Genomic DNA, 255,819 nt, shown 5'->3' on the forward strand with positions numbered 1-255,819 from the left:
AATTTTCCTTGTGTACTCAAGAAGAATTTGTATTCTGTTGTTTTAGGATAGATGCTCTGAAAATACCTGTGAAGTCCATCTGGTCCGATGTATCATTCAAAGCCCTTGGTTCCTTGTTGGTCTTCTGTTTAGATGATCTGTCCATTGCTGTGAGTGGGGTGTTAAAATCCCCCACTATTATTGTATTATTATCAATGTGTTTCTTTTCTTTTGCTTAAAGATTTTATTTATTTATTTGACAGACAGAGATCACAAGTAGGCAGAGAGACAGACAGAGAGAGAGGGGAAAGTAGGCTCCCCACTTAGCAGAGAGCCCGATGTGGGGCTCGATCCCAGGACCCTGAGATCATAACCCGAGCCGAAGACAGAGGCTTAACCCACTGAGCCACCCAGGCACCCCTATCAATGTGTTTCTTAAATTTTGTTATTAATTGGTTCATAAAATTGGCTGCTTCCAAGTTAGGGGCATAAATATTTATAACTGTTAGATCTTCTTGTTGGATAGACCCTTTAATTATGATATAGTGTCCTTCCTTGTCTCTTATTACAGTCTTTGGTTAAAATCCAATTTGTCTGATAAAAGGATTGCCACCCCATATTTCTTTTGATGTCTATTAGCATGATAAATTGTTCTCCATCCCCTTACTTTCAATCTGGAGGTGTTTTGGGGTCTAAAATGAGTTTCTTGTAGACAGCATATTGATTTTTTTTAATCCAATCTGATACCCTCTGTCTTTTGATTGGAGCATATAGCCCATTTACATTCAGAGTAACTATTGAAATATATGAATTTAGTGCCACTGTATTACTTATAAAGTCTCTGTTTCTGTATATTGTCTCTGTTCCTTTCTGGTCTTTGTTATTTTTGGGCTCTCTCTTTGCTTACAGGATCCCCTTTAATATTTCTTGCAGGGCTAGCTTATTGATCATAAATTTGTTTGTCCTGGAAACTCTTTATCTCTCTTCCTATTCTGAATGACAGCCTTGCTGGATAAAGTATTCTTGGCTGTGTATTTTTCTCATTTAGTACCCTGAATATATCATGCTAGTCCTTTCTGGCCTGCCACGTATCTGTGGACAGGTCTGCCGCCAACCTTATGTTTCTAACCTTGTAGGTTAAGGACCTCTTGTCCCCAGCTGCTGTCAGGATTTTCTTTTTATCTCTGAAAGTTTCAAGCTTCACTATTATATGTTGGGGTGATGACCTATTTTTATTGATTTTGAAATGGGTTTTTTGTGCCTCCTGGACTTGAATGCCTGTTTCCTTCCCTAAATAAGGGAAGTTCTCAGCTATAATTTGTTCAAATAAACCTTCTGCCCCCCCCCTTTCCTCTTCCTCTGGGACCCTAATTATTCTAATATTGTTTCACTTTACGGTTTTGCTGATTTCTTGAATTCTTTCCTCATGTTCCAGCTTATATTGTTATCCCATTCTACAGATGAGAGATCCGAGTCTTATGGAGGTCATATAGCTCTAGGCAGAAAATAAGAATTTTATTCACTTCTCTTGAAACCCCTTAAAAGTATAAAGTTGAACAAAAATCAAATTGGTTGCACTAATACTTCAGTAAAGCTCAGTTTTATACTAAGTAACCTCTTCCTCTCTTCCCCAAACCTCCCCTCCTTCCTTCTTAGCTTTTTGTTTTAGAAATCTTGTACCACTTGGAAAATGTGACAAGAGGCTGACAAGAGGTACACAATTCCTGTCAAAGCTGACTAGATCCTGTATTTTCCTGTAAACCCCCTCAGTGCCTTCCTTGTCATTTTGAAAGGTTTAGTCTGCTGTAGCCTCCCTTGCCTGGCAAAGTAATAAAGCTGTTATTCCTCTTTATTGCAAATTCTCTGAGTTATATTTTGGCTCTGTAGCATGGAGGTCGGTTTCCAACAACACTCTGACCCCAGAGCTGTGAGCTTCTGTCTCTGCCACAGGGCCCTCAGTGTGGAAAGGGAGCTGCAGAAGCCAGCCCATGCTATCCCAAGGTCTCCACTCTACTTTCAAAGGTTTCTCTTTAAAGATTTGGTGCCTCATCTTGCGAAGGGAACATGTGAACTATTCATGTTTTTCCACCTGGGTGGTGAGAGTCTAAGACTTAGCCAGCTCACTGGTGAATGAGCCTTTTTGGAGGGCATCTACCATTTTATTATCCTCCTTTGCTCACCTTCAGCAAGGCTTTAATTAAAGGAGAAAGAATGACCCCGAGCACTTGCAGTTTGATTGCCCTCAGAGGAAGGAAACACTTCTTTAGCCACTCACTTAAACTTTCTCCCAGAAAATTCCATCTCACTTTATCTTGCTGGGCTTGGCACTTGCTAGACAAAGGCTGGGTGGGAAGATTTACTGTGAAGGCCTGAAGACAAGATGCCTGAATGAAACAGAACTAAAACCCTTTTGAGGAGCACAAGGACAAGTAGTAAACTAACAAACCAAACAGCAACAAAGGCAAGGGAGCATGTGGTTGGAGAAGAAGCCACAAACTCTTACTCCATTAACTGTTTCGAAGGGAGGTATTTCATATACATCACATTGTGAGTGGGGGTAGGTACTTGTAGACTTGTTGAGTTTCAAGGTAGCAGAGAATATATACTCTTTTGATGAGGGGGACCCATACTCTTTCAGAAAGGAGCTAAGTTTCAAGAAAAGAGAACCCCAGACTGGAAGAAAAACACTGGCAAAGACACAAGCACATTAAAGTAAGAGCCTTTAGGTGGGAGCAGACATAGGCAAAGCATTCTGTTGTGATCTGTCCCATCCAAAGTGGTAGCCACTGGCCACATGTGACCACTGAGCACTTTAAATGAGACTAGTCTAATCTGAGATGTGCTGTAACCATAAAATACAGGCTGGAATTTCAGAGTTAGTACCAAAAAAAATGTACTTTTCAATACTTTTATATTATATGTTGAAATTATATTTTTTATATATTGGGTTAAAATAATTATGGACATTAATTTGACCTGTTTCCTTTTACTTCTTCATGTGGCTACTAGAAAATTCTAAATTAATTACTTGGCTCTTGATGTGATATAGGGTTGAGAGTTGAGAACGAGTTCTTGAGACGTGTTCTGTGCAAAGAGGTATTTTTATTATAGCATGGGGATAGGACTTGAGGGCAGAAAGAATGGTGCTGGGATTGTGAGGAGTGACTTAGTAAAGTTTTTAGTTTGCTGGGGTTAGGGATAGTGTAAGCGTCTAAGAAATTGGAAGCAAGACTTCTAAGACCTTGAGGGGCTAGCTGCTTTTGGAAATAAGGTTATTTACTGCTGGCTAGTAAACATTTCTGATGTATATCAGTGGGCCTTATATTTGAAGGATATATCATATATCTGACATATCTCTTGGGGGGTAGAGATAAAGGAAGTTTCCAAAGGGATTCTTCATATATTAAAAAAGACTTACAGGATCCTGGAGGTCAGGCTAATGTCAAGCTAATGTTCCTTTTTGCCTCTGGCAAACCATTAACATTAAGACAGTTGTGAGCTCCAGGAGGAAGGTCATATCCAATGTGTCTCAAGTGTTTTCAGTGGGCTGCACGTTTTAAGATTTCATTTCATCTACATTTCTCTTGCCTGTGTTCTCCTCATCAGCTCTCATCTTATTCTATTGGACAGCCTGTCCAGGCCACACTTACTGTAATACTACTCTTTTTTTTCTGCTTCCTTTTGCAGCAGCCATAGTTAGGGGTAAGTTCTTTTTTCTTAAATGAGCTTCCCTTATTTCTAGGGCAATATTACTTATAAAATACTTTAAGAGATGGTGAACAGCCCCAATGGCCTCTGTGCTCAACAATGCTCCCTTTAAAGCAGTTTTGATATTCAAAACGAGCAAAAGAGATGAATGTTGAAGTCTTTACTTCTGAAATTAACATCAGAACTTTCCCTTTTACATTCCTGATGTTTCCATGAAAGCCCAGCTTCCACTGGACTCCTAAGGGTCCTAGGAATCACAGTTCTGGGATGTGGAAGTGATTTCTGATAGCATTTTATTGTCTCGGGATTTCTTTTCCTTGTGTCTGAAAAGCCACACCACAAAAACCAAACCAGGGTCTGGGAAAGTGTGCTTCGATTTTTGTTCCTTCACTGGATTTGACCTGCTTTTCCTTTCCGCCTGGGGTCTGCAGTCTCCAGTGTACCACAAAGGAGCATTTACCTGCTCCTTCTCTTTTTCTTCATCTCACTCTCAAGAAGGGGAACCCAGAGCACTGATGTTATTCGAAGAGGGAAGAAGAGAGGGATCTGAATCAACAAATTCTCCATTCTGCTGTTTAGAATGGAGAATTTAGTTTAGTCACTGTAACTCAGTTTCATCAGAAAGGGCACCGAGGTGCTGGCCCAAGTCAGCAGGTTCCAGCCCAACCTCTCCCACTTCTCTCTGTCCTCCCCCTGGGGGTGGGGGTGGGGGGCGATGCTGGTCAGCAGGAGGGTTTTGGGGGGGATTAAGGTTGGCAGTGTAGTGGGGGGAGGGGAAGCCCCACAGACTAAGCCTCTCCCAAACTGTGACTAGAAAATGTGTCATGGTTCTCCTCTTGACTACAAGACCATCAGTGTTTCAAACCCACAGAATGCCAAGGATTCGCAGAAGGTGGGGTGTGTTAGAATTGTTGAAAAATGAACCGAGACAACTCGGATGTAAATTGACATGGGCACAGATGGAGAAACCACTTACCAGGAAACTCCTAAAAGTGTTTCAGAAAGGCCCCAGTTGAGCTCCATCACAGAAGTGGGAGGAAACAGAGGATGGTTGTCTTCAGCCACATGACTTAGGCAAACTGGAGGGGGGTGGCGGAGCCCGATGACGACTGGAATGAGGGGCCAGGGAGCATCCCTTCTTACCGGATGCTCCTGTCCACATGGGCCATTCTCAGGAGACATCACGGGGCTACGAGGGTAGAAAGAACTACTAGGCTGTGGGCCAGATGCCAGGAGTCAGGGACAGGAAGGATCTGGCTGTATGGGGGTGGAGGGAGGCAGGGAGCCAGGGGGGTTGGTGTCCTCTGAGCCTTGGGAAAGGGGAGGGGAGGTTGCAGAGAGCTGCCTGCAGCTGATCTCGAACATTTTCCTCTTGACGTAACCTAATGCTGCCTGCCTTAACCAGGCTGAAGCATACAGTTCTGTAGTGATAAGGGCATTCACGCTGCCGTGTGACCAACCTGCAGAGCTCTCTTCATTTTGCAGAACTGAACTCTGGGCCCTTTAAACAACATTCTCCTCTTCCCTCTCTCCAGGCGCTGGTAAGCCCCAGTCTACTTTATTTCTGTGAATTGGCTTACCTCACTGAGCATGTTTTCAAGGTTCATCCATGTTGCAGCCTGGGTCAGAACTCTCTTCATGCAGGAGGGTCTGGGTACAGACACTTCCTTTCCCCGTTCATCCACTGACAGACATTTGGGTTCCTTCTACCTTGTGGCTGTCATGACTAGTGGTGCTATCAACAGGGATATACAACTACTTCTTCAAGATCATACTTTCCCTTCTCTGCTTTGGACTTGTCGACTGAAAAAAAAAAAAGTCAATCTCCAAGTAGTAAGTAAAGTCTTTACTCCTTGTCTTCTAAGGACGATGATAGCTCCTGAGACCGCACTCCTGCTAGTTCTGAAGGACCGCTCCGAAGCTTATTAGCTTATGGGGCATCATATGCAAAGAGGGAAAGGAGGGATACACGTGCTTGCAAATAGTTCTCTCAAGGTAAAATTGCATGTCATGAGGTATAATTTGTTGTAGAAATTAAGGCTTACTGATTTCCACATAGACATGGAGAGACATTGGTTGTCTTAATCCATTGTTTTTATCATATCTGCGTTTTCAGAAATATTGCCTGCCTCTGCTTGACTGGTTTTCTGGTTCTTGTTTTGGGTTTCTCCTGGAGATCCCTTGAGATGGTCACAGAAGGCTGACATCAGTCACCTATCTGAAAGTGCTGTACTTTTAGGGCACAGACTCAATGGTTCTCCTCTTCCTGTCCCCCACTCCCCCCGCCCCCCATTCACAGGTTGAAGCCCTAATCCCCAAGGAGATGGTGTTTGGAGATGAGGTCTTGAGATAATTTATTTTTATTTTTATTTATTTACTTGACAGAGAGAGACAGCGAGAGAGGAAACACAAGCAAGGGGAGTGGGAGAGGGGTAAGCAGGCTTCCCGCCAAGCAAGGAGCCCCACGCAGGGCTGGATCCCAGGACCCCAGGATCAGGACCTGAGCCAAAGGCAGATGCTTAATGACTGAGCCACCCAGGTGTCCCTTGAGGAGATAATTACATGAGGTCGTAGGGGTGGGGTCCTAATACCAGAGGCCTAGTAGCTTTATAAGAGGAAGAGAGGGGCACTTGGGTGGCGCAGTCAGTTGAGTGTCCAACTCTTGCTTTTGGCTTATGTCGTGATCTGAGTCCTGGGATGGAGCCTCACATCCAGCTCTGTGCTCAGTGTGGAGTCTGCTTGGGATTCTCTCTCTCCCACTACTCACTCACTCTCACTCTGGAATAAAATTAAAAAAAAAAAAAATAGGAAGAGAGAATCCCCCACCCTTCCTGCAATCATCACATGCACCAGGGAGAAGCATGTGTGGACAGAGTAAGAAGGCAGTTGTCTGCAAGCCAGAAAGAGTTCCCCCCAGACACTGCATTGGCTGGAACCTCTAGCACAGACTTCTAGTCTCCAGAAAGAGCCTCCCTTCTCATGAAAAATAATCCAATCATGTAAGCCACCAGCTTCTGGTATTTCATTAGGGCAGCCTAAGTGGATGGATACGTACCCAGTGGTAATCCTATGCTCGATTTTTTGAGGCCCTGCCCTACCTTTTTCCATAGTGGCTGCACAGTTTTACGTTCCTGTCAACACAGAGCTGATTTTTGACTAGAAGATAAAGGGGGGTGGGGATAGGGAAGGGTGCCTGAGAGGGGGAGAGGCCATCGAGGAGCAGTGTGCGGGGCTGCTTCTGAGACGGGAGACCCGGTACGGGACAAGCCTGAAGCAGCGGGCAGGAGGCGGGGCCTTTTGTAGAAGAAACCACGAGTCTGTTCTTTATGCCAAAATCCGTGAAGAATCCTGTGGGGGTGAGGTAGGGAGGGTTGGCAGTATCAGAAGTCCTGACAGGAATGCAGAGGATGCCAAGATATGGTAAGACTGGAAGAGGAGTTCAGGAAAGAAGGGACCAGGGCCAGTAAGATAGGACTGGGAATGGAACGAGGCCCAGAAGGACGTGGAGGACGCTATGCTATAAAGCTCAGAGGCAGGGAGGCTGGGAATGAGCATGACTTCCTTGGGTGGCCCCATGATTCCCCTGACGTTCGTGCCCCAAGTGCAGGCAGGAGACCCGGGACTTGCGTCTGGGTGGCACAATATGGCAAAGCTGAAGTGGTTCTGCAGACACAATCAAGCTCCCTGAGCAGCTCATTTTGAGTTTATCCAAAGGGAGAGAATCCTGAGGGGCATGACTGAGGCAGGTATAAACTCTTAAAAGAAGGGCTGGGCCCTCCCTAAGGTGAGACACAACCCCTAGGGGCTTGATGGCAAGAGTAGTCATGTTGGAGAAACGCACACGACAGAGGTGGGCAGCCTCCAGCCAACAGCCAGAGAGAAGCAGTCAGAAAATGGAGTTCTGCCCGCAACCTGAGGAGGGTTGGAAGCGGCTCCTTCCCCAGCTGGGCCTTCAGGGGAGCAAGTAGCCTGTCTGCACTTTGGCTGCGGCCTTGTCAGACCCTGAGCAGGACACCCGGCTCAGCCACGTCCAGACCCCTGGCCCAGAAAACCGTGAGTTGATAAAGGGGTGTTGCTTTAAGGTGTTTAGGTTGTAGTGATTTGTTCTGGAATGAAAGAAACCGAGAGCCACTTCCAAGGTTCCTTGGGGTGCCGCCCTAGGAAACAGCTGGGAAGCAGGAGGGGGCGAGGAGGGCTGCAGCCGGTGTCGGCGGGGGACTTTAAGCCCGGCGTCGTACGACCACTCTGGATGGCCCTGGATTTACTACCTATAGCAGTAAAACTGTGTTAAATGACCACACATAAGGGAGTCAGTCCCCTCTTGAGAGAGGCAGGCAGGCCAACGCATGTTTAGCGGCATATTGTCCCCGTTTCTTCCTCGCCAAGCCTGCGCAGACAATCCCTAATCAGAAAGCATGTGATTTTGGCTTTGGAAATTACAGAAGCTGCGGGCCCTTCATCAAGGGCTTTCTTCCCTTGGTTCCTGCCAGCTGGGAGGGAGCAAGTACCACGACGCCTACTGAATTTTATGTATTTGGCGGAGAGGAAGGAGCCTTGAGCCTCATGACATTTCAGGAGTCGTCCTCCATGACATCCGCCCCGAAGAGAAGGCAAGAAATAGGGCAAGACGCATTTTTCATTAGTGAGAGAAGTTTTATTGGGGTGGATGCAAGCCGTGCAGAACGAAAACATTGTTTCCACATTCTCTACAGACAGGGGCAGCCTTGGATCCCTCCTTAAAGGGAAGTCAGAATGCAGAACTTGGACGGGTGACTTGTGGAAATCGAAAACGTCCTAGCGAGAACCACCGAACCTCAGCGTTTTCAAGACTCTTGTCCTTTTCTTAAGGGTCATTTTCTAACACAGTGATCCGCGGTCATCCTTTGATCTTTGTGGAAGAGCAAGCAATCATCCTTCCCGAATGACACAGCAGAAAAGAACCCATGTATTTTTCTTTAAAAGTTGGTGAAGATGTTTAGTCATTCAAAAGAATTTAAAGTACACCTCGAGTACCTCTCCACAGAACTCCATGAGCCTGTAACAGTGGTGCTTTTAAAAAAGCCAACTTGTTAAAGAGGAAAGGGTGGCATCAGCTTTTGTAGGGAGCACTTGTGACCCTGTCGAATTCTACAAGGCTTTTCCTCCTCTGGGGGGCGGGGGAGGGGCAGGGGAAAGCACTCACGACATGAGAAACTATATTAACTTCCAAAAACTTGAACAATCACGGATCAAACCACATGCTTTAAGTGACGAAGTGTTTTTTGCAGCTAAGAAGAGAGCCCCCAAACACAACACATTTCATTTCAAGCAGGGCGAACAAACCAAGGGTGAATTAACATCTATTATGCTCCACAAAGGACACACTATCCTCTTTGCCAGTCCTTTTTCGGGGCTTCACATTACTTGTGAAAAATAGGGCCCCGGCCAACGACTGCCCCGAAGGGCCATTTCATCTCCGCGCCCTCATCTGAAACCCCAATCAACGCTAACTGCACAATTCAATCATCGTTCCTTTTCAAGAGGTTGTTCTGGGAAATGACGGAGATCGGGAGCATCAAAACTTCAATTTCACTAATCACGGCAGGTCAGCGCTGCACTTGGACTGAACTTGGGAGAGCGGCCACAAGAAGCAGCTAAGAACCGTCACTGCTTATTTGTGGGGCTGTAGTCATTTTACACAAACATTCCCCTCTCACAGGAGGCTGAGGGGGTCTCCCCTCTCCTTTCCTGTAGAGGACTGTGTGCCTTTTCGAATCAAATCCCAGCTGCCAACAAGCTCAAGTTCTCATAACTCTGTGTTTGTTCAGCAAATATTTACAGAATGCCTATTACAGGCCAGCCACTGGTTTAGCTCACATCACAAGATCAACAACGCCCATCCTCGTAGATATTCTATTGACCCGGGACTGACAATAGTAAAATAAACCAATATGAACACATTTTAAAAAAGTGTGCAACACTCTGGCTGTGGGAGCGTCTGCCGGGCCATTTCCCGACCTTGGCTCATTCTTGGAGAGGACACAGGCTCGGCTTCTACAGACGAAGCACGACCATGCAGTGGGACAGCCCAGGCAGCTGGAAGTTTCTAGCGTTTTCACAGCACAAAATAGGACAAAGCACTGTTTGAGGGTTAGGCTCACTGGCTCTCCATGCTGGAGAGGCAGAACAGGGTCAGTGGCAGCGGCCCACTCACCCCGTCCCCCACTGTCATCCACGCGCCCTCTTAACTGGCTCTTCACCCGGATTCTGAACAACGAGACCCACTCCTCAGAGGGTACAGCCCACTCAGAAGTGTGCAAACACGATTTCGCTAGGTGGACACAGAGCAGACGTTGCTGGAAGCAGCTCTCTGGGAGGCCAAAGGGGCCTCCGCTGTGCGCCGGGCGGACTGGTCTCCAACCCCTCGCCGTGTGCACACCCGAGGACGGCCCCTGGAGGTGCATTTAGTGTTGTGTGCGCATCACAAGAGGGGGTCTGTGCCTTTCGGGGTTTGTCACTTCCCGGAAGTTTGCAGAAGGTCTACACTGGAAGTCTCGGCCTGTCCGGGGGGAAAAGCAAACAGGTGAGTGGCTGGATGCTGCTCCCAGGACGATCGGTTCTAGTCCCAGCTGGTGCCTTTCCAGGAAGATGCGAGCTGGAAACGAAGTCAGTAGCCCTGGGGTACCCAGTTAGGATCTGTCAGTCCCTCTGTAGAAAGCAAGGAATGACTCTTTACCCTCTGGAAAGGGAACCCTCAGAAGTCGTCCTTTAAGCCAGCAACTCCCAGGGGATGGAAGAGTTCACCTTCCTGGTAATGCTTTTCCCCACGCTGGACTGTAGGACAGGCATGCACCGTTGCCTCTTAGCTCTACAGCAGTCATTCACGGGTAACTCCATGGCCACCGCAGGCTTGACCTCCCCTCTCCCCTGCAGAAGGCCAGTGGAGAAGGGCCACTGGTAATGAGCAGAAGGCCAGTGGAGCTCTTCCTGTGCAAAACCACTCTGTTAGTGTTCTGTCCCAGCTTTACACCACAGGACCAGTGGCTGAAGAGCCTCTGGGAAAAACCAGAACTGGACTCTCAAGACCACCAGCTCCAGGAGACAGGAAAACAAGATGGCGTCTCCCGAGAACACACAACAGCTGCTGGGAGCTTTCTGGAAGGGCCTTTACTGTGGCTACTCCTTTGTACCTGCCTCTGCCTTTGCTGCCTTTGACTAGGCTCTAAACTCCTCAAAGATGGGGAGCGGCCTTATTCGTCCTGTCCAACAGTCAGGGACGAGCATGATGAGCCTGGGACATCAGGACCTCGGGGGCTCAGCATGTTGCAACAGGGACGAGGAAGAACAGGCAAGGACTCCAGCCCCACCAACTGTGACAGAAGGGTTACATGGCACAGGACTTAGAGAATTGCTGGTTTCCTGAAAAAAAATGGATCTATTTTACCACCTCAAAATACAAATTAGGGGCTGTCTATAGAGGAGATGAAGCTTTTGGGGGGAAAAGAAGTACCTCCTAGAAAAATAGCTCAGAAATCTTTTCAAATTATAAAAAGAGGCCAGTGTGGGGAGCTGTGACGGAGCACTTGGACACGGTGATAGAAAAATGAAGGAAAGAGGGAGTATTTAGGTTCCTACGATTTCTAAGTCACACGAACTCCAAGGTAATAAATAGCACATAATAATTTAAAGCATGAATGCACCCTTGAGACTCGCCGTCAGCTTTCCATCTCAGACCCCATCACAGAAGTGCAACTAAATTCCACTTCTGTGACTATTCTGAAAAGAGAGTAGAATATTCTCAGAATATTCTGAGTAGCTTATATAACTTTTTTGTTTTTCAAACATTAATTCGATTAAGTAAACAACTCTTCCTAGGAGCCAAATGTAAACTTTGAGGTTCCTGAGGATTACTCACTTTAGTATGTGTTAATTTCCTAAGAATAAAAACAGGGAGATCCACAAACGGAATTTTAAAGGGTTTTGTATAAAATGTAAACATTGTTTGGACCTATTTACATGGCTAGAACTGGGACAGGTTTTAATATACTCTGAATTGGCCTTAAATGTGTATGAAATGATGCTTGGGTGTGATACAGCTGTCTGTAACATTTATTCCTTCTCCATCAATGCTAGAACATCCTTCCCAAATGGCCTCCGTTCTGACATCACAGGATTCTACATTAAAATGGATTTTTAAAAGATGTGCTTAAAATATAGATGAAATAAACCACAAAGCTGGTCTGGCTCCAAGCACACCATATGGCCAATATTATTTATACGTTCTGACCGTAATAAGTGAAATGTCCCTTTATTTATTTATTTATTTTTTTAAGCATTCTGTGTTCTGTTCATTTGTTTACCATCCTGTTTCGAGTCTTTTGATAACAGAGGAAGGACCTGCACAGAACCCCTTGGAAAATGGATTGAAATAACCTGTTCTGTCTGCCCAGATCTCCCCACCAGGCTCTGTGGCAAGCATCCTCTCCCATACAGAAGTCACAGTTCAATGTCCTCTGGACTCTGCCTGGCTCACCACGTTTCCAGGGTGGAGTGCCATGATTTCGGTTTGCCGTGGCTGACGAGCAGTGGTGTGCACAGAGCCCTGGGGGACAGGAACCCATGCCAGCACTGTCCCCAGAGGAGGACACCGCCAACAGCAAGTCTGCGGCTGGCCGGTGAGTGTTTCCTCTCGTGCAGCAGTCGTTAGGGGCACCGAGGAGGTTCCCAGTAAAGCTGTATCCTGACAGGTGTTATCATTATTTCATGTAGCAAATCCAAAAAGCCTCCCAAAGTCCTTGCTGGTACTGAGTCTTACTGCACATCTTTCCAGAAAGGGGTTTCTTTGAGGCACAAACAGGACTCTGAGTCTTGCTCTGAATGAGCCTTCCCACCTTCCGGGTGATGGACTCACACGTACACTTGCTGGGGCTGGCTCACCCCCATGGTGCTGCTCATCGGAAGTTCATGAACCATGCTCCTACAGTGTTCTGGGGGCCGTCATTTTCATTAGGGTCTCAGTAAGGCACACTCAGAAGGACCAGCAGGGAACCTGACAGCCGATACAAATCCCATGTTGCAGAGGGCCACGGACCTCAAGGTCAAGGGGAAAAAAAATCAGCAAGAAGAATCGAGAAGTCTCTGCCGAGCATTCGTCTCTCCGTTATTTACTTTAATATCACTGGTTGTGCTCGAATCTGTAAAAACAGAAAACATTTATGACAAAAAGCAAGAACCGACAGCATGAATTACCTTCTCTTCTATCAATCCTGTGTTATTTGCCTTACAAGGTTTTGCTTCTAAGCCACATTTCAGGGAACAGTGAAGTTAGGTCAGGGCTCCGGTTCAATCAACGAACTCTGTATCTTTTGAGAGAGATAGAAGACAACGGGCTGAGGCCCAGAAATATGGGGACAAAGCCAGCAGCACAGGACAAGCATACGCGAGAAGGACAGCACGGACGGATGCCTGGGGCAGAGACTGTGAGAGTATGAGCAAGAAGCAAGGACAGTCTGGAGAAAGCACACTTTCCTCTGGAGATCTGGGGTGGCACCGATTCTTTCCCTCTGTCTCCTAGTACTAAGGCACCCCAAGAGCTCCCCCTACCTTTGAGCTCTGTCATCGGGTCCCCCGGCTCCTCTGTCGTCATCTCCATGGGCTCCGGTTTCTTGCCATCCATGACATCCATCTTGATCATGCCAAGGTTGGTCAGGAGGACCATCGGGTCGATGCCCTGGCCACTGCTTTTAATATTCTCCAGGACCTTCAGACACCTGTAGGACTTGAGCTCGCTTACGTTCTCCTCCAAGAAGAGGTTGTAGAGACTCAGGTCGTTGTACGCCTCCGACTTGAAATGCAGGACATCAAAGGTGGGCAGAATCTCATACACCCTGAGAACATCTGTCTTCTGCCGGAATGGAACGAAGAGCGTGTAGATGACCACGGGGGCCAGTAGCACGTAAACCACGAGGTTGATGAGGCTGAGCAGCTGGAAGACGCCGACGGCGATGAGCTTGCACTGAAAGCGGTCGGGGATGGTGCTGTCGTTCCTCAGGATCCCAGACTTGATGCTGCAGACAAACTCGTCAGACAGCGACGAGAGGCTGATGTAATAGCCCAGGTAGGCGCTCGCGGACAGGACAATGGCGAGTGTCAGCAACCGGCAGCTGACATACTTGATGGTCAAGTTCCTACAGCTCCTCTTTGTCCTCAGGTACTGCTCCACAATCGGGTACTTGAAGTGGCGCTCAGAGATCTCCCACAGGCTGCAAACAGTAACAACGAAGGAATAAAAAAAAAAAAATGATGCCTTCGCGAAGAGCAGATATCGAAGATGTAAACGTGCAGGACAGTATCGCGCTAAAAACCTCGAACCCCTTTCCTCCCTCCCTGCTTCACCTATAACTTCGCTGGCGGATCAGGGAATATAATTGGATCCAAGTAAGAAGACAAGCTACCATAGAACTCTCTCCCCCTTCGTGTTTTAAAGAAGGTCTGGTTAAACAGGTTCCATTTGTAAATTCTTAAAACGCACAGCATCTGGTGAACACTCCACGTGGACCGTTCTTATTCTAGTGTTTCTAAATCTGATTTAGATCTTCTCTGGTGTGCACAATGAAGTAGACCTTCTCGCCCAGGCGAGGCTGTCCCACGGACAGCTCCACGGGTGCGGGGTTCAGATTCGGCCGCTGGCCTGGGTGGGGTGCCAGCTCTCTCGCAGAGAGCTGGAAGTCAGTGTTTTTTATCTGTGGAAGGGGGAGGCAGAAAATCAACGCAGTTAGTTGTAATGACGTTCTGAGGGTTGAGATAATGTACCCAGAGAAAACACAGTCTCTGGGATAGATAAAGTATTTTAAAAATGAGAGCTATTAATACAATTACCCTTGTTGACAACAGCAACCAGAGGAAGAAATGTGGAGAGACCAGGAGCTGCCTGCTCATTCCCCCACCTCTCTCTCTCTGGTTCTCTAAGCTCAGCGGCCCCATAATCCTCCTCGCTTCTCCACTGGCGCCAGTGAGTAGCTGGTGCCATCCCATTACCCAAGCCTTTCAGAACACGAGACGGCAGCATTCCCCTCAACAAGGGAAGGCGTCTGGATGTGAGGACAGGTGCTGGCACGGGGAGGTGGGATGAGACTGGGGGCCAGAAAGCCTTCCTGGCTCCCACAGTGTGTCTGCAAGTGGATGACAACCCCCCCCCAACCCCATCTACTACAGTGGGAACCCTAAGCCCAGATGGGCAGGAGGAGGACTGAGACCTCATACTCCAAAGCCCACCAAGATACTTGCTGGGGGCTGAGTTACCTTTGCCCCATGTTCTCCTGAGGGCCTGGAACTGGGCTGGTACCATCCCTCACGTCCTGACCACACATGCTCTTTGCAGCTTGAATTGCGCGGTTGTAAACTTTGTCAAGTTCTTCCATGATGAACTTCAAATCTGAGCAAAGATGAGGAGCAGCTGCAAAACGCCAGAACAGGGAGGGCAGGTATAGGAGGATAGCCACCAGCAGCAGGATGTAGGGGAAAAACTGAAAAACAAGAGAGCCTGTCAGGGAACCCGCAAAGCCCTCACTTCTGGAACCTAAGGGTGCAAGTGCTGCACCTTTGGAGACCAATGTGCACGCCCACACCAAGTACAGACGGAAATCAGGCGCATTCCCTTGTAACTATTTAAGTCTAAACTCACCTGCCCAGGTAAGTAACATCACTTTTTTTTTTTAATCCCCCTTTAATAGAGTTTGAAATAACTGGCAACTACACTAATCACAGAAGGAAAAAAAAAACCAAAATGACTTCCATGTCCTTTAGAGTAATCCCTTAATAAAACCCCAGTTAAGGAACAGGTAAATGTCACAGTGGCCTCTGCTGGTTTTGGGGGATTGTTTAATTTTCACTGCCATGGTTTTAGGAGGTCACTAATCTTAAAGCTCTCCCCCCTCCCCAATCTGGGAAAATGATGTGGAAATGCCAACTTCGCCCAAAACGGATGAGAAAAATCGTGGCCTCAGTGATCCAGTAATCACACCATAAAACAGGGGCATAAGCAGTTAAAACTCCAAGAATGCAGGATGGACCGTCTGTGCCGGGACAGAGCTGGGGACTGCCCAACACCCCCAGTGTGCACCTGAGCCATCTCAGGTCCAGACCAGCCAATCGCCAGGGACCACAGCCCTGCAGAGAGCACCTGGACATGGATGTACATGAGAAAGAAACATGGGGGGAGTCTGGAGTCCAGGAAAGCAAAGAGCACCCAGGAACCAGGGCTATCGGGAAAGCCTAAGAGCAGGCAAAGGAAGACCACGAACTACAGTTAGCATGGATCTGAATTCAAGTTCGTCTTTCTGTCCTTGGGTGCTGAGGTCACTGAGCCTCTGACTCTCAGGCTCCCGATCTGTGAAACGGTCATGTAAGAGATGTACATGTAACTTAAGAGATTAAGTTAATTTGTGTCAACTGTTTAGCATGCTGCCCAGCGTGTAAAATGCACAACACACCACCTAAAACCAACAGAAGGGCTACCTTGGGGACACATCATACCCTTGGTCCTCATAACCACCCTGCCAAGGCCTTTACTGATTGGCTTCCCTTCACCAAGGGGAAGAAGAAGCCCAGAATGGTTTCTGGTCACAGAGCGCAAAGCCGGAGCTATGGACAGAACAGGAAGCCGGACCTTTCTGAACCCAGAGCCGTGCCTTTTCCACAATACGCCACAGATTGTTTCACTTCTCTGGAAAACTTCTCCCCGTCTTTTGGACTGGTCTCTCCCGTCTCCTCAGAGGTGCAGTGACGGCCTCGGGAGGACACAGATCTCTTAACACACATGTCTGGGCGCAGGCAGCAGACCCAGCACTGGGCCTCTTGCCATCAAGTCAGATGTACAGAAAAGTTGCAAAGACCGTACAGGGTGTTCTCGAATGACATGCACCTGGTGTTCCCACTGTCAACACTTCACATTTCCGTGGTCCACTTGTCAAGATGAAGAAGCCATCATTAACTCAATTTCAGACTTGCACTTGGATTTCTCCAGCAGTCCCATCATTGTCTTCTTTCTGCTCAAAGATCTGTCTGTTGATTTAGTTGTCATGTCTCCCTCGTCTCCTTGGTTCTGTGATAGTTTCTCGGGTCTTTCCTTGTTTTTCATGCAGAATAGTATTTTTTCTAAAGATTTTTTTTTCTATATCTTTTTTTAAGATTTTATTTATTTGACAGACAGAGATCACAAGTAGGCAGAGAGGCAGGCAGACAGAGAGGAGGAAGCAGGCTCCCCGCTGAGCAGAGAGCCCGATGTGGGGCTCGATCCCAGGACCCTGGGATCATGACCCGAGCCGAAGGCAGGGGCTTTAACCCACTGAGCCACCCAGGCGCCCCTTTTCTAAAGATTTTAAGTAATCTCTACAGCCAACGTAGGACTTGAACTCACAACCCCAAGATCAAGAGTCACGCCCTCCACCGACAGCCTGCCAAGCAGCCCAAGAATAGTATCTTTAAATGTATAAGGTAAAACCTAAAAGTTCACCAAAGAAGTGGATAATTGAGTTACCACAACATCAAAAAACAAATTTATGTGTGTTTGACATATGGTCTGACACCAACTTGAAGAGGTAAAGGTCTCTGTACCAGAATCACAGATACCACTGACACCAGAGATTACTGCCTGCACGATACGTATTTCTCGATGTTAACTTTTAGTTAGAGATGCATTAAAAAAAAAAAATTCAAGCTGTCACATGTTTTCCTCTCCAGGGTCACAGCCTCCCTGACACATTCCTGGAGGCCACATAGCACCAAGGTCACCTCACCAATGCTTCCACCTCCATCTGGGGTTCTGGCCTGTGATGGGCTTTCTCCAAACCACGAACCCAGTTTGCAGGGACCCACTGCACTGTGACATGCACAACAGGCTGTGATCTGGTGATCTCTGGCCATGTCACTCACAGCTGGCTGTGGTGAGAAGCTCGTATTCTAAAGGGCGCCCATTTGCACCGTGTGCAACGGCGTCGGTGCTATTCCCAGAATGGAGAGCCAAGCGTTTTCTTGGGGAGCTGCAGGGAGGAGGCTATTTCTAATTTGGGGCTGTGGGATACCTTTACAAGTCTCTTTTGTCTCAAAGTTATTTGAATTGCAGAATTTTTACCTCAAGCTGTTCTTCTGGATGAAAAAGTGACTGTTCACAGTCTGTGGCACTTTTTCCAATAGGCCCGTGTGGAGCAATAATTAGTACCGATGACTAGATCGGCATAGCTCACGGTAATTGGAAAAATGAGTGTTCAAAGCTATTACACATCGGGTGTTTGCTTTCTCCTCGGATACCCTGTTACCTTGATCACCTCTGCAAGGAATGCAGCTGAATAACGCCCCATTTCTTGGTTGTCTGCACAGTTAATCCTTTTGTTTTTCATCCAAAACAAAAATGTGACTTTCAGTGACTCGGCAACAAGGTGGAATTAAAATCAATTCAATTGAAACAGGAAATCCAAAAAAACATTAAAATCCTTTTGTCCACATACAGAGCATAGGAAAATTGCCAAACTTTAGGAGTGCACCTGCTGGATGGGAATGGCTTTGCTCGTGAGCTCCAGCTGCTCTAAATGAGGTCTGAGACACTCGGCATCTCTCAAAGTCACGGCTGTCATGTCAGCACTGAGCTCTTCTGTGACGGCGAAGCTTCTCAAAGCCCAGTAGAGCCAAATGGCAGCACAATTTCCAGTCTATTTGCCTTCAAAGTTTCTTCAAAGTGTTGTTTCTGGAAGGGGTTGCAGTTCGGACAGCAGAACTTCCAGATGGAAGGAAGCCTGGAGGGGCTCTGGTACAACCTCCCTCTACATTCCAATCCCCCCTGCCCCGTGGAAGGTGAAGATGCGTCCACTTAGGCCCGAATAGCTCCTCCCCTGAAATGTACGTGGTCACGGCTGATGGCACTAAATGCACAGGGGTAAATTCATTTCAAATCATCCGGGCTGGGGGGAACCTGGCTGGCTCAGACAGTGGAGTGTACCACGCTTGATCCCAGGGTTAGGAGTCTGAGCCCCATGTGGAAATGGAGATTACTTAAAAAAATAAAATCTTAGGGCACCTGGGTGGCTCAGTGGGTTAAAGCCTCTGCCTTCGGCTCAGGTCACGATCCCAGGGTCCTGGGATCGAGCCGCGCATTGGGCTCTCTGCTCAGCGGGAAGCCTGCTTCCCTTCCTCTCTCTCTGCCTGCATCTCTGCCTACCTGTGATCTCTGTCTGTCAAATAAATAAATAAAATCTTAAAAAAAAATCTTAAAACAAACAAAAAACCCATCTGGGTTAGCAGCTGGGCCAGGTAGGAATACCAGCTAATAATTAAATGATCAAAACATTAAAGCGACAGGCACTAAATATGTTGGTCCTTAAGTACTGAGCGACGAGAAGTTTCCTCGGGAAGGTCAAGGAAGGCTTTACAAAGAGATGACACCTGAACTAGGTCTTCAAGGACAGTGAGGCAACGAGAACATACAAGAATGCCATTCATACATTAAGACTCCACTCAAATCTCCCCTTTTTTGTGGCCCTTTAGACACACTCTTTCTGCTACATGGAATTCTCTCTCCTTTTCTGCCCAGTGAATTCCTACCCATCCAGGGCACCAAAGCTACGAGCAAGCCCAGGATGAGGACACAGTAAGAGCGGAGGCTGGAAGAACCTACTGGGTTGAAGGGTGCTCCCTCCCCCGCCAAAACATACACCCAGAACCTCAGAACGTGACCTTGTTGGGAAATATGCCAGAGCTTGCCAGTCACCACCAGAAACAGTAAGAGAGGCACACAGTTCTCTCCCTGAGCCCCCAAGAAGGAAGCCGCCATGCTGACACCTTCATTTCCAACTCCTGGCCTCCAAAAATAGGAGCGAATGAATTTGTTGTGCCAAGCCATGGAGGGGGTGGTGGTGATTTGTTACAGCGGCCGTAGGAGCTCATTTCAGGCAGAAGCAGGAACTAAATTACGAAGCCCTCAGCTTCCCATTATAGGCGGTGGGAAGTCACCAGCGCAGAGTGTGGTGAAAACTTCCTTGATTCCTACAAGCTGTGGAGAAGGGAACCCACTGGAGAGGAGGAGACAAGGCAGGAGGTCACGGCTCTGGCAGCAGAGCAGCCGGGAGGGCTATGCACTGGACTGAGGCAGCAGCGGTGGGGAGAAGGGGGAGAGCGAGGCAAGAGCCACAGACGGCGAGAAGCAGATGCTGCAGTGCCCATGTGGAAGGGATGGATGGAAAAGGGAAGAACAGAGGCTAATTCGGGGTTTCTAGCTTATGCAAGGATGTGGGTAGTACCATTAGCTGAAGTGAAGAAACAAGAAGGAACGGATTCCCAGCAGAGGGGAGTGAGGTGGGAGGCGGACGGGAGATGATGAGAAATTGTGAACGTAAGACACCCATACTCAAGAACTCACATCCTAGTGGAGATGTGCAGTAGGCAGCTGAAAATAAAGGGGGGGAAATCCAGCTGATCTTACGGTTCAGGACTGTGTAGCACACAGAGATGGTCCGAGCCAAGAACGCCTGAGCTCATCCAAGGAGAATGCGCAGCAGGGGCTGAGAGGGGCGGGGAGGGATGCGGGATCCTGACGTGAGGGTAGGGCAAAAAGAGAACCCCGGGGGCGCCTGGGTGGCTCAGTCATTAAGCGTCTGCCTTCAGCTCAGGTCATGATCCCAGGGTCCTGGGATGGAGCCCTGTGTCGGGCTCCCCACTTGGAGGGGAGCCTGCTTCTCCCTCTCCCTCTGCCTACTATTCTCCACTGGTGGTCACACTCTCTCTGGCAGTCAAATAAATAAAATCTTTTTAAAAAATAAAAATACACACAGAAGAGGTCTCCTTTTGGCCTCATCTTGTTCAGACCATAACTTACTTTAAGCATAATCCCAGATTTGGGAAGTCTCAAGTGAAGGGCTACACAGAAAGGCCAGCGCGTCCGTGAGCAGCTTACAGAGGACAGAGAAGAAAGGCGGGTTCTCCACCCTACTCTGCACTCAAGGGAAGACACCCAGGGTAGCAGGCGTCATGACTCAGGACACTGGGGGAGGGTCCTGGCACAAGGAGAGACCTAGAGAAGAGAGGACGGTAAGGCAAGCATTTACGGGTGGAAGCAGAGAGTCCTGAAGGCAGAATTAGAACCAAGTGACGAGGAAGCAAGGACAAACGTTCCCGAAGATCTATATAAAAATGGAACAAACTGTTTGGGAAGCAGGGAGTTAGTTCCCTTCCAGTGAATCATCTGGGAGGGCTTTAGAATTCTCCATCAGGGGTGGGCAAAGGTTCTCCTGCGAACGGCCAGACAGTAAATGTCTGTGAGCCACAGGAGCCCTGGTGCGCACGTGAGAGCAGACGCGGGGAACATGTAAAGGAAAGGGCATGGCCTCCCGCCAAGAAAACTATTCGCAGAAATAGTTGATGGAGGGGCTGGGTTTGGTGGAAGCACGTACGTTTGAGTCTGTCCACCCCTTGCTCTGGATCCTTGCTTGTCCGAGCGTGGTCCACAGAGCACAACTGCAGGATCACCCGGGGCCCTTGCCAGGAAGAACGCAGGCCCCACCAGACCTACGGGGCCAGAGCCTACATCTCCACAAGGTCCCAGATGACTAACGAGCACACACAATTTGTGAAGCCCGGCGCCAGGTGAGTGGTACCCACCCGGAAGCCCAAGGCGACCAGCAGCATCAGCACCTTCTGCGAGACTTAAGAAAACCAGATTCCTGGCCCTCCGGATCCGGGATTTTCACACACCCCTGCCCCTCGGGAATAATGCTAAGGTACGGAAACCTATGGTCTGGGAGTCTCCGTGGATCCCTCCAAACTAAGTTTCACTAAATCCACTTAAATAAAGATTTGTCCGTTCTATTAATTTTATTTTCTTATTCTGCAGCTTTTTTGTTTCAGTCAAAACCTTGATTTCCTGTTTCAGAAAAGAAAAAGCTTGCCTAGCTGCTGCCTACATTAAGCTCTTGAACAAAAAACAGAATGCTAAAAGAAAAAAAAAAAAAAAAAGGGCCCATTATCAAAGAGTCCTTGAGCACCACCTGCCGGTCCCCCTGACTGCACACACATTTCTACAAAAGCCGGTCCTTGGAGCTACTGGAAGCCGGAGTGAGTGGAGGAGGAAGAGGAAGGGAAGTGTGAAGTAGCAGCTTGGGGGGAATCACGGCATTCCTTATACTGAGACCACAAACTCCACATGGATGTACACTTAAATATTTCAGTGGGTAATTTCTTTGGGGGGAGTTTGGGCTCACTGGGGGTAGGTCTTGTGTCTGTCCTGACTTGAGGAGTGTTCCCATAAACCCTGGGCCTCCAGCACTCTCCCCCTGGCCTTGGGAGGCTCCCAGAGAATGAAGCCTAAGCAGGCCCTAGGAGCTGCTTCATTTCCCCACCCTCCCCCCCGCAACAGACGTGTACTGAGCCCCTGCCACAGGCGGTGCCCTGTCCCAGGCGCCTGCTGCCGCATGAGACTTGGGAACCTGTGTTAGCAAAATATCCCTTCAGTAGAATTTGGGCAAGTATGTGCTACCTCCCACGGTTGTTCCGGGAACAGCACAGGCTGCTCTGGAAACGCACAGCAGAGACCAGAGTGTGGGGCAGCTCATGTTCTGCTCAGCCAGCGCCCCGTTTTCGGGATCTGCCCACCTGGAGGCAAGTAATGCAGTCTGCTGTCCATGCAGTGGCCTCAGGGCCTTAGTCCTGGAGGCTTCGTGTTGACCCCACCAGGCCCTGGAAGTGACTGGACTTGGGAACAACTCTCAGTCTGGAGGTTTAGAGGAAGCTTCCAGGCAGACAGAGTAACACATTAGGAGGTGGATGGATTGGCGGGGGGGGGGGGGGGGCTTCTGGGAGTCGGATCTGGAGCTCCAGAGGGGCGGGGGTTGCTAATGAAGACCCGGGTGCTGATGGCAGAGGAGAGGAAGCCGAGACAGATGTCAGGTGAGATGATCCAGGGAAGGGGGCAGCATGACAATGGAAGGGGCCTAGGACAGAGGCCCGGAGGAGCCCCAACTTCTCAGTGATGGGCAAAGGAGAAGCAGTCTGCCAAGGAGACCCTGCCCCAAGAGTCCGGAGCATTTCTGCAGAATGAGGGCATGGTTTGCTGAGAGCAGTCAGGGGAGATAAGCCCCAGGAGGCAGGCATTTACGTGGCATCACAGGACTGCTGGGGACGTGGGGAGAGTGCTCTAGATGACAGATGTGCCAAAAGGAACTCGGAGTGCAGCGGCCATGGGAGTGGAGGACACAAGGAAAGGGGGGTAAGCCCTTGGGGAGCAGACAGAGGGTGGTGCGTCACAGCCATCACCTGAGAGGACAGAGCTCCTGTGGGATGGAAAGGTCTGTGGGCCACCTCCGGAGCTGTGAACGACAGAACTGACTGGGCACATGACATTGAGGGAGGTGGGGATGACACAGCCAGATTCCCAGAACAGCTGGGAGGCGGGCTTCTGCGTAAAGGAAGCCCAGCTAGGGTAAGGAGTGAAGCCGTGCAGAGAAGACACACACCTTCGTGCCTGTCCCAAATCAAGGGGCCCCCCTCTGCACCACTCTGCTGCCAGAAAATCCTTTCTGTGTGGAGCTGAGGCTCACCAGGTGAGCCTGGGGGCAGCGTGCAAACTTCCGAAGCCACAGTCGGCAATCAAGAGTCCACCGAATGCAGAGAGGCCGAAAGAAAACCACCGGGAAGAACTCTGGAAACTTGGGGTGGAATCCAACAGCCCTGCGTCCGGGTGTATGCTTGCAAGACTGGTGGGCAGGGGCTTGCGCAGATGCCCATCCACTCATGTCTGTGCAGTATTCCCGGCAAGAGCTGGGAGGCAGAAGCTGCCCAGGGGCCCCTGGGGGGGCGGGGAGGCGGGGACACACAAGACGTGGTCGACACCCGTGATGGAGTCTGACTCAGCCTTAGAAAGGGAGGGAGTTCTGGTGATGCGACGTGAGAAGGGTCGTGAAATGTTATGCAGAGTGAGATAAGCCAGACGTCAAAGGACACATCTCCTACGACTGCAGCTACAGGAGGGGCCTGGAAGAGCCGACAGCAGACAGCAGGACGGTGGGGGCTGGGAGTTTCAGTTTGGGAAGGCAAGAGGAGTCAGACAGATCTTGGCAATGAGCGTACTTCACACCACACAGCTGCACACCTGAAAATGGCTAGGAAGGTAAATTTCACGCAGTGTGTACTTTGTCACCACTAAACAAAAACACCATAAGAGAAAATCAGTGTGGAAACAAAGCAGCTAGAATCGCGCAGTCTGGACCAGCCAATACCACCACGTGGATGTGCACATCTGCCCTCGGTTTCGGCTCTCCTCTGGCCTGGCTGCAGCCCTAGCTTCTGCGACAACCTGCATCAGTCCCCAGGGCTGCTCTGACCAGGGCCCACACTCCAGGCAGTTTGAACAATGCTTTCCCTCTGAGTTCGGGTGGCTGCATGTCTAAAACCAAGATGTGGGCAGGTCCGGGATCCCGCCAGTGCCGCGAGCAGAGGACCCTTTCGGCCTCGTGCACGGTGTGGCCCAGCTGTTTTGCTTGATCCTCTGTGTCACATGCCGTCTTGTCCCCAGCATCTCAGATCTCCTCCCTCTGTGTCTGCAAACAGATTTCCCTCTATATGACGGCACCAGTCACAGAGGACAACTCTGGGAGGACCTTACCTTAACTAATTCCACTTGCAAGAATCCTGTTCCCACAAAAGGTCCCAATTGAGGGGTACAGGTGTTAGGACATCAATACATCTTTTAAGGGATATAATTAAACACGCAACACCACACAAATGAAGATGTGGAATTCTCGGACATTGGCTATTTTTTTATCGACTCCTGAAATTACACGTGAAAACCTAGACAAGGATTTGTGGCTCCGGATGAAGTTAGCTGCCTCTGGAGAAGACTTATTTCTGCTGCTGGCTGGTGGGCAGACTACAGGCACTGATGATCCCCCTAGCTCCTCATTCCATCAGTACTGAAATGGTTCAAATCAGGACTCTAGTCCCCATGAGGGCTGCTCTAATTCAAGATCATCCATTACTCCCCAGGTACGGACTTTGGAGCCTGAGGTGTTGTCCAGGGTCCTTCCAACGTGGCTGGTCCTACCTTTAATTTCTGCCCCCAGCCCTGAGAATCTGGAAAGATCTCTCTGCCAAACTTCCATCCAAATTAAGCTGGATTATCATCACCAGAATCAGAGCTGCTCAGCCTCTCACTGGCACTGGAGACAGAAGGCTTGGCTGCCCTCACTGCTATACATGGTTTCTGCCTCTCTACTGCAGGGGCAGGGGACAGCCGGGGACCCGACTCTAGTCTTACAGCTGGCAACTAGTCCTGAGTCCCCGGCTTGCTCTCTCCAGGTGCCCTTCACCTTACACTGCAGCAAAATCCTTGAGTTTCTTCCTGCTCTAAAAGTTTCAGTCTCTACCTCCCCTGCCAGCACTTACATCAGACAAGCCAGATTATACATTCTTCTGTGGCTCCATTAATGCCCAGCCCAGTGACAAATTACAACCTCCCTTCTCCCAAGAGCATCACAACAAAGGGACCTAAGCCATAACTGCATGGATTTCGACTTGCAAACAAGGGTGTTCAGCTTCTAGAACTATGCCCATTCATGTCGTTATTGGTTGGCCTGGCTACTACACATGCAAAGTTGACGGGGACCCAATGGATGCCAAGGCTAAAAGTCAAGGAGAAAAGTCCAACCCCAGAGAAGAAAGGAGTCATTGTAGGGCATCACTGTGCCTGAGAGAATGCATGAAATAAACAGGGGAAGAGGCCTGAGTCATAGTAAAAGACTTAAACTGCTCATTTTTAGAAAGAAGGATGCTGTGTGTTCAACAATAGGTCAAGGCTGCAGAGAGTCAAACATCAGCCTTTGGCTTTTCAGAAAGTAAAACAGCATGCTTTCCTCAATGGAGGAGAAAGGCAGAAAAAACACACATCTTCTATTTGTTTTCACAATGGACAAAAGACCAACGATTGAAAATAATGACAGGCAGACGCATGATCCTACTTCTGTATGCACAGAGAAGACCTAATGCAGCCACTCCCTTACACAGAGAATGTTCTCCTGCACAAACCCACAGACTCTGGCTCAAGTTCCTCATGGCCCATCCTCTATGCACCCGTCTCCCCCATCTCCACCACTCCCCCAACACGGAGCTCCTAACTGTCTGTACCTCTTCTCTGCAGGATGCTGGTGTCTCCCATGTAGTGTGCCTCCCCGTCCTTGCAGTATCTGGACCCATCAGAGAGCAGAGCAATCCATCCCGAAGGCTGTGTTGCATCCAACACCTCCGGAGGGAGTCCTCACCAGGCTTCCCGACGTTCCAGCAGAACATACTGGCTGTACATCAGCCCTTACTTTTGCCAGGAGACCCTGTTAGCAGTGAAAGGCACCCAAACAGGTGCGAGTGCTAGCTCTGCCCCGTCTAACACTGCCCACCCAGGCTCCACTGGGAGCCTACTCTGCATCAGACACCACTGGGCAGTAAGGGTAGAAAGGGGACTAAGACATAAAAGGTGTCCCCTGGGACAGAGCTAAAATCCAAAGAGTGCCCCTATGTCCTCAGCTGCTAGCGAGGGTGCTGGACCAGGTCATCTCCGAGGTCTCTCTTGACTTGAAAGCACTCTAGCTGTCTGATCCGTGGGATGGAGCTAGGCTGGCCCCAGTCTGTGTGTGGCTGTGGACAAGCGTGGCCTCTCGGGGCCCCGTTCCCACATCGACAGAGCAAACAGGTGAGACTCCCACGTATCCGCAGTTACCTTATGCAGCCACAGCGGAAGGCGTCCGGAATCACCTTGCAGGGAGCCCTGCTGAACAGCAGCCCAGCAGTAGGAATCCACAAAGGCAGCCTGCCGCCACGAGAAGGAGCTTGGGGAGAAACAGCTTATCTGGGTACCTGAGAAGCAAAAACAGATGGTGCCAAATAAACGTGAGTGCAGGATCTGGACCCACCCCTCCACCCCCAGGCCTCCCTCCCCTGTTAGCAGAGTCACCCAGCGCCATGCCAGGCAAAGGTCACCATGAAAACCCAGCACCAAGGTTCGCACTTGGGCTGAGTATCTGAGAGATTTTCGGCCAACACAGGTGGTGAGGGCAGCTTGGGCTCTGCTGGGGAAGGCTCTGGAAAGAAGTGAAACCACTATATAAAAGAGAAAAAATGGCCAGGAAAAGAACCAGGGCCCAAAGCGTTGCAGGGAGACATGTACAGGACTGCTTGAATGCAGGTGAGGACTGAGAGAAGAGAGGGGTGACGGGGCAGGGGGAGCGGGAGGAGGAGGAGGAGGATCGGTCAGAAAATGGGACTAGCGGAGGAGTCCTTCAGAACACAGAAGTCAGAGAGCTTCGAGCCTGACGAAGGGAAGGCCAAAGGAAAGTCTGGTGATGGGCCACTGGAGGGCAAATCAGCAGTTTTCTGTCTCCTCCAAGGAAAACGGCGGCACAGGCGAAAGCACAGCCCGAGTGGGAGTGCGCAGCCCCGCAGACAGGGGGACGGGTGCGGGGTGGGCGGAGGGAGACGTGGCGGAGCAGGTGCGCACGGCAGGTGCGGGGACCCGCGACTCAGGCCCAGAGCAGCTGCGCCATCTCCCTCTCCCCGCGTGGCCACAGAGATGCCACGTGCTTGGGCTCTGCTGCTGGTTCTATTCAAACCCAGCCCTGCCAATCACAGCTGGGTGGCCTCGGGTCACTTCACCTTCCCAAGCCAAGGCTCTCCAAACGGACACTGGCCTCGATGCCTGCGTTCTCGGTAGGCAGCCTGGTTCCCAGGAGTTGCTCAGTAAGCATTAGTTCTTCTGTACGAAGTAACTAGCAAGTGCTGTTACTGCTTGAAAACTGGGGAGCCGCCTGCCCGAGACAGAGGGGAAAGGGACGGTAGGAAGGCACCTGGGTGGACTTCCCTTGTCTCTGGAACAGAAAAAGACCCAAAGAGTCACCTCCCTCTGCGGAGGGGGAGGGCTTTATACTTGTGGCAGGAGAGGGCAGTAAGGGGGTGGGGGGCTGTTGTCCAGGGACCAGAGTCTGATGGTGGAGGAGGTACAATGGACCCAGAGCAGTCCCCGTTCATCGGGGACTTCTGTGCCCGGAGACATTAAGAAAGGACTTCTTAGGGGGCGCTTGGGTGGCTCAGTTGTTCAGTGTCTGCTTTCAGCTCAGGTCATGATCCTGGTCCTGGGATCGAGCCCCACATCCGGCTGGCTCCCTGCTCTGTGGGAAGCCTGCTTTCTCCTCTCCCACTCCCCCTGCTTGTTTTACTGTCTCTCTCTGTCAAATAAATAAATAAAATCTTTAGAAAAGAAAGGACTTCTCAGCAAGAGGCCTTAGGGGAGATGGCTGTGAAAACTCACACACTATTTGAAAGTGTCTGACAATCAGGTACGTTCTTGCCAGCTGGGAATGGCTTAGACATGAGTTGGGGGTAGGTCCTGGATTTCCAGGACCTTTCAATTCTCATATCCCATTGAACTTGAGTTCTTGCATTCTATAAAAATAGACTAGCCGGAACAGCGCAGAGCCATGGGGCTGACTTCACAAAGCTCTTGTGTTAGCATGACTTTGCTAAATGCTGCCCACACAGTCCCACCCACCAAGGCTGACTGAGCCCAGTGGCAGACACACGGGAGGCAGCCCCGGGGTTATAAATGGATGGGCACCTGGCCCAGAGAAGAGTGTCCAAATGCTTGCTCATGAAAATGGGCCATGCTAGCAGGAGTTCAGGAAGATCTGTCCATGAGGTAGTCCTCGCCGTGCGCATAGCCAACACGTCGTAACATTCTTTCTACAGGAGAGTGTGCAGCAAGTCCTGTCTTGAGACTTCCCAAACCTACCCCTATGTGCTGGCAGAAAACGGCAAAGCATAAATAACAACTGTTTATACCAAAGCTTTTGCAAAAGAGGAAAAAAGAAAACATAACTGAGTCTAGAGAGACAGAAATTATGGCGGCGCTGAGCTCAAAAGTAAACGCTCTTCGTCTGCAACGGAAGGTCAGAAGAAAAGATGACAGACAGCCAATATTCACGGGACACTAAGCAGCCCTTAACTCACTGCCTCACACTGAATCAGAGAGGGAGGGAGAACACGATGCCTTCTCTTCCTTTCACCCTCAATGAAACGGAAGCTCAAAGTCACCCCTACCGGAGCTAGTGACTGGTGATGGCAGAATTTTAATCCCTCAGTCCCTTAAGCCCTCCCCTCTGGGCCAGTTGCTCCAGCGAGGGCACGCTGGAGAGGTCCCGGACCCAGCATCTGCAGGAAAGGAGGTGGTTTGGGAAAGGGGTCCCTCCAAGGGAGCAGGAGGGGCAGAACTTTCTGGGAAGACTCAAGGACAAATGCAGGAAAGGAAACAGATCAAGCCCTGAGGGTATTTCTGGGCCAGCTGTCAGAAACAAAGGAAGCCCAGAGCCAGGCAGCAGCTGGAGCCAAACTGATGGGAGTAACTGGAAAGGCAGAGCAGGAGGGCCTGGGCTGTGCAGGCCCTGTACCTCTGCCTGGTCTCGGGCAGCAGACAGCCTGACTTCTGGGCACACACCTGCCAAGTGCTCAGCAGCCGCCGGAGCCTAGGACGCTGGGGACCTGGAACGTCCTGACTCATCTCTCCAGATGTACTTCCACCACCTTCATCTCACTGAGTCTTCAAAATCATACACAGGCACCTAAGTATGGTGCTTTGTATATTTTCCTACTGTGTCTAGTACAGAAAGCTTCTGGGTCCAAAAGAAAAACTTAAAAAGGGCACTGAACCAAATTAATTCACCCAGGTCTCTGTTTTCCACACCCAAGACTGTTTCTTTCTTTATTTTTTTAAGAGAGGGAGGTGGGGTGGGAGGAGCAGAGGGAGAGGGAGAGAGAGCACCCAAGCAGGCCCCATGCCTGGTGAAGAGCCTGACGTGGGGCTGGAGCTCATGACCCTGAGACCATGACCGGAGCCAAAATCCAGAGTCGGATGCTTAACCAACTGAGCCACCCAGGCGCCCCCCAAACCCAGCTTTTTAAAAAGAACCCACCAAGGCAATAATTAGCCAAGACGGGCATAATCAAGTGTTATCTCGTCAATGAGTTCTGAGCCCCAAAGTACTACCCATCCCTGCTAGAAAGAGCAGAATGAATGGTTTTCCCCTTCGGGGCCCAACAAATTAGACAGAGGCCCCATCAGTGCACAACACCCTCCCTAAATGGATAGGGAGACTAGCTCGTACCTAGCAACCTCTGGTCCAGGACGGGTGATCACAACACGGCACAGTCAAAGGGAACCCACAACCAAGCTGGCAAGCCTCAGACGGAACCTACGTGGCTGCTTTCATTCATTCAAGTGCTGATGGCGTAAAGAACAGAACAGAAAATGGGTTGCTAAGTGCAGAAGCAGAAGGAGAAAAGGAAGTTGGATGCAGACCCTGGCCCCATAGAACCATGGAGCCAGATTATACCCAGAAGAAAAGACTGGAGAACTAAGCAGCAGGCTGAGTGGTTCCTCTTCTGTGGGGGAGAACCCAGAAAGTCTACACCACAGGAATGAAGGGCTTGTATAAAGCTGGTGTAAAACCTGACGACTGTGTACTTAATACATACATATCTTTTTTTTCCTAAACCACCTGAAAGTAAGTTGCAACAGTTATGACCCTTTTTCTCAGAAATGTGTATGTTCTAAGAACAAAACCTTCCTTTATGACCAGCCCAATTATTGATGTTTTTTTTAAAGATGCAGTACCGGGGCACCCAGTGGCTCAGTCGGTTAAGCGTTTGCCTTCGGCTCAGGTCATGATCCCAGGGTCCTGGAATGGAGCCACAGGTTGGGCTCCCCGCTCAGCAGGGAGCCTGCTTCTCCCTCTCCCTCTGCCTGCCACTCCTCCTGCTTGGGTGCTCACTCTTTCTCTGTCAAAAAAATAAGCAAAACCTTTAAAGATGCAATACCGCTAACAGTATTCGGATCTTCCCAAGTCCCCTTTAGAGCAATCCTCTCCCCTCCAATTGGGCCCCAGTCCTGCACCAGATGCCACGTGTCTTCAGCCACCTTATCACCTTCTCCTGGAAGGGTTCCATAGCCTTTCTCTGTCATATGCAGCCCTAATAGGGGTGAAGGCACAGACCCTCTGCTCTGTGGGAGGCTCCCCCATTTCTGTCCATCTGATCATCTGTCCATGCTCTGACCAATGTCTGCATTATAGGCAGGATGCCCCCAGGAGGGTGCGGGTCCTTGGCAGGACTCCCTAGGAGGCACCTGGCATCGGTCTCCTCCAGGGCCAGTGATGTCACATAGGACGGCTACATGCTCAAGCTAATGTCAGGGCTCTTTGTCCCTGAGACAGACATTGTCTATGTGGAGATCCCGGACTATGCAAGTCTTTGGTTGCCCAGCAGGCTTGCACCCGGTGGTGAGTCAGGCACTTCCACAGGGGTTGCACAGTGAAGGTTTTCCAACTTCATCCTTCCCTCTGTGTGTTGGTCAGCATTGTACTGGAGAGAGGAATTTCCCCTTCCCCCGTTTCTAACCAGCTCTGTGCCCTTTAACATGTGCCCCGTGGTTCCTGGGCACCCTGCACCTGTGGCACAGATTTCTGGGTTCTTCTTGTACTTTCCCTGCCCCAGCCCTGCCACTGGTCCTGTCTTCAGGGAGCCCTTGGTTCCTCTTAGTAGGTAAAACAATTCCTAACCAGGATATGGATACAAGATGTGGTCACTGCTACTGGGGTGTCACTGCTCCTTGCTGCCTGCAACAGATGCAGCGAGGAAACCAGTGTGTGTGTGTGTGTGTGTGTGAGAGAGAGAGAGAGAGAGAGAGAAAGAGTGAGAGAGTGAGAGAAAGAGTGAGAGAAAGAGAGTGTGTGTGTGAGAGAGAGAGAGAGAGTGAGAGAGAAAGAGTGAGAGAGAGAGTGTGTGTGTGTGAGAGAGAAAGAGAAAGAATGAGAGAGAGAGAGAGAGAGAGAGAGTGTGTGTGTGTGTGTGTGAGAGAGAGAGTGTGTGTGTGTGTGTGTTTATTCTAATTCCAGTATACACCCCTGGCCTCCCCCAGTCCGTATTTGCATCTTCTGTCTTTTACAGTGAGACTCCTAGATTCCAAATAGACCAACAGAGTTACCCATTTTCTCAATGTGAAAATGCACACAAACAATTTCAGAATTTTTAAAGCCAATGCATCTTCTGATGTTCATTTTAAAAGGCTTCCTCCGGATGCTGTGTCAATAACTGCCCATCCAGGGTCAAGAACAGAAGCAGACACCGGTCAGGAGTCTAGCACAACAGCACAGCGGAGACACGGTCTGCAAAAGCAGACCCAGCGCACAGCGGCCTCCAGCCTCTTCTACTATTGCCTCTCGGCACGGCGTGAGCCCAAAGGCACAGGGTGTGCGAAAGGCAGAGAAATGCAAAAGGCCAGATGGAAGGCAGAGAAAGAAACAAACACGAACATCTCTGCTATCTTGCCACTGCTGTGTTAAAAAGAACAGGAAACTCACACATCTGTTCCTAGAGCAGGAACCAAACAGCAACGATGCCGATAAAAACACGAGCATGATGGCGGGGGCCGTAAGGAAGGCTGCGGAGTTGGCGCAACAAGACTGAAAAGCAAAACGCACGAAAGCTAGAGGGAACCGCGTGACGGCACTTCTAAAACACGGCGCGTGGCCGGGGAGCCCAGAGGAAGAGCCTGGGCCGAGTGGGCACCACGGACACGCCGAGATGGAAGAACAGAGGTGACCCCCCCATTCCGCTGGCATTCCCCTGGATGCTGAGCACATGCAAGCTACTTCCCATCACAGAATCGCCTGCAAGAGGAGGGCAGGAGTCATTTATTAAACACTACGATTAAGTAGGAATTAGAAGCTCTCGTTTAATCCCATAAAAAGAGCCTACAGACTCTTTAACCAAGTTATCATTTGGTTCCATTCGTCTGAGGCAGAAATGAGGCTCCGAGTAACTTCCAAAGTCAGACAGCGGGTACTCGGTACAGGTGCGACACAATCCCAAGTGTGAGGGCCCCACTCTTTTCTGGGCATGACGGCAGCCTGGGAATGAGGGAGCAGTGGGGAGAGAGGGTGGAGGCAGGGCAGGGAAGCAGGGGAGAAGGACAGGTGCGCAATGCCAGGCCAGCCAAAGACACAAGAAGCAGCAGGGAAGGGCCAGGCTCCGTGTCCCCAGCAGCCTGGGCCTGAGCTCCAAGTTCATGAGAAAGCGTCACCAAAAACCACAGGGCCAACATACAGCCCCAGGTGGCCAACGGCTGGTGAGTGAAGACCTACCCCAAGCACCTAATGCTGTTTTGTGCGGAGTAGGAAGATGGCTGGAGAGGGGCAGATGAGGAGACCACGGGCACAGACTTGGCTCAGCAGAAGCGGCGGCTGGAGGCATGCAGGGGAAGGGCCAGCGCAGAGACTGTACCACCACAAGGGCCACAGCGGCAACCGGACATGTGAGAGCCGGGATTACGTTCTGGTGGCCACGCCAGACGTGCCACACCTCTGCCTGAGGAAATGCGGTCTTGATTTATGCACTGTTAGAGGGCGCAGCGCGGAAATGAGACGTCCTTTCAAAATGACCACGAGAAATGGATGCTGCCCCAAAAAGGAGGCCGGGGGTCTGAGGTCAGCTTAAGAAAAATGCCAAAAGATACAGAGACATGTGTGCCTTTGTCACATCCTGTGTTACTTTCTTCAGTGTGCCTGGAAAGATCTGAATGTCACCTGTACTGGCTGGTTTACTTCTCGGTCTTTCTTCTCCAGCCCTAGAACACCTTTGCCCCCAAATCCCACCGTGGATGACTGAGATCTTAGATTTGACGGGGCCACAGCCTGAGACTCGACCCAATGTTAAGTCCCTCTGCCACCTCCTCACCCTCGGTGATGGCTTTGAAAAGCTAGCTTTTGGGGTTCTGGCAACAAAGGAACCTACTGTGAGAAGGCCTTCGGTGTCTCACTCGGGGAATATATCCGAGATTGGTGACTCCAATAAAATGAAAAGAGCTTGGAACGACTGTTACTATTCTTGAGATAACTGGTCATGAGACTTCTTTGCAAATACAAAGACATTCTAAGTAGACCAACCCGGGTTTCAGGGCGAATGCTCTTTTCTCAGGAAACCTTAGAAAAGAAGAGACATTCAAGTTCCTCCGAGCTGGGTATTTAATGGCACAGGGCCTTTGTGCGAGCACCACAGCAGAGAGAGCCATGGACCCCCCCTCCCCAAGTGCTCTGTGCTTCCTGCATCTGTTCCAGGGCAACAGCACAGATGTTCTACCTAAGGTACTCAGAACTCGTCGGTGAGCAAGGACTCACTGGGCATGACTATGTCCATGGTGCTATGCGGGACATGGGGGATTCTAAGGTAAAGAAGACAAGGTCCCTGTCCTCAAAGCGCTTACAGCCCAGTGGAGGAGGCCAAGACAATGACACTAATGACTCAGAGACAGAGCAAACTGCATATAGGCAATGGCTAGGCCATGGCAGTTGTTCCCATTTGAAGGGAGGACAACCCAGGCTGGGGAACCAGCACAAGCAGATACTGGAGTCTTTCGAGTTCCCAGCTCATTATGAAGGGGAGCAGACCACTGTGCCTGGAACACAGAGCCCAGCCGGCATCAGGGAAAGGACGTCCTTGCAGACTTGTTTCTGTGGTGCTGGCAGGGAGGGTTGGGTGGGGGGTGGGGGTAGGGGAGGAAGCTGTGTTTTAATGTCCTTGGGGCTGTCCTCTGCACAGAGTGGTCCTGATGACCCGCAAAACCCCAAGTGCTGGGCTGAGAAGGGCTAGCCATGACCTTAGCAGAGCAGACCGCCCCCGCCGCCGACCCCAGCAGGAATGCAAGCGGTGGGGAGGAAGCCCCAGAGCAGCGGGGCCCACGCCCTGGCACAAGCGAGCAGCTTTGGTGCTGGGTACGAGCTTGCCCCACTCTCCCTCCGCTACTCCTCACTCTGGGATCAGAGCTGCTCTCCCACCAGGCTCCGCGGGCCCCTGGCCGGTTATCCGACCTCCGTGGCCCTTAGCTCCTCATCCGCCGGGGACACCTGTGCCAGGGTATGGTTAGCCGCCAATCTCCCCAAACGCCTGCCCAGCCCCAGATGGGAGTCCGGTGCTCACTGGGCTGAGCAACCTCATCCTCACAGCCCTGTGAGATGGGCTCCATGACGCCCCGTGTCACTGAGGAGGAAACCGTGCGACAGAGAAGTTATGCAACTCGTCCGCGGTGCATGTGTCACCCGCAAGGACAAGCCCAGGCGGTCTGCCTCCAAAACTCACATCCTTTTTTTTTTTTTTTTTAAAGATTTCATTCAACTATTTGAGAGAGAAAGTGATAGCAAAAGGTCGAGTGGGAGGAGGGGCAGGGTGGGAAGGAGAAGCAGGCTGCCCACTGAGCAGGGAGCCTGATGCGGGACTAGATCTCAGGACCCTGGAATCACGATCTGAGCCGAAGGCAGATGCTTAACTGACAGCCACCCAAGTGCCCCCAAAACTCACATCTTAAATGCTATCCCACAGTCTCTCGAAAGTGAACAACACATAACTGTCTGGCAGGACTGAGGCCCGGCAAGCACTGTGCTCGGAGGACTAGCACACAGGCGGCGCGGGTCTGTGGTGGCTTCACAGGGTAAAGGAGTATGACTCAAACAAAGTCCGCCAGGAACGCTTCAAACCCAACAGTAAGAAAACAACTCAATTAACAATGGGCCCAAGACCTTAACAGGCACCGCACCAAAGAGCATATGCAGATGGAAAATAAGTGCATGGAAAGGGTCTCCACATGTCACCGGAGACGTGCAAATCAAAACAGGGTACTGGTGCCCGCCTATTATGATGGCGAAAATCTGGAACACTGACAATCCCAAATGCTGGCAGGAACACGGAGCAAGAGGAATGCTCATTCACTGCGACCAGGAATGCAAACACACAGGGGTCCTGAGGGTCCTGGGAGCGCAGTCTCTTACCAAACTAAACATACTATTTCCACACCATCCGGCAATGGTGCTCCTTCGTATTTCCCCAAAGGACTTGAAAACTCATGTTGACGCACAAACTGCACGTTGCTATTTACAGCAGCTTTGCTTACAATCGCCAAAACTCGGAGGCAACCAAGAAGTTCTTCAGCAGGGAAACGGAGAAGCTGTGGTACAGCGAGACAGCAGGATAGCACTAAAACGAAATGAGCCATCCAGCTACAAAAAGGCATGCAAGAATCCCCAATGTATATGACCAAGTGAAAGAAGCCAATGGGAACAGGCTGTACGGCTCCAACTCCATGAGACTGTGGAAAAGGCCCAAGTACAGACACAGGAAAACCAGCAGTGGTTGCCAGGGCTTTGGGGGTAGGGCTCGAATAAGCACAGCACAGAGGACTTTCTGGGTAGCAAAAACACTCTGCATGACACCATAATGATGGACACATGTCACTCATGGTTCTTCCAAGCTCACGGAATACACCTCTTGTGGGGGACGATGCTGATGAGGAGGAGGGCCAGGCATGGGGGGGCAGGGGCTATCTAGCAGATCTCCCGACCTCCTGTCAGTTTCGCTTTGAACAAAAAAACGCTCTAAAAAAGTAAAGCCTTCGTTACAAAATGCAAGCATGTGTGCATATCTGTGCACACCCAGGAGCTGTTAACCCTGGTCTGAACGACAGCAGGGGAAGGCAGGCTTTCAGCGCAGGGGCAGGTGGCATTTCCTTCTGTGGGCCCCCCTCTGGGGCCCAGGCCAGGCCTGCCCAGAACTGCAGCTTTCACAGGCACATCCACCGCAGAAGGGGCTTCCTGCTGGTGGGTGATGAGTGCCAACTGCTGGCCACCCTCCCCCCAGGACCAGGCTTCCACGGCTGTTTGCACCCACCCCTTCCTCTCCACCCCAGGCTAGGCCAGGCTTCCAAAGTGCCCACAAAGCCACTGCCCCCCACCCCCAACAGAGCCGCTGCCGGGGACCAGCTTGGGTCCTTCCCAGATGGGCTCCCGCATCCCAGGAGAGGCAAGCGAGCCCCCACATGCTCATAGAGCACCTGGCAGTGGCCCCCAGTTAACTCTAATAAGCCATCTACCCAAAGTACCACAACAGAATCCAGGAGCCCTATAACCGTCCCCGTCCTTCCAGGGCCACAGAGACCATCGGTCCCCCAAGTTCCCTGCAGTTGCCCCTGACTAGCGTCTCCGCAAGGCCAGGCCATTCTCACGGTGCACCTGGGGTGAGGTTTTAACATAGAGATTTCTTTTTTTTTTTTTTTTTTAAGATTTTTATTTATTTATTTGACACAGAGAGAGATCACAAGTAGGCAGAGAGGCAGACAGAGAGAGAGGGGGAAGCAGGCTCCCCACTGAGTAGAGAGCCCGATGCAGGGCTCAATCCCAGGACCCTGGGATCATGACCTGAGCCAAAGGCAGAAGCTTTAACCCACTGAGCCACCCAGGCGCCCCTGGGGTGAGGTTTTAAAATGCCTCCCAGATTACATCACGTAGACCTAAAAGCCCTCTGACCGCTAAGAATGTTCTGGAAGAACCTGACCATCCAAACGCCGCGGGCACGCCCCGACCGGGCCGCTGCCCACCTCTCACATGGGCACCCTCACTCTTCCCCCTCCATCCACAAGCCCCAGGAACCCGGACCCTGTCCTCTTCCCCCGAGAAACCACATCCGCTTTTCCCCAAGAGGCTTCACACAGGCCTAAAGCCATCCCCAATGGGCCCCACGGGCTGAGGCTCCCCCCAATCCCAGGGCACCGGTTCCAGAACACTTCCCACAGCCAGGAGCAGGTGGCAGTGCCTGGGAAGCCATCCCCCTACCCCCAGGCCGGGCCGCAAGCTGCCCGCCTTCTTCAGCCAGAGCTCCTGGTGCCCTGGACTGGCCCGACAGAGCACCAGAAGGATGAGAACGCGACTTCCTTGGGGTCGAGAGGTGCGAAAGAGTCCCGACCTTAAGAAGAGGCATGACCCACAGCGCCCAAGTCAGGAGGGGCCTGGAGGGCATCTGGTAACTAATTTTAGTCCACTGTCCTCCTGTTGCAAGGCTGACAGTGGGTCTCAGCCAGATGCCCTCCAGGGCACACGTGCTCCGCACAGGGGCTCCTCACTAGGAAGCAGTAACGGCGTTCCTTCCCTTCTTCACACGGCACCAGCTTTCCGCTCGGGAATTCGCTGTGTGCGACAAAGGAAACCGGAAGCATAAAGGCTTAGGGAGACTGATGCCTTGCTGTGAAGAAGGATTTCAACATCATCAGACTCTCCTTCCTCGAAGGGACGCGGAGGGAGGGACAGGAGCCTTCTGAGCCACTCCTGGGTCTGAGCCTCCCAGGCCCGTCTCAGGAGCACCTAAGCAGGAGGGCGAGCTGGGGAGAAGCTCGAGGCCTCTCATCTCAGCTGTGCTGGTTGATGGCTCAACATGACATTGCAAAACACTTCCAGACTGCAGAAGCCTAATGTACCCCACCTGCGGTGCCAACCAGCACATACGAAACTGGAAGCTGGCCTCCTTCCACATACTCTCTCACTCGACAGGCATCATTTTGTTTTGCAAAGAAAACCTGGTCAAAGGAGCGGTGAGCCTCCCCGAATGAGGGAACAGAACTTCTCTGCTTTCTGAAACCCTAAGAACTTTACACGTGATCATCGAATGCGCAGCACATGTTAACATTTAAAAGAAAGGCTTTCGAAAAAACATCTTTACAGTTCCCAATAGATATTTGCTAGTTTTGCTCGTTAACCAAACTTAAGCAAACTTGAGAGGAAAATGTTGCTATTTTGTTTTTTTTTTTTTGTTTTTTTTTTAATTTCAGCTTAAAACACATACAAAGAAATAGTTAAGATAGCCTGGGGAGATTTCATAAGGCAATGATAACCAGCTGAGACGTCCTGGGCTCTCTAAGATCAGATACACACAAAAGCATGAGTAGGTAGGCTGGAAAGAATGCGCAGCCCCTAGAACACTACGAAGGGTTACAGCCAGAGCCCAGAACCACATCTTGTGAAATCTCGGTGCAAATAGGGAACTACAAACCAAAACAGTGAGATGCTGTTTTAATGAGAACAGCGAAGAGAAAACTCTGAAAACATCAAGCGTGAGTAAAGCAGTGGGGAAGGCCAGCTCCCCTCCATTGCTGGTAGGAGCGGCAGGTGATATTCCGGGAGCGCCTGCAAGTACATTTTACGTTTGGAATGTGCCCACTCTGTGCTCCTCTGACTGCCAATTCCACCCTCCCGTTTGACCCTGGAGCAACGGGTCTCCAAGTGCGGTCTGGAACCTGAGACTCTCCCAGGAAGGTTGTGATGGTAAGCCTATTTTCACAATAACACTAGGTTTTATTTGTCTTCTTAGTCTCATTCTCTTATGAGCTTATACAGTGGAGTTTCTAGAGGCTACTCACATGGGATATTACCACATGAATAAAAAGCAGATGTGAGAGTCAGTGGTCTATTAAGTCAGACAGTAAGAAGATTTGGTACAAATGAAAAACAACGCCACTCTTACAAAGTTCTTGTCTTTGAAGTTGTTTTTAAAAATATGTATGTTGACTTACCTTAAATTGTTTTTTAATTTCCCCAGTTTTAATTTTCAACATGAAAAATACCGACAGATACAATCCACAAAGAAAAGTTCTTTGGAATCTTTAAGAGAATTTACGAGTGTGAAATGTAAAGGGGTCGCGAGACCAAAAAGTCCGAGAGCCACTGATCTAGAGAAACACATTTTACATGAGGAAGCACGTCCAAGGACACTCCTGAACCACTGCGTACAGTAGGAAAATGCAGAATGAACGTACCTGACCCCTAACAGAATGGTTAATTGAACTGGGGCGTAGTCACACTGTGGAAAATTACTCCACACCTAAAAAGAATGAGGCAGATCTACATGCACCAACATGAAAAGATCTCTAGGACACACTGCAGATAAATGCACAAATTGCAAGCTAATAATACACGGCATAATATTTTGTTAAAAATTTAATAATAATAAAATACAAGTAAAATCCCGTTTTTCCACAGGAACCCAGAGCGGCCTAAAACACTAACAAACAGTAAAGGTAGTTACCTCTGAGAAAGAGACCAAGGGTAGGTGTGACCAAAAAAGGGCAGGGCTTTAATTTTCTTACTGCCTGAACTTGAACACAGACACACACACACAGAGACTTACAGACATGTGGCAAATTAAAATTTTGTATGGAGGAAGCTGCCTCCACTATCATACCAGCGGCAGGTGGTGGGAGACTTGGGCTGGTTGGAGCAGGCCACAGCCTGTCTCACCGGCCATAACCTGTCCCATCCGTGGAGGCACTGAGGCAACAGACAGCCTATTCATCCTTCCTCCTGGAATATTCACCGCTTTCCAAACCAATTTCGAAGTTGTAATTCTTTTCAGAACCCATTCATAATCAATTACAACTTCCTGTAATCACAAAGACAGTAGTCATAGCAGTGATCAAAATACAGAAGGTTAAGTAGCTTTTAATAACACCCCGAAATGTAGCAATGTACGGGTTCTTATAACTAGCAAAAAGAAATGTGTCCAGGGATTGGACCTGACAAGTTCCCAATAGGATCCCAGTAAGGGACCTGTTGGTAATGATCATCTTCCTATAATTCAGTAGCATTCTAAATATTCACTGTATCGTAAGGAATTTATCTGCAACAATCTGAGCTAGGCAAGTGGGATACTTCAACTACGAGCTATGCCTTGGACTCCTTGCTCATGGTTCCAGTATTCCCTGATTTTATTTATTTAATTTACCCAGGTATCTCCTTATATCTAGAAACAAGCCAGGATGAAAGCAGTAACAGGATGGTGTGCTATTTTATGAGAATTCATAGACCACTGGAACAATACAAACAGCTCTAAAACAGGCTAAGTCACATAAGAGTTCATAATAAAAAAACCACCGTAGACCCATGGGTAAGTAACAGATACCTCAGCAAAGAACAATAGAGACATTATCAGCTAAAGCCTTGACTTACACCATCAGAAGACCCAAGCAGACGAAAGAGGTACATGTTAAAATCATCAAAGGTAATTAGAAGAAAACTAAATGGATGTTTAACTGTCCTAAGGAGGAGCTACACTGGTCTAATGAAAACGAAATTGAAGAAATAAAAAAATGAAAAGATGGGACCGTTTTGACAAGTTAAAATAATACCTGCTCATCAAAACCAGCCACAGCCACAATTTAAAGATAACTGACAACTGGAAAGGAAGGTATCTGCCGTAAAGGACAGTCCCCAAGTATGTGAAACTATGTTAGCTCTTAGTTAATAAAATACACTGAGAAACCAACAACCCCTTTGAAAGACAAGCAAAAGACATGAACAATTCAGAGAATGATGCAAATGGTAAAAGTACATATGGAAAAACGTTCAATGCCGTAACCGAATAAATGTGACCTGAAATGATGGCGGACCTTTATCCATCTACTAAACTGTCAAGGACAGTCACCACCTGCCGTGGACAGAAGGGAGATGGGCTCTCTTCCTGCTGGTGGAAGTGGTGGGGACGATCCTTCTGGAGGGTGGCCTGCCACACCGGAGTCCTGAAAATGTGCACATCGGCCTCATAATTACATACACGATTTGCTGAAATACTGAAATCTTCATAGGGAAGAGGGTTCTGTTCAGGTGTATTCCCCACAGTGCTATTTATATCAGCGAAAACATTGTGAAAGGGCTAAACTTTGATACTCCGATTCAATGTTCAATTTTGTAGACAACAAAAAGCAAGCTTAAGAAAATGGTAAGGTTGGGGGCGGGGATGCCTGGGTGGCTCAGTCTGTTGGGCATCTGCCTTCGGCTCATTCATGATCCCAGGGTCCTGGGATCAAGCACCACATCAGGCTCCCTGCCTACAGGGAGGCTGCTCTCCTTCTCCAACCTGCTTGTGCTCTCTCTCACTATCTCTAATAAAAATAAATAAAATCTTAAAAAAAAAAAAGAATATGGTAAGATGGCTCTGATTTAGTGTTTGATTTTTGTAAGAAGTAGAAGCTGTCAGCTGTCTATACATAAAAAGCCTCGGGGGTAAATACACCAAACTGTAACAGTGGCTATCTCTAGTGGTGAGATTACTGCCCTTCTCTCTTCTGTATCTTCCATGTTTTTGACACTAAGCTCTGTCTTTATCATCAGATTAAAAAAACACACAAATTCAGAGAAAAAGGAGCACAAGCTTTAGAGAAGATGAATAAATACATGAGAATGAAAACCCCTTTCCCCAACATACACCTGTACCCCGTGGAGAACCAGGCTGGCCTCAGTACTCTGCAGGCTCGGTCTAGGTCCCTCCCCCCAAACCCCCACACTGCCATGCCATCTCCATCCCCACACTGCCTGCCTTGCTCTGCCAGGGCGCACTGGGCGTGACACTCCCAAACTGCCTCCCCTTTTCCACTGTGGACCAACTCACTGCCTGAGTTAAGCGTTTGAGCAAAAAGCAATCCAAGGAAGCAACTGGCGGAAGAAGAGGGGCTTATGTGATTTTTTTTTAAAGGATATTGCTAATCCAAACTTGGAATCTGCAAACGTTCCAAGATGTACTTTCATTTTTTGCTAGTGGTGGAAATTCCATCTATTAGGAAAGAACAGACTTTCTCCCAGTTTCATTTTCCTTTCTTCTTTTTTTCTTGGGGCATGGGTGGGGAGACACAGGAAAGGGGGTAATCATCAAACAGGACTCTTCTATTTACTAGGTCTCTTCAAGTCAGGGGACAGGGGACGCTGAAACCAAAGAAAGACACGGGGGTTCCTTTTTATCCACCTCCTCGCCAACTTGTTATTTTTTTGTTTCTCTGATTTTAGCCATTGTGGCAGGTACAAGGTAATGCCTCATCGTGGTTTTTATTTGCCCTTCCCCAATGCTGAGTGATGCTGAGCATGTTTTCATGTGTCTGTTGGCCACATGGATGTCTTCTTTGAAGAAATGTCGGTTCATGTCTTCTGCCCATTTTTAATCAGACTGTTCTTTTTGAGGGGTGTTGAGTTGTATAAATTCTTCATGTATTTTGGATATTAACCTCTTAACAGATAGATCATTTGCAAATATCTTCTCCCATTCGCACGTTGTCTTTTTGTTTTGTTGATGGTTTCCTTGTCTGAGCAAAAGCTTCTTATTTTGATGTAATCCCAATAGTTGATTCTTGCTTTTATTTCCCTTGCCTTAGGAGACATACCTAGAAAAATGTTGCTATGGCTGATGTCAAAGAAATCACTGCCTATGTTCTGTTCAAGGATTTTATTATTTCAGGTCTCCCATTTAGGTCTTTAATCCATTTTGAGCTTATTTTTGTGGATGGTGTTAGAAATTGGCTCAGTTTCACTCTTTTGCTCATAGCTGTCCAGTTTTCCCAGCACCATTTACTGAAGACCTTGTCTTTTCCCCATTGTAAAACTGACACAGTCACTATGGGAAACAGTATGGAGGGTCCTCCAAAAACTAAAAATAAAAGTGTCATATGATCCAATAATTCCAATATTGGATATCTGCCCAAAGAAAACAAAAACACTAATTTGAAAAGATATACGTACCCCTATGTTTACTGCAGCATCATTTATAATAGTTAAGTTATGGAAGCAACCCACGTGTTCACCAACACACACACACACAGGAATATTACGTAGCCATAAGAAAGGAAGAGCTCTTACCCCTTATGACAACATGGATGGACCTGGCGGGTATTATGCTAAGTGAAATAAATCGGACCAAGAAAGAGAAATGTCCTATGACTTCACTCAGATGTGAAATCTAAAAAACAAAGGAATAAACAAATAAAAAGCAGAACACACCTATAAATACAGAAAACAAACTGTTGTCAGAGAGAAGGGGGTTGGGGGGAGTGGCAAAATGGGTGAAGGGGAATGGGAGACAGGGTTCCAGTTATGGAATGAATAAGTCACGGGAAGAGAAGGTACAACACAGGGAATACAGTCAATGTTACTGTAATTGCAAATCACTATGTTGTACACCTGAAACTAACATAACACTGTATGTCAACTCTACTCAAATAAAAAAAAATTAAAAAAAAAAAAGAAAAAGAAAAAGACCAAATGCTGCTTGGATAAGTTCTAGTTACTTTATTTTCTTTATTTTATCTTTTTAAAGATTTTATTTATTTATTTGACAGAGAGAAAGAGAGCATGTGCACAAGCAAGGGGAACAGCAGGCAGAGGGAGAAGGGAGGGAGAAGCAGGCTCCCTGCTGGACAGAGAGCCCCATGTGGCGCTCGATCCTAGGACCCTTGGATCATGACCTGAGGCGAAGGCAGACACTTAACCCACTGAGACACCCAGAGCCCCAAGTTCTAGTTATTTTTACAAAACTGGTCTCCTCATTACTAAATGTTTGCGTATCTTCTCTCAATTCATATTCCTTGCGCTATTATTGTTATTCTAATCAGTTCCGATGACACTATAGAGGGTTTCCAAATATTTTTGACAATTTTTTTTAAGATTTTATTTATTTATTTGACATGGAGAGAGAGATCACAAGTAGGCAGAAAGGCAGGCAGAGAGAGAGAGAGAGAGGAGGAAGCAGGCTCCCCACTGAGCAGAGAGCCCAACGCAGGGCCCGATCCCAGGACCCTGGGATCATGACCTGAGCCGAAAGCAGAGGCTTTAACCCACTGAGCCACCCAGGTGCCCCCAATTTTTGACAATTTTTAAAAGACTAACTCTTTGAAGATCCATAAAATTCCATCTTGCAGACGATATAATAATTGACACTCAGGACCAGTCCTACCACATGGCTGATCATCCGCTCATCCACACATTGTTGAATGTCTACTATGTATCAAGTTTTATGTTGGAAACTAGGGATAGAGCAATCAACCAGCCAGAGGACAGATGGTTCCTGCCCTCAATGAACTTAGAGTGTGGTGGGGAGACAGTAACTGCAACTTATGGTTAAGAGCTTAGAAGGAACCCTACAGTGTGTTATGAGACTACTTGAATCTAATAAATGTTGCAATTTTTTTCTGGGAAGAGGCTCATCCTTAAAACTGAAAGCACATTGCAATGCCTCTCCCAATCTTCTGAAAGAGTAACACCAAGAGGGAGTTAGTGGTGGAGGCATACAAGGTGTTTTTGTTTTGTTTTTGTACTTATTTCCAATAATAACTCAGGAATCCGAAACTATCCTGGAAAATTATTTCATCCTGGAAGCTGATACTGGTCTCTTCTTCCCTTTCAATGTTGAGAGGAGGGAAGTATTTACAAAGACTTATGTACAAACAAGGCTTGTGTGTAACAGCAGAAAGCTGGAAAGAACCTAAATGGGCCTCACTAAGAGAGTGCTTCGATGGAACTATGGCGAGAACATTCTACGCTCTTCAAGAACACGGATGGAGTCAGAGAAGGACAAATACCCTACAATCTGATCATTCATATGTGCAGTTTAAGAAACACAGACACAAGGAGACAAACAAAAAAGACACTCTTAAATACAGAGGACAAACTGGAGGCTGCCAGAGGTGGGGTGGGTGAGGGGACGGGTGAAGGGGTGAGTAACGGATGCAAGTGCTGAATCCTTACAGCGTTCACCGGAGACAACACGCCACTGCAAGTTAATCACACTTCAGTTAGAAAAACAGCCAGTAATGCCCATGTCCTAACATGGAAGGCTCTCCAAAACACCCCAAGTGGGAAAAAGCAAACCATTAAGTTTGACTCGGTTTGTTTTCTAAAAGAACATGTATACATGGCATACTAACAAGCGAAAGGGAACGCTAAGGCTGTACCAAGCATCCCTAGTGGTTACCTCTGGCACAGGGCGAGGGAGGCTCGGGCACCATTTATCACAAGAACGTATTTAGGTACTATCTGCACAATAAAAATACCAGGGTAAAAAAGAAAAAAAAAAAAACTCACAAAAATTAACCCAGAAAAACCGTACCCTTCAGTAGCCTCTCCCGAGGGCAGGAAACACAAAGGAACTGGAAGCAGCTGCGGAAGCAGTTGCAGTTGTCACCTGTTCTTTGGCTTCGGGGGAGTGGGAGGGAGGGAGAGGGAGACTGGCTAACCACTACCCTGTAAAACTAACTGTGGAGCCAAGAACTGTGGGCGCTTGCCAAGGAGGTGGGGGGCTGCAGGGAGCAAAGGCTCCCAGGGCAAGACAAAACACCCTTTCCCAGGGGTCTGCCGGCTGTGCCACTGCTCGTTCCGTCCAGCCACTCTGGCTCCGGGCAAGAAGCATCCTGGCAGAAGACAGGGGCTCTCCTCTTCCAGGGCCTCCTGACATGCCAGGTCAGGGCAGCAGAGAAGCAAAGCCGTCCCTCAGAAGGAAACCATCGGCATCAGAACCTGAACAGTCCTGAGCTAAGGCACGGCCGACCCTGCCAAAGACTCCCAGAACATGAATCCCACTCATGTTGAAAGGCAGCACACTTAGGGCATCTGTTTCTTCAATATTGGATAAATCTGCTTAAAGTCTTGGAGCTTAAAGGCCATGCAGTCTACCCATGCTGCTATTCTCCTTTGTTTGTTTGTATTTTAAGTAGGCTTCACTCCCAGCGTGGAGCCCAACGCGGGGTTCAAACTCACAACCGTGAGATGGAGAGCCGAGCTTCACGGACTGAGCCAGCCAGGCACCCCTATTTATGCTTGTTTTCTAAACAGAGTTGCCCCCCACCTATCTCCTCACCTCTCCCTGGCGGCAGGTATATGCAAATGAGGGTCCTTCCGTGGCACCGAACTTTGTCCCCCTCCCACACTGGCAACACACATGTGTTCTTCGAGCCACAGGGAATGACGGTCACTGCCCTACATAGTAGAGCCCTTCAGCACTACAAACACAGCTCCCTCCTCATCACAAAGACTGCAAAAGGGAATCTGAGGTACTTGGAATATAACCTGCCCTTGTAAGTCACGTGGGGCAGCTTGGCTCCCTCCCATGATGACTGGTATTCGAGAATGCTATTATTGGGAGGAGATGGCAGGAAGGAATCCATGACTGGACATGACTTGTGTTCTTAAATGACACGGGTAGCCCAGCGACTGGGAAGTGTCCCTCTCCATACCAGGAACCCCTGCATCTAGCTGGTGAATTCCAGGCACTGGGTGGGACCTGGCAACCTTAGCATCTAGACCTGGCTTCCCGTCTTCCATGCTTCCCCTTGCCCGCAACGCCCCTGCTCCCTCTGAGCCCAGCCACAGTCCAGGGGACGACTCCAGAGAGTCCTTAATGGGCTCCAGCATTTCCTTTGCTATGTTTTTATTGAGCACTTGTTGTGAACAAGACATGAGGCAAGGCGAGGGGTGAGCAAAAGGGGGGGCTGGTAAAACAGAGCGTCAGTTCCCCCTTCTCTGGCTCCCATCCCAGTCTTGCCAGTCCAGTCATGAGGACACCAAAACTTAAAACTCCCTTGTTTTTTTCTCCATACCCAACTTGCCCACTGGGGATCTGGGGCTGGAGTGTTTGAGGCAAGCTGAGCAGAAGTATCAGGCCTCACCAGACCAGACCATATTTTAATTCTTACATCATTTCAACGGTCAGGAGCTATTGCTCCAAAAGCCTTCCAAACACTCCCAGCAACAACTCAAGGCTTAGAAAAGTCCCCTCAGTGACTCCTTCCAGAATGTTTCTGCTTGTAATTCTCCCCATCGCAGGGCAGTCAGGATCAACAAGCAGTCCCAGCCCCAGGCTGCTGCAAAGGCTATCAGAGTTGCTTTGAACTTGACTGCGGGCACCACACCCTCTCTGGTCTTCTGCACCCCATCATTTCTACGATGACCCACAACCTGCCAGCAGACAGCAAGGCAGAGCCCCTTTTGCTCCCCACCCCCGCAGCAATCCTCCCGAGTGCTGGCAGCCCCACACCAGCGCCCACCACGCCAGGCCACATCTGCTGCTGCAGGGAGGGGCGGGGGGGCAAAATCTCTGTGGCATGGGCTCTGCCTGCAGCCCCCATCCCTCCATACCAGCACCCAGGAGGGCCTAAATAACAGTCCTTCACTGTCCCACCTGTGAGTCTCTGTGGCCTGGACAGGGTCTGTCCCTCTTTCCTGAGAGAAGCCCAGTGGGCTGAACTAGTGGGAAAACGGGCTAAAGACCAAGGAGAAGACTTTAATATAAACCCCAGTCGGTTTTATCGCGAGGTCTCTCTCCAATCTTCCACACTCTGCTTCCATACACGTGTACTTTTTTAATTCCAAAAAGTCTGTGCAAATTTTCAGATTTGGTAGAACTCTTTCTTTAAAAGAAAAATGTTTCCTTAAAGTAAAAATTGTCACCCATTTACGACTTGGATCCTATTTTATAGACTACTGGGTTCATGAAAAGTTCAGTTTTCAGAAACTGGAAAACAAAAAGTTATTTTAGGCTTAAGAGGATATCATATCACAATCAACACATTTTGATGTATACCAGGATATCAATGTCAGAGGAAGAGAGGAAAATTGGTATCTGTAGCCACAAAAGGTGATTTTCACATTTTCTATACACAGCGATGGAAAAGCAGTGAGATTTACTGCACCCTCTTCCCTAGCAGCACCTCTGGACTGACCTGACTCCCTTTTTTCCTTTCCCCAACGTGACCATGCCTGCTCCTAAAGCCCCACAGCCACATGGCATCCCATGCCCTGCTGCTTTGGCTCGCACTGCATCATATATCTGGAACCCTTTTTCAGAGTTCCCTTCGAACTCTTCCTCTGCTAGTGACCGTTACCCCGAGTCAGAAGCCACCCCTCCCTCTGCTTTCCATGGCACCCAGCTGTACACCTGACACAGCCCAGATGCCACGAGTCCTGTAAGAGGAGATTATGACTATCTTTTCTGCTCAACCATCTTCCCAGGGGCAGGTTCTCTGTCCTATAAGGGTCTGATGTCCTCTGCCAAGAACAGCCATCGTGCACACCAGGCTCAACAAACGTCGATGATGCCAAAACCTACCACCTCTCGTTCACGTGACAAGCCTTACAGAAGGGCTTCCATGTGCCGTACTAGACACCAGCTTCTAGGGAGCAACAGAATACGGAGTAACTCATAAGCAAGGGAGCCACGTAAACAAGTTATAATGCAACGTGCAAAGTGCAACCTGGAAAGAATATTCGAGGCACCAGCAAGGTGGGGAGGACTTCTCATGAGGGAGGAGGAAGCCAGGTTTTAAGTGTGCAGGCCTGTCTCACACGTGCTTGGGGCCAGTGATCCTGACTAAAGTGGTGGGGGACAGCTCCACTGAATCACTCCCCTCTCTCTTTGTTGTTACTGTTCTCCTTCAGCGCCACTGCTTGTTCTTGCTTTCACCCAAAAGCTGACACTGCACAAAGTTCAATGCTGCCTGACATGACTCCTTGCATGAATTTATGTACCTCTCTTCTCCCTACTCTCTCTCTTTCTGGCACTATCTAATAAGCGCTCCACCTAATAGGTGTTCCCCAGAGCAGCTGGGATCCCCCGTGCCTGCCCTCCCTGCAGAAGCCCGTGAGAATACGGGGAGTCGGCTTCACAGTCCCCGCCAACCCTCAGTGGCTGGGCGCTCGGAGCCTGACACTGTCTTGTCACTGAACCACGTGCTGCTGGACATCACCGGTCAGCACGTCTGTCCGAGCCCCCAAATGGGGGGTAAACTCTTGCAAGGCAGGAAGAAGACTATGCCTGGACCTCCTCCTGTGTCCCACTCAACACACAGCAGTGCTCTGCACCTAGCATAAGCTCAGATTGCTGCTGGATAAACCGACTCCCAATCCCAACCGAACGCCCCTCTGGCAGCCCATCAACCTGATCGTGTTGAGAGGGCTTCTGCCCCCGGAATGCCCCTATTACGCGGGTGGACATTAAGCTTGATCACAGGAGGTAACCAACTCCCTCCTCCTGGCATCAGAGGCCCAAGACCGCTGCCTCTCCACAATGGGGACCATGCCTCATTTGCTCTTGGGTCCTCAGTGCCTAGCACAGGCTCCAGCCCACAGCTGGTCTTCAAAGAACATTTGCAGAAGGAGAGACTATCTCCAGGACCCCAGCTACTTGGTGGTTTTCCTTTCTACCAGAAGTCCCAACTCCTTGCCAGCTGGAAGGCGGGAGGAAAAACTGCATGACTCTGCCTGCCCAAAGACCAAAAAAAAACCCCCAATCACTTGTTTTCCACAAGGAATTTGGCAACTTCCTGCCAAGTGGAACAATTTAGTGCTGTAGATCACAAAATCAAGCTCACCATAAGCCGTTTCTAACCAACTCCTCCTGCAACTTCAGAAGTCCCATCAAAATACCACCATTCTCAGGGCACTTGGGTGGCTCAGGCCTCAGGCTCTTGATTTCAGCTCGGGTGGTGATCTCAGGCTCCGCACTCAGCGTGGTGGGGGTCTGCTGGAGAGTCTCTCTTCTTCTCCCTCTGCTTCTCCCCTCTGCAGGCACCACCATTTTCCAGTCACTCAGGTCTGCAGCCTTTCCAACAACTCTGGTCAATATCTGCCCTTCTTGACCTATTAAAAACTAGGTACCCAAAGGCTGCTTATTGCTCCTTGATCTCTTAGAAATCATCCTCTCCCATCCTTCCCCTTCAAATCTTGGCCCCCACGTATGCATAAGACCTTATTTAATGCCCCATCATCTGGCATCTGGCCTCCCTAGTTCCACTTCCCTCCTTGACCCTAGACCCTACATGTTACCATCAGGTTTATTAAGCACTGCTTTCAACAGGTCCATCCTCTGCTCAAACAATAACTTCGCACTCTGAAAATCATCAAGTCTGTACTCCTCTGTTCTAAAAGACTAGACCATAGTCATGCTCCTATCCCAAGAACCGTGACTAACTCTCCTGCCTCAGCAGGGACAGTCACCGTATCTCTCCTTCCAGGAACATGTAACATTCTGTGAAATCTCAAAATCTTAGCAAAGGTCTCACCTTTGCTTATCCAAATCCCACCTGTGCTCCAGGGCTCAGGACCAGTACAACTTCTCATAGAAGCGCTCCCCAAGGTCCATTGCCACCCACCTCTCTTCTCTCCTACTGAACAGGCTATAACTGTCCCGTTGACTCAAAAGCATCCTCTCCTGTGGGGTAAGTCAGAACAGCTGATGAGATAGACCAGTCTTATTAGCCATGTGATCCTACCCCAAACACTTTCGCACCTCAGAAGTGTTATTATGAGTAAAGGATAGTCTACATGATGGGAACTTGTTCATCCCACGTTCGTAACAACACCATCCGGGTGGAGGATTCTGGTATTATCCCTCTAATACCTGCCAGGTGCAGTCATTTCCCAGCGCTCATGACCCCGCAGAGCTGAAGTCTCAACCAGTATCAAAGTGAGGTAATGAAGGGAGAACACACATTTCATGGAGTACTTTTCTGCACATCCTCCATTCAGCCACTCAGGAACTTCTCTGCTCCAAATTTCGAGGTAATTACACAAATGCAAGGGTGAGAGGGAAGGGGGGACCGTTGTTTTCGACAAATCTGATGGCAAGGGCGCTGGTTCTAAGAGCCGGACATGAACGCTAAGCCACACTCAGGATCAGTGGGGAAGCAGGCAGAAGAACTGAGCAGTAGGGAAGCAAACAGGATCCACAGGGATATAAAACGAACCACGTGGGCAAAGAATACACATACGGCTGGGGCTTCCTTTCTTCCCAACGTTCACGCCCATCGCAGCCTGAGAGGGCTTCCAGGGGCGCGCAATAGAATCTCTTCCCACCAGACCTGGGCTCCTCGGATAACGCCCGCTCGCGCCGCCCGGCCCCACCCCGCCCCTCCGGCACCGGCCTTACCGATCGAGATTTCCTGCGCGAAGGCCAGCGAGATGAGCAGCAGGGGCAGACCCACGGCGATGCACGTGACCATCTTATCCACTGCCAGCTCCAGTCGAAGCCCCTTGAACTTGGGCTCCGAGGGCTCCTTCAGCAAGAAGTCGGAGAACACGTACTCGGTGGCCAGGTGGGCGATAGCCATGGCTGCGGCGCGCCGGGGTCAGCCCGACAGGCTCTGGAGGGCAGGCCCGGGTACCGCGCCTTCGCCGTCACCTGCCGCGCCCGCGGCTTTCGCTTTCCCTTTCCCGGTTCCCCGGTTGCTCACACATCCCCTCCCCGACCCCCAGCCTTTGTGTGTCGGGGCTCCCGGCTCCAGACGAGTGCGCCCGGGCGCAGGAGCTCTCGCGCTCGCTCGTCCGCCGCCGGCCCGCCCCCGCGCGCTCGCCCAGTACGGGTTCCCGGCTGCGCGCGCCGCTCGCCGCCTCGCCCGCATCCGCAGGCGCGAGAGGCAGGCGCTCCGGCGACCCCTCCGCCCCGCCCCAGGGCCCGAAGCCGCCCCCCGGCGCCGCCCCGCCCCGCCCGCGCTCCGCTCGCCCCGCTGCTCTCTTCCGGGACCCTGGGCGAGCCCGAGAGCCCGGGCGCGTGGAGTTGCCGGAAACCGCGGTGACGCGGGCGGGGTGGGCGCCGCCCCGTGCGGGGTCCCTGGGATCCGCCTCCGCAGAAGCATCTTCGCACTGAGCAGTACCTCCAAATTGCTGGCGCCCCTCTCGGCCTCAGCCTTCCCCGTTCCTAGCCCGGGATTTTTGCTAATCATTTCTGAAAGCGGCTTTTCACCCTGTGGACTGGACGGTACCCCTTGACGCTCCGCTAACAACTCTGTACGGTGGAACCAGCTTAAAAGGAGCTGCAAACGCTTCAAAGGGCAATGGCCGCCATAAAAGCCAGTTCAAGGGTGTTGAAGAGGGGACTCTGGACCCTTCCGGGGAGCTTGTGCGAGTGGAGGCGCAGGTCTGTGGGGAGCTCTGCGTGCGCCAGAGTCTCACACTTCGATGATCGCTGCCCCAGTCTGCGCTTTTCCTCCAGCGCTCGTGGGCCGAGCCTTGATGCGGGAGCCGGCCCCCGGCTGTCTGCCGGTGGGTGGGCTTAGGGGCTGCCGACAACTGCTTCTGAACCCTTTACAGGAAGTGGAGAAACAGGAGGAGATGCTCTAGCCCACAATCTTTGCAGCTGACGGGACCTTTAAACTGGAGGCTGCTTGGGCTGGGCTGCCTACTCTGCCCTTTGTTGCTGGGCGGGCGCAGGCTAACCTCCCCGTCTGCCCTCAGGTCCCTCAGGCTTAGCTCCATCTTGACCTGTTCTCTGAACGCTCATCCAGCAGTTTACACAGCTCTGCACTGGGATGGCTCACAGGACTTTGGACTCACAATGGCTGGGACTGCAGCCGTCTTCCCCTCCAGCTGAACTCCTGTCTTCCCTATCTGGTTGAATGCACTACCATCCACCCATCCACCCAGCACTATCTTTACTGCTTCCATTTCTCCCAGCTGCCACAGCCAATTTCCAAATTCGCTTGCTCCTCTCTCCTAATATACAAAATGTGATGTTGATCAGATTACATTAATATTAATACAGTAATAATAATAATGAAAATTTAGTTTATTCGTATCTCCTTAATGTTTACCTTGTATCCTTTTTTTTCCCTAGGATCCCATCTAAGGATGCCACACTGTGTTTAGCTGTCACATCTCCTTAGTTCCTCTTAGCTGTTTTTCGTCCTCTTAGACTTATTTTTTATGACATTACTTTTTAAAAAAAAAAATTAATTGTAAAGTGCATTTAGGGATTGAATAATACATGCTCTTCCCCCACCCGACCCTTGCTCCAGTGTCATTTATTAGAAGGAAGCCAAAGCAGCTGCGGACCTCACAGCAAGCATCCCAGAATCTGTTTGTTTTGTTTTAGACCCTTGACATTTGAATAGGAGACTTTTTGCAACCGAAATAGTCAAAGTCAGACTAGTCCAGCCCACTACACCATCTGTTCTGCTTATATATTCAATCAAGTAATATTTGCTGAACAACCATATGTATCTGCACTGTGGTCTGGGCTGGGGATGCAGTAATGAGCAAAAAAAAGTCAGGGGTCTTTGCTTCCATGAAGCCTACATTGCAGTCAAAGAGGCAGAAGAAAATAAAACTAACAGAAAGATAAAATGGTCATGTCTTATGATAAGCACTACAAAGGAAAACAGTGACTCTGGGAAATAACAGAGGAAAGACTGGGGAGCTCAAAGATGGCCAAGAAAGGTAGATAGAGGGATGAGAGTGCTGGAGAGGAAGAGTACTCCAGGCACAGAAAGCAGTGTGTGCAAAGGTCCTGAGGCAGAAAAGAACTAGCAGGACACAAGAACTGATCAAAGCTAGAGCAGGGAAGAGTTGAAGATCAAGTTGGAGAGGTATGCATTGGCCAAATCAGGCTGGGTCCCAGACCAAGGTAAACAATTTGGATATAATTAAAAGTGAAACGGATGAAATAACATATGGAGAGGGCTGTAAAAAATGACCACAAACTTGATGGCTCTCATGTATTCTCTAACAGTTCTGGAGCTCTTAAATCCAAAATCATATTCACTGGAGTACAAGATGCCGGCTGGGCCAAGCTCCCTCTGAAGGCTCTGGATGAGAATCTGTTCCCTTGCTTTTCCCAGGGTTTACAGCAGCATTTCTTGGCTTGTGGCCCCTTCCTCCAACTCCAAAGCCATGGCACAGTGTCCTTCTTCAGTTGTCACATGGCCTTCTTCCATAGACAAACGTCCCTCTGCCTCTCTTAGAAGGGTGCTGTTGACTTTTATTTATACAACCTGAGTAGTCTGTCTCAGGATCCTTCACTTCACTGCATAGTCCTTTTTGCCATATAAAATAGCACAGGTTCAAGGATGAACCCTCAAAAATCTTTGGGGGACATTATTAAGCCTAACCCTGAGGGCAAAAGAGAGAAGACGGCCCAGTGGCAAGCCCTGAGGCATGCCAACACTTAAGTTAGATGGGAGAGAAGGAATTAACAAGAGACTGAGAAGGGAGAGCTGAAGGAAGAAGGAAGGCTGGCAAGGGGTCCTGGTGATGAGCCAGGGGACCATGGGGTATTTTTGAAAGAAGGAGCCATCAGTTGTTATGGACAGGTTGAGTGAGATCAAGGTGAGGAAGCTATTAGAAATGGCCTCGTGGTTGTTGATTTTGACAATAGCAGAATGTGAGGTGGGAGCAAGTCACACTGAGTTGGAAGTCACTGGAATGGGTTGAGGAATTCATGAGGTGAGGTGGTACAGGCAAAAAGTTCCGCTATGAAGGGAACAGAGAAACTGGGTTAGAGAGGGTTATGAAATTAAGGAGAGCAGCCCTCTGTCTTTTAATAGTGGGTGCTGCCAATGACTTCATGCAGTAGAAAAAGCTGAACTCTGAGGGAATGAAGTTCTTGAAAGAGCAAGAAGGTATAAGTCCAGAGCTAAGGAAGAGACCTGCCCTGGTAAGAGCAGGGATACTTCTTCATTGTTACTGGAGATGTATCTAATTGTAATTGATTTTCTCAAGGACTGAGGCAGAGGAAGAAGTATGGTACATTTGAGGAAACAATGTTTGAGGATAGTCGTATTCTTTGGGAGACATATTGTTATTCTGTTTCATTTCCCTTAGCAGGTATAACAAGGATAATTGCTGAGTATCTGAAAGACTATTCTCCTTTAACCAACCCTGCCCTACTTCTAATGATCAGGTAATAGTAAAAAAAGAAAGAAAAAAGCAAGTAGCCATCTCATAATCTGTGAAACTTTATTAAAAAGAGAAATGGTGTGTAATCAAACTACTTTATGGCTTCATTTTCATTAAAAAAATAGACTAAGAGAAAAGGGGAAAAAACTAAATAATTTGTTATTTAGGTGAGTTATAAATAAGGCATTCAATATAATTATCACTATGAAATTATACAGCCTACACATGTATGAAAACCGTAGAACACATACTACAAAATCACATTGTCAGTGGTTAGCAGGCTGGAATTCAGAATCCTTTGGGTACACTGTTGGATATGACGTTCAAGCCAACTAAGAACAGAACTATTAGCATCCGCATCCTGTTTCATGTAAGACTATAACTTCTATCAAATTACCCATTTTCCCTCACCAAGATGAAGATGAGAAAGTAGGAAAGGTCCCTCCACCAGAGTATTTTTTTAGGATCTACTTGTTCATCTGGACAGCCAAATGATCTGCTAAGGCAAATGTACTGATATCATTCATTTGGCATTGACATTGGCATCGCAGGGCATCTGGCTCTGAGTTAAGGGCAATTTCTCAGTCTAGTAATAAGCAAAGTTGCTTTTATCAATCTTAACCTAACGTTTAGGCATGTATACAGAGAGTGTGGATCACCTTGTAATGGGTTGAGTTTAATTTTCTTGTAATTTATTTTTGCATTTGAGCCTTGAAAACTGTAATGCATGTCTTCAAAACCAATTTAATGATTTAAAACCTTATAACTGGGACTCTCTTTTTTTCTAGCCTTTTCTTTTCTGGTTTTTTTTTTTCCTCCTCCCCCAAAGGGCTGTCTTTAAGAGGCATGGAATCAAGAATTTTGTGAGAGTTCTTCTCCCCACCAGTCAGCTGCACTGATGACTTCCTCCTGGTGTTGCCCACATGGTGAGACTGTTTTTATTTCCTAGAAGATGTAGACTTTGAAAGATCCACTAGGTGAATAAAAAAATCAGACTCAAGGCTCAAGTCCAGATTCGCCTTCTGTAAAGCTTCCCTCCCACGCAGGAGCTCCCACTAAACTTTAGGAAGCCTCTGCTTCACAGTGGGAGATCCTATGCTTCTCTTGTAGAACTTCTGGCCTTCCACATTCTGAAATACAAAACAAATTCTCTGGATGATTTTTTGGGGGGGGGCAAAAAAACCTGTTGCCATGGAAACTTTGTAAAAACATATGACTCGAGTTGTAAACATCAAAGTATCTCTGCAGGTTTGCATAAAAACAGCAGCAATTTTTTTTTTAAATGCTGATAACTTTGCCTTCTGTAGCAAACAGAGCACAGGCTATTTATATTAAAGTGGAAAAGGCCAGGAGATCTGGCTAAGGCCTCCAAAAGCTTCATTTGGTCAAATTCTATCAGCAGATAGTGGTTTAGACATTTTCATGAACTCCTCAAGAAGTTATTTTCCCTGAAATGACTAAGGGAAATATCTTATGTAACATTATATAGTGTTGAAAAATCAGTGCCATTCCACTTAGGTGCCTGAAGCAGTATAACTCCCAAAGTCGTCCATCTAGAAACTTGGATGGTTAGCTGAGGAAGCACCGTCTAATCTAAGAATTTAAAACAAAAAAAAAAAAAAAAAAGGAAAATAAAGCTATCTTTCAGAGGGTTGTCCCACTTCAGCAAATTCTTTCAGAGAACAGACTGTGTTTTCTCAGTCACACCTGTTCTTCTTTCTGTATTTTATACCTGAGGATTATTCACAGCCCATTAAAAAAATAAATAAGTAAAAGCAAATTGCTATGATTGTGTTCTGGAGGATCAAAGCCTGATCCAAGATATAATGTAAACCTGTCTTAATGAACGATGCCGTGTCCAGTTTCCCTGCTGAGGACGACCAGCTGGTTCACAGAGCATCCGTGGGGAGTGCACAGGACTGGACTTCCCGGTATGCGACCTGCTTCCTTGCCGACCGCAGTCTGAGGGAGAGAATCACTGTGGAGATCAGGAGGAGGAGTCCAAGGATGAAGAGGATGACCAAGGCTGCTTTGGCTCCCCTAGGACCCAGATTCTTGCCAAAGAAATAAAGCTGCTCCTTGCCAGGTTCTTCTGTGAAAAGAAAAGTGAGGTGTCAGTCCTCTGCCCTTCCCTAGAGAGTAAATGCTGACCATTGGCATGAGGGATTCAGGGAGGGTATCATTACCATTGGGGGGCACTGTGGCTGGGTGGGATGCTCCTCCAGATGGAGATTTCGTGGAGTAAGGGATCCTGTTGTCTGGATGAAGATGACAAAATTGATTGTTTTATAAACAACAAAAGTAGATTCTTTTCATGACATGAGTTATTTCAAGGGTTATGCCATTTTACCAAGGAGGACTTTATCCTGTTTGTATCTGCAGGGCTTTCTTAAGTTCTTACTATTTTACATACCTATACACACACTGTCCTTACCCCATCTACCTTTCAAGCTTCTGCTCACCCAGTAAGATCCATCTGAATCATTATAACTTCTAGAATGTTTGCTCATGTCCCTACGTTGTTAACCATTATCACCATTATCTCCACAGAGCCCTGTACTCTGCATTCTATGTTGGCACGTATCATATTCTATAATAGTTACTGTTTATATGTCTGTCTCTCTTACTTGACTCTGAGCCCTTGGGGGCTCTTAAGTCTCCTATTTTCAGGGCCTACAGGAAGCCTGGTACAGAAAGCCGTACCTATGTTCCGAAGGACTGTGTAGGTTGTCTCCATGCCAGCATGGATGTGGTCAGACACGTGACAGTGTATCAACCATGTCCCTGGGTGATCAGCAAACAACTCAATGGTTTGGAATGTCCCAGGAAAGAGATCATACACATCTCCTCGATAAGATTTATCTATCTGCAGAAAGAAGGTAATAAAGATAAGAGCAGAAATCAATAAAATGGAGAATGGAAAAATAATAGAGATAAATCAAAGAAAACAAAAACCAATTCCTTGAACAGGTCATTAAGATGTGATACCATCCTCCACAATGCCCCCAATGATCCCTGCCTCCTGCTATTTATAACCATTGTAGTCCCCTTCTATATTGTATGAAAGTTGGTCTGTGAGAGCAATAGCATGTGGAAGAAGTGATGGCATTCTACTTCTAAAAAACTTAGACTCTCTCTGTTGCTCTCTTCTCTTGGATCACTCACCCTGGGGGAAGTCTGCTCCCATGGCATACCCATGTGGTGAAGAAATGAAGCTTTCAGTCAGTAGCCCCATGAGTGAGTTTGGATGTGGATTCTCCAGTCCCAGTCAAACCTATGACTACTGCTCCAGCTGACATCTTGATTACAGCCTCATGAGAAATGCTGGGTCACGACTGACTAGCTAAACTACTCCCAGATTTCTGACCCAGAAAAACTGTGAGTTAGCATTTGTTGTTTTAGGACACTAAGTTTTGGGGTAATTTGTTATAAAACAGTAACTAATGCAACCCCCTGGACAAACTGACCAAGAAAAAAAAGACACATATTACAAATATTAGGAATGAAATAGGGGATGTCACTAAGACTTTCCAGGCATTGGAAAGCATAATAAAGGAATATTATGAATAACTACCTGTGAATTCTACAACTTGTATGGTATGGACAAATTCCTTAAGATGAAAATTACCTAGGTTCACTGTTCAGATTATCTATTAAAGAAACTGGAATTAGTTTTAATTTGAATCTCCCTGATGGCTAGTGATGATGAACATTTTTTCATGTGTCTGATAGTCATTTGTATGTCTTTATTGGAGAAGTGTCCATCCATATCTTCTGCCCATTTTTTGATATGATTGTCTGTTTTGTGTGTGTTGAGTTTGAGGAGTTCATGATAGATCCTGATATCAACCTTTTGTCTGTACTGTCATTTGCAAATATTTTCTCCCATTCTGTGGGTTGCCTCTTTGTTTTCTTGACTGTTTTCTTTGCTGTGAAGAAGCTTTTGATTTTGATGAAGTCCCAAAAGTTCATCTTCGCTTTTGTTTCCTTTGCCTTTGGAGACATATCGTGAAAGAAGTTGCTGTGGCTGATATCGAAGAGATTACTGCCTATGTTCTCCTCTAGGATTCTGATGGATTCCTGTCTCACACTGAGGTCTTTTATCCATTTTGAGTTTATCTTTGTGTATGGTGTAAGAGAATGTTCGGGTTTCATTCTTCTACATATAGCTTCCCAGTTTTCCCAGCACCATTTATTGAAGAGACTGTCTTTTTTCCACTGTATATTTTTTCCTGTTTTGTCGAAGATTATTTGACCATATTGAGATATCACCTTACACCAGTTAGAATGGCCAAAATTAGCAAGACAGGAAACAACATGTGTTGGAGAGGATGTGGAGAAAGGGGAGCCCTCTTACACTGTTGGTGGGAATGCAAGTTGGTGCAGCCTCTTTGGAGAACAGTGTGGAGATTCCTCGAGAAATTAAAAATAGAACTTCCCTATGACCCTGCCATTGCACTCCTGGGTATTTACCCCAAAGATACAGATGTCGTGAAAAGAAGGGCCATCTGTACCCCAATGTTTATAGCAACAATGGCCACGGTCGCCAAACTATGGAAAGAACCAAGATGCCCTTCAATGGACAAATGAATACGGAAGATGTGGTCCATATACACTATGGAGTATTATGCCTCCATCAGAAACGATGAATACCCAACTTTTGTAGCAACATGGACGGGACTGGAAGAGATTATGCTGAGTGAAATAAGTCAAGCAGAGAGAGTCAATTATCATATGGTTTCACTTATTTGTGGAGCATAACAAAAAGCATGGAGGACATGGGGAGTTAGAGAGAAGAGGGTTGGGGTAAATTGGAAGGGGAGGTGAATCATGAGAGACTACGGACTCTGAAAAACAATCTGAGGGGTTTGAAGTGGCGGTGGGGTGGGAGGTCGGGGTACCAGGTGGTGGGTATTATAGAGGGCACGGATTGCATGGAGCACTGGGTGTGGTGAAAAAATATTGATACTGTTGTGCTGAAAATAAATAAATGAAAAAAAATAAAAATAAAGATAAATTAAAAAAAAAGAAACTGGAACTATATTAAAACTTTCTAATAAATTAAAACTCTGGGTCCAGATGGCTTCATTGGCAAATTCTACGAACATTTAAAGAAGAAATAATACCAGTACTAAACAAATCCTACTGGAAAATAGAAGAGGACAGACCACTTCCAACTCATGAGGCCAGCATTACCCTGATGCCTTAGTACTTTACCTATACATTACCCTAATACTATATGAGAAGAGAAAGCTACAATGAATATTTTTCATGAACATAAATGTAAAATCTTTAAAAAATACTAGCATGAATCCAATAATATATACAAAAGATAATGCATTGTGACAAAGTATGATTGATCCTGAGATTGAAAACTGGCTCAATATTTGAAAATGAATCTATGTCAATGACAAATATACTAAAGAAAATCATCCACAAACTAAAGAAGAAAAATGTGATCATCTCAATAGATGCAGAAAGCACATTTGATAGAATTTAACATCTGTTTATGAAAAAACTATCAGCAAACTAAGAATAGAAAAAAAAAACCTCCTTTCACTTATTAATAGGAACTACAAAAACCCTAAAGCAAACTTTATATTCAGTGATGAGTAACTGAGTACTTCCCCCACCCCCCCACCAAGACTAAGGTGAGGATATTTCCTTTCACCATTCAGATTCAACATTTGAGGTCCTAGCCAGTGCAATAAGGCAAGACAAGAAATAAAAGTCATACAGATTGAATAAAGAAATAAAACCATCCCAATTCACAGAAAATAAGATTGTCTATGTAAGAAACCATCACCCCAAAATCTACAAAAAAGCTACTAGAACTTTTTAGCAAAGTTGTAGGATACACAATCAATTATACAAAAATCAATTATACTTCTATATATTGGTAATTAAAAATTAGAAATTGAAATAGAGACAATGCAACTTATACTATCACCAAAACCCATGCTATTGCTTAGGTAATAATCCAACAAAATATATTCAAGATCTGTATGCTGAGATGGAAAAAACATTCCATGCTCATGGATTGGAAGAATAAACATTGTTAAAATATCTATACTGCCCAGAGCAATCTACACATTCAATGCAATCAAATCCAAATACCATCAACATTTTTCACAGAGCTGAAACAAACAATCCTAAAATTTGTATGGAACCAGAAAAGACTCTGAATATCCAGGGGAATGTTGAAAAAGAAAACCAAAGCTGGGGGCCCACACAGTGCCTGACTTCAAGCAATATTACAAGGCTGTGATCATCAAGACAGGATGGTACTGGCACAAAAACAGACACATAGATCAATAGAACAGAATAGAGATTCCAGAAATGGATGCTCAACTCTATGGTCAACTAGTCTTCAACAAAGTAGGAAAGAATATCTGATAGAAAAAAGACAGTCTCTTCAATAAATGGTGCTGGGAAAATTGGACAGCCACATGCGGAATGAGACTGGACCATTCTCTTACACCATACACAAAGATAAACTCAAAATGGGTGAAAGACCTAAATGTGAGACAGGAATCAATCAAAATCCTAGAGGAGAACACAGGCAGTAATCTCTTCGACCTTGGCCACAGCAACTTCTTGCAAGACACATCTCTAAAGGCAAGTGAAACAAAGGCAAAAAATTAACTATTAGGACTTCATAAAGATAAAAAACTTTTGCAAGGCAAAGGAAACAGTCAACAACCTAGAGAATGGGAGAAGATATTTGCAAATGACATAACAAACAAAGGGCTGGTATCCAAGATCTATAAAGAACTCAAACTCAACGCCCAAAAAGTAGATAATCCAGTCAAAAAATTGGCAGAATACAGGAGCAGACACTTCTTCAAAGAAGAAATACAAATGGACAACAGACACATGAAAAAAATGTTCTATATTACTTGGCATCAGGGAAATACAAATTAAAACTACAATGAGATACCACCTTACACCAGTTAGAAGGGCTAAAATTAACAAGACAGGAAAAACAAATGTTGGCAAGGATGTGGAGGAAGGGGAACACTCTTTCATTGTTGGTGGGAATGCAAGCTGGTACAGCCACTCCGGAGAACAGCATGGAGGTTCCTCAAAAAGTTGAAAATAGAGCCACCCTATGACCCAGCAATTGCACTACTGGTTATTTATCCTAAAGATACAGATGAAGTGAAAAGAATGGGCATCTGCATCCCAATGTTCATAGTAGCAATGTCCACAAAAGCCAAACTGTGGAAGGAGCTGAGATGTCTTTCAGCAGATGAATGGATAAAGAAGATGTGTTTTGTACATACAATATAATATTACCCAGCCATCAGAAAGGATGACTACCTACCATTTACATCAACATGGTTGGAGCTGGAGGGTATTATGGTAAGTGAAATAAGTCAATCAGAGAAAGACAGTTATCTTGTGGTTTCACTCATATGTGGAATATAAGAAATAGTGCAGAGGATCATAGGGAAAGGGAGGGGAAACAATGACTTTATTTGTGATAACTAAAACCCAGAAAGAACCCAAATGCCCCTCAATGGGAAAGTGGATTAACAAACTGCAATGTATTCACACCTTGGAATACTGCTCAACAATCGAACAGGACAAAGTACTGATAACACGCAGGATGGACACAGTTCAAACGTGTATCCTAAGTGAAATGAGCCAGTTTCAAAATGCTGTAGATGGTGTGATTCCATAGATTTGACATTTCAGGAAAGGCAAAACTACAGAGACAGAAAGTAGATCAGTGGCTGCCAAAGATTAAGCATGAGAAAGTACCTTCCTTTAGAAAGTGCAACAAGGACATTTAAGGAGGTAATGAGGATGTTAATCAGTATTGATTATGCTATCATATGTGCTGCCCCAAATAGAACTGTACACTAAATTAAGGGGCTTTTGCTCAATGGCAATTGTACTTAAATTTTTTAAGTTTATATGTGTACAAAATAACTGTATAGGCATATAGAATGATTTTTATAGTTTTATTAAATTTTATAAATTTTTTATGTATTTTTAAAGATGTGAGTTGAAAAAGGCAAGTTCTGAAAAGCAGCACAGCCATTTAATATGTAAACTGTAGTCATTGTAAACTGTAGTCATTGTAGGCTAATATTTGGTGTCTTAAATATGTTAAATAAATATACAGAGGGGAAATATTAGGCGTTTGTTAAAGTTACTATTTATTGCTGTTTAACCACAAAAGGACCAATGCAGGTTCTTCCACGAATTAGATGTGATCATTCTTTTCTATTCTTTCTCCCTATAGACTTCACTAACTCTGGGGACCATGGCCTATTTATTTACTTATTTATTTTTAAAGATTTGATTTATTTATTTTCAAGAGTGAGAGAATGAGCAGCAGGAGGTGCAGAGGGAGAAGGGGAAGGACAAGCAGATTCCCCGCTGAGCACAGAGCCAGAAGCAGGGCTTGATATCAGGACCCCAATATCATGACCTGAGCTGAAGTCAAACTCTTAATTGACTAAGCCACCCAGGCACCCCAGGATGATGGCCTATTTAGATCTTATTCCTGGTATGCTGATTCCTCAGGACAGGGGTGGGAAGGAAGTCTCTTCCTTAAACAGCACCCCCGGGGTGATTCTGTACAGTCAGTGCCACCAAGATGGAACAGCTTGATGCTAGACAGGCAGACCACACATGGTCCAGCCCAGTTCAGCTGCGCCAGAAAAAAAAAAAGACAAGATAAAGTTTTGGAGCCAGCTTGAAGTATCTACTGGATAGGGCTTTTCTGTTAGCAAATGACATAGAAAACAAAGGAAATAAAAAGAAAGTAAAAGAAAAGGGGGAAGGTTAAGGATAAGGAACAGACTTTTATATGTAGTATTAACAGCATCATCCAGAGTGGTAAAAATGATCCCCATACAACTGATGAGAAAACTCCCCTCTGAAGCTTGGAGAGTTTCTCATAAGCACAACAAAATATATACACATATTAAGAAATACCTACCAGAGTGGGGTATAATCACGTTATTCTCTTCCATTTTCTAATACGACCCTCAAAAGTCATCTTTATTCACAGTGAACATACATTGACTCTTCGAGTTCAAAAAATCTTCCCCAAAGCATATTCCTAATACTTACTTTGAAAAGAAAGCTCTCAGCGTGATAATGGATGGTATGTATGTCCACTTCACTTCCCATTCCCAACAGATACCAGTTTGTCATTGTATCTTCATTCATGATAAGGCCATGGAGATTCCCAAAAATCTTTCCATTGATAGCTAAGAAGATGAACACAGTCTTTGATTAGTGGTCATTACTTAATCTGGTTTTAGAAATGGTTCAAGATCTTTAAGTTACCCATATTTTCATCTGCCTAATAAACACATAACCATCGTATTCACACCAATGTTCCCACCATTCTAGACCCAAAATCCAGGTAATGAAGAAATCCTTGCAAAAGAGAGCCAGAAAAGAGAAGTCACAGTTTATTTTCAAAAGCTCTGTCTTGGGTAGCAGGGTGTTGTCTGTGTGCTTGCTGGTTTGGCACATTCTCTTTATAGAGTGGGTTACAGGCTTATTTCTGAAGCAGCCTTTATTTATACCATTCTATAGATGAGTGAACTAAAGCACAGAAAATCAAGGTCCTATAAGTCAAAATTGAATGACCCAGAAGCTATTCTCTTAACTCTTTGCTTTCTGAGAACTAGTTTGAGGCAAGTTCCTAAGTATGACTGAATTGCCAAAAGGAGGAAAGCTTCACACGGACTGAGCCCATGCCCTCACAATGACCAAAGCAAACTCCAGCTGGGTTGACATGATGGGGACTCTCCCTCGGCTTTCTACTAAATTTTTATTCTGTGCATTGTGCCAAGGCAAATGAGTTATATTTATTAAAAATAGCATACTCAGAAACTTTGGGGGAAGGGATGCAAAATTGTAGGGGAAGAAGTAGCTGAATCAGAAATCAGCCTGCATATTCTAATCAATGTTAGCAATAATTAGCAATAATTAGCTTTGTGACCTTGGGCAAGGCCTATCTTTTTGTATATTTTGGTCAGAAGTATCTTGGTATGATAGTACAAATGTGTCAATTAGAACATATTACTCTCACTTAAAAAAATACCTTAAAGTACATAGAATTAAATAAATAACATAGACACATTAAAAGAGAAATTTGATGATGAAAATTTCATGTTCCTGAGTCAGTGTAACCAGGCCCTTAAATTTGATTAGCTTGATGTTATTATGTATTCTTATAGAAATATACCCATAAGTGATAATTCTTTTTTTAGGAATTACTTTACAATCTTACAGTTTAGGGATCCCAGAGTTCTGAGATAGAGCACCCTACATAATTGATCCAAAGTTGCACTGGACCTTGCTGGTAGCCAATCAATGGATTAGTTCATTCCCTCTGAAGGAAAGGTCTAAAGGAGTTTCTCTAGTCCAGGTGCCCCTGGTAATGGGGAAGGGTTCAGAGAAAGAGGTTGGGGACCTACTACAGTTATAGGAATTTCTATAAACTTATATCAACAAGGGTCTTCTTTTTAAACCTCTGATATACCATGCATTCTGTTGCTCTCTTCAAAATCGTCAGTTCGCTTAAAATGTCGTGGATCTTTATTGAGATACTTCTTAATATTGTCATCCAGATACCAGGATTCATTCTCATTAAATACCAAAAACAAGAGAACGAATTCATAATCAACATCACTTCTTCTTCCCTTTTCATTCAACACTCCTTCTCTGCAAATAATCAGAGGACCCATCAAACCGCTATATGTATCCTGAAAGAAAAATAAACTGAATTAGAGGAGCCTTTAAATAATTTAACAAGACAGATTAAGTTAGTAGGAAGGCCACTGTGAAAAGACTGTTGAATACAAAATAATTATTTTTTTGAAGATTTATTTATTAATTTGTGAAGGGAGAGGCAGAGGGAGAGAGAGAACTTCAAGCAGACTCCATGCTGGGTGTGGAGCCCCATATGGGGCTCGATCTCACGACTCTGAGATCACAACCTGCATGGAAACCAAGAGTCAGCCACCTAATCTACTGTGCCACCCAGTCCCCTATCACAAAATAATTAAGAAGCCTTGAAGATGTGGGAATGTTCCTAAAAATGAGCTACAGCAACCTCTTTGAGGTGACTCATCACTGAGTCACCAGAGCATAGTCCAGTGATTAGTACCTAAAAGATGTTCAACAAATATTTGTTGAATAATTGAATGCTTATTTCTATTTTCCTGTTCACTTTCCAAGTGAGACTATATAACTATATACAGGTCTTATATTCCACTTTCTATGGGAAATTAGAAAATGATTTGGGACCATGCATGACCACATGGCAAATTGTTCAGCCCTACGTTTTCTTTGGGAGGAAAACTCCCACATTTCCAACTGCCTATTTAGATATTCCATCTGGATGTGCATCCAGCAACAGTTCAATCCACTGAGCATTTTTAAAGTGGGTTTTATTATTTCCCTCAAAACACTTCCTTCTCCTGAACTCTCTATTTCTGTTGATAGTACTATGCTGTTTCCTGTTGTTTAGGTCAGGAAACGATTTCAGTGTTTAATTCTTTTTTCTTCCTCACTTTGTCCCATCTTGTTTACTGTCAAATCTTACATTTCTTTTCCCTTCACAATACCTCTCCATTCTGTGACTTTTTTCCCATTCCATCCACCATGGTTCTAGTGTTGGATCTTAATCCCTCACCCTGGACTAGAAATTGGGTTCTCTCTGGTCTCTGGCCTATCCTTTTTTACTACCATCAGGTCAATCTCATCACTCCCATATCTAGCAGTCTTCAGTGTTTTTCCAGTGATATTCCTGCTGGATAAATACAAACTCTTGACAGGTCCTTAAGGTCCTCATGTGCTCCCCCAGTGGATTTTTCTACCTTAAGTTCCCCCAAACTACTTTCCTTTTGTACCTTAGATGGTGGCCAGCAGGATGCTGAACATTTCCCAAACACACCTTCTATTTTCCTATTTTCAGCTTTACTCATAATGTTCTTTCTTCTTAGACTCTCTTTCTAATGCTCCCTCTATAGCCCTATATTCCTACTGAACTCACCAGACTCCAAGTTGTATTATAATTATGGGTGTGCACATGTATTATTTTACCCAAAGATGATAAATTCTTTCAAGACAGGAATATTTGCATCCTTCATAAAACTTGGTAGGAACATTTGCATATCACAAGTGCTCAATAAATATTTATTGGGAGGCACAAAGGAATAAACAAATGTGGGTTTCCCATAATTCCAATATGTAATTTTATTTTTTCAGGTGTCTTGTATTTCTCTCCTGAACTCTTGCACTGTACAATACAACTCAGGGATGTTAATACAGCATCTAAAATATAAGTTTAGATAATCCTTTCTCTTCTTAAAAATAATGGACAATGCTTACATTATATATCAGGTATGATTTTAGTTTGGATTTTGATTTATGACATGTAATTAGAGACTAGTTGTTTTATATACACATATCTGACTTGAATTCAGAATTTCAGAATCTCTAATTGCTAAGCTAATCTACTTATTATTCAACTAGTTTGCAGTTTCAGTTATGTTTGGAGTATGCTTTCTTTCCCAAGTCCAATGGCAATGGCAATACCTTTACAAATGATAGATTTCTCACATCAAAAACCATGATATAAATTACATTAAAATATATTTTTATTTTATGATTATCTATTTACACATCCTCTTTTGCTTCCAGCTACCTTGTAAATTATTTTATTATTATTATTATGTTCAATTAGTCAATATGTAGTAGATCATTAATTTTTGATGTAGTGTAAGTTCTAAATTTGGTAACTGACACATGGGGATTTTATTTGCTGATTTTTTTTAACCCATACTTTAGATTGAGGGTTGGCAAACTTTTTTTGGTAAAGCACCAGATAGTAAATATTTTTTTTTACTTTGCTGGCCATACTGTTTCTGTAATAACTACTGTTTACAAAGAGATAATAGACTCCAAATGGAGTCACTTATGCAAAGCCCACATCACCAAACTGAGATTTAATACCTAACTTAACTACCATTTCAACCTCTCCCCAGAGTAGAGTCTTAATCTGGAGTTACCCGTCATGACCAATGAGGTAATCTGCTTCTTAGACCTCTGCCATCCCCTAAAGGAAGGTGAGCTTGCCACAAATAATCCATTTTTCACTAGTAACTTCCTTATCCCATCTCTTTCTGCCTATGAAAGTCTTTCATTCTGTGCAGCTCTTTGGAACTCTGATCTATCTGCTAGGTAGGATGCTCCTTGATTCATAAGTTATTGAATAAAGCCTTTAGGACTCTAGAGTGTACTCAGTTGAGTTTTGTTTTTTAAGAGAATTCGTAGCAGTGATGGAATCCAAAGAACACTCCTGATGGCTTTCAGGAACAGTGAGAAACAGGCATGATACCTGCAGACCCTCTGAATTCTCTTTCTTACCATTTCTGAGGGTTGTGGATAAGTTCTACTTGGTTCTGAGCTCTACCCTCTTTGCGTCAAGCTCCCACTCTAATTAGCTTTCCACAGTTCTCCATTGGACTGGAATCCCCAGCCCTTGGTTCAGTCCCCAAATTCTACATTGGGAACTGCTGGTCGTTACTGGTTGGAGTTGGACCGGATCTAACTTGAAAGCTGGGTTGGGTCCAAAATAGAATTTTGTTTTATTTGTTTTGTGTAGATAAAGGCTATTGCTAATGGAATCTTGGAAGCCAAAAGCTACAAAATTGGTGGGCATGGATTGAGCACTTAAAAGCTATTAGAGCATCTGCTACTAAATTCTAAGACTCTTGTGGTAGAATAAGTTGGTCACAGAACAGGTTAGATTGACACTCAGTCATTCATAAACCTCAAGAAAATGTCCAAGTAACAAGGCACAGTGTAAAACACCACATAATCCCCAACCCAGTGGCACAGCCCTGTTGGGTTTTAGTTTGACTCCAAGAGACCCAAAGGCTTAGCTGAAAAAAAGAAAGAGAGAGAGAGAGAGAGACCCTCAAATTTCAAAGAGTTGAGCATACCACCTTCTGGAACATCTACTTATTTTATGTCTTGGAACTACAGCCCCAGAAACTATATATACTACTAAAATGGCAAAATCTAACTAAAGACAACCTAGAATTACAATGGCCATCATGGGGAACATTCCAATGAGACAAGATCGTTGATTTAAGAAGTACACTTACAAACAAGGTTTCCAAATCAAGCAGAGAGAATGGGATACCTATTTTAACTGTGATGTAAAGCTTCCAAAAGGCTTTAAGATTCCAAAATAACTTCATGCAAAATGTCTTTGCAAAAGTCTAATGAAAAATTAAAGATGCAAAAGGTATCTGAAACAATACTTAGGACTTCTTCATTACATGCTCCTTGGAGTCCATCATCAAAACACTGGCCCAGAAATTGATGCCTCATTTGTAATCAACTGAGACATAAGGAGGAAAACCATTCTCACAAGTTTTGTGCAAATTCTTCAATAACCACTCAAATGGCCCCATATTTACCTACAAAGAAGAGCCCCTCATAACGCCCCCTACCCCCAGAGTTGATAAGACCCTGACAGATTTTTTTGGTAAACTGTTACATTATTCCCTTAAAGAGCCCAGGGGAAACTAAAATTAAAATGAATGAAAAACCTTGCCAAATCCTAATAGACAGTGGAACCTAAAGTGGGGATCCTGAGAAAACTGGCAAAAGTCAGAAAAGGGTAAGAATTCTTACCAAGAGTCAGGTCTCCCGAACATCTGTCTGTAGTGTCTAGTTAAGAAAGGAAAATAAAACTTCACATTGTCCTTTCCTTTCCAAATCCATACCTGTTGGTTACTGATCATTTCTCTCCCAGGGACAACTATTGCCTTCCTGTTTATGTCTTAAGAACTTGACGTGGCTTTCTGCCTGCCTGGGACATGCAGGTTGCCATTTCTTTCTCTTGCCTATCTTTGCGTGTGACTTTGGATCTTGGGAAATTAGTATCTTTTACCCTCTTTAGGGACTGCTTTTCTATACAAGGAGTATTCAGTACTGCCAGAAATATTTTCCTGGCTGAAAGGTGACAAGATATTTACAAGAATTTTTAAAGTAGTCCTGTGGCAAGAAGTTGACCAAATTGGAAGCTGATAATGAGACCCTGAGAGAAATTATTTTAGATTACCTGGCAAAAATGAAATGATGTATCCAGAGGGAAAGGAAAACATCTCAAGCATTTGTAGAAGGATTTACTAAAGCATTCCAGATACAAACAGTTCTAAATCCATAGAAATTTTTTGATTTTCACTTAGCTGGAAATCCTCTCCTGACATATGTTTTTTAAAAAGCCAAATTAAAAATAATGAGGTTAGGTGGGTACATCAGCCCCTTGCTATCATTTAGGCTGCAACCCAATTCTTTCAGGAATTAAAGCAACTACCCTTATTTTACAAATCTTGACAAAACCAAAAATGCAGCTCTAGAGACAATTCAAAATCCACCTATTACCAATTTACTAATCCCCCACACCTCATCTATTTATTACAAAAAGCTTGCAAATACTGTAAAAATTCTGGCCTCAGGAAATAGTTCTGGCCTGTTCTGGCATTCCTTCCATGTGCCTTTGAGACTGGAAATATTTACCTGGTGTTCTCCAGGGACTCTTTTCTAGTCATGTCTTTGCAATACAAACTTCATGGAGGTAATTCTTATCAGAAGAAAAACAAGGAAGTGGGGAGTTTCTTTGGAACTTGGGCAAATGAAAAATCACATCTTCTCCACAAATAGTAATAAAAAGCTTTGACCATCTTAATAGGTAATCATAACTTCTTCCATCTATCAGTAACACAATTTAGATCTAACTTCTTTTATAACTATTGGATTTTGTATTATTGTGCTTGATTCATGGCAACATTTTAGAACAGAATCTATAAGATCCATTTATATCTGTGTGTGTGTGTGGTAGATAGTATTGCCAAGATGAATTTGTAAAAGAGCTCTATTTAATTGATTTAAAGAAAATTAAATACTTAAATGAATTAAGTATTTATAAAATTCTCAAAAATATAATAGAAATTAACCCAAATGCTTTCTGGGTTCATGTGATCTGGGAAAAGTATTCAGTATTAAAGCTAATTAAGTTTGATAGCTTAATTAAAATGTACATGTGTTTAGAATTATTAACATTCAATAATGCAGACCTACAACTTTTATTCTACCTGGGTTTATTAATTAAATAAGTCTACATTACCTCTGTTAAGAATTTTGTTAACAAGAAAAATAATTTGTATGATGAAATTTTCATAAGTTAAAAAACAAGTGAATTTAATAGATGTAACTGGAATTAGAGTTTTCAGGTGAACTTTTCTTAATGTTTGAAGTTTTTATTTAAATTCTAGTTAGTTAACATTTAGTGTAATATTATTTCGGGAGCAGAATTCAGGGATTCATTCCTTATATATAACACACAGTACTCATCACGACAAGTGCCCTCCTTCATACTCATTACCTATTTGCCCGTTTCCTCTGCTCCCCGCCATCAACTTTCAGTTTGTTCTCTATCATTAAGAGTCTCTGATGGTTTGCTTCCCTCTCTCTCTTTCCCCCCTTCCCTTATGCTCACCTGTTTTGTTTCTTAAGTTCCACATCTGAGTGAAATCATAGGTATTTGTCTTTCTCCAACTGACTTTTTTCCCTTAGTATAATGCTCTCTAGCTCCAGCCATGTCATTATAATTGACAAGGTTTCATTCTTTTTGATGATCAAGTAATACTCCATCACGCGTGTACACGCGCGCCGCGCACACACACACACACATCACGTCTTCTTTATCCATTCATTAATCAATGGACATTTGGACTTTTTCCATAGTTTGGCTATTGTTGATCATGCTCCTATAAACATTGGATGGCATTCACCCCTTTGAATCTGTATTTTTATATCCTTTAGATAAATAGCTAGCAGTGCAATTGCTGGATCATAAAGTAGTTCTATTTTTAAGTTTTTGGGGAACCTCCATACTGTTTTTCAGAATGACTGTACCAGCTTGTATTCCCACCAACAGTGCAAGAGGGTTTCCCTTTTCCGCATCCTTGCCAAAATCTGGGATTTCCTGTGTTGTTGATTTTAGCCACTCTGACAGGTGAGAGGTGGTATCTCATCCTGGTTTTGATTTGTATTTCCCTGATGATGAGTGATATGGAGTATCTTTCCATGTGTCTGTTGCATTCTGTGGAATAATGTCTGTTCATGTTTTCTGAGCATTTATTAACTGGATTATTTGTTTTTTGGGTGTTGGTTTAGGTAAGTTTTTATATATTTTGGGACTAACCCTTTATCAGAGATGTGAATTTGCATTTTCTCCCATTCTGTAGGTTGTCTTTTAGTTCTGTTGTTTCCTTTGCCTTTTTTTAAAACAAAGACTTTATTTATTTATTTAGGATAGTAAGAGGATGGGTGGATGGAGAGAAAGAGAGAGAGAGAAAGAATCTCAAGCAGATTCTACACTGAGCATGGAGACTGATGGGGGGACTCAATCTCACAATCCTGAGATCCTGACCTGAGCCAAAATCAAGAGTCAGATGTTTAACCAACTAACCATCCAGGTACCCCCAAAAGCTTTTTATTTTGGTGAAACCCCAGCAATTCATTTTTGCCTTTGTTTCCCTTGCCTCCAGAGACCTATCTAGTAAGAAGTTGCTACGGATGATGTCAAAGAGGTTGCTGCCTGTGTTCTCTGGGATTTTGATTGTTCCCAGTCTCACATTTAGGTCTTTCATCCATTTTTGAATTTAATTTTGTGTATAATGTAAGAAAGTGGTCAAGTTTCATTCTTTTGCATGTGGCTGTCCAGTTTTCCCAACACCATTTGTTTAAGAGACTGTCTTTTTTTCCACTGGATACTCTCTCCTTTTTTGTCAAAGATTAGTTCCTTATAGTTCTGGATCCATTTCTGGGTTTTTTATTCTGTTCCATGGATCTATGTGTCTGTTTTTTGTGCCAGTACAATGGTGTCTTGATGACTACAGCTTTGTAATAGTACTCAAAGTCCAGAATTGTGGTACCAGCAGCTTTGTTTTTCAAGATTCTTTGGCTATTTAGGGTCTTTTGTGTTTCCATACACATTTTAGGACTGTTTAACTCTGAAAAATGCTGGTGATACTTAGGTGAACCTTTAAGCAATAGTGGTATTTTATGGTATGTCTACTTAAATAGTCTCCTCACATCTTTTTGATAACTTAAAACTTTAGAGTTTTGCTAAGTGAAATGAAACGGTGAATAATAACTTAATATCTAGATCATTTCCAGATAAAATACAGAAATGCTAATTACTGAACATGAGTTTACTTACCTTTTTTTACTTTTTATGAACAAGAAACTTAAAATATTTGGGTTTATTAATAAAGAAGTTGTATGCCCCATTGAAAAATTTACTATGAGGTAGAATATATTTCTATAAATTTTGAAATGCATTTATAAATTTGTCAAACCACAGAATGCTAGTATAAAAGACAGTTAACAGTTGTTTACTTTTTTATTTTCACTAGAAATTATGGTGATTAATGGTTAAAAATTCAATATATTCAAGCTACTAGAAACAATAAAGGAAATGACACTGTTTGTAAGGAAACTATGCTGTGTGTTTTTGGTAAAAGAAGGTATGAGAAATGGAGATGCATTTTTGTTGAGGGAAAAGAAAGTAATCTTGTCCTAGAGTGAGGCTGATTCCTTATTTCAGAATAAGGAAGAGGAAGAGCAAAGGACAAAATTTAGATGTAAAAAAGGAAGTTGTAGAAGGTTTGTAGAAGGGAATCTTGGGAAAGAAATTTTATGTGAGTCGAGCTGGCTCAGACTATAATAAATTTAAGTAAAAAAATTTTAATATCAAAAGTACACAATATATGGGTAATGCTGACCTTGTTGAATGAGTTTGGAAGTTTTCCTTCCTCTTATATTTTTGGAATAGTTTGAGAAGAATAGATATTAATTCTCATTTAAATGTATCATAGAATTCACATGTGAATTCACAGACTTTAGTTTGTTGGGAGTGTTTTGATTACAGATTCAATTTCATAGCCAGCAATTGGTCTGTTAAAATTTCCTATTTTTCTGATTCAGTTTTGGAAGATTATATGTTTCTAGGAATTTATCCATTTCTTCTAGGTTGTCCAATTTTTCCAGTAATTTTTCATAATATCCTCCTATAATCTTTTATGTTTCTGTGACGTCAGTTGTTATTTCTCTTTTTTCATTTCTGATTTTATTTGAAATCTCTTTTTCTCTTAATGTGTCTGGCTAAAGGTTTATCAATTTCGTCAATCTTCTCAAAGAACCAGCTCCAGGGTTCATTGATCTTTTCTATTTACTTATTTTTCTTTTAGTCTCTAGTTCACTTATTTCTACTCTGATCTGCATTATTTCCTTTCTTCTACTAGTGTTGGTCATTGTTCTTTTTCTAGTTCCTTTAGGGGTAAGCGTAAATTATTTGAGATTTTTCTTGCTTCTTGAGGTATTGCTATAAACTTCCCTCTTAAAGCTGCTATGGCTGCATCCCAAAAATTTTGGACCATTGAAACTTCATTTTCATTTGTCTCCATTTATTTTTTGTATTTCCTCTTTGACTTCTTGATTGACTCATTTATTGTTTGGTACCATATTTTTAGCCTCCATGTAATTGCATTCTTTTCAGGATTTTTTTCTTGTACTTGACTTCTAGTTTTATATAGTTGTGGTCAGAAAGGATGCTTGATACGATTTCAATCTTCTTAAATTTATTGAGACATGTTTTGTGTCCTAACATGTGATCTGTCCTGGAGAATGTTCCATGTGCACTTGAAAAGAATGTGTATTCTGCTGTTTGGGTTTGAAATGTTCTGTACATATCTGTTAGTTCTAGCTGGTCTAATGTGTTTGTTGTTCAAAGCCACCATTTCCTTGTTGATCTTCTGTATGGGTGATCTATCCACTGATGTAAGTGGGGTACTAGAGTCCCCTACTCTTATTGTATTATGTCAATTTCTCTTTTTATGTCTGTTACTTTATTTACTTAGGTACTCTATGTTCAGTGCATAAATATTTACATTATTTTATCCTCTTGTTGGATTGTTTCCTCTATCATTGTGTAAAAACCTTCTTTGCCACTTACTAGAGTCTTTCTTTTGAAGTCTATATATCTGTCCAAAAAAAAAAGTCTATATATATGATATAAGTATTGCCTATCCTTTTTTTTTGTTCACTTCTATTTGCTTGGTATGCTTTTCTAGCTGTTTGCTTTCAGTTTCTGTATGTCTTTAGGTATGAAGTGAATCTCTTGTAAGCAGCATATGGATGGGTCTTTTTTTTTATCCATTCAGGCACCCTATGTCTTTAATTGGAACATTATTACATTTATATTTTAAGAAATTATTGATAGGTGTGTACTTATTACCCTTTTGTTAACTGTTTTATGGCTGTTTTTAGTTCTTTTATATTCTTTCTTCTCTTCCTTTCTTCCCTTATAGTTTGATGGCTTTCTTTGGTGTTGTTTGGATTCCTTTTTCTCATTTTTCAAATCAATTGTAGGTTTTTTATTTGTGGTTACCATTACATTTATATATGATATCTTATGTACATAGCAGTTTATGTTGTTGATGGTTGCTTAAATTCAAACATATTCTAAAAGCAATACATTTCTACTGCCTTCCACATATAATGTATACGATTTTGTATTTTGCATCTTTTTAGTTTGTGTTTCCTTTGGCTAATTTTTGGAAATATAATCAATTTTGCTACTTCTCCGTTTTAACCTTCACACTGACTTTATAAGTGATTAGTCTACTACCTATAATATATGTTTGCTTTTACCTGTGAAAGTCTTTCCCTTCAGAGTTTTCCTCTGGTTATGCCTTTTCTTTTCATTCAAGGAATTTCCTTCAACATTTCTCCTAAAACTTGTATAATGGTGATAAACTTCTTAACTTTTGTTTGTCTGGGAAACACTTTATCTTTCCTTCTACTGTGAATGATAACTTTTCTAGGTAGTGTATTCTTAGTTGCAGGTTTTTTTTCCTTTTAGCACTATGAATATATCACGCCACTCTCTTCTGGTCTGGGAAGCTTCTGCTGAAAAACCAGGTGAGAACCTTATGGAGTTTCCCTTGTATGTAACTATTTTCTTTTCTCTTGATGCTTTTAAAATCCCCTCTTTATCATTACTTTTGCCATTTTAATTATTATGTGTCTTGCTGTGGACTTCCTTATCTTACTAGAAGCTTCTGTGCTTTTTAGTTCAGGATGTCCGTTTTCTTCCCCAGATTTAGGAAGTTTTCAGCTATTATTTCTTCAATTAAATTTTCATCTCCCCTTTCTCTTTTTCCCCTGAGATCCTTATAATGTGAGTAGTATCATGTTTGATGTCGTTGGGTTTCCTTAACATATCCTCATTTTTACTGTTCTTTTTATTCTTTTAAAAATTTTTCTGCTTGGTTGCTTTCCATTCTCTGTCCTCCAGATCACTGACCCATTCTTCTGCATCCTGTAATCTGTTGTTGATTCCCTGTAGTGTATATATATATATTTTTAATTTCAGTTATTGAATTCTTCATTGCTGACTGGTTCCTTTTTGTATTTTCTATCTCTTGGTTGAAGTGTTCATTGAGTTCTTCTGCTCTTAAATCCAGTATCTTTATGACCATTAGTTTGAATTCTTTATTAGGGATGTTTCTTATCTCATTTCATTTAGCTCTTTTGTTGTGATTGTGTCTTATTCTTTCATTTGGCCCATATTTCTCTGTCTCTTCATTTTGTCTAACACTGTGTTTGTTTCTATGTAGTAGGGAAGCCAACCACATCCCTGCTCTTGAAAGTAGTGGCCTTTGTAGAAGAGGTCCTTTAGCATACCCTGGTCACCAGAACCAGGTGATACAGGGGTGTCTCCTATGTGGGCTATGTGCCCTGTACTGTTGTGGCAGAAATGTGTCTGCCCTCAAAGAAGTAAGCTGCAAGGATCTGCTTTGTCTGCTATGGATGCACAGGGAGGTTTTGTCCCTGTGCTGTTGAGGTGCCTGCCTAAGGCTGCCATGGGTTCATAATTGGACAAGATCTGTATGTTATCCTGATGCCAAAATCAGACAAAGACACTATAAAACAAAGCAAAACAAAACAAAAACCTACATCCCAGTATCTCTGATGAACATGGATATAAAAATCCTTAACATGTTAGCAAACAGAATTCAACATTAAAGTTAAAATCATTCCCCACAATCAAGCGGGATTTACTCCAGGAATGCAAGGATGGTTCAATATTTGCAAATCAATCAATGTGATATATCATATTATAAGAGAAAGGATAAAAACCATATAATCATTTCAATAGATGCAGAAAAAGCATTTGACAATATTCAACATTAATTTATGATAAAAACTCTGAACAAAGTTCAGAGTTAGTTCATGAACCTAACATCATGAACAAGACCAAAAAAAAAAAAAATCCATTCTCACCATTTCTACTCAACATAGTACCAGAAGCCCTGGCCATAGCAATGAGAAGAGAAGAAGAAATAAAAAGCATCCAAACTGATAAGGAAGAAGTACAATTGTCACTATTTACAGATCACATGATGTTACATATAGGAAACCCTAAAGGCACCACCAAAGAACTATTAGAACTAATAAACAAATTCAGCAAAGTTGCAGAAAGCAAAGTTAATATACAGAAAACTGGTGCATATCTATACACTAATAATGAAGTAGTAGTAGAAAGAGAAATTAAGAAAATAATCCCATTTACAATTGTACCAAAAAAGAGCAAAATATTTAGGAATAAATTTAACCAAGTATGTGTAAGACCTGTACTCTGAAAACTATACAGCATTGATGAAGGAAACCAGGAATGACACAACTGGAAAGGTATTCCATGCTCATGGATTAGAAGAATAAATATTGTTAAAATGTCTATCCTACCTATCCTACAGATTCAACACAATCTCTATCAAAATATTAATAGCATTTTTTACAGAACTAGTACAAATGAACTAAAAACTGTATGTAACCACAAAATACTACAAATCAAAGCAATGTTGAGAAAGAACAAAACTGTCGATATCACAATCCTAGATTTCATGCTATATTACAAGGCTGTAGTAATCAAACTAGTATGATATTGGCACAGAAATAGAGACATAGATCAATAGAACAGAATAGAGAGACTAGAAATAAACTTATGATTATATGATCAATTAATCTATGATAAAGGAGGGAAAAATATACAAAGGGGAAAAGACAGTCTCTTCAATACATGGTGTTGGGAACACCAAACAGCTACATGCAAAAGAATGAAACTGGGACACATTCTTACACCACACACAAAAATGAACTGAAATGGATTAAAGAGCTAAATGTGAGATGAACCCATAAAAATCCTTAAAGAGAGCACAGGCAGTAAAATCTCGACATCTGCCAGAGCACAATTTTCTAGGTATATCTCTCAGGTAAGGGGAACAAAAGCAAAAAATAAAAAATTGGAATTATACCAAAATAAAAAGCTTTTATACAATCAATGAAACCAATAACAAAATGAAAAGTCAACCTACTAAATGGGAGAAGATATTTGCAAATTATCTTTAATAAGGAGTTAATTTTAAAAATATATAAGGAACTTAAACAACTCAATACCAAAAAGCAAATAATCAAATTTAAAAATGTGCAGAGGATTTAGTAGACATTTTTCCAAAGAAGATATACAGATGGACTACAGACACATGAAAGATGCTCAAAATCACTAGTCATCAAGGAAATGCAAAAACAACGACGAGATATTACCTTATAACTGTCAGAAGGGCTAGAATCAAAAAGATAAGAAATAACAAGTGTTGGTGAGGATGTCGAGAAATACGAACCCTCTTGCACCATTGGTGGGAATGTAAATTAGTGCAACCACTGTGGAAAACAGTAAGGAGGTTCCTCATAATTAAAACCAGAAATGCCATATGTTCCAGTAATTCCACTACTGGGTATCAGAAAGATATATACACCCCTATGTTTATTGCATCATATTCATGATAATCAAGATTTGAAAGCAACCCAAGTGCCTATTTATAGATGAATGGATAAAGAAGATAAAGAAGAATACACACACATACACACACACACACACACACACATCTAGGCCTGTAAAAAGGATTTGTGAGACCATATCATTTATGACAATATGGATGAAACTGGAGGGTAATATGCTAAGAAAAATATGTCAGAGAAATTAAAATATCATATGATTTCACTTCTGGAAAGTAAGATAAAATATCTAAAAAACAAAACAAATGAACAGAGAAAGAAACAAAGAAAAGATAAGCCAATAAACAAAAACTGAGACCCTTAAATACAGAAAATAAACTGGTAGTTATCAGAGAGGCAATGGGAGGGGGTTGGGTGAACTAGATGAAGGGGATTATGAGGAACTAAAGTCCAGTTATAGAATAAATAAATCTAGGAGATGAAGACTACAGCATAAGAAATGTTACATACATATTATCACAAACATTATTACAATAGTGTTGTAATAATGTTGTAGGGTGACAGGTGGTGAATAATACTTATTGTGGTGAGCGCTGAGTGATACATAGAATTGTTGAGTCAATATATTGTACCCTATAACTAATAGTATGTTAATCACACTTTAAAAAAAATACACTGGTATGAAGTTAGAACTTGGTTTCCTCTCTGTTAAAAAGACAAAGTTTTCTTAGATGACTGGTTTGCTCTTGATAAACAATAGTAATGGTTGTGTGTGTATGTGTTTTACCTTTGAAGTAATCTGCCTAGAAAACAAAGATTCTGTCTTACCAAAATAATATTCTGTATTTAATGTTGTCTTTATCAAGTCCTTGATTATGTGAGAGAACTGAGTCTTCTCTACTAAAAGAGCTAAGATTTTCTTAGAACTATTTAGCATTCTGTATTTGCCTTGTGAAGACTTACGACTCTGGTTAAATGGAAACTTACTGTTTCACAGCAAACTATGATCCTATTTAGCCAAGTTTTTTTTCTTTTTTAAGATTTTATTTATTTATTTGACAGAGAGAGAGGCACTGAGAGAGGAGACACAAGCAGGGGGAGTGGAGGGAGAAGCAGGCTTCCTGTCTAGCAGGGACCCTGACATGGGGCTTGATCCTGAGAACCTGAGATCATGACCTGAGCCGAGGGCAGGTGCTGAACAACGGAGCCACCCAGGAGCCCCTGGCCAAGTATTAAACTTTTGATATTTTTGAGAAACTTTCCCCGAATCGAATTTTAAATGGAGTTTTTTTGGCCATGAACCAACTTTTAAGATATTTTGAGAGGGTCCCTGGAATATTTAAAAAGATTTGTTCTTGGGACACCTGGGTGGCTCAGTCACTTGAGCATCTGACTCTCGGTTGTGGCTCACGTTGTAATCTCAGGGTCATGAGACTGAGTCATGCATCAGGCTCCACACTCAGTGGGGAGTCTGCTTGGGGTTCTCCCTCTGCCCCTCCCCTTTCACCCTCTCTCACTCTCAAGTAAATAAATAGATCTTTAAAAAAAAAAAAAAAGATTTGCCCTCTCTCCTTATTAGGAGAGAGATGTTGCACTAATTTGATACATTAAATCACATGGGAAACATTATGAAATAAGAAGTAATGTTAAGCCTTCTTTATATTATATGTGTACAGATACATATTATAAATGTTCTAGAAATTGTATAAAATTCCTAGAAATTTGATACATCCTAATATCATGTTATCAGTATAATTCCAATTATTATTTTTAAAATGTTGTATGTTACAGAAATAACCAAATTTCCTTGTGAATTCCATGATAATGAACTCTTATTATACCTTTAACCATGGATAATGTTAAAGTCTTTAATTATTCACAGAGAGTTATTATTGTACTCTGATATTTTTGTAAGACTGAGGCTCAAGGGAAGTGCTTATCAAGTGTTCCTGACTACTGAGCTGAAGAAGGCTCTACCTGTCATCTGGTTCTGTACAAACGCTGGAGATTTACAAATCAAATTAAAGAAATAGCCTATGTTGAGGTAGACTGTTTCCATCCAAGATACCACATCAAAGCTTCATACTTTAACTAAACATGAAACTCTTCCTTCTCTTTCTTTCCTTTACTCGCATTGGTCTGGAAAGATAACACCATCATCTATATCTTCCAGGCCCTTGTTAAGGCGGGGTTAAGGTTTCAGACTGCTGGATTTGTCATCAAAGACTATGATGCTAAAGACCCTGTGACCAGTTTTTCTTCTATTCTTAATTGACCCCCCCCACCACCACTTAGGAATCACTTACAAAGTCCAACTTTTATGGTCAGAATATCCATGCTTTGTTTTTCCTTTCTCTAGTTATGACAGTACTTTGTTCAGTTAAACACAAATGCATATACAAATCATAGCACATTTGCCCCCCTACATTCTTCTGATTATCTGAATCAGATCAGCCCCAATTACAAAAAGATCTCACGAGCAGTTCCCATCTTTGCAAGGCCAAAGTTGTCCTGGATCATACGATAGCCTTTTATTACCTTTTAGCTGAACAAGGAGGTGTTTGTGCTGTGGCCACCACCACTTGCACCTGGATAGCATTTCTTGGGAAGTTGAAACTCAGATACACAAAACCACTGAATAAGCCACTTGGCTTTAGAAAGTGACCCCTTCAACCTGGTCTTTCTTTGACTTATTTTATTTTGATTGGTTTGCCTTGGGGATCCTGGATCCAAAGTGCACACCAGAAAGTGGGGATTGTTCTGCTTATAATCATCACAGTAGTCTCCCCGGTGCACTGTATTCCTTCAAAAGCTTGAAATGCATGTTCATAGCTGCTAAATGAGCAAATGGTCTTGCGAAGAGTGGAACATTGAAAAAAGAATGAAGAGAATGACCAACTTAAGAAATGTAAACCTGAATCTGTGACCTATGAATACCACAGAGATTCAACAAAAAGCATCATGACAGGGGTGCCTGGGTGGCTTAGTGGGTTAAGGCCTCTGCCTTCGGCTCAGATCACGGTCCCAGGGTCCTGAGATCGAGCCCCGTATCGGACTCTCTGCTCAGCGGGGAGCCTGCTTCCTCCTCTCTCTCTGCCTGACTTTCTTTTTTTTTCTTTTTTTTTTTTTAAGTTTTTTTTTCTCCCAATTTATTTATTTTCAGAAAAACAGTATTCATCATTTTTTCACCACACCCAGTGCTCCATGCAAGCTGTGCCCTCTATAATACCCACCACCTGGTACCCCAACCTCCCACCCCCCCGCCACTTCAAACCCCTCAGACTGTTTTTCAGAGTCCATAATCAGTCAAGCAGAGAGAGTCAATTATCATATGGTTTCACTCATTTGTGGAGCATAACCAATAGCATGGAGGACAAGGGGCGTTAGAGAGGAGTAGGGAATTTGGGTAAATTGGAAGGGGAGGTGAACCATGAGAGACTATGGACTCTGCCTGACTTTCTGCCTGCTTGTGATCTCTGTCAAATAAATAAATAATATATATATAAAAAAAAGACAACAGGCATGTAATGGAGTCACTTGTGCTAAACCCATATCACCAAACCAAGACTTACTTCCTGGGTTAATTCCAGTTTCAATCTCTCCCAGGAACAGAATCTTAAACTAGTCAATCACTAGCACTAGTGAGGTAATCTGCTTGACAGACCCCTGCTATCCCTTAAAGGAAGGTGACCCTGCCATAAAGAATCCACTCTTCGCTAGTAACTTCCTTGTTTTGCCCCCTTCTGCCTATACAAGTCTTTCATTTTGGACAGTTCTTCAAAGATCCTTTCTATCTGTAGAAGGGAAGCTGCCCAAATCATGAATTGTTGAATAAAGCCAATGAGACCTCTAAAATTTACTCATTTGAATTTTGTTTTCTTAATACCACTCAACTCAACCATAGACAATGTTAACAAATGTGCATGGCCATAGTTCGAAATTTCTGCTCTCAACCATTACACCCAAGTTGTGATAACTTGAATAATTGATTTAAAGCCATATTACTTAAAGCATTTTGGTTTCTTTCTCAGTCTTACCTTCACAAAGTTTACTGTTGAATAGTAAACTGACGGAATACAATTTGGGTCATTTGGTCCTGGACCAGATCTTTTAGGGACATTCCACCTGTAGGTGTTTATTTCTCCTGAAGATTAAATAAAATAAAATACCTAGTTAATAAATGTTCATTCATACATATGCTACAACAAATGAACGCCAGGCACCACATCTATGCATGCCCTGTGGCTGACCCAGAACCTTGCAGAGGAGTCACAAATAAACTCACATACATTAGCAAGATAATCACATTGTTAAAGTCTCAAATGAAAGCCACATTTAAAGTGCTATCTCCTTGTGGTGTGTACACACACACACACACACACACACTGGAATACTATGTAGCCATCAAAGGAAATGAAATCTTGCCATTTGCAACAACGTGGATGGAGCTAGAGGTAATATGTTGACTGAAATAAGTCAGTCAGAGAAAGACAATTATCATATGATCTCTCTGATATGAGGAATTTGAGAGGCAGAGTGGGGCGTTTGAGGGGTAGGGAAGGAAAAATTAACCAAGATGAGATCAGGAGGGAGACAAACCATAAGAGACTCTTTTTTAAAAAATATTTTATTTATTTGACAAACAGAGATCATGAGTAGGCAGAGAGGTAGGCAGAGAGAGAGAAGGGGAAGCAGGCTCCCTGCTGAGCAGTGAGCCCGATGCGGGGCTCTATCCCAGGGCCCTGAGATCATGACCTGAGCGGAAGGCAGAGGCTTAACCCACTGAGCCACCCAGGCGCCCCCATAAGAGACTCTTAATCTCACAAAATAAACTGAGGGTTGCTTGGGGGAGGGAGTTATGGAGAGGATGGTTGGGTTATGGACATTGCCGAGGGTATGTTTTATGGTGAGTGCTGTGTTGTGTGTAAACCTGACGATTCACAGACCTGTACCCCTGGGGCAAATAATACATTATATGTTAATAAAAATAATTAATCAAAAAAATAAATAAATAAAAATTGCTATCTCTTTTTGAACTGTCTAGGTCCCATCCCTCCCCATCTGGACATACAGCCTATAGCTGAGTGCAAGCCACAAGGCAAAACAAAAATGATGCTTGTATGTCACTCCTCCATATTTGCTGATCCACTGGTAGGTTAGCAATATAACCTTGGGTCTAGTTTTCATTACGTTTCATAATAGCCCCTCTGCCTTGTTAATTACAAGAAAAACCACTGATATTTAGCGTCCTCAATGCGAGTGGTTAAGGGGAGATATTAAAGTTGGAATGATCCATTATTCACCCCTCTGAGGAGCACAGTTCTAAACAAAGAAGATGTTCAGGACATGTATGTCGAGTGGCGGCATGAAAAAGAAGAAGGAAAAGGAGAAGAAATTTGAGAGGGATTGCTTTGTTTATCTCATGAATGCCTGAATTAACCATTCTCCAACCTGTCTGGATTTTGTGCAAGAAATTAATTTCTTCCTCCTACCCGCCCCCATCTCTGGGCTCTCCCAAGTCTTTCAACCTTGTCAGACAGAGACCCTTGTGGGGATTCTCTTCTTCCCTCTACCCCCATAACCCTATTAAGGACACTTAGAAGGCCAGTCAGCACAGAAGAACTATGTCCCTTACCATAGTAGGGCATAGCAGCCTGTGAGGGCTCACCTCAGCTGGCCCACAGCCCTGTCGGAGCCCTTCCCCAAGCCTGACTGGCACCTTCTTCCTCCCTCTCGAGTCACTTTTTGCCATCAAAAATGAATAACTTTAGTTGCTTTTTTGACCCAACTAAAACCAGTTCCCTCCTCATAAAAGTGAGACACCCAATACAGAAAATGTAGAAAGTACAAACAAGGTGAAGGTGTAGAATGAGCATCACCCTATTACTTAAAATACCATCTCAAAGATGCAACCATTATGAATATTTTGGTTTATTTCCTTTTTAACCTTTGTTCTATACCTGTATTTTGCTTAACATGATACCACAAGTTTTTCCCATGTCATTAAAACCTTCTTAAACATCATTTAATGGCTGTGTAATAGTTCATCAGAGGGATAGTCCAAAATGCGTTTGAGTATCTCCCTATAGACAGACATTTAGAATATTCATGAGAGATTTCTTGAAGCAGCAAAGACAGATTTAGGAATTGGGGGAAGTGTGGGGTGTGGAGCAGCAAGAGAGGTTGGAATTGTGGCCAGTGAAGATTTCTTTTCCTCAACCCCATCCTTATAGGAATATCTTGCTAATTTTTTCTCATGATGCATTAGATTGTTTTCTCTTCTTCCTTCTATGCATCTTTAACATTTTACAGGTTTATATGACCTTTATTGCAATTACTATAGTATTTAGTATTATATATATATGTATATATACATATATATATGAGAAGTAAAATGGAATATAATTCCCTTCTAATTATTCTTATGATTGCTCTCAATTTCATAACTGAAGGTCACAGAGGATCTTGACATTTACTACAACCACATTTCAACTGTGTAAACGTTATGGGAAGCTCTTTAAAGTATGAGACCTTCTCTCCCTTCAGTATATATTTTAAAACCCAGGTAGAGTTCCACCTCTTTTAGAAAGCTTTCCCTAACTACTACTTTATTTGCTCTGAATCAATCAATCAATCATCAATCAATCTTTATGGATTTTCCTTCTCTGAAACTTTTGTAAACATTCCCAGATACATTCTTGAAACTCTTCACCACTTAGAATTTCATTAGACATAATCTGCATTACTACTAAAATGGTTCATCTTGTTTGTCTTTTTTTCTTCCAAATTCATTTTAAGCAACTCAAAAGAAACGTATGGCTAAGAGCAGAGGTTTTAAGTCCAACAAACTGAGGTTTCACTGTTACTAATGTATGATCCGGTCAAGTTCTTTACCCCTCTGTTCTTCAGTCATCTGTTAAATGGACATAACAATATAATAATTCCCTCAATTGTAGGATGTGCATTTTTTACATTTTAACATAACTGAAATCAAGATGCATCTTTCAATCAGCGGCATGCTAAGGTCTAATTAACCATGTGTTCTTTTTTTTTTTTTTTAGTAACAGATAAAAATAATGATGGATATTCTAATCAAAGGTATCAAAGTCAATGACATATGTTAGTGTCTACCTTGTTGGGCTATTATAAGGAAAATGAATTTTTTTTGTTTTTTTTTTTCAAATATAGCGTAGCACCTGGCAAAAGATGACATTCAGTATGTATCAGCTATTATTATGTCTTACTACGCATTTAGGTCCCTAATGGATGCCTAGAAACAGCATAACTACTTGGTCATTAGATGAATGATGATCCTGTATTAAGAGTGACTATGTGATGACTGAAACATGTTGGCATTAAGATGAGCCTTCCAAGAGCCTTCAAAGATCAGAAAAGTTCAGAAGAGAGTTGAGTCCAGTGTCCTTATCAGCATGGAGCAGATCTTCCATGTAACTTACCTGGCTTTGTGACAGATGCTTGGAGCTGCTTTCCGCTCTCCATGTCTGCAACACCTTGGGCTGAGATGGAGTAGGGCCGGCTGGCTTTGTTCTTAAATATGATCAGGATGGAGTCACCCACCTCAGCATGAACCATTGGGCCTAAAGGCAAAGCACAAGCCTGTGAGCATTATCGTTGCTCTGTTCAACACCGAAGGAATATATATGCATTTAGTTTTTAGCAAAATAAAGCTAACCGTAGCTTCTTCCTTTAGAGGGCAATATATGTCATATGAAATACCCGTGTAGGGTTTGGCAGTCGGACCAACCTGGGTTAAATCCCGTTTCCTTCACTTATTTGAGAGACCTTGCATAAGGGACCGGCCTGACTCAATTTCCTCATCCATGGAATGGGTTTAATATCACCTTTCTCATAAAGATATAGTAAGGATTAAATGAAATAATAAATTATTTCAGGGCATTGAAACACGGGAAGTGCTCAATAAATACTGAAATTTTTACTGCTGCGGAGACGGTCTCCAGGAAAAGCCATATATACACATGATAAGGTGACTTTCCATTGTAATGCTTCTGTATGTAACCTTTGACAAGTCCGAAATTGCTCATTATCTGGTAAGTGGATATATCAATAATAAAAACCATAATGAGAATCCAATGAAATATTGTATATGAAAGAGATTTGAAGGTAAGACCAAAATTGAAACACCTGTGTACTGATTTATGATCAATACAATGATTTCACTCATGCATGTCCAACACTACTTGGATACCTTGATGAGACATGCTCTCTCCAGCAATCCCACGTGCACGCTTCTGTTGGAAGCAGTCAGCTTGCGTGCCAGCAGAAATAGGCCCACACCCTTGCCAGAAAGGCATGCCTTCAATGCCCCTTGCCTACACTAGGGGCCTCTTCCTCTCGCACAAAAGCAGTTTTCTCAGCGCCTGCCCCACAGTAACAGAGCGCCATACACACCAGCATCTTCATGTGGCATCGCTTCAAGGACGATGTTAACAGAATCCCATTTTGGAATCACTTCAGACCCGATCCTATGGCCCTTGGGGATTTCTTTGCATCCTTGGGTGTTCCCAGGATTCTACTTTCATAGAGAGCTACGCTCACGGTAAGGGGTCTGACTGCACCCATCCACTCTTCAATTCAACCCATCGTTTTAGTTGCTTTTCTGAGAAGACTACTAGAGTCCTAAATAAATCTGGAATTTTGTTGGACTATTTTTACCTTTGGGAGAAAACATTTAGTGTGAATCAGGAAGTGTCTGAAAAAAACGCTATTTTGTTTTTTCATGCTAAAGCTAGAAAAGAAATGCATGTTTTTTAAACTGCGAAGTTGAGTATAGTTCCAGAGAGGGGAAAGTGTATGCATGATTTAAAATAATTATTTGTCATTAATTACTGCTTTCATTCCACATGACCTGCTGTACTGGCGAGAGTGAATGTCTTCTGATTTGGGGCCTGATAGGCCACCAGGAGCCTAAGGAGCAAAGGGCTGCCTGCCCTGTGCCCTTTGGAACTTCAGGGGCACAGGCCTGTCCCTGACCTGCAGAAAATGAGCGGTTGGGCCTCATGCTCTTCTGGGGGAAGCCACTGCTGGGCTTGTCCCTGATGGTGTCACTGCTTTGTGTCATTTTACTGAGCAGACCCCAACTGGGACTTTCTGAGAGGCAACCTGCTCTTGTTGGCAGGACCAGTGAGCTTTTTTCCTGGAGCTCATTCGACATACACAGCTCCAAGGAAGAAATGTTATCACTGCAGCTGACTCTTCAGTGTCACAAATAAGCTCGCATGCCACTGTTGATAGACAGGGTGTGGAGAAGATGGGTGGGGCATGTAATACTTTATCAAGCTAGCTATCTTGGTGCCTTTTTTAATATTAAGAAGTACTGTGGGGGTGCCTGGGTGGCTCAGTGGGTTAAAGCCTCTGCCTTCGGCTCAGGTCATGATCCCAGGGTCCTGGGATCAAGCCCTGCATCATGTGCTCTGCTCAGCAGGGAGACTGCTTCCTCCTCTCTGCCTACTTGTGATCTCTCTCTGTCAAATAAATAAATAAATAAATAAATCTTAAAAAAAAAAAAAAAAGAAGTACTGTGTAAAGCCATACTATTTATATGTCACCTTGTGCATTTAAAAATGAGAACAGAAGGGGGGCGCCTGGGTGGCTCAGTGGGTTAAGCCGCTGCCTTCGGCTCGGGTCATGATCTCAGGGTCCTGGAATCGACTCCCGCATCGGGCTCTCTGCTCAGCGGGGAGCCTGCTTCCCTCTCTCTCTCTCTGCCTGCCTCTCCATCTACTTGTGATTTCTCTCTGTCAAGTAAATAAATAAAATCTTTAAAAAAAAAAATGAGAACAGAAGAAAAAAAGGGGGGGGGAATGGATTTCAGAGAGTCCTCTAGATTAGCCCTCAGCCTAAAGATCTCATCTTTGTGATGGGGTCAGGTTTGGCAACTCCCAGGTGAAAGCAGGGAAGAAGAACTCGAAGAGCTTATGTGATCACCAGGTTAGGCAGTCCAGGATTTCAGACAGGCCCAGGAGTTCCTGAGAAGACCAAGTTCAGGGCCTTCTGGACTCAAACCAGGCCTTTCACCTGGAGTTCCTCTCGTGTAAGCGGTTTCTCTTTGGGTTGAATTGTTTTTATGGTGTGTTATTACGGCTCTGTGCATGGAGAATCCAGGACCTTGAAGAAATTATGCAAATACTCTGCCTGCTCTTCTGAGGCATCAAATTATTCCAAGTTAAAATGTCCTGGCTTAGCAGAGGGATGAGAAAGGGACTTGAGGGTGACAGATGTTGGTTAGACAACCCTGGTGATATGGATGGCTGTTTGCATGTTATCTGGCCATCTGGTTGACTATTCTTTGAATGAATGTGCTCCCTGACAATGGGAAGACAGGAAGATGTCACACTTGGATCAATGCAGTCAGGCTGCTCTGTCCCTGCTGTGCCTTCTCAGGCCACTCTTGGGGCTGGCAGTGCATGCCTGCAATCTATGCCATACCCAGGAGTTCCAGGTGTTTCTCTCGTGGCGGTCGGGCTTTGATCTCCACAAATTCTCCATCAGTATATTCTCTGTAAACCACCTTCCTGTACTGAGAGCCAATCCAGTTTTCAGTGTGGTTCATAAATATATCTCCATGTCTGTAAAGTAGAAACATCAGAAATTAAAGTTGCCAGGAGGTAGAAAACGCTTGAGTGCTTCTGAGTGACTCAGGGGTACTCTGGAGCAGGGTTTCCCAAACCCGGCTGCCATCAGGACCTCCCTGTGGAGCTGGAATTCTGCACCAGGCTTTCTGGAAGTGGGGCCAGGGATCTGCACTTGAAAGCACCTCAGGGGGTTTTGATGGGAGCAGGCCAGCTCTGGCCCTGGTCTTACTTCTTGGGGACCATCGTTGCAAAGTCCTGCAGCATGCTCCATGGGGCCAACCTTAGTTAGAGACTCCCATAAGATGGCATGTTGCTTGTTGGGACTAACTAACTTCACACACATGCACATGCCTGTACACATGTGCACACTCACACTCTATCACCCTGAATTCCTTCAGATTTCATGTGTATCATTCTGCATTCTACTTTTCCACTTTAAAGACCTCAGGCCAGACTCTGGGTTGTATATTGTGCATATACACACATACAAATATAGGCATAGTTGATTTTTGTTATTCACAGGAATTGTGTTCTAGAAAGTGACCTCAAACACTGAGATAATGAGTACTGAACCATGGCTGCTGGAGGAAATCCAAGGTTGGGTTTTGTAGGTGTTCACAAAGAATGCCCCTAAGAGATGCCATTTTGGCATGTGGATTATTTTGAGCTGGAAACAATTGAGACCCAAAAGGTCCAGGAAAAACTTTGACCTTCCCCCTAACTGCCTAGAAGTATTTAGGTAGAGGACCCAATCCCATTATAACTACATTATAATATGAACTAGAGGTGGGAGACAGGGAGGAATTTAGCAAAGTCTGTTTGCTAAAATTCTCTCTGTCTCCTTGTTTCTGAGTTGCCCAGCCAACATTTCTTTACCTAACATTTACTCTCTTTCATCTTCTTATGAATTGCTCTCCTTTCCTTGGAAGTCCCAGACTCCTTCCCCCTTCTCCTTATATATCGAGTTTTGCCTGTTTGGAATCTCTCATGTTTATGTGGATTCTCCCTGTGTCCATAAATTTGATTTTCTCATGTCAATTTAATTCTTAGACCAGCCAGAAGAATCTGAAGGATAGAGGAAAAGCCACCTCTCCAACCTTCCAAAAAACAAACAAACAAACCCAGTTTCTTCAAAACTCTGGTCACAATATTTTCATTGGCTGATTAATAAATATCCTTATTTTATGTGTGTTGCTGTTTAAAGACATCTTATTCAGGGGCGCCTGGGTGGCTCAGTGAGTTAAGCCTCTGCCTTCAGCTCAGGTCATGATCTCAGGGTCCTGGGATCAAGCCCTGCATCTGGCTCTTTGCTCAGAAGGGAGCCTGCTTCCCCCCTTCTCTCTCTGCCTGCCTTTTTGCCTACATGTGATCTCTATCAAAAATATAAATAAAATCTTAAAAAAACAAAAACATCTTATTCAATATGTATTGCTGATTTATAGACTTTAAACACATGACAATAGCACTGTAACTCGTGCCTGAATGGAGCTTATCTAATACGTATTTCCTCTGCAAGGCACATCACGGCCTTCTCATACTTGAGAACACTAGGCAGTGCTACTCTGCGGGGGGGGCATTTTAAACAGCTAAGTCAAAAAAGCACACATCCATACACAAAAGTAGCACTAAAGGGACCACGAAGAGGATGTCTGTTTACACTGAAAGTTGAAACAAGGAGGCAGAGGGATGCCTTGTTTGTCTGGCCTCAGCTGGGAATGGGCGCATCGGATGACGCAAATCCTTTGCTGTTTTATACATCCTTGTAAATGACCCCCAAAGCACCACAAAAATTGATTTTGGTATTACAAATAAATTTCAGCAAGAAGGCAAATTCACAAACATGGAGTCTGCAAGTAAGGGTCAACTATGTGTTTAATCCACCACCAAGATGGTCACAAGTGATGGGAAAAAATCTCTATCACTTTTACCTATAAAACATGGTATGTCCATTTCCCTCCCTTAAACTGCCTGCACTCCAACCTAAGCCACCTACCTCACTTACCTGTGTAAACTGGGTTGTTCTCGGTCATTCTATGTGCCTCTCACACTCCTCCCTTCCCTCTCTCTTCTACACTATAGGCAGAGTGATCCTAACCTGTACATTCAACCAAGTGAATCCTTATGAAAAAACCTGTTGTTGGCCTCCCACTGCCCAGTTGCCCAAATTCCTCACAACCCTTCACTATCTGCCTCCGCCGACCTCCCAAGCCTCCTTTTCCCTCACTGGCACCACATACTCTCTGTTTTGGTCGTTCTGAACATTCTCTCTCAAGCTCCATGTGTGCTTCCCACCTCTAGGCCTTCCAAGTGTTCTCCCCTGGGTCAAGAACACAGTTGCCACCTCTTCAACTAGCCTATTCTTCAAGTCCCAGGACGAAGACTGCTTCCTCAAAGAAGATCTCCCTGGCCACCTGCTTTCTCCCTAGCTCTCCCCGACACGGGGCCATGCACACCTGCTGTGGGCTCCCTCTGTGCCCAGCACTTCCCCTCTCATAGTGATCACCTATGCTTGGTCTCATGTCTTCCCCATGAGCCATGAATTCTGAGTGGGAAGGAAACTCACCTGTCCTTTTTAACACCGTATAACAACACTGGGTACAATGCCTAGATACAGTAGATGCTTAACAAAGAAAGACATGTACGTCTTCAATCTGGACCACCTGCTTTCCAAGGGAAGAGAATTTTTCTTCTACTTTGATTTTCTGAGAGTCCTAGTAACATTGCGGTAGTGACCCAGATGCCTCTGGAGCCATGCTTTACTGTTTGTCAGCTTTCCTGGTCTGCAAAGTGGGGTCATGACAATGCATTGGCCTCCCGGGACAGGTGTGGGGAGGCTGTGGGTTGAGCTCAGGAAAGACCTGCACCAGACACACACCGAGCACCATATAAGCGCTTGCTCTTCTGCTGTCTTGCTGGGATGTCAGCTGAGATGCTGGGCTGAGGCTGCCCAAGTGGGTCAAGGACATTGTGAGGGTCACTAGGAGATAGGGTTTTTTAAAAACCCTAACAAAATGCTTGGCACATGGTGGGCACTCCATACATGGCTGTTATTGTCTCAAATCTCACGCTGATGAAATTAAATGCCTATCAGTCCACAAGTTCAGGAGTCCGAGGAATACAGCTTTATTTCCCTAGAGCAGCTCTCTCTCAGATTTTGAATTCTCTCCCACAGCACAAACCCTGTCATTGCGCTGATGAGTCCTGCTGGTTGCTTTTCTGGGATCCCGAGGCCTTCTCAGTGTGTTCTGAGAAAGCCCTTAGGGGAAGGTATCTGGGTCCCCAAGGTGAGGCAGAGAGTCTGTGTGAACCAGGATGAAGGAATGTCTCAAGGATAACCCACACTGACAGGTGGTATGGAAACCAGATGTGCTTCCTCCCAAGGCTTTGGCTCAAAAGGCAGAGACATAAGAGTTGGGGGGCAAAGGGGCATTTGTCCCTGGGCTCCCAGCTGCAGAGGTGCCCCAGATGTGCCTCTTGGAGGCCCGGTCATCTCCATCTGTACTGTTACTCTCTATGGATCCACTGCACTTTGAATATGTGAACAGGTTCTCATTTTCCTTTGTTTTCATTTATTTATGGGCAATATTCTGAGTGGCAGGGCAGAGGGCAAACACAGCCAGCACCCTCTATCTCTGTCTCCTGGGAGAAAATCCCAGAAGACTGAGGCTGCCGCCTCCTGCCAGTCTGGAGAGCAGATGGTCGGAAAACCAAAATTACCCTAAGTTTCAAGAAAATCATGATGGCTATGTCTCTTACACTCTCATGGGCTAAGAATATACATACCACAAAATTGATATGCCATTATTTCTTTAGTTCTAGCAGCCTTTTAGTAAACATCATCATTTTAGAAAAGGCTGGATCACTCTTTGTTTCATTTTCCACTGCCCCAGCATCAGTCAGGAGCTGGTATCGGCAACACTGGTTTTGCAAGACAGGAGTGTCTGGTTTAATAATTGGGTTGGTGAGTTATGGGAACAAATTTTAAATTGTCCTGTCCCTGAGGCAAATCTTTTTAGAAGGGAAGAGTCATTTCATTTCTTCATTTATCCATAAGGTGACGCTGTTCTACTCTCTTTTCCAGGAGTCTATACCCTCAAAACAGGCCAACAAGTAAGAACAGGAAAAAAGACGTGTTAAGATCAGAACAGCTGGGTATAGAGGATTTGTGTGTGGCATGGCAAAAAAGAATTAGTGGGGCCAGGGGGGCGGGGAGGTGATAATACAGAACAAAGAGGAACAAATACATGCAAATTAACATGGCTTCGTGGTGAGAACACAGATCTGTCTTTCAAAAGGTCTATGTTCAATTCTAGGACCCATGACTAGCGGTTAGCCTTAACCTTCTGCACTGAATCTCCTGGTCTGTATATGGGGCAGGAAATACCCAAGCAGCAGGTTGTTTCTGAGTGAAGCGTATGAACTTGGGGGAGGAGGTCTACAGGTCCAAGCTGGCAGATGCCTCTATACCCTGTTTGACTCTACCCCATTGCACACAGGGGAAGTGAGTGCAGGGCACCAGAGCTCACAGGACCACGCCATGCTCCAGCCCTGTGGACCCTTTGGTGCTTAGCGCTGGCTGACAGTACTCTCCCGGGAGGGTCAGTCTTGGGAACTCTCTGGGTACAGCCTGTCCATCTTAATTTCGGGATCTCTGCCAAGGCAATGCCTCCTACCTGCTCCTAGGCTGTTTCCCATCCCATGAAGCCTCTTTCCCTGTGGTCCTCAATCTACCTGCTACCTGCTCACCTCGCCTCTGCCTCCTTCTGTACCATTTTGTCTTCACAGTCCCCCTGTTACTGGGATCTGCATCTTTTCCCTAACCCTCTCAAGCTTGGCGCTCTCTCAAAGGCACACACATGCTTGGGACAGCCACACTTGCAACCAGCCACCGCGAGCAGGGGATGCCCTGAGCCTGCGGGGTTTGCCCCCAAATGACTTCAGACGCCCCTCCCGGGAGGCAGACCCGCAGCTTGCCTCCTCTTTTGTGCTCACAATAACAGTCTCTGTCCACCAGAGTTGTACAGACAAAACCAGGGCAATGTTAGGTGTCCCCACTTGAGAAATGTCTACGGAGCATGTGCAACCCCACCCAAGAGACTTGGCGGCTTTGCCCGTGGTACCTTTCCCCTCCTGCGTCCAAGTGCTGCTTTTCGAACTCCCAGTTTTTGTTAGGGGCATAATCCCATTCTACCTCTTCAGCAGCGATGTAAAAGGTTCTTATCATCCCATATGGCTGCTCTGAAGGGTCCTTGTTGCCACAGCTGTTGACCTCATAGATCTGATTCATGCCTCTCACGAAGTGGTGCATGGTGGAACAAAATAGCCTGAAAATACCTGAAACAGAAACAGCTTGGAGTTGTGCAGGGAACTCGACTGTTCCAGTTGTGGCTTTGGTCTGCTAGCAATCTACAGCATTCCCTTCCCCAAGAAAATAACTTGTAAGATGGATCTTTAAAATACCAATTTTATATTGTATTTTCCAGCCAGACTCCAAGGAGAATAAACCACTGTGAATATATTTACTTACCGGGGGGGTGGGGTGGGAAATACCATCTAAAATTCATCTGGAATTGAAAATGAAAACTTGCAAAGTTGCTACCAAGAGATCATTTCTCTGGGTCTTCCCTACTGTACACACCTGTTAGAAGAGAGTTGCTCCTGGAAAGTCACCAATAGGTATGATTATCTTAGCCCAGCCCAGTTTAAAATGAACTAATTACCTATAAGATTAATATTCTAAATTAAATTAGGGCACATTTTTGAAATCATGTATTTTGCCCTAAAGGATTTCATAAACTACATACAGTGAAATACACATGTAAAGTATTACTATTAAATTATTATTATTGCTATTATTATTATTCATTAAACCTTTGAACAAAGGAGGCTCTCATTACCGTGGTAGGTCAACATAATGCCAAGTGTAAAAAAAAGAAAATCAACTAGATTTCCCTACATAATGCCAGCAATCATGTCTGAGAATTACGTAATTTTGTAAACTGATGCAATTTTCTAGATTGGCATCAGGTAGATATATCTTAATGGAACCCACCATAAAGTTATATAAAATAAAATTATTGGAAGATATTAACTGTCAATGGAGTTATTGAATCAATAATTCTTCCCTTCCTTTCATAGAGACTCTGTTCTTAGAGGCAAGGGATCAGTGATTAGTCTCATTACCCATGTCCAACGCACAGTGATAGCTTTTATCATGCTGTACAAATCAAAGTATTGCAAATTACCCCTTGAGAATGAGAAGAACCCATTGTTTCAGTGGGTGCTCTACCCCCCTCGCCCTAAGCAGGACCCTCATCAGGAAGGGTCTTTGTGAAACCAGAAGACGCTCCGAGGGCAGACATTGGAAGAGCTCCCCTTTAGCAGCAATGTTCACAATTGCCAAACTGTGGAAAGAGGGGAAGGAGCCAAGATGCTCTTCAACAGACGAATGGATAAGGAAGATGTGGTCCATATACACGATGGAGTATTATGCCTCCATCAGAAAGGATGAATACCCAACTTTTGTATCATCATGGACAGGACTGGAAGAGATTATGCTGAGTGAAATAAGTCAAGCAGAGAGAGTCAATTATCATAGGGTTTCACTTACTTGTCGAGCATAAGGAATAATACAGAGGACACTGAGAGATGGAGAGGAGAAATGAGATGGGGGAAATCAGAGGGGGAGACAAACCATGAGAGACTGTGGACTCTGAGAAACAAACTGAGGGTTTTGGAGGGGAGAAGGTTGAGGGGTTGGGTGAGCCTGGTGGTGGGTATTATGGAGGGCACGTAATGCATGGAGCGCTGAGTATGGTGCATAAACAATGAATCTTGGAACATTGAAAAAATTAAAAAAGGTCACATAAATAAACAGACAAACAAATAAATAAATAAAAAGGAAGAGCTCCCACTGGGTGTGGTGTTCACCAGAAAGCCCATTATTCACCTGTTCATCATGTTTTCTGCTAGTGCAGGAATTGTCTTCTCTAAGAATGAAGAGGAGTTTAAGGTTTTGTGGTGACAGCTTCACAGATGTATACTTACTTCCCAACTCATCAATTTGTTCTTTTTTTAGATGCATAAATAGCTGTTTGTTTTTCCTATCATTTTATTTTTTTTTTGCAACCCCTCTGGTAACCGCCAGTTTGTTCTCTGTAGTTAAGGGTTGATTTCTTGGTTTGTCTCTTTCTCTCGTTTTTTTTTTTTTTTTCCTTTCCTTTCCTTTTTTCCTTTGCTCCTTTGTTTTGTTTCTTATATTCCACATATGAGTGAAATCATATGGTATTTGTCTTTCTCTGACTTATTTCACTTCTCTATAACTCTGTCCATGTTGTTGTCAATGGCAAGATTTCATTCTTTTTATGGCTAAATAATATTCCATTGTATATATTACCACATCCTCCTTAACCACATTTGGGCTTCTTCCATAGTTTGACTATTGTAAACAATGCTGCTATAAATATAGGGGACAATGTATCCCTTTGAATTAGTATTTTTGTATTTGGGGTTAATTCCCAGTAGTGTGATTCCTGGTCTTAGGGTAGTTCTCTTTTTAATTTTCTGAGGAAGTTCCATACTGTTTTCCACAGTGGCTGTACCAGTTTGCATTCCCACCAACAGTGCATGAGGGTTCCTTTTTCTCCATATCTTTGACAATACTTCTTGTTTCTTATGTTGTTTATTTTAGCCATTCTGAGAGGTATGACAGGTACAATTACTCATTGCAATTTTGATTTGCAAACCCTAAGACTCCACCAAAAAACTATGTGAACTGATAAATGAATTCAGTAATATACAAAATCAATGCACAGAAATTTGTTGCATTTCTATACACTAAGAATAAATCAGCAGAAAGGGAAATTAAGAAAACAATCCCATTTACAAAAGCACCAAAACCAATAAACTATCTAGGAATAAACTTAGTCAAAGAGGTGAAAGATTTGTACTCTGAAAACTATAAAACACTGATAAAAGAAATTCAAGATGACACAAGAAAGAAGAAAGACATTCCATGCTTATAGGTTAGAAGAACAAATACCGTTAAAATGTCTATACCACCCAACACAAGCTACAGATTTAATACAATCTTTATCAAAATACCAATGGTATTTTTCACAGAACTGGTACAAACAATCCTAAAATTTATATGAAACCACAAACACTCAGAAAGCCAAAACAATCTTGAAAAAGAAAAAAATTGGAGGTATCTCAATTTCAGATTTCAAGTTATATCACAAAGCAGTAGTAATCAAACAGGATGGTGCTAGCATAAAAATAGACACAGAGATCAATGGAACAGAATACAAAACCCAGATATTAACCCACAACCAAATGGTCAATCAATCTTCAAGAAAGTAAGAATGACTATGCAATGAGAAAAGGCAGTCTCTTCAACAACTAATGTTACAAAAACTAGACAGCAACGTGCAAAAGAATGAAAATGGACTACTTTCTTACGCCATATGCAGAATAAACTCAGAATGCATTAAAGACCTACATGTGAGACCTGATCCCATAAAAATCCTTGAAGAGAGCACCGATAGTAACTCTCTGCATCAGCCATAGCAACACATTTCTAGATATGTCTCCTGAGGCAAGAAAAACAAAAGCAAAAATAAACTACTGGACTACATCAAAATAAAGTTTTCTGCACAGTGAAGGAAACAGTAAAACTAAAAGGCAACCTACTGAATGGGAGAGGATATTTGTAAATGACATATCCAATAAAGGATTAGTATCTAAAATTTATAAAGAAATGATACAACTAAATATCCCCAAAACACATAATCCAATTAAAGAATGGGCAGAAGACATGAACAGACATTTCTCCAAAGAAGACATATACGGTCAGCAGGCACCTGAAAAGATGTTCAACATCACTCATTGATTTGTATATATTAAATACCTATAGGTTTTTGTTTATCAGTCATATCTCAATAAAGTGGTTAAAAAACAAGAACAAAGGAAAAATATTTGAGTTGCAGCCTAGTCTACTCATATTTTGGGCACTATTTTTGGTCTGTGGATATGGGATAGGAATTGGTGAAATGACCAAGCTATTAAGCAGTCGCAGATTTCTGGCACTGGAATAATTAACCAAGTCCCTAAAATTATTCCAGCCAGCTATAGCTTAGAATGTCAGTTTCTATGGATTAAAACCATTTCCCTTTTCTCCCATCTTTGATCTCGAAGAGCATATTTTAAAAAATAATTGTGTCCAAGCCATCCCTTGGCTTGGGTGATTCATAACTGATTAATTATACCAATGTTGAAAGGTTAAATCCTCAAACTCTATAAGGGAGGGATGGAGCTCCTAGTTTCAGGCAGTTCTTGGACAAAAGTTTTGAAGCACAAGCCATAAGTTTTTAACCAATGACACTGAGGGGCATCGAAACTGCACTTCTAGTGTGAAATAAAGAAGTAGACATCAGTTCATAGAGGACACAGAGTCAGCAAGTACTCGTCTTGGGTAGCATATTGGTTTCTTTCTTTTTTTTTTTTTTTAAGATTCATTTATTTATTTGGAGGGGGACAGAGGGGCAGAGGAAGAGGGAGAGAGAACCTCAAGCAGACTCCCTACTGAGCAGGAGCCCGAAAAGTTCTCAATCTCACAACCCTGAGATCATGACTGGAGTCAGGATCAAGAGTCAGTTTCTTTTAAAAACTAATGAAAATGTTGGCTTGGAGAAATATTTTGAGTGCCCACAGCATCTGCTATCTTTATGTTTCATGTGACAGGTAGCATATGCTGCCATGAGTTGCCCTGTATCTTTTATAAAAATGCCCCAATTATGTAATTAGTTTGGGAATCTCTAAGAGAAGGTATGACTACTGGCACTTCAATGGGCCCTCAACAGACTTCAGACCCGATGCACCTTCCCCTCTGCGAAAACCAAGGGTGCTCAACAGAATGAAAATGGAGAAGTCTCCAAGTTACTTATCAAAAGGCTATTATCAGTCTCTAGACAAGGGAAATCAGGTCATGCCCATAACTTGGAAGCATCCAGGGGGCTGTCCATGCCTGGTTCATTCTTCAGAGCAACAGATAAAATGTGTGTGCCTTAAAGAACAAGAAATACCCCTTTTCTTGGGGCCAAATCATTCCTGGGAATGAATCAAGAGCACTCTCCTGGGATTTGTGTGGCAAGGTTGTTTGGAGGACTTGACTTCTGCTTTGTGTCATTCTAGATACATCTCTAATCTTTATACTGTGTGTTTGGAATAAAATAGTTAGGATTGTCCAACTGTAACCAAGGCTGTATGCGTTGAAGTGCCCAAATGCAACCAATTTCTTCTAGAGTGTGTGACTGAAGATAGGAATTTGGTGACCAGAGAAGATCCTGCCAAGTTTACCTGCATGGTCCGGCTGCATGAAAACCGTGGTGGAGGTATGGGGAAACAGGGCTAGGGTGTCGCGGTGAGTCCCTCGTATGTGGATGGTGTTCCCTTGAAAATAAACTCCATGCATATCCGTGTCGGTGCCCATTCCAATCATATGCCAGGAAACTCTATCTTTTTTGCACATGGTTAGGCCCGGTTGGTTGCCAAACATAAAGCCATTAATAGCTAAATGAAAGGAAAACATAGTCAGAGCCCACAATGATCTTATAGGTACAGAAAACACGCCATTTTAGTTGAGGATTATTAGTGTGTGGGGGCAGTCTGTTCCAGTGCTCAAGTTTAAACTATTTACAGAAGATCCTTACTACCAAAGAGTAGATAAGACTAGAGAAAAGTCACACAGGGAATCAATCCAAATTGAAGACTAAACTGAACAACGAAGAATGAAAATATACGAAAATTGTGAAAACAGTATATTTAACCATGTATACACAAGGGCACAAGTCCTAAGAATCAATAAAAAATAAATCAGGTTTTCTCTGGCATAATTTTTTTCTGACACAATTATTTGATAGTGTAATATGATATCCTGCAATTTGCATTTTCATTTGGCAGTTTATGAAAAACATCATCCTTGTAAATATATTTATAAACTTCATTAATTTCCCCAAAGCCTGCTCTAGAACTCTTGTTATGAAAATCATTTTCTTTTGAGGTTCTTATCCTATTATCTCCTTCAAGTGTCCCTTTCTCACCTTGCTAATTCATTTCATTTTGTTTTTCATTTCATCTGCCAACAGATTTGCATTTGATTCCAAGAGTTGCCAGACATCCCTTTACTGATTTCTTGGATCCTGCACCATTGGAAAAATTCACAATTGATTGATATTGAACTTGCATGTCTGGTCAGAGGAGAGAGATTTTTTTTTTGCAGGGGAGTGGGAGCTGAGTTTATAAGAGGCCAATCTTTGAGTAAATACTTTTACCTTTTGAATACTTTCATTTCCCTACCTCAATAAAGTAAAGGGCCTTTGAATAATGATGACTTAGGTCATGAAGACCTTCTGTATCTCCCACAATGAGAATTGTTTTCCTCTTTTACATTAACTTCAGTCCACTGATAGTGACTACCTGGAGAAACGTCTTGAAAAGAATTTAGAAACCACATTCCAACTCTGTGAGGCATGAATATATTAACTGAATAGCACTTTTTGAGGGGAGATTACATGTAATTATGTCTCACGCTTGATGTCCCTGAGAGAGATCAAGATTCTATCCCCGCCCTACTCGTTATTAATGTCCATAGTAGGAAAGAACAACTATCACATTTATGAGTGCTCTTCATTTATAGTCCCATTATTAGAAAATATTACTTTTTATTTCTGTGTCTCTTTTTATTTCTGTGTCTGCAGAACCAGTGATACTTGGTAATTTTACTCGGATGTCTGGGATTATTAATAGAAAGTCTAAGAAGCCTGGAGGCTTCTGAGAAGAACATTGTCTTTTCTGGAAAAAAAAAATTTTGGTAATTCTTTTGCAAATAAATTATGTTAATTTTGTTCATTGAATGTTAAAGAGAGTTTTGTAATTTGGGGTGCTAATAATTTCATCCTTGGCTGCGGGTAGAGAATCTTCTCTTGCCTTGGAATTCTAGTTGAAATCCTCTCTTTCTGGAACATCCATTCATACATTCAACAAATACTTTCGTTTTCTATTTTGTTGTTTTTTTTTTTTCTAGTACTCTAAACATTTCCTGAAAGAATGATGACATTGCTGGTTATAGTCTCAGATAAAGGTAGCCAAAGCCCATGAGGAGGCCTGGTAAAGAAGTTACACTGTTTTGTCTTCTTGTGTAGCCTTGTCACCTAACCCAGTTCATATTTGTTGACTAACCCAAGAACTCCTGAAGGCATGGCCCCTTTTTTTTTTTCCCCCCAAGGACAGCTCACAAATCACTGAGGATGATCTTGAGGGAAGGAGGTCAACAAACACCTTTGAATATCAACTATATAACAGGTGTAATGCAAAGTACCATCTACCATGAGGTACTTTCTCTTTGGTACTGTTGCCATCATTCTTCCTTCTATTCCATACAAGTAAGCCTGGGGATAGAATTCAATTTATAATTAATGTAAAATTTAAATTAAAATACATTGTTTTCTTTGCACTTTCAAGGTGGCATATTCTACACATCCAATATATGAGAGTGTATTTCACACTGTCAAACCAGGGCCGGGCTGGATGTGACCCAGTCCACTGGGGCTTAATGCTTTCTCTTTACAGGCCTGTCTTATAATAAATGTCTTTTGCAACTTAGTTTTTCCATGAAGGAATTGCTATGTTTCCTCATTTCCACTTTATTCCACCCTCCCTTTTTTTTGGTTACTAGGAAGGTTGGAAATAAATTTCATTAAGGTATAACAACAATTTTGTAGACGATGGTATTGAAAGTGAGTTACTCAGTGCTTTTCATTGGCCCAAGGAGAGACTGTTGGCGTGGAGCACCCAGGACCATAGGAGTCTGTGAGCTGCCTGCTGTGGGTCACTTGGAACCTTGGACGTTTTTGGACTTCTTTGTGGGGAAGGGAGATTAGGGACTGTTTTGTTATTCTCCTGTAATATTTCAAAGGCAATACATAGTTGTCATCCTTGGTCCTAAAATGAGCAATTGGGCACCTGTTCTCTTAGAGTGCTTGCTTCAGGTCCCTTTGTTGAGCACGCCCTCTAGTAGTTGTTTGAGTTTGGACTCTTGCTCATTATTCTATCACCTTAGGTAATGTGCCCAATATTAATGAGAATCCTGTGTAATTCACAGCAATTACAAGGTGGCTTGTCACTGTTACAACTGATATAAGAGACACAGAGAAGGGGAATTAAGCAATTCCTTCTAAATAAGATCTGGGATAAGAATGGGTAACGTTTTACAAATTAGCACTTTGGACAGGCCTTCATGTACTTGATAAGAGACGCTTTACTATTGAATGTATATCGCTAATGATCACTTGGATTATCAGACTTAATGATGTGATTACAAACCCAAGGGAGGGCATTTTGTCAGTAATTTTGTACTTTTATAATGTACTGTGATCTTCACTAGTTCATGTTCTGTGTGGCTTCATCTCAAGCTAATGAAGTATTTCAGAAGTATTAATTAAGTTTCACAATCTCTCTGGGAGATAGAGAGGTTTCATCATACCTTCTGAGATGAAGTCAGGAAATAATTGACTCGTGACGGAGAACAATATCCAAGAAACCAAAATTGGGATCATTTAAAACATTCAAAACATTTTCACTTCAAATGCAATTATCCTTTCCCTTATAGAAGGGAAAGTCATTGTTCGTACCATGCATCCGGTTGGAGTTCACAAAATCCTTGTCTTCTTTGTCAACACTGAAGGGGCGCCATGTGAACCTCTGAATGTTTTCGTCAAGATACCTGCTCAAGTTCTCATCAAAGACTGTAAATAGTAGGTAAAATTCCTTGTCTATTCCTTTCTACAGAGAAGAAAGAAACAAATGTATAAAAAGTACAGCTTGGAGGAAACTGTTCTCTCTACTTCACTTTCAAAGTTAACACCAAGTAAATGAGGACCGACATCAGCCCTAGATTTTTTTTGGCTCATTTTACAAATCGGGATTCTGAGCATGATTCTGATAAATTCATTTATACCCTAAAATTTCATCTTCTTCATTGCATTCTTCTCCCTCCCCATTAGACTTGCTAAGAAGAAATAAGTCCTTATTCAGAAGCTTTTCTACACTGTGGGACTCCTGTTTTCGGGCTGGTCGTCACCCCTTTATTTTCCATGCCTCTGCCTCTCTGCAGCTGTCTTCCTGTCCTCACCCCTTGCCGACTCCAGCTACCCTGATCTTTTGTTCTTCTGTGACCATCCAGCTTCACGCCTACCTCAGCAACTTTTCATGTGCTGTTCCCATTGCCTAGAAGTTTCTCCCCAGTCTTGCCTGGCTCACTCCCTTACTCTGTTCTGTTCTCTGCACAAATCTCACCTCCTTGAGTACCCTTCCCTGACTACCCTGTGTAAAAGAGTCACCTGGCTTCCACACTGTCCGCAAACTCACCACTCACCCCCACTCGACTCTTCTTCATAGCACTTGTCTCCACAATAATATTTTGTTTATGAATTTATGTTTATGATCATTGTCCCACTGCATTGTAGCTTTGTGAGGGTAGGGACATTTTGGGTTCCTCTCTATGTTCCCAGTTTAAGAAAAAAAATGCCTGGAAAAGAAGGCACTCTACATGTTTTTGAGTGAAATAATGAATTCACATAACCCATGGGGCTTTGCTAAATTATGTTAACATAAGTTGAAATTGAGGGGACCATGGATTACTTCCTACTGTGTATATTCTTTTTTTTTTAAGATTTTATTTATTTATTTGACAGACAGAGATCACAAGTAGGCAGAGAGAGAAGAGGAAGCAGGCTCCCTGTTGAGCAGAAAGCCCGATGTGGGGCTCGATTCCAGGACCCTGGGATCATGACCTAAGCCGAAGGCAGAGCCTTTAACCCACTGAGCCCCCCAGGCGCCCCCCTACTGTGTATATTCTTAATCAATGTGTTTGAGCATGTAGCATCCTGCATTGTTGAAATATGCTTTTATTTAAAGCTGAACCAGAGAAGTGACTGTATTTTCTTTCCTTCAACCATCTTCCTATCTCTAATGTGTTCTCCTCCAACCCACCCTTTACCCTGCTGCCTGCTCTGGAGGGATCCCCAGCAATGCCACTGATCACATCTCTCGCCTACTGCAACTGGACAACACAGTCTAAACTTGGAGTGATCTGGTCCTTGCCTTCCTGCTCAGGCTCATCTCTTGGCCCATACCTCCTGGCAGTTTGACCAAAGTGAGGCCAAGCTCCTTGCAGCAATCTGAACTTGCTGTTTCTGCAGACCTCTGTCTTTCATGCATGCGTCCCTTCAACTTGAACCTCTGCCCACCTAAGTCAACCTTAAAGGCCTGTTTGGCTGTCCCACCTCAGTGATGCTTTCTTAATGTATTATCAAAGATGGGTACCTTTGCTTTATTCTTGCACCATCCCTCATATTCACTTACTGCTTTTATCATGTGCTGTTTTAGATGGCAATAATTTTAGATCATGAGCTATGAAAAGGAATAATGTAGACTTGAAATTTTTAAAAGTAAAATATAAAAAATTAGAGAGAAGTAAGAGGTCATAAGTATGTATACATACATATATATCTTTTTAAATTTAAAAATAAGATAAAAATAAAAAACTTTTTAAAAAATGTGTTTGTATATATATGTACACATATATACACACACACATATATGTGTGTGTATATATACACACACTTTTTTTTCACACATTTTTAAAAAAGATTTTATTTATTTGACAGACAAAGATCACAAGTAGGAAGAGAGGGAGGAAAAGAGAGGGGGAAGCTGGTTTCCTGCTGAGCAGAGAGCCCGATTCAAGGCTCAATCCCAGGACCCTGAGATCATGACCTGAGCCAAATGCAGAAGCTTCATCCACTGAGTCACCCAGGTGCCCCAGGTCAAATATATTTTTAAAAGAGTATGGGGTTCTAGACAAACCATAAGAGACTCTTAATCTCACAAAATAAACTGAGGCTTGCTGGGGGGTAGGGGGTTAGGGATAAGATGGCTGGGTTATGGACATTGGGGAGGGTTTGTGCTATAGTGAGTGCTGTGAAACGTGTAAGCCTGATGATTCACAGACCTGTACCCCTAGGGCAAATAATACATTATATGTTAATTCAAAAAAAGAGAGTGTGGGGTTCTAATGTCATTCTGCTTATCCACTGAGGAAACTGGGGCAAGTCATTTACCCTCTCTAAGTCCTAAATCCCTCATTTGCAAAAGGAGGATAAAAGTAGTCACCACTTCCCTTTTTTTTGGGTGAAAGTTAAATTAGATAATATAGGTAAAGTACTCAACACAGCATCTGGAAAATCCTAAGTGCTCAACATTAATTGTGATTATTATCTGTGATGCAACTGTCCATAAAACAAGAAGGAACTACTGAAAAGTGTTGAGTTGAAGAACCTCATCACTTGAAAGTCATTTGGAAGGTACCTGGGTCTATGAGGGTGGGAAATAAACCCAGGAAAAGGTTAGAAAGTAGGTGATAGGACCCTGTGTGATAGTTAATTTTATGTGTCAACTTGACTGAGCTGCAATGCCCAAATATTAGGTCAAACATTACTCTGGGTGTTTCTCTGAAGATGTTTTTGGATGAGATTAACTTTTGAATTTGGTAGATGGAGTAAAGAAGATTGCTCTCCCCAATGTGGGTGGGCCTTATCCAATCAGTTGAAGGACTCAATAGAACAAAAAGTCTAACCCTCCCACAGGTAAAAGGGAATTCCTTCTGCCTTTGAAGTGAAACATTGACTTTTTTCTGCCTTCAGACTCAACCTCAAACATAGGTTCTTCCTGGGTCTTAACCCTGCTGGACTTTTGTGTCTCCTGGGTTTCTTGCTTGCTGATTCTCTCTGTAGATCATGAAACTTCTCAGCCTCCATAATCATGTGAGCCAGTTCCTTATAATATGTCTGTTTCTGTTTACATATACGTCCTTATGGTTCTGTTTCTCTGGAGAACTTGGATTAATCCACCCCACACCTGTGCATGGAATGCATCTGAGTGATGGTGAGTACACCTCTGTGTCCACAGCACAAAGATCTTTTGTGAAGAGTACTTACATCAGTATAATTTAGGATCCCAGAGCAGCAGGGAAACTGGGAGTTCTGAATCATGATCCATCATACAACTCTGAGTGTTGAAATGTGGATACCGGAAGTGAGTTTTGCAAATAAGGTTGTCCTGGAATTTTTAGTGTCTACTTGCAGGCCACAAGTCTAATGTTTGAGTGTGTGTAATATGGCTTTTTCTGCTACCTAAACTTCTTTTTTTTTCCAATTTATTTATTTTCAGAAAAACAGTATTCATTATTTTTTCACCACACCCAGTGCTCCATGCAAGCCATGCCCTCTATAATACCTGCTACCTAAACTTCTTAATATGAATTTGAAGATGGAGTACTTATCTTGCATTTCATTTATTCAACCATAAATATCAGTTGAGTGTCAACAGTACATCAGACATTGTTGTTGGAAATGAAGATAAGACAAACAACTTTCCTGCTCCCTGCTACTTGTATTCTCATTAGAGGAAACATACTAGACACATAAAAAATAAAAAAAGAAAATGTCCTATGAAAGTCAGGGAATGTGATAGAGTATGACTTTTGCCTGGGTTTTAGGGAAGGCTTTTCTAAGGAGGTGACACGAAGAGCCAGCTATGCAAAGGTCAGGGGAAGGCATTCCCTGCAGAGGGAGCCTAAGAAAGAGGTACTAAACCAAGGATAAGGTTGGCCTGTTCAAGGAACAACAAGGCTTATATGGGTGGAGTAGAAGTAGGCATGAGGGAGTGAGGGAGATATATCAAAGAAGGGGTCAGAGGATGGCACATAGGTCTAGGCTAAAGAATATAGGTTTTTATTCTAAATGTGATAGGAAGTCACTAGAGGATGGTGTGTGTGTGTGTGTGTGTGTGTGTGTGTGTGTGTGTTAGTGGAGGGTGTTTAACATGGATATGACTTGATATTATTTGCATTTTAGAAAAGTCACACTTGCTTCCCTGTGAAGAAACAGATCACAGGAGAAACAGGGGCATGAAGAGGGGATGATACATGATCTAGATGAGAGCTTGGATGAGGCAAAACATAGTTTTCTTTTGTTTTGAATGACATTGGGAAGACAGCAAAATTTTCAAGGTTTCTCAGATTTGATAATAGTACTGTATCTAGACTAATTTCCTGACCTGGATAATTATGTTTATTTACGTCAGAGAATGACCTTGCTTTTCGGAAACACGCTGAGGAGATAGCAAGTCAATAACCTACCTCAAAGAGGTCAGGGGGAAAAAAAAAACAACTGAAAAATGAAGAGAAAGCTAATAAAGCAAATGAGGCAAAATGTTTATATTTGGGGAATCTGGGTGAGGGATATATGGGAATTCTTCTTGGGTTTTTTTTTTTTCTTGCAACATTTGTGTAAGTCTGAAATTATTCAAAATAAAAACTATTCAAAATAAGATAGGCATAGATGGCTGGAGAGAAAGAGAGTCAAAGTAGGGAGTCTGCTTAAGTGGCCATTGTAGAAGGCATGGGTGTTAGTGAAGGGCTCTATTAGCACCTGGTTAGATTCTGTGACATCGATTCACCCCTGGGAGAATTTCCTGGAAAGAGATACAAATACCTCTTTTTTGTGTTATCAATCTGCCTGATGAGAAGAGACCTAAGCTCTGACCTATTGAAGACCTGCTTAGCATGTGTTTCATAAGTACTTTTCGTATTGAAAAAAACTTTGTCTGGCCAAATGGATTTCTCTCTCAGCCAAGTCCCAGGTGTGGGGTATTTCAGGTTGCTATTAATTTTTCTTCATGTAAATGGACTGGCCATGAGTGGTGTTTGACTCAGACAACAACCTTCACATGCTACAAGGTGCTTCTAGCAAGCATCCAAAATGGATGCAATAGGGACAGAATCAGAACTACCTCACAGAAGTTTTCTGGCACTCAGTTTCCTGGGCTTCAGTATTTAGCTATAGGAAGAAGGGTATTGTATTGGGAAAATAAACAAAGTTGGAAATCCAAAGCCCTCTGTTACCGTTGAGTTTCACTACTTACTACTTGGGGTATCACTCAATGTCTTTGGGTTTCAGTTTCTTTAACTTTAAAATAGGAATGGTAATTCTGCTTTGCCTTATGTAACTTTGGGGTACAGTGTAACTGTTCAATCTTATTACACATGCATTATTGAGGGCCCACCTAGAGGACCAGTGACACATTGAGCCTCTAATAGATATTTCCACAATTGGCACTTTGTGCAGGGAAATGAAAATCTGAGGTGGACCAAGACACTTTGTGTCTTCTACCTAGAAATCCCCTGGAGCCTAGAAGTGGGTGCTTATAATGCTAAACATTATAAAATATACCATGTAAATAAATAGTCTTGCTATTTCTGATTGGTGAAATAAATTGAAATGGTTATATGATTAGATTTTACTCCTTTCATCAATGTGTTTAATATCATGTAGTCATAGCTTGAAATACCGTGCTTTGCCACACTAGTCAATGCAAGCAGCAATGCCTCCAAGTTGGGACTTTCAAGAAATTATCTACATGCTTTCTTGTGCCCTTGACTAGTGATTCACTTGCAGCTTACAGTGGTGAGTTACAGTGGTTCTCTACCCTGGCTACACACTGAAAAGCACCTGGAAATTCTGGTTTAATCGGTTTGGAGCACTGGAATAAAAGATGTTTAAAAGGTCCCCTTTGTGATTCTAACATGTGGCCAAGTTTGAGAAACCTTGTCCAAGAAGAAGGGGTCCCAATTCACAGTCCACGTAGATCTCTGAAGATTCTAGAATTAAAGCAATTCACAGGGACAGGGACCCACCAAATTCCAGCCACAACAAACAGAAATCCTGGGTTTCTGGGTGGGCATCTGTAACTTTCAGACCTTAAACTTACCTTAAATTTAAATTCAGATCTTAAATTTACAAAAAATAAAATACTCATTCTGTATTTTAAGTCAGTTTTAAGACGAAGGAGGAAAAATTTAAAAAAATTTTTTTTCATACTTGACACCTTATTATCCTCTAATCCCTAGCCATATTACTACTGCCCTCTCCCAGATACAACCCTGAGGAGAATTTAGAGCCCTTTGATGGCCTACCTGTGTCCCATCGGCATTAAGAGCACCCTTCTTACAGACTAGCAAGGGCCCCAAAAGGCCAGCACTGGTGTCCTGGATAGGCTCCACCGCTGAGAAGTAAAGATAGGTCAGACAGGGGGGATCACCTGCTGTTGGGCTTACACTCTCAGGCACCGTCCACTTGTATGTGAAGGTTTCACCTGGATTCACATGAGCCCCTGGCTTCAGAAATCCTGAGCAGATGAAAGATGAAAGTCACTCTCAAAAAAAGAGCCAAGAACATTAAATTTGTCAGACAGGGTCTTCCAGTCCTGGGGTCTCTCTCTGATGTATTTTGTAGAAGGGCAGTTGTTTCCAGTTGTGTATCTTACCAGGGAGCTCACTGCCACAGTCTGTTGTTATGAGATAGAAGCAGCTTAAATCCAAGGGTTATCTTCTTCCAAGATTACATTTAGTGTCTCTGCAGATACTCTTTCTTACCCAAATACTAGGGTTAGCAAATATGAAAAGAGTGATAATTGCCTCTCTACCAATTAAATGTAAATCCACGAACTCTCACTGAGTGTCTTCGTATGTGGAATACATTGTACTCAGTACTGCAGAGGGTACCCCAAAAAGTTAAGCAAGAGCCCTATCCTTAAACAGTTTGAAATCTAGGTTGAACTGGGAAATAAGCCAAATAACCATGAGATAGAGGAGGTAAGGGAAGACACAGGGTGACAAAGTTGGTAAGTGGCAGGTCTGGGATTCAAACTCAGGGCTGTCTGATTCTAAGACTTGGCACTCAACCCACACATTGGAGTGCCAAATGAACACGTTGAGTCTCTCCAGCCAGGCTGAGGCCAAACACTCTCTGCACCTTGTCCAGAGCTTTGCAAAATGGTACCCAATAAATTTGCTAAGGTAAATGATAGAAAACACAGACATTTGGGCTGTTACTGGTGATGTTCCTACACACACACACACACAGAGTGACTATGAGCCCTCTGACCAAGGAGAAAGTACAGAGGTAGGAGAGAAGTTGCTACATAGCAGGGAATGATGATGGGTCTGGGGAGGGGGAATTCTCCCTCCAGTTCTCCCTTTTCTCTTCTCTTACCATCACCTCAAAGCCTGCTCTGAACTGGGCCTAGCCCCATCCTTGGGCATGAAGTATCCCAGACATTTGTGATGTCTGTTGCAGGGATGGGGAAGACTTCCAAGGAGACTAGAAGGTTCTCAAGAGCAGTATCATGAATGGAAGCCTAGTTTCTGTGGCCACTGGGCAGAAGCTCCCTTTCTTACATGTAGGGAGTCTCTGCTACCTACTCTGTGTTGGGGAGGGCTGAATATGATGGTAAGCACATAAGACTGATTGTAGATAAATATTTGTCAACAGAGACAGAGAGAAGACCATGTGTAGGATTTTGATGTCAACCAAACCCTGGAAATCAGATTTTACCCTCAGCTGTCACCCACAGAATCCTGTGTAACCTGTGGCTGAAAAACTTTCCATCTTAGGGAAGTGGGGGTGACTGTGAATGTAACTCACTTTGAGACTTACTACATTACTGAGGGAAAAGGAAAGAAATAAACATTTCCTAAGTGCCTATTGTGGAACAGACCCCACTCTGAATTCTCTCGAGCTCCTTTCGAAGCCCTGTGAGGTGAGTGACACCATCTGCATTAGTAAGGAAAGAGTAAGGCACAAGTTCACACAAACTCTCAGGGCTGGTAAGAAAAGCATTTGAACCAAATCTACCCAGTTCTAAGTCCTCTGTTCCTTCATCCTCTTTCCTCCACGAGGTCAGGCTGAGACTCACCATCTATGTTTGGGGCTGCATCAGAGGCCTTGTCATAGATCACGCCATGGGGCAAAATACTGTAGGCTTTGTCGGCTTTGTTGGCAAAGGTCACTAGCAGGGTATCACCCACCTCTGCCCGGATGACGGGGCCTGAAAGATATCAAGAGGAGGAGGGAGAAGAGGATGAAAAGGGGCAAAGGGAAGTGAATATGGGCAGGAGAAAGAAGAATCATTCCATGTACATATATGCCCCACTAGACCTCTCCCCCCATTCAAAACATGACAGATGGTTTTATTCTACCAAGAATTCCAAGATGGGCTTCTGCCTCAGAGAGTCTCTTTCTTCGAGTAAAAGTTGCATCAACATACTCCATATACTGAGCCTTCCAATATTTTCCTCCAATTCTGTTGTCCCCTTGTGTGAAGTAGAACTCGGAGTCACTGTGTAAAGAATAGGAACCTGACTGAGACCACATCTCTACATATCCACCAGATGCCTTAATCATGGAGCTTCCTTCCATTATCTTAGCTTATTCACCCACCCATCTCCCCAGGAAAGATGGCCCAGTCTTCAACCAAGTTCCCAGGAATAGTCAGGCAGCTTTGAAAGTCTCCAGAGGGCTGGATGGTGGTCAAGCTCATTCCTTTCTTAGCCACCATACTTTCTTCCCCAGAGGTCCAGCGACTGAAGAAAACCCAGGTGAACTCCATACTTACCGGCACTGGAGTCCCAGAATGGCGTTCTACAAAGTAAAGAGCTAACCGGTTTCTTTCCAGAGTAAGTATCCCTCTCTCTCTTGCTGATGTCAATATGAATATTCTCTGCTTTTAGTAAGGTCTTTCATATCTGGCATGATTAAGGTATGGAGTGTCTAGTTAACCAAATAGTTTACTCAATGGAGAGTCATCGTATAAACTATGTACACGACATACCAAATTCCCAAGTTGTGCACTACAGTGGTGTGAATCCTGACCAGCACTGTCTCTCGAGGCCTTAGTTTGGCTGATCGTACCACCACTCTTGCAGTCACACAGTCTGACTTTGTGTTCTTTCTCTGCCTTATCTCCTTATCTTGTTCATCCTTCCTTCTCTGTACCCTTTTTGCCTCTTTTCCTTGCCTTTCTCCCCACTGCCACAACCCCCGTACCTGCCCCCTTCACCTTGTGTTTGCAACATTTTACGAAGCTCCAGCTACACACCCTATGCCCTCCCTCTTGCCTCGGCTCGTTCCAGGTTCTCCCTCAGCATACACGCTGCTACAACACTAACCTCCAAGATGGTAATTTTCACTGCCATTTCCTGCTCCAACATCTTCACCTGCTTACATCCTCCAATCAGATAAAGTTCAAAAGGATCATAGGACCTCTGGGGTTGAGATCGAGTTTACCCAATCCTCTCCCTATGGCTCTAGGCAAACCTCTACTCCCCTGTGCAAATTCCCCATCAGGTCATTTTGATCTCACTGACCCCTGCATCTAATGATTCACTTAAATAAACTCCACTATTCTTCAAGATTCTGCTCAAGTCCCATTTCCTCTGTGAAGCGTTCTTTGGCTATCTTAGCTCTCTCTGAACACCCAGAGAACTCACTTGTCCAAACAACTCATCTTGATCTTATTTGTCACTTGCCAAGTTATTTTTCTCTGTGCATACAGCCTCTTTCTGATCCAAGGGTGGGAACACTGCCTTACACCTCTCTGCAACCCTCATGTCAAATTTTTTTTAAGATTTATTTATTTATTTACTTATTTGACAGACAGAGATTACAACTAGTCAGAGAGGCAGTCAGAGAGAGGAGGAAGCAGGCTCCCCGCTGGGCAGAGAGCCCGATGCAGGGCTCGATCCCAGGACTCTGGAATCACGACCTGAACCCAAGGCAGAGGCTTTAACCCACTGAGCCACCCAGGCGTCCCTCATGTCAATTTTTTTTTTAAAGATTTTATTTATTTATTTGACAGACAGAGATCACCAGTAGACAGAGAGGCAGGCAGAGAGAGAGAGAGAGAGGGAAGTAGGCTCCCTGCTGAGCAGAGAGCCCGATGCGGGACTCGATCCCAGGACGCTGAGATCATGACCTGAGCCGAAGGCAGCGGCTTAACCCACTGAGCCACCCAGGCGCCCCCTCATGTCAATTTTTATGTTGTGTTTTCATATATCACATTAATTATCAGTTAAATATGCTTTAATATTTCCTTTTTTCTTTTTGACACAGAGAGAGAGATAGTGAGAGAGGGAACACAAGCAGGGGGAGAGGGAGAGTGAGAAGAAGGCTTCGCACTGAGCAGGGAGTCCGATGCAGGGCTCAATTCCAGGACCCTGGGATCACGACCTGAAGGCAGATGCTTAACGACTGAGCCACTCAGGCACCCCTAATATTTCATTTTTATAAGGTGCTTCAGAATTCTGGAAGACTTCTAAGACAAAATTCCCAATGCCAATCTCATTATTCTGTTTACAGATAAATACTAGCCAATCTAGAGTGTTGATATCTAACAGGTTCATATATGGTTCATACGGATTCTTTAGGTTAGGTTCAAAGGCATCAATCAATAAATAAATAAATAAATAAATTTACGATGAAACAAATGAAGGGTATCTTATCCATCAAAAAGAGAATTTTAAAAACATTCCCTCAAACACAAAAGGGATCATAGGGTAATAACGACCATTCTTGGTATCATACTGCACATTTTAAAATGATTTCACAGACATCATTGCACAGGATTCTATAATAACAACTCACAGGGTCCACATCCACTTACTTAATGGATTGTTAGATTTAATTTGAAAAATACTACATGCTATGAGAGGAAAATGATTAACGACTTGGGAGTCAGGGGCAGCATTACTTAAGAGGTAACATTAGGATTAGATTTTGAAGGAAAAATAACATTTTGCTGGATAGGTAGGAAAAGGACTCTGGGTAGAGAGGGCATAACTTAGCAGGCTGTATTGAACCACAAAGGGTGACTTTCCTTGGCCAGTTCACCTCCACTGAAAGAGAGCCCTGTCTTATTCTTTCTTCAAAACAGTCATCTCCACATATGCAAAGGCCTTATTCTATTCTCTGGCAGCTTAGTATTTCCCGTGGCACTTAGCATTGCAATTTACACCCAGTAGGTGCTCAAGAAACGTTTCATGAATGAATGAATGAACGTAGTGCTTTAATATAACCAGCCAATCATGACACAATAAATATTCCACCAATTCTCAGCCACATGTACATTATGGGGCTCAGAACCCTTTAAGTGGTGTCGCTGTGTCATCTATGGAGAAGGGCTGGGGACACCAGTGAGGTCCCAGGTAAAGGTCTAACAGGGTTCTCTCTTATGAGAAGGTTAGAACGGCCAGCAAAGAGTACTTACCTGCCAGAAGCATTTAGGGGAAGACCACTGAATTTGTTATAGCCTTGAGGAGCATAATCCCAAAGGACTTTTTCAGCCGCTATAAAGTAGTGCCTCTGTTGACCCTTCATTTTGGGGTGAGGAATATCACCTTTGCAGTTACCAACATTATATTGTCCCAGCATGCCAGCTGCAGAAGAGAGGAAAACCACAAGCCAGAGCATAAATGCTCACAAAAGAAATCTGACAGGAGAAGACGGCTAGATTTGACTTTGTAAACATTGAACGCAAAATTTTTTCATTAAAAACTTCAAGAATACATTTCAAACAGAAAATCAATGAAATACATGAAAAAATAACCTAGACTAAAAAGGTAAACAAACAAACAAAACTTTTGTACAGAAAACAGGACCTTAATGAAGTTAAAAGGGAAGGATAAATGGTGAGTGGGGGGATATTTTAACCCATAGGACAAAAGATTAATGTGTAAAAATATTTGGCAAATAAAAAAGAGGAAAGTAAATCTCCCAGTGGAAAATGGGCGAGGGACATCAATAGCGTATTCACAAAATCTTTCTAATACCATCGACCTATAAACACATGAAAAAAAAAAGTTCAATGTCAATAGTAACCAAGCGACACTGTTGTCCATTTATCAGATTGGTAAAGATTGGAAACACTAACAATTCTCAGTGTTGGCAGATAATGGGGAATGCTCACACCCTAAGGGCAATGAGTAAAAGGGAATTTGGCAACGCGTATCCGTCCATAGCTTTAAGAGCAAAAACAAACTCTTTGACCCAAGAATTCTAAATCTAAGAGTTTTCCTAAAGAAATATCAGACAAAATTGCAACATATCTGTAAACTGAGGATTTCAGTATGGTTTATCATAGCCCCCCCCAAAATGGGGGGAAAATGCAAGTATTAAGCCATAGAGTTTTGGTTGGTTAATGCATCATCTCCTTTGAAAGGACACTGGGAGGATTAATAATGACAAAGTAGCTCTATATTCACTGACATATTAAGAAGTGGGAAAAGTAAGATAAAGGGCAGTATTAATAGATTCATTTCATTTTATAAGTAACATGCATTTGTGTATAAAAGTCTAGAAAATAGAGAAAGAATGTTCCTCTAAATGTAACACCATTATCCTAAGACAGGCTTATTGATTTTTAAAATTAAGTGTATTTTCTAATTTTTTATGATAATTTTTTTCTGAGGGTATGGACAATTTAGGAAAAACTATATTTCAGTAATGTTCAAACACCAGCTTATGTCCACAACCACTGCAATCTTACTAGTCTCAAATAGCTGCGAATGCCTTGATTTTAGAACTAGTTTCTTCCTACATATAACAGCATGAGGTCCTGTAAGAAAAGGAATCTTGCAGTAGGAACGCTTAATATCCACCGTCTTAGGAAATTTCGAGTACACACTACAGTATTGACCATAGTCACTATGCTGTACGTAGGCCTCCAGAATGCATTCATCTTGCGTAACTGAAACTTTGTACTCTTTGAGATCTCAAGTGTTCTTAGCAGGGACGTGCACATACACACAGATAACCATGCAAAGTTACAGATATGTTAATTTGTTTGACTGTGATGATGAGTTCACAGTATGCATATATCAAAACATCAGGGGTGCCTGGGTGGCTCAGATGGTTGAGCATCTGATTGGGCTCAGGTCATGATCCCAGGGTCCTGGGATGGAGTTCTGCACTGGGATCCCTGCTCAGTGGGGAGCCTGCTTCTAGAACCCTCTGGCTCTTTCTCTGTCTCCCATGAATGAATGAATCAATCAATCAAGTTTCACATCTTAAATATATGCAATTCCTATGTGTCAATTATACCTCAATAAAACTGGGGGTGGGGGAAATAAGAATGGGAATCTTGTCTTGATCACTTTGTCTTCTCAGAACAGTATCTGGTACATATTTACTGATCCACTCAACATTTATTGACTTGAATTGAATTGGAATAACCCAACAGACTAATGTTAATACTAGATGCTTAAGGTTGACAAGAACAAGAATGTGTTATCAAAGATGCCCTGGAGAATTGCATCCCTGTACCTGCTGGAGACTGTGGGTAATGAGTCGGTATCCAAATTTAATCACACATTACTTCTCCTGTGTCTATTCCATTGACACCTTTTTTAAAATCTATTTTGTTTTCACCATCTTAGGCCAGCCTTTTTCTATGTCTAACTCTAATGTTGACAATCCTTCTTAACTAGCATCCAATGGCCAGAATCTCTCCACCAAATCCTTTCTGCACACAGATATCATACTTATCTTCCTAAATTGCTCACTGATTATGTCACTGATGTGCCTAAGGACGTGGAGGAACCCACTTGGCTTTCCAGACACAGTCCTGACTTCTTAGTCTTGCCTTTTAAATCTCCTCTCACTAGGCTCTACCTCTGTAGGCTTTTCTCTTATCATCTTCTGGCATAAGCCTATCGTCCAGCTGCGTAGAGACCCATTCTGTGTGGTCTCAAGGGACCAAGACTAAGTCATTCAATAGGCATTTAAGTAAAAAAAATGTTTATCATGTAAATAATAGGATTTTGCAACTATCATTGGATCTTGTCTCAATATACGGAAGAGCATTCTAACAGAGCAGCCCAGGGATGAAAGGGGTTGCTACAATTACTTCAAAGAGATGTCCAAAAGGAAATTCAAGAATTGGATGGTGGGTTGGTCCAGATGATGTATAAATTTCTCTCCAATGCTAAAATGTTATTTTTCTATTTACAGTTGCTCATATAGAATATGTCTTTTTCCTGCTTCATGGTGCTAACTCTGCCTGGGAAGCCTTTATTCCCTTTTGCATCTGTTCAATTCCTACCCATATTTCAAGACTCAGATTAGGAGCTAATTCCTCAGGAAGTCCCTCTGCTTGTTCTAGAGAAATAACTCTAACAAACAAAGAGCATTTATCTTTCTGCCTAAAATTTTACTCATTTGTGAATTTCTAACTAATTTTAGCTACTAGACCATAGGCTCCTTGAAGGTCTTACCATTTCTTTCATTCACCTCCCAGCTTTTTTTTTTTTAAAGATTTTTATTTATTTATTTGACAGACAGAGATCATTCATAGGCAGAGAGGCAGGCAGAGAGAGAGAGGGAAGCGGACTCCTTGCTGAGCAGAGAGCCCGATGTGGGGCTCGATCCCAGGACCCTGAGATCATGACCTGAGCTGCAGGCAGAGGCTTTAACCCACTAAGCCACCCAGGTGCCCCCCCCTTTTTTAGAGATTTTTATTTATTTATTTGACAGACAGAGATCATTCATAGACCCACCCAGCTTTTTTATAGGGAGTTGATGAATAAATATCTGTTGATAGGATGACAAATAAATGAGCATTGTACATTTTCTTCTATATTCAAATTAAATATAACACAAGAACCTATCTAACAACAGACACTGAATGAGCATCATTGACTGTGTGGTATAATCTTCTCCCTTGAAACCTCCACACACTACACTGGTCTTCGTTCTTTTTACCTTGTAGGTGATCACTAACTTGACAAGTTATCATCCACTTCCCAGGATTCTCAACTACCATTTCCGTTGTCAGGAAGGTGGCTGGGAACAAGTTGACGACATCAGTCCGATGCCCTCTGCTGATGAATGTGTTGCCATAAAAATAGATGGAATGGATGTCTATCTCGTTCCCCATCCCATAGAGGTGCCAGGACACTGATTCACCAACACACATCTCAGGCTCTGGGAGGTTTCCAAAGAGGTATCCATTGAGGGCTGAAAAACAGAAACACACTGGTGGAAGAGTCTCCCCTGTAGAGGCGGTAACACATACTCTAACATGGCTGAAAAATTAGTCCTGATCATCGGTTGTAATGTTTTTGTGCAGAAAAGCATGTCTCCTTTCATAAGCTATGGTCTCAGAAAGGAATGAAAGGTACTGGGTTTTTTTAGAGAAAAGCACTTAATAAAAGTAGAGATGAGCACGCAGGAAAAACAGCCTTGGAGCTGCTGTGTGAACACAATAATGAGGTCAGAAGTGAACAGAACACTGCTCAGACTTTCAGGATGGCTCAGCCACTTCCTCCAAGGATCCTCCATTCTCATACCTGACTTCCCTCCAGGACTGTGTTCCCTGACATTGAAAACCCTGTGTCACTCATTCCTCAGCTGTCAGGACCCAGCAGAAAAGCAGGCACATAGGAGCTACTTAATTTAAGTAACCAAAGTGAGCAGGAAAAAGGAAAGCAGGGAGAAAAAACAGTTGGTATTAGGTCTTGCTGGGGCAACATTTAATTGATTCAACTTGGGCTGGAAGTCCGAGACCTCATCTTTTGAATCATCTGAACAGCACAGGACTTGAACAAGTGCAGAAGAAAACTTGATTCAGAGTTGGTTTTTTGTTTTTTTGTTTGTTTGTTTTTTGGGGGTTTTTTTGGTAATTTTATTTTTTTTTCAGTGTTCCAAGGTTCATTGTTTATGCACCACACCCAGTGCTCCATGCAATACGTGCCCTCCTTAGTACCCACCAAGAGTCATAATATCGCTTCTTAGATTCAAACTGAGTGAAAAAGCAATTGTTACTAAGATAACAATGATTAAAGCAGCACAATTGATCCTAAATAATTTTAGTAAATTTAAATAAAATTATCAATAAATCTTATATTGATTGAGCATCTTCTATGGACTAGTTTTTGTTGTTTTTATTTTTTAAAGTTTATGTTCTTCTATTCTTGGTTAGGTCTCTTTTACTATTAGATCAATAATTTTTTGTTTTGTTTTGTTTTGTTTTTAATTTCTTTTCAGTGTTCCAGAATTCATTGTTTATGCACCACACCCAGTGCCCCATGCAACATGTGCAAGATTGATTGTTTGCAAACATCTACTTCTGCATAAGGCTGATTTTTATTTTTATTTATTTATTTTTAAAAATTGTATTTATTTATCCATCTTAGAAAGAGTGCATGAGAGACAATATCCAGCAGACTCCGAGTTGAGTGTGGAGCCTGACAAGGGGCTTGATCCCACAACCACAAGATGATGACCTGAGCTGAAACCAAGAGCTGGATGCTTAAACAACTGAGCTACCCAGACGCCCTTATTTTTTATTTTTTTAAGAGTTTATTTTTAAGTCATCTTTATACCTAGTGTGGGGCTCAAACTTACAACCCTGAGATCAAGAATCCCATGATTTACAAGTAAGCCAGCCAGGGACCCCCAGGCTCATTTTTATTTTAAATACAGTCTGTATTTGCTTTATGTAATTGATTCCTTTGTGTTGGACATTTTCATTTGAAAGAGTGAGAGGAATTCTGTGGGCAGCTGAGTTGTAAACCATCACAGTAGTTTACAGCAAGATTTGAGATCATTGCCACCATTTTATAAAGCATGTGGGTAAAAGTTGATTGGATACAACAATGTTTAGAATTTAGGTCTTTTTTTATTCCATCCTTCACTTCCTTCCCTGCCTCCCTCCCTTCTCTCCTTTACTTCTTCCCTCCTAAAATATTGTCCAAACACTAAAATACTCCCCTCACACAAGGTTGCTGAAATACCACTAGAAAGAAGAGAGAGGGTGTGCGACGCCATAGAAATCGTCAGTTACTGACGCTACACCTTGACACACTTTGGAATCAAACACAACCAAATTAATATTTATTTGCTATGGGCTCCTCCTTGAAGGAGTTGTTTCTGAGCTTCTCTCAAGCAACTCTGGCCCTAATTATCACTTTGACCTTAGGCAAGGCATTGATGGTCTCTCTCATTTTTTTTTTAAAGATTTTATTTATTTATTTGACAGACAGAGGTGACAAGCAGGCAGAGAAGCAAGCAGAGAGAGGGGGAGGAAGCATGCTCCCTGCTGAGCAGAGAGCCTGATGTGGGGCTTGATCCCAAGACTCTGGGATCATGACGTGAGTTAAAGGCAGAGACTTTAAACCAATGAGCCACCCAGGCACCCCAAATCATTGATGGTCTCTTGACTTCAGTTTCTTCATCTGTAAAATGGGGGAGATCAGGTGATCTTCAGCTCCTTCCCTCTGTCTGATTTTATAACTAATCTTGGTTAGGGTGGGTTCTGGGAGATAGAGAAGCAAATATAGAGGAAATTTATCAGTGAATGACATGGGGTGTTTGTTTACATTGAAGATGTTCTTTATGTTCATTAGAACTCTACGGGAAAACAGAAGAATGAGATTACTTAATAATCTCCACATCCTAAAATTCTGTATTAAGCCACTCTTCTGCAAAACAGATGTGAGTAAGTAGTCTGTCTCGATGGAAAGGATAATTATAGAAATTCACTATTTTCAAATATGGGGTCTGGCACATAGTGAATGCTCAATAAATGTTGATTTAAAGATTGTCTAGGAGGGATACCTGGAGCTCAGTCGGTTCAGCATCCAACTGTTGGTTTAGCTCAGATCATTGTCTCAGGGTCATGAGATTGAGCTGTGTTGGGCTCCATGCTGGGTGTGGGGTCTGCTTAAGATTCTCTCTCTTGGGGGGGGCACCTGGGTGGCTCAGTGGGTTAAAGCCTCTGCCTTCGGCTCAGGTTATGATCCCAGGGTCCTGGGATCGAGCCCCACATTGGGCTCTCTGCTCAGCAGGGAGCCTGCTTCCTCCTCTCTCTCTCTCCGCCTGCCTCTCTGCCTACTTGTGATCTCTGTCTGTCAAATAAATGAATAAAATCTTAAAAAAAATATTCTCTCTCTTGGGACACCTGGGTGACTCATTTGGTTAAGCCTCTGCCTTCGGCTCAGGTCATGATCCCAGGATCCAGGGACTGAGTCCCACATGGGGCTCCTTGCTCAGCAGGGAGTCTGCTTCTCTCTCTCTGCTTCTGCCTGCTTGTGTGCTCTCTCTCTCTCTCTGACAAATAAATAAATAAAATCTTAAAAAAAGAAAAAAGATTCTCTCTGTCTCTCAAAAAAAAAAAAAAACTAAAAAAAACCCAGAATGGCTGGGAAATACAACAAATTCGCAAGTATGTATTTAAACACAGCATACAATATGATTTTTGAAATTTAGCAATCACTCAGGAAATGGTTACTGGAATAATGCAAAATCTTGCAAACCGCAGAATTGTTACATGATGGTGATTCATTTTCCTTTCTCCTGTCTACATAAACCTACCTATCCTCTCTAGGATCACCTCCTGATTCTTTCCTGATTATAACTAACCCTTCCATTTTCCGTACCATAGCTTGTAATACTCAATTCAGGGGATATCTATTGCCTCATCTCTTCTCAGATTGTTTTATGTTCTCACATGGACTGTGTTTTATCACTTCCTAACCATTCTTATCACAAGTTATCAATCCTAGAAAACCAGGTTAGACTTTCTGTGTTTCTTCATCCCTCATAGTATCAGATCCATAAAAAGCATTCAGTATATATTTGATAATACTGGAGACACTCACCATGCATTTTGTTACTTCTCTGGAAAACAGCATCTTTTTTGTCAACTGAATGAGGGTCAGTGCAGAAATGTCTGATATTTTCATCAAGGTACCAGCTTTGGTTCTCATCCACCAGAGTAAACATTATAATGAACTCTCGGTCCACATCTGTCCTTTCCCCTGAATATTTATTCAGGACACCTAACCAGGGGGGACATCCAAAAAAGTGGAGAAAAAAGTTCAAAGTGAATCAAATTAAGATGATTTTTGCCTTTTGCCAATGGTATCAGGTAAGTTTGAAGTTGGCCAAAGACTTATAGGAACAAGAGTGATCACAACATGAAAGCAGCAAAGGATTTTAATAGAAATGACAGAATCATAGAAGAGAAAAGTTATAAAACAGAAGCCCTCACAACCAGAGACTTGAAAACCTTGCTCCTGGAGGAAGCCAGTGTTACTGACAGAGCACAGACATACTAAGGCAATTAACAGGGAACAAAATCACAAAGTGATCATGCATGTGAAATATCAAAGCAAAACCAAATCTAGCCAAATCTAGTTAACCTACAGAGATCACTTGGTACAGTGAGCAGAGCTCACTGAGCTTTGGAATCAAATAATTTTAAATCAAATAAATTTAAATTTATTTCCTGTGGGATTGGGGCAAGTTACTTAAATTCTCAATACCTTGGTTTTCTATCAGCGAAGCTAGAATGTTGATACCTACCCCACAGGGACCTGAGAACTAGCTGACATGATGTGTATCAAGTGTCCTGCACAAAACCAGATTCCTCACTTTCCTGTGTGTAGTGTTGGGCTAGGCTATCAGTATGGTATGTCCCTGGTTTGCTTTCTTTCTTAAAGCAGTTAAGTTCCAGAATGCTATGATGTTTCCTTGACAGAAGTCTGAATTACTGCCCCTGCTGTTAGAAGAATCTAACCTTCTATGTTAAAAGAATCTCCCTAATCTTACAGAAAGCGTGGAAGAAAAGGTACCTTCGAATGGAGCAAGGAAGGGAGGGGAAATACATTTGGGAATAGGCTTCTGTGTGTGTGTGTGTGTGTGTGTGTGTGTGTGTTAGGGGTGGAGGAGCTCCTTACCTTCCTTGCACACCAGTAGCGGGCCAATTAACCCAGAGCAGATGTCCTTAGGAGCATCAATGTGTGAATGGTACACCCAGGTCAGACAGTTGGCATCCGCTGGAGCAGGGGCGTATTCTTCTCTCACTGGCCAGACATAGGTGTAGTTTCTGCCAGGAGGAACCATATCATCATTCTTATTTCTTCCAGAAGTTCCATCTGGGTATAGGGCTCCTTCCGAGAAAAGATAAAACATAGTTAACCTACAAAGATCACTTGGTACAGTGAGCAGAGCTCACTGAGCTTTGGAATCAAATAATTTTAAATCAAATAAATTTAAATTTATTTCCTGTGGGATTGGGGCAAGTTACTTAAATTCTCAATACCTTGGTTTTCTATCAGTGAAGCTAGAATGTTGATACCTACCCCACAGGGACCTGAGAACTAGCTGACATGATGTGTATCAAGTGTCCTGCACAAAACCAGATGCTTAATAAACGTTCATAAGGACCCCTTCGGATGGGCCTCTTGGGTCAATCAGGAAGATTTGAATCCACCTCACTTAACATCAACTCAAAAGGGAAAGGAGAGGGGTGCCTAGACGGCTCAGTTAAACATCTGACTTTGGCTCAGATCATGATCTTGGGGTCTTGGGATCAAGTCCTGCGTTAGGCTCCCTGCTCAGTGGAGAGTCTGCTTCTCCCTCTATCCCTCTGCCCCTTGCCTCCATCGTGCTCTCTCTTTAATAATAAATAGTAAATAAGAAGAAATAATGAAGTTATTGGGCACTTGTTACTGATTCAGCACCTGTTTGAGTTCTCACAAAAGATAGGAAGGAAGAGTAAGACATTCATCCTCCGTTCTGTTGAGCTGACCAGAATAGGAATTATTATTATTATTATTATTATTATTATTATTATTTTTAAACTTTTATTTATTTGACAGAGAGCGAGATCACAAGTAGGCAGAGAGAGAGGAGGAAGCGGGCTCCCTGCTGAGCAGAGAGCCCAATGAGGGGCTTGATCCCAGGACCCTGACCTGAGCTGAGGGCAGAGGCTTAACCCATTGAGCCACCCAGGTGCCCCAAGAACAGGAATTATTAGCACATGGGACAAGTGGAGAGTAAAATAGGGTGCTGTGTTGAACACTATTTAGGGTTTTGCTAGGTGGAGGGGTGGTCTACCACAGAGTGGGTAGGGGTTCATAGGCATGGCATTCCCTTTCTCTGTTTTGTAAACTAAGATTGCACAAGGGTTTTCAATTAAGGAAAGTCCACTGCTAAAACTAGTTTGATAACCACCTGGATAGAAGGTAGGGAGGCGCTGGATGGCACTGGGGAGAAAGCCCGGGCAGTGAGGTGCCGAGGAGATGGATATGGACACACCCAAATTCATTCTCTGTTCTTTCACTTATTCACCATCCATTCACAAACCTGCAATCCCGAACTCCCTGAACTAGGTCAGTTTCCTAAAATGCATTCACACAGAGAGAAGGGCAGTATAACCAATGGTTAAGTTCAGAGCTATTGAAGTTAGACTAGTGGAATCAAATCCTATCTCCATCTCTTGTTAGCTATAACTTGGGCAATTTCCTTCTCTTTTAGGAGCCTTGGGTTCTTATCTGGAAAAGGGTGGTAGTTATCAGACCTATCTCAGAGTTGTTGAGGCTTACATGACATAAGATCTACAATACATTTATCACAGCACCTGGCATATAAGATTTCAGTAAATCACTTTTTCATTCATAGCACTTGCCCAAGGTTTTAATTATATATGTATAATATTGTGTGTATAATTGTTTAATTAATGTCTGTCTCTCAATTTAGACTACAATTCCACACACACAAAAAAAAACCCACCCAGGGTTTTTTGTTCATAATTTTGTATGCAAGGTCTACCTCAGTGCTTAGTATAATGGGTGCTCAGTACATATGTATTGAATAAAATAATGAATGAGTGGGGGCACCTGGGTGGCTCAGTGGGTTAAGCCTCTGCCTTCGGCTCAGGTCATGATCTCAGGGTCCTGGGATTGAGCCCCGCATCGGGCTCTCTGCTCAGCAGGAAGCCTGCTTTCTCCCTCTCTCTCTGCCTGCCTTTCTGCCTACTTGTGATCTCTGTGTGTCAAATAAATAAATAAAATCTTAAAATAAAAATAAGTGAGACATTGTATGTAAGAGTTCTAGCATAGGCATTGGCATACTAGGAGCTGCTTAATCAATGTTAATACCACCCACTGACTTCTGGGTTCATTCTCCAGCACTCCCCAGATGAACTTGGAAGGAACAACTATGTATTTATTCATTTTTGCAGCCCCAGTATCCAGCATTGGGTCTAGTGCACAGTAAACACTAAATTAACTGAGCAGGGACTTTCAGACTAACAAGCTTGCAATGGTAGCCAAGAGAAAAACTCATCAAAAGAGAGTGAGGAGGTAGATGCTTGGGTGGCTCAGTTGGTTGAACAGGGTCCTGGGGTCAAGTCCTGTATTGGGCTCCCTGCTCAGCAGGGGAGCCTTCTTCTACCTCTCCCTCTGCCTGCCACTCCCCCTGCTTGTGCTATCTCTTTCGCTCTCTCTGCCAAATAAATAAATAAAACCTTAAGAAAAAAAAGAGAGATAGAGAGTGAGGAAGTCAGCAAATCCTATTCCCCAAAAGTAATGTAAAGTGGAACGAAATTGAGAAAAACCACCATTTCACTGCTGCAGAATCAAATAAAGGCATCCAGCAATGTTTATGCCTGAACAACTGCTGAAGGTCAGCTATTTACCTACTCCCAGCTGTCTTGAATGCTGTGTGCTTGCAAAGAGGAGAAGCAAAGGGCCCAGCAAAAACTAAAAGGAACCATGAGAGGCTGTGGACTCCGGGACACAAACTGCGGGTTTTAGAGGGGAGGGGGATGGAAGAATGGGTGAGCCCAGTGATGGGGATTAAGGAGGGTATGGATGGCAGGGAGCACTAGGTGTTATATGCAGACAATGAATCATGGAACACTACACCAAAAACTAGTCATGTACTGTATGGTGACTAACATAATTTAAAAACAAAAACCAAAAAACAACCCTAAGATCCAAGGCAGACAAAAACCACCAAAACTCTGAATGTGTTCTCTATCCACCAACAATTCCAGCTGCAGAGAATTGAGGATTTACTGATGCTTAAGAACATCTCTGTCCCAGCATCTGCCAACTTTAAAGCTAGGCAGATTTAGAGGTGACCCCTTAGAAGCCAGCCTTAAAAATGAACACGAGAATAAAGACAGAAAGACAGGGGTGCCTGGGTGGCTCAGTCATTAAGCATCTGCCTTCAGCTCAGGTCATGATCCCAGGGTCCTGGGATCAAGCCCCACATTGGGCTCCCTGATCAGCGGGAAGCCTGCTTCTCCCTTTCCCACTCCCCACTTCTTGTGTTTCCCCTCTCGCTGTGTCTCTCTCTATCAAATAAATAAATGAAATCTTAAAAAAAAAAAGAAAGGAAAAGAAAAGGAAAGAAAGAAAGAGCAGAAACCTTGGTGGCCACACATTGTAGGGAAGACAGATTTCATGGATTTAGCCCAGGTACGTTACTAAATAAAAAAACAAAGCAATAGCAAAAATAACCTTGGATGGGGGAAGGATTTGAATCCAGAGTTGCTCCAATAGATGCCCCAAAATTTCTAGTTTCCAACAAGAACAACAAAATGAGACATACAAAGAAATAAGAATGTGTGACCTAGTCTCAGGGGGAAAAAAGCAGCCAATAGAAATTATCTCTGTCTCCAGATGTAAAATTGAGCAGATACAAACTTTAAAGCAGCTATTAGAAAAAGGTTCAAGCCATTAACAGAAACCATGTTTAAATAATTAAAGAAAAGTAGGACATCATGATTCAACAAATGGAAAAATCTCAACAAGGAGGTAGAAATTATTAAAAGAACAAAGTTGGAGTTTTGGCATTGAAAAGTACAATGAATTATTTAAAACATTCACTAGAGGGCCTTAACAACAGATTCAAGATGGCAAAAGAATCAGTGAACTTGAACATAATAGAATTATCCTATCTGAAAAAGAGGGGGCGGGAAGATCAAAGAAATAAAATATCAAAGAAAATAAGCAGAACCTCAGAGGCCTGTGGGTCAACACCAGGTATATTAACGTGTGTAATAATAGCCTGCCAAAGGGAAAAAGAAAAAGGGACAGAAAAAAAATGTAAAAATAATGACCCCAAATTATTCAATTTGGTCAAAAATATTAATCTACACATTAAAGAAGCATAATGAACCAAAAGTAGGATAAATACAAAGAACCTATACATAGACACATTGTTGTCAAATTGTTAGGAAAAGACATCAAAGAGGTAATACTGGAAGTGAGAGAAAAATTACTCATCACATACATGGGAATATTGACACGATTAACAGTGACATCCCATCTGAATACTGGAGACAAAAAGACAGCAGAATGACATACTCAATGTTCTGGGGCTGGGGAGCAATGCAAATGGAGAATACCATATCCAGCAAACTACCCCTCAAAAAAGGATGATAAAGTAAAGATGTTCTATAAACAAAGACTGAGTGTACTGCTAGCAGACCTGTCCAGCATTGGGGAGAATCTTCAGGACAATATTTCATAATAGCAGTGAGAGCAGACATTTTTGCCTTATTCCCAATCTTATAAAGAAAGTATTCGGTCTCCCTTCCATGAAGCATGATGTTAGCTGTGGGTTTTCCTTAAATAACTTTTATCAAGATGAAGAAGTACCTGTCTATTTCTAGTTTGTTGGAAATTTTTAATTTATAAGTACTAGATCCTGTTAAATGCTTTTCCGTACCTCTTGAGATGATCATGTGGTTTCTGTCCTTTATTCTATTAATATGTTGTATTACATTCACTTATTTTTTCTTAAATTTTTTTTTTAGAGAGAGAGAGCATGAGTGCATGAATGGGGTTGGAGAAGGGGCAAAGGGAGAGGAAGAGAGAATCTTAAGCAGGTTCCACCTTCAACATAGAGCCTGACCCAGGGCTCTATCAGACAACCCTGAGATCATGACCTGAGCCAAAATCAGGAGTCACATACTTAACCGACTGAGCTACCCAAGTTCCCCAACATACATTTGCTTTGGAGTGTTAAACTAACCTTCCAATCATAGGATAAATTTCATTTGGTCATGATGTATAATTCTCCTTATATGTTGCTGAAGTCAACATATTTTAATATGCTAATATTTTGTTAAGAATTTTTGTGTCTACATTCATGAGGAATATTGGTCGGTAGTTTTCTTGGGATGTCTTTATCTGGCTTTGGTATCAAGATGATGTTTGCCTCATAGGATGAATTTGGAAGTATTCCTCTATTTCCTAAAAGAATTTGTTAAGAATTGGCATTATTGTTATTTTAGTAGTTGATAGAATTTATAAATGAAATCATCTGAGCTTGGGTTTTTCTTTGAGGGAAGATTTTGCTATTTCCATTTCTTTGCTTTTTCCATTTCTTTTTTTTTTTTTAAAGATTTTTTTTTAATTTTATTTATTTATTTGAGAGAGAGAGACAGTGAGAGAGAGCATGAGCGAGGAGAAGGTCAGAGAGCGAAGCAGACTCCCCATGGAGCTGGGAGCCCGATGTGGGACTCGATCCCGGGACTCCAGGATCACGCCCTGAGCCGAAGGCAGTCGTCCAACCAACTGAGCCACCCAGGCATCCCTGCTTTTTCCATTTCTTTATATTTTATAGGTCTATTTCTATTGCTATTTCTATTTCTTTACATTTTATAGGTCTATTCAAATTTTTATTTATTCTTAAGTCAATTTGGGTAATTTTTGTCTAAGAATTTGTCAGTTTCATTTAAGTTGTCTCATATTTTGGCATAAGACTGCTTATAATCCTCCTTCATAATCTTTTTAATTTTTGTATGGTCAAAGTGATGTTCCATCTCCCATTCCTGATTTTGATAATCTGTGGCCTCTGTCTTCATCAGACTAGATAAACTTTCTCAATTTTGTTAATCTTTTTATTTTTCTGTTTTCTCCTTTGAGTTTCTGCTCCAGTCCTTATTATTTTTTTCTTTCTGCTTTCATTAGGTTTTGTTTCCTCTTTGTTTTCTAGTTTCTTAAGGTGGAAGCTTATGTTATTGATTTGAGACTTTTCTTCTCTCTTGACATAAGTGTCTAAAGCTCGAAATTTCCTTTTAAGTACTTCTTAGCTATTTACCATAAATTTTGGTTATGTTTTATCTCCATTTTTATTCAATTCAATTTACAATTACAATTTATCTAGTGATTTCTTTTACCTATGGGTTACTTAGAAGTATATTGTGTATTTCCAAATGTTTGCAAGAATTTGCAAGATTTCTTTCATTGATTATATCAAATTGAATTCCATTGTTATTGGAGAATACACCTTGCAACCTAAATTTATTTAGATTTATTTTATGCACAGCCTACTGTCTATCCTGAGGAGTTTTCATATACCCTCTCAAAATACACCTCTCAAAAAGAAGATACATTCTTTAGTCATTGAACAGAATGTTCTGTAGATGTCAATTAGGTCAAGTTGGTTGATAGTGTTTTTGAAGTTTTCTCTATCAGGAGGAGCAGATGGAGATGGGAGAGAAGGAGATGGGGAAAAGACAAATCAACACATGTCATCACTGTCTCTTCGATCCCTTTAACTGTAGCTGACAATTGCCTTCCTTATGAAATAGAGACAAGACACCGATAATACAGGATTGATATTTACCTTCTGAATCTTTGTTGTAGAAAACGCCATGTGGATGCAAAGAGTATGGTCGGGAAGCGAAGTTCTTTAAATGGATGACAATCACATCACCCACTTCAGCCCTCAAGATAGGGCCCAGGAATCCAAGCCAGGGAGGTTTGGGGATCTCCGTGGAATAGGTCTCATCTGTGTAATGTCTGTAAACAGCCTTTTTGTAAAGACCACCTATCCTGTTGGGCCCTCTTTCAAGAAATAAGGTTGCAAGTCTAAAAGTAAGAAGGAAAAAATTTTATGATTACATGACATTAAGAGAAAATCCTAATAGTTTACCTTAACAGTTCATAAAGTACTTGCATGTATGATTTCTTATTTGGTGTTGGACATAACCCTGAGCTGGTAAGAATATCTTCAATTTACTGGTAAGGAAACTGAGGCTAAGAGAGGTAAATGACAAAACAAGAGTCACAAATGGTATCCACAACCAAACTACAACTAAACAGAATACTTTAAAGTCTGGCTGTCCATTTGCCCCTTTTCATTCAACATGTTCCCCCTTCACTTTTTCACTTAACAAACCCTTAGTGTGTGTTTACCATGTTCCCAGCACTATGCTATGTGCTATACAGGGATACAAAAGAGTTTATGACCTAATGGGAAAATTAAGTAATGACATTCAGCAATACATGATTAAGTGCCAGTTGAGTTGGTGGAGTCACACAGGTCTCTGAGGTCTGAGGTCACAAATCTTTGGTGGAGTCTCACAGAGAGGTCTGAGAGGCTCTGTATTGACTAATGGATTTATGTTTGCTTCATGAAGTTTGGGGAAAGCACTATAGATCAAAAAGCCAAAGACAAGATATTTTCAGGGCTTCATACTCTTTTCCTCAACAAGATCATCCAATGCTTGTATACCAGCGTCTCAGATACAAGCTCCTAAGCAGTTCCTACTACAAGGCTCCTCAGCAGTCTCTAGTATGAATGGAAGCTTTGCCCACCCTGCAGACTTCCAAGGATGATGGAGCCAGAGAGCAGCGTGTCAAGTGGCCAGGCATGCAGCCCACCATGGAGCAGAAAACAGAAGTGCAGGCAGATGGAGGAGAGGGTGCCTGGGTCAACAAGGGGACAGGGATCCTGTAGCTCAAGTCAAAGCAGAAGTGACCTCCTTTGGTGCATCCAGCCCAGCTTTGGTGCATCTTTCCAGGCTCATTTCCTCTTTGCCTACCTCCCATGGCCTCACCCTTCCACCAGAACTCATGCTCAGTCTTCCCAGGATGCACCATGCCTTTTCAGCATTCCAAGACTTGCACACATTCTTTTCCTACATCTGGGTGGTATCCCTCATTCTCTACCTGCCAAGAACACTTCCAGGTCAGTTCAAACTCTTCTTTCTCCTTCTGTACACACACAGTTCAAGCACTAATAACACTTGCCAAGACGTGTCACAGTAAGATATGTACATCTCTGGTTTGTGAGCTAATTGAAGACAAATCTTTCAAATATCTTTTTTTATTGTAGTGCTGAGTAAGTGCCTGGATATATTGGTGCTTAGTGACTTTGGAATAAAGAAAAAGAAAAGGCCTCGAATTTGCCCTCAGATTGGCAAGTGAAAGCTGGGGTAATTTGGCAAACTACATTTGCAGAGAAGTGTTTGCTGCCACACTTGATTTTGAATATTCTCTAGGCCCAGGATGGCAAATAGGTTTTAACTCATGCACTAGATCTGATTGGTTGGTAGTGACTGCTTAGGGGAAAAAAAAGTCAAGGTTGAGTTCAGTCAGGGGCAAGAAGGAACCACTCGGGATGTCTACTGTGGATGTGGGGTTGGAGGCATACTTGATACATCGTTACTCTCTTTGCTCTGCACAGGCAGCCAGGTAACACGATAGTCTGGGGTCTTTGGGTGTGGCCTTGTCTACAACTAGATGATCTAATACTATCACTACCGGCAGAACATACTTCGAATTGTTCTTTCACAACAGCAATAGTGATGGGATGAGCTCCTCATGCTCATTTGTAAGGTCTCCTTTGCAACCAAAATACACAAGGCATTATATCCAATGATGGCTGGGTCTGGGGCAGAGTTTGTGGACACCAGAGAATACCCAGTGATCATCTCTGAAATCCAAACTGTCATCTTATGATATTCAGTTTGCTGGACCTTCCAAAGGCTCTCCTCTTGCTCTCAGGGACCTGCTGACAAACAGGGATTGTAGCCACCTTCCCTTTTAATAATTTATAAACAGAAGCTTAGAGAATGACAAAATTAAAGAAAGAAGCATTTAAACAGAACATAGCATGGTTTTAAAATCAAATTGAAAAGTGATTTCTTAAGTCAATCGGAGAAAGACAACTATCATATGATATCCCTGATATGAGGAAGTGGAGATGCAACGTGGGGGGGTTGGGGGGTAGGAAAAGAATAAATGAAACAAGATGGGTTCGGGAGGGAGACAAACCATAAGAGACTCTTAATCTCACACCCCCTGTGTGGCCGGGGGGAGGGTGTAGAGAGAGGGTGGTGGGGTTATAGACATTGGGGAGGGTATGTGCTATGGTGAGTGCTGTGAAGTGTGTAAACCTGGTGATTCACAGACCTGTACCCCTGGGGCTAACAATACATTATATGTTTATTAAAAAATTAAAAAATTATTTAAAAAAGAAAAGTGATTTATTCACAAGGCCATTACTTCCTTGTTCTAACCAGCTGGGGCATCCAGCCTACTCCAGACCACCTAATATGGTCACAGGCCATGGGCAAACCTGTAGCAATAAAGCCCCTTTTGAAGAGACTGGTCTTGGTCTTGGAGGCAGGGGAAATTCCAGGGGTCCTCAGCTGAGCCAAATTAAGTGATGGAGCCCCTAGGCCTCAGCTCTAACAGGCATTGCAACATCACTGGGAAGCTCAGTGGCATTGTTGTGGGGATAAAATTAACTGGAAATGACATTGGGACTGGAGAAAATGGCAACTTCCAGAACTTCTCTGGGGATGAGTATTGTTATATGGTCAGAAAGAATCAAGGGCTTCGGATGGAGTTTGGGAGGTGGAAGGAGGAGATGCCCGGAGATGTACACAAGTAGTCCCTGAAATCTCTTCCAAGAAGGATTGCTCCAGTAAGCTGTAGAGTGGGTTCCTTCTTCTTGTCCAAGAGGACAGTGAGAACTGCCACCACCAGGCTACCTTCTTCTCTCCTCAGCACTCAGCCTAGCCTCCAAATAAGAGCTGAACAAGTATTTTTCCAAATATCAGTTGAAGGAGCCCCAATATTATTTATTTTCCCAGAACACCAGATTACTAGCCTGCCCAGCTGCCCACGTGTGTCAGCCCTGCCCTGCCCTTGGAGTGGAGTCAGTAGGTAGGAGTTTCCTGGGAAAACGGAAAAAAACATGGGTTGAGGCTCTCCTCAGAGGACCCAGGGACCATAGGTCTAGTCTTCCCAGAGGCAGCAAAGCTCTTTCTCCCCAACCTGCCAGATTCAATGCCCAGATAATGGCACTCACAAGACAGGAATCCTGACAAAAGGGTTGGAGTATTACAACAATGATTTCGGTAGCAAAAAGCCTGGAAAGACCACAGTGTTTTTCAGCTGGTGACTGGATAAATAAATTCTGGTATCTTTATACCACATAGCCATGCAACAAAATGAGGGGGTTCTACAGGTGGTAATATGGAGAGAGCACCAAGAAACTACATGGAAAAATCAAATTGTAGGTGAGCATGTAAAGTGTGATCCCATTTCTGTTTTTTAAACAATACGCATATATACACAGATGCAAAGAAAACATTTAGAAACTGGCCATGAAAACCACCAAGGTGTAACCTCTGGACCATGGGACTGAGGACACAGGCAGGAGCCAGAAGGAATGAGAACTTTACCCACCCTCTTCTGTACATGGGAGTGTTTTACTCTGTGTCTTCTATTTACTTTCATAATAAAAACAAGCTCACATTTTATTTAGAAGAGATGGGCAACTGAGGTGTCAAATTTCTCTTCTTGTCCGCCTTCTCCCTCTGAAAACATAACTGCCACCCTGAAGTGCGTTGTTTGGGTGAGTTCTCCTCCACGGGGGCATTGGTGCCCTGAGAGGGAGCATAGTGTCTGCGGCTTGAGTTGGAGGGAAGAAAATCACTGCTCAACCTCTGGCTTGACAAGTCCACTCTCAGGCATCAGGACTGAGGACCTGGACCCGGTTGGGCGTGGGCACTCTCGACCCTCTGCCTCCGTGTATCCACTGAGCCTGCGAGTGTCTGCCTGGGAGCAAGAGTTGGCCCCCTTCTGCTCCGTGAGGGAGAACCCTATATTTCCCTGTGGAAGGGAATGGGATAAAAAGTCTGAGTTCCTGACACTGGGGCTTTGTGGTGGAAGCTCTTATGTTTCCTAGGCTCACTTGAGGCTTGGATGGTCATGGGACACACTTCTAGTCAATGAGATGTACGCATGTGTCATTCCACGGTACTTCTCTTGGACTCAGCGGGCAGACACCCTTGTAGTTTTTTGCTCTTCCTCAATTTATGCCTGAAATGGAGATAGGATGACAAACTTCAGCAGTCATCTTGAGAGAAGGGGGAATAGGGCCATACCCTACAAATGGGTGGTCAGCTAGAAAGCCAAAGGAATCCGGGCCCCTGAAGATTGCCGACTTCTGGCTTTCTTCTGCAGAAGCCAAAAAATACATTTGAGCCAGTGTTTTCCAGGCTTCTGCTAACCAGCAGTTGAATACAAGTCCTAATTGAACAGACTCTTTAGGAGAAGGAGGAGGAAGAAGCAGAGGAAGAACTGAGTCATCCCCAGCCTGGCTAATTAGCCCCAGAGTAGGCAGAGTTACTTGGCTTTATAGTTGATGCCGGGCCACCCAGTAAGGCAACAACAGAGGAAGGATTAGATTCAGAATCACTGGTGTCCTCTCTAGACTCATCCTGATGGGTAAAAAGCTAGAATGAGGTTATTCATAGGGAGGGCTCTGTCATTCCAACAGGGTCTGCAGGGAAACATGGACCTCTGACTCTCTGCCCTGCTCTACTCTGAGCTTCCAGCATGCACAGGCATGCACACACACACACACACATGCACGCACTCTCATGTAAATACATGCTGAGCAAGAGCTCCTTATCATGCACGACTTGTCTGGCAGAGCCACCCAAGCAAGAGGCAAGCATGTCAGGAGGAGGGGAAGTGTTTGTTGCCTTCCCACAGCACTTACTACACATGCTGCATATTTTAGCACTGAGTTACATACATAGTGACTTGTTTTGCACAATCCTGGACGAGTGTCAGTCTTATCCCAGAGACAGCCAATAGTCACCCGGAGAGGGGACCCTGAGAGGTTTTCTAAAGCAGTAGTTCCCAAATGCTCATCCATGTATCAACTGGATCAGAGTTATTTAGGACAATTACCAAAAATTGAGGTCCCCAGGCCCCATCTCAGAGCAACTGAATCAGACTTTCTGGTGTGGCTTCTATATTTTCCCGAAGTTCACCAAACAGTTTTTAGAGCAGAGCTGTCCAGTGCTTACCCAAGCTGATTCCTCCCTCCCAGCAGAATAGCAGAGCAAAGAGTTTTTGCAGATAGATGGAGCCATGGGATTTTGGCAAATGGGCTGTGAGTGGAAGTGACATGTGTCACTTCCAGGCCAGGACATTTCATTGCCATTGCAAGATCTCCCCCCGCCCCAACCTCTGCTGCGGGGAAAGGGTCCAGTGAAGATCGTTGAGTCTCACAATCCCAGCAGCCTGGCTTACTAGTTGTCCCAGGAGGACAGTTGTCTTGGAGCCACATGGTCCTCTATAAACCCCAGTGGTTCGAAATACGCCTCTGTGGTGTTAAGCCCCTGAGATCTGGGGGTTGTTTGTCGCTATAGCACAACCTGACCTGCTCTAACTAACACAATGCTGAATGCATGTACAAGCTGGGAAATCACCTCTCTATAGCATTCAGTACGAAACAAAACAAACCACAGTAGCTGTTTGAAACTAGAACATAGTGACTATTTGGAAATCATAGGAACTATCCAAAGTGGAAAAGATAGGGACAGAGGAAAGTAAGAGAAATCAGTCTCTTAAGTCTCTTGAGTCTCTGTGGCAAATCGCCCCTAAGAACACATTATATATTTGTGACAGTGGGATAGAAGCTCTGTGTCCTGTGAGTCCTAGAAGGTGCAACCCTTGTCCAAGAGACAAAGCAAGTGGGTGATTTCGAGAAAGGTGTCCACAGAAACCAGCCTCTGACATGGCTGGAGAGGACTCAGTGGTGGGAGCACACAGGTTGGTGGGCTTCATGTTATTTATAGCGTAGCCACAGGACGGCCCCACTGTGAGGGACTGAGCAATCACTACCCCTCAGGCTCATCCCCAACCAACATTCTCACATTTCCACTCAAACTGAGGAGGTGTCTATTTTATGCTAGGAAGATATCCAGTTAGGCTGGAAAGTTCCTTATGAGCAACTGTTTTAAAGACGGAATAAGGATGTAGAACATTTACATTGCCAAGGCCAAGGGCAATACATGAAGGAAGATGCCTTCTAAGAGCAGGAGAGGTTAACCATTGCTAGAAGGAAACTGTCTGTGAGAATCGTCTAACCAGAGCAGAGATGGGCTTCTAGATCAGATTCTGAGAAGCTGGTAGCTCACGGGGGCAGGGAGGGGGTGTGTGTGTGTGCACCTCACCAGCACCATTGTCCCCCAAGACCTGGATCTTTCAGTCAATTTTCCCCCCATCCCTTCAACCAATGAACAGTTGTTAAACCTCTACACTACACAGGACATTAAACTAGGAACCAGGGCCAAGAATGATGAATGTCCGTCCATGCACTCAAGAGATTTACCATCTGGCTCGGAAGACAAAACACACAGAGTGGAAAATAAAGAGCAGCAGCCAGTTTTTTATATTAAGTGACAAGTGCACCGTATAGATCCTGCAGGTCTGAGTGTGTGGAGGGCAGGTGGGGTGAATGTGAGCCTCAGCAGAGCAAACATGTGAGACCATCATGGTCCCCAGAGGGACCGGCAACGTTGGTTGCTGGAGCTTGAGAAGGGGCACTGAGAAAACAGGACTAGACCGGGGCAAGGGCTACGTGGCCAAAAGGAGGGTGGAGATGGTGTTGCACTTAGATGTAGCCACGCCCTCCCTAATTACATTAATACATTTTAAGCCATCCAAGCGATGCATTCATTCCTCTACACAGTCTCTCCTCCTGGGTCCCCTGGCCCCGCACAAGTCTTGAGTTCTTCCTTCTCCCACTTCCTGTCCACAGAAGCCCCTCAGAACCCACACAGGTGGTTTAAAAAACAAATGCATGCAGTAAAGGGGAAAGAGAATAAACTTGAATCCCAGTTTCCCTACCTCCCTACTTGATGCCGACTGAAAACCAGTGACCATAACAGAGCCCTCCTGAGGAGTCAATGAGACGGTGTGGTGACCCACACACAGCATCTGGGAGAGTGGGTGCTCAGTCAGTGGGAGTTATGGCAAAGCTCTAATTAGAAAAAGAGAAATGTGACCATTTGCAGTCTGTTTCCCCCAGAGCTCCTGCTCTGCAGAGACCCCGCGAGATAAGAAAGCTATCACGGTGACTAACATCTCTGGCATGCTAACCTGGTGCCAGGCATGCATCTGAGCCCCTTTACGGATCTGGTGTCATCCGAGCCTCCTAATCCCCACTTTGGGTGGGCTGATAATGACTTCCAAAGACAAGCCCCAGTCCTAATCCCCGTATTTGGAAAAGGACTCTGCAGATGGGATTAAGTTAGGGATTCTGAGAGGAGGAGAAAGATCTGACACACACACAGTCGGTGATAGGAAAATACAGGCAAACAAACGCCAGATCACGCCACCACATCCAGCAGCTTCTACCCGAAGCTGAGTCAGTAAACAGATTCCCCTTTAAAGCCTCCAGAGGGAGTGTGTTCCTGCTGACATCTCCTTTGCAGATTTCTGCCTCCAGAACGGGGAGAGAATAAATTCCTGCTGTTTTAAGCCACTGGGTTCCTGGTAATTTGTTCCAGCAGCCGCAGGAAACACCTATAGCCCCAAAGTGAGTCCTATCATTATCCCACTTACTGATGAGCATATCGAGGCAAAGAGAGATTCAATTACTTACTCAGTCGGTGGAAGAAGAATCGTAAGCTTGTTGGTGGATGCAAGAGCCCACACACTTCCCCCAGCAAGCGAGGCTGCCTTAGCATCTCTGTTAGACCACTGCTTGGCTACACTTAGCTAGGGAAACCCACCTTGGGCCTTCCGGTCTCCCTGACCTGGGACAGGACCTCTGTCACCCCCCTGCTTGGCATGGAAAACCTTTATGACAATGCCTGGAACAGAGTAAGGATGCAAGGATGGTTAGCTACGCTGTCTGTGAGTTCTCTTAATTGCTACTAACCGGGACTTGGGACCCCACTGTCTGGAGGTGGGAAAAAAAATAAGAGGGGGACTAAGTGGATGTTTGTGAAGGATGAGAAACAGAGAGGACTGAGGTAGGGGAAGGTGGCAGGGACTGCTTGCTGCCTTGCAATATTCATGTTCCCTTCTTTCTCAATAAGAGAATGAAATCCTGCTTTTATTCAGAAACAAAAGGACAAAAATAAAAGACTATATTTTTAACCCCTCTTCCCCCCACTTTGTGGCTTCGAGTATCCAGTGAGATGTATGTAGAATTGGTTGTATGGGGTTTCCATGAGATCCCATTAAAGGGCTAATGGGCTAATGCAGCAGGAATTGAACCCTTTCTACCTTTTCCCTTCATCTCTTCTTCCTGGAACATAGACATGAGGGCTGGAGTTCCAGCAGCCATACTGTGACCATGAACTTCCTTGAGGAGTAAAGTCACATGATCAGGATAATGGGTCAAAAGTATAGAAGGCCCCCAAATCCTATCATACCACCTGTCCCACCAGTCTTGGACTGCCCACCTCTGGGATTCTTTTGTAAGAGAATACAGAAGCTTAATTTGTTTAAGGCATTCTATTCTGGTCTCCACTGGCAGGCCAAATCATCACTATCTGATATAGGGAATAACAGCAGCCCCAAGATATTCATATGGCATCAGACCCAGCACATCATTTTTTCTGCTGATCCAACAGAAGTTGAGATTTGAAAGTCACCCTCTAAGATCAAGCCCAGATGAGATGGTCCCCTTCCCTTTATTTCAAAGCTTACAAAAGATTCTCTCTTCCCCCACCTGCTTCCCTTCAATTAACTGGCTCTTCTTTCAGATAGTTATGTAGCTCTTATAGGTCTCCCTTATGCCCATCTTGGGCCTGCCTCAAAATCCTTTACCATCAACTGGGCTGACACAGTGATACGGTTACATAAACTCCTTAACAGATCCTACACGTTGGGGTTTGAGCAGTAGTCGGCCTCACTCACATCCAGGGGTAGTTCTGCCTGTGAGTTTGCACCCGTGAAAACCCCACATTCTACTGGGAAGAAAAATCCTGCATGTGTGTTAGTTGCTTAATGAGGTCTTTGGTGAGAATTGTAGCTTTAAATAAGGTGACCCCACTCTGGTTCCATTAAAGACTTGGCTTTACCACTGAAGCACAGGAACACCTTAATTAAGCCCTTTATGAGCCAGAACAGGACAAGCATGAATGGATCAAATGCTGACACCATCCCCAGGCAAATCAAAGGAGCCCAGTGTCCCCATTAGGCCCAAGGGGGAACAGGAGGAATATATTCATCTGGATAATCTACTTCTAAATAGAATATAACTCCCAAATTTTATGCCTTCTGGGAAATATGAGTGCTTACAGTCTCGATTATATTTCTGAAATCTATGATTAAGCAAAGGTACCCAGATGGAAAATTAAATTATACCATCTGACTGCTTTGGAGCCTTGGCAAAATGATCCCAATTTATTTCCTATCTGATCCTTGTGAATCAGGATTTATTAGGCTCTCGGTACTGCCTAATTTTGGTTTTCAAGGTTTTTTACATCACAGACACTTTGGCACTCACCATTCTGTTCCCCTCATTTTTGCCATTCCCGTAGTCAAAGATTAAGCAACTGGAATAACTATATGGACATAGTGATTAGTTTTTAATAATTCCAAATGAATAGGCTTGTGCTCAGTCCTCCATGGATTACTGTCACCACCAAAGCTTGGTGGAAGGGGGGACAAAATTAAATATACTCTGGGCCTCCCTCTCTGACATGATGGTGCTTATCTTTCAGCTGCCAGAGTGACCAGTGGGTACATCAAACACCCACATAGCAATACAGGGAGAGGGAAATGCTATGCATAAGGCTTAAGGAAGACACCAAGTTCCTTGATCGGTGAGGAAGGAAACAGATCAGAATAAGGCAGGGTTGTGGGGAAATTCTTTGTGCATGAAGAATTAGAGATAGTTCTTAAAGAACGGGTGGGTGGGGTAATGGATAAGCAAAGAAAAATATGGAATACTTCAAAATTTGTCCCATATCCCCACTCTCGGATCTTCTCCAGCTCTGACTCCTAGACTGAAAGTTTGCAAAATCATCTGTCTCTCTCACCATTGTAAAAATCTTTCTAGAACTGGAGAATTGGGTAAGATGTTCTTCATTCAGTTTCAAAAATTGTTTTTGATTCCTTGGAATTACACTTCTCAAGTGACTTTAAGGATTATATTTCAACTCCCTGTCATACCAATCAATGAACTTGATGGTCAGGAAATTACGTGAGATGTTCAAGGTTTCACAGCAAGTTGGGGGCAGAGCAAGGACTTCTTTTTTTTTTTTTTCCAATTTATTTATTTTCAGAAAAACAGTATTCATTATTTTTTCACCACACCCAGTGCTCCATGCAAGCTGTGCCCTCTATAATACCCACCACCTGGTACCCCAACCTCCCACCCCCCCACCACTGCAAACCCCTCAGATTGTTTTTCAGAGTCCAGAGTCTCTCATGGTTCATCTCCCCTTCCAATTTACCCAAAAGCACATACCCTCCCCAATGTCCATAACCCTACCCCCCTTCTCCCAACCCCCCTCCCCCCAGCAACCCACAGTTTGTTTCGTGAGATTAAGAGTCACTTATGGTTTGTCTCCCTCCCTATCCCATCTTGTTTCATAGATTCTTCTCCTACCCACTTAAGCCCCCATGTTGCATCACCACTCCCTCATATCAGGGAGATCAAGGACTTCTAATTCAGGTCTTCCTATTCTTATTCCAGGCTCTTCCCACTGCTAGTAGGATACAAGGCACTTGGCCCTCCAAATATTGGACATTTGTCTGGGTCTGAATATCTTCAACAGTAGACTGTCTTCAGAAGTGCCAGAGGCCGAGTGAGAGGCATGGTCACGTTATCCAAGATGGCTCTTTGCTTCTGGGCAAAAGGCACGAACTAGAATACGCACCCTGAGCTCCATATGTCCCACAATTGTGACATCTTCCCCTGTGACACCTCTTGTAGCTGTGACACCTGGAAATCATGACATGTGTCCCATATGCTTCAAGCCTGAGTCAGCAGTGCCTTCTTAGGGACTTGCCCTGAGCCGCCTGCCACACGAGTATCACGGCTAATAAAAGCCACTATGGGCCATGTAACCCAGGCTCCCCCTTTCAGAGGCCGGAGGCAGCCCTGCGTAGACACCAGCTTCACACAGTCGGGGACTTGGGCATTGTGGGCATGACATCTAGAATGCCAGCTGTACTCCAAGGGCAAGAGTCCTCTCAACTGGGACCACACCATTTGTTAAAATAGCCTACCCTAAGCTGACACCAAACTGTCTTAGTCATGCCTATTCTTTTTTTTTTCTTTTTCACCATAACTATTTTCAAACACTTTATTGTATGTTCTTCAAAGCACCATCTTCTGGCTGAAATAATTAATAGGGAGCCCCTAATGTCTTTCTGCACTCAGCTTTGTGAAAAGAGCATTGTAGCATTTGAGTATTTAAAGTACATTGGGTTTTTGAATAAACCCAAATAGGTAACCAGTTTGGCCACTGACACCAGTGATCATTTTCACCGTCTCTCTGGGAAGAGTGACCTGTGAGACTACATCTCCCTTTGGTAAAAATTGGGAATTTCTAGAAAGTTCTTTTTTCTGGAATCCCTGGCTGCCGTCACAGCTGAGTTTAATTAAGTGGGACAGGATCACTTCTACCAAGAAATGGGTTGCATGGCGGAAAAATTACTTTGGTTCCGCCTTTACTTTGTAAACTCCAACAAGTACTTAACCTCAGGGTCTCAGTTCCTGGTTTGAAAAGTGGAAATAATACCTCCTGCAAACAATAATGAATTGAAAGTCTCTGGTGGAACTCTTGGGTCATAACAAATGCTCACAAATAGCCACACTGACATTTTATAAGATAGACTTCTAAGCTCTTTACTCAACCACGGGGAAAGGCAATCCAATGTCTCATTGTGCTTAAAGACTGTATTCGCTGTGCTCAGCATACAAATCTTGAACAGTCTCATTCATATTCACTAGCTGCCCACAATGACTGTTTTCCATGGAGCCCTTTATAAGGACATCAGAGCTCCATTCTAGGGAAGGTCAATCAATGGCAGTTAGGGTAGCCTCTCAATCCCATATCCATTTGTCACAATAAAGATTACCATAACCAATGGTCAGCACATATGAGATTGAAAGAAGTCAAGAGCTTTCTTTGGACTGGCCTCTGGACATTAAGTTTCCTGGAAGAAAGCTTAAGGAAGAGTCTTTCTTAGCAGCCTGGTTGGCATGAGTTTCATCCTTCTTTAACCAAACAAGACTATGCCACCTTTGTATTGTCAGAAAACCCAGAAGCAATGTGTCTAAGCAACTGGATATTTGGTCTTCTCCTAGGGCAGGTGGGCCTGGCTCTTAAAGACTTGTTGGAAGACTCCATGGTATGAATCTTAGCAACTAACTTCATCTTTAGAAAATGGAACTTGGATGTTGAATGAATTAGGTTCTTCCTATCAGAAAGAAGCCAGAATACCTGGATATCCAACAGAAGTTGCCAGAACATCTCAAAAGATGTTCTAAAAACCACAATATTGAAAGTATACATTATAGCTCCTGGGGGTGGAAGATGACTTAAGAGGGAGCTCCAGGGAACAAATAAGAGATTTAAGACACTGGACCCTGAGAGAGAAAGAAAGAGAAAGGGCTATTTTCTGCAAAAAATAAAAAAATCAGGGACATACAACACTCCGACACCATCTCACCCAGCTATGCCATGGGCCCAGGAACTAGAATATTGCCCTCAGATTGAAATAGTCGGAGCTAAAACAAACCTCTCACCAGTGAAGAAGTTATTTCTAAGAAGACTTGGGGAAACTCTTAAAATACCAGCCAAATCCATTATAATTGCCCCTCGTTTAAACATTGCAAACAAAACAAAACAAAACTTAACTACTTATAGCATACGTATCTCCAATTACGATGTTTCATTCCAAAAATAAAAACTCAGAAAACAGTGTGTGTTTTAACAGTGAAGATTACCCGAAAATTCTGAAATGTTTATCCAAAGGGTTGCCATTATTATTATTTTTTTTTTAACAAACTGAGTCCAGAACCCACTGGAAATCCCTAATAGTGCTCAGTGAAAATTGTCCTTCTACAGAGTAAGCCATTGTTCAAAACACGTGGTTTTGAGTGTAGCACTTCATGGACAAGGCTCAACAAATGGAGCCAAGAATATCTCTTCCACATTCCTTGCCCACCCTTGTGAGGGCTCTGCAAACAAACACAAAACCCCTCCCCTGGGCTTACATCAGCTCACCCCCACTCACCCTCACTACCTAAGGACTATAATCTTCTCCACACAGAGTCAAAAAAAGCGAACCCCGGAGTCTGTGAGAACCCCAACTTTACTCACTTGTCCTCTGAAAAACTTCCTCCAGTAACAACGTTCTTCCCTTGAGGTACATAGTTCCAGTATTCTTCCACAATCCCAATGTGGTATGTTCTGGTAACTGCGCCAACCAGCCCAGACAGACCCAGGAATGTGAAGAGAACGATGCAGTCAGCCTGCTGCTTCCGAGGCATTTGTGGATGTAATTCAGGCAAGCAGCCTGAGCAGGAGGCAACCCTGCCTGTCCCTCCCCCTCACTGGAAGCTAATTATAAATAAGGAATGAACAAGACCCGGCTCCTCCTTCTTAGGTAGCTTGGGGTTGGGACAGAGGCTGATAACTTGTGTAAGCAGAGCAAACGATGGGGGGGAGTTGCTATGACGACGAAACTTTTGCCAGCCATCCAAGAGAAGGTGTAACTGGCTTATTCATTTACTATCCAAGCCAAGCGGTCCTGTGTCTGTAAGTTTTGGTGCTCTGCTGTGACATTCATCATTCATCTTTGCCAGGAGTGCCACAAGTTGGGCCGATGGGTTTCCTCCCTTCTTCCTCATTTTTTTCTCCACACCTACTACAGGAACATATTAAAATCTGAAAACCGGGCTGGCTGGAGTGGGGCATCAGGAAAACTCTTGCATGCTAAGGAAGGCTTCATCTCTACTGGGAAGGCAGGGGAGTGAGGTAATCACCCTCCGCCATCTCTGACTTGTTTTATGAGGCTACATGAAACAATCAACTCACATAAAGTTTGTAACAACATTGTAAAACCTCGCTAATTCTCCATTTGCTCATGCACCATCTCCCCCAAAGTCTCTCAAATCCTACCAGCAAAAATGAGGAGCTCGGTCACCCAGTTCAGCCAAAATTTTAGAGGTCATCGCCCTCAGTGAGTTACCTTTGCAAGAAAGAATGACAGTGCCATAGGAGGAGTACCCTTCAGGCACATGAAGATAAAATTTAGTAGGTCTTTGAGTCAAAAAGGCAAAAGAAGTGCCTGTTCTTCTCTGTGCTCTAATCTGTGACCTAGAATCTCAGTGTTGACAGAGACCTTGTCCGACCGTGGACAAGAGCCAATCTGATAGCCATTGAGAGTTGCTCTTGAGGCAGCAGCCACAGAGTAAGGAGAGAGCCTCCTGGCTTGGCTTTAAGGTTGGACAGGCCTGTGTTTGAATCCAGTCCCACCCCTTGCTATTTTAGTGGCACTGAAGAACCACTCACCCTCTCTAAGCCCACATCTTTAAAACAGGGTTCGAGGGATTGTTAAGATTTAAAGGATCACACAGGAACAAATACAGGTGACCTTGGGTTTGATGATGACTTTTTCAATACAACACCAAAGACACAATCCATGAAAGAAATAGCTGCAAAGCTGAATTCAAAAAATTAAGAATTCCTGCTCTATGAAAGACGCTGTCAACTGAATGAGAACAGAAACTCCAGACTGGGAAATATTTTTGCAAAAGACATATCTGATGAAGGATCTAAAACATGTGTTATCCAAAACATACAAAGAAATTTTAAAACTCAACAATAAGAAAACAAACATCCTGATTAAAAAATGGGCAAAAGATCTCAACAGACATCTCTTCAAGAAGATATACAGGTGGAAAATAAGCACATGAAAAGATGCTCCACATCATACATCATCAGGGAAATGTAAATTAAAATAATGAGATACCACTACACAATGGCCAAAGTCTGGAACGTTGACTACACCAAATGCTAACTGTGAAGCAACAGGAGCTCTCATTCATTGCTGGTGGGGATGCAAAGCGACATAGCCATTCTGGGAAGATAGTTTGGCAGTGCAAATGGAACATTCTCCAGAACTGATTACATGTTAGACCACAAGACAAATCTCAATAAATTCAAAAGGATTTTTTTTAACCTAAGCATATGGCACACATTACATATATTACAATTTTATTTGTCAATTATACCTCAACAAAACTAAAAAAAAGAATACTCTTACCATATGATACAGCAATTATACTCTTAGGTATTTACTTAAAGGACTTGAAAACTTACATACAGACAAAAACCTCCATGTGAATGTTAAACTTTGAAGCAACCAAAATGTCCTTCAACAGTTCAGTGAGTAAATAAACTATGTTCAGTGAGTGAACAGTAGTTCGGTGAGTAAATAAAGTATGGTACAATGAAACAGTGGAATATTATTTAGCATTAAAAGGAAATGAGCTAGCAATCAATGAAAAGATATGGAGGAAATTTAAATGCATAGCACTTAATAAAAGAAGCCAATCTGAAAATATTCTATGATTCCAACAAGATGAATTGCTAGAAAAGACAAAACTGTGGGGATTTAAAAAAAAGATCAGGGGTTATAAGGGGTTAGTGAGGAGGCAGAGGCGAATAGGCAGAGCACAGAGAATTTTTAGGGCAGTGAAACTACTCTGTATGATATATACATATACATCATACAGAAAGAACAAATGAAATGATGCATATCTACTATTACAGTATATGTGTAGTATGTATACAGTATAAATATGATATATCAGATATATCATATATCATAGTAATATCATATATCATAGTATATATACATAGTATATCTGCATACATGTATATATATATATACATATATACATAACATAGTATATGTTATATATACATGTATATATGTATATATAAATGTATATATGTATATATAAATATGTATATATAAATAAATATGTATATATAAATGTATATATGTGTATATATGTATAAATATATACATAGTATATATAATAGTACATATATACATATACTATGATATATAAATATTATATATCATAGTATATATTTATACATAGTATATATAACATAGTATACATAGTATAAATACATAGTATATATAACATAGTATACATAGTATAAATACATAGTATATATAACATAGTATATACTATGTATAAATATATACTATGATATATGATATTACTATGATATATGATATATCTGATATATCATATATATACTATGTTATATATACTATGTTATATATATACTATATATATACATATATACTATGTTATATATACTATGTATAAATATATAGTACATATATACTGTAATAGTAAATATGCATCATTTCTTTTGTTCAAAGCTATAAAAGGTACAATACTGACAATGAACCCTAATGCAAACGATGGACTTTGGGTGATGATACATCAGTGTAGGCTCATCAATTGTAACAATTATACCACAATAGTGGGGGGTGTTGTTGATAGGGAAGGCAAAGCATGTGTTGGGGCGGGAGACATGTAGGAAAATTCCATACCTCCTGCTCAATATTGCCTACAACCATTCTAAACAATGAAGTCTATGTTTAAAAAAAGATTTAAAAAGATGTCTGTGAAGTGCCTACCATGGCCCCAGCACAGCATAGGTGAGCAATAAATGTTAAATTTGTTCTTCCCAGGGCACCTGCATGGCTCAGTTGTTAAGCAGTTGCCTTCGGCTTGGGTCATGATCCCAGGTTCCTGGGATGGAACCCTGCATTGGGCTTCCTGCTCAGCAGGAAACCTGCTTCTTCCTCTCCCACTCCGCCCGCTTGTGTTCTCTCTCTCTTACTGTTTCTCTGTGTGTATGTGTGTCAAATAAATATAATCTTTAAAAAAAAAATTTGTTCTTCCCCACTCACACCCTCTAAGAGAGACTCACTCCCACAGTCTCTGTGATGGACCCTGGCATTTCCAACCTTCTGCTCTCTTTCCCAAAGTTCCAACCAGACTCTCACCAGCCTCAAGTAAAAGAGTTCTTTTCCTTTACATTACACTTTATAGATGTGCTATAGCATGCGTTTTGAATTATCATCCATCTTAGCTAATAAAATACATGCTGAGTATTCCGTTTCACAACCGGGATCTTCACATCTTTGATTTATTGATTTGTTTTTATGTCAAGACACCTATAAGTAATTACCATAGCACATTTCCCTTTAACTAAGATTTACTCTTCAGTATTAGTTTGAAAGTGCTTTGTGTGAGCTTGTCATTTGAACAGCTACTACAGAGGAAGGACTCACAAGGTGAACCTGAACTTGGCCTCAAAAGAAGCAGGGCTTCAGGAGTTCTTGGAATCTGGATGTCTCAGGCCAAATGGTTTTGTGTCTGTACCCTGGAGAAGCAGACTATTTTAAGTCAAACAGGCTCAGTATAGTATGAAAAACTTCCATTAGGATATATTCCACCCCAATTTTTTTTAGACAAAAGAAAGGGATGTAAAAATGGTACAGATCAAAAACGCAGGAGAGTTAACTTTCCTACCTGGGATACTGAATGCGTGTGATTGAGTCCCTGAGGAAGGCATCCCCTAACTTCTGATTTGAACCAAGGTTTACAAAAGGATAGAAGAGGCATGGATAGCCAGAGTTGCTAGAAGAGATCAGTGCATTCAACCTGTCTCAAGCCAAGAGTATAGTTACTGAGGGGTGAAAGAGTCAAGGAAAGAGTTTATTGGAAGCCATGAAATAGTGTCTGGAAAACACTCTGAAATTCTTCCTTACACTCGGACAATACAGATGGACGGAAAACATCCAAATTACATGAGAGCTAAACAAAAGGAAAGGGAAGGAGAGGGGAAGGGAGGGGAGGGAAAGGGAAAGAAAGAGAAAGGAAAGGAGAAGAGAAGAGAAAAGAATGAATAGAAAAGAAAAGAAACAAAATTGGTGTAAGTGATTGCAGTGTTCCTGTAACACTCATTTTTGAGAACCCACAGTAAAATACAAGATGTGATCGATAATGCCTAGCATTCAACTCAGAAACCTGTGAGTGATAATGTTAACGAATATGTTTAGCTCCTTTGGATGCAATTCAGACATAAATAAAGCAGAGGAACCCAGCATTTCTAGAGCACCAACTGTGTGAGATCGCCAGTCCATTATTTCCTCAATACACTCCTCAGGTTGGAGATACGGTAACTTTGAGGCCATGCATTGATAGAAGAGAAAGATAACCTTGGATCAAACCATATTTCACTGAAACACAGCACAGGGTACTCAAACAACAAAACTTTTTGTGGGAGACACCAGTATAGAGAAATAGTATTCTAGCTAGCATTAGCTGAGGTGTCATTTTCAATAATACAGTGTGAAATGATGAAGTTGGCTATCCCAGTCTGCAGACTTTTTTTAAAATTAATTTATTTATTTTCAGCATAACAGTATTCACTGTTGCATGTTTTTAGAGATACAGTAAATATTCCTTAAGTGATTCTTCATATCCTAGACTCTGATTGAACATTTCCATCAGTTTGATCCTCTTACTGCTACAGTAGATCACAGCTCTTGGGCCTCATTAGGACCCTCAGTTCCTTGATTGTAGTTCATTCTTTCTCACTTAGAATTCTATAGCTTCCTAACTAGTCTACCTGGGACCTTCCTGAATGCAGAGGTCCCTCCACTGCTTCTGATTTTTCTGTTGCTCCCGTGACCTTCAGGATAAGGCTGACATCTTTGACTTGAGTTTCGAGGCTGGTCTTGATGTGCCTCCTGGGCACTGGGCCGTCTCCTCAACATTTCACCCACGCTCTGACGACGATTGTCATCACCATTGCAAACAGTGTGCCCTTCACTGGTGCTCCCGTCAACACTCTGCATGCACCTTCACCACAGCACCCATCACCCTCGCGGTAATCACCTGTTTACTTGCCTGTACTCCCACACAAATACTCAGCACAGGCTTCTTATGGGCAGGGACTGGGCCTTGTTCATACCTGTGTTCCCCATGTCTGATGTTAAATGGTGAACTAATGCATGTGTGAATGAATGACGTTTACCTTTCTGTACCAAGCGTATGTATTGGTTTCAATACTAAGCCCTTTACGCGCATTATCTCATTTGATTATTACAACAACCCTGTCGAGTGTGCAACATTTTCTATCCCTGTTTTACAGATGAGGAAACTCTAAGTTTAGAAAGGTGAGGCAGTTTTCTCAGTGCCTCACAACTGATAAATGGCACGGTCCTATGAGACTCCAAAGCCAGTATTCCTACCCAGCCCCCCAAGACTGAGAACAGGAGAGGGGTTGCCTCAGGGATCATGGTGGCCTTCTTTAACCCAAGTGGGACCCACTCTCTGTAAAGAAACATGAGTCTAACCTGTCCATTGGAAAAGGAGTCCCAAAACGCCCCACCAGCCTAGTCCCTGCACCCTTGAGAGTCCAGATAAAGCCCTAGTCATGAAAGAACCTTGAAAATGCCCAAACATACCATTCTGCTTCATTCCTCCATTTTAGGTCCCAACCCTCCACCCACTCCATCCCTCACCCCCACTAAATTTTTTCTCATCCTCCAAATCCTCCTAGGCTGTTCCTCTCTGAAGCCTTCCTCGGCTCCTGCCGCACCCACCACACAGTCCCTCCCATGCCCCAGCAATAATCACTCCCTCCTCTGTGCTTCCTCTAGACTTTGTGTGCACCCTTACCCCTGTTTATAATATTGTTTGCTTTCACATCAGTTTTCTTTATAGACTCTAAACTCCTTGACAACAGCATCTGGCCAGCCCTTAACACCTCTCTCTACACCTGAGACTACACCTGAGGTCTCGAAGATTTATTTTTTAAAAAATCTGCAGCTCGGGGACTGCCTCAGCCTCCACTTGCCACCCCTGGGCCTGTCCTCTCTACACTCTTCTTTTTTTTTCTTTTTAAAGAATTACTTATTAACTTGTTTGACAGAAAGAAAGAGAGCACACACAAATATGCAGAGTAGCAAGCATAGAGAGAGGGAGAAGCAGGCTCCCCACTGAGCAAGGAGCCTAATGTGGGGTTCGATTCCAGGATCCTGGGATCATGACCCAACCCAAAGGCAGTCACCCAACCTACTGAGCCACCCCGGTGCCCCATCTACAGAGTCTCACCCCGCCCATCCTTTTCGGACCATTAACTCACCTGGTGAGACGTTTTGACCTCTCCCCTCCCACAGTTCTCTCATTCTCATCTCTGCTCCAAGCTCTGAGACCTGAGAACCAGTCCTGCCTCACCCCCACACCCAGATCTGGTGCTCAGGCCACTTCTGTCTCAATTAGGAGACTTAAAAGGCATCTTGTTCATCTCTGTACCGCCAGTGGTTAACACAGGCCAGTGGTTAGCAGTAGGCGCTGAGCAAAAAGCAGTATTGGCTGTAGAATTTATGGCACATCAGGCAGTGTGCCCACGTACTGAGCAGTAAGACGACTCACAGCATAATACTCTATGAAGTAGATATTTTTGTCCTTGTTACTTCAGATGGAGAAACTAACGTTTGGTAAGGTGAATAACTTGCCCAAGTTCCCATAAATAGAAAATAGCAGAGCCAGAATTCAGACCCTCCCCAGTTGCACGTCTCAGAGACCTGCACCCCAGACCACCAAACTTGAGAGATGTTAGTGGGACTGGACTAAACTGAAAGGCAAGGCAATGGCAGAAGACCATTTCAAGGAAAGAACCATTGGCAATACACAAGAAGTTCCATCAAACATAAACAGGACCTAAGAATTTAAAAGGAACAGAATGTAGAATGCACATGGGCAATTAGTCCACCAAACCAAAGCCCAGTGATAAAATCATTCACTTAACCATTGGAAAATATGTGGTAGGCTTCTACCCTGTTAACTGATCTTGTCAGCTGGGAATGAGACATGCATCATCCCTGGCCTCAACAAGTTTATATTCTAGTGAGAAGACAGATTATAAAAAAAAGTTTTAAAATATTAATTAAAGGGGCACCTGGGTAGCTCACTTGGTTAAGATCTGACTCTTGATTTCAACTCAGGGCATGATCCCAGGGTCGTGAGTTCAAGTTCTCTGTTGGGCTCCCCGCTCAGTGGGAAGTCTGCTTGAAATTCTCTCACTTTCCCTCTCCCTCTGCCTCTCCCTGCCATGCTCTCTCTCTCTCTCAAATAAATAAATAATAAGTCTTTAAAAATAAGATATTAATTAAAATAGTAATTAAAAGTATTGTGTTAAGTTCAGTGAATTCCAAGTTAAATTTGGTACAGATGATGTGGGGAGAACGCCAGGACTGCACCCAGAAGGTGTCTGAGGTACTTGGAGAGGCGGCCCAGCAGCTTGTTCCAAAGCACACTTCTATTTTATAGGTTGGAATAGAGCATATTGAGGTCAGATCCCTAGAAGTTGTCATAAAAAAAAACAAAAAACAAAAAACAAAAAAAAAAAAAACCCCAAAGTTCAGATCTAAGAGACACTTCAGTTGAGTTCTAGAAGGAGAGTTAATGGTCCACATCCTTGCCCAGTGGGAATTTTCACTTTCATGCACTCATTTTTTCCTCCACTAGGCAAGTGCCTGATCATGTCTCACTTTCCAGAGGCCTGAGGCAAACCCTGGTGTCAGAGTGTCAAGACAGGCAGCCTTCTATGACAGGTATACTAAAAGGAAGAGCAGAGGAAAAGGGCTCCCCTTCACTCCCAGACTCCTCCATCTTCCTCTTTTCCCACACAAACCAACACAGGTGCTAAAGGTGATTCAATCCCCCATTACCTCTTTGATGTATGGATGGGTTCAGGCAGGGCTGTCCCTTGGGTGTGTGTGGTAGAGTATTAGCACCCTTTTGGCAGCCAATCTTACACAATCCCACAAAAAGAATCCCACAAAAGAAATGTCACACTTGCTACCAAGAGCAATTTGTCCTGCAGGCCCCCCTCCAGGAATTGGAATTGACTCTAGATCCCTGGGAACACCATATAAGAACAAGTCCTAGAGTCTGTGGAGACATCTGGACAACCCCATGCACAAGCTAGAGGGTGGAGAATACCCAAAGAGGTGGGATGAGACCACAGACCAAGGCCCATGTAGGTTCCTATCTGGGATTAAGGGACCCTGTCCATAGGACACTGCTAGGCACAGTCTCAGACACTAGAGGAAAACCACCTTTGAGGAAGTCTCTCAAAAACGAGGAACCTCCTAAGGGCCGGAGATCAGAGCAGGGGGTTCCACTGCTAGGTCTAAAGACAGTAGTCAGTTCAGCTCTCTTCCCAGCTCCTCTGTGTGTGAAAGTGTGTGTGTGTGTGTGTGTTTGGAGGAGAGGGGAACAATCTGGCCAATGTGGTCTAGACATAGGGTCTTCCCATAGCATCTCTTCAGTGACACTTCTAGGCCCTTTAGGGTGACTCATTCAAAGAGAAAAACCAAAGCAAAGAGCTAGAGGAGACCCACTCCTTGTCTCTTTCCATATCAGGGATTACTTTGCACCATCTCTGTGACATTCTCACTATGCCTTGCTGTCCTCCATTGCTCAAATTTCATGGCCACCTCTGTTGTAACTTAGGCACATGGCACGTGATCATAACTCCTAAACCCGGTCTCCAAATGTTCTTGAGACTCCCTGTGTGTGCACAATTCATAAACAAAGAAAGCAGTGGTCTGACAATTATTTGAGGGGTGAGGAACAGTCAGATTCCATTGCAACAAAACTCTAATGATTCTTTTGTGGGACCTAGAATTTTTTGTGTATATCTAATACTCTCTTAAAATAGGTGGGTCCTCCCTGATCCTTGAAACTTGCTTTGTAATAATCTTGATTGTAATAGCCTTGATTTATACCAGTGGAGAAAGCTACATTTCCCTTAATATTAGTGACCAAAGAAGAAGTCTTAGAGGCCTAGAACTCTCTTATCTGAGACCCCAGGATTTGAGAGTAATATCTGCCTGGAGGCATTTGGCAAATCAGGATGGTATATAGGATTGGTTAGTTGAAGGTCAATCCACCATTTTTAGGAGACCAAAAAGCCCCTCTACCTTCACTTACCCTTCTATTGTTCTTCTAGTAATGGCTCAGTAAGGGCTCTCCTTAGTACATCCCTAGTGCCCTGGCCCTATGGAGTGTGGAGGAGGAGGGCAAGGCACTCAGAAAGGGATTTATTGGCTTTCCAACATGTTTTCTGGGAAGATAGCAGGCTGCCCATCTCAACATTTCTGAAAAATCCCACCTGAGGAGCAGTGTTCTTCAGGAAGCCCTGATATATGGCATCAAAGATGCTGGTTAACTGTAGAAAATTCCTATGGGTGTCTGTAGGAAGTGAATTCCTATTAGAAAGGAGGGCCCTGGCTCCAGGTGGGGGCCTACAATACCTGAGACCTCCTCAGGACATAGATTCCCAGGAGAAATGCCTCTGATGATCAAAGCACCTAGTGATTCTCTGGAGAAGATCTTTATAGGCAGAGCTTCAACTCCCAGGTTTGGGCACGTAGGCACATGTAGCATGGATTCTGGGGCACAGCCAAGGCTCTCTGCTCTGGTCTCATCACTGATTCTAAACCTCCAGTATCAGAGTTTCTCGATATTGGCTTAAAACTAACACTGTAAAAGTGCAAATGTCACATGGTATTGGTCTCATTGGTTTAAGTTGGCTTCAATGAATGAGTTTATTAGATCCCTTCCCATGAATAGGTTTAGGTTGGGGGGAAGAAGAGAGGGGGCTATGAGGTATCTGGTCTTCCAGGAAGAGGTCCAGTAAATCAGAAGGAACCCAAGTGACCATCTGGTTCAAAAGTTCCAGCTCAAAGCCCACAAGCCAAACCAGCCTATGAGGTTGGTCTAGAATAGTGTCTAATACAAACTTCAAATTTTCTTTCCTTTAATTAGGATATGAGCCCTTCACTTCCTCATGGATCCCACCATTCCTCATTGTCTTACATGTTTACTTCATCTGTTGAGGACACCTAGCCCCCAAATAGGTGTGTCTGTGACCCTGAATTCTGGTACAAGTTTCCACTCAATGCAAAGTCTTTTCAATAACATCATGAAGTCTGTCTTTATTCATTTTTTCACACACTCATTCAAAATATATGTACCGAGCACCTACTAATGCATGGTAATTTAAAGCATGAAGAATCCTGCGAGATATTCTAGTTTTACCACTTCATTTCACAGGTGGTGCAACCAAGGCCCAGAGAGCTGTGTGACTCATGAAATGCCACAAAGCTGTGTGGAAGCAGAGCTAAATTGAAGAAGAATCTGGGTGGGCAGGGGTGGCTGCTGTCTCTCTTGAGACTGTTAAGCACCTCGGTGAAACCCAACTATACTTCAACTATGATGATCCCCTAATGTACTTAGCTCAAGGATTCTCAAAGTGTAGCCCAGGAGGAGCCTCCGTGGTCCCCGAGAGACTTTCAGGGCATCTGTGAGTAAAACTACTTCCGTAATGAAACAAAACTATAATTTGCTTTTGTTATTCCCATTCTTTCACGTATGTACGGAAGTTTCCAGAGGTGTGTGATGTGTAATATAGCAACAGATTGAGGGCAGAAGCATATATGAGAACATCAACCTGTTACAGAGCAGGTTACCCTAACTGTATAACTATGCCACTCCTCTCACTAAATATTTGTTTGGAAAATATATTTTTACTTAGGAATATATTATTTATATCAACATTAAATGGGGTTTTTGTTAACATGTATTATGAGTCATTTAAAATATATTAATAAACAGTTTTTAAATTGCTCAGTTTTAATTTCTAATGAGGTAAATATCCATAGACATAATCCACATCAACTATAGCTTCGGGAGTTCTTCAATAATTTTTAAGATTATAAAGAAGTCCTGAATTCAGAAAGTTTGAGAACTGCTAATTTATTCTGCTAAACCTAGTAAAGGAAAATTACAACACTTGAACTTTACCAACAGGCACAGGGTCATGTGAAAGTTGTATATTTATTTATTTATTTATTTATTTATTTATTTATTTTTAAGATTTTCTCTATTCATTTGACAGAAAGAGATCAAAAGCAGGCAGAGAGAGAGACGAGAGAAGGAAGCAGGCTCCCGGCTGAGCAGGGAGCCTGATGCGGGGCTCGATCCCAGGACCCTGGGATCACGACCTGAGCCGAAGGCAGCGGCTTAACCCACTGAGCCACCCAGGCACCCCGAAATTGTATAATTATTAAAAAAAAAAAAACTGAACAGGATCCATTTTTGCTTCTTAGAAATGAAAAATAGTGCACTGCCACTCCCTCAGTGACCTCAAAGATTGGTCTGACTTGAGCTATTCCATCACCAAAAACTGGATGGAATAACCTTGGTTCTATGGTAATTAAAGTATGACAGGACCTATGTCTCAACCCCCACAACCACCTCCTGCTTTCATCTTACCTACAAGTACCACGACCACAAGAGGCCTGGGCCAAAAACTTGGGTTCATCTTCCACTCTCCTCTCACTTTCCACCACATTCACCACTGCTGTCTCCCTCAGCAGCTCGGGAGCATTTTCTCTTTACCGCATCAGCTGCAGTTGAGACAGCTAATTTTTAAAAAAAATTTTATTTATTTATCTATTTTAATTGACACAACGAGAGAGGGAACACAAGCAGGGGGAGTGGGAGAGGGAGAAGCAGGCTTCCCACCAAGCAGAGAACCCGAAGCAGGGCTCGATCCCAGGACTCTAGGATCATGACCTGAACCGAAGGCAGCGGCTTAATGACTGAGCTACCCAGGCATCCCAGTTGATGGGATAACAGCTATTATGTTATGCCTGGAGATGGCTTCTGTCTTGCTGATCCCCACCCTTCTTGTCCCCTCCGTGGTGGCTCTGCTCTTCCTCCGGAGTAAGCTTTTGATTACGAGAATCTAATCATGATCCATCCAATTCCACCTTGTTTGAGGCCCTTGGGAATCTGGTCCCTGAGGACCAAGCAGCCTCACCGACTCACACACCTCTTGCCAACTCTATCTTCCACCACACAGAACTCTTTATATGTCTGCAAACCTACTATGCTCAGTAGGGCTTCAGGGCCTTTCCACCTGGGGTTGGGAAGTGCACTTCCAACCTGAAGTACACTTCCCTCCCGCTTGTCTACCTGACCAAACTCCACACCACAAGGCTCAGCTCAAGTGTTCCCTTCCAGGAGACCTGGATAACTCAGTTGGTCAAGGTCTGCCTCAGCTCAGATCATGATCTCAGGGTTGTGAGATTGAGGACCCAACTCCTAGAAAGGCCCCACACAAAGTTAATAACACAGTAAGCATTTGCTAAAATGAGTGAATCCTTCATTTGAAAAAAATATTCTATACAGTCTGTTCAATTTTCCAGCCTTATTAAATATAGAATAATGAACTGAGCTGATAATTGCCATCCTGAAGGGTCAGTGGCCATTGCTCTGGATGCCAGGCCTCATTCCACATGCCACAGGGCAGAGGCAGTGAGATGCAACGAACATTCATCAACCTTAGGACTTGATGCGGAAGTTGGCTTTCTCTTAATATATTTTAATATCAACGCTTTTCTTGTCTTCTGCTTATTTCTCCTTAAAATCAAATCACAAGGTGAGATCAAGATGGTTTGTGTTTCTAAGTAGGTGGTGGGATTAAAGAGTACACTTAACCATGATGAGTACTGAGTAATGTATAGAATTGTTGAATCAGGGGCACTTCAGGGTTGGGACGGATCCTACATCGTCTCAGAGCTTCTGGCACCTGAGGGAGCAGAGGCGAGGACAGGATTATCATTCCACTGTTACCTAATACTGCTGAGTCTGTCTCTTGTTTGAGAAGAAAGGGGGAGGAGTCAAGATGGCAGTGAAGTAGCAGGCTGAGACTACTTCAGCTAGCAGGAGATCAGCTAGAGAGCTTATCTAAAGATTGCAAACACCTGCAAATCCATCGGCAGATCGAAGAGAAGAACAGCAATTCTAGAAACCGAAAAACAACCACTTTCTGAAAGGTAGGACTGGCGGAGAAGTGAATCCAAAGCGACGGGAAGATAGACCCCGGGGGGAGGGGCCGGCTCCGGGCAAGCGGCGGAGCAGCGGAGCACAAAATCGGGACTTTTAAAAGTCTGTTCCGCTGAGGGACATCGCTCCAGAGGCTAAACCGGGGCGAAGCCCACGCGGGGTCGGCGTGGCCTCAGGTCCCGCAGGGTCACAGAAGGATCGGGGGTGTCTGAGTGTTGCAGAGCTTGCGGGTATTGGAGCGAGAAAGCTGGCTGCAGAGACAGAGCCGACAGTAAGCTCACAGCTTGGGGTTACCTTGAACTGGTCGCAGGCTCGTTGAGCTCGGAGCGTGGCCAGGCAGACGGGAATTACTGGGTGCTGTTCTCTGAAGGTGCACTGAGGAGTGGGGCCCCGGGCTCTCGGCTCCTCCAGACCGGAGACCAGGAGGCCGCCATTTGTATTCCTGTCCTCCTGAACACTACAGAAAGCGCTCAGGGAACAAAAGCTCCTGAAATCAAACCCGAGCGGATTACTCAGCCCAGCCCCTGGTAAGGACGGTGCAATTCCGCCTGGGGCAAAGACACTTGAGATCACTACACCAGGCCCCTCCCCCAGAAGATCAACAAGAAATCCAACCAAGACCAAGTTCACCTACCAAGGAGTGCGGTTTCAATACCAAGGAGAGCAGCAGAATTCCAGAGGAGGAGAAAGCAAAGCACGGAACTCATGGCTTTCTCCCTGTGATTTTTTAGTCTTGCAGTTAAAGTAATTTTTTTCTTTTTCATTTTTTTCTCTACTTTTGCTAAATTTTTAAAAATTTTTTTTAATTTTTAAAAAATTTTTTTTAACTTTTACCCTTTTCATTTTCAACTTTTTTTTAACTAGTTTATCTAATATATATATTTTTTCTTTTTCATACTTTTCTTTCTTCGTTTTCTTTTTTTTAATTCCTTTTTTTTTCTTTTTTTCTTTTTTTTTCCCCTTTCTTTTTTTTGAACCTCTTTTTATCCCCTTTCTCTCCCCTCACAATTTGGGATCTCTTCTGACTTGGTTAAAGTATATTTTCCTGGGGTTGTTGCCACTCTTTAAGTATTTTACTTGCTCCTTCATATACTCTTATCTGGACAAAATGACAAGGCGGAAAAATTCACCACAAAAAAAAGAACAAGAGGCAGTACCGAAGGCTAGGGACCTAATCAATACAGACATTGGCAATATGTCAGATCTAGAATTCAGAATGACAATTCTCAAGGTTCTAGCCGGGCTTGAAAAAGGCATGGAAGATATTAGAGAAACCCTCTCGGGAGATATAAAAGCCCTTTCTGTAGAAATAAAAGAACTAAAATCTAACCAAGTTGAAATCAAAAAAGCTATTAATGAGGTGCAATCAAAAATGGAGGCTCTCACTGCTAGGATAAATGAGGCAGAAGAAAGAATTAGCGATATAGAAGACCAAATGACAGAGAATAAAGAAGCTGAGCAAAAGAGGGACAAACATCTACTGGACCACGAGGGCAGAATTCGAGAGATAAGTGACACCATAAGACGAAACAACATTAGAATAATTGGGATTCCAGAAGAAGAAGAAAGAGAGAGGGGAGCAGAAGGTATACTGGAGAGAATTATTGGGGAGAATTTCCCCAATATGGCAAAGGGAACGAGCATCAAAATTCAGGAGGTTCAGAGAACGCCCCTCAAAATCAATAAGAATAGGCCCACACCACATCACCTAATAGTAAAATTTACAAGTCTTAGTGACAAAGAGAAAATCCTGAAAGCAGCCTGGGAAAAGAAGTCTGTAACATACAATGGTAAAAATATTAGGTTGGCAGCTGACTTATCCACAGAGACCTGGCAGGCCAGAAAGAGCTGGCATGATATTTTCAGAGCACTAAATGAGAAAAACATGCAGCCAAGAATACTATATCCAGCTAGGCTATCATTGAAAATAGAAGGAGAGATTAAAAGCTTCCAGGACAAACAAAAACTGAAAGAATTTGCAAACACCAAACCAGCTCTACAGGAAATATTGAAAGGGGTCCTCTAAGCAAAGAGAGAGCCTACAAGTGGTAGATCAGAAAGGAACAGAAACAATATACAGTAACAGTCACCTTACAGGCAATACAATGGCACTAAATTCATATCTCTCAATAGTTACCCTGAACGTTAATGGGCTAAATGCCCCAATCAAAAGACACAGGGTATCAGAATGGATAAAAAAACAAAACCCATCTATATGTTGCCTCCAAGAAACTCATTTTAAGCCCGAAGACACCTCCAGATTTAAAGTGAGGGGATGGAAAAGAATTTACCATGCTAATGGACATCAGAAGAAAGCAGGGGTGGCAATCCTTATATCAGATCAATTAGATTTTAAGCCAAAGACTATAATAAGAGATGAGGAAGGACACTATATCATACTCAAAGGGTCTATCCAACAAGAAGATCTAACAATTTTAAATATCTATGCCCCCAACGTGGGAGCAGCCAACTATATAAACCAATTAATAACAAAATCAAAGAAACACATCAACAATAATACAATAATAGTAGGGGACTTTAACACTCCCCTCACTGAAATGGACAGATCATCCAAGCAAAAGATCAGCAAGGAAATAAGGGCCTTAAACGACACACTGGACCAGATGGACATCACAGATATATTCAGAACATTTCATCCCAAAGCAACAGAATATACATTCTTCTCTAGTGCACATGGAACATTCTCCAGAATAGATCACATCCTCGGTCCTAAATCAGGACTCAACCGGTATCAAAAGATTGGGATCATTCCCTGCATATTCTCAGACCACAATGCTCTGAAGCTAGAACTCAACCACAAGAGGAAGTTTGGAAAGAACCCAAATACATGGAGACTAAACAGCATCCTTCTAAAGAATGAATGGGTCAACCGGGAAATTAAAGAAGAATTGAAAAAAATCATGGAAACAAATGATAATGAAAACACAACGGTGCAAAATCTGTGGGACGCAACAAAGGCAGTCCTGAGAGGAAAATATATAGCGGTACAAGCCTTTCTCAAGAAACAAGAAAGGTCTCAGGTACACAGCCTAACCCTACACCTAAAGGAGCTGGAAAAAGAACAAGAAAGAAACCCTAAGCCCAGCAGGAGAAGAGAAATCATAAAGATCAGAGCAGAAATCAATGAAATAGAAACCAAAAAAACAATAGAACAAATCAACGAAACTAGGAGCTGGTTCTTTGAAAGAATTAATAAAATTGATAAACCCCTGGCCAGACTTCTCAAAAAGAAAAGAGAAAGGACCCAAATAAATAAAATCATGAATGAAAGAGGAGAGATTACAACTAACACCAAAGAAATACAAACAATTATAAGAACATACTATGAACAACTCTACGCCAACAAATTTGACAATTTGGAAGAAATGGATGCATTCCTAGAAACATATAAACTACCACAACTGAACCAGGAAGAAATAGAAAGCCTGAACAGACCCATAACCAGTAAGGAGATTGAAACAGTCATTAAAAATCTCCAAACAAACAAAAGCCCAGGGCCAGATGGCTTCCCGGGGGAATTCTACCAAACATTTAAAGAAGAACTAATTCCTATTCTCCTGAAACTGTTCCAAAAAATAGAAGTGGAAGGAAAACTTCCAAACTCATTTTATGAGGCCAACATCACCTTGATCCCAAAACCAGACAAGGATCCCATCAAAAAAGAGAGCTATAGACCAATATCCTTGATGAACACAGATGCGAAAATTCTCACCAAAATACTAGCCAATAGGATTCAACAGTACATTAAAAGGATTATTCACCACGACCAAGTGGGATTTATTCCAGGGCTGCAAGGTTGGTTCAACATCCACAAATCAGTCAATGTGATACAACACATCAATAAAAGAAAGAACAAGAACCATATGATACTCTCAATAGATGCTGAAAAAGCATTTGACAAAGTACAGCATCCCTTCCTGATCAAAACCCTTCAAAGTGTAGGGATAGAGGGCACATACCTCAATATCATCAAAGCCATCTATGAAAAACCCACCGCAAATATCATTCTCAATGGAGAAAAACTGAAAGCTTTTCCGCTAAGGTCAGGAACACGGCAAGGATGTCCATTATCACCACTGCTATTCAACATAGTACTAGAAGTCCTAGCCTCAGCAATCAGACAACAAAAGGAAATTAAAGGCATCCAAATCGGCAAAGAAGAAGTCAAACTATCACTCTTCGCAGATGATATGATACTCTATGTGGAAAACCCAAAAGACTCCACTCCAAAACTGCTAGAACTTGTACAGGAATTCAGTAAAGTGTCAGGATATAAAATCAATGCACAGAAATCAGTTGCATTTCTCTACACCAACAACAAGACAGAAGAAAGAGAAATTAAGGAGTCAATCCCATTTACAATTGCACCCCAGACCATAAGTTAGGAATAAACCTAACCAAAGAGGCTAAGAATCTATACTCAGAAAACTATAAAGTACTCATGAAAGAAATTGAGGAAGACACAAAGAAATGGAAAAATGTTCCATGCTTCTGGATTGGAAGAATAAATATTGTGAAAATGTCTATGCTACCTAAAGCAATCTACACATTTAATGCAATTCCTATCAAAGTACCATCCATTTTTTTCAAAGAAATGGAACAAATAATCCTAAAATTTATATGGAACCAGAAAAGACCTCGAATAGCCACAGGAATATTGAAAAAGAAAGCCAAAGTTGGTGGCATCACAATTCCGGACTTCAAGCTCTATTACAAAGCTGTCATCATCAAGACAGCATGGTATTGGCACAAAAACAGACACATAGATCAATGGAACAGAATAGAGAGCCCAGAAATAGACCCTCAACTCTATGGTCAACTAATCTTCGACAAAGCAGGAAAGAATGTCCAATGGAAAAAAGACAGCCTCTTCAATAAATGGTGCTGGGAAAATTGGACAGCCACATGCAGAAAAATGAAATTGGACCATTTCCTTACACCACACACAAAAATAGACTCAAATGGATTAAGGACCTCAATGTGAGAAAGGAATCCATCAAAATCCTTGAGGAGAACACAGGCAGCAACCTCTTCGACCTCAGCCGCAGCAACATCTTCCTAGGAACATCGCCAAAGGCAAGGAAAGCAAGGGCAAAAATGAACTATTGGGATTTCATCAAGATCAAAAGCTTTTGCACACCAAAGGAAACAGTTAACAAAATCAAAAGACAACTGACAGAATGGGAGAAGATATTTGCAAACGACATATCAGATAAAGGACTAGTGTCCAAAATCTATAAAGAACTTAGCAAATTCAACACCCAAAGAACAAATAATCCAATCAAGAAATGGGCAGAGGACATGAACAGACATTTCTGCAAAGAAGACATCCAGATGGCCAACAGACACATGAAAAAGTGCTCCATATCACTCGGCATCAGGGAAATACAAATCAAAACCACAATGAGATATCACCTCACACCAGTCAGAATGGCTAAAATCAACAGGTCAGGATATGACAGATGCTGGCGAGGATGCGGAGAAAGGGGAACCCTCCTACACTGTTGGTGGGAATGCAAGCTGGTGCAACCACTCTGGAAAACAGCATGGAGGTTCCTCAAAATGTTGAAAATAGAACTGCCCTATGACCCAGCAATTGCACTACTGGGTATTTACCCTAAAGATACAAATGTAGTGATCCAAAGGGGCACGTGCACCCGAATGTTTATAGCAGCAATGTCCACAATAGCCAAACTATGGAAAGAACCTAGATGTCCATCAACAGATGAATGGATAAAGAAGAGGTGGTATATATACACAATGGAATACTATGCAGCCATCAAAAGAAATGAAATCTTGCCATTTGCAACAACATGGATGGAACTAGAGCGTATCATGCTTAGTGAAATAAGTCAAGCGGAGAAAGACAACTATCATATGATCTCCCTGATATGAGGAAGTGGTGATGCAACATGGGGGCTTAAGTGGGTAGGAGAAGAATCCATGAAACAAGATGGGATAGGGAGGGAGACAAACCATAAGTGACTCTTAATCTCACAAAACAAACTGAGGGTTACTGGGGGGAGGGGGGGTTGGGAGAAGGGGGTGGGGTTATGGACATTGGGGAGGGTATGTGCTTTGGTGAGTGCTGTGAAGTGTGTAAACCTGGCGATTCACAGACCTGTATCCCTGGGGATAAAAATATATATTTATAAAAAATAAAAAAATTTATAAATAAATAAATAAATAAAATCTCAAAGAAAAATTAAAAAAAAAAGAATTGTTGAATCACTGTATCATACACTTAAAACTAATATACCACGGTAGGTTAACTATACTGGAATTAAAATTGAAAACTTAATAAAAGCATCAAAAGAAAAAAATACCTTTCAAAAAAGAGGATTTGTAGTTCTAACAAATTGGTTTCTGGTTAATTGGTTCTGTCACTTTAAGGTTAATAATATAATACTTATGAAGCTTTTATCTAGGATAAATAATTTGTGGATATTATTCTTATCACTTTCTCTTTTAAAACAGTACTTTGTAACATTAATTCAGGCAGCATCTTTCTTACAATGATGAAATGGGATAGGTTGTCACAGAGACTTTTGCCTGGTTAAAATAACCTTTGGTCTCTATTTCTTTTTACTGGAGAAAACTTTATAGAAAAAATATAATCTGTTGAAATAACCCTTTTCAAGCACATAAAACTCTTGTCACATGTTGGTGAACAATAAGTGCTAGTTCTTCTCCCTTCCACCACTAAGGTCAAATTTGACAAAACCAAGTCCAAGTTTTCCGCGTGGCCTGTAAAGCCCTACTGATTCGACCTCCTCCCACATCTGCTACTGTCCCCACGCAGCTTCGTGTTCCAGCAACCTGCCTTGTGTCTGGCCCCTGTATACACCGTGCCACACTGCCTCTCCTCTCTGCCTGTAGTCACTCAGTTTCTCTGCTAGGAATGACCTTTCCCCCATCTGTCTCCCTCCTGTCCTGTCAGACTCAGAGCAGGTTATCACCCTCTCAGGGAAAACACTTCCGGTCCTCCCCAGTGTGGGTTAGCTGCTCCATCTTGAAGCTCCAGCCCACCCTTAGGCTGACCTCTTTCAGAGCTCCATGACCTTAGGCACAGGACCTGACCTCTCTTATCACGGCTTCCTCATCTGTAAAATAGAGTAATAATGGTTTCCGCCTCACAGCGTTATCAGGATAATTATTTAAGAGTTATGTTAAGTGCTTAGAATAGTACTTGGACATATTAATTACCCCCTAAGTTCTAGCTGTTATATTTGTTTTACCATAATAAAAATATCTGCACTTATCTGGGTGTCTTTGAATTTTTTTTCTGTCTCTGAGAAGCTAGCGTACTTCCTAGCAAGTGCTCTGTAAATTGAACTAATACTAGTTTTATTATCTACAATGTATATATAAAGCTTTATACCATAGTAGCCAGCAGAGAACAATAGTCCACATTCTGATCTTTCACTTTACATCAAACAGCTTGGCCGTTTTTTTTTTTTTTTAAGGTAGGCTTCATGCCCCCCACAGAGCCCAATACAGGACTTGAACTCACAACCCTGAGCTCAAGAGCTGAGCTGAGATCATGAATAAGATGTTTAACCAACTAAGCCACCAAGGCACCCATGTATTTGCCATTTTTTTTTGTATTTGCCATTTTTAACAGCTAGGCACATGTCTATTTATTTCCTTTATGTTTTATAATTCATATGGTTATAAACACCTTTAGCATTAAGCAATAAGTGTTTCCCTATGGCAGCAAGCAGTTATTTTGTCAAAACTTATAAATACCTTTACAACACTTGAGGGGGATCACCACACTGATCTCTAAAGAGACCACGCTAATACACAATTTCTCGTGAAACTATTTCTTTCCAGTCATCATGGGATTTTATCACTAGTTTTTTTTTTTTACTTTAATGGGGATATAATAGTATCTCTGAGTTGTTTTTATTTGTCTGTTTTTAATCACTAACAAGGATGGACATTTAGCACGTGATAAGATGCTGTATCTTTCCCATCAGCAACAAAGCATCTACTCATTTTTTACTACATTCAAAGTGGAATCCAAATTGTAACCATATATATATACATACACGCACACATACAAGCATATATATTTACATTTAAATATATAAAATATATAAAATTTATATATACATATTTTACATATATTTAAAGATTTTATTTATTTATTTGAAAGAGAGCATGAGCAGGGGGAGGGACAGAGGAAGAGGGAGAAGCACACTCCTTGCTGAGCAGGGAGCCGGCGCTGGGGCTCCATCCCAGGACCATGAGATCGTGACCTGAGCCAAAGGCTGACACTTAACTGACTGAGCCACCCAGGTGCTCAGTGATATATTTCTATAAAATCTTTATACTTCTTCAGAAATAAAATTCCCCAACCTATGTTTTTCCTTTTTAACATGTATTTACAACGTCTTTTGCTACCATAGAATTTTATACGTGAACAATCTCCCAGAGCCAGGCAATAGTGACATTCGAGCTGCCCCATCAGAGTCTTGGGTAGTATTCAATTATGCTAATTTTTTTACTTCAATCTCCTTTGTTTGAAGGGTTGTATTTAAATAGTTTATTCTTTGGCTTATTGAAGGTCCATTCTATGGTATAACTCCAAGTTTATTCTTCTCCCTACTGAGATCCAATTTCTACAAAGCAGATTGAATAGCAATTCTTTCTCCTGCTGTGATACAGTTTCTAGCATGTTATAAATTCTATACAATTTTGATTTTCTGAAATTTCCCTTCTATTGCACTAACAAATCTTTTAAATTGCACATTATGTGGCTTCAATCAGTTACTATTTTTATTAATGTTTTAATTTTAAATCCAGTAGAGCTAACATACAGTGATACATTAATTTCAGGTGTACAATATAGTGATTCAACAGGCCTATACATTACTCAGTGCTCATCACAATACGTGCATTCTTAATCCCCTTCACCTCTTTCACCCATCCCCCAGCCACCTCCCCTCTGGTAACCATTGATTCTCCATAGTTAAGAGTCGCTTAGTTTGACTCTTTCTTTTTTCCCCTTTGCTTATTTGTTTTGTTTCTTAAATTTCATACATATGAGTGAAACTGTATGGTATTTGTCTTTCTCTGACTGGCTTATTTTGCTTAGCATTATGCTCTCTAGCTCCAACCATGTCATTACAAATGATGAGATTTCATTCTTTTCATGGCCGAGTAATATTCCACCATATATATACACACCACATCTTCTTTATCCATTCATCCATTGATGGACCCATGGGCTGCTTCCATATCTTGGCTATTGTAACTAATACTGCAATATGCGTTGGGGTGCATGTATTCCTTTAAATTAGTGGTTTTGTACTCTTTGGGTAAATATCCGGTAGTGTGGTTACTAGATCACTGGAGAGTTCTATCATTAACCTTTTGAGGAAACTCCATACTCTTTTCCACAGTGGCTGTATCAGTTGGTACTCCTACCAATAGTGTACAAGGGTTCATATTTCTCCACATCCTCTCCAACACCTATTGTTGATTTTAACCATTCTGATAGGCATGAGGTGATATCTCATTGTAGTTTTGATTTGCATTCCCCAAATTACAAGTGATGAGCATTTTTTCATGTGTCTGTTGGCCACCTACAGATTTTCTTTGGGAAAATGTCTGTTCATGTTTACTGCCCATTTTTAAATTAGATTATTTTGTTTTGGGCTGCTGAGTTATATCAGTTCTTTATATATTTTGGATACTGACCCTTTATCAGAATGTCAGTTTGCAAATATCTTCTCCCACTCAGTAGTAGACTGTCTTTTAGTTTTGTTCATTGTTTCCTTTGCTGTGCAGAAGATTTTTATTTTGATGTAGTCCCAAGAGTTTACTTTTGCCTTTGTTTCCCTTGCCTCAGGAGATATACCTAGAAAAAAATGTTGCTATGGCTAATGACATAGAAATTACTGCCTGTATTCTCTTCTAGCATTTTGATGGTTTCCTGTTTCACATTTCGGTCTTTCATCCATTTTGAGTTTATTTTTGTGCATGATGAAAGAAAGTGGTCCAGTTTCATTCTTTTGCATGTAGCTGTCCAGTTTTCCCAAAACCATTTGTTAAAGAAACTGTCTTTTTACCATTGCATATTCTCTCCTGCTTTATTGATGATCAGTTGACCATATAGTTATGGGTTCATTTCTGGGTTTTCTATTCTCTTCCATTGATCTATGTGCCAATTTTTGTGCCAGTACCATACTGTTTTGATTACTACAGCTTTGTCATTCAACTTGAAATCTGGAATTATGATGCCTTCATCTTTGCTTTCCTTTCTCAAGACTGTTTTGGATATTTGGAGTCTTCTGTGGTTCCCTACAAATTTTAGGATTGTTTGTTCTAGTTATTTGGAAAATGCTGGAATTTTGATAGGGATTATATTACATCTATAGATTGCTTTGGATATTATGGACATTTTAACAATATTTGTTCTTCCAGTCCATGAACAGGGACTATCTTTCCACTTGTTTGTGTCATCGTCAATATCTTTCATCAATGTTTAAAAATTTTCAGAGTACAGGTCTTTCACCTCTGGGTTATGTTTATCCCTAAGTAGTTTATTATCTTTGGTGCAATTGTAAATGGGATTGCTTTCTTAATTCTCTTTCTGTTGTTTCATTATTAGTATACAAAAATGCCACAGATTTTTGCATCCTGCAACTTACTGAATTCATTTATTGGTTCTAGCAGTTTTTTGGTGGAGACTTTAGAATTTTCTATGTATAGTATCTGTTAACCGCAAACGGTGAAAGTTTTATTTCTTCCTTACCAATATGGATCCCTTTTATTCCTTCCCCTTGTCTGATTGCTATGGCTTAGACTACCAGTACATTGTTAAGTAATAGTAGTGAGAATGGACATCCCTGTCTTGTTTCTGATGTTAGAGACATGCTCTCATTTTTTCCCCATTGAGTATGATGTTATCTGTGGGTTTTTTTTATATAATGCCTTTATTATGTTGAGGTGTGTTCCCTCTAATCCTACCTTGTTGAGAGTTCTTATAATGAATTGATGTTATACTTTGTCAAATGTTCTTTCTGCATCTATGAAACAATCATATGGTTTTTATCCCTTCTTTTATTGATGTGATGTAGCATATTGATTGACTTGCGAATATTGAACCACCCTTGCATCCCAGGGATAAATCCCAGCTGATTGTGATGAGTGGATTTTGTTGAGGATTTCTGAATCTATGTTCATCAGAGATATTGGCCTATAGTTCCCTTTTTTGCAGTGCCTTTATCTGGTTTTAATGTCAGGCTAATACTGGCTTCATAGAATGAATTAGGAAGTTTTCCTTCCTTTTTTATTTTGTGGAATATATTGAAAAGAATAGATATTAGCTTTTCTTTGAATGTTTGGTAGAATTCACCTGTGAAGCCACCTAGCCAAGGACATGGACTTATTTTCTGGGATTTTTTGATTTCTGATTTGATATCACTGCTGGTAATTGATCTGTTCAAGTTTTCTATTTCTTCCTGTTTCAGTTTTGTGAGGTAAGATGATTCTAGGAAATTACCTATCTCTTCTAGATTGCCCAATTTGTTGGCATATAATTTTTCATAATATTCTTTTATAATCCTTTGTATTTCTCTAGTGTTGGTTGTCATTTCTCCTCTTTCATTTCTGATTTTATTTGAGTTCTCTTTCTCTCTCTCATTTTGATTTTGATTTTTGATTTTTTTTTAATGAGTCAGGCTAAAGGTTTATTGATTTTATTGATCCTTTCAAACAACCAGATGTTGGTTTCATCGATCTGTTCTATTGTTGTTTTGGTTTCTATTTGGTTTCTTTCCAATCACTGTTATTTTGTAACATGCATCAGGATAAGAGGAATGTTATTACCTATCTAAAATAGTTTTGATGTTTTTGCCCTCACTTCTTCTTCACGAGTGGAGAAGTAAGGGCAAGGAGAGCCAAAATGGTCAGGGAACCTTACCTTTCTTTCCCATCTGCAGAATTTGGATGCCTGTGATGGTGTACGGCAGACCTCAGCAACTGACTGCCTTACCTGACCTACAGGTAAGAGGATGGAGCTAGTGTGTCAGTGTATCACAGAGTTTCAGCTTGGGAAGATGAAAACATTCTGGAAATGGACAATGGTGAGGGTTGTACAACAATGTGAGTATAGTTAATACTACCTAGTTGTACAGTTAAAATGCTAAAATGATGGGGTGCCTGGGTGGCTCAGTCAGTTAAGCATCTGACTCTTGATTTTAACTCAGGTCATGATCTTAGGAGAACTCAATGGGGAGCCTGCTTCTCTCTCTCTTCCTCTCCCTCCCCCCTCACTCAGGTGCACAGGCACACATGCACACACACACACACACACACACACATGCTCTCTCTCAAGATAAACCTTTTAAAAAATAAATAAGATCTTTTAAAAAATAAATAAGATCTTTTAAAAAACACTAAAATGGTGCTGTGAAATGTGTAAATCTGGTGAGTCACAGACCTGTACCCCTGGGGATAAAAACACCTTATATGATTATTAAGAGATTTAAAAAAAAAAAAACACTAAAATGCTAAGTATGTTATGTATATTCTACCAAAACAAAAACTTTTTAAAGGAATTATAAACATAAGGAGTAAGGGATGAGATGAAAAATATTTCTTTTTTTTTTCAAGATTTTATTTATTTATTTGACAGACAGAAATCACAAGTAGGCAGAGAGGCAGGCACAGAGAGGCGGGGAGGCAGGTTCCCTGCCAAGCAGAGAGCCCTATGAGGGGCTCCATCCCAGGACCCGGGGATCATGACCCGAGCCGAAGGCAGAGGCTTTAACCCACTGAGCTTCCCAGATGCCCCAACATGAAAAATATGTCTTATATAAAAAAGCATAATGTAAAATTATTTCTATAATATCATTGAAAGAATGTAAAATTTAGGCAAATGAAAAAGGATTAGAAAGGATCATGGATAATTAAAGGTACAATATTTTAGGACCATGGGATTATGTATGAATATCTTCTTTCTTTAATTTAAAATTTTAATAATGTTGGCACAATGTTTTTTATTTCATTTAACATAAAAGTGACTATCCTCTTACTCCTCTCCCCTAAATGCTGAATTTGAATAAAGGAATGTATATAAATAAGCTTAAAAGTACTCAGAAACACCTCCTTCTGCCATGAGGGCTCAAGTCAGTCTGGAACAAGCCTGGAAATGCTTGACGAGGAACAGAAAAAAATTCTCACTTGGGCAAGTCCCTGGTCTATTCTCACTGTTGAGTTCTGCGTAATAGAATGACTTTCTATAACTCTTCTTTACCTGGTATTTGCCAGAGCATACTAAAAATCACCTTGGCAAATTACTTCCTCTATCAGGAGCAGAATCAATCAGAATGGATGCCTCCAGGGGTCCTGGTATTTATGACCCTAGATCTTTCCTTGGGTTACTTGTGCCAAGTAGGGTGGGAAGTAGCTATAGCACATTATATATAGTTCAAGGAAAGAAATGAACCTTATGTGACCACTTAGTACTGACCACATGCCAGATTCTGGACGAGGCATTTGGGTGAGTATTTTAGTCTACTCTCAGAGCAAAGATAGGTATCTTTATTTCTATTTCAAAGGTGAGAAACTTGAGGTTTAAAGGATTAAGGAACTTGCTAGTGGCTTACAATTCTGGCAATATGAAGAAAGAGGTAAACTACCTGAAAGTCCTCCACTCGTACACCCTGGAAATGTTATATATATTTATGACCAGAAAGATAACATTTTTTTTAAGATTTTATTTATTTATCAGAGAGAGAGAGGGCGAGAGAGCAAGCACAGACAGACAGAATGGCAGGCAGAGGCAGAGAGAGAAGCAGGCTCCCTGCAGAGCAAGGAGCCCTATGTGGGACTCGATCCCAGGACGCCGGGATCACGACCTGAGCCGAAGGCAGCCGCTCAACCAACTGAGCCACCAAGGCGTCCCCAGAAAGATAACATTTTAAAAGCATAGATGAATTCACAAAAAAAGGGAAGAAATAGACAAACATCAGCAACAAGAGGAAGGTATGAAGGAGAGTAGTGAGAAGAGTAAGTACTAGAACAGAGTCTGTGGCTTCCTGAGGAAAATGCTAGAACCCAGTAACTTAGGCATTGGGATTTTACCACCTTGTGAGAAATGAAGATGAGTTCTTGGTCCTGCAAAGAATAGAAGTTAGAACTGAGGCCCATACACACAGCCAGGGTCATCTACAAGCAGAAGCTCAGTAAAAGGGTAAACTAGGAAAAAATAATAATAATCCATCCACCAGCACCAAATGACAACAAAGAATGTCCCTGTTTTTGCTTGGAATCTAAGTAAGGAGGGGAAAAAAAAAGAGAGAAAATAGTTTTAGTTGAGAATATGAAAACCTGGAGCTTTATTTCATGAGGACATGCATTTCATCTTCTCTTGGTTATTTCTTTTTGGTTACTCTCATGGTCTCAGAAACTCCAGGCCAAGAAACTCTTCTAATAATTGATCCCAAGCCAGTAACATCTCACTTAATTCTGAGAGAATTAAATGGAAAACTTCTCTGGCAGGAGGCCAATCCAGGCCACAAAGATTTATCTCAGAAAAAACAAGCAAGTCTAGTCAGTGATGAGCTCACAATCACAGTTTTAAAAGTACATAAGGGGACACCTGGGTGGCTCAGTGGGTTAAGCCGCTGCCTTCGGCTCAGGTCATGCTCTCAGGGTCCTGGGATCGAGTCCCGCATCCGGCTCTCTGCTCGGCGGGGAGCCTGCTTCCTCCTCTCTCTCTCTGCCTGCCTCGATGCCTACTTGTGATCTCTCTCTGTCAAATAAATAAATAAAATCTTTAAAAAAAAAAAGTACATAAGGTGGATGGAACTAAAGTATATCATGCTAAGTGAAATAATTCAGTCAGAGAAAGACAAATATATGATTTCACTCAGATGTGGAATTTAAGAAACAAAAAAGATATTGGGAAGGGGGGAAAAAAGGAGAGAGGGAAGCAAACCTTAAGGGACTTTTAACTACAGAGAGCAAACTGAGGGTTGCTGGAGGAAGGTGGGTGGAGTTGGGCTAAATGGGTGATGGGGATTAAGGAAGACATTTGTGATGAACGCTGTGTGTGATACTCAAGTGATGAATCATGAAATTCTACTCTTGAAACCAACATTACACTGTATGTTAGCTAACTAGTATTTAAATTAAAATTGGAAGAAAAAATAATTTTTAGTATGCCAATAATTCTAATAAACTTCTAATAAAAACATATTTGTAGGGATGTCTGGGTGGTTCCATCAGTTAAGCATTTGACTCTTGATTTTGACTCTGCCAATGATCTCAGGGTCATGAGATGGAACCTCTCATCAGACTCTGCACTGGCCTGGAGCCTCCTTAAGATTCTCTCTTCCTCTCCCCTTGCTCCTCCCCCCCAACTCTTGCATGCACTCCCACACTCTCCCTCTCTCAAAAAATATAAAATAATAGAGACACCTGGGTGGCACAGTACAGTGAGCATCTGACTCTTGGTTTCATCTCAGGTCGTGATCTCAGGGTCTTAAGATCGAGCTCCATCTCAGGTCAGGCTCTACGTGGAGTCCGCTTGAAGATTCTTTCTCTCTGCCCCTCCCCTGCTCTCTTATCTCTCTAAGAGAAATGAATAAATCTTTTAAAAAACTTGTAACAAAAAGTAATAAAATATAAAAACATGTAAGGAAAAAAAGATCACCAAGTGCACAAGTCAGCAGACACAGTAAATACCAGGATTTGAGCCCTAAAAACTTGAGACAATGGAATTGAAACCTAAGAGATATGACATAGTATATTTAAATTGATGAATGAAGAAATAAACCCAAAGAAACGGGTGTCACTATGAAAAACAATGAGTAGATATCTTAAAGTAGAATTTCTAGAAATAAAAAAATGAAAAATATAAAAATAAAAAAAAATAAAATACAATTTTATTGTGAATTGTGAATCGTGGATGGGCCAAATAGCTTATTAGACATCTGAAAAGAGAACAAGTCAGCTGGACGGTAGATATGATCCATCCCCTGAGAGGGGCCATTGCTTGTGCACAGGGAAGGTGATCCTCATTCTGCAGGCCCAGCAGACCATGGGGCCTGACTAGCACCACCAAGCCTGAATGAAAACCCATGTTCATGTTCATGTGTTGTTAATGAAGATGTTAATGTTGTTAATGAAGAACATCAACTTGGCTCTAGTTTGGGGCCATTGGGTTACTAGAGAAGTTTTGGATATTGCACTAAGAGTTTTCATTCTATCGGGCTCACTAATTTGCTGGGTGGATTTATTGCTTGAAATTGGGACAATTATTAATCACCTTGGGAAAATGTTCTTGATACCCTTGCTGGTGAAATCCCTATCAACATCCTATATATTAGTTTGACCTCTGCATATCTTACTCCAGTTTCACTTATTTATATGATAATTTCAAAGATGTAATATTGGTTGCTACCATTTTTATGTCAGATATTGCATTCTTCCAACTCTGAGAACACTTTCTAAGTATTTCAATCCTTGCTGTGTCACTGCTAAATGAAAACCAACATGCATCATTAAAGTAAACACGGCAGTCCAGTTAATCTTGGCGGTTTCTTTGGCAGCTCTGGTTTTCAATTATGCTGACAGTATTTATCTTCAGATACTGTGGTGTTTCATATTTTGCAACACAGCTGCCTCAGCTTATAGTTACCATCATGCCCAGAATGCTGGTCAGGGGAAAAATGTAGATCAAAGCCATCCATCATCATTAGGAAGGAAGTGGTATGCACCCCTGGCCCCAGGCCCACTTGGTAATCTACAGGAATTTGCCATTTTAGTGTTCAGCCTGAAAAAGGACCTGTCAGAACAAACCATGTCATCAAAATTAAAGTACTGCATATTGAAAATAAGCTTCATCATGACGATGTGCAGAATTTTCATGTATTTTTTTAAAGATTTCATTTATTTATTTGACAGAGAGAGGGAACACAAGCAGCGGGAGCAGGAGAGGTGACGCAGTCTTCCTGCTGAACAGGGAGCTCAATGTGGGGCTCAATCCCAGGACCCTGGGATCATGAACTGAGCCAAAGGCAGATGCTTAACAACTAAGCCACCCAGGCACCCTTCATGTATTCTTTTTTAAAGATTTTATTCATTTATTTGAGGGTGGGGGTAGAGAGACAGAGATCACAAGCATGCGGGAGGTATAGAGAGAGAAGCAGACTCCCTGTTGATCAGGGAGCCGGATGAGGAACTTGATCCCAGGACCCTGGGATCATGACCTGAGCCAAAGACAGAAGCTTGACCAACTGAGCTACCCAGGCACATGTGATGGGTTTTTAAATGCAAATAGAACTGAGCATGGCATTTTATTTTGGGAATCTTTTTTTTTTTTAAGATTTTATTTATTTATTTGAGAGAGAGAGTGTGAGAGAGAGGATGATGAGCATGAGAAGTGGGAGGGTCAGAGGGAGAAGCAGACTCCCTGCGGGACTTGATTCTGGGACTCCAGGATCATGACCTGAGCCGAAGGCAGTCGCTTAACCGAGTCACCCAGGTGTCCCTATTTTGGGAATCTTGATTAATTTACAAAATTACAATTATTCCAGTTACTATCAATCATTTTTAAATACATTTTTAAAAACCGTCCAGAATATAGAAACTGAAATCATCACTTCTTCTAAAATAGAATTTAGATGAGTCACAAAGCATAAGGGAATTTTTTTAAAAAAGATTTTATTTATTTGATAGCGAGAGAGACAGCAAGAGGGAACACAAGCAGGGGGAGTGGGAGAGGGAGAAGCAGGCTTCCCATTGTGCAGGGAGCCTGATGCGTGGCTCAGTCCAAGGACCCTGGGATCATGACCCCAGCCGAAGACAGACACCTAACAACTGAGCCACACAGGTGCCCCAGCACTAGGAATTTTGTGTGTTTAAATACATATCTTATGCAACCTGGCTGAAGAGTTTTGCATTTGATTTTTAGATTTGTGGACATTAGTAGTTCATGTGATTAATATCTAATTGCTTAGGATAATGACAGAATAAAGTAAGTTTAGCTATGGATAAAGAAAAGTTATAAAGAGATTTAAAATGCAGAAAATTTAGAAAATAATAAATAAGATCAAACACAAAATAGAAGCTGTTGAAGTTTACATTCAAGAAAATCTTCCAACTCTCGGTGCCTAATGGTTTATGTATTGGGATAAGAAATAACACAGATAGTAGGAATATGACAACATGTCCATTATCCTTTGTTGTTTAGGAGGTGGTGTTTTACATCATGCCTTAATGTTGTGTCTCTTACATAGAGATGTTTGCATTACATTGAAATTTGTACTCATGTGATATCAAAATAATATGAAATTATATATTTTTAAAAGTTTTTTAAAGTTTTTAAAATGTTATTTTATTTAAATTCATTTAATTAATGTATGGTATATAATTAGTTTCAGAGGTAGAGTTCAGTGATTCATCAGATGTATATAACACCTAGTTCTTATAACATTATGTGCCTTCCTTAATGCCCATCCCTACAGCAACCCTCCCTTCCAGCAACCCTCAGTTTGTTTCCTATAGTTGAGAGGATCTTAAGGTTTGCCTCCCTCTTTGATTTTGTCTTATTTTTCTTTCCCTTTGCCTATGACCCTTTATTTTAAAAGGGTCTGAAGAGTCTTTTTCTTTTTTGCCAGTAGGTTAAAGGAATAAGAGAACTGGAAATAAAAATTAATAAGAGGCAATGCAAAGAGATAATGAAATGAACTATATGAAAGAATGTTTGGGATAGAGAGGTAAGGTCTGATATATATCTAGTAAATGTTCTGGAAGGAAAGAAATAAAGATATTTGAATTATAATAGTTGAAGTTTTCCAGAATTAATGAAAGACATAATTCCACAGAAAAGAGCACCACATATCCAAACAGAATTTTAGAAATCCGTATCTTGGCATACTGTATTGAAACTGAGAGTAGGCACTTAGACACGAACTGGAGGCAAGGGTGGTGATAAATAGGTTATACATTGGAAGCCTGGGGGCACGGCATCCTGACTCTGTGGCTCACAACATCCTGACATTGTGGCTTCCAGCATCCCCAGGCTGACAGATCAAGAGCAACAGGTATAGAACGTGGGCTCTCCTCTAACACCTCTGCCCCAGGGTAACCTCTAGGCTCATTACAATTCATTTGCATTGCCATTCCGCTTCTCCATGGAAAAATGCTGCCATAATGGTTCTGGTACAAACCTTGAGAAGTCAAAAACTCCCCCTCCTGAGTGGGAGGAGCACCCCCTGCCAAATGATTGGAAGAGTCTCCATTAGAGATCAGCCTGTCCATGATCCAAGACCCCACTTACACACAAAGGAAAAAACCTTGTAGCTTTAGTGCAATTACCACCTCTGGGCCTGCCCATTCTCACATCTGTCCTAAAGAAATTGCTTTGTGCTTGCCTCATTCCTGCTGACTGTCTTTCTTCTAGCATGGATCTTCATGTAAATCTTTCATGGGAAATTGAAGAATTGAGACCTCCATTCATACAACACAAAATCTCCAACTAGTAACAGAAATCCTGGAACATCAAAGATATAAAGAAAACTCCAAAAGTAGCCAGGGAGAACAGACAGATCACCACGAATGGTAATTAGACTAACAGCATGCTTCCCAGTAGCATCAATAGACTCTAGAAAAATGTCTCCAAAATATTGAGAGAAAATAGCTATTAACTTAGAATACTAGTCCCAGCTAAACTATCACATAAGGATAAAGACATTTTCAGACAAATAAGAACTATTAACATATGTACTTCAGCAATAAAGAAATTGAATCCAGATGGAAGGAATGAGATGTAAGAAGCAAAATAAAAGGAAAAAAAAGGAAAATTGGAACAGGCAGTTTTGAATGAAATGTTATCAACAATAATAATTAATTTGGTGGTTTTTTAAATATGGCACTAAAATACTAATAAACAATAACACAAAATGGGAGGGAGGAATCAGTTAAAGCCACTTAGTGTCCCTGTATTATTCAAGACAAAAGAAAAGATACTGTAGAATTTGTTTAGTACGCATATTAAAATTTTAAGGGTGGCTGCTGAAAGATATTAAATATAATATTAAATATAATTTAATATAATATTAAATATTATATGACAATTAAAATTAACAAACCAAATATGTCAACAGGATAAAGTCCCAAACATAATGTTGTGTTAAAAAAAAAAAAAGAGAGAGAGCTAAAAGAATATTGCAATATTGCAAAATTTATGCATAATTTTAAATACCTCAAATTATAATGTAGATAGCTTCTTCCATTTATAAATGTAAATCACCCATGGAGATTTATATAGTAAAATTATAAAAATAAGCATGGGAAAAATATGCAGAAACTTTGAGATAGTGGCTTGGGAAGCAGTACAGTTAGGGAAAAGGAATGAATGAGCTTTCACTATTTTTTTAATGTTTTGATTCTTTAAAAAAAATTTAAACCAGAGCACCTGGGTGGCTCAGTCAGTTAAGTGTCCAACTCCTAATTTCAGCTCAGGTCATGATCTCAGGGTCATGGGATCAAGCCCCATGTTGGTCTCTACATTCAGAGGGGAGCCTGCTCGAGATTCTCTCTCTCCCTCTCCCTGCTCACGGTGCTCTCTCACGCTCAAATTAAAAAAAAAAATTAAACTAAACATGGCAGACCATTAATAGCTATTTTATTTTCATAGGAGGTTGGTTATGTCTATCATTTCTCTACTTTTCTCAATGTTTGAAATATTTCCCAATTTAAAATAAAAGTGTTTCAATAAAATCTTGTTAGTTTCCACTCCTGGGTCTATATCCAAAGGAATAGAAAGCAGAGACAAACGGATACTTGTACATCAATGTTCATTGCAGTTTTACTCACAATAGCTAAGAGGTGTAAACAACCCACGTGTCCACCAAAAGACGAATGAATAAGCAAAATGTAGTGTATGAGTACAACAAACTATTTAAAAAAATGAAGTTCTGATACATACTGCAATGTGGGTAAAACTTGAAACTATTATGCTAAGTGAAATAAGTCAGATGCAAAAGGACAAATACTGTATAATTCATTTATATGAAATACCTAGAATAGGCAAATTCATTAAAGCAAAAATTAGATTAAAGGTTACCAAAGCTTGAAGGAGAGGGAATGGGAAGTTACTACTTAATAGATTTAAGTTTGTATTTGGGGTAATGAAAATCTTTGGGAAATAATGGTTATGGTTGCATACATTGTAAATATAATTAATGCCACTGAATTGTACACTTAAAAATGGTTAAAGTAGCAAATTTTGTTATATCTAATTACCATAAATTTTAGAAAATAATGTAATATGTCAAAAACCATTGAACAGTTTTATTTGCATATGTATATATATATTTAAAGATTTTAATTATTTGAGAGAGAGAGATAGCAAGAGAAAGCATGAGCAGGGTGGAGAAGGAGGAAGCAGACTCCCCGCTGAGCACAGAGCCCCACAAGGGCTGGATCCCAGGACCTTAGGATTAAGACCTAAGTCTAAGGCAGATGCCTAACCGACTGAGCCACCAGGATGCCCTTTGTGTGTTATTGAAGACATGTATTAACATGTACTTGCTATGTGTTGACTTTTTTGAAAAATATCAAGCTATAAGCTTTTATTGCAAATTTAAAAATGAGGTTCTTAAAACATCAACTTGACCAAATATGAAACAATTAAAAAATCTCTAAAGGTGTATTGAGAAAAACCAGGCTTTCAAACACACAGGTCATTACCAAAAAGAGAGGTCTTAGGTAAAACTAGGAAAAGCACTGGGGCATAGACAGCGCAGGTCGTTCTAGTCATCTGGTCAACAGAAAAGGCACACACTTGAGGTCTGGGCTCCAACCTTCCATTTTTTTTTTTAAAGATTTTATTTTAACTGCCTTCAGCTCAGGGCGTGATCCTGGAGTCCCGGGATCGAGTCCCACATCAGGCTCCCAGCTCCATGGGGAGTCTGCTTCGCTCTCTGACCTTCTCCTCGCTCGTGCTCTCTCTCACTGTCTCTCTCTCTCTCAAATAAATAAATAAAATCTTTTAAAAAAAAAAAGATTTTATTTTATTTATTTTTTTATTTATTCATTATTTGACAGAGAGACAGCGAGAGAGGGAACACCAGCAGGCAGGGTGGGAGAGGGAGAAGCAGGCTTCCCAGGGAGCAGGGAGCCAATGCAGGGCGAGATCCCAGAATCACGACCTGAGCCGAAGGCAGAAACTTAATGTCTGAGCCACCCATGTGCCCCTTTCACTCATTTCTTATTGCTGGAATGTCATAGTCATTTCTTCTGGTAGGAGGATGAAAGACCCCTGTGGAGAAGGCCAGCCGGCATTTACTCTGTCCTGCCCTCTGGAGCGGCCGAATTTTCAGCGGGTGGATGGACTGCTTTGGTGTCCATGCCATCTTGCGGTTTCAGGTTTTCTGGGCATCTGCCTTCATTTTTGCAGGAGCAGCACTGTCGACACTGGGTCTCATCTCTGATTCCCCATGTTTTCATTGCTTGTCCTCTTTGGGCAGTTTCTGGCGTGGAGGGCCCTTGAGAATCACTGTCTGTAACCCCGTCAGTATATGGTCTCACTGGTTTATCTTGCTCTCCTGCACCCTGCTTGTCAGCCCCCTCCATCCCTTCCCCAGCAAGGGAGAGGTGGAGTGCAGGGGTTGATGCAGGTGGGATCGGTAGCCTGGGCAGGGTGGATGCGGTCGGGCCTCGCCTTGGGGAGCACTCTCCCACCCCTCATTCTTTCCCCACTCTCTTCATCCTGGTACTTCTGCGGAAGGACCCCTGCGCTATGGCTAGGAGGGGCTCCTCTGCATATTTCCTGCCTTGTACTGGGACACCAACAAGGTCCTCTGAGGACATCAAGCCCCACAGTTCCTGCAACCTCTCCCCCACACAGTTACTTCCGGGGTCCTTCTTCTTTACGGCAGTCTGACATGCAGAGACATCTTCCTTGGTATCATTCCTGTTGATGAAACCGTAACTGTTTGTTGCATGGAACCATTTTGCTGTTTCCACAATCTTCCTCATGGTGACATTCTTGTCCCCGCCGGCAGGTGCCTTGGTGTGAGCCTCCCAGGTGTTGCTCCCTGCGCTACTGTGGGTGGTGCCGGGCTTGGTGTCTGCAGTTAGCACTGAGGGCGGGTGGCTGTGAGCTGCCTGGTGTCGTGTCACTGCAAGCCGTTGCTGTCACAGAGACTGGGCCACCTTCTGCTGTTGTGGCTCCTCCTGGGTGTGGGTACATAGCCCTTTGGTGGCAGCGGGGCTGCTCAGGGCTCCCTGGGGCCTGCTCTCTGTTCACGCTATGGATCTAGCTCTAACAGTACACTTTAAGTGAGTGAGTCCTATGGCATGTGAATTAATATTCAAGAAAACTGTTTTAGAAAATGGTTTTTTATTATATTCAGTTAGCCAACCTGTAGTACATCATTAGTTTTTGATATAGCATTCAGTTATTCATTAGTTGCATATAATGCCCAGAGCCATTCACAACAGGTGGCCTCCTTAATACCCATCACTAGGCTAACCCATCCGCCACCCCCTCCCCTGTGAAACCCTCAGTTTGTATCCCACAGTTATCAAAAACTAATGACATACTGTATGGTGACTAACATAACAATAAAAATTTTTAAAAAAAAGAAATTTAGGTGAAAAAAAAAAGAGTCTCTCATGGTTTCTTATTCTTCCCCCTTCAGTTTTCTCTCCTTTCCCCTATGGTCCTCCATGCTATTCCTTATGTTCCACTTATGAGTGAAACCATATAATTGTCTTTCTCGGTTTGACTTACTTCACTTATCATAATCCCCTCCAGTTCCATCCATGTTGATGCAAATGGTGGGTATTCTTCTTTTTTAGTGACTGAGTAGTATTGTAGTATTGTAGTACTGTAGTATTCCATTGTAAATATGGACCACATCTTCTTTATCCATTCTTCTGCTGAAGGGCATTTTAGCTCCTTCCACAGTTTGGCTATTGTGGACATTGCTGCTATGAGCATTGGGGTGCATGTGCCCCTTCTTTTCACTACATCTGTATCTTTGGGGAAAACACCTAGTAATGCAATTGCAGGGTCATAGGGTAGCTCTATTTTTAACTTGTTGAGGAACCTTCATACTGTTTTCCAAAGTGGCTGTATCATCTTGTATTTCTACCAACAGTATAAGAGGACTCCCCTTTCTCCAAATCCTTGCCAACAATTGTTGTTTCCTGTCTTGTTAATTTTTGCAATTCTAACTGGTGTGAGGTGGTATCTCACTGTGGTTTTGATTTGAATTTCCCTGATGGCTAGTGATGTTGAACATTTTTTCATGTGTTTCTTAGCCATTTGTATGTTCTTTGAAGAAGTGTCTGTTCATGTCTTCTGCCCATTTTTTGACTGCATTATTTGGGTTTTTTTTAGGTGTTGAGTTTAAGAACTTCTTTATAGATCTGGGATACCAGCCCTTTATCTGTTATGTTATTTGCAAATATCTTCTCCCTTTCCATGGGTTGCCTCTTAGTTTTGTTGACTATTTCCTTTCCTGTGCAGGAGCTTTTTATTGTGATGAAGTCCCAAAAGTTCATTTTTGCCTTTGTTTCCCTTGCCTTTAGAGATATGTCTTGAAAGTCTTGATAGTAAGTGATAGCATGAAAATAAAACTGATCAGAACCAGATATCCCAGGATCAAGGGTCAATTTGGTAATCCAGGCCTCTGTTTTCATATATATGATATATACTAGATGATCCTTAAGGTTCTTTCCACCATTTAGAGTACAAGAATCTGCAAAAGACAGGCGAAGAGTGTTAGGACAAGTTTCTCTGCTAGAAGTCGAGGCTTCCTTTTATGTAAGGTCAAGTGTTGGTTGCTTCGTGTTTGTGGCAGGTGATGGGGAAATCCCCCTGAGAGTTCTGTCTGTACTGCTTTGTTAAAGACACCAAAATCAAGTGGAAGAGAAGAAAGAAAAGCCTGTGAAGCCAGTAATTTAATGCCGGCTGTGATGTTGGAGCCTTGATCTGGTCCTAGGCAGTCCTTAGGGGATTGGGCCACATTCCAAATCACCCACGCTGAGTTGCAACCCAGGCTGTTCCTGTCCACCCTACTCCCATCACCCTAATACTGACCTATCTTTATCTGTGTAGAGAAACATTTAATCTCTTAAACTGTGTAATAATGCCTATCTTTATCTGTGTAGAGAAACATTTAATCTCTTAAACTTCATTCTGTTCAGCTCCAGAATGCAGAGACGGGAAGGTGTAGGAATCACTGCAGATTTTGGCTCAAAATAAGAAGAAACTTTCTAACAATTAAAATGATATGAAAATCGAGTGACAATCTGATAATACGGTGAAACTCATTAGTGGGCAGGTCTAAGAAAGAGATCATACCGCCAAGATTGCAATAGAGAAGTTCTCAAACTTTCTCTGCATCACAAACCTGGGAAGCTTGTTAAGCCACAGATCGCTCAGCTCTCTCCCAGAGCTTCTGAATCAGTAGGTCTAGGTGAGAGCCAGACAATTTGCTTTTCTAATAAATTCCCAGGGGCTGATGTGTTGCTAATCTGGGGGCCACACTTTGAGAACCACTGCTAAAGAGAATCTCCTGACACCGGGTGGGATATCGTAGTAGATAACTTCCAAGTTATCTGTCAGCTCTGAGACTCTGGGAATCTATGGAAGGCCCATACAAGGCAAACAATAGGGTTCCAGAGACATGAATTTGCTCCAAAAAAACAGAACTCAGTTCACTTTAGTTCAAAGAACTGAGTACTTAGAGAACCCTCATTATGTCCTTAGCAATAAACTATTAAGTACTCAAGGTACTATTTAAAAAATTACAGCAAATGATCCTGTCTCTCAGAAAGCCTACATTTAGACTAGAAAGGCAAATCCAAGTTCTTCCATGTAACTTTCATCTACCTGACAAATATTATATTTCTACTATTCTTCTATCTATAAGCTACACGTGGGAGTACAAAGTGGGGGGAAGGCAGCCCAATCTAAGAAGTACATAAAGTTACAACCTTTCTAAAACTTAATTTATTCATGTGTAAAAGGGAAACGATACCGACTTGCCAAGGTCATTGTGAGAATTAAATTAAATAATTGTTTATGAAAGTGCCTATAATAGGTGCTCAATAAATACAGTTGTCCTCTCTAATACATGGTTACAGTTACCCGCAGTTATTCATGGTCCAGAAGCAGATGATCAGATGATAGATAGTCCAAAGGTCAATAATAATGTAACACAGGGTCACAGTACCTATGCCATTCACCTCGCTCCATCTCACATCATCATCATGTTCTCATCTCACAACATCACAAGAAGAAAGGTGAGTACAGTGTAATATTGAGAGAGAGAGACCACATTCACAAAACTTTTACTACTGCATATTGTTATAATTGTTATATTTTACTATAAGTTGTTGTTGATCTCTTTCTATACCTAATTTATAAATTAAACTGTATTGTAGGTATGTATGTATATTAAAAAAAACAGTATATGTACGGTGAGGTACTATTTGTGATTTCAGGCATCCACTGGGGGTCTTAGAATGTATCTCCCATGTATTAAGTGGGGGTTACTGTATTTCTTTTGTCTGGGATGCTTCTTATCAGAAATAAAACTTGCTCTGGTCCTTGAGAGCTGCCAAAGTAAGTTCATGGCCATCAACCTCCATGGAAAAAGTGAGCGAGGTATTTATCTAAACATGCCTCACTGTGATCTGGTTCCTCCCACTGGCACAGTGTCTCTCCCCCTCTACCAATAGCAGTAGAACAAAGTCTCGGAGGACCCCGGGAATACTGCAAGAGCCGTGTCATCATGGGCACTGTGAGCCACAGAAGATCCCAGATGGTGGTGAGCTGATATGCAGCAGATACAGAGTTTCTCAACTTGGCACCATGACTTCTTGGATTGGGTAGTGTTTTGTTACTGGGACTGTTTGTGCATCATAAAACATTTAGCAGCATCCCTGGCCCCTATCCCTAAAAGCTACCAGCACTCCTTCCTGGTCATCACTTCCAAAAATGTCTCCAGATACTTCCACATATCCCCATGGAGCAAACTCCCCCAGCTGAAAAACACCAATGCAGATGGACTCTTGCACACATAGATTTGCCAGATTTAGCAAATAAGAATACAAGATGCTTGAAAAGGCAATTCATAATGTGGGAGAAGGTATTGACCCATCATATATCTGATATACAGTACCAGGGATGAATTTCCAGATTATACAAAGAACTCCTACAACTCAACAACAATAACAAAAAGAAAAAACCCAATTCAAAAATGGACAAAGGACTTATGTAGATAGTTTTCCACAAGACATATAAATGGCCAATAAGCAAGTAAAAAACTGCTCCATCATCTCTAGCTATTTGGGAAATGCAAATCAAAATGACAATGAAGTATGGAGGGAAATGGTGGAATGGAAGAAAATATTTTCCCTAGTTGAATGGTGGTTGACAGGGGCTGGGAAGGGGAAATGGGGAGATGTTAGTTAATGGCTAGCAAGTCTCAGTTATGCAAGATAAATACTCTAGAGGTCCCCTGTACTACATGGCGCCCATTGCTAACAATACTGTCTTTTGCACTTGCCAGATGTTAAAAGAGTAGATCTCAAACAATAATAACAAAATAAAATGGGAAAAAACACGATGAGATACTTCTTCACACTCATGGCTATTCTAAACATAATTATTTTAAGCAGGGAAAATAAGAAGTGTTGGCAAAGATGAGGAGAAATTGAAATCCTTGTGTACAGCTGGTGGGAAGACAAAATGAGATGGCTGTTGTGGAAAGAGTTTTACGGTCCACCAAAAGGTTAAACAGAATTACCCTATGATCTGCCAATTTCACTTCTAGTGAATTCCAACAGAAATAAAAGTGGGGACTTCAACAGAGAGTTATACCCCAATGTCCATAGCAGTGGACAAAATGTGAAATACCCCAAATGTCTATCAACAGATGAATGGATAAACAAAATGTGGTATATTAATGATGAATGGGGTTTTGATTCATGTTACCACATGGGTGAACCTTGAAAGCATGATGCTAAGTGAAGAAAGACACACCCAAAAGGAGAAATACCGTATGACCCCACTGATAGAAGACACCTAGAATAGACAGATTCAGGGGCACCTGGGTGACTCAGTGGGTTAGAGCCTCTGCCTGCGCTCAGGTCATGATCCCAGGGTCCTGGGATCGAGTCCCGCATCGGGCTCTCTGCTCAGCAGGGAGCCTGCTTTCCTTCCTCTCTCTCTGCCTGCCTCTCTGCCTACTTGTGACCTCTCTGTCAAATAAATAAATAAAATCTTTTTTTAAAAAATAGATAGATTCATAGAAACAGAAAATATTGTAGATGTTCCGGGGGCATGGGGGAGGGAGTGGGGAGTTCTTCTACAATGGGTACAGTTTCTATTTGGGATGATGAAAAAGTTCTGGAAACACAGTTGTGATGGTTGCACAATATTGCGAATGTGCTTCATGTCATTGAATTGTATACTCGACATTGCTAAAAGGGTAAATTTAATGTATATTTCATCTCAACAGAAAAAACTGTTTAGTACAGGACCACCAAATTACATTTGAAATTGATGTGAACAATAAATTTTTTTAGCATGAGAATGTCACATGCAATTTTTAGGACATATTTATATTTAATAACATAAAATTGTATTGTTTTTCTAACATTAGAATGCAGCTAGGCATTCTGCGTTTTCTCTGCCAACCCTGTCAGGAGACACTCGGAGTCTTAACTTAGGTAGAAACCGAGAAGATTCCAGAGATGTTTTAGGGAATAACACTGATAGGACTTGGTGACCAAATGGAATGAGCACATGCTAAGCTATTTCAAATAGCACTGAGGTTTTTGTTTTATAGCACAGAGAAGCCTTTCGTGGAGATAAAAGAGCCACCACGGCCATTCAGTTCATTCATTTCTACCACTTAACCCGTATACTTCGCTGACATTGTTCTATGGTCTATCCACACCTCAGTGAGGAAATAAGGAGTGTAGGGTCCAGCGGGGTCAAGGACAAATAAGAAAACAGTGACAGTGGGTTATGGAGAGTTCCATGACAGAGAGAGTAGATGCTGCAAGGACAGCAGGTGGCAGGGGTCCCCGGACAGGATCCTGGGATAGGGGAGAAGCAGCATCAGGAGCCCTTGAAGGACTACTGGGGACAGACCTGGCCTCCTGGGCTGTCACCTAGAGTGGCCCTACAGACCACGAAGAATCTCACTTTCTTATTGCTTCCACAGATCAATGTCCTAAGGAGGAACTTCACAGCTCCCAACCCAGCCAAACTTGTTGCCAGCAGATTCAGATATTATCTGGCAAACTGGAATGACTACCATCTGCCCTGCAGCCTTCCTGGAATAATGATTTTAAAGATAAAATATAAAATAGATTGTCGGGGTCCTTCCCAACCACAGATTTCTCAGCAGCCAACAGGGAGCCACCAGTAGGACCTGGGAAATGGGCAACTTCTCAGCGGGGTTGATTCCTTGGCTTCCCTTCTGCACTAGCTTAAACTGGCCCCCTCTGCTGTCTCGTATACAGGTGCATCCATAAATTATCACTTCATTAGGCACATTGTAGCACCACTAAAATTACATCTGCAAAATGCACCATTAAAGGACTGGGGCTGGCTCAGGAGGAGTGAGTCATCAAGATTAAAGAAAAGCCATTTCTAAAATCCTGGCATTTCGGGGGAAATATCCCGAGGCTGCTCAGTGGGGCGGGGCGGGGGGGGGTATTAAATTACCTTGTTAGCCTACTGGATTCTCTGTAACTTTCTGTGCCTGGAGACCCAACCTCCTCTCATCTTTTGGACCTTTCTACTTAGTAGGCAGGGTGAATTTCCTGTCGAGATTGGTGAAGATTCAGAGGTGTCTGGTTGGTCAAACAGCTGAAATCCCAGTGGGTGGGTGGGGCAAGGCACCTTGATTTCAATCCAAGTGAGTGTAATCTTACCTTTTTCTTGGGAGGCATGGGGCAGACCCTGAGAATAGGAAAGAACAAAAGAGGCTGCAGATGGCATTTTTAGGGCAGTGCAACTGTTCTGTATGATACTGTAATCAGTATATGTGCCATTATACACTTGCCCAAACCCATAGAATGTACACCAAGAACCCTAATGCAAACTGGGTTTTAGGAAACAATGTATCCATATTGGCTCATCTCTGTAACAAATGCACTTCATTAATTTGAGGTGTTACTAATAAGAGAAAGGAGGGGGGAAGTGAGGCAAACTCTCTATACTTTGTGCCCAATTTTCTGTAAACCTGAAACTGCCAAAAATAAAATAAAGTCTCCTAATTTAAAAGAGAGAGAGAGAGAGGAGTTATGGAGTCTTCCCAGGGTAGGACTGGGATGGAGGCAAGACAGGCAAGGAATGGATTCATTCATAAACGGTGAGGTCCAAGCAAGCAGGGCTGTAACCACTTAGAAGGCGGGGGCTATTTTACTAACCTCTGTATGTGTACATCATAATATGTTTGCTATATGAGTGAACAAATCAATGAATGAATGAAACTCATTTAAGGTGGTTATCAATGGGTAAATGATTTAGAAATAGCAGGGAATCTCTCTCAAGAGATATAGCCCATTTGCCTATCCATCTAGCCTGTAATATTTGCAATACACACCCACCTGTGTGCACAAGAAACCCCCCAACACACACACACACACACACACACACAGCTGCTTCAACCCCAGCCAATCTCTAGGTTGAGAGCTATAGTTTTTCGGGATCTCCTCACCCTTTGCGCACATAGCTGTAGGATAAATATATTGTTGCCCTATGCTGCTGGGGAAGACCCAGCCTAAGAAAGAACCCATCTTTGCCAAATTCATTTTGCATGTTAACAAAGCCCGACATGCAGGCAGAGAATACGGCTTCCCAGGAGCATACACAAGAAGTTCTCTGCTTCTCTTCTTACTGCTTTTCCCTACATGGACAGAAGCCTTCCTCCAAGTGCTCACTGGACGGACTTCATTAAGGACTCCAGAAGGCCTCTGTTAAAACACCTGAACCATTCCTATCCTCTGCCCACAGCACCAAAGCATGGCGCCTTACTCCTTGGGAAGAGGGGCAGGGTGCGAGGCCTGCCTGGATTAGAAGAGGTCACAGAGGAGGCTGGCAGTGGAAGACTTAGCATCGCTTCATGCCCTGGAAGGTCAGTTCTAAAAGGGTATTGAAGGCCTGGCGTAAGTTTTAGATTCAGGGAATCATGGAAGAGTTGGCATTTAATCTCAGGTTTAAGAATAAATAGTAATTTCCATGCAAGCAGGGAAGGCAACCAGGGATTAAAATCAGAGTTTGACTGTTTCAGAGATTGTTAAAGGGTGGCCCATTGCCCACTGCCCAAATCTCATGGCAAGAGAGAGGTCATTTTAAGTTGCTTATGCATAGGGTCCTGGGCCCACATTAGTTTTAGAGGAAGGGTTGGTCTCAGAGCTGAGCAGTGAGTTCCAGCCCTGGACAGCCTAGGCATTTCTGGCTTAGAGCCTATTGTACCTAAGTAAACTTGGCTGTACCTACTGTACCTAAGTAAACCCCCCTCCTTCCCTTCTTCTCATCCTCTTCCTCCTCCCCCTCTTCCTCCTTCCCCTGCTTTTTTTCTACTTCTTTCTTTCTTACCCCCCTTCTCTCTCTCCTTCCTTCCTTCCTTCCTTCCTTCTTTCTCTTTCTTTTCTTTTTTTTTTTCTTTTCCTTCTTTCTCTTTGTTTTGTGAGAAATACCAGGAACATGTAGCAGCTATCCAATTTCTTAGCTTGTCTAAGAGGTAAAACAGGGTGAGCTCGCTCTATGGGAACTTGGAAAGATTCCCCCAAGCCCAGAAACAGCACAGAATGTCTCACATTCAGAAGTCCCACAGAGAAGCCTGGGATACCAGCTTGAGCAAAGTATTAACTTTACGAATTACACTTGTGCCTCTCAAACTCTAATGTGCATTCCGATCACCTGGGGGATCTTGTTAAATTGTAGGTTCTGATTCACTAAAGCTAAGCTGGAGCCTGAAATTCTGCATTTCTAACCAACTGCCAGAGGTTGCTGTTGATTCTGATTGGTAGGACCCACTCTCTGACCCACACCAGTGTGGAAGGGAGCAAGCTCTCAGTCTTGCTTGTCAAGTATACAAAGGAATGTTCGGCTATCACCTGTCTGCCCGTGGCTACTTCCAGGTACCAATTTCTGGGACCTGAAGGGGCATGCTGTGGTTGGACTGGTTTGTTCAGAACATACCCATATACATGCATCCCTACCCTCCAGGAAGTAGGCATCACCTTGGACTATGTGTTGAGAAGGTTCTGTCAACTAAACTGTGTGAACAAGGCAAGATGAGAAGAGTCAATCTAAATCCTTTTTAAGTGAAAAAAAAAAAAAGTATTAAACTTCACTAAAATGTCTTTTGGTCATCTCTCTATTCATGGAAATTACCCTAGAAGAGACACTGGCACACAAGAGGCACTAAGTGTGTGTAAATGAGCAAATAATAATAGTTACCATGTACTGAGTGTCCGACTCTATACAAATTATCTCATTGCTTTCCTACAACCAGACAGGTGTCTTTATTCATTCCAACCCTACTTGTAGGTTAACCAATGCTTGAATAGCTTGTTGAGCTAGTGGACTTAGTGGTAAAGCTCTGGCTAAAGCTTTCTTTATACCTCTGTGGCCACTCATGATCCTAGCCGGTACTCTGGAGACTTTCCAGTGTGAGGGCATTCCCCAGCCTTGTCTTTCTTGGCTCAGGAGGGTAACTGGACAAGGGCAGGGAATGTACATTGAGCAAAGAGTCCAGCAAAGGCTGAACTATCTTTGTGGCAGCACTGAGGCCAGGGCACTCCACAGGGACCATTTGGAAGCAGCCACATGTATTAAGAATGGTAACAAAGCCATTGTTCACTCTTGGACCCATTCTCTGCATTTCACAAACACTCTTGACTACTGACTTCTGGGAGTGAGGCCAGAGAAATGCTTTGGCAGAGGAGAGCAGAAACCAAGACAATTCTGTCCTTCCCAATCTGCCTTGGGTGGCACTTCTAACAGTGGCCATCACCTCTGAGCCCCAGCTTCTGTGACCTCTCACCTTGTGGTTCCATCTCTGACTGTTCCCACCACTTTTCTAACTCCAACCACAGTTTCAGCATCACACTTTGACAAGTCTTCCTTGCTCTGTTGTCTAGTCGGACCTAGGGATGGAGCGGCATTCTGCTGTTACTAATCACAGGATTGTCTCACCTTCTCATGCTCGGCTTCTAAGCTCTTTCATCTTTTCTATAATCAATTCCCCATATTAAATTCCCTCTGTTGAAAGACTTAGAGCTGTACCCAAATAATCCAATTAAAAATGGGCAGAAGACATGAACAGACATTTCTCCAAATAACACAACCAGATGGCCAAAAGACACATGAAAAGATGCTCAACATCACTCAGCATTGGGGAAATTCAAGTCAAAACTACAATGAGGTATCATCTCACATCTGTCAAAATGGTTAAAATAAAAAAACACAAGAAAGAACAAGTGTTGGCAAGGATGCAGAGAAAAAGGAACCCTCCTACAGTGTTGGTGGTAATGCAAACTTATAGCCAGTGTGGAAAGCAGTATGGAGGTTCCTCAAAAAGTTAAAAATTGAACTACTCTATGATCTAGTAATCACACTACTAGATATTTACCCAAGGAATACAAAAAACAGTAATTCATAGGAATACGTACACCCCAATGTTTATAGAAGTATTATTTACAATAGCCAAGATATGGAAACAGAGCAAGTGTCCATTGATAGATGAGTGGGTGAAGATGGAGTGCATACACACACACACACACACACACACACACATATATATATATATTTTATATATGTGAAGTATATTGAATGAATATTATTCAATGAAGTATCATTCAGGCATAAAAAGAACGAAATCTTTCCATTTGTAACCACATAGATGGAACTAGAGAGTGTAATGCTAAGCAAAATAAGACAAATACCATATGATTTCACTCATATCTGGAATTGAATAAACAAAACGAGTGAAAAAAGGATCAAAAGTGAGAGAGAGAAACGAAGAAACAGACTCTTAACTATAGAGAACTAACTGACAGTTACCAGAGGGAAGGTGGATGAGGGATGAGTGAAATAGGTCATGGAGATTGAAGAGTACAGTTATCATGATGAAAAAATAAAATAATATAATATATAAAAGAATAGATTTTCTCTGCAAACACTTTTCAGCTCTGAAATGTATAATTTCTACTGAGAGTCCCAGTTTCAATTAAATAAAACATAGTAACCAAGAGGTATCATTGTCCAACCTCAAGCAAATTAATCCGTAAGTTTCCTCTCACTGGAGTAGACCACATCAATGTCAGTGACAGTTGCCAAGACAGCTGGAGCAAGAATTCTTTCATCAGATAAGAGGATTACATCATATGGCCTCAAAAATCTCTCCTATATTTATGATAAATATAAGGTAGACTAAGAGCTCTTAAAGATCTGTCTTGCCCACCGTAGTAGTCTCAACACCTAGTATGTAGTATATAGTATTTAATAGGCACCAAGTAAACATTTGTTAAATAAATAATTGGCGGTTCTTGGATTCTTAGGCCTGTGATTCTATTATTGGTGTCTGAAGCTTATTTTATAGTACTTACCACACTGTGTTGTAGTTGGCATTTTATCTGTTATCTGCACTTCTTTCTGACCTTCCCAAGGACTGGGACTGCTTTTTTTCTCTCTTTGCTAACCAGGAAAGCAAATACTAAGTGAATGTTTGTTGGAGACAGGGAGAACAGTATATGAAAAATTACTAAATTCTTTGAGCCACAATTTTATGCCTTATGAACATATCAGCTGCACACTTCTTGCCAGAGATTCACATTAAAAAAGAAAAATCAAGGATGCCTGGGTGGCTCAGTTGATTAAGCAATTGCCTTCAGCTCAGGTCATGATCCTGGAGTCCCAGGACCTAGTCCCACATCGGGCTCCCTGCTCAGTGGGGAGTCTGCTTCTCCCTCTGACCCTCTCTCCCCTCTCATACTCTCCCTCTCTCCCTCAGATAAATAATAAAATCTAAAGAAAAAAGAAAAATCAAGACGTAATTGATAAAGACTCATAACAAAATGGCCAAAGGGACTCCAGGGAGGAAGCTGACTATGGAAATAATTACTAACATTCCAGAGGGGACATTTTGTATCTGAAATCAGTCAGGGTAGAGAAGAAACCTCCTAGGTTCACGTCCCCTCCTGATATGCTGAGAGGTGACGATTCAAACTTTCCAGAACTATCATCTAGATTAGTGGTCAGCTTTTCTTGTAAAGAGCCAGAAAGTAAATATTTTCAGCTTCTCAGGCTGGGTGTTCCCAAGGCAACTATTCAACTCTGCTATATAGCAAAAGCTGTCCCAGATAACATGTAAGCAAATGTAAAGTTTGTAAAAAACTTAATTTACAAAGCTTGCTATCCGAGTTTCACATAATTTTCATATGTCATGAAACATTATTGTCTTTTTGATTTCTTAAATAAGTGAAACACAGGGAATGTTGAGGGCAGTGAAGCAATTCTATATGATACTATGATGGTGGCTATGTGTCATTATGTATTTGTCAAGGCCTGCAGTATGTCCAAGAGCAAGAGAACCCTTTGGGGTCTATGAACTATAATCTTTAGTGAATAATAATGTCTTAATATTGGTTTATGAATTTTAACAAATTCGCTCCACTAATGCAAGTTGTGAATAGGGGAAACTATGTGTCAGGTGAGGGTTATGGTGGCGGGGGAGGTGGATATATGGAACTCTAGGTACTATCTGTTCAATTATTTCATAAATCCAAAACATACTTTAAAAAAGATCTTTAGGGGGGATGCCGGGGTGGCTCAGTTGGTTAAGCATCTGTCTTCTGCTCAGCTGAGCAGGGAGCCGCTCCGCTTCTCCCTCTCCCTCTGCCCCTTCCCCTGCTTGGTGCCCCTCAAATAAATAAAATATTTTTAAAAAATTAAAAAGACTTTACACAAGCCGGAATGGCAAAAATTAACAAGACAGGAAACAACAAATGTTGGCGAGGATGCAGAGAGAGGGGAATGCTCTTATGCTGTTGGTGGGAATGCAAACTGGTGCAGCCACTTTGGAAAACAGTATGGAGGTTCCTCAAGAGTTCAAAATAGAGCTACCCTATGACCTAGGAATTGCACTACTAGGTATTACCCAAAGATACAGATGTAGTGAAAAGAAGGGGCACCTGCACACCAGTGTTCACAGCAACAGTGTCCACAACAGCCAAACTCTGTAAGGAGCCAAGATGTCCTTCAACAGACAAATGGATAAAGAAGATGTGGTCCATATACACAACTGAATATTACTCAGCCATCAGAAAGGAGGAATACCCACCCTTCACACCACCATGGATGGAACTGGAGGGGATTGTGCTCAGTGCAATAAGTCAAGCAGAGAAGGACAGTTATCGTGTGGTTTCACTCATGTGTGGAACATAAAGGACAGCACGGAGGACCACAGGGGAAGGGAGGGAAAACTGAACAGGAAGAAATCAGAGGGAGACAAACCATGAGGCACTCTTAACTATGGCAAACAAACTGAGGGTTTCAGAGGGGAAGGGGGTGAGGGGATGGTGTAACCGGGTGAGGGCATGTGCTAAGGAGGGCATGTGTGGTGATGAGCGCTGGGTGTTATACACAACTAATGAATCACTGAACACTACATCAAAAACTAATGATGTACTATATGTTGGCTAACTGAACATAAATAAATAGATAGATAAATAAATAAATAAATCTTTTTAAAAGTTGTTAAAAAAAAAAAAAAAAAGGCTCTCCCACATGAAGGCTGCGCAGAAACCGATTAGTGAGGCTCCAGGGAGCCCAGTGATTGACTTGGGCCCAAGAATGATGGCAATGGCCTTGCAGCTGGCATCCAGGCCAGCACTCACTCTTGTCTCCCCTGAGAGCCGTCCCCGCAGAAATTCTAGTGCGAGATCAGACGTCTCCAGACTTTTCTGATACTGTGAGCCCACTTTTTGCTTTCACTTCAGAAATTAACCCTTATAGGAAGGAAGAAGAAAAAAAAAAAAAAACAGGCATAGGAAGGAAAGAAGGATGAGAAACGAAGAAAAAAAGGAGAAAATTCTCAGATCAAGTTCTGCCAAGCCCGCTTTTCTTTATCTCTTCTCAATGTTCTCTAACTCTAAGCCCCTGAGAGGCAGGCAGGAACCTGCTTCTCTGTCCCTTCTCTGCGAGGCTGATAACGACCAGAAGGTGCCCAGAGGAACTATAAATTCAGACAAATATCAACAAAGCATGTGTCCTAAGAAGGATGAAAGGAATTCAAGACTTAAGTCGGATGGTTTCCTTAGGTCAGTCAATATTTAACAGGTGCTAACCATTCATCAGGTCCTGAGCTGGGGGAGGATAAAAAGAAAAGAGAGCAGAATTTTGTGTCCCTGTCTTCAAGACTGATGATGGAACATTTGCAGACAAAAGACAATCATCTTTATCCTCTTCCGGAACAAAGAAATTGACTTGCCCCCTCTGCTCTTTAGTGCAACAAGGTAAACACAATTCCAAGGGAACTCCCACTCAAACTCTTGTTTGTTTGTTTAAGATTTTATTTTTCTATTATTTGAGAGACAGACAGACAGACAGAGATAGCATGAGGACAGGGAAGGAAGAGAGAAGCAGACTTTCCACTAAGCAAGGAGCCTGAAGCAGGGCTTGATCCCAGGACCTTGAGATCATGATCTGAGTCAGAGGCCAATGCTTAACCTACTGAGCCATCCAGGCACTCCTCCTTTCAACTTTTAATTTAATAAATGATAATCAATTCAGTCATTGGAAAACATTTAAGTATGTTTGGAACAATTTGAGTATGCAAATCAACTTTTCAGCTGGAACTTTTAAAAACATCTAAGTACAGATCAACAATTTCCCATGAAAATTTACCAGCTAAATTGAGATGCGCTCTAAGTGTAAATGCACACTGGAGTGGAATACCTCAGGAGGAGAAAGCTGTTACGTGGTTTATTGATAATTTGTATGTTGTTTATATGTTGAAATGTCCTATTTTCAGTCTCTCAGGATAAGTTTATTAGTTGTACTAACTTCACCTTTTCTTTTCTACCCTTTCAGTGCGACAATAGGAAATTCACAATTCTGCACGTGGCCTGCCTTCTTTTCCTACTGGAGAGCACTGTTCTGAAATGGTTCCAGTTCCCTCCTCGGGCTCCGACTCCCACCCCTGCCCACAGTGGCTCTGAGTTCTGCTCCATCGTCTGTCTGTGCCAGGAAAGCCCCTTCTCAAACTCTGTTTTTTCACTTGGCAGTTTTCCACAGAGTGCCTCCCGGATCAGATCAGATTATAACCTCTAGCTCATCCTCCCAACTCTCCAGCCACATCCTGGCCCCACGCAGCCCACGCTGCCCCACAGCCTGTAGGACTGCAGTCTCTTAGCGACTCCCTACAGTGCCGCCTCTGCTCTGGCCAGGCGCATGTTGTGCCAAGCCCATATTCACCTTGTCGTGCTTTAGTTCCTCTCCCAGCCCTCCTCCCTCACATCTTGCCGCTTCTGCCACCTACGGCTTCCATACACCCTTCAAGGTGGGTCTCAAAAATCCAGCTCTTCCAGAAATATTTCCCGCAGCAACACCAGCCCTGCCCATTTCTCCTCCCTTCCCCTAATCCTTGGGCCTTTAAGTCCTGTGGTAGCTGCCGCTCTTTCAAGGCCTGACTAGGGTGTCCGTGCCTTGCGCCCCAGGCCAGACCGCCAGCTCCGTGGACCAGACGGAGCAGACGGAGCAGACGCACGCCTGCTCTCCCGCGTTCCCCAGCAACACCTGCCACTAGGGCTCTCCGCCCTCAGGAAAGAGGCACAGAGACAAGAAAACAGGGTTTTCATGGATTGATCCTTCTTCCTACAGGCTTGTTTTATGTGGTGCGAGACCACATCTGGCATGTCACCTTTCATGTCATGTGTAGAAGGGACACACCTTTATCAAAGCCTTCCTTTCCCCAAAGCTTATTACAATAAAGTCCCCTTGGCTTCAAAGCAGACATTTGTACAGGCGGAGCTGTGAGCATGCTATCGGAAAGATTACTTAGCCTTTCCCTAGCTCAAAGCCGTCTTAACTAGACGGCCTTAGGGTTCTCTCCAACTTATGGGTTCTTGCTGTTGGGACTTTTTGTCATTTTTAATGGCAGGATAGTATTACTGAGCTAATATAGCCTTACAAGAAAAGTTCTGTGTAAACTTCAGTCCAAAAACCTTCCCCACTTCTGATATACACTCAGGAAAAATTGCCTTCAAAACTGAGGATAAGGCCTACCTGGATGGCTCCGTTGGCTAAGCATCTGCCTCTGGCTCAAGTCATGATCCCAGGGTCCTGGGATGGAGCCCCACATTGGGCTCCTTGCTCAGTGGGGAGTCTGTTTCTCCCTCTGTCCCTCCCCCTGCTCATGTACACTCTCTCTTTCTCTCAAATAAATAAATCTTTTTTTAAAATGAGGATAACACAAAGAAAGACATTTTAGATAAAAGGTAGCTGAGAGAATTTCCCATGTTCCAGTTGTTGCACACTATAAAGAATGCTACAGTTTACTCTTCAGGTTGGGGGAAATACTACCAGATAGAAACTTTTTTTTTTTTTTTTACCAGATAGAAACTTAATTCTAAGGAAAGAAAAGAAGAACATCAGAAGCCACAGGTAAATATAAAATACCATGGTTTGTCTTGAAATTTCCTCAGAAAGACAACTGATAATTTGAAATGACAGTAATCACATTGTACAGGTTTATAATATATGCACAACTGAAAGTCATGACAACAATAAAAATGGAGGGTAGGAACAGCAGGTGAATGGAGTAATAAAGATGGAAAACTTATCATAATCTTGAGGTAGAAAGTGTCAGGCATGAAGTGGAAAACTAGAAATGTGAAGGGTAAGAAATAAAGAGAGAAATAGAAAGTATGAAGTGGGGGCACCTGGGTGACTCAGTCGTTAAGCGTCTGCCTTCGGCTCAGGTCATGATCCCAGGGTCCTGAGATCAAGTCCTGCATTGGGCTCCCTGCCCAGCAGGGCGTCTGCTTCTCCCTCTGCCTCTGTCTGCTGCTCCCCTGATTGTGCTCTCTCTTTCTCTCCTCTCTCTTAAGTAAATAAATAAAATCTTTTTTTTTAAAAAGTGTAAAGTGGTTTGATGTTGACTTGAACAGCTTCGATAAGTTGAGGACACATATTGCTATGACAAGCGCAGCCACAAGAAGTATTTTGTCTCAGCTGAAGTATGCTACACCATCTGCATGTTATTGTTCGTGTCTGCTACATTAGCACATTTACATTAACTACCGCATTATGTTCTGTTACCAATTTTAAAATTGGATCAAGCCCTCGAATATGATTCACTGAAGTATAAAAGTCATGATTAAAATAATGACAACAACATCACATTGCAGAATAAAATCATAAATATAAAGAGCAGGGTGCCTGGGTGGCTCAGCTGGTTAGGCGACTGCCTTCAGCTCGGGTCATGTTCCTAGAGTCCCAGGACTGAGTCTGGGCCAGGGTTCGCCACTCAGGGGGGAGACTGCTTCTCTCTCTGCCTGCTGCTCCCACTGCTCATACTCTTTCTCTCACTTTCTGGAAGTCAAATAAATAAATAAAATCTTTTAAAAAAAAAAAGAATAATATATTTTTTAAAAGAGCAAAACAAAGTGAATCTACATAGAGACTGCGAGTCTCTACTAAGAAAAGTGAATCACTAAAACTAATGATTTTCCACAGTAGCTAAAAACGGAAGTTACCCATGTAAAATACTATTTCAATCTAGCAAGTTGATCTGGTGGGGCAATCCACTCGTCTCCCGTGCCTAGTGCCCTATCTGTTAGGAAACGTATCAAGCATAAAGCCATTACATGCTCTTATTTCATGTTCAAACAAAGACCAGTGGGTTTGTTTTTCAAGAAATAGGTTATTCAGAATAAAGAAAGAAAGAAAGAAAGAAAAGGGGCAAATCTAGTCATTGGAGAAGAGAAAAAATCTACAGAGGCAAGGCTCAAATTGTGTTCCTCATGACAAAAATAAGTAAGAAAATCATATATTTCCAAAGCTTCGAAAGTCATGGCCAAAGTTCAGAAAAACAATATGAGACTTACAGAGAAAACGGGAGTTAATGATAAATTTCCTGTGTCAAATGAGATCAACAGCAAACACTGGGATGACAATGACGAGCCCGCAGGCATACCAGAAGTTTGCTTGAGTTGAATGGAGTATACAGATGTGAAGAGCATGATTCATTCCTTGAAATGGAAAGTACCCATACTGGAAGGAAGTGCTTACAAACTTTCTTTCCTTTTTACATCGTAGTTATTTATTTATTTATTTATTTATTTATTTATTTTAGAGAGAGAGAGAGAGCACGCACGCGCAACTGGTGGGAGAGGAAGAAGCAGATTCCGTGCTGAGTGTAGAGCCCCATGTGGGGTTGGATCTCACCACCCTGAGATCATGACCTGAGCTGAAATCAAGAGTCAGATGCTCACCAGCTGAGCCATGCAGGTGGCTTGCAACTTTTCTTTTTATCACTGGAAACCAGTGTTATCAGAGCAAAACATTTTGTTAATTCACAATCAATGTGTTAGTTCTGATAGGGGCTCAAAGGTATTTGGAAGTCATGTTGGCAAAAAGGTAATGTCAGGTGACTTGAGCAAGTCACTCCATCTCTTCACCTCAATTCCCTCCCCTGTGGACTGAGGGTCGGTATCTGTGAGTGCCGTGCTTCTTTCTCAGTTCCCCAGTCGGCCACTGAACTTGGGCAGCCCTAGGACAGAAGCTGGGTGTTGGTCCCTAAGCCTTTTCCTTCATGCTCTTCAGGAAGCTAGTGGTATAATGTTCAGAACAATAGCTCCAGATAAGCCTCTCTGTACCTCAGTTTCCTTCTGTGTTAAATGGAGATGATATGGTGAGACCACTCACCACAAAGTTTTGTGAGTACTAAAAATAATCACTTAGCAGAGACTTGACATGTAAAAAGCACTCCATCAAGCTAAGCTATTATTGCTGATGTTGTTATTTGTTTATTATTATTATTTATTATTATTACCACCTTCCTTTTAACTGACATCAATTGGCAATGAGAACAGCTTATGGAAGGCATAAATTTAGGATAGGAAAAAAGCAAAATTCCAGTTATATATCTTTACCTATCAGAGAATGAAACAGGTCTGGTCAGACCTGTTCTTAAATGGGGAAACTGAGGCAGTGAGCTCTGGAATTGCTGATCAAAGGCTATCCAATGAATCAGTAATAGAACATGGAACGAAGCCCAGAAATCAGTTTCTTCTGAGGAGAGTGATAAAGACTTTTCAGTTCTCAAGTCTTAAGAGATTTCCCAAAAAGAAACCATTCCACTTCCCCTACCCTAACATCAGCCTGAAGGCCATCAGTCAAAGAAAGGCACATGAATATCTGCACTGAGGTATAGAGGGTATTGGAATGGAGCAAAATTTTAAAGATAGGAGGACTTATGATGATACGCTCTCTGAAACACATTTTTTTAAATTTTCCAATTTTTTATTATTTTTTATTATGTTCAGTTAGCCAACACATAGTACATCATTAGTGTTTGATGTACTGTTCAATGATTCATTACTTGTGTATAACACCGAGCACTCATCACCACACATACCCTCGTCAATACCCATCACCCGGTTACCCCATCCCCCCACCGCCCTACCTTCTGTAACCCTCAGTTTGTTTCCCAGAGTCCAGAGTCTCTCAGAGTTTGTCTCCCTCTCTGATTTCTTCCCATTCCGTTTTCCCTCATTTCCCTTATGGTCCTCTGCACTGTTTCTTACATTGCACATATGAGTGAAGCCATATGATAATTGTCTTTCTCTGCTTGACTTATTTCACTTAGTATGATCCCCTCCAGTTCCATCCATGTCCATGCAAATGGTAGGTGTTCGTCCTTTATGGTGCAGCCGTTCTGGAAAACAATATAGAGTTTCCTCAAAACATTAAAAATAGAGCTACCCTACAGCCCAGCAATTGCACTACTAGGTATTTAACCCAAGGGTACAGATGTAGTGAAGGGGCACCTGCCCCCCAGTGTTCATAACAGCAATGTCCACAATAGCCAAACGTGGAAGGAGCTGAGACGTCCTTCAACAGATGAATGGATCAAGAAGATGTGGTGCCATTTGAAATAAATTTCTCTTTGCAGAGAAGAGAAATTAGTCAGCCTCAGAGTACTGACCAATAAGAGGAACCATAGCTCTCCATCCCACTACAAAGACAGAGGTCACGGACAAGTGCTCTAGGATGACCCGCCCAGCCACAAATGGAAAGTCTGTAACAATCACTGACCACACAGTCACTGAAGTTAAGAAATGTGCTTTGTCCTCATCCTCACTCACCTTCCGGAGACACAGTCAATGCTCACTAAATACTACTTCAATCAAATCCTGCCAGTTTCTCGCCATTATTCCACTATTTAAATCCCTAGATTTATATCATGCAAATGCATTTAAAGTCAGAAATCAAAACTGAACCTAGCATATATAAGCTTTTGCTGTTGTTTATCTCCCTAAATTCCACATCTCCCTTACATTCACTCCCTCTACTGAGATAATCACCACTTTCCCATTCTCACTCATGCAGTTTGGACAGAGATGAATGACCTCCCACATACACTCCTAGCTCCAAAGGGGCGTATGTGATACTGGTCTCAGCAACTGGGTCAGAACATGTAACTCCAAAGGGCTAGCAAAGAACAAGGAGACTTTTTCTGAAGCTACAGAAAAGGAGGTGGACATTCTTTTCCATGGGATTGAACCTTAAAGTGTATGACCCAACCCCACCCAGATCCAGGGAATAAAGGCAGAAAGGTAGGACATGGAGCTGAGAGATGAAAGAAGCCACATCTGGTGATGTCGTGGGGCTCCCCAAATTCAGCAGCAGTCAAAGCCAGTCTACTACCTATTAGTTATGTGGCTAATAAATTCCCCTTATTAAAAGGAGCCAATTGAAGTTTGTTTATATCTGTACTTGTTGCTTGAACTTGACCAGTGTGTTAGTTGGCTGGGGCTTCACAAAAACGCAGCACAGACTGGTGGCTTCAACAACTGAAACGTATTTTCTCGTAGCTCTGTATTTTCTCACAGCCAGAAAGCCAATATCACAGTGTCAGCAGGTTTGGTTTCTTCAGAGGCCTCTCTCTTTGGCTTGCAGTTGGCTACCTTCTGGCTGTGTTTCACCAGGTACATCCTCTGTGCGCACATCCCTGGTGTCTCTCTTGTGGGTCTGAATTTCCTCTTTTTTTAAAAAAAAAGATTTTATTTATTTATTTGACAGAAAAAGAGAGAGTGAGCACAAGCAGGCAGAGTGGCAGGCAGAGGGAGAAGCAAATTCCCCACTGAGCATGGAGCCTGATGTGGGGCTCAATCCAGGAGCCTGAGATCATGACTTGAACCGAAGGCAGATGCTTAGCCAACTGAGCCACCCAGGCACCCCAAAATTTCCTCTTTTTATAAGGATGCCAATATTGCAAAGTTTTAGGAAAAAGATAATTTCAACTTTGAATGTTCTACCTGAACCATCTATCGATTATGTTGAGAGCAGAATAAAAACACGTCTAGGCTTTCAAACATCAGAAATTATTTTTAATAGAACTTTGAAGGGAAGCTATTGAGGATATTCCCTAGCAAAACAAAAGAGGAGGCCAAGATCAAGGAAGACATGTGCTCCAAGACGTGGAGGCAGTGAGGAAATCCCAGGGTAGCTACAGTTGTAGCACACAGAGGGCAGGCAGTCTGATGATAGAGCCCCATGAGAGGGCATTGAGGGGAATCACACTCAGGGTATTTAACAGAATGCCTATTTGGATCAAGTATTCAAAAATAAATTAAGGGTATAACACCAGTCAGAATGGCTAAAATTCATAAGACAGGAAACAACAAATGTTGACAAGGATGTGGAGAAAGGGGAAACTTTCACAGTCTTGGTGGGAAGGCAAGTTGGTGCAGCCACTCTGGAAAACAGTATGGAGGTTCCTCAAGAAGTTAAAAATAGATAGGGGGAAAAAAAGAAGTTAAAAACAGAGCTACTAACTCAACACCCAAAGAACAAATAATCCAATTAAGAAATGGGTAGAGGACATGAACAGACATTTCTGCAAAGAAGACATCCAGATGGCCAACAGACGCAGGAAAAAGTGCTCCACATCACTCAGCATCAGGGAAATACAAATCAAAACCACAATGAGATACCACCCCACACCAGTCAGAATGGCTAAAATTAACAAGTCAGGAAATGACAGATGCTGGCAAGGATGCAGAGAAAGGGGAACCCTCCTACACTGTTGGTAGGAATGCAAGCTGGTGCAACCACTCTGGAAAACAGCATGGAGGTTCCTCAGAAAGTTGAAAATAGAGATACCCTATGACCCAGCAATCACACTACTGGGTATTTACCCTAAAGATACAAACACAATGATCCGAAGGGGCACATGTACCTGAGTGTTTATAGCAGCAATGACCACAATAGCAAAACTATGGAAATAACCTAGAAGTCCATCAACAGATGAATGGATAAAGAAGACATGGTATACACACACACACACACACTATGGAATACTATGCAGCCATCAAAAGAAATGAAATCTTGCCATTTGCGATGACATGGATGGAACTAGAGGGTATTACGCTTAGCGAAATAAGTCAATCAGAGAAAGACAACTATTATATGATCTCCCTGATATGAGGAAGTGGAGATGCAATGTGGGGGGTCTGGGGGGTAGGAAAAGAATAAATGAAACAAGATGGGATCGGGAGGGAGACAAACCATAAAAGACTATTAATCTCAAAAAACAAACTGAGGGTCGCCGGGTGGAGAGGGGTAGGGAGAAGGTGGTGGGGTTATGGACATTGGGGAGGGTATGTGCTATGGTGAGTGCTGTGAAGTGTGTAAACCTGGCGATTCACAGACCTGTTCCCCTGGGGCTAATAATACATTATATGTTTAAAAAATGTTCAAAAAATTATTTTTGTAAAAGGAAAAGCTCCAACAGCTTGTACTGAAGACAAAATGATAAATAATAACAAAGTAATGGGGTTATGGACATTGGGGAGGGTATGTGCTATGATGAGTGCTGTAAAGTGTGTAAACCTGGCAATTCACAGACTTGTACCCCTGGGGATAAAAATCCAGTATATGTTTATAAAAAGATAAATAAATTTTTAAAAAAAGAAAAACAAGGTAAGAGGGAACACACCTAACAATAAAGGAATTCTGAAAGTTAAAAAAAAAAAAAACAGAGCTACTTTAAGACATAGCAATTGCACTACTAGGTATTTATCCCAAAGATACAGAGGTAGTGAAAAGAAGGGGCACCTTCACCCCAATGTTCTTTTTTTTTTTTAAGATTTTATTTATTTATCAGAGCGAGAGAGAGGGGAAGAGAGTGAGCACAGGCAGACAGAATGGCAGGCAGAGGCAGAGGGAGAAGCAGGCTTCCTGCTGAGCAAGGAGCCCAATGTGGGACTCGATCCCAGGATGCTGGGATCATGACCTGAGCCGAAGGCAGCTGCCCAACCAACTGAGCCACCCAGGCGTCCCAACCCCCAATGATCTTAATGACAATGTCCACAATAGTCTAACTGTAGAAGGAGCTGAGCTGTCCTTCCACAGATGAATAGAGTGGTTCATATATGCAATGGAATATGACTCAGCCATCAGAAAAGATGAATACTTAACATTTACATCGACATGGTGGGAACTGGAGGTTTATTACGCTAAATGAAAAAAGGCAAGCAGAGAAAGACAATTATCATATGGTTTCATTCATATGTGGAACATAAGAAATAGCATGGAGGATCATAGGGGAAGGAAGGGAAAATTGAATGGGAAGAAATCAGAGAGGGAGACAAACCATGAGAGACTCTGGATTCTGGGAAACAAACCAAGGTTTACTGGAGGGGAGATGGGTGGGGGGATCCTGGGGCCTGGGCACATCACATGTTGTGATGAGTACTGGGTGTTTTACACAACTGACGAATTGTTGTCCACTACTACATCTGAAACTAATGATGTACTATGTATTGGTTAATTGAATTTAAATTTTTTTAAAAAGATATAGAATGGTAAGTTTGTGACAAAGTTTTCAAGGAAACGGATAAAAGAAGTGGAATAGTGATATAGCCAGATTCAAAGTTTGCAAGGAGGGGGAGAGATGATGCAAAATCACAAGAGACCAATGGCAGAAATTCAGTAACTGATTTCTGAATGTGAAACAGTCAAAACCCAGGACTTTAAACATTTTCATTTAGAGATATGAGGAGTAATACCAAAACCAGTAAAAAGATGACAAGTGGCTGCCCTAGGGAAAAGGACAGGAGTTAGGAATGGAAGAGGCAAGGAACTGTGGCTTTTACGGCCAGAGTTCTAAACTATTTGATGTAATAACGAAGGTGAGTTATTTTATAAATTTATTTTTAAAAATTTAAGGCATCTTAACATTTCCTTTGGGATCACTGCCAAATTAGTTTTTTGGCACTCGTTTCACATTCAGATTCGAATTCTCACGGGCAGCTGCCAGGTCCCAGCGCCAGCAAGTCCTGGGGTGCAACCCCCTGTCTTTTCATCCATCCTGCCATGAACCCCATAAGCAGGGAAGCTTCCATGATCTTCCATAAATCAAGGGTTTTTAATAGCATTTGATATTTATATGGTACCTTTCATCTAAGGGCCACAGCGCATGTTACAACATTATCTCACCATGTTCCTGTGGAGAAGGTAGGAGGCAGGTGCTATTAACCCCATTATACATATGGGAAAACTGAGGCGAAGGGCTCTCATGACCAACCTGCTGGTTGGATCTGTCACTCAAGATTAAGGGGATAACCGCTGAGCCTCAGGACCCTTCTAAGGGATCCTGGGAGGTTTAACCTGTTTTTTAAAGTCCTGAAGAGGATTCTTTCTGAAGACACTTGTGAGTGGGGTTCATTATGGCTTTAGCTATTCCCTTTTCTGGAGTGGAGCCATGAAGAAAGGGAAGTAAGTCACGGAGATTAGACACAGAGAGGCAGAAAGGAGAAAGAAAGCCCTAGTTAATTACAGCCAGAGTCTTGTCATTCATGAAACAGACCAGCAAGTATCTCTAATGCTCCCATTAGGTTTTCAGCTGTAGGCTTGAGGCCAGGGAGAATTCCAGAAAGAACAGAATCAGCGCTCATTGATCAGTAGTTCATCATTTACCCAGAGTCATAAGAAATAGGCACATCAGAAAACATACAAACAATGTTGCATTGTCAGGTAGAAGTAGGAGAGGAAGTGAAATCAGATTTTAGGAGAGAGTAAGGAGAGCTTGAACAGTTATTATTATTTTTTTTAACTTTCGGGCTTTCTTTTGTTGGTGTGTTTGTTTTTATTCAAGGGGATGGGTCCCTGGTGTCTCTTTTTTCTGGAACAGGAACACTAGGTGGCAGGTGACAGAATATGACTAGGTGGGTGGTTGGGGTGGGTGGGGGGAGTCCTCAGACCTGCTGACTTCCCCAGCTCTTTGGTGCCCTCCCTCTGCTGCCCTATGCTGCTCCTTCCAGGCCTGTTCCTTTAAATGTACAGAGCAAGTCTCAGTAGAGACTGAGTAGAAACAAGTAGATGTGCAGTCTATGCGGATTCTTTGTCGAGTGCAGCCACCATCTGCTCTCACACCCACTGACCCTGGCTAGGCTCAGGTCCTCAGGCGGGGCACTACGAGGCACTTCCAAGTCCCCTAGAAACAGATGATCGGTCTTGATACCACTAGTAATTGAGTTTTTTCAAAGATTTTATTTATTAGGGTGCCCGGGGTGCTCAGTCAGTTAAGCATCTGCCTTCGGCTCAGGTCGTGATCCCTGGGTCCTGGGATAGAGCCCCGCATCAGGCTCCCTGCTCAGCCGGGAGCCTGCTTCTCTCGTTGCCTGCCTCTCTGCCCGTTTGTGCTCTCTCTATTTCTGTCAAATAAATAAGTAAAATCTTTATTTATAAAAGATTCCATTTATTAATTTGAGAGAGAAAGTGCATATGCATAATCCTCCCGCCCACCCACAAACAGGGAGCCAGCCCTGGGGCTCCATCCCAGGACCCTGGGATCAGGACCCAAGCCAAAGGCAGATGCTCAACCAACTGAGCCACCCAGGTGCCCCAATAATTAAATTATTATTAGCAAATATTCTATTAGTTGTAACTCATTTTATCAAAATCAGCATAAATATGTATAATTATTACTACTAGTAGAAAGTTTAACTATTTGATTTACAGAAACCCCTGTAAGGGTTAAATGGATTTGTCCATAAGCCCTCAGGAAATAGACATGCAGCTTCCCAGGCATAATATTTTCTTAATTAGCAAAGTGAAAAACTGAATAAGAGAATCACTGCCACTCTTTCCCACAGCCCTCCTTCTTCCCCCAGGGCTTTGTGCTCTCACAAGGTCCAGGCGCCCTCTAATGGTCATAGTGGTTAAAAGGAGTCCCTCACATTCATCCAGAAACCTGCTTAGCTCAGTCCCCTTGAGGGACAGATAGGAGCCCTGAATCAGGTGTGGCCTCTCAGACCCTCTGATACCTTCTGATAGTCACAAGTACTAAAGCCCAAAAATGTAAAGATCAACCCAAATTCCTCTCAACTGATCATTACAAAAGGAGCCAAAATAAAGTTTTGAAACATACATGAAAGCTATTTAGTAACTTCAGTAGAGGCTGAGGTCATGAAACTTTCATGCTTGAATCCCAAGAGCCACAAAAGGTGTGACCCTACAGGTGTGAGAGAATGTGACACTTGAGTGTTTCAACTGCTCACCTGATCTTTCATTCCCTTGCCCATACCCTACCAAAGGAGCCAGCCAGCCTCCCAAAGCCCGACTTAGGTGTGAGTCCAAGTCACTGATGAAAATGAAAAAGCTGTCTGTTCATGAGGCAAATCCGGAAAGTCCCATCATCTTTTGAAAAAAGAAAAGACAAGACATATATTCTTAATTTCCCATTTAAAATTAATTATCCAGTTCATTTAATGCAGATGAATTATACATGTGTAGTTTCATGATTTAAAATCCCAAACCATAACTAAACAAAGCAAAATCACTCTTTCTGAAGTTATTTTAGACCTTGTATATTTAGGGTCGATTCTACAGATGACCAAACAGGATTGTTGTTTAACCATGAAGGATAGTACCTGTGTTGTGTCTGCCACACACTAGTAATTGAGTTTTTAAAAACATTCCCTCCAAAAACACAGCACAAGAATCGAAAAAGGTGAAAGAATGAAAGAGATCACAGAGCAGGAAATGTGAATGTATTGGGATGATGGAAAGCAAACACAAGCGGGGTACCTAACACAATCAGAAGGGAGGAAACTGGACTCCAGATGCCTAGGGAAGAGGACACTGATGTGAATCCCATGGACCCAGCAGTTTAGCCTGGAAGGACTCAGGAACCAGAGTCATTTGGTTCAGAAGGTCAAGATAGAGATGAGAAGATCTGTGGGCTCAAGCATTCCTTAGGATCTCTGCATCCAGCCAGCAAACAAGAGAAAAAGAGGGTGGAGAATCATACATGAAAGACGATTATGGGCCAAGCCTGGAAGGAGCACACATCATAGCAGTCTGTACCCCACTGGCCAGAATATAGTCACACAGCCATACCTATCTGCAAGGGATGCTGGGAAAGTAGCCTGAAAAGTAGCCTTTTTGTCCCAGAGAAAAGGAGAATAGGATTTGGTGATTACATAGCAATTTCTGCCACAGGTTGAAATTCTTCTTATCGATAGAGCAAGTTATAAAGTTCTCAATGCTCGGTTATACGGTTCTCACTGAACACTAGATCCTTTATGGTCATAAACCATAACTCTTCTGGGGGCTAACACTGTATGTTTCATAATAAATCCCACAGTGTTTGCATAGGGTTTACCCTGCGCCAGGCATGGTTTTAAGTTTTACGCAGACAAACTCATTTAATTCTCACAACAACCTGTAAGATAAATATTATCATCATCATCCCCATTTTACAGACAAGAAAAGTGAGGGATGGAGTGGCTTATAACTGGCCCTGATCAGTCAGCAGCTAAATGGCAGAGCTGAGATCAGAAATCAGCCAATATGGTTCCAGAGTCTATATAGCTCCTAACTTAAATTCTTCCACCCAAAACTGACTCTATATGGCATCAAGAGGAACATTCTTTGGGTGTCTCGAAGACAGGGAAACAGGGGACGTCATATGTTTCTCAGAGCCTTCCCAGTATTTGCGGCTGTATATGGTGCAGCCTCCATTTTCAATCTGGATCGTAACCAAGAAGCTCTGTCTCCTGCCATGAGGCATTTGCCAGCCCTCCCCACAATGACAGTGAGGGCGACAAAGATGCCGGGAGGCAGGCTAAAGATCTCAGAAAGCATCAGCACCGACGGCTGTCCCTGGAGCTGTGGTCAGCCTCTGACATCATGCAGGTTACAGGACACAGTGGAGGGAAGCCCCCTCCTTGGCAATGCCCTGGATCGCAGTGATCATAATCACATCCTCAGAGCATGCAGTTAAGGACTTGGCAGTCAGCGCTCCCTTGCACAATATAAGTGGGTGGCATTTACTGAGCATTTACTTTCCATCACAGTCACATGATGTTTCATGACTACTACCTCTCTATCGACAAATGGGATTTGCATCTACTAGGAACCTGTAATCCTCACCGTAGCCCTATGAGATCGGAGGCCAACCTGCTATTATGACAAACCCCATTTTAGAGACTAGGAGACTGGAATATGGAGAAGTTAGGTAATTTACCCAAATGCATACAACTAGTAAGGAGCAGAGCAAGGTTGTTAGTGTCCAAAGACTTCATGCTACTGGGCAAGAAGATGCATGAGCAGCATGACAAATGTAGGAGAGGATCAACAGGGCCTGGGAGGAGAGGAAGCTCAGACCGGACCACACTGAAACCACCTCCTTGGCTATGCATTTATGCTGCCTTTTTGGTGGGATGGAACTGGAGATGCAGGGAAACTCTCCTTAGAGTCATGCATGTATGTGTTCGCACTAATAATTATATCCACCAGGTCCTCTTTCAAAAAGGAGTTTATTTATTTATTTGAGAGAGAGAGAATTACAGAGGGAGAGTGAGAAGGAGAAGCAGACTCCCCGCTGAGTCCCAACATGGGGCTCGATCCCAGGACCCTGAGATCATGAACCAAGACAAAGGCAGATGCCTAACCGACTGAGCCAACCAGGCGTCCCTACATCCACTAGATCTTTCTACAATCCCTGTAAGGTCCCTCCAGTTGTGTGATTAATATCTGGACAGGGCGGACTAGACCACTGCAGCCAGGATTCTGGGGACCAGAGAGAGAGACTGAGTAAACACATCACCCCAAGAGGTTTTAACAAGTCAAACAACTCCGAGTGTGCCTCATGTTTCTTATGCTGACATATGATCATGAGTACATGTAAGTACATATTTAAGCATATAAGGAAACGTGTGTATAATACTCACATGTAGATGAGCAAACATATACACATACCAGGTTCAAGTTTCATATCTTCCATCTATTAATTGGAAGACTTGGGGCAATTCTGTAATTCTCTCTGAAGCTCAGTTTTCTCCTCTGTGGAAGACTGCCTCTCTCACAGGGTGGCTGTATGAAATGTACCTGAAATCTCTCTACAAATCAGAAAACTTGATTTAAGGCTGGGAGTTATTATGTGTATATGTATCTAAGTACAACACAGATTCTTTATTGGCCTGCTTGACATTTTCACCTTATTATCTCCATACAAACCTCAAGTGAAATTTCACCATCTCTACTCGTCCGATTCTAGAAGCTCACTCATCAGGGAGTGACGCTAAGGCTATCCTTTGGAGGATGGTTGCATTATTTTGGATCCTTAAGAACAGTGCACTCTTATCAAAAGGCATAAATAGTATAAACATTTGGCAGCATTGACAAGAAAAATCTGCCAAATGCCACCTCTACCAGGCCAACCTGGGGAACTGATGAAGCCACATCTTAATTAAAATTTTCCACCCATCCCTACCCCCAGATTGAGTGCCACCTTCCGTGGAAGGCACCCCGTCCAGGCACATTGTGTAGGCGACAAGCAGCGTGGAGTACACCTGAGGGACCAGAATCTCCCCCAGTGGGAAAGCCCCAGATCAGAAGGTTATCTCAATGTCAGGGGAAGAGCACAAAAATGAGAACCTTGACTGCTCTCTTGGTTGCATTGACGTTGAGCAGGTCGGATCTTCACTGATCTTTGTTTCCCATCAGAATAATGAGGAAAAAAATAATATCACACTGACAGCCCCTTGGGTTGGCCAAGAAAGGAGGGTTGGCACAGCCCAGAAAAGCACTTGGCAATCACTGGAGTTATAGATTATGACATAGTCGATCCTTGAGGGCCAGGTGTCTGACCAGAGGATCCCTGGGTCCGCTTTCTCGGGGGCTTAGCAGAACGTCAGTCATGGCTACATAGCAAATGTAAGAATTGGCAGGTTGCTAAAGGGACGTGTGTTCTCACGTGCGGAAAGGGACGGCAGCAAGGCCAAAGATAAGGAGGGTATTCTCCTACAGCCTGCTGGGGTGCCTGGCTGGGAAAGCCCGCAGAGAACTGGAGTGGAGCTCATCCCACTACACGACTGGGGGACAAGGCTCCTGGCACAGTGCCCCAAGTGTTCACACCACACCGTCTTGTGCCACATTAATATCACAGCTGCAGGGGCAGGAGGGAGAGTGAGATGGAGACATGGCCCCCTGACAAGCCATTTTCCTTCCTCGACTGGCTGAGACCAAGCCCAGCCAGGAAGCTGAGGCGCAGACAGAAGGCCCCCCTGCCCATCTATGTGAAGTATGACCCATCAACAGCCCTGGGGCCTTTCCCCCTGGGGATATTCGAGAATACACCCTTGGATAGGCTCTGACCACCCCCATCCCCCTGTACCCCCCACCTTGGAGACACATCCTTGACCAGGTACCAGGTAGCTGGGTATGTCTGTGTGTCTGTGCTTGAGGATGGGCGGGATTAGGATGGAAAGCCTTGATGCAGCAACCATGCTGTCCAAGCCCAATTTAGGGTGACAAGTAAGAATATGAATATATAGTGAGCACGAGACAAGATTACTTGATATGAAGTCTAGGATTATGGATTTCGAGGGATTGTGGTTTTCCCACCTGCTAAGCACATTGAGGCCCAAAGCTATGGTAACTGGATCGACTCAGAAGAAGAGCTGCCTCCCTCCCCTATTGTAAGCTGTGTGACCTCAGACAAGCTCCTTAGCTTCTCTGAGCCTCAGAATGATCAGCAGCAAATGAGTAAAATAAGCCTAATAATGATGTGTCTGTCTCTGGATCGTTGCAGGATGAAGTGAGATGAAACCTGTGAACGTGACGGCAACTATTTTTGCTATGATTTCCAACTACCTAGCTATCTAAACTTGAACGAGTGGTTACTACTCTCTCGGGGGCTGTGCTTCCTAGGAAATGAAGGGACTGGACTTCTGAGAGTCCTTAGCACCTTTAACATTCTCTGCCAGGACCCAAGAGAATGTATCAGCTTCTCACCGTTTCATTAAACACCCACCTTGGGTGCTGCATGGTTCCCCTTCCCAAAATGACCCCAGTCTCCTCCGCCACAGCCTCCCTTTCCTCTTAAAAAGAATCTGCAGTTTTTCTGGAGAGTTAGCACAGCTGTATTCAGCAACTGTATGCAGCAAAAGCTGTGACCTCCAGGCATTGAGGAGAAATAGGCGGCTTTTGGCTTGGAACCTTCTACAGGACATAAGAAGGCTCAGCCATGCTCCCAGCACCTACTCAGCTGCCTTAAGTAGGCAAAACTGCAGGTGGAAATGAGCAAACCTACGCTGAGCAACAGATCTGTTATTCACCAGCTGCCAGACTCTGGAATCTTACCTCACTGTTATGAGCCAGCTTCCTCCTGCAACTGTGGAGCTGTTACCCCACAGGGATGTTCTGAGGATTCAATGAAATCCTGTCAATCATGTGTTGTTGTTGTCTATTGTTGCCTTATTTCCCACTAAGTGTTACATTCTCATTACAAATACTGTTAGTGATCACAATGGGGAGTGATGTCAGCAGTCTCGATGACCTTCACCCACCCTGGGGAGCCAGAGGCAGCACCCCATTCAGGCATCTTTCCGTAGCCCTGAGCCTCGGTGGCTCAGTCAGTTAAGCATCTGCCTTCAGCTCAGGTCATGATCCTGGGTTTCTGGGATCAAGCCCTGCATTGGACTCCCAAGGGAGCCCGCTTCTCCCTCTGCCACCACCTCATGCTCTTTCTCACTATCTCCCTCTCTCTCAAATAAATCAATTCTTTAAAAAAAGAAAAAAGAGGGGTGCCTGGGTGGCTCAGTGGGTTAAGCCTCTGCTTTCGGCTCAGGTCATGATCTCAGGGTCCTGGGATCGAGCCCCGCATCGGGCTCTCTGCTCAGCAGGGAGCCTGCTTCCTCCTCTCTCTCTGCCTGCCTCTCTGCCTACTTGTGCTCTCTGTCTGTCAAATAAATAAATAAAATATTTTATAAATAAATAAATAAATAAAATTTTAAAAAAGAAAGAAACCACCATGCATTCTCATCCTGCTTAAGCCATCATTAGTAATGAACAAGTTCATTGTTCATTAGCAATCATGGGTTCCTCTGTGGAGGAAGGGGGTGGGGGGAGTAGAAAGCTTAGGCTCAGTTTTGTCCCCAAAGAGAGGGCCCTGGCTCTGCAAATTGTTCCAGGCTGCCCCCGTGGGAAGGGACAGTGGTGGCATCAGACCTCTGTGTCTGGGGACCGAGGTGGGGAACGAAACACCATCCCTGAGCCAGTTCACAGTCTCGGCAAGCACCTGAATTGAGAATGGGCACAAAAGAGGGTTAAGAGAGCACCACGTGATGCAAAATAGGAGCCCCTCCCTGGGCCACAGAGACTTGTTCCAAGCACCAGCGTCACAAGCTTTTCTAGCAGCTTCACTCCGCAAATGAGATACTGTGTTTACACCAAGCCATTTATGCTCAAAAGCAGCGAGAGGCGAGAAAAAAACAAGATGCAAAACCTTTCCCTCTTTCCACGTGCCTCCATCCTGGCTTCTCGGAAATCTCCAGGGTTGATATTTAAAAAAAGAGAAAGCAAGGAAAATTTTCCCCATAAAGAAAATGAGAGACCAACAGGATTCGGATCCCCTTAGATCTTTACTCGGTGGCTGCCATGCATTGAGAGCTTTGTATGAAGATGTTTTTGAATATGTTGTCTGATTCTCAAACTGTCAACAATCCAAAAATGCCTACTTAGGGCAGCTGAGTGGGCGCTGGGAGCCTGACTGAGCCTTCTTACATCCTGTAGAAGGGTACCAAGCCAAAAGCTATCGTCAGTCCCACTTTCTAGATGAGCAAATTCAGGTGAATGATGATCTGTGACCTTGACCTGGCCCAAGGTCACACCGCTGCTAAGCGAGGGAGCCAAGGTTTGGATCCAGGACCTAATTCCTAATCATTAGGGGAGCTCTCAGGGAATGGATGAAAGAACCAGAATAGGGTAACAGCGAGTTCCTGAACATTTCTTCTGTCCTCCAATCCTTTAAAGAAAGCCTGTTGAGCTATCTATTCTGAGTCACATGCTTTCACGTTGAATGTACTTCCTTTAGTCCACACACCACCAACTAGGAGGTCAATACTTTATTTACAGGGGGACCTGAGGCCCAGAGAGGGGAGAGGTTTCCCTAGCCCATGTCACCAAGGGGAGCTGGCCTTGGCATCTCCCTCCTGTGGCTCTGAGGCCACTGCACTTCCTCCTGATTCTGCAGTGTTTGGCCCAGGTAGCTTTCTGGTGTTGGTTGTTTTCCAGGGAAGATTCACCATGGGCTCTGAAACGAGCTCCACGTGCCCGGGCGAGCTGCTCTTGGCCTTGGCCATCACAGCTGTCGTCACCAAAGTCCTACCGTGCCTTCCCTGTGGGCAGGTGCTGGAGCCGGCCAAGATCACAGATATGGTCTGGTTTTTCCACGGCTTCCTTGGAGCTGGACTCTTGGGAAGAATGAGGCTTAGCTACCTTGCCTCCTCCAAGTCACCAAACAATCATCTCATCTTGGGCCCACTTTCCCTGGGCCCCCAAATGTGGCTAGCTCTCTCCCTCTGTTCCCCGCAACACACGACACACAGACACTCAGCACACAGTACTGCCAGCATGTATTTCTGTGCTCCCCCTTGGGGCTGTGAGCCTCTCAAGGACACAGCCCAGTCTCATTCACCTTTGCCTTCTAAGCCCCTACCCGGCAAAGTGCTGCCTTTGACTAGAGTTTAATATGAGCTTGTTAACTGCATGAGCGATACACTATAAAAAGCACAATAACCGACTACTTGTCAGGTTCATCAGGTTTCAACCTCCCATCGAGGCTTCCCTAGGCAAAATTATGGGGTTGGTCACCTTTTCCTGTAAAAAAGACAGATAGTAAATATCTCCAGCTTTGCAGGCTGTGTGGTCCCTTGTTTCAACTACTCACCTCTGCCACCAAAGGGCAAAAGCAGCCACAAACAGTACATAAGCAGGTGGGTGTGACCATTGTTCCAATAAAACTTTATTCATAAAGACAGGTAATCTGATGAATTTAGCCCACCACCTTCAGGTGCGGAGTAGGCACACAGGCATACATGGGGCAGGAAGAACCCACGAGAAAAGATGATCATCTCCCTTCCTATTTCTTTTTTTTTTTTTTGTCCTACATTTATGTTTATTAAAAACTGACATAAACAAACAAAACCTGTACAAAAAATATCCCCAATCATGTATCACTTTGAAATAGTAATCTTGAGAGACATTATCGCCTAGGACCCCCTCTTCCTCTACCCCGACCACATCCTCTTCCTCTTCCTCTTCCTCGGCCTCGGCCTCTTTCTGCAACAGCTTCCCTTTTCTTAGATTTCACCTTTGGTTCAACATCCACAAGTAGTGTATCCAGAGGTAAGCTGTCTGGTAGGATAAAATATCGAATGTTATTTCCTCGAATACTGTGTTTCCAGCTGTACTGGTTCTCTATTCTTCAAAGTCATTTTCACAGCTTTAAGATGGGTATTCATGCTGACATCTACACCTGTGATTGTTCCATGGACCTGTGTTCCATTCTTTAATTCGATGGTTACAGTTTCGTGACTCAATTTCATCAAAAATCTTACGAGCTTCATCCTAGCGGCGCCGTCACTGTTTCGGTGGGATCGGGAACAAAACCCGACTACCCAGGTCTGAAAGACTAGGAGTATGAATGGCCGGAAACCTCCCTTCCTATTTCTTGTCCCCACACAGTAGTATACACAGTGACCATCTGTTCCCCTGCCCCTCTCCACCCCATACTGGCAGAGGCTGGGCCATCTTGCCCAGACGAGCATTTAAATCAGCAATACCTGGGCAAAGCTTTTCTCTGTCTCAGCTCAGAGCCCTTCCTGAGAGGCAACACAGATCTCCCCGAGTCTCGGTAAAAGTGCAAGAACGTGAAAGGAGAACACACTCAGGGCGCCCGGCCCATACCAGGTAGCCAGTTACGTGTCCTCTTTCCTGGCGCAGGGTGCCAGCTCCTCCGCCGACCAGCACCAGCCCAGCACCTTCTCCTGCCTGGCGCACCTTGCTGACTCCCACAGGACATCCGTCCCCTCCCCCATCAAACAACTGCACAACTCCCATTGGCCTCGCTCTCCTCCCCTGCAGGCTATCTCGAAACATTAGCGCCCGCCTTCTCTCAAGATGGTAAAGAGAAAATGCTGAAATTGCTGAAGGGTGTCGAGTCAAGGGGCGGGAGGGAATTTCAGTTCCATAATAGCAGGATATCTGAACTTGATTGGGAGAGGGTGGCCCGGAGGGAAAACATTGCCCAGTCCTCATGAAAGCAGAGTGCAGCCTGACTCGGTCCCTCTTTCTACTCTTTCTTTCTTTCTCATCCCCCTTTTCTTCCTCCCCACCCCCACCTCTTCTTTTGGTGTTCAGTCAGTCTTCAGGGTCCGTTCTTGGCCGGCTCTAAGGCAGCGAAGGCAGTGGCCCTGGCTGGAGAGAGGAGGGTGCGTCGGCGCCATATTGAAAGGTGGAGCAGGTGGTGAGGGGAGGGAGCAGTCCCAGTCGGCTCCAGCATTCTGGCCCGGGAGACGGTGGGGGCCTTCGCCGAGGCAGGGACCTCAGGGATGCAGCTTGGAGGGAGACAGAGGTTCCCCATCCCCTGAGGGAATCAGAGGAAGCCCAAGAGAGAAGCAAGATGGAGAACCAAGACAGAAAGGTGATGGGGGGGCCCAGGGGCAGAGGGTCACCCAGGGTCATGAACGGAAGGAGAGGAGAAAGGAGGCCAGGTCAAAATCCCAGTCTGCGCTGCAAACTAAACGGCACGAAGGAGGAGGAAAGTGTGGGAAGGAGACCGAGAAAGAACACCTGGAAAGTTCAGGTGAAGGTGAAAAGAGGTAAGTGAGAAAAGCAGAGAACATTTCAATGAGTGAGGAGTCACAGTGCCCACCACTGCAGAAGGGACAGGGGCTGGGCCCGGCCAAGCATCTGGGGCTCCGGTTCTTGGCTGCAGTGGTCCTGGGGCTGGGAGAACTCCAGACGGCAGAGGGCTCAAGAATGAGTGCCGGTGAAAAGCTGGGCTCCGAACGGGGAGAAGAGAGGGCAGGAGGCCGAGCTCCTTCCTGCTTGGAGGAACAAGCTCTCAAAAGCCACAGGGGACACTCTGAGGACAGTAAGAAACACAACCCCTCACTTAGCATCCTCTCCAAGCAGAACATGATTGAAGGATCTGTAGGAGATCGACCAGCATGCATGGTTTCTGCCCTTGAGCAGTAACTGTAACAGGCATTTGCACAAAGCTTTAAGCATATGACTTCCTTCCCTTCCTGCAGAACTTTGCAAAGTGGAAATCACTCTCCCCTCCTTCTGGGCGAAGAAATGAGGCCTAGGCTGATTAAGTCATATGACCCAGCCACACAGCCGACACGGGGCAGAAATAGGGCTCAAACGCCCGTCTGAGTCCAGAATCCGTCATCTCTCGATTCTCACCACCCGCTGCGTCCGCGCACCTGCAACACAGGACACGGAGAAGGATGGCATGCATGGGGCTATGGCAGTGAGGGCCGTGCTCCACGTCGCGTCCCCGGTGAACAGGACATGGAGGCAGCTGGAGGGCTGCTCCAGACATTGCTGCTTTTCAGATGAGACACAGAAATGGAACCATGGAAGTCAGAGCCACACCCCACACCCACCCCACCATTCTACCCTCCCCACCAGGTAGACAGCCTTTCTGGGGGCTGCCTTCCTCCTATAGCCAGTCACAGCCATACTGTACTGAACTGGACAAGTATTTGTCCAGCGACATGTCATCTCCTTGGTAGGAAAGTCCCCGCAGCCTCCCCCTATTGTCGCTGGAAGGCAGCCTCACAACATCAGCAAGGCTGTCATCTCAGAAAGCTAATGCCAAGAATAAAAACTCTCTACTTGCATGGTGCCTCGAACTAACCCAGAACTGGGCATCTGGGACTAGCAGACCCTGACTTGGGTACTCCGGGGACTGAGAAACAGAGCCCCCATTTTAAAAAAGGGTGGCTCAGTGGGTTAAGCCACTGCCTTCGGCTCAGGTCATGATCTCAGGGTCCTGGGATCGAGTCCAGCATCGGGCTCTCTGCTCAGCAGGGAGCCTGCTCCCTCCTCTCTCTCTCTGCCTGCCTCTCTGCCTACTTGTAATCTCTCTCTGTCAAATAAATAAATAAAATCTTAAAAAAAAAATCTATTTATATTTCTTGTGACCAGGGGTTGTTTTCCAACAATATCATCTGCAGATATAGCAAGACCTTAAGGAAAGACAGCTTCAGACCAGTCCGTGGTGTGGTTTGGGATCACCCAGGGGCCTAACTGGGAGGAGAGAGACTGCCATGTGTGGGGTCTGCCCGACCCCGTGGAGATGGGGTTCTTGTGCTCCTTCAGGCCAAGGGAGATGGACAAACACACAAATAATGGACAAACTCACCCCATGGGGTGAGTCCCTGCTGCAACGGAGCCCAGGGTTTGCAGAAGAGGGAATAGTTTACCTTTGGGACCTTAGAGAGGCATCCCAGAGAAGAAGGTGTCTGTGCTGTGTTGTGCAGAATGAGCAGGTGTTTGTGATGATGCAAAGGCCATGGTGCCATAATGCAGACAAAGGCAAAACCCCACTTGATTTGTACACCAGGCTGACGAGTCGCTTCTCTCCCTTGAAACCTTCACTCACAAGCATTTCTTGAGCACCTACTGTGTGCTAGCACTGTTCTAGGCGTGAGGACACAGTAGTGGGGAAAAAAGTCAACAAAATTCCTGCTTTCCTAGCACTTAGTCTCTACTAAGTGCTAAGAGAGAAACCGCAAATGACCCACTGTAACATAATGTCAGGTGGAGAGGGCTCAGAAGAAAATAGAGGGAAGAAAAGAAGGCGCAATGCTATGTGAGGAGGTGGCATTTGAGCCTCTTGGAGGAAGAGAAGGGGGAGAATTCCAAACAGAGGGAATAGCATGTTCTATGGCCCTGAACTGGGAATGTGCTAGAGATTTCCAGAATCGCTAAGAAAACCAGGGTAACTAGAGCCAGGTCAAAAAGGCTTAGCAGAGAGGAAGGGAAATGAGGTCAGAGAAAGGGAAAAGTGGCCACTGGAAGTTGAAAGCAAAAGAGAAGCATGACCAGGTCCATCCAGCTATGACCATCTAGCCTGAAGCCATCTCTGCGTTCTGACCCCTACCTTGGAACCTGGCTTGCTCTAAGTACCAGGCTGTGCTCCCCAGAAGGTGCTCAGAGAGACTCAGCACACACATCTTCCAAGATGATTCCCACAGTTCCTTTGTGTCAGCCCCAAACGTGTACCCTCACCACACAGTCTCCCGCTGGTCCTCCCATTTGACTCAGGGGAACTTTGGGTTCCCCCAAAGGCCCAACATAAGAACAGAAGTAATTCCTGATGTCAGAAGGGTCATGAGAACTAGGACAAGGAGCTCACAAAAGGGAAAGTGTTGGACTACTTTCCAGGATACAAGTGCACAGAGACCTGAGGCCCAAAGCTGTCCTGGCCTAGCTTTTCCTACCTGGAAGGTTCTTATCAGCTCTCTATCCCAGCACTGAGTTACCTAGAGTTGACCTTGAAAATCTGAGGTTTTTGTGAATATACCTCATTTAAAGAAATATGCTCATTGAATAAGTGAGAAGCACACACGCTCATTATACCCATCAAGATTTTCCTGAAATTTTTAATATGCTTTATTCATGCCATAAAACAGTTCAGGGCACACAGTCATTCAATAATTTGCATGAGGTCTGCAGGAAGAAGCAGCAGTTCTGATCTTCAAATAGTCCTCTCCTCTGAGGGTTAAGAATACAACTATGCAACCTAATTTCTATCATTGCTGGGGGGAAAGAAAATAAGGTAGAATATCAGGAGGGGAAAAGGAAAGAGTGGGCCTGTGGGCCCCTAATAATTTCACCTTCTCAGCCCCCAAAGCAGGAAAAGACTCCCATAGTAAACTTTTTTTTTAAGATTCTATTTATTGGGGTACCTGAGGGATGGCTCAGTGGGTTAAGCCTCTGCCTTCAGCTCAGGTCATGATCCCAAGGTCCTGGGATCAAGCCCCGCATCGGGCTCTCTGCTCAGTGGGGAGCCTGCTTCCCCTTCTCTCTCTGCCTGCCTCTCGGCCTACTTGTGATCTCTCTCTTTCTCTCAGAGAGATCATCTTTAAAAAAAAAGAAAGATTTTATTTATTTATTTGCAAGAGATAGAGAGAGCAAGCACAAGCTGGTGTAACAACAGGCAGAAGGAGAAGCAGGCTTCCTGCTGAGCAGGGAGCCTGATGCGGGACTCGATCCCAGGACCTTGGGATCATGACCTGAGCCGAAGGCAGCGGCTTAACCAACTGAGCCACCCAGGCGTCCCCACAGTAAGCTTTCTAATCAAAAGGAAAAACAAATGCTTCCTGTTTAAGACAACTTGGAACTGAATCTTTGAACTGGAAAGAATCTTAGATGTCAGTATTTTAATCCCTCTTCTTTTATAGATTAAAAATGAAGAGCCAAGAGAGGGTCACCTCGATTCAGCCTGCAGGGCTAGTATATGGCACGGCAAGGATAGAATGCAGGTCTCCGGGCTGAACTTTAAAGGATGCCCAGGACAAACTTGACAGTGATTGTTCAGGGCAGCAGTTCCTCAATGGGGTCAGTTCTGGTCAAGGTCTGTCACCCAGCATCCCAGATCAGGACCTCCATTTCATCTGGGCCCAAAGGGAGACCTCTCAGGAACCAAGAACAATTTTGACCAAACTCACCAAAGCCTGACTGCTTAATCAGAGTGTCAGGGTAGTTATCTCCAGGAGAAATGCTCCTGCCAGGAAGGGAGTAGGTGGGGAAGCCCGGCCTTCTCTCCTGTCTCTGTGGGAAGTGACATGCAGAGCAGTGGGAGCCAGAGAGAGTGGAGCCGGAAACCACGCTCCATGGCAAGCCAGCTGTGCGACCCTAGCAAGGCACTTCAACTCTCTGAATCTCAGAGGCTCCCTCTGGAAAATGGGGATATCAGCAGTAGCCCCTTCCTGGAGAATGATGGGCTCCGCCTGAGATCATAGAGAGTGCCCGGTCCCAAGCCTGGTTTGTGACTGTGCTCAGTCAACGGCAGGGCAGCTCGGAGAGAACGAGAGTGAGAGGCTCTCAAACCATCTCTGCACCTGGCGCTAGGGCACTGCGATGCTCGGACACATTTGCACGAAAGAGAGGGAGCTGGTAAGAATGCAAACACCGGGCACCTGGGTGGCTCAGTGGGTTAAGCCGCTGCCTTCGGCTCAGGTCATGATCTCAGGGTCCTGGGATCGAGTCCTGCATCAAGCTCTCTGCTCAGCAGGGAGCCTGCTTCCTCCTGTTTCTCTCTTTTTCTCTCTCTCTCTCTGCCTGCCTCTCTGCCTATTTGTGATCTCTCTCTGTCAAATAAATAAAATCTTTAAAAAAAAAAAAGAAAAGAAAGCAAACACCATGCGCTTTTCTCCAGCACAGTGGACACATACCACCCAATCCTTGTACTCCTTGTACTAGATGCCATGTTGGCATCCCGCTAAGCAGGGAACCTGATGCGGGGCTCGATCCCAGGACTCTGGGATCACAACCTGAGCTGAAGGCAGATGCTTAACCCACTGAGCCATCCAGGTGCCCCAAGACACATTTTCTGACTTAAAATGACCTGCTTGGTTGTAAGCTTGCAACCCCCCACCTCGGACAATCAGGTGAAAGAACACACTCGGGGAGGGACTGATTATCATTAGCATGGACCAAATACCAACCATTCATTCCCCGGGGGACAATTTCCCAGATACTTGCAACAGCAAACACATTCACCAAGCCTCCCTCAGGGTGAGGCGATTTTTTGCATAGAGTTTAATTTCATCCATTATGCATTTATTTCTTGTTCCTGACCTACGGCCCTATCAGGCCCGGGGTGCACTTTCTCTCTCCCCGCACCACCAGAAGGAACATGGGGAAAGTCATCACAGGATTTACCTCCATATCACAGGGTCTGGAATCTGTGGAGGCAGGTGGTGACAGCGGCTGACCCAAAGCTCGGTTCCTCCAGCAGGAAGCAGGAGGCGGTGTGCTCAGCACGACAGGACAGATTCGCAGGTGCAAGGGCAGGAATGACCCATTTGGCCTGGAAGGGGTCATGGAAAACTACAAAGAGTAGATGCATAGTTTTCCCACAGCCTCTATAACAAATGACCACAAACCCGGTGGCTGAAGACATCAGAAATGTATTCTCACGCCGTTCTGGAGCCCAGAGGCCCTAAGTGAATGTGTTGGCAGGGCCCGCTATTCTGGGCTCTGGGGGAAACCCCATTGCCTGCCCCCTTCCAGCTTCTGGTGGCTGTTGGCATTCTTCAGCTGGTGAACACGCCACCCCAATCTCTGCCCCTCGTCCCCACTTGGCCTTCTCCTCTCTCAAGGCTCCTCAAGGCTCCTTCTGCCTCCCTTATAAGGACACACGTGATTGTATTGAGGGCCCACCCAGAGAAACCAGGATAAATTCCTCCTTCTAAGATCCCAAATGAATCCTGTCTTTTGTCACATAAGGTGATATTGACAGGTTGCGGGATTAAGAAGTGAACATATCTTTGGGTGGGGGGTGGTCATTGTTCAGTCTACGACAGGAGACCTTTGAACTGAACTTTTGAGGGTAAACCGAAGATTACCTCATGGCAAAGGGTGAAGGGCATATTCCAAGGCCCAGAGGCAGGGAAGTCCCGGCCCTACCCTGGGAGCCCGGAAGCCGGTGCACTGGGAGGTCTTGATGCTAGAGAGGTGAGGCTCTGGAGGCAGGGCAAGACCCCATCAGGAAGGGCTCAAGTACAACCTTCCGGGCCAGTGTTGTCTCCTGCAGGCAATGAATGTTTATCCTCCCACAACACCCACTCCAGAAGGGCTTATTTCTAGGCTGTATGTTTCTCTCTTCCAAAGGATAGGCTATCAACCTATGCCCAGCACTTCTAATACCCTCCTTGTAAAGCACAGTGATGTACGGGCGCCTGGCTGGCTCAGTCGGTTAAGCATCCAACTTTTTATTTTGGCTCAGGTCATGATCTTGGGGTCAGGGAATCGGGCTCCGTGCTGATCATGGATCCTGATTGAGATTCTCTCTCCCTCTGCCCCTCCCCACTCTCTCGCACTCTCTCTCTCTCTCTAAAAGAAAAATTAAACAAACAAACAAAAAGCACAGGGATATTTGGCAGGGCTCTAGCCAACAGAGATGGGGCTGCCGCAGGAGATCCCAGGAAAAATGAGCCTGGAGAGAGGGTGTGGAGAGAGCCATTTGCAATAGCTCTGGAAGACCAGCCTGCTAGGGTTTGTCGGCTGTTTCCATCTGTCATCTGGGAGTAAGTCCAGGACCGTCCCATCCTCTAGCTTTCTTATTTCCCCGGTAGCCAATGGAGTAGCCCAAACACGTCTGCGGATCCACTCCTGCGTGGCCCCCTTGAAGGACAGAAACGGACACTCCAAGTTCATCTGTTATGCACTTATTATTTCCGGTTCCTGACTCATGGCCCTCTTATACCGCTGCTCTTTGTCCTCCGCAGAGCAGCCTACAGAAAGGTGTGGAAATATCCTTACGAGTTGTGCAAACTTGTTTCCATTTGACAACGGAGGAAAGGGAAAGCCCAAAGAGGCTGAGTGGCCTGCCCAGATTTACATGGCTTTAGTTTGAGATCCAGAAAGGAAGTTAAGGATGATTTTGCCAACCTCAGGAAGAGTATGAGTATAATCTCCTCTCTTCAGCACCAGGCCCGCACCTGACCCTCTGCGTACCCCCAGACGCCTGACACACACACACAGTTGGCTCTCGGGTCAGGTGCCTCTGAATGAAGGCAGGACTGGCCGAGGTGGGACTCAGTCTCTGTCGTCTGATTCCGGGATGGCTCTCTCTCCCTCCCACATGCGTAACTGCTTCCCAACGTCCTGATCACAGCCAGCTGTTCATCACCCTTACGATTCTAATTCATACACCACATCCCTTCTCTTTTCTGCTCCAAAGCCCCCTCTCCTGTCTCTTGCAGCCACCAGTCAGACCCTCCCACATCCTTAGCCCTCGCATCGCCTGAGAGCCCTTTCCAAGGGACTCCCCGAGCCCTTCCATTCAACCCCAGCTGTCCCCCTCCCTTGGGCCCTGGGGAAGGAAAGACACAAAGTGGATGTGTCAGGAACAAAAGTTCACGCTTTGAAGCAAATCCATCCCTCACCTCTGCCCCAATTCATTAAGGCACTAATAGGCCAGAAGGTCGCCTCTCCTTGACACTGGCGTCACTGCCGCGCTCACCCACCCGTCCAGTCAACATGTATTTATGGAGTTTGTACACAGTAGAGCCCTGTGTTGGTCACTGACTCAGCCATTAGAAAAACAAGTACTCATTTACTTGCCCAATCATACAACAAACATTTGCTGAATATCCACCACCAATAGGTTTCATTTAGAGCTGACTGACCGCTTCTCCTGCAAGAGAGTGTGAGGCCTTTTCCAGGGCTAGTGGGGAAGAGCGCGGAGATCGATTACTGATGTCTGCCATGAGCACGGAGGAGCAGACAGGCAGCACACCTCATGCCTGCTCCAGACAGTGGGTAGGCACCAAGGCGGTTCAATGGTGTATCAGTCACGTTTCCAGCTCATGGGTTCGTAGTGCATGATTTCATTCTTTAGAACTGCAGTAGGGGAAGGTGAATGGACAGAGGGCTTCTCAGCTCTAGTACTCCATTCTCTGTATACTTGGGAGGCAAAAGAAAAACACCTGCCTGGTCTGAGATCTACAAGAGAAGATTCAGATCATCTTTAATTTACCAGGAAACTCAGAGGATGCGTATTTAGAAAGTGGTAACACCTCCCTCTCCCCATTACTCTGTTCCATTGCAGATGCTATGCCCTGTGGTTCCGGCCAAGCAGGGCACTATGGTGGCTGCATACAGTGTGGTCATTTCTTCATTGGGTTTGTGAAGTGGCCCCTTCTGTGGACACAGGCAGTGGGAATTACACCTACCCCTTCAGGAATAACACCCTGAAGTGAGTAGCCTTTATGGCCTTGTGTCAGTGTCCAACACCTGAAGATGATAACAGCTGATGACCACCAAGAGGGAGTGCTCTCAATATTGACTATCCTACAATGTGGCCAGCTACCTCCATTCACACCCAGTATCTTATTCCTCTCTCCACACCTGCTTCCAAAGCAACAGTATCTGGGAAGTGGTTTGCCAAGGCAGGGAGCTCTAGTGTGGCTAAGGAATTAAGCCATCCATCTACAGTATTCAATGCAATATCTTGACTTCATTAGCCCTGATTATTGAACTCAATTGAGTATGTGCTGAGGACCTGCTTAGTACTCGTTAGGCACTGTCATGAGAGAAGAGAGTACAGGTGGAGAAAAGAGTACAAAGGAAAGAGAAAACAACTTAGCAAAGAGCTCACAATCTAACTGGGGAGACAATTACCACACTTGGGGTTGCACAGATATCCTGACATGGCTGGGTCCTGTGATGCACATTTATTTTCCTAAAGGAATAAGAAACCCAGCACCAATGATCAAGAGAGACCCTGCCTCTCTTCTCATTTTGTGTTGTCTCCCTAGCTGATTTCATCTGTCCCCATGGCTTTCAGAACCATTCAATCTACATTGTAAATAATCCCAATATGTTTATCTCTAGCCTTGATCTTCTGAATTCTTAACCAAAGTATCTAATTACCTTCTTGAAATTTCCTCTTGAAACATCTCACAGCATTTCGGTATTAATACGTCCAAAACCCTTGATGGTCCCCTACAAATCTCCTCTCTGGGCCATCTCCAGCCCATTAGATGGCACCTAGAGCCTGTGAGTCATCTTTATTCTTCTCCTTTCTTACTTTCCCCGTTAAGTCCACCACCATGTCCTGCCAATCCTCTCTCCACAGTATATCTTGAATTGGCCACTGCTCTTCACCTAGACTGCCATCACAAGCTTCCGAATCCTATCCAGTACCCTTTGCCTCCAACAAGTATACCACTTCCATTTTGCCTTCAATCTCTTGTCATACATGTGTCCAAGGGGTTTTGTGAAATGGAAAGGTGCTGATAAGGCCATGGCATCGTTACATTTAAGAAATGTGTGATCTCATTGGAAACTATATAGAAATGGATATGGGTATATGGGTAAAAGTGGAGATAGAGACAGAGATATCAAATAATATGTCATTCTGTGAAATATGGCCTAAAAACCTATTCCATGTCCCTCTGTCCAACCCATACTCTCTGATTCCCAATTTCCCTTACGATTTTTGCTTACATACTTTTTCTTCTTACAGTTCACTACTCTTCTCTCTGACGCTGCTCCATCAAGGCCAGGTGACTCCACCTTTCCCTCTGAGGTCTTCTCCAGTTACTCTAGACCCCTCAGGTCTCCCCTTTCCAAGATAATAATTATGATGTAACTAAAATATATCACCTATAACATGGCAGGCATTGTGCTAACACCTTATCTGATCTCCCAACCATGCTATGGCATTGATGCTATCATCAACCCCATTTTTCATATAAAGAATCTGATGTATGGCAACATTTAGGAAACTTCTTAGTGGGGGGGCTGGAATTAGGACCTAGGTCCATGGGACTTTGAAGCCCAAGCTCTTCTCCCCCTCCTAATGGCCCCTGAGATCCGTAAAGCAGTTAAGACCTCGTATCACACAATTTCTCTCTTCTCCATATGCTCTCTTGTTGGCTATATCTGTACCTACAATGCCTTCCTGAAAAGTGCTAATAGAGGGAAAGATGGTGTGTTCAACCCTCTGACCAAGGGGCAATAATAAGTCTGCTGTCTTTAGGAAGATGAGAACAACGAAGACCGTAAGCCTGGTATGCACTTGTGTTTAGACTCATGCTTCTGCACACTTGTAGGTAGGAGCTCCCTCCCTTTATTATCTCTCAAGGTAAGGCTAACATTCTTCTCTGTCCTGCAGGAATAGCTACTTATTCAACCCACCCAAGACAAGAGCCTGAGCATATCGTCCTCTGGAACGTGGTCTTGCTTTCCATTCTCTTGGGCACTGGGGTAGATAAAGCTGGGCTCACTGCCTTATCCAAGTTGTCAGTGGACTCTGTGACATCTTCTGTGGTACATGTGTCAGAAAAGGACAGATAGGTGCTTCTAGAACCCAGGCATTTTCAAGACATTTCCCCCTCATCTCTTTGCTCTCTTCCTACTCCAACCCCAACGCTCTCAGAGGTAAGCCAGTAAAATGTCTTTTGAAACACAGAACTTCATCTGACACTTTGGGCTTGATTTTCTTCTAGGTGAACATCACTGGCTTCTGACCTAAGAACTCACAACTGATTGGCACATGAAGGAGTCTTCCTCAGGTTCAGAAGAACTGGATTTGGTGAATGTCATCCCCGGAGATCTGAGGAGCTGAGATCTTTAACTATGAGATCTTTCTTTCCAGGGTAGATTTTTATAAAAATCGGTTTGAAAACTTGACAACTGTTTTTGAAAACTTGATCTTCTTTGTTAGAATCAACATTGTCATTTCCCCCAAATGACCCCTAAGAATGCTATAAGCTGTCATAAGGCCAAATGATAATAGAATAATAATAAATGATAATCTAACAGGAGGTGTTTAGTATACTCATGCCTATATCCCAGGTTCTGTGTTAAGCACTTTATCTACATTATTTCAATTAATCCTGTAAAGCAAGTGGCATTAGAACACCACCTTGAGATGAGGAAACAGGCTCAGAGAGGTTCAGTTACTAAAAATCAATGAATCTAAGTTTTGAATTTGAGCCTGATGTCAACATTCATATTCTTGACCATGCTCCCGTGGTTCTCAGACTTTATTGCTTACACTAGTTCCATGGATCATCATAGGTGTTATTCATTCACAAAAGAAGGGGTGTGGAGGACTCTTTTGGAAAGTTAATTTGAGATACACTGGATTAAACAAAGTTTAATAGGTTTCTTCACTACAGGACTTGTCCAAACCTTTACAAAGCCAGTATAAAATACTGCTAATCTCCAGAAAGAGCATAGCAAACACGTAGCTGCCCAGTCTTTGACCACAAAACCCTTTTTTCCTATGATGCTAATACCTCATGGAGCACACTTGAAGAAACACCGCGTAACTCAGTGATGAGGTAGAACCTATCCCACTTAACCCATGCGAATCCAAGAGACTTCTAATCCACCAGAAAAGCAGAAAAATATAGGATGAAACAGGTTAAAGACCACTCACCTGTGCTTTAAAGAAAGAAAGAGAAGAAGAAAGAGAGAGAGAGAAAGGAAGAAAGAAAGAAAGAGAGAGAGAAGGAAAGAGAAAAAGAAAGGAAAAAGTTTTCCAGTAGTATCTGGAATCAGAAGTTTTCTTTTCAGGTTTCTTTACTGTCATTGAAACACACATCTTTGAGAACCCAGTCTACTGCACAAGCTATGACAATTACCAAAGAGGCATCAGACAGGGTCTCTGCCTTATAAGCTTGCCAACTAATGGATCCTGCACAGTTGATTGCTTCCACAGAAGATATCTAGGACCTCTGCCGGTTCAAATGACACTTTTGTACACATTAGAAAAAAACATAGAGGATACAGCTTGATAATGGTAAATTTTAAAAGGCACCTTCTCGGGTGCCCGGGCAGGTCAGTTGGTTGGGCGACTGCCTTCAGCTCAGGTTATGATCCAGGAGTCCCAGGACCGAGTTCCACATCGGGCTCCCAGCTCCATGGGAAGTCTGCTTCTCCCTCTGACCCTAACCCCCCTCATGTTCTCTCTCACTCTCTCTCAAATAAATAAAAAAAATAAAATCTTTAAAAAAAAAAAAAAAAGCACCTTCTCACCCAGATTGATGCAGCCTGTAGGGGTTGAATATTACAACCCCCCACCCCCCAAAACTTCATGTTTAACAGAAACCTCAGAGTGTGGCTTTATTTGGAAATAGGGTCTTTGTAGGGTGCTTGGTTGGGTCAGTGCATTAAGCATCTGCCTTCAGCTCAGGTCATGATCCCGGGGTCCTGGGATCCAGCCCTCATAGGGCTCCCTGCTCAGTGGAGAGTCTGCTTCTCCCTCTCCGTTTACTGCTCCTCCTGCTTGTGCTCTTTCTCTCTCTGTGTCAAATAAATAAATAAAATATTTTTAAAAAGAAGGAAAAGAAGGAAGAAAATAGAGTCTTTGTAAACATAGTTAAGAAGTGGTCATACTGGGTTAGGGTGGGACTTGGGCCACAGGCCCTTTCTTCCCCCACCTCATCTCCTGGAAACGCAGCCTTGGGCAGAAGCAACCTGCTCAACGGAACAGGGCTACCCCGCTGCTCTCCCGCGCACCCAGATGCCCTGCTAGTGCGGGCTGCTGCTTCAGCTTCCCCGTAACAGGTCCGCTGCCACAAATCCAGACCCACAACCGCCAGACTCTAGATGGACCAGGTGCCCGATGGTGAGCCCAGCCCCGCACTGGCACCCAATTGCTCCCTCCACCCTGACAGCACTGTGAGCTGGTCACCCTGTGAGGAAGCTGGGCTGAGGGAGGGCAAGTCTTTAGGACCGTCGGTCCCCCAGATAGAATGGCTCTATAGGCTCCAAGTACTATTTCCCTGGGAGGGGGGAAAAAAAAAAGGGGGCGCCAAAGCTGACTTTTATTAGCTTTTCCTCATTGAAACACGCTCTGGGCAAATTCATGGATTTGGAGCAAGGGAGGAGAAGAGTGTTCTACCTTTGGCAAAAGTCCCTCTTGTGGCTCTTGCTTTGGTGAGTAAAAGGAACTCGCTGTTAAAGACACCGAAGTACAAACGTTCTGTGGGCAATAAAATGGGCGGAGGGGGCACTGAGCCGCCCTGGGGCGGGGCCCGCTCATAAAGGCGGCAGGGCTCTGCTAACCCCCTCAGGAAGGGCTTCGGAGGGCGGGAAGGGCGCCTCCAACGCTTTAAGTCTGGAGCCAAGCCACTTAAAAAAAAAAAAAAAGTGTTTATTGCCGTATAGAAAATAACTCTGAAATTAAGTAGATTTTCAGGACTGACCTAGGTCTAGTCTTTAGCTACTCCACAATTATTTCCTGAATTCTCACCAGGTGCCAAGGCAAAAATGCCTGGAGAAAGGAGGGATGGAAGGGCTCTTGATTCTGGAAGAAAGGGTCTAAGTGGAGGGAAAATCTCACTGCGCAGCCTCCCAGAAGAGCTGCAGAAAAGGAGGAGTTTGTAATTTCTGCTTTAATCTGCCTTCCAGCACGATTCGGCTTTTAAAATTCCTTCCTCTCCCAGGAGAAACCAATGTTTTCCAGACCACCGTGGACTGATTTCTCAAACTCATCTTCTGGACACTTAAAATTGTTTTTCCTTCAGGGTACAACAATGTTTTTAGAATAGGATACACATATTATTGGGAGGAAGAAAAGAGCTCTCCATAGCTAGCTCAGAAATTCTTCCCACTTTACTCTTCACACTTGGCTAGAGTATAAAAATGTTCCCATCTTCCAGAATAAGCAAGGAAAACTGTTGTAATTATAAATATCTGAAAAAAAAATTGAGTTTACCATTTGCAGAAACCTTCTAGAGGACTCCTCTGTCTGCCATGTCTGCTGAAATGCTTTTGAAATGTTTCTCTCTGACTTGAGAGAAACTTCAGGAGTCAAGGTTCATGGACAAACCAACGCACAGTATTTCTTCCAAGTCAAATGAGAGGAAATAATTTTAACACAGCAAGATGCACAGTTGGGTGTGTGTGTTACAAAGAGGGGCTGGGAATGAAGCTAACCTAAGTCACTTGAGAAAATTTGGAAAAGATTGTTTTCCTGGAAACTGTAAGGCTAATGACCAAGGGAATTGTCCCATACATTGTATTCTGAAGTTGTTTCTTAGAGAGGTAGGAATGAACAATTATGAATCTTCTCTGCATGTATCCTGCGGTTGGATGGTGGGTTGCAGGAGGCAGGTTTCTCTTAAAGGAAGATGTTTCCAGTAAGCAAGGAGGGAAGGTTAGAATGACCCATATCATATCGGATTAGAGTCAGGGGCATCGAGGAGCACTGGGTGGCTCAGTCGGTTAAGCGTCTGCCTTCAGCTCAGGTCATGATCCCAGGGTCTTGAGATCAAGCCCAGCAAGGGCTTCGAGCTCCCTGCTCAGTGAGTGGGGAGTCTGCTTCTCCTTCCTCCTCCAATTTCCCTCCTGCTCATGCTCTCTCTCAGAAAAATAAATAAGTAAAACATTTAAAAAAAAATAAAGAGTCAAGGGCATAAATAAAAACCCTAATTTAATACAGATGCAGATGGGTAAGTACAGAAACAGATGTGTGGGTACCTACAGGTTATTATATATGCAGGTATGTCCTGGTCCTGCCTGCTAAGAGAGCTAGAAGCAATGACCCTCCCGTAGCAATGAGCCCCACCCCCAGTGCTCACTTTTATTATTTACACTAAATATTATGTGATTTTTAATTTTAAAATTTGATTAGATTTATTAAGTTATTAAGAAAGGAAAGAAGAAGGAAAATGGGCTTCCTTGATTAACAGGCGTTGAGCTTCCCCGCCTCCCCCAGCGGCAGCCTAGAAAACCCGAATCATCAGTAATTGGAGGCAGACTCGACTGGCTCGTCCCGTGTCTCAGCAGCATTGCCGCAGCCACGAAACAGGGCTCATTACCTTCCCTCCTTGATTCAGCCTTTTCCTCCAAGGCAGGGTGCTGAGAGGGGTTCTAAAGAAGTTGGTTGGGGTCCTAGAGACAATATCCATGCCCCATGACCCCTGAAAAACCAGCTGCTCAGCCCTGAGAGGACTAGGAAGGTGGGAGCAGGAATAAAATAGAGTTGGACTGATGCCTTTCCACTGGATGCTCTCTTTCCCTCCCACCACAGCAGTTACCTGCCTTCCATACCCCCTGACCCTGCAGGCAAAACAGTACTCAGAAGATAATCCACAGGGGCGCCTGGGTGGCTCAGTGGGTTAAAGCCTCTGCTTTCGGCTCAGGTCATGATCTCAGGGTCTTGGGATCGAGCCCCGCATCGGGCTCTCTGCTCAGCGGGGAGCCTGCTTCCCTTCCTCTCTCTCTGCCTGCCTCTCTGCCTACTTGTGATCTCTGCCTGTCAAATGAATAAATAAAATCTTTAAAAAAAAAAAAAAAAAAAGATAATCCACAACCCCCTGGTCTGAGCGGATGGTCCCTCCCTTCCCTGGACATGTCACCATTGTCGCATCAGGCTTGTCCCCAGGCCAGATCCCTCCACCGGCCCGATACGGGATGGGGGATAGGTCTTATTCTTCTCTGTCTCCTTGGTGCCCAGGGCATGACAGGCTCTCAGTAAATGTTCAGCGAATGACTGAATGTTCAAAGGCCTGCAAAGGGTTCAGGAAATGTAAATACACCAAGTGGTTTATACAGAGTGAATGCACAGCTCTTTAAAGAGTCACCTTTTGGGGGCGCCTGGGTGGCTCAGTTGTCAAGTGTCTGCCTTTGGCTCCAGGGCATAAGGCTCCCTGCTCAGTGGGAAGCCTGCTTCTCCCTCTCCCCCTCCCCATGCTTGTGTTCCCTCTTTCAAATAAATAAATAAAATCTTTTTTAAAAATAAATGCTAATTAATTAATTAATAAGTCACCTTCTTTCTTTTTGTCATCCTCTCTCTCAGCACCCTGGCGCACATATGGACATTCCCAGAAGGAAACACAGCTGATTCAAGTGGAGTTGAATTTTGCAATTGTCCTCAAAATATACTCCGTCACCTGCCACCACCCATCAGCTGAGGCCTCTGTCAAGTTCTTGGTGTGGGTCATGATGGTCTAGATGTAGCACCATGCTGTTGCAATCTGTGATTAAAAAAACATATTTGGGGGCACCTGGGTGGCTCAGTGGGTTAAAGCCTCTGCCTTCGGCTCGGGTTGTGATCACAGGGTCCTGGGATGGAGCCCCACATCGGGCTCTGCTTCCCCTCTCTCTCTCTGCCTGCCTCTGCCTGCTTGTCATCTCTGTCAAATAAATAAAATCTTTAAAAAAAAAATACATATTTGGTTTCCATCTAGAGCTCCCGAAATGCTTAGAACTTCTGAAGTGGTAAGAGCAACCAAAGCATCTTTTGTCGCTCATAACGCCCCTTTCAAACGACACTTGAGTTTATGGTAATCACGTGACTTTTGGAAAGCCCCCTAAGGAGCGCGACTGAGTATCAGGAGAACCAAGCACGCGATTAGAGACTTGGAACTTTCAGGCCACTGCCCCAATTCGCACCACCTCCAGGGAGAAGAGAGGGGCTGGGAGGCTGAGTCTCATCACCAATGGTCAATGATGGAATCACTTGTGCCTGTGTAGGAAGCCTCGAGTAAAACCCAGCAGGACAGGGAGGGGAGAGCTTCTGTGTTGATGAACACATCAAGGTGCTGGGTGGGAGGCACGCCCAGCGCAGGCATGGAAGCTCCACGCCCCTTCCCACAGACCTGCCCTACAAATCGCTTCCACCTGGCGGTGCTGGGTTCTATCCTTTCCGTGTGCTGGGTTCTATCCTTTCCGTGGTCATCAAGCAAGTCAACTGGTTTCCTGGGTTCTGTGGGCCAACTGAGCAAATTAATCAAGTCAGAGAAAGCGCTGTGGCAACCTCTGATTTCCAGCCAGTCAGATACATGGGTAACAGCTGGCCTTGCCTTTGCACCTGAGGTCGGGGAAGGGGGTAGGGGGAGCGAGCAGGACAGTCTGTGGCATTGGGGTCTTAACCTGTAGGGCCTGATGATTTCTCCAAAGCAGATAACATCAGAATTAAGTTAAGTCATAGGACACCGAGCTCGTATTGCAGAAGTGCCTTACGTGGGAAAAACCGTCCCACAATCGGTACCCAGATACCAAAATACTCAGAGTATCAGATGAAGAATAAAGGAAAATAACAGAATTTTTTTTTTCCTTTACAGCATAACACACAAAAATCCTATGATGATAATGTCTGGGAACCTTGCAAAGGCTGATCATTTGCAAAGCCCTTTTCCTACATCATTAGATCTGACCCTAAAACTTTGTCCAGGGACCAATGGTGATCACTGTTTTACTGGGGAAGGGGAAAGCCAGTTCAGACATAGCTGCCCAAGATAAAGCAGATATGAAGCCCACAGCTGAACTTCTGATTCCAAGTCCAGGGTTTCCTTCCATGGACTCTTGCTGCTCCTCGCCTCATTGAGGAGATAAGCCAGTCGGTACAGAGAAAGAACTAGAGGGTTCTGTGTCGTGGGCCGGAGCCGTAAGGGAGGCCTCAGGAGGAGAGGAGCTTGAGCTGGACAAGTGGACAAGAGAGGCCATCCCGGGCCCAGGGCACGGCAGGAGCACAGGGAGGAAGCAGGACTTCTCAGGGCCTCTGAGAGGCACGCTAAGGAGGCCCGGTGGTAGGTACATGTACGATACCGGTGGCTTCACACTATGCACATCTGAGAATAGAGAAGCTCTGCTCTTGGTGAACTTGTGATGTACAAACGTCAACAAAAAAGTAAAGTTGAACTGTGGAGCCAAAATGCTCTTGACCAGCAAGTGGTGGTATAAACAGTCATTTTGCCCTTTTACATATTGTTAGGGCACAATGCTACGTTCAGATAGTTTGGGGGGCTTTTTCTGGCTTTTTCAGTTTTTACTTAAATTCCACTTAATTAACATACAGTGTTACCTTAGTTTCGGGGGTACAACATAGAGAGAACAATTCCACACGTCCCCTGGAGCTCATCTCAAGTCCCCTCCTTAATCCCCATGCCCTATGTCACCCATCCCCCCACCCGCCTCCCTTCTGGTGACCATCGGTTTGTTCTCCATAGTTAAGAGTCTGTTTCTGCATCTGCCTCTCTTTTTTTCCCCTTTGCTCATTTGTTTTGTTTCTTATATTCCACATGTGACTAAAATTATATGGTATTTGCCTTTCTCTGATTGACTTATTTCACTTAACATTATACTCTCTAATTCTATCCATGTTATTGCAAATAGCAAAATGTCATTCTTTTTTTTTAAAAGATTTTATTTATTTATTTGACAGAGATCACAAGTAGGCAGAGAGGTGGGGGGTGGGGGTGTGGGGAAGCAGGCTCCCCGCTGAGCAGAGAGCCCAATGCAGGGCTTGAGCCCAGGACCCTGGGATCATGACCTGAGCCGAAGGCAGAGGCTTTAACCCACTGAGCCACCCAGGTGCCCCAATGTCATTCTTTATTATGGTTAAATAATATTATTTTTTTTCACATCTTCTTTATTTGTCAATTGATGGACACTTGGACTGCTTCCATATCTTGGCTACTGTAAATAATACTGCTATAAGAACAGGGGTGCATGGATCCCTTTAAATTACTATTCTTGTACTTTTGGAGTTAAATACTCAGTAGCTCAATTGCTGGATCTTAAGATAGTTCTATTTTTAACTTTTTGAGGAACCTCCGTACTGTTTCTAGAGTAGCTGCACCAGTTTGCATTCCCACTAACCATGCAGGAGGGTCCCTTTTCCTCCACATCCTCACCAACACCTCTTGTTTCTTGTGTTGTTGATTTTAGCCATTCTGACAGGTGTGTAGTTTTGATTTGCATATTCCCCTGATGGTAAGTGATGAACATCTTTTCATGTCTGCTGTTGGCCATCTGGATGTCTTCTTCGGAGAAATGTCTGTTCATGTCTTCTGCCCATTTCTTAATTGGATTATTTGTTCTTTGGGTGTCGAGCTTTATAAATCCTTTATATATTTTGGATACTAACCCTTCATCAGATATGTCATTAGCAAATATCTTCTCCCTCTGTAGGCTGCCTTTTAGTTCTGTTGATTATTTCCTTCACTGTGCAGAAGCTTTTTATTTTGATGACGTCCCAATAGTTTATTTTTGCTTTTATTTCTCTTGTCCTGGGAGTTTAAAGCCTTTGCTAAGATTATTAAGGAAAGGATCATCCTTCAATGGAAACAGGGGCAGAGATTCAAAAAAAAAAAAAAGAAGAAGAAGAAGAAGAAGTTTACAAATGATAAGGAAAGAATCATGTTGTACATTCTAATGGCTAAAGGCTTTGACAATAGAAATGATTCTCAGAATCAAAGAAAATTCTGCCACGTATCAGGAGTGCTGTAACAGCAAACATGTACCAACCAGGAAGGTATGGTAAAGGAATGAATGAAATGGAAAGCTTTTGAGCACATACGCAGCTTAAAGATCAGCGTAGACTCAGAATATGTGAGACTAATATAATTAGAAGTCAGCTGGGAGTTATTTATTTAGTCATTCCATAAATATTTGTTGAGCATCTACTATGTGCTAAGAACTCTTCTAGATACTTAAGATAGATCAATGAACAAAATGAAAGTTCCTGCTGTCATGGAACTTTGTAAGTAAGAAGAAATAGATGGAAAACAATGGGCTTACCAGGTGCTGTTAAGTGTCATGGAGAAAAATAAGCACGGCAACTGGGTTAGGGAATAATGGTGTGGGCAGGACAAAGGAACATTGGTATTTGTATTCTGTGGTCAGGAAGATCTCTCGGAGGAGATGGCTTTGGTCAGAGCTTTACTAAAGGTGAAGAAGTGACTCTTTGAGATTTGCAGATTTAAACACAATGAAAAGGCAGCCAATGAAAAATTTGAAATTTTAAAAATTTTAAAAATTTAACTTTTGTTAAACATTTATGTTTAAATATTTTTGGTTATTTAGTGTGGACTGGGGCAGGGGACTTGGGCTGCAAGACAGAGAGTCTAGCAGGCTCAAGGCCCCTTGGGGAATGCTGTCACATTAAGAAGGCCTGTAAGCCAGCTGGGACACCAGAGCTACTGGAATTTTCTCAGACACAGAGATTCTCAAGGAGTCAGTTTCTTGCTTGCTTTACTTCTGTGTCAGCCAGCTGCCAATGGAGCTGAAACAGGTCTGTTTTGGCAAAAGACTCATGATGATACAGTCATCACTAATAGATGGTAAGTGTATTTGATTTTAAAGCCTAAAATTAACTCATGCCTCTATGAGGTAGAAATGATCTGGGAAATACAAACCTCGACAATTTTAGCCATTTTGATCTTTAAAACCGACCTCGTTGGCGAGCTGCAGTGTTGGTAACTCATTCCCTTCTCTTGTAGTTCTTTGCGGGAAATAGACATTTGCTTTGCCTTCTAGAAGCTGGAAGGAAATCTTGAATGCTGTCATTTGGGGCCCTTCTGAGGAGACTCATGTACCCTACATTCAGCCCCCAGGGAACATCCCTTCCAACTTTGAGAGCACATTTGTCACGCATCTGCAGGCACCAGCCTGACACAGAAACTCTCATAATTCAAATCCAGTGGCTTGGTGTGATGAGGCAGAAACAAAGCAAAGCAAAACTCAGGGGAAACCCAAAACCAGCCCAGCTGTCAGCTCAGATGGCCTGACTCATGGCCTCTGTGCCCAGGGGAAGAGGGTTGGCCTCTGGTGACACTCCCACAAGCCAAATCAAGCGCTCTGAGCTGGACTGTTCTGGGAGGAAAATGGGAACATATCCCTTAATTACTTAATATCCTAAGAGTCCATCCCTATGATGTGGAACGTGAACTCTGGGGCCATTACCTGGGTTTCCAGCTCAGCTTTGCTACTGACTGTGGGACCTGGGAAAACTGCCTCTGTCCCTGCTTCATAGGACAGTTGTTAGGGTAAAATGAGATAAAATGGGAACTTACTATGTGGGTGGAACATGGTAAGTTTTGAATCAATGGGAGCTAGAGGTGTTATTTCTGCCCCCTCATGATCTCTTCCCTAAATGCCTGCTGTAGTTTCTCAACTCAACTGGCTTCTTGCCTCCAGTCCTCACCTACCATCCCATACAATTTTGCCAAGTCATCTTTCAGCATGATTCTAAAACCATCAGTGATTTCTCTGTCAGGATATGTCCAAATTCATGCACAGGATGTATCAAACCCTTTACCATGTGACACTTCTTCACCTCTGCCATGCCACATGCCCAGCCTAGAAGGCCCTCACTCACCTTGATAACCTGCAAAACTCCCAACTCATTCCCTAAGATTCAATATAAGCATCAATTCCTTCAACCTCCCGTGCCACTCATTGCATAGTCAGGCATCTATTTCTTTTCTTTTCTTTTCTTTTTTTTTAAGGAGGCTCCACACCCAGCATGGAACCCAACATGGGGCTTGAACTCACAACCCTGACATCAAGACCTGAGCTGAGATCAAGAGTTGGACACTAGACCTATTGAACCACCCAAGCGCCCCTCAAGCATTTATTTCTTTGCTTCCTGCAGAACACTCAGTATTGGCTTTTGTGATGGCACTTACTGCCATTGTTTGACGGGCATTCTTACCCTCTAGGCTGTTCTGTTTGGCCAGAGGAGAGGAGGGAAGGAGACCAGGTTGAGGCCCAGAAAGAATGGCAACTCAGACTCAAAGAGTGGTGCTTTTACTCTGGTTTTCCAGCACTTTAGCCAGCTGGTGATGTGTGGAACATGCACAATTCAATGCCATCCTCTGCTCTACGGTGCCAAGGACTTCAGGTGTTACTCTGAAGAGAGAATTATTGTAAGAAGGGGAAATTAGGTGATCAGATTTCAAGAACTGATTGTAAGGACCAACACCAGAGGCAGGAGATGAGGGAGAGGAATAAGAGGTTGCAGTTTCCCAGACTAAAGAAGATGACAACCTGAACTAGGGCAGTGGCAGTGGGATGGAGAGAAATGGAGAGATTTGAGAGACCTTAGGGTCCCAGAACACAGTAACTGACTAGAAGCACAGGTGAGGAAGGAGTTAACTGGGGATGCTATTACTTGAAGTAAGCCAGAAAGTAGAATTCTACAGGAATTACACATAAAATCAAGGGTACATAATGATGCAAATGGTGAGGGACATTCCTTGATTCCCACAGGGAGTGCCCACATTTCAGGAGTCTCACTAGCCTGCAGGGAGGGAGGAATTTGCTAGGTCAGGGAAGCCCAGAAATGAGGGTTTTCTCCTTTTCACGTAATTTTAGGACCAGGATAAGAACCCGTAACATCCTGTCACTGGTCCCAAGGTTAGGTTCATAATAACTTGCTGCACCACAGTTATACAAGACATTTACTTATACAAATGCAAGGTTTCAGGGTAGTAGGCCTGACTCTGGCTTACCAGACTGTGCACCTTCTGCTGACAGAGACAATATTTACATATGAGAGAGAGAGAGAGAGAGATAGTAGGCACTCAATAATTGTTTTTTCAAAGAAATCAACAGCATCTATAAATACATATAATATTAACTTTGTAAGGTTATGTAAATTTGATGAGATAACTAGGTAAAGTCACTAGTGTTTATATACAGAAAAATCTTGCTGGCATCTATTGGAAATGAAAGTAACCATGTTTAGCCTTACCCAAAGGGAGCTAACCTATTTTATCATAGTCATTCAATTTTAATGTCAAGTCATTGATATTGAATTCAATTCTTTGAATATCAATTCTTTCCATTTCAATATCAATATCAATTTATTCAATTTTATCAATTCATTTTGACTGAATATATAGTTTTTTGTTTTTGTTTTCTTTTTTAGATTTTTTATTTTATTTTTTTTTTGAAAAACATAATTTTATTTATTTTTTTTTGTCTGAATATTTCTTTTTTTTTTCCAATTTATTTATTTTCAGAAAAACAGTATTCATTATTTTTTCACCACACCCAGTGCTCCATGCGAGCCATGCCCTCTATAATACCCACCACCTGGTACCCCAACCTCCCACCCCCCCCCACCACTTCAAACCCCTCAGACTGTTTTTCAGAGTCCATAGTCTCTCATGGTTCACCTCCCCTTCCAATTTACCCAAATTCCCTACTCTTCTCTAACGCCCCTTGTCCTCCATGCTATTTGTTATGCTCCACAAATAAGTGAAACCATATGATAATTGACTCTCTCTGCTTGACTTATTTCACTCAGCATAATCTCTTCCAGTCCCGTCCATGTTGCTACAAAAGTTGGGTATTCGTCCTTTCTGATGGAGGCATAATACTCCATAGTGTATATGGACCACATCTTCCTTATCCATTCATCCGTTGAAGGGCATCTTGGTTCTTTCCATAGTTTGGCGACCGTGGCCATTGCTGCTATAAACATTGGGGTACAGATGGCCCTTCTTTTCACGACATCTGTGTCTTTGGGGTAAATACCCAGGAGTGCAATTGCAGGGTCATAGGGAAGCTCTATTTTTAATTTCTTGAGGAATCTCCACACTGTTCTCCAAAGAGGCTGCACCAACTTGCATTCCCACCAACAGTGTAAGAGGGTTCCCCTTTCTCTACATCCTCTCCAACACATGTTGTTTCCTGTTTTGTTAATTTTGGCCATTCTAACTGGTGTAAGGTGATATCTCAATGTGGTTTTAATTTGAATCTCCCTGAGGGCTAATGATGATGAGCATTTTTTCATGTGTCTGATAGCCATTTGTATGTCTTGATTGGAGAAGTGTCTGTTCATATCTTCTGCCCATTTTTTGATGTGTTTGTCTGTTTTGTGTGGGTTGAGTTTGAGGAGTTCATTATAGATCCTGGATATCAACCTTTTGTCTGTACTGTCATTTGCAAATATCTTCTTCCATTCCGTGGGTTGCCTCTTTGTTTTTTTGACTGTTTCCTTTGCTGTGCAGAAGCTTTTGATTTTGATGAAGTCCCAGAAGTTTATTTTCACTTTTGTTTCCTTTGCCTTTGGAGACGTATCTTGAAAGAAGTTGCTGTGGCTGATATCAAAGAGATTACTGCCTATGTTCTCCTCTAAGATTCTGATGGATTCCTGTCTCACGTTGAGGCCTTTTATCCATTTTGAGTTGATCTTTGTGTACGGTGTAAGAGAATGGTCGAGTTTCATTCTTCTACATATAGCTGTCCAGTTTTCCCAGCACCATTTATTGAAGAGACTGTCTTATTTCCACTGTATATTTTTTCCTGTTTTGTTGAAGATTAATTGACCATAGAGTTGAGGGTCCATATCTGGGCTCTCTACTCTGTTCCACTGGTCTATGTGTCTGTTTTTATGCCAGTACCATGCTGTCTTGGTGATCACAGCTTTGTAATAAAGCTTGAAATCAGGTAAGGTAATGCCGCCAGCTTTATTTTTGTTTTTCAACATTTCCTTAGCGATTCGGGGTCTCTTCTGATTCCATACAAATTTTAGGATTATTTGCTCCAGCTCTTTGAAGAATGCCGGTGGAATTTTGATCGGAATGGCATTAAAAGTATAGATTGCTCTAGGCAGTATAGACATTTTAACAATATAGTTTATATAAGACATGTCAAAGCAAAGACATATCAGAGACATATATAATCTAATGATCAATGCTGTGAATATAAATAAAAAATAAAAACAGGATGAGGGAACTAAGCTCAACAGGTAAGGACGATTTTGCGTATTAGGGAAGATTTCCCTTAGGAGGTAATAACTGAACAGATACTTAAATGAACTGGGGTATTACACAGACATCTGAGGAAAGGGAGTTCTAGGCTGAGAGAGCAGCAAATGCAAAAACCCTAAAACATCAACAGCTATAGTCACATTTTCCTATGTCTTGTAATGTCTAGTCATTCTTGTTGGGAAGCTAGACATTATAAATTTTATATTATTGAGTGTCGCATCTTGTTCTATAAAAAGTACTCAATTTTTTTTCTGGTCAGGTAGGTAAATTACCTGGAGTTCAGCTTGATCCTTTTGAGCCTTGTTTTTAAGTTTGGCTTGTGCAGGTCTGAAGTAGTCTCCACTTTAGGATTAGTTTAACCCTATAAATACGGCACTAGCCCTTTGAGGTTTTTACTGAATGCTCTAGGAATTCACTAGAACAACCCCTCAACTGATTAGAACACAAATATCTTCCAGCTTTCTAGCCATAAGCACTTGGAATTTTTCAATTTCTAGGATCCGAGCATTCTCTGTTTGGTCTCCTGGCGGTTTATCCTATGCTTACATAGTTTGGTACTCAGCAACAGACTCGAAGGGACACTTAGAAAGATTTCTTCCTCTGTGCGGCCCCTTGCCCCCTCTTTGTTACTCTGCTTTGCCAGTTTTAGCCACCTTGGCCCCTCCAAACTCGAATTTCTCCTCAGCTCAGCAAGGTTGCCATGTTCTGCTTGGATTCTCCCTGCAGCACCACAGTCTGAAAAGCATTTCCAGACAGCAAACTAAAGTGATCATAGGGTTCACTGTGTGTGTGATTCTAGTTTTCTTTGATTTGAAGTTTCAAAAGTTGAGTCTGGTTGTTATGTGAATAGAATGAGAGATAAGAAGAGTGGGAACATGAGACCAGTTAGGAGACTAGAAAGTGGTCTTGGTAAGGGTAGAGTAGAGCAACTGAGGAAATGAGAAGTTAGATTCTGGATATATATTTAAAGATGTATTTATTTATTTTAGAGAGAGAGCATGTGTGTGAGCAGCGGGAGGGGCAGAGGAAGAAGGAGAGAAAATCCCAAGCAAACCCCCCACTGAGCACAGAGCCCAACACAGAACTTGATCCCAGAACCCCGAGATCATGACCTGAGCTGAAATCAAGAGTCAGACGCTTAATTGACCAAGCCATCCAGGCACCCTTGAATACATTTTGAAGGTAGAACCCACAGAATTTGCGGAGAATTATATGTAGAAGTGAAGGAAGAGAAAAATCAAGACTTTTTGACGTGAGCAGCAAAGTGAGTAGTGCTACCATTTATAGGATGGAGAACAGTGAAGGAACTGGTGGGGTGGGGTGGGAGAAGAGATGAAAAGTCTGGTTTCAGGCATGGCAAGACTGAGTTTCTTACCAGCATCCCTGGGGAGATGATACATAGGCAGTTGGTTATGTGTCTGGAAGATAGCTGAAAGGTCAGGATTAAAGACATAAATCTGGAGTACAGAATGAACTTAAAGTAAGAAGTAGGAAAGATCACCTAAAAGTGAGTATAGGTAAAGAATAGGTTCAAAGCCTGAGGCTTGGGGACTTCAATGTTTAGAAGGCAAGAAGCCAGCAAAGCAAACTTATTTTCCCTCCCATCATCATAATATCATTTCTCCATGGCATCTAAGATGTGAGGCTTCCAGAAAGGATACAAGGCCCACATCTTAGTGCAATCCTGAAGAGCCATCCTTGCGTTATCACCCCAGAAAGTACAACCACCCTACATGGCCCACATGTGCCTGAGACGCAACTGATTTGGAATTGGCCAATGTGAGTTTCTAAGTAGGACATAATCTAGTGACAAATGCATAGGATAAGCATCAAAGATAGGAGTTCCACTCCAAACAATGGCTTTAATTAACCGAACTCAAGCAAATATCAACTTCCCTTAGTTTCTTCACCTATAAAATGAAGACATTGAGCTAAGTGGTCCTTAAAGTCTCTTCCAGAATTTTATTTTATTTTTTTAAATATTTTTCTTTCTTTATGCTATAGAGAGAGACCACAAGTAGGCAGAGAGTCAGGCAGAAAGTCAGAAAAAGAAGCAGGCTCCCCACTGTGCAGAGAGCCTGATGCAGGATTCAATCCCAGGACCCTGACATCATGACCAGAGCCAAAGGCAGAGGTTTAACCAATTGAGCCACCCAGGTGCCCCCAAATTTTATTTTAAAAATCCGAGAGAAAAAGTCCTGAATGTCAAGAAAGAGATATTTATAATTCCATCTTCCACTGAAGATATGACCCCTAGACTGCTCTGAATGTTCTGGAACAAACAGTGCCTCTTCATATCTAACTGCTGCTGAGCCCTGTGCCTCCCTTCCAGAAAGGTGACTATACAGAGAGGACCCAGCAGGCCCCTAAAAAGGGAGGAACTTCTCATCAGAGCTCTCAGGAGTTTTCAAGACTCAGGGTACCTGTCAGAGTGCAGTCCATACCACACCAACTACCACAGCAGTTATTTGGAAAAAGAAAATTTAATGCAAAGAGTGGTTAGCTAGGTTTGGAAGAATTGAAAGGGCAAAAAGAAAAGTCTAAGCTATCGCTGAGATAACAGGTGCAGGAAGTAGTTCCCACCCCTAGGCCTGGGGAAACTAATGGAAGTGGTTGGAATTAGTAATACCTAGAAACTTGGGAGGAAAGACCTGATGGGACTGGGGTCCAAACCTCGGAGGAAGAGGCACTAGCTTCCTGGCACTGTTGGCCCATGTCAGGCAGGGAAGAGTTGTGCCATGAGGCTGATTCTATAGATGTTGGGAAAACTGCCAGTTGGATTCACCTGCTGCTATTGGACTAACTTGGCCCCACCATGGTGAAGAAGAAACGTTGCTGGTGTCATGTTGGGAAGCACCAAAAGCAAAAAGGACAGGGTCATGTCCATGTCCATTTTTCCTCTTCCAGCCTTCCTCTAGCACTGCCTACTGGTGCTACCCAGGAACAGCCAGCAAAGGAGAAAGGTGATTTAATACAAGAGTGCCCCCTTGTCCATGGGGCATATGTTCCAAGACACCCAGTGGATGTCTGAAATGGCAGATAGTACCAAACTCTATCTACTGTTTTTTTTTCCTATACATACATACAAATGACAAAATTTAATTTATAAATTAGGCACAGTAAGAGATTAACAACAGCTCTTAATAAGATGAACAATGATAACAATACAGGGTAACAAAAGTAATGTGAATGTTTTTCGCTTTCTTTCTCAAAATATCCTAGTGTATTATGCTCACCTTTCTTCTTGGGGTGATGTGAGATGATAAAATGCCTACGTGAGAAGATGAGATGAGGTGAATGACAGAGGCCTTGTGACCTAGCTTGAGACATCTACTGACCTTCTGTTTCCTGAACATGGTTGACCTGGGGTAACTGAGACCGTGGAGATAAAACCACAGATAAGGGGGTACTCCTGTAAAGAAGAGCACATTTGAAGCTGGGAGATAAGAGTTTAATTACTGACCCACTCATTTATTTTGAAATTACTAAGAACAACACTGGGTTTGTAATCTGTAAGACACAATGTAGTATTTTTTAAGTTCTCTGTTGAGCAATTGAGAACTTCCTGTGTTTATTTTTAATGGATCTGAGTCCTACACTTCTAGGTATGTTTTTGAGCCCAGAAATAAGTGCTCCCACGATACCCAGAAGGCATCTGCATATCACATTCCATTACACACTGTCAACTAATGTTTGAGCAGCTATCATACACTGCCTGTTATTCTAGGCACTGGTTTCTTACCCTCTGGTGCCCTGGCATGTTGGTGAGTCCTCTAAACCTCTTACACGGTTCACAAATCCCTTTCCCAACATCCTCTTGCCATTTACATTCATTATCCCATTGATCCCCCAAGCCACACATGGAAACAAAGATGAATATACCCTTGTCCTAGACATCATACCCAGGGCACTGAGGTGGTGAGGATGCAGGGTGGTGTAACATGGCTTTGATGTTCGCAGATGATTTATTTGCCTTCTATCCCCAATAGCAGATAAACAGATCAAGGAGAACCAGTAAAGCTCCTTGAAAAATGGGGCATGGCCTTTTATCTCAGAAATTTCAAAGACCCTTTACAAACATTCATTAGGACCAACCTCATTCCATTGGCAGCGAGTGGAAGACCCAATATTAGCCATTGATTGTACTCTCTCTACCTCTATCCCTTCCAGCCCAGCCTTACACAATCACCTCTCTAGTCGCATCTGATCAATGAGCCATTTTGCTTTACTTCTTTACTTTTATTCAGCCCTCAGCAAGATGGCCAGATGCAGTCTTGACAAGGAAGCAGCTATGTTGATGTATGGTGGCCTCCTCCTTTTCCAGAGAGAGTAGGACGATCACTGGGAGAGCAGATACAGCAAGAAAGAGTGGCAGGGACTGAGGCGACTCTCTGGCTTCTGTCCTCAGGGCATTTGGTCATCCCCCAAAGCTAAAGAATTGTTGATCTCACCATACCATATATTCTGTTTACCACAGTTAAGTGGCTTATTTTGACGACAAGCTATACTCAGTATCTCATTTTCTGGTGAAGAGGTTACCTTTGGAATCAGAAAGATGTGGGTGTTAATCCACTTTTGTTATATAATAGCTAAGTGACCTTCAACAAGATGGATTACTCTTGGAGCCTCAGTTTTCCCCATCTGTAAAATGGGAATGACAATAATAGTATCAGTCTCACAAAGTTGTGAGAACTAAATGAGGAAACTCACCTGAAGCACTTAGCCTATGCCCAGCACAGATTAAATGCTCAACAACCATTAGCCAATATTAAAGTTCACCACAATCCCCTGAAGCAAATATTAGATATCATTAGTCCTTTTTTACAGATGAGGTAAAGGAGGATTCAGAGAAAAAGTCATTTCCCAAGGTCACCAACAGGAAGTAACAGAACCCAGACTCAGTGGGGGTGTAACTGACCTGGATCCCACACTGGTAACCACCATCATGTATGGAATGGGTCACAGAATACAACTGGGGGGCTCATGGCCTCCATCCCAACCCAGCCATGCTCCAGTCATCCTGACAGGGTGCAAGACACAAGGAAGCAAAAGACTGGAAGATTTGGTTGGCCCAGACATGAAGTTCAAACCATCAGATATAAGTATCAAAGCAATGACAAGCAAAGAAATGCTTTGGTCTGAGATACTATTAATGCTTTTATTAAAATGGAGAAACTGAGGCTCAGAGGGGTTAGGTGACCTGCATTAAGCCACATAATGAGTAAGTAACAGAGCCAGGACTGAAACCCAGACTTTCTGGCTCTTACCTGCTACGTGACATGGCTACAAGCCTATAGATAGCAGGTACCGTTGGCTCTTTCTGGGGCTACATACAGAACATGTCCTTGCTTCAACTGAAGGAGAAAAGGAAACATATCAACCTTTACTGAGCACCTCCTATAAAATACCCTGCATATATTCATTTAATCATGACAACAACCCACAGGGGAAAGTTTAATTTTACAGAGAAGAAAATAGAAATTCAGTATCTAATTCAGGTTAATCGACCAAGGCCACCACTTGGTAAGAAGCAGGGAACTTGAAACTCCACTTTGGCCCACCCCGCTTCCCACATCATGCTACCCCTTGGGGAAGGCTTGGGAGAGCCCATTTTCTCATGGTCATGGCAAGCTCTGGATAACCTTTAACCATCTGGATTTTTTTTTCTTCAAGAACTGGGACAAAATCAGCTCAGGCTGTTGAGGGGAGAACTGTCGTCAAAACCCATATTATTAAAAAAAAAATTATACCCACTGGGAAGCTGTGTTCAAAGCTCATCAGGAAGGTACATAAAGACCAGCCACCTGGGGCACCTGGGTGGCTCAGAGGGTTAAGCCTCTGCCTTCGGCTCAAGTCATGATCCCAGGGTCCTGGGATCGAGTCCCGCATCGGGCTCTATGCTCAGCAGGGAGCCTGCTTCCTCCTCTCTCTCTGCCTGCTTGTGATCTCTGTCTGTCAAATAAATAAATAAAATCATTAAAACAAAAACAAAAAAAGATCAGCCACTAAAACCAGCCTCTTAGACCCTGCAAGAGGGGTGGAGGGGTACCAGGGCTGAGATGACAGCCTCGAGGCCCATAAATTTCATGGAGGAAGATTTGTATCCTCATAGCTTCATCTGGAAAGTGACAATAATACATAGTAATGGTGTTTACGGCAGAAAGCCATAAACTCAGAGGACCGAGCTTGATTTAATTTCCAAACTAAAGCTATCTTTCTTCTATGATTACAGTTCTTAGTTTGCTCCAAGATTATTGACTCTTTTTCCTTTCTGGAGATACATTTTGGGCCAAAAACCCCATTGCAAGCTGCACTAAACGTTATGCTCTCCAAGATGGGTCTGGAGGGGTTGGGTGGGAGCTACAAAGCAAGCCTCTTCTTGCAGGGGTCCCAAATCCCAGAAACCCCAAAACCAAACAGGATCTTAGTGCAGCCCCCTCATAAGTCACTTTGGTTCTCATCTTCGGAAATTGGTCCCTTGTTGGCACACAGATGTCTGGGTTTTCTCTGCAGTCTGGGAAAAGTTTGAGCCCATACTGGGTTAATCAGTGCCTGAGAACCACAATGAGCATTTTTCTCTCCTTCCTTTACACTTGGTGAAACGTTCTGGATTAAACAGGTTATTCACGATACATAAAACTGCCACTTTTCAAGTCAGGTCATGTTAAAGGAATGTCAAAAGAGGGTGGATAAGAGAAAGATTCAAATCACTTTTAGGATGTCTGTAGATTTCCAAAGGATTAAAGGTTTGCTGTGTGGCCAGCCCAGAGGGTGTGCTGTCTCTTATCTGAATGGGGAGCTGAGACGCGGCTCAAATTAAGAGGGCTGTCTCCCCGTGTGTTCGAAGAAGGAAAATACCATTAGTCATAATAATCATGTATACTTATATAAGACCTTTCATCTGTGCCTCTCAAAGTATTCTAACCACCACTAATTATACCTCCCAACGCACCTCTGAGGTAGGTAAAAACTATTATACCCATTTTACAGATGAATAAAGGACTACCAAGAGAGGAGGAGTGAATTATCTGGGGCCACACATAAACCAGTGGCTGAGCAAGCAATTCCTGCCCTCCAGGTCAGGGTTAGAGCTGCCCGGTTCCTGTCGGCTCTTCTCCCTGAAGAACTGAACTCTGGGAAAGAGTCAACGATGCTATTGGGATGCCACCTCTAGGGGTCAATGGAATCAACTCCTCTTAGTCCAGGCTCTTAAAAAAAAGTAAAGCAGGGGCGCCTGGGTGGCTCAGTGGGTTAAGCCTCTGCCTTCGGCTCAGGTCATGATCTCAGGGTCCTGAGATGGAGCCCTGCATCGAGCTCTCTCTCAGCGGGGAGCCTGCTTCTCTTCCTCTCTCTGCCTGCCTCTCTGCCTACTTATGATCTCTCTCTGTCAAATAAATAAAATCTAAAAAAAAAAAAAGTAAAGCAGCCTATTTATGGAAAGTATAAAGGCAGAGTAGTCTCAGGCTTTGGTCATTGTCCCTTAGGATAGATATGGCTGGTGATCTGAGGGATGTTCAGGACTCAGCATGGACCATGACTCAGCTGCCTTGGGCCCTGACCAAATTATTCCTTTCCAGTAGTCACAGAGTTGGGTCTCAAGGTGAATCTGAACCATAGACTTTCTGCACAACGGCTCTTCCTAATGACCAGGGTTCTATCTTCTCAAAGGGCTGTATCCTCCATCGCCCCTCACCTTCCATTCCCCGTTGTCCACACCACAGGAAACCTAGCCGGGATAGTTCACCAAGTCTGGGGGACTCGGGAGAGCCCAAAGGAAGGGCGAGAAAATGCCAGCAGAGGGATGGGGAAGGGAAGTATTTTAGTTAGAGGTAACAGCTGCATGAGGTTGAGAGGTGAGAGAAAGCCTAAGTGTGAGGCACCCCAAGGCATTCGTTATGGATGATATGCAACATGTGTGAAGGAGGAGTGAGTGGTAAGAGCCAAAATAAGGAATTTTACAGGAGAGCATCAGTAGAGAGTGGTGAGCTGTGGAAAAACCCAGTCATTCTATATTTTGGGAGTGGTTTGCCTTTAGGGACTCCAAGAGGAGTCCCAAGTGTGGGTGGACGAATGCTAGCTCAGCTGGGAAGTGCAAACTTCGAGGCCCCTGTGGGGCACCCAAGTGCAGATCGTCAGAGCCGGGGCTTGAGATGGCGATTTGGAGTATTCGGGGCGCCATCTTTCATATTTCTAAGATCTCAACAAAATATTTAACAGTCACACTTTGTCTTCAGCTTTTCCTGGCAGCGTCCTTGATTTATCTTTGCTCGAAAGCCAGTTATTAGTTTTTGCCATCTGGACAGACTGAGAAGATTCAAAACAATCTAGTCCTGGCTTCCTTTTGCTTCACAGTGCTTCTACCAGGTTATCTCTCTCTTCTCACGTTGCACAACAAGCCACAGGGAGAAATCAGGAGACACCTTCAACTCTTCACTTGGAAATCCCATCAAGTAGATCACCCACTGCATTCAATATATTGTCTACTGTCTACTTTCACTTCAGGTGATGGTGTTACTCATCATTTCTGCCACTCCATAAGGATCGCCTGTCTTCAAGTTTCCAATAAGATTTTCCTTACTCTTAAGCCCTCACTTACGACCTCCTCAAAGTCCAAACTTCTGTGAGCCATGAGCACCTAAAGCTTTCACTTAAGATTGTCTGCAAAACCCTATAGCCTGGGGCACTTGGGTGGCTTAGTTGGTTAAAGCCTCTGCCTTTGGCTCATGTTATGATCTCAGGGTCCTGGGGTCAAGCCCCGTGTCAGGCTCTCTGCTGAGCAGCTCAGGTCATGATCTCATGCTGAGCAGAGAGCCTGCCTCCTCCTCTCTCCCTCTGCCTGCCTCTCTGCCTACTTGTGATCTCTCTCTCTGTGTCAAATAAATAAATAAAATCTTAAAAGAAAAAAAACCCTATAGCCTGCTTCCAAAGACACTCCCAGTTGAGGTTTTTGATATGGTAGTGTCCCACCTCCAAGAACCAAAATCTGTATTAGTTACCTGCTACTTTAGAACAAATTACCCCAGAACTTAGCAACCCAAAACAATGAATATTTATAAATTCATGGTTTCCCATTGTCAGGAATCTGGAAAGCAGTTGAGCTGGGTGGTTCTGTGTGGTTCTCTCTAAGATGTTAGTCAAGTTTGTTGACAGCCAAGGCTGCTATCATCTCCCAGATTGTCTGGGGCTGAAAATTTTTCTTCCAAGACCAGTCTCATGGTTGTTGGCACACCTCAGGTCTTCACAAGCTATTGACTGGCAGCTTCAGTTCCTTGCCTCATGGGTCTCTCCATCAGGTAGCTCACAACATGGCAGCTGGCTTTGCCTAGAGTGAGAGATTAAAGAGAGAGAGGGGAAAGACACCCAAAATAGAAGTCCGAGTCTTTTCCAACTTAATCTTAGTGGTGACATTCCATCACTTTTGCCCTATGCTGTTGGTCACACAGACCAACAAGTGTGCAGACCAGTAGGCAGGGATCACTGGAGCCATCTTGGAAGTGAACTACCACAGCTGGGAAAAATTAACTCCTCCAGTTTTGTCTCCTTTCTCCCTCCTAGTTCCTAGCTTTGCATCCCTTCTTCTGGGGCAAAGACTGTGCTAGGCACTGGATACAAGGATCACCAGACCCTGCCCTTCCACAGGTGTTTGTCTTGTCTAGTCAGTGGAGATGAAATACGAACACAAGTAAGAAGAAAGAGAGAATTTACATCTACACTCACACCTCTTATGGATAGGCACTTTGCTAGACACATCCGTGCATTTCATGTCCATGATAATCTGACAAGGTAGACACACTGATGTCCAGTTTTATGGATAAAGAAACTAAGACTCAGAAAATTTAGGAATATTGCCCACATTCTCTTAACTAGTAAATACCAGGAACGGGATCTTAATTTAGGCGTTCAGGTTATGGAGGGAGGCATGAGGAAGGAACCTGCGTAGAAACAGGAAATAGCTAAGCTATCAAGAAAGCACTCAGTCGTTCAAGCACACACTATGAACTATTGGATGAAACATTGAGACAGGAGGAGAAGCAGCTACTGGTGGAGTTGCAGATATGAGTGACAGTTACGAGGGAGCCATGAAGGAGATTCTGACCCCTCCGCTCAAGCCCTTGAACCTGGCCTTTCCTTGCCAGGCTCTGCTGAAAACCTCCTCACACTTGAGTCCCCATAGTCATTGACTCACTCAGCTCCCACCTCAGCTGTCATCCTCCGGTTGTCACATGTGGGATTTAATAACTCTGGGCACGGACCCAGCCTGAAAACCCTCTGGGCCTGCCTGCTGGTTCCCAGAATCCTTCACTCTGGTTGTAGCCATAAGTACCACACACCTATTCTGCCCCCAGTGGGTCTCTCTCTCTCTCTGCTCCCCACAACACACACAGCCCATGAGGAGAGCTGAACCACAAATACAGGGTGGTGGGACATAAGAAACACAGTCACCAGCTTTTTGGTGGGTCTTCCTGCCCCTGCAAAGCCCTTCTTTTGGGGTCAAGCAGGGGCCTCCCCTAGCAGTGTAAGTGGTTCTATCAGAGGAAGTTGCCTGCTTGGGTGTGTTTAATCAGATTCCTTAGTCTTGAGGTACCACAACTGGCTTATATCAGTCATAGGAACTGAAAAGCCATATTCCCTTTTCCCTCCCCACCAAAGGTTTTTTTTTAGAGGTCAATGATTTATCAGTCTTGTATAACACCCAATGTTCGTTACATCACGTGCCCTCCTTAATGCCCATCACCCAGTTATCCCCTTCCCCCCACTTCAACCTTCAAGCAACCCTCAGTTTGTTGCCTATGATTAAGAGTCTCTTATGGTTTGTCTCCCTCTCTGATTTCATCTTGTTTTATTTTTTTCCTCTCTTCCCCTGTGATCCTCTGTTTTGTTTCTTAAATTGCACATATGAGCAAGATCATATGATAATTGTCTTCATCCGATTGACTTATTTCGATTAGCATAATACCCTCTAGTTCCATCTATATCATTGCAAATGGCAAGATTTTATTTTTTTAATGGCTGAGTAATATTCCACTGTATATAGATACCACATCTTCTCTATCCATTCATTTGTCGATGGACATCTGGGCTCTTCCCATTGTTTGGCAGTTGTGGACATTTCTGAAAAGCCATATTTTCTTAGCACATCTCATTAATATAGTAATATTAATAATATTAATAATAATGTTATTATTATTAATAATACAATAATAATTGTATTATTATTACAATAATAATAATTGTTATTCAATTAACAGCTGTCTCTCCTACTACACCTCGTCAGTTTGAATCACCACTGTATTCCCAGAACCTCACACACAGTAATAATTAATTACATTTTGAAGAATGGATAGATAAGTGAAACCAAAGAATGAAAGAGTTGAGGTGGATAGAATTCACCCTGACCTAAATCAAAGACTAGCTTCATGGGGGAGAATAGTGGAAGACAGATGGGAATCTGAGGAAATTCAAAGGCAGAAGGTAGGAAGCTGAGGGAGTCTCTGCTAAATGTCTTTTACTTTTTCTGTGAGTTGGGGGGTGAGGGGTTATCTCCTGAAAGGGAAGGATGGCAAGAAAGAGGAGAGAGGGGGTGAGGAGAGAACTGACGTTTTGAAACTTATATAGGGAACGGGACTGAATGCCCACCAGAGAGTCATGGAGGGATTCAACCATACACCAACGCCACCATTGTTGGCGTAAGAGGGCAACAGATGCCATCAGCTAAGAAAGGGAATGCACAGGGAAGAAGCCTAACTCAGGGAAGAGTTACGGGGGGGTCAGACTTGCACATGGAGGTAGCCATCTCAGGTCAGCAGAATTTACCAGAATTTCCTACTACGTGCTGGACCTTTGTATCAAGTACAAAGAAAGATAGGAGAGCCCCTGGTTTGGAGGAGACAGAAAATGCATCAGATGTGAGGGAGTCATGAATGCCTAAGTAAAAACATATAGTGACTCAACTGTAAATACAAAGAATGACAAGTTCAGAGGTGTTTTCTCTTCTCTCTCCCCATTTTCCTTCTTTCAAACTAAACATCACAGTTCAGCTCCTTGTCTCTGTCCCCAGCATTTTTTTTTTTCAGCAAGTACAACCTACACTGGGCCGTCTTAGAGCACCACCTCGTGGTTCTTTGAAGTATTAAACATTGAGCTTCCAAAGGAAAGTGTTCTAGATTAAGACCAGGAGAAAAATGTATTCATTCCGCTGTATTTATTGCCCCCAAAACATTGCAACAAGAACCAGGAGTATGAACATATGCCCTCAAGTTTCTTTCAATATAATAATAAAAAAATTAACTGAACTGAAAGTCTATATGAAAGCAAATTTAATGAGAACTACGATCTGTTGACTGAACTATGGTTCTTTATAGAAGAGAACATAGCATCCACTGTTAAATAGAAAATAGAAAATCCAAAATCCAGCCCACCCATGTAGACTCTCTCCTGGGCCTACTTAACTTCTCTAGCTCTCCTAGTTTTGCTCTGAACAGACACTACAAAATACGACAAAACCCATGTCTTCATGGGGTGCCTGAATGGCTCAGTTGCTAAGCGTCTGCCTTTGGCTCAAGTCATGGTCCTGGGGTCCTGGGATTGAGCCTCGCACCCTCTCCCTCTGCCCCTGCTTGTGTTCCCTCTCTCACTGTGTCTTTCTCTGTCAATGAAGCATATAAAATCTTCAAAAAAACAAAAAACAAAAAACAACACATCTTCAAAGGTGTGAACAGGGTAGGCAACTATGGGCAGGGAAAGAGAACGAGACTGAAGCCAACGGTCCTGAACTTGAGCTGAAGAAAGCCAACCGAACTTGAGCAAAATCTTTTTCATGCCCCTGAGCTTCTATTTCCTCACTAGTTAACTGGAAATAAAAATGCCTACTTTTCAGGGTGGTTATATGAATCAAATAAGATAAGAAAGTGGGAAATGAGTACAGATCCTTTACCTCTTTGGTTAGGTTTATTCCCAGGTATCTTATGGTTCTTGGTGCTATAGTAAATGGAATCGATTCTCTAATTTCCCTTTCTGTATTTTCATTGTTAGTGTATAAGAAAGCCACTGATTTCTGAACATTGACTTTGTATCCTGCCACGTTGCTGAATTGCTGTATGAGTTCTAGTAGTTTGGGGGTGGAGTCTTTTGGGTTTTCCATATAAAGAATCATGTCATCTGCAAAGAGAGAGAGTTTGACTTCTTCATTACCAATTTGGATACCTTTTATTTCCCTCTGTTGTCTGATTGCTGTTGCTAGGACTTCTAATACTATGTTGAACTAGAGTGGTGAGAGTGGGCATCCTTGTCGTGTTCCTGATCTCAACGGGAAGGACGCAAGCTTTTTCCCATTGAGGATGATACTTGCTGTGGGTCTTTCATAGATAGATTTGATGAAGTTCAGGAATGTTCCCTCTATCCCTATACTTTGAAGCGTTTTAATCAGGAACGGATGCTGGATTTTGTAAAATGATTTTTCTGCAGAGGCAGAGACTTTTTACCCACTGAGCCACCAAGGCGCCCTGCAAGGGTAGTTTTTTAATAAGTGCTGCTGATACAATTAGCTACCCATATAAGTAAAACAGAAATCAATTCCAGGTATTTTCAAGTTTTTAATGTGAAGGCAAAAAAAAAAAGAGTATACATATACATTTTTTTTTTTGGCCAACATTTTGCCAAGAGAAAAATATATAAATATCCAATAAACTTCATTACAGGAAAGTACGAATTACAACAATGGTATAACGCTACATACTCACCAATAAGCAAACATTTTAAAAGCTGATATTATTAAGTGTTGTTGAGGATATAGAACAAGTAGAATTCTCATACACTGCTATTGGGAATGTAAGTGGTACAACCAATTTGGAAAACTAGTGGAGGTGGTCTGCTCAGTTTGAATATATGTATATTTTTATTCCTAGTTACACGCCCTAGAGAAACACACACATGTGTGTGCATGAAAATATGTACAAGAAAGCCCAGAGCAGAGTTTTCAGGAGCCAAAAACCTGTAGAACATTCAAATACCCATCAAGAATGTAACAGAAAAGTAAATTACAGTAAATTCAAAGAAATCCAGGTCAGAAAACTTTTCCCATGAAGGGCCAAAAAGCAACTATTTTAGGTTCTGCAGGTCTCTCTCTCATAATTTTGGTTTTGTTGTATTTTCTTTCTTTTTTAACTTTATAAATGTGACAAGTATCCTCAGTCATGGGCCATACAGAGACTGCCACCAGCTGGATTTGGCCTGGGGGCCATAGCCTGCCAACCCCTGATACAGCAGAAAATCATGCAGCGTTGAATGGATTCCACTTTGAGACCCCATGGGTGAATCTTACAAACATAACACTGAGCTAAAGAAGTGACACAAATACATGCACATAACACAAATCACTTATACAGACACGCCAGGTAAAATTCACAGAAATAGAATTCCATTTATATACAGGCACAATGAAACTATGGGGTTCAGCAATGCATAAATATGTGTTAAAACCACAAAGAAGTACACCTGGGTGGCTCAGTCGGTTAAGCATCTGCCTTCAGCTCAGGTCATGATCTCAGGGTCCTGGGATTGAGCCCCAGACTGGTCAGGCTCCCTGCTCAGTGAGGAGTCCGCTTTTTCCTCTCCGCCCAGCTCCCATCTCAGGCA

At 43.4% G+C, this 255,819-nt stretch overlaps 2 protein-coding genes and 2 pseudogenes across 4 annotated transcripts; 1 reads left to right on the plus strand and 3 right to left on the minus strand.

The window, feature by feature from the left end:
* Nucleotides 1-8,325: 8,325 nt before the first annotated feature.
* PANX1 (pannexin 1) lies at nt 8,326-51,665 on the minus strand. Of its 2 annotated transcripts, XR_006385631.1 has the most exons (6): nt 51,286-51,665; nt 26,414-26,550; nt 14,968-15,191; nt 13,270-13,928; nt 12,200-12,860; nt 8,326-10,225 (listed from the first exon to the last, which is right to left on the minus strand). XR_006385631.1 is itself a non-coding variant. In XM_044258301.1 (5 exons), exons 1-5 carry the CDS (start codon nt 51,464-51,466, stop codon nt 12,781-12,783), a joined length of 1,281 nt encoding a protein of 426 aa, XP_044114236.1. In that variant the 5' UTR covers nt 51,467-51,665; the 3' UTR covers nt 11,963-12,780. The 2 variants fall into 2 exon arrangements, 1 of the variants encoding a protein (XP_044114236.1); XM_044258301.1 differs by lacking the exon at nt 8,326-10,225 and having other exon boundaries at nt 11,963-12,860.
* A 3,419-nt stretch (nt 51,666-55,084) lies between these two features.
* HEPHL1 (hephaestin like 1) lies at nt 55,085-143,924 on the minus strand. 2 transcript variants are annotated; one of them, XM_044258302.1, is made up of 20 exons: nt 143,708-143,924; nt 129,943-130,187; nt 123,252-123,464; nt 122,172-122,351; nt 118,273-118,527; nt 114,782-114,950; nt 111,717-111,856; nt 111,434-111,565; nt 109,653-109,864; nt 103,249-103,399; nt 99,917-100,129; nt 94,681-94,894; nt 89,415-89,554; nt 86,405-86,545; nt 82,985-83,091; nt 65,545-65,767; nt 64,119-64,258; nt 57,732-57,894; nt 57,215-57,286; nt 55,085-57,120 (listed from the first exon to the last, which is right to left on the minus strand). In XM_044258302.1, the coding sequence occupies exons 1-20, from the start codon at nt 143,875-143,877 to the stop codon at nt 56,918-56,920; spliced, it is 3,483 nt and encodes a 1,160-aa protein (XP_044114237.1). In that variant the 5' UTR covers nt 143,878-143,924; the 3' UTR covers nt 55,085-56,917. The 2 variants fall into 2 exon arrangements, with proteins under 2 accessions (XP_044114237.1, XP_044114238.1); XM_044258303.1 differs by lacking the exon at nt 122,172-122,351.
* Nucleotides 143,925-173,515: 29,591 nt separating this feature from the next.
* LOC122913477 lies at nt 173,516-176,885 on the plus strand (annotated as a pseudogene).
* Nucleotides 176,886-215,073: 38,188 nt separating this feature from the next.
* On the minus strand, nt 215,074-215,608 carry LOC122914063 (annotated as a pseudogene).
* Between the last annotated feature and the right edge of the window lie 40,211 nt (nt 215,609-255,819).

Source organism: Neovison vison, chromosome 7 (genome assembly GCF_020171115.1).
Source record: "Neovison vison isolate M4711 chromosome 7, ASM_NN_V1, whole genome shotgun sequence".
Lineage (NCBI taxonomy): Eukaryota > Metazoa > Chordata > Mammalia > Carnivora > Mustelidae > Neogale > Neogale vison.

What these genes read in the sequence shown, in the direction of transcription:
- HEPHL1 (XM_044258302.1), bottom strand. Translation starts at nt 143,877, where the DNA reads ATGCCTCGGAAGCAGCAGGCTGACTGCATCGTTCTCTTCACATTCCTG. An exon ending in TGCAGCCCCAAACATAGATG is followed by an intron (nt 109,865 to 111,433) that starts GTGAGTCTCAGC and finishes TCATCTGCTCAG; the next exon opens with GATTTCTGAAGCCAGGGGCT. An exon ending in GAAACACCTGGAACTCCTGG is followed by an intron (nt 86,546 to 89,414) that starts GTATGGCATAGA and finishes CTTTGCCTTTAG; the next exon opens with GCCCAATGGTTCATGCTGAG.
- PANX1 (XM_044258301.1), bottom strand. Translation starts at nt 51,466, where the DNA reads ATGGCTATCGCCCACCTGGCCACCGAGTACGTGTTCTCCGACTTCTTG. An exon ending in CGCGCAGGAAATCTCGATCG is followed by an intron (nt 26,551 to 51,285) that starts GTAAGGCCGGTG and finishes TTTGCTTCTCAG; the next exon opens with GTACCCAGATAAGCTGTTTC. An exon ending in CCCGATGACAGAGCTCAAAG is followed by an intron (nt 12,861 to 13,269) that starts GTAGGGGGAGCT and finishes CTGTTTTTACAG; the next exon opens with ATTCGAGCACAACCAGTGAT.